This window comes from Aotus nancymaae, unplaced genomic scaffold, assembly GCF_030222135.1.
Source record: "Aotus nancymaae isolate 86718 unplaced genomic scaffold, 86718_ANA_hifiasm-v0.15.2.pri h1tg000008l, whole genome shotgun sequence".
NCBI lineage: Eukaryota > Metazoa > Chordata > Mammalia > Primates > Aotidae > Aotus > Aotus nancymaae.
Genome location: NW_026988419.1, coordinates 18,468,758 through 18,757,115, shown reverse-complemented (window position 1 = coordinate 18,757,115; position 288,358 = coordinate 18,468,758). Strand labels below are relative to the sequence as shown.

Here is a 288,358-nt window from a genome sequence, read left to right as displayed (position 1 = left end):
TAAGTAAAGGCTCTCTGGTGGCTATGTGGAGGAGGTGATATCAAGTTTCGAATAGGACAGTTAACTTGGATAAAAGGACAGTGTTTGGATGATCTAGGCTTTCCAAGAAGAAAGAACAAGAAATGGAAGGATCTGTAGCCCTCAATTAGATGTCAAAAAAGGAAGAGATCATGAAGAATTTGTATTATATGGTAATAAGGGTAAAGGTATGAATGCTGTACATAACTAGGCAGTTAGTTTAATGAAGGGAATTACATCGTCAGAATTGTGTTGTAGAAAATACAGTCTGTCATTTGTGTGAAGCATACATTGGAAGAGGGCAAAACTGGTAGTGGTATGGTAATCTAGACAAGAAGGATGATGCAGTAGATGAGATAAACCACCCATTCCCTTCTGCTGGATAGAAGAATTTGTTCCCCAGCTCCTGGGAGTGCTGCTGATAGGCAGTTCTCAGCTGTCAGCCCTCTACATAATTGCCTTAACTAAACAGATTTGTCTCTCCTAAGGTCATTTCGTCTCTCATGACAGCCCATATCCAGTAACTGATTAATGCAAATGAATACAAACCCTTCCCCTTTGTTCCTGTAGTAGGCAGAATTCCAAGATGGTCCCCAAGATTCCTGATCCCTGGTATGTACACACCTTCTCCCAGTTATTCAGTCAGATACTAATGTAAGTATTGCTGTGAGGAAGTTTGCAGGTATAATTAGGGTCTTAAATCAGTTGACCTTAAGATAGATTATCTGGGTGAGTGTGGCCTATTCAAATGAACCTTTTAAAAGAAAGCTTTCTTTAGCTGGTTGATGAAGGGGAAGTCAGCGATTAAAAGAAAGAAAAGACTTTGACACAGAAAGATTGCTATCTTGAAAGGTGGAGGAGTCCACATGTCAAATAATGTAGTAGGCTTTTAGTTGCTGAGAGAGGCTCCAGGTCAGCAAGAAAATGAAGACCTGGCTGGGTTCCGTGGCTCACTCCTGTAATCCTGGCACTTGGGGAGGCCGGGGCGGGCAGATCATGAAGTCAGGAGTTTGAGACCAGCCTGGCCAACGTAGTGAAACTCCGTCTGTACTAAAACTACAAAAAATTAGCTGGTGTGGTGGTGGGCGCCTGTAGTCCCAGCTACTTGGGAGGCTGAGGCATGAGAATCGCTTGAACCTGGGAGGTGGAGGTTGTAGTGAGCCAAGATCATGCTACTGCACTCCAGCTGGGGTGACAGTGTGAGAAGTGTGAGACTCCATCTCAAAAAAAATAAATAAATAAAAATAAGAAAAGAAAATGAAGACCTAAGTCCTACAACTTCAAGAAACTAAATTTTACCATTTGTAAGACTGAGCTTGGAAGCAGATTTCCCCCAAAATCCCCAGAAGAGAACCTAACCTGGCTCACACCTAGATTTCAAACTTGTTACACCCTAAGCAGAGAACCCAGTCATGCAGTGCTGGACTTCTGACCTACACAACTGTGAGTTAAAAAATGGGTAGTGTGTTAAGCCACTAAGTTGGTAGAAATTTGTTTTACAGCAAATAGAAAACTAAAATAACCCTTAAACTGCTGTAGGACTTACCAACACTGTATCAACAGGAATTGGGGAGTACATATAGGACTGGATTCTGAGACTGCAGGATTAAAGGGACAAAACATAAAGTTGTTTATTGATTTGACAGGTCTCTCCAATCTATAGGATTTAATACTGGGAAAAGATTCCAGAGTGTGGTAGCTTTTCCTAGAAGCATAGAAAAGTGATGACCCACAATAAATGAAGTATTAAATACCTGAATTGCCATAGTAGGCAATGGAAGAAAGGATTTAAGAGGCTCAGAGAATTGGACATGCTCTGAAACTGCTCCCTCCCCAGGCAATATAGTAAATCAAAAGCAATATCACATCCCAAAGAAATGGCACAAACTAGTGTAACCCTTTAAGACCTAAAGAATGCAAGAGTGATGCCTCCCTTCATATTGCCACTTAATTCACCAGTCTGGCTCCTGCAGAAACTAGACAGATTTTGGAGGAAGACAGTTGTCTACCACAAACTCCACTAAATAGTATTCCCAATTACAGCTTCTGTGTCAATGTGCAATGCTTTCTATGTATTGATGTGGCTTCAAGTAAATGACATGTAGCTACAAGCTGGTAAATGTATTTTTTCCACCCGTGTCAAAAACAGAATCAGGGATAATCACTCTGTCGTTCTTCCCGTGTGTACATGTTAAATAAATTTGTATGCCTTATTTCCTAACAAACAAACAAGCATAATAGAATCAGAAGACTTTTCATTCACTGCTAACAGACAAGTGTATACATTCATAGTCTTGCCCTAGGGCTACATCAACTCATCTTCCCTGTTTTAATATAGTCAGGACAAACCTGGACCAGCTGGACATCTTACAGAACATCACACTCTTCCACCTAACAGTGATATGTAACATCAAGAAGCCTTTGTGAGACATCAGCAAAATGATAGATTATTGCATTTTGAACTTCCTACCTTGAAAAGGGGTAACACAAAGCTTATTAGGCCCCACTTTCTTGTCAGAAAATCTCCACAGCTGAGAATACTGCTCCAACCCGTATACCAGGTGACAGGAAAAGCTACCAGTTTAGTGAAGAAAGTGGCTTTGTAGCAAGTCTGTGCTGTGGTGATAGCAGCCCTACCTCTTTGGCCATACAATCTTGCATTCCCTATGGTATTAGTGGTATCAGGGATGGGAAGAGATGCTCTGTGGTGTTCTGGGAGAGAGACCTATGCAAGTGGGCACCAAATGTGAAAATATTTGTATCACATGTATGCACTTAGGAAGCATTCACCATGGAGGAGGCATTAAGCAATCAGGTAGACCAACAACTCACCTAGTTGATATCAACTGGTCTCCTCTTCATCTACACCAGTGCTGTTAAAGTGGACATATGAATGGGTGATCATGATGGCAAAGCTGGAGGCCAGGCATGGACAAAACAGCATAGACTCTCACTTATCAAAACTTAGGAAGCCACCGTTGCTATCAGATGTCCAATCTTCCAGCAGCAGAAACGAATACTGAGTCTGTCAATGTGGCGCCGTCTCTTAACTTCTTACCCTCAGTCAGTTACTTGGTAATAAGTTGATTACATTAGTCCCCCTTCACACCGCAAGGAGCAGCTATTTATTTTGATAGAAAGAGATAGATATTCAGGTATTGATTTGCCTTTCTTGCCTGCAGAGCCTCAACCAGCCTTCTTATCTGAGGGTTTACAGCATTTTCTCATTTGTATGGCATTCCAACCTACGTTGTGTTAGACTAAAGAACCACTTTGATGGCAAACAAAGTGTGGGAGTGGGTGTATAACCATTGGACCCACTGGGCACATCACATACTGCACCCCCCAGAAACCTGACAACCTTATAGAGCTATAAAATGGCCTATTGAGGGCATAAATGAAATGTCAGCTCAGAGGCAATGCCTAGCAATGGTGGGACACCATCCTCCACTATATCCCTCCAATATGAACTTCAATCAATGGTTCTCAGCCAGGGGCACTTTTGCCCCTGGAGAAATATTTGACAATGTCTGCAGACACCTTTTGGTTGTCATAATGAGTGGAGTCTGGGGTCTTGGGGAAAGGAACTGGGATAGGTTGTATTGTACTGGTATCTAGTGGATAACAGGCAGAAGTACACTAAACGTCTTACAATGCATAGAGCAGCCCCCACAAACAAAAAAATTATTCAGCTCAAAATATTAATAATGCCAAGGTTAAGAAACCCTGCTTTAAACCAGTGACTTTTACATGATGCTGTTTCCCTGTAGTTCAAATTCATTGATCTGGGACCCATGAGTTTTGTTGTTGTTGTTTGAGGCAGAGTCTCGCTCTGTCGCCTAGGCTGGATTGCAGTGGTGTGATATCGGCTCACTGCAAACTCCGCCTCCTGGATTCAAGAGATTCTTCTGCCTCAGCCTCCTGAGTAGTTGGGATTATAGACACGCACCACCATGCTCAGGTAATTTTTGTATTTTTAGTAGAGACGGGATTTCACCATGTTGATCAGGCTAGTCTTGAACTCCTGACCTCATCCACCTTGGCCTCCCAAAGTGCTGGGATTATAGGCGTGAGCCACCGAGCCCGGCTGACCCATGAGTTAAAAGCCAAGGAGTCCCACTTACCATCACTACCACTGACCGTCTTGGGGAATGTTTTCTATTTCTACAACTCTGGGCTTCATGAGTTTAGAGATTTGGTTTCCAAATACACAAGAGTCTCATTGGACTAAAAGCTACAGCTGTTTCCTGGGCACTTCAGGTTCATCTTACCAAGGGAGAAGCAGACAAGAGGAGGAGTGACTCTCTTGGCAGGGGTATCAACCCTAAATATCATGAGGACTTAGAACTGTTTTTACTTATTGGAGCAGAAAAATACACTTGACTTCTACAAGGACTTAGAGCTGTTTTTACTTCATGGGGCATGAAAAGTATACTTGGCTTCTAATATCCACTTGAGCATCATCTCTTGGTAACCCCTTCCCCAATTTTGGTGTTAAAAGGACAAGGGCAGTACTTGGGGCCTGAGAAAGGCACAGTTACTGTAGACTTAGACCTTTGAAGGATGAGGGTTTCAGTCACACTACCAGGAAAAACATCAAGGCTAACAGAATGCTACCTGAAGGTAAAAGGAATCTAGAATGCATAACAGAAGAGAGGCGTGAGCATCAGTTGTGGTCTGGAGACCAGTTACAGAGGTAAAGATTATGTTTTGTTCCACTGACGTTCCTCTTATAAAAGATGCCCATGGAATCCTGGAGGAGCTGCTTCTGGAAGTTATGGTGAAGAGTGGATCTGAGCATTAGAGAGGACAAACTTTAATGGATGTTGTGATGTGCTACCCAGATGCCCCTTCAGAACTGAAGAGTTTCTTCTCCCCTCTGGGAATGCTGCCAGCAGACAGCCTTTAGCTTCCAGACATCTTAGAAACTGCCTAGGCTGAAGAGTGTGGCCTCTCTTAAGGCCATACTTCTTTCCCAGACCACGTTTGATGACTTGTTGATGCAGAAGTATAAAGGCCTCATCCCTTTGCTCCAATGTAATGTAATTCGGAATGGCCATCTCAACTATAGAATTCCTTGTGGACTGGGTGTGGTGGCTCATGCCTGTAATTCTAGCTACTTGAGAGGCTGAGGCAGGAGGAGTGCATGAAGCCAGGAGTTCCAGACTAGCCTGGGTAACCATTTCTAAAAAAAAAAAAAAATTGGCTAGACACAAACTATAGGCATGAACCTGTAGTCCTAGCTACTTAGGAAGTTGAGATGGAAGGATCACTTGAGCCCAGGAGTTCTAAGCTGCAGTAAGCCATGATTGTACCACTGTTCTACAACCTAGGTGACTGAGTGAGACCCCATCTCTTAAAACCAAACCAAAAAACCCCAACAAACTCCTTATAGAATCTGCTGAAGCTTTTCTTGAGAGTGCATCACAGCCCAGCTTTTCCCTCTGCTCAGTCCTCCTTGATTCCCTTCCCTTCAACATGTGACAATCTTAAGAACCTTCCTTCTGGCTATAATCTCTATCTCAGTCTGCTTCCTCGGGAACCCCATCTGTGGCAGATTACAAATTGAGCCAAGGCAGTAGCAATGGAGCCAGTGTAGAATTTTTAGGATATTTTAAGGAAAAATAGAGTTCATTACCAATTGGCTGTAAAAGGAAAGGAAGATGGAAGACTTAATTATAACTTCCATGTTTACTTGGACAACTGGGTAGTCAATGGTGCATTTATCAAGATAAGGAATATAAAAGTTGGAGTAGAGTTTGGGGGAGAAAATGACCATTTCTTCTTGTACATTTTCATCATGTATATGAAGGAAAATGCAACAACACAATATGTGGAAAGTTATTAGATTTAACCATCAATTGCCACTTTTATAGTCAAATTTGTTAAATATTGACAATTTCAAGTGGGTGAAACTAATAATTATATATTAACTTCTACATAGGAAAATTTACTATTTTTATTAAACTTTATGTAGGCCATATAAGATTTCAGAAAGGCAATGTGTGTCAGATTCAAAAGATGATCTTTTAGATAATGTGTCATTTACATTTAAACCTCTGAGGCAAGAATATAAGTCACATATTGTTGCTTTAAGGCACATTAGGGGATCTTGATGAGATTGGGAACTTTGATTTACATCTATTTTCTTATAGAAGTTGAGACATAATTGCCATAAGTAGAGCTAGGAAAGGTCACAGATAACTTAATTTCTATGGTAAAGTTTTCTATAACATGCTATCATCTGTCTTAAAATTAAAAAAAAACTAGGACACACTTGGATCCCATGGCATTTGTTGTCTTTCAGCAGGCTCATTGGCAGAACACAGAATGCCTACGTGTAGTTTTTAGGTGAGATCACAACTAAGTCATACTGTGGCTTCACATTTATGGGCTGAAAAGTACACTCTTAATATACAAGTTCTTCTGAGGTTGTAGCTGGTAGTTTGGGTGAATATGGGCATCCAAATATTACTGATATAACTGACTCAACATGGTATTTGAGGGAGTAGAATTAAAAATAGGCTCTGTGGTGCTTTTTACTGTTCCAAGCCTCAGAATATTGTTTCCATTCCTTTATTTAGAGAAATAACCCACTAAATATATATTAGTATGATTTTTTTTTTCTTTTTTTTTTTTGAGACAAAGTCTCACTATGTCGCCCAGGCTGGAGTGCAGTGGCGTGATCTCGGCTCACAGCAACCTCCGCCTCCCATGTTCAAGCAATTCTCCTGCCTCAGCCTCCCAAGTAGCTGGGACTATAGGCATCCACCACCATATCTGGCTAATGTTTTTTGTATTTTTAGTAGAGTCGAGCTTTTACCCGCCAAGCTGGTCTTGAACTCCTGACCTTGTGATCTGCCCGCCTCGGCTTCCATAAGTGCTGGCATTACAGATGTGAGCCACCATGGCTGGCCTTTTTTTTTTTTTTTTTGGAAGAAAGAAAAAAAAAAGAATGAAGAGGAAGAAAAAGGAAGAGAAAGAGAGAGAGAGAATGGGAGTATTGCTTTCTTGCCCAGGCTAGAATGCAGTTTAGTAATGGGTATTGAAAACCTCTTTTATACCAATAATTATACTTAATGATGTAGACAGGAAGGAATAAGGGAAGAAAATAACAAGCAGCCAACCAATATTTCATTTAAACCTGTGAAATGCTATGCGATTACTGAGGAGTGATTTACTTCCAATTATGTAGTCACTTTTGGAATAGGTGTGAGGTGGTAATGTATGTTTTGTGTATTTCAAGTGGAGAGTTCTATAAATGTTTATTAAGTTTACTTGTTCCGGGTCTGAGTTCAAGTCCTGAATGTCCTTGTTAATTTTCTGTCTTGGTGATCTATAGAATAGTTAGCTCTTCTTGTTACATTGATCCTTTTGCCATTATGTAATGTCCTTCTTTGCCTCTTTTGATCTTTGTTGCTTTAAAGTCTACTCTATCAGAAGCGAGAATTGCATCTCCTGCTTTTTGTTTATTTGTTTATTTTTACTCTCTGTTTGGTTGGTAACTCTTCCTTCGTCTCTTTGTTTTAAGTCTTTGTGTATCGTTGCATGTGAGATGGGTCTGGATGCAGCATACCAATAGGTTTTGGCTTTTTATCCAATTAGAATATATATAAGTTTAATAGTGGCATTTGATGCTAGCTGGCTGTTTTGCCCATTAGTTGGTGTAAATTTTTCATTGTGTTAATGTTCTTTTCTTTTTGATATATTTTTGGAAAGGCTGATATTGGTTGTTCCTTTATATGTATAGTGCTTCTTTCAGAAGCTCTTGTAAAGCAGGCCTGGTGGTGGTGAAGTCTCTAAGTACTTGTTTGTTCGCAAAGGATTTAATTTTTCCTTCGATTATAAAGCTTAGTTTGGCTGGATAGGAAATTCTGTGTTGAAAGTTCTTTTCTTTAAGGATGTTAAATATTGGTCCCCACTCTTTTCTGGCTTGTAGGGTTTCCGCTGAGAGATCTGCTGTAAGTCTGATAGGTTTCCCTTTATGGATAATCTGACCTTTCTCTCTGGCTGCCCTTAGTATTTTCTCCTTCATTTCAACCCTAATAAATCTGGCGATTATGTGCCTTGGGGTTGGTCTTCTTGAAGAATATCTTTGTGGTGTTCTCTATATTACCTGGAGTTGAATATTACCCTGCCTTGCTAGGTTGGGAAAGTTTTCCTGAATGATATCCTGAAGAGTATTTTCCAACTTGGATTCATTCTCTTTGTCACATTCAGGTACACCTATCAAACGTAAATTAGGTCTTTTCACATAGTCCCATGTTTCCTGGAGACTTTGCTCATTCCTTTTTATCCTTTTTTCTGTATTCTTGTCTTCTCGTTTCATTTCACTGAGCTGGTCCTCGACTTCTGATATCCTTTCTTCTGCTTGATCAATTCGACTGTTTAAACTTGTGCATACTTCGTGAAGTTCTCGTGTTGTGTTTTTCAGCTCCATCAATTCACTTATATTCCTCTCTAAATTGTCCATTCTCATTAACATTTCGTCAAACCTTTTTTCAAGGTTCTAAAGTTTCTTTGCATTGGATTAGAACAAGTTCTTTTAATTCACAGAAGTTTCTTATCACCCACCTTTTGAAACCTGCTTCTGTTATTGGAACACACTCGTTCTCCATTAAGCCTTGTTCCGTTACTGATGAGGAATTGCGATCCCCTGTAGAGGGAGAGGCATTCTGATTTTGAGTATTCTCTGCCTTTTTACGCTGGTTTCTTCCCTTCATTATATATTTATCCCTCTGTTGTCTTTGTAATTATCGACTTTCTAAGTAGGTCTCTGAGCGGATGTCCAACTTGTTGATTCCCAGTGCTGAAATCTGAGCAATCCACTGCGCCAGCCAAAACAGCAGTGTTAAGATTGATGGTGCTTTTCTGCCCAGGAATCTCTGGACTGCACCAAGAACTGGCGCGCTAAGGCGCCAGCATAACTGCCGCGCCAGCCACAAGAGTCGCCCTGGCAACCCGTGGGGCTCCTCCGCTGGGAATCTCTTGGTCCGTGAACAACGAATATTTGTCTGAAAGTGTGGCGTCCTCTCGTTCTCTGCGCTTTCACTGGGAGCTATGAGCCCGAACTGCTAGTGATCAGCCATCTTGGATCTAGTATGATTTTTTAAAATACAAGTAATCATGTAATTTTTATTTACATTTTAAATACAGATAATCACATCTAATACTATGTTAAAACTTTAGGTCCGTAAATCTGGAGAGATTAAAAAAAATTAGAATAGGTACATGCAGAATGAAAAACAACCACCACCTTCTCTTAAAAGATAAGGCATAGGTTCAAGGACAGAGGCAGTGACATCATTCGTCTGGGTAGGCTAGATAATAGAAGTGACAGAAGTGGAGAAAAGTATTAAGACATATATCAATCAGAATACCCTAGGTTATTCTGAAGTAACAAAAACCCTGAAAATCCTTATGGCTTAAAACCACTAAGTGTATTTCTTCCTCACATTATATGTTCATTGCAAGTTGGATGTGCCTTCCACTCCCCATGGTTTTTACTACAGGATCCACATTGAACAAAATACCACTGCTTCTAACACTGCAAGTCATCCAAAGTGAACAGAATGTGATGCATTACATACTGGCTTTTAATGCTTGTGTCCAGAGTAACACACATCCCTTTTGTTTACCTTCCACTCACAGTTCGTTGTCTAAAGTAAGTTCAAGGCCACAGATAACTTCAAGAGACATGAGAAAGCATACTATGACAAATACAAATATTTGGTGAGGGTACTGAAGACAAGCTAATATTGCCACTTTCTAATCTGTGGTTAGTTGAGATCAAAGGCAGTGTTGTGGGGAGAGGCAGATGTGAGAAATCTTGAACAAGGTGATGAAAAACATAGAGTAAAGATAGAACCATGCAGCTAGAATATATAGATCAGGCTTTGGGTTAGTTTCAGTTTTTTCCCCCCTTCTTTTTTGAGACAGGGTCTCACTCTGTCGCTCAGGCTGGAGTGCAGTGGCTTGATCTCAGTTCAACAGCAGCCTCGACCTCCCAGGCTCAGAGCAGCATGCAGAAGGGTAAGTTCCTTGGTGATAAATATTTGTTTGTTTCCAAATTTTGCAAAAATAATGCCATAATGAATAACCTATCAATAAGTCAGAGTACTGGCAGGAAGCCGATGGCACACTCATACTGGGTTATTGAGGAGCAGCTAATAAAATTATTATTCATAGAGATGTAAAGAATGGTCAAGGGAAACAAACAATGTTAAGACAAATGCTCGTATCATTTGAGAGTCATTTCCCCTCCATTTGGCCTAAAATTATAAGAGTAGTTACTGAAATCTGGAAAACCACTGTCATTAAAGTGGTAGCTATAGCTGTTAGATAGGGCTGCCTGATAGAACCTGGGCCCCAGGTAGAGGAATATTGACTTGGCCCAGAAGGAGGTGAGAAATAAATACCCCAAACTTACCTTCCTCCTGCTTCCCAGTCTCTGACTGATGTCTTCTATGGGCCAAACCTAAGTGGAAACCAGAGAACCTAGTTAATGTAGTCTGAGGGTTAATGAACTATGGCCTGCAGGCCAAATCCAGTCCATGGCCTGCTTTTGTAAACAAGATTTATTGCAACACAGCCATGTTCATTTGTGTATGTATTATCTGTGCCTGCTTTCACACCATAACAACAGTTTAGTAGTTAAAGACTATATGGCCCTCAGTTACTAAAATATATTTCCCCTGGCTCTTTATGGAAAATATTTGCTGACCCAAATTGATATAGGTCAGAAAGTTCAGTCTCAGTCTCCGAGCAGTGTGTAGAAGGGTGGATAAGAGATCTAGGGTGGCAAACAAAGGCTATTCAGCATAAAAAGTAATTTCACGTTATGACAGTATATGTTAGAAATAGATTGCTTAAAGTGTGATTGCTGGATCAAAGGTAAATAGCTCTGTAAATTTCCTAGATATCACCAAGCTTACCTTCATTGGTGTTATACCATTTGACATTGTCACCAGCAACATATGAGTGGTCCCATTTACCCACAGCCTATCTAACAGAATATATCCAATATGTATAGGCTTTTGCCTATCTGATAGGTAAGAAGTGGTATCACAATATATGGCTTAATTTGCATCTCGTATTATGAATAAAATTGAACACCTTTTTGGATATGCAAGGGACCTTTCCATTTCTTCTCTATTCTCTAAGCTATTTGTTTATAGAAGATGTAATATTTTTTCACTGGAGTACAACATACTGTAAAGTGTACAACATGTGAAAATATATAGCTTGATGAATCTTTTTTACAAAGTAAATATTCTGATGTTACAACCAACTAGGTCAAATTATAAACATTATATCTTTGAAAACTTCCTCATGCTTCCTCTATTTGCCCTCCTAAAATTAATCACTATTCTGTTCACCATTAATTAGTTTGATTGTAACTTTCTGTAAACAAAATTGCACAGCATATATTCTTTGTCTGCTTTCTTTCACTCATCATTATGTCTGTGAGCTTTATCTGTATTGTTGGTGAAATTTTCTCTTTTTTAATTTTAGTATGATAACTAATTTTTGAAATATATAATTTATTCATTATATTATTAATATCCATTTGAATAATTCCTTTTTGGACTTAAGACTAGTACTGCTATAGACATTCATGTACACATACTTTGGTGCATATATGTGTACATTTCTATAGGTTATGTATCTAGCATTGAACTTGTAGATCATGAAGTATATGACTTTGGCTTTAGTTAGTACTGACAAAGATTGTCCAAAGTTGCTATATCAATTTTCACTCCTTTCAGTAGTATATTAGAGTTCCAGTTGCTACGTGTTCTTGCTATAACTTGGTGTGGTCAGAATTTTACATTTAGGCCTATAAATTTTCATATCCATATGTGAAAAAATTAACTGTAGTCTCTAACACACTCCATTCACAAACATTTATTACAAATGAATTATAGATATAAGTGTGCTTCCAAAACCCCTTCATGAGAAAGATTTATGGTCCACACCAGAGTAAGTTATGCCTTTCTTTATAATTCACTTCAGTACATTATGCATCACATCTCCCAATTTTCTCCTGTCTTGAACAGGAATGTCTGTATCTGTCATTTTATGTCTGCCTCACCATTGTTTGTTGGGTAGCAGATAACTTGTCTTCCTGGTTTCACAAGTTCACGATATAGAAGAGCTGTGCTCCCAGTGCTATACTTAAGGAACTGCACTCAAGGAGACTCCTTCATATACTTGGACATGATTTAGATGAGGAGATACTGGACTTTCGTCTGATGCCATAATGGCATGAGTTTTACAGAGACATAGGAGATGGTTTACTTATTTTTCATGTGTAAGAAATGAGAATCACTGGGAGCCACAGGGAAGACAATGGTAGGCTGCTTATAAACTGAATTCCTGTCATCTCTACCTTCTTGTATTCAGTCCTGTGTGTAACTCCTTCCCCTTGAGTATGGGCTGGATTTAATTACTCTCTTCCAAAGAACAGAACATGGCAAAAGTGATGGATGTCAATTCTGAAATAAGGTTACAAAACTATGACTTCCATCTTGCTGTTGACAACTGATATGATACCTTGGTTCCTGTCTTCTTAAAATAATTTAAACAACAGACACCTAGCAAAGGGGTGTAGTATAGAATAATTTATTTCAAAAAGAAAAAGAACATTTTGAAAGTTAGGTACAGAATAGGCAGGGGACATGGATGAAGCTGGAAACCATCATTCTCAGCAAATTAACACAAGAACAGAAAACCAAACACTGCATGTCCTCACTCATAAGGATAAAGAATACCTTGAGAGAGGATTCAGAGCAGGATGAGACAGCAAAGACTGGCACTACGGAGGCTCCCTTTACAGAGACTTATATGATTATTCATAAAGAAGGTGGAAAGAAGTGTTACTAGTAAGCATGTTCTGTGTGGTCCCCTGGGTACACATGCACAATAGCTGTACATCCTTGTTCATACATTGCATCTTTTTTTATTATACTTTAAGTTCTGGGATACATGTGCAGAATGTGCAGGTTTGTTGGATAGGTATACACATGCCATGGTGGTTTGATGCACCCATCAACCCATCATCTACATTAGGTATTTCTCCTAATGTTATCACTCTCCAGTCCCCCCACCCACTGCTATCCCTCCCCTAGCCTCCCCACCCCCCACACCCGCAGGCCTCGGTGTATGATGTTCCCTTCCTGTGTTTATGTGTTCTCGTTGTTCAACTCCCGCTTATGAGTGAGAACATGCAGTATTTGGTTTTCTGTTCTTGTGTTAATTTGCTGAGAATGATGGTTTCCAGCTTCGTCCATGTCCCTGCAAAGGACATAAACTCATCCTTTTTTATGGCTGCATAGTCTTCCATGGTGTATATGTGCCACATTTTCTTTATCCAGTCTATCATTGATGGGCATTGTGATTGGTTCTAAGTCTTTGCTATTGTGAACAGTGCTGCAATAAACATATGTGTGCATATGTCTTTATACTACAGTGATTTATAATCCTTTGAGTATATACCCAGTAATAGGATTACTGGGTCTAAAGGTATTTCTAGTTCTAGATCCTTGAGGAATCGCCACACTATCTTCCACAATGGTTGAATTGATACTCCCACCAACAGCGTAAAAGCGTTCCTTTTTTCTCCATATCCTTTCCAGCATCTCTTGTTTCCTGACTTTTTAATGACTGCCATTCTAACTGATGTGAGATGGTATCTCGTGGTGGTTTTGATTTGCATATCTCTAATGACCAGTGATGATGAGCTTTTTTTCATATGTTTGTTGGTTGAATAAATGTCTTCTTTTGAGAAGTTTCTGTCATATCCTTTGCCCACTTTTTGTTGTGGGGTGTGTGTGTGTGTGTGTGTGTGTGTGTGTGTGTGTGTGTGTGTGTGTAAATTTGCTGAAGTTCCTTGTTGATTCTGGATATTAGCCATTTGTCAGATGGATAGATTGCAAAAATTTTCTCCAATTCTTTAGATTGCCTGTTCATTCTGATGATAGTCTCTTTTGCTGTGCAGAAGCTCTTTAGTTTAATTAGATTCAGTTTGTCTATTTTGGCTTTTGTTGCCATTGCTTTTGGTGTTTTAATTATGAAGACTTTGCCCATGCCTATGTCCTGAATGGTATTGCCTAAGTTTTCTTTTAGAGTTTTTATTGTTTTAGGTCTCACGTTTAAGTCTTTAATCCATTATGTTTATTGATTTGCATATGTTGAACCAGCCTTGCATCCCAGAGATGAAGCCTACTTGATTGTGGTGGATAAGCTTTTTAATGTGCTGCTAGATTTGGTTTGCCAGTATTTTACTGAGGATTTTTGATTCAATGTTCATCAGAGATATTGGTGTAAAATTTTCTTTTTTTGTTGTGTCTCTGCCAGGTTTTGGTATCAGGATGATGCAGGCTTCATAAAATGAGTTAGGGAGGATTCCCTCTTTTCTGTTGTTTGGAATAGTTTAAGAAGGAATGGTACCAGCTCCTCTTTGTACCTCTGGTAGAATGTGGCTGTGAATCCATCTGCTCCTGGACTTTTTTTGGTTGGTAGGCTGTTAATTACTACCTCAATTTCAGAACTTGTTATTGGTCTGTTCAGGGATTTGACTTCTTCCTGGTTTAGTCTTGGGAGGGTGTATGTGCCCAGGAATTTATCCATTTCTTCTATATTTTCTAGTTTGTGTAGAAGTGTTTATAGTATGCTCTGATGGTAGTTTGTCTTTCTGTGTGATAGTGGTGATATCCCCTTTATCATTTTTTATTGCATCTGTTAGATTCTTCTCTCTTTTCTTCTTTATTAGTCTGATTAGCATTCTATCTATTTTGTTGATCCTTTCAAAAAAGGAGCTCCTGGATTCATTTTTTTTTGAAGGGTTTTTCATGTTTCTGTCCCCTTCAATTCTGCTCTGATCTTAGTTATTTCTTGTCTTCTGTTAGCTTTTAAATTTATTTGCTCCTGCTTCTCTAATTTTCTAATTGTGATGTTAAGGTGTCGATTTTAGATCTTTCCTGCTTTCTTCTGTGGACATTTAGTGCTATGGCTTTCCGTCTAAACACTGATTTGGCTGTGTCCCAGAGATTCTGGTATGTTGTGTCTTTGTTTTCATTAGTTTCAAAGAACTTATTTATTTCTGCCTTAATTTTGTTATTTACCCGGTAGTCAGTCAGAAGCAGATTGTTCAGTTTTCATGTAGTTGTACAATTTTGAGTGCATTTTTTAATCCTGAGTTCTAATGTGATTGCATTGTGGTCTGAGAAACTGTTCATTATGGTTTCCATTCTTTTGTAATTGCTGAGGAATGTTTTACTTCCAATTACGTGGTCAATTTTAGAATAAGTGTGATGTGCTGCTGAGAAGAATGTATATTCTGTCGATTTGGAGTGGAGAGTTTTGTAGATGTCTATTAGGTCCACATGGTCCAGAACTGAGTTCAAGTCCTGAATATCCTTGTTAACTTTCTTTCTCATTGAACTGTCTAATATTGACAGTGGGGTGTTAAAGTCTCCCACTATTATTGTGTGGGAGTCTAAGACTCTTTTTAGATTTCTAAGAACTTGCTTTATGACTCTGGGTGCTCTTGTATTGGGTGCATATATATTTAGGATAGTTAGCTTTTCTTGTTGCATTGATCCCTTTACCATTATGTAATGCCCTTCTTTGTCTCTTTTACATCTTTGTTGGTTTAAAGTCTCTTTTATCAGAGACTAGGATTGCAACCCTTGCTTTTTTTTTGCTGTCCATTTGCTTGGTAAATCTTCCTCCATCCCTTTATTTTGAACCTATGTGTGTCTTTGCACGTAAGATGGGTCTCCTAAATACAGCACACTGATGGGTCTTGACTTTTTATACAATTTGCCAGTCTGTGTCTTTTAATTGGGGCATTTAGCCCATTTACATTTTAGGTTAAAATTGTTATGTGTGAATTTGATTCTGTTGTTATGATGCTAGCTGGTTATTTTGCCTGTTAGTTGATGCAGTTTCTTCATAGTGTCGATGGTCTTTACAATTTGGTATCTTTTTTCAGTGGCTGGTACTGGCTGTTCCTTTCCATGTTTAGTGCTTCCTTCAGGTGTTCTTGTAAGGCAGGGCTGGTAGTGACAAAGTCTCTCAGCATTTGCTTGTCTGAAAATGATTTTATTTCTCCTTCACTTACAAAGCTTAGTTTGGCTGGATATGAAATTCTGGGTTGAAAATTCTTTTCTTTAAGAGTGTTGTATATTGGCAGCCACTCTCTTCTGGCTTGTGGAGTTTCTGCCCAGAGATCCACTGTTAATCTGATGGGCTTCCCTTTGTGGGTAACCTGACCTTTCTCTCTGGCTGCCCTTAGCATTTTTCCCTTCATTTCAACCTTGGTGAATCTGACAATTATGTGTCTTGGGTTGCTCTTCTTGAGGAGTATCTTTGTGATGTTCTCTGTACATCCTGAGTTTGAATGTTGGCTTGCCTCGCTAGGTTGGGGAAGTTCTCCTGGATAATATCCTGAAGAGTATTTTCCAACTAGGCTCTATTCTCTCTGTCACTTTCAGGTACCCTAACAAATATAGGTTTGGTCTTTTCATATAGTCCTATATTTCTTGAAGGCTTTCTTCATTTCTTTTCACTCTTTTTTTCTCAAATCTTGTCTTCTTGCTTTATTTCATTGAGTTGGTCTTCAATCTCTGATATCCTTTCTTCTGCTTGATTGATTTGGATATTGATACTTTTGTATGTTTCACAAAGTTCTCTTACTGTTTTTTTCAGCTCCAGCAGGTCATTTATGTTCTTCTCTAAACTGGTTATTCTAGTTAGCAATTTGTCCAATCTTTTTTCAAGGTTCTTAGCTTCCTTGCATTGGGTTAGAACGTGCTCCTTTAGCTTGGAGGAGTCTGTTATTGCCCACCTTCTGAAGCCTACTTTTGTTAATTTATCAAACTCATTCTCCATCCAGTTTTGTTCCTTTGCTTGTGAGGAGTTGTGATCCTTTGGAAGAGAAGAGGCATTCTGGTTTTTGGAATTTTCAGCCTTTTTGCACTGGTTTCTCCCTATCTTCATGGATTTATCTACTTTGGTCTTTGAGGTTGGTGACCTTTGGTTGGGGTCTCTAAGAGGATGTCCTCTTTGTTGATGTTAATACTATTACTTTCTGTTTGTTAGTCTTCCTTCCTACAGTCAGGCCTCTCTGCTGCAGGTCTGCTGGAATTTGTTGGAGGTTCACTCCAGACCCTGTTTGCCTGGATATCACTGGCGGAGGCTGCAGAACAGCAAAGATTGTTGCCTGTTCCTTCCTCTGGAAGCTTCATCCCAGAGGGACACCTGCCGATGCCAGCCAGAGTTCTTTTGTATCAGGTGTCTGTCAGCCCCCAGTGGGAGGTGTCTTCTAGTCAGCCTACATGGAGGTCGAGGACCCACTTGAAGAGGCAGTCTGTCCCTTATCAGAGCTCGAACACCATGCTGGGAGGTCTGCTTCTGTCTTCAGAGCTGTCAGGCAGGGATGTTTAAGTCTGCTGAAGGTGCACTCACAGCTGCCCCCTCCCCCAGGTAGAGCTCTGTCCCAGAGAGATGGGGGTTTTATCTGTAAGTCCCTGGCTGGGCCTGCTGCCTTTTTTTCAGAGATGCTCTGCCCTGAGATGAGAGGGAGTCTGGCTGCAGTGGCCTGAAGTTTGAACTTCCCAGTGGCTTTGTTTACACTGTGAGTGGAAAACTGCCTACTCAAGCCTCAGCAATGGTGGATTCCCCTCCCACACCCCAAGCTGGAGCATCCCAGGTCAAGCTCAGGCTCCTGTACTAGCAGCGAGAATTTCAAGCCAGTGGATCTTAGCTTGTTAGGTTTTGTGGGGTGGGACCCACCAAGCCAGACCCCTTGGTTACCCGGCTTCAGACCCTTTCCAGGGGAGGAACAGTTCTGTCTCACTGATTTTCCAGGTGCCACTAGGGTATGGAAAAACAGCTCCAGCAGCTAGCTTGGTGTCTACCCAAATGGCCACCCAGTTTTGTGCTTGAAACCCAGGGCCGTGGTGGTGTAGGCACCGGAGGGAATCTCCTGGTCTGCTGATTGTGAAGACTGGGGGAAAAGAACAGTATCTGGGCCAGAGTGCACAGTACAGTCCCTAATGGCTTCCCTTGGCTAGGAGAGGGAGTACCCTTACCCCTTGCACTTCCCAGGTGAAGTGACACCCCACCTTGCTTCAGCTCACCTCCATGGGCAGCACCCACCGTCCAACCAGTCCCAGTGAGATGACTGGGTACCTCAGTTGGAAATGCAGGAATCACTCACCTTCTGCATCAGTCTTGCTGGGATCTAGAGATGAGAGCTGTTCCTATTTGGCCATCTTGCCCTAAATTCATTAGTATCTTAAATCTCCACCCAGCGGTGTGCTTTTTATTATTAAAATGAGCAAATGGTCAGTTTAAGGATAGGTAAAATAAAAATGTGCTTGCTCTTTAAAAGAGAAAGTCCTTCCTGAAGATAGCTTTGCTTCAATGAGCTCAGTTACAATGCAGATGCTGTTTATTGTGTTGATTATGCAGTCACCATGATTGCTGTGTCTTGAGAACATGGTCACTTGCTTGACTACCTATCCTACCTCACTGTACTCTCTCTTTCCTTCTCTCTCTCTCTCTCTCTTCTTGTTGGCTTGCTTGCTTTTAAGATGCCTTACAAAGAGGCCTTTGCGAAAAAGGAACGAGTGCAGCCTTCAGCCAACAGCCAACAAGGACTGAGGCACATAAAGAATAGTACCATGCCAACAATCACGTAGTGAACTCAGATGAAACTTCTTCCACAGCTGAACATTGCAATTACTGCAACTCAGATGACACCTTGATGGTAGTCTATGAGAAACCTGAAGCAGACAACACAGATAAGCAGGGCTCAGATTCCCTTGGCTAGGAGAGGGAGTTCCCCAACTCCTTGCACTTCCTGGGTGAAGCGACACTTCATCCTGCTTCAGCTCACCCTCTGTGAGCTGCACCCACTGTCCAGCCAGTCACAGTGAGATGAACCGGGTACCTCAGTTGGAAATGCAGAAATCACCCACAATAATAAATGTTGTTTAAGCCACTTAATTTTGGAATAATTTGTTGTGAAATCATAGATTACTAATATATAGCAAAGCATTATACAGCTGAAGGGTTATCAATTCAAGACCCTTCCTCATTTGACAGTAGAGAAAATGAATCCCAGTGATAATTAAGAACATAAAATATGCCAGGATTATGTTAGTATGATAAATGGCTTTGTTTTTTTTGAAAGATAAAAGAAATTTCAATCACATAGAGATTGTGGGTTTTTTAAAAAATAATTACTGAAACAATCATAAAGCTGGGAGGGAATTTAGAGATCAGTTAGTAGTATCCACTTATTTTATAGAGGAAGAAACTGAAATATACTTTTAAAAATTCCCTTTTGTGATTGCCTTCTAAAGTGGTTTATGAGCTACATGAGAAAACCAGGCTCATAACTTTCTAGCTCACCTTTTTTGAAACCCAAACATTACAATCCAATTTAACCAACTACTTTATTCACTAGTCTTGACTTTTGACAGGCTCTAAAAAATCAAATCCTCTGTCAAAGGATGAAGATTTGCCACTATTGAGAATAGTCAAAGAAATTAGCTTCAGGCTCTGAAAGCAATTTTAGGAGGAGCTCTAAAACTGTTTAAAGAAATGGCAGTACTGCTGGAATAAACGTATATCCTGTCAGGGCAGCTTCTTTGAAAGGGATATAGTAATTTGGATCTGCAATTTCTGCATTGTTTCTTGAAGAGTAGAAACATTCTGTAACAAGTGTGCAGAAAATGATGGCCATCCATTCCACAACTATAACAACAAAAGTTTAAATAAAAGGTTTCAAACAGTTCTTTAATCTTTGCTCAGCCATCTGCACCTGTAATATTGAATGTGACCTCTTTGCATTTTGTAGTTATTGACAATTTGGGTCTATGACACTCTTACCAGGAATTGTCATTTACTATTGAATTATTTAATATTTTCCTTCAATATCATATCTGATAGCAGAACTAGATTTACAGTTATATAAACTATCTTCCCTTAGTCCTTTTCATCATTCCATATATTTCATACTTTCTTTCTGTGTGTGCATCTTGATTGATATTTAAAATGTTATTATTAGAGTTTTATGATGCAGATTCTGAATTACAAATAAGTTTTAAGTGGCTTACTTTGTTCAGTTGTTTGTGGCAATCTGGAACACCAATATTGAGGAAGATTCTGTGGCTTGATCTGGTATTAGTGGGAAATAAGTCCATGTTTTGTTATGTCTGCCATCATCACAGAGGAAGGGTAACCACATATATATTTGATGATCCTTCTTAGGATAACTGCCTTGGCCCTTATTGCAATAAAAATATCTCTAGAGTGGATAATGTTTCCTAGATTGTCATCCAATTATACCTTAGAGGTAATAAAAGTCTTCCATGTTGTAGAAGGGGAGAGTATATTCAGCTGATCTGTATTGGAAATGGGGGATTTCATCACGAGGGAAAATGAAACAGAATTGTTGCAAAGATGGTCTAAGGATCCATACCTCACAGTTTTATCTTGGTTCAGCCCTAATTACTTTTAAGTGTTTCTTCAATTTGGTATAATTATCTCTTCTCACCATTTAGGAACACTGCAGAAACCTGAAATATTCATATTATTGCTATGGTTCTCAGGTCACTGATTTAATCTCAGCATATTGTGTTAAAAGTTGATTTTTCCAAGCTATGATTTGCCTGGAGGAAGGGCAGAATTTACTGTGGTCTTGGCACATGTCAGAAACCCTTGGGGGAAGTATTTTGTTGTGTTCCTGGATAGTGAATACAGGAAGTAATCCTGTAGTCCTCTGTCCCACTCACATCTATGGTCAGTGTCCAGTATTGAATGCACAGTCAATGCCCTGTGTTTGGTTTCCACTGTCCTTTCACCTATGCCTGGGTTTCAGAGATTATGAATTTGATAAATCAAAACTCCTTTCTCTGTCTATAGTAATAACTGAGTACAAGACAGTAAGCAATCAGAAAAGTTGAGGACAACTAACAGGGATAAACTTGGATTCTAAGAACCTGAATCAGTCCATGGTACTCTAGGTTTATACTAGTATTTATTACCTGTATAGCTTCTTCTTTTCTACATTCTCCTTTTCTTTCTCCTCTCAGTGGTCTGTGTCTCTAGCTAAACCTCCTATTGATGCTCCTTTCTTTCTCTTATTTTTCTACCTCGCTTTTCTGTAGTCATTCAGAACTAAATAGAGTGTCGACCTCTGAACCAATCTATAGTATATTCTGTGACCTGAATCCCATTTTCTCAGCTACCAATAAATTGCAATTCATTCCTCACAGCTTCCTGATATAACCTCTGACTGGTTCATACTAAATCTTTACTATATCCCAGAAATGTAACCTGGTCTAGACTCTAGCTCACTTTTATAGTAACTCAGTATGCCTCTCTAGGAGGAGAGTTATCCTAGTTTTTTTTTTCTTAACATTTGAGATGGTTTTTCAAAATTTGGGAGGAAATATTAACTGTGGACAAAGACTTTTAAAAATACCTTCATTCTAATGTCATTCTAGCTTAAAGAAACATGATACTTTTTAATAGAATGACTGAACTTTACTTTCTTCCCCATTCAATTAAGAAAAAAATGGAAAATTAACAATGTATACATATTTTCTGAAGTCAAGGCTTTGCTTTGGTATATTGGGAACTTTTCTGAACCCTTTCTATGAGAAGTAATTGGATGTGAGTATAAGATGAATTACAATTCAAATCAGTCATTGGAAGCATACAAATTGGCTCATCTAAAAGTGTAACTAATTCACTACTGGTAAATTCTTAAAAATTCTTAACAATTCACCACTTTGGCAAATCTCAGTTTGCCAAAGTGAGGTAGAAAAAAAGTAATTATAACCTTTTATTTCTGATTATGTAATATAATGTATAGCTGAGTATCAGTGATGTAATCCACTTATGCTTAACAAATGAGTGATCCAACACTACTAAACACTGCTTTGCACCATGACTACCACCTGCCACTGGAAATGAGAAACACCACAGACTATCACCATCTTTCATGGAATCCTTACCAAATACAGAGTTTACTCTTAGTTGTGTGTAATAATCTTGTTTCTAGTGTCTATTATGGATCTTAGATGGACGAACGGCTATGAATTATTTCAGTGGAGAATGGAAGAGAAAGATACATTGTGAACGGTTTATTCCTATAACGTTGAAAGATAATCTTCATCTCCTAATTATAGGAGTGATGCTTGGTATAGAGTGGCAAATTGGTAGCCATGCATGTCCACCCTCCCAGCAAGAGTAGAGTCCTGAGTTTATCTAAGGGTTACCTAGCTCCACTGGAAATGCTCTGCTCCCTTGTTCAACAGCTATTTTGTGTTTGGCTAGTCTCAATTAACGCACATTTAAAAGTAGTTGTATGGTCAGGAAAAGCTTTCAAAAAACTTCCAAAGTGGCATTTGTATCTGTCTCAAAATAGAACATAAGTGACCAAAAGGATGCTTTAAAGTAAATGAAAGAAATAACTCTGAAAAAAGAGAATAAGGGGCTAGAAAGCAACGTATCTTTGAGCAAGTTGGTCTGTTGCTAGATGGTCACATCTCTTCCCATTATTACCAAGAATTAAAGCTACTGGAAGAAAGAACCAAAGAAAAAAACATAAAAGGTGCAGCTTGAGGGCAAATGTCAGCAAAAAGAGGGAAAGCCTGCAGGGAGAATCAAAAACAGCATGGAAGAGATAGACTGTAGGAAATAACAAATAAAAACATCCTTGAGTCACAGAATTAAAAGCATTAAGGCAATAAGTCGCAAAAAAAAATTTTTTTAAGGAAGAAAAACTGAAAAGTAGGGCAAACTTACATGCATTTGTGGTCTAGTAAAAAATGGTTCCATCTAGATTCAAGTTGCAGAAGGCATATTCTGTATTACCACAACAGGAATATGGATAGAGATAGAAACTCCTAAAGATGGTAGATGGGCAGTTCAAATACTATAATGAATGAGGATATTTATTGAGAAAAGTAAAAGAAAAAGACTCACATGGAAGACAGAAGAAAAGTCTCACCCAAGATCCTTGCAAAAAATCTCCAGCAGAAGCTAAGAACCTGTTCACTGACATTTAACACAATTTTTCCTTAAGAGGACAGATTGAAGTAACAGATATTCAACCCAAAGAATCTCTTTTATCAAATATCCACTGAATATTGGCCATAAGAGAGTCTGAGTAACATCTATAACTCTTCTTCTTCTTTTTTTTTTGAGTTGGAGTTTCACTCTTGTTGCCCAGGCTGGAGTTCAATGGCGCAATCTCAGCTCATTGCAACCTATGCCTCCTGGGTTCAAGCAATTCCCTTGTCTCAGCCTCCCAAGTAGCTGGGATTACAGGCACATGCCACCACGCCTGGCTAAATTTTGTATGTGTAATAGAGACAGAGTTCATCATATTGGTCAGGCTAGTCTTGAACTCTTTACCTCAGGTGATCCACCTGCCTCAGCCTCCCAAAGTGCTAGGATTACAAGCGTGAGCCACTGTGCCTGGCAATCCAGTCAAGTTGACACCTAAAGTTGACTATCATAAGACAGATTGCACCTCTTTCCATATTCTCATTAAAGGAAAAAAACTCAAGTAAGTGTAATGTCCACTCTTTATTTATTTATTTAGAGATGGAGTTTTGCTCTTGTCACCCAGGCTGGAGTGCAATGGCACCATCTTGGCTCAGTGCAACCTCTGCCTCCTGGGTTCATGCGATCCTCCTGCCTCAGCCTCCCAAGTAGCTGTGATTACAGGCACCTGCCACCATGCCCAACTCATTTTCTTTTGTATTTTTTTTTATTTTTAGTAGAGACAGGATTTCACCATGTTGGCCAGGCTGGTCTCGACCTCTGGATCTCAGGTGATCCATCCCGCTTGGCCTCCCAAAGTGCTGGGATTACAAGCATGAACCACCACGCCCAGCCATGTCCACTCTTTTTAGAACACTTTGGACATAAGTTTGTCTTGGTAAATGTGTATTCTTTTTCTTAAAGAACCTCAAGTTTTAAAAGTTTCAGTACCACAAGGCATACCTCAGCTCCCAGCTCAGATTTCAACCTCTCATTGCCCACTCTTTATTAAAGAGTTAAGCAGTGTTAGCTTGAAGAATCAGAGCTGTTCAAATGATTTCAGAGCCTACCTTCAGCCAGGTGGCTGAAAGCTTTTTGGTTATCATCTGGACATATATTGACATTGCAATTGATAGAGGATAAAGAGTGATTAATTATTGCAGACCCATCCTTTTTATATTGTTGTAATGAAAAGAGTTAAAGTACTATACTGTCTAGACTAGGGAGTCTATCTAATTACATAATGTTCCGAGATCTGCCAATATTTGAGAAGAACAGGGAGTCTTCTCAAATATTGGCAGATCTCGGAACACTATGTGATTCAAATGTAGGGAATTGCTGTCAGGCGGGATTGGGAGTTGGGGAGGGTGAAGAGGTGGTAGAAATTCAATGCAGTATTTATTAACTTCTTATAGAATAAAAATAATTAATTTTGTTTGCTTATTTTAATTATCATTTCCCATCAGATGCTCATTAAATTATTTTCTGTTTAAAATCCCAAGTTAAGAGCCCTTTCCAGGCATTGCTTATAGCAGAAACACCTAGTACAGGGACCAATGAATACCTGGTTAATACAGTATTGCTTAAGAAAGGATGAAAGGAGGTAGAGTTTCAGAATTAACATAGTAGTGAAGGTCACACCTCGAAGCCTTTTAAACTTTTGTGAAGAAAATAATTAGGCCGGGTACAGTGGCTCAGACCTGTAATTCCAGCACTTCGGGAGGCAGAGATGTGTGGATCCTGTCTCCACTAAAAATGCGAAAAATTAACCAGGCATGGTGGTGGGTGCCTATAATCCCAGCTACTCAAGAGGCTGAGGCAGGAGAATTGCCTGAACCCAGGAGGCGGAGGTTGCGGTGAGCCGAGATCGCGCCATTGCACTCCAGCCGGGGCAACAAGAGTGAAACTCCATCTCAAAAAAAAAAAAAAAAAAGAAAGAAAGAAAGAAAAAATAATTGGCAAACATTCTACTCTCCACCCTAGAGGGAGTTTAGGAATTAACCCTATCTGGGAGTCACTCTAAGAAAAAAACAGAGTCAATATTAAAGACTAATGTAATTAATTTGTTATTCAACTAGAACCTTCAGGCTGAAGAAGAAGGAAACTAAATGCTACTCGATATAATTATAGGGCTCAGAGAAAGAGAAGGTAGGGGTGTCTTGATAATTAAGAACATGACTTCCTCAATTTTTTTTCATCTGGTGACCCCAATTCAGTAGATAGGTATATTTTCTTTGGCCTCCTCCACATCTAAAAATTGGACATTTCACATGTAATCTAGATTTCTGAAGAGAAGGAGAAAAATGTAGCAACACTGTCTGCATTCCTGCAAAACAGGATTTGTTGGGAGGCCTGTAACAACTGTGCCCTTTGCAAAGGCATGCAAGCTTATTCTGCTTTGCCCTGATTCCTGTCTCTCCCTATTAATGACACCAAATTCACTTCACTCATTTACATTACCTGCTTGAAGTCTGAGTGCCTCAATTATGATTGTTAGTTCGGAATGCCCTATTCCCCCTAATGTAATGAATTTTCTTGGATATGTGTTTCACTTAAAAGTTATTTAATTATAGGGATCTGCTCAACTGTATCACATACTGATGTAAATATTGGAAAAAAAAATTCAGCTGGGCCCAGTGGCTCACACCTGTAATACCAGCACTTTGAGATGCCGAGGCAGGTAGATTGCTTGAGCTGAGGAGTTCAATACCAGCTTGGCAACATAGTGAGACCTCATCTTTATTAAAATTCAAAAACATTAGCTGGGCATGGGAACGCAAGATTTTAGTCCTGGCTACTCAGAGGCGCTGAGGCAGGAGGATGACTTGAGCTTGAGCAGTTGAGGCTGCAGTGAGCCCTGATCATGCCACTGCACTCCAGCCTTGGTGACAGAACAAGACTGTCTTAAAAAAAAAAATAAATTCAAAAGAGCTTCCTTCTTCTCCATTAACAATGGCTCAGAGCTGTTACTCCTCACCTGTTCTATAAGATGTGGGTATCCACCTGCGTCACTGAATATCCTGTCAAACCCTGGGGCTGCTTTTTCCTTTCAAGTGTGGGACTTGGGTGTTTATGTTAAAGAAGGAGGGTGAATGGATTCAGGAGAGGTGGGGTGTTCTGTGTAGGTGGGTGGGAATTTAGGCAGATGACTAGAAGATAGGGATGCTTGGCAGAGTGCATGTGTGTACCCAAGGGCATGGGAACTGTGTGAAATGCAAAGAAACCCTGGAGGTGACCTCTTTTGCAGGGCCCAATTCTTAGGTGCCTTTTCTTTCATTACTTAAGTACAGCCTTTCCCTGTCTATGTTATATGTCTCTCCTGAAATTGCCCTAACCTTTTAGTAGAGAAATTTGCACTTGGCTAAATATCTAGTGTGGTAGCCTCCAGACTAAAATGATGAGTTAATAAAAGCAAAGCAGGCTTTTTTATTCTGTAAATCTCTGGCACCAGTGAAGGGTAGCAGTTCTGGCTATGTCTTGCTACATAACAACCACCTCCAAAACTTAATCCTGTAAAATAACAACCATACTATTATGCTTGCAACTCTGCTAATTGGACAGAGTCTCTGCAGGGATGCTCAAACGGCTGAAGGGTAGGGCAGCCAACTATGTGTATGTCTCTCTTATGTGGTCTCAGGGCTGTTTCACATGGTCATCTCATATAGACTTTCCAGCAAGGTGGCCTCAGGGAAGTCAGGGTTTTTACATAGCAGCTGAGGACTTCAAGAGCGAGTGCAGTGCTCACTTTGGCAGCACATATACTAAAATTGGAAAGATACAGAGAAGATTAGCATGGCCCCTGCGCAAGGATGACATGCAAATTCGTGAAGCATTCCATATTTTTTATGTTTATTGAGGCACTGTTTACAGTAGCAAAGACCTGGAACCAACCCAAATGCCAATCAATGATAGACTGGACAAAGAAAATGTGGCATATATACACCATAGAATACTATGCAGCCATAAAAAAACAATGAATTCGTATCCTTTGTAGGGACATGGATGAATCTGGAAACCGTAATTCTCAGCAAACTGACACAAGAACAGAAAATCAAACACCGCATGTTCTCACTCATAGGCGGGTGTTGAACAATGAGAACACGTGGGCACAGGGAGGGGAACATCACACACTGGGGTATGTTTGGGAGGGACTGCGGGGGGCAGGGAGGTTGAAGAGGGAAAGCACTGGGAGAAATGCCTGATGTAGGTGACGGGGTGGGGGGATGTGGACAGCAAACCACCATGGCTATGCAATAATCCTGCAAGATCTGCACATGTACCCCAGAACTTAAAGGACAAAAAAGAAAAAAAAGAGTGAGTGCAAAGCTTTTTATGCCCTCACCTTAGAAATTGTAAAATGCCACATTCCACTGCTCAAGTAAGTCTGATGGATTTAAGATCAGAGGAATTAAACAATGCCTCTCAATGAGAGAAGCAGCAAAAAAATTCGTAGATGTACTCGAGCTACCACTATGACCTTCTAAGCTTACTGAGTGCACTATAACATAGGTTTCTGGCAGTTATGTTTTTGGTATTACAGATGGGTAATCCAGGCCAGAGTTGGGAATTAGGGGGGATGATTCACAACACTACAGGAGAACTCTGTTGGGGAACCCACCTGACAGAGACAATAAGATCAAACCTTCACATTACTCCTGAGAGGGAAAGAGTGCTACTGTTAGAAAGGGAAAAGGAGTCAGGCAGAATCATTTCTGTGAAATTGTTTAGTAGAAAGCAATGATGCACTGAAATAATGTCAACATCTCACTTATTTTGCTAATACACTGGTTATTTTAAATATATGATAAAATGCTGAACTAAAAAGATTTCAGAGCAGACAAAGCAGAAGTACGAGGTCTAGATGCGAATGTGTATTTACTTATTCATAAGAGGACTCTTCCAGGTCTCATTTAGAGAGCTTGTTCACTCTTACTTTACTCACAATTAGAGTAAATAGATAAATACAGTTTTTTGATACTTTAGTGGATAATAAAGTAGCTTAGTAGATTGGCAGAGAGAGATGAGTAATACTGTCAGAGGTAAGTTCACTGACAGCAACAAGAAATTACTCAGCTGTTAAACCTGAATAGCTTCCAAATCCCAGGATCTTTCCCCTCTTTTCCATACTCTGTACCCTACCATACAAAACTCTGGGGCCAGCTGGTCTTCCTGTGTGGACTCGTCTTCATTCGCAATTCCTAGATCAATAGAAACTTAAATACTTAAGGAACCACGTTTGGAAGCTCAGCATTTAGTTATCTCTGGTGTGGATCTGACCCTGAAGTCTTGTCTCTGTTGTAATAACTGGGAATCCTTATTCCTGAGTCCCCTTTTCCCAATTCTCTTAATGGGGCTTCATCCTGGAGTCCTGTTTTCAGGATGTTATTTGATACCTGATGTTTCAGTTCCTCCAGGATTATGGTCGTTCCCATTCAGCAGTTAGCCACAGCACAGGAATGAACCCCTTGTTTAGTCAGTAGAGCTGTTTCACTTGGTGAAGGACATTTCTAGTGCCAGCTTCCTGGAAACTACTAGATTACTAAGGTTCCCTAATCCAAGCCCCCTTTGTCAGTTTTTACTCATGTTAGGAAACCCTGACTCTTCATCATGAATCCCTATGGCTCACTGTCCAGGCTGAAGAACTGAGGGAATGGCCAAGTGTGGACCCTACCTTTTTCACCATCTCAACATCTGGTGTTGGCACTGTCTGCTGGCTGAGCAGGTTGAATGCTGATGATGTAGATGCTGTTCCTCTGCCTGTCTGCCCCATCCTGGTTGGCTAATGGCCATGCCTTCATGATACTCTAGATATGACCTCAACATCCTTAAATTAAAGGAGCAGAAAAAAAAAATGAATGTTCATTGAACAAACACAACATCAAAATAAAGTATGGGACTATTTTGTGAACAACTAAACACCTTGAGAATAATGGTAATAGTAATGTACATTTATCAGGCACACTTCTAAGCCTTTTACATGTATGAACTTATTTCATCCTCACAACAGCTTGGTGAACCAGTACTATTATTATTCTCATTTTATGAATGAGGACACCAGAGGGCAAGTAACAAGTCTAGGTATACTCACTAGAGTTAGTGGGAGGGCTAACTTTTAAACCTGGCCATCTTGCCCCAGAATCCTTACTTTTACCCATTTTTTCTGAGACATCTATAGATGTCAATGCATCCTAGACCAGTATAATAACTCAAGCCTACAATGATGGTTTTGAGGCACCAAAAATATACAATTCTGTTCCAGAGGGCAGAAAGAATTCTCTTAAAACCTAATGGGGGGTTGGTTGGTGGGAGAGCATCAGGAAGAATAGCTAAGGATGCTGGGCTTCATAACTAGGTGATGGATTGATCTGTGCAGCAAACCACCATGGCACTCTTTTACCTATGCAACAAACTCACACATCCTGCACATGTACCCCAAACTTAAAAGCTGAAAAAAAAATTAATTATTAAAAAAAATGGTACTTTAAGGGGCCAGCTTCTGTTATCCAGAAAATTAACTTATATAGGGCACTGTAACAGTGTTGTTACTGTTTTATGGCATTTCACTTTTTCATGAGGTTTATTGAGTACCCGAGTCATACCACATCTTTAATTTAGACCCCAATTTTTTTTTCAAGACAGAGTCTCGCTCTGTTGCCCAGGCTGGAGTGCAGTGGCACAGTCTTGGCCCACTACAACCTCTGCCTCCCTGGTTCAAGCGATTCTCCTGCCTCAGCCTCCTGAGTAGCTGGGATTACAAGTACATGCCACCACGCCTGGCTGATTTTTGTATTTTAGTAGAGATGTGGTTTCACCATGTCGGTCAGGCTGGCCTCGAACTCCTGACCTCGTGATCCACCTGCCTTGGCCTCCCAAAGTGCTGGGATTTCAGGTGTGAGCCACTGTGCCTGGCCTACACCTAAATTTTTATAAACCACATTTACTAATATATGAGGGGACTTGTTCATGGAAAATGGAATTAAAAGATTAAAAACAAAAAAGAATAGACTATTTATCAACATGGGCTTCATCAACTACAAGATACCTTTCTAAATAGTACAAGCCATTTAGTCCATCCCTAAAGAACTGAGGGTCCTGGGAATTTAACCATGTCAGTGCAGTCTTTTTTACATTACTAACTAAAAAAATAAATGAATAAAAATTTTTTGAAAAGATGCCCTTTAAACATTTTCTAAGATTAAGGGGGATAAAAAAAAAACAAGTCAGAAGGAACTAAATCAATACCATAAAGTACATGTCTGATGATTTCCTATATAAACTCTCACAAAATTGCCCTCATTTGATGAGGGGAACAAGCAGGAGTATTGTTGTGGTGGACAAGGAGTCTTTGGTGATGCTTTCCTGGGTATTTTCTGCTAAATCTTTAGCTAACTTTCTCAAAACTCTCTCATAGTAAGCAGATGTTTTCATTCATTGGCCATCCAGAAAGTCAACGAGCCAAATACCTTAAGCATCCCAAAAAAACTGTTGCCATAACGTTTGCTCTTGACCAGGCTATTTCTACTTTGACTGAACAGCTTCTACCTCTTGGTAGCCTTGTTTCGATTATGCTTTGTCTTCAGGACTATACTGGTAAAGCATTGTTTCATCACTTGTTCCAATTCTTCAAAGAAAGGCTTCAGGGTATATATATGTGTGTGTGTGTGTATATATATATGTATGTATGTATGTATGTTTGTCTGCCAAGGTGAACGAATGCTTCAGGATCTTGATCCCAGGTGTTTAATGTTTCCATTGAAAGTTCTTTCTGCAGCTGAACTGGGCACGATGCTTTGGCACTCATTGAGTGGAAAGTTTGTTCAAGTTTAATTTTTCAGTCAGAATTGGGTGATCTGAACCAACTGAGATGTCTATGGTGTTATTGTTTCTGCTGTTAATCATCAGTCCTCTTCAATTAGGAAACAAATGATTAATTTTTCCTCATGAAATGATGTGATGGTCTGCAGCTGTGGGCTTCGTCTTCAACATCATCTCACTTTTTTTTTTTTTTTTTTGGAGATAGACTCGTGCTCAATCACCCAGGCTGGAGTGCAATGACATGAGCTTGGCTCACTGCAACCTCTGCCTGCTACAGGAGCGCACCACCATGCCTGGCTAATTTTTGTATTTATAGTAGAGATGGGGTTTCACCATGTGGGCCAGACTGATCTTGAACTCCTGACTTCAGGTGATCCTCCTGCCTTGGCCTCCCAAAGTGCTGGGATTACAAGCATGAGCCACCATGCCTGGCCAGAGTTTTTTTTTTATAATTTTCATTTTCCATGAATTTTTTGAAGACCCCCTTTCTATTTCTGGAGTATGCCAGAAACAATTTTACGTATGGCTTAACACATTTTGATGCTATGTAATTTTTGTATTACATAGTCTTTTAAAGTTTTTGATCAAGAATAATCAAAGTGGAATATTAGCTTCATATTTAGAGCCCCAAACTGAAAATGAATTATCAATATTTTCCCCTGTAACACATCTGTAGAATTAACATGATAACTATCAATTCCATTTTTCTGAAAGTTTGGACAGGTAATTAAAATCAACTTTGTTTTTTCCACTGTATTTTTCAAAAAAAGGAATTTCAATTACCTCACAATTAAGGCACAGTTAGTTTGTTACAGGTCATGACTTAATTGCCTCAATCTGGAGTTTACAGCCACATTAGCATTCAGAGCCTTTAGGCCACTGAAAGTCTAACTAAACAAAACATGCTGTCTTAAATATTTTCTGAGAAAGGGCAGTTAGGGGTATAAAAATAGAAAAGAAACCATCCAGGACATTTAACCATTTCTTCTTAAGAAAGTCCAAAGGTAAGCTAATGCATGGTGGACATGTCTCTTTACTGGTCTCACAGAAGAATTATAGTGAGACATTTTAACAAATACTTGGGCTCTAGCCCAGCTGATTAAATTAGAAGCTCAAGACCCTGGACATTGTGTATTTTAAATTTCCCTAGTGAATTCTGAAAAGCTTAAAAACACCAATCTAAGCCAAGGGTCAGCAAACTGGCTGCTGACCTGGCCACTATGTAAATAAAGTTTTATTGAAACACAGCCCCATCCATTCAGATTATCTGGGGCTACTTTTGGTCTACAAGGGCAGAGTTGAGCAGTTGTGACAAAAACCATGTAGCCCTAAATAGCTACAATACCATCTGACCCTTTAAGAAAAAGTTTGTCAACCTCTGCCATGGGCTAATGTATTGATAATATTGCATTTGGGTGGTAGTATTCAGATGTATTAAATTTGCTCAGAAGAACAAAGGAAAGAATTATATGAAGAATTGAAGAATTAAATGATTTCCTCCCTTAATTATTCTTCCAGAAAGTTGAACACATTGTCTCTGCTTATATCTCTTTGGTTGAAACTGAGTCACACAGCCCTATCTAGCAGCAAGAGAGACTAGGAAATGTAGTCCTTATTCTAATGGCCATGTGCCCAGCTAAAATTCAAAGATCTATTATTATACTAAGGGAAAACGAGAACACAAATATTGTGCGACTAAAAGAAGTCTCTTTCATATTGGTCTGTTTCATATTTAAACACCCAAAGTGCTGCAACAGGAACAGGAAGAAACATACCCTGAATGGGAAAACAAAGAACAGGTTAAGATTCCATTTGCTGTTATCTCCTGTGTTAAAACGTTCAATCACTCAACTTCTTGGGGTGATATGCTCACTTATTAGTCTCTGATGCAGCACAGAAAATATTTTTCAGTCAGAAATCTCTCTGTATCAGGTGTGTGTTTGATCCAGATATCCAGAACTAATTGAACAGAGTCACCTAACATTTGCTGCCATATTGCTGGCTGGGGTGAGCATGTAATTTATGTACAAGGTAGACAGTTGAGAGCAAAAGAGGTGTTAATAGTTACCTGGACAACAGGTAAAATCTGGGAAACTGAGACAATAGTCATTCTAATTTTGATCTACTATTTGGGCATTTTAAAATCTAGGATGAAAAGAGAGAGAGAGAGGAAAAAAAAAAAACCTCAATGTGGAAGCCAGATTACTTTAGTTGAAAAATAGCCAAAAAAAACTCTCTCAATGATATAAATATACTTTAATTACTTTAAATTTTAAAAAAGTATGTTTTATCATTGAAAAGCTTGTCTTTAAGTTGACCTAAAATTGGTGGTCTTTGTGAAGCCAAACAGCATCAAGGTGGTTCATAGACACCAAAAACTTGAGAAACAGTGTCTAAAAGAAAAAATTATTTTGAGAGTTTAAGGATTTTAAATCTCAGTATAGATTAACAAAAGGCATGTCAGCAAGTCTTGGCAACTCTTAACTCTTTAATATTTCAAAATCTCCTTCCTTCTCTCAAGCTACTTCCCTGTTGTCATTATTGTAATTGGATTCCTTTTCTCCGATGTATTTGTCCCCCAAATCCATGGACCACTGTATTCCCAGAGCAAGATTTCTAAAGCACAAACTCAGTCATGTGATTTTCCTTTCTGGTATCTTTCTATGATTCCCCATGCTCCCCATTGTCCTTCAGGGTCAAGTCCAGACAGGGTTACATACAAACAAAAATGTGGGGCTCCTTGTTCAAAGCAGGAATAATTGTGCCATTTAAGGTAATAAAATAGAAAAGATTTTTTTCTTTCTTCTTTGATGTGTCTTTCAACTTTTCATGGTATTTTTGTTTTCTATTTAATGTTCTAAGTTTAAACACTAAAAATTTAAATTATTGGAACAAAATTTACCATTCTTTTTTACACTGTGCAATGCCAACTTTAAATATAAATATGAAAGCATTTACCTTAAATGCAAAATCACTAAAATTACACAGTTGTGTTTTATGTATGCATCTGTGAAAATGGTGCACAAAACCAACTCAACTGTTTGTATTTCACTTCTTGGTATGTGCACATCCCACTAACACTCTCTAGTGGTTATCCCACTTTTCCTTTCTTTCTGTGTCATCATTTTCTACGTAATACAGGGAAGTAATATAGGAAAAGATATGATTGGGCTCCTCAATCGGTCCTGTTCTTATGAAGCAGCTGTGGCTTGAACAGAAAGCCTGCCTTCTCAGGGTAGTCAGTGTTCCACTTACTTAGCTGTACATACTATGCACTTACCTTGTACATCCTTGCAGTCATGTCATATTCCCATGCACTGTGGGTCTCTCTACCTGAATTCTGTGCTCATGGGGCATCATGTATGCTAAATGTGAATGGGACAGCAAGAAACAACAGATACACACAGTCTGTAGTCTTTCATGACCATTTCCTTCTCCATATCATAATGCTTTTGAGATTCACACGTAGTATAACATCAGTAGCTCCTTCCTTTTCACTGATGAGTGGAATTCCATTGTATGGATATGCCACAATTTGTTTAATCCATTCAAGAGTTGAGCATTTGCCTTGTTTCCAGTTGTAAGCTATTATAAATAGGTACTATGAACATTTGAATATGAGTCTTTGCAGATATGTTTTCATTTCCTTGGGTAATTAATTAGCAGTGAAATGGTTGAGTCATTTGGTAGGTGTATTTTTAACCTTTAAATAAACTTTCGAGTGGTTTTCCAAAGTGTCGTACTATTTCACATTTCCACCTGAGGTGTTTGAGGGTTAATAATTACTCCATGTTCTCACCTAGACATGGTATATGCAGTTACTAATTTCTAGTGACTCGTGATATTCACTGTAGTTTTAATTTGCATTTCTCTGATATCGAGTTGAATTATTTCCTAATGCCTTTCAATACTTTCAGAATGTCTATCTTCCCTCCCTGACAGACTGTCAACCCCGTGACAGCAGAGGCTGCATATTTCTTTTATCTTTTTTTTTAAATTTTGGATCTCTGTGTGTTTATTCATTAAAAATGTTTTAATGGGGTATTTCAATGATAAGTAAAGCTAGTGAGTAACAAAGGCTTATGGACTCACCACTCCTGTGTAAGAATCATCAAAACAAGCCCCTCATGTTTCATCTATTAACAGCTTTCAAATTCACCATACCCCTACCCACCCCCACACTAAATAATAATAATAATAATAATATTATAATTATTTGAGATGGAGTTGCACTCTTGTTACCCAGGCTGGAATGCAATGGCACAATCTCGGCCTACCACAACCTCCGCCTCCTGGGTTCAAGCGATTCTCCTGCCTCAGCCTCCTGAATAGCTGGGATTATAGGCATGTACCATCATGCCTGGCTAATTTTGTATTTTTAGTAGTAGAGACAGGGTTTCTCCATGTTGATGAGGCTGGTCTTGAACTCCTGACCTCAGGTGATCCGCCTGTCTCAGCCTCCCAAAGTGCTGGGATTACAGGCTTGAGCCACCGCACCTGGCAACACTGAATTATTTTAAAGAAAATCTGGGATAGTATCTTTCTTGTGTATGTCTAGTGTTTAGAACAATACCCAAAAAGAGGGAGACACCCAAAATTTATATGACTAAATATTCTGTTTATATTTACCCTACTTTATATTATGATCTTTCCTTAAAGACAGACCATTACTTTGAGGCAGCTAATTAATGGCATAAATGGTAAATTTAAACAGGAATATCATAAGCTTCTTTCCAAAACTACCAAATTGGCATCTGGTCTCTGTTGTCAGAGGGTTGGTTGAAGTTGAGAAATATTAAAGTTTTCTTTGAGCTGATCAGCATCTTGATTACTTGCCAGGATTTTTTAGTTGTGAAGCAGTGTCTTTGGATAAATCAGCCATGAAAATGAGCTTTAGCTATGGCATTTCTAGCCCTTAGAAGCTGTTTATGAAACTCTGTATTAGGTTGAATACTGAATAGTCCATCACACCAATAATAGGGCTAGAACAAAATTGCTTGACTCTGGTTTGATGCTACTTTAATACACTAAGTTGTAAAACTGGCTGTCAGAATGGAATAAACAATCAGAGTAGCCTGCAGCAGAAAATATCTGGGCCTTGATGATTGGGCTAAAGTAAAACAGATGTAAGTCACACTTCTGGAACTCACTTTTTTTTGAGGCATAATTCACAATGTAAAAATTCTCCAAGAAACCAGCTCTTCTGCTGGTTAAAAGGTAAATAAGACTGCCTGAGATGTCAGGTAAATATATCTTTCATATTACTGTGGTGTCCTCCTACAATTAACCCCGGAACAAAATACTTCTGAATCTTCTAGAAAGTTTTGAAAAAACAAACAAATGCCTAAAAGGAAGGACATGCTTTCAAAAACATAAATTTTGTGTGATAGCCAAGGCTTTGTTTTCCCAGAGAATAGCAATTGGATCACTCCAAAAGCTTAATTAATAGCTTATATTGCTTCGTGACTTCCAGTTTGTTTCTGTTTTTTCCTCTCTAAGGTGAATCAGCCAAGGTAAGGTGTGCGCATTAGTTGAAACAATTCTTTTACATAGTTGGCTTTTCATGCCATGGGCTGTGGACTATGTGACACAAAAAAATCACATTTTTAAAGTGGCAGTGTAACAATTTCTGTTAATCCTTATGTTCTGGTTAGATGCCAATAGCTCCATGAAGGCTGCAGTTTAAAATAGCAATTATTTTAAAGTATGTCTCTTTTGTACGCTGCTAGGAAATTGGATTATGTTTTCTGAGCCTCCCAGGAGCATTAGCCAAAGCATATCTAAAGCTTTTCCAGTATTATAAATCATCTTGGTAGGCTCACAGATATTGTATAATAAAGGTTGGGATTTCCCTAATCTTTTTAATGTGAAATTCATGTTTCTTTTTCTCCATTAATCCCTATCCCATTTCTGTGACTTCACTCACACATTAAATTTATCTAGGCTATCAGCCAAAGTGAAGTGCTTGTTTACCTTCTTCCTAAAGCCAGTCTTTTCATCCAAATTACCCATGGTAGATTAGACCTCTGTTTTGACTTTGCTGCAAGAAAACAGGTAACTCAGTTATTGTGGATCATGTGTAGGTGATAAGCTTATAAATTATCCACTTGTTTTGTTGGTATTAATTTTTAAAAGGAAGCTTTTCTTTGAAGAAACATATGTTAAGAGTTGTGAGAAAAATAAGGACCAGGCACAGTGGCTCAGGCCTGCAATCCCAGAACTTAGGGAGGCCAAGGTGGGTAGATCACCTGAGGTCAGGAGTTCAAGACCAGCCTGGCCAACATGGCGAAACCCTGTCTCTAGTAAAACTACAAAATTAGCCGGACATGATGGCGCACACCTGTAATCACAGCTACTCAGGAGGCTGAGGCAGGAGAATCATTTGAACCCAGGAGGTAGAGGTTGTAATGAGCTGAGATTGTACCTTGCACTCCAGCCTGGGCAAAAAGCAGAACTCCTCCATCTCAAAAAAAAAAAAAAAAAAAAAACAGTTGTGAGAAAAATAAGGTAAAGTAAGACTTCTTTATATACTCAAAAAGATTCAGACTGTTAGGACATATTTAAAAAACTGCTTATCATGGGGAATTTGTAGTTTTCATTGTAGAATGTATGCTTATACAATTATGTAATATCTAATTTAAAAAATAGATGTCAATGTATTTAAATTCTGAGTTCTATTTGACTTTGTGGAAACTCTCCCTCAACCTCATCCCAAAGTAAAAACCAAAAATAAGCAAATAAATAAATAAACTAAAACCATTCTAAAAAGAGCCTCAGTTGAATTACCAACATCATGTTTAAGGGGGAGAAATATCATAGGACTAAAATCCATTTAAAAGTGATTTTTAGTACAAAATTAGAAAAGTAATTGTTATTCAAGAAGTTTGTTTTAATTTAGTAAGAGAATAGAATAGACACCATTTCAATAAATGTAATTTAGGTTTTTAGTTACATATTATTTGGTACAGATACAGCTTTGCATTGCATAAAAATAATCAAATTTCCTATCAGTTAATGTGGTGATTTTCTATTGTATTCTTTTGGCTATAAGTAATAGAATACCCAATTTAAAAGGCTTAACAAAAGTAAGTGGCAAAGTGCTTTCAGGATTGGTTTAACAACTTAGTAATATTAAGAGTTCTTATCTTTCCATATTTCAGCTTTCCATCCTCAGAATATTGTTTTGGACCTTAGGCCTATTTAAACCTCTTGAATGTAAGAGTGTAGCTATAGTTTAGGTATCACATGTAGAGATAACATGATCTGTCATAAAAGATGGATGGTTTCTTCCCACATATCTTTTTAATAGGAAGGAAAACTTTTCTCAAAAGCTCCCTGGCAAACTTTCCTTTGGGTCATTTCTGCAGGATTGGTTCACAAGCCCATAACCTAGCTGCAAAGAAATTTAATGAAAATGATGTGTGACATTTTAAGACTCTGTCATTGAATGGCATCTTGGCCAGGAAGGAAGAAATTGGAAGGAGGAATATGACGGTTAGAAAGATAACAGTTGTCTATCAATAGTTTATACCACATTTTATTGCTGTTTTGGTAAAATAAAGTTAATAAGAATTAAGTGCAATTTATTTAAAGTAAACTTTTGTTTGCTTTTGCGAAGGAATTTGTAGCAATAAATTACAGATACTTTTTATGGGAGATTTATAAATTAATTCTATCTAAACCTTTTTACTTTGTCTCACATCAATTTTAGAAGTCTTTTTTAAAACATTCTTAGAAAAAGAAAAGAAATCTTACTGTGACATTACAGTCCCAAGTCATAAAAAGCAGTAAGATGTGATGAATTTAGAAACCAAATCACAGATTCAATGGAATGTGGCAAAGACCAACTGGCTAGTGAAATGACTCGGAAACAAGGCCCTGAGCATAGACAAAGACACAATGGAAACCAATCAGATTAAACAAGCATCATTGCTATAATTAGATTCTGCAGCAGATGTAGAACTGAAAACACCAGGGCACCTGTTTTGTTCAAACTGAAGCTAGATTTTATAAACACTGAGAGGCAGAGGACAACAAGAAGTCATCTCTCTTCGTGGTCTTGATTCACTTGGGAGACAGCTAGATTTTCCAAGAGTAGGGTTCCATTCAGAAAAAAGTAGCAGTGATAAAGACACAACAGAAACAACAACAAAACAAAAATTTTACCTTCTTTTGAATGTTCCTATTCTGAAATATTCTGAAAGCATATTTTTCTTTTCCCAGTTTTTTAGTTTTATCTAGAAAGAAAACAGACCCTCTCTCTAAAACAGACTTTGCAAAATATTACTCAAGTTCACTGCATCAACAGGGATTTATTCATTCTCATAATGATTTATTTCTTGTTTCCCTCTTTTGACAGAAAAGAAAACAGCTGAGAGGTGGGTTGTGTAGTAAGATGGCTTGTGTCGTAAGTCCCTAACTAAAGGAGCAGAGTCTAAGGCCTCTTATATTTTCACCAAAGACAAAGGAGAACTTCAAAGTTTATACTAAGTACCAAAATGAAAATAATTCTGGCTGCATTTAATTGGGGATTAACAGAGAATGAAGAAATTATAACACATTATTAAGGAACCCTTCCACCTTCTGAAAGATAACGTGCTTTTCTTATGAGAATGAGCATAGTACATTGAAATTTACTTAAAAAAAAATAAAGCAACTCATCCTAATAAAAATAGAGAAATGTTATTTCATTAATCTATTAATTTTTCAGAATAAAGGCTTTTTATATTCTTCATTACTCTAAAAGTCAAAATCTCCATTTCAATAGAGCATTTCTAAGAGGATGTGGAGGGAGGTTCTAATGAATATTTATGCCCAAATCCACCCAGATTTGCTTGGTGATGGGACATGGAGCCTTTTCATGTGCTTTTAAAAGTCTATATGGAGCCCAATATGAAAAACAAGATTGGCATGACAGTCAAATTGCTAGAGTTGAATGTACCCTAGCAAGACACTTCAAGGGTCTTAAAATCATTGTTTTCCACAGGAACAAATAGCTTTTCCTCCCAGACACAATACAACAAAACCGGTAGTCATTTAATTGCAGCCTAATGGACCTGAAGGTGTTAGGTTTAAGCCTGTGAAGTATTTGAGTCAGCAGCAGCCATTGAATTTACGCCTAGTGTCCCATTATTGAAATGCTAAGCATATGGAAGTTGTTTACATCCTACTGCTCAAGGTCATCACCAAGGCCTGATGGCAAAAATTCAAAAAATTGCAACCTCAGGCATAAATGAGTTAAGAATCTATATCTACTGTCTGATTATCTGTTCTGTCAGTATGTCAGCAAATTAAACACCTAGCGTATACTGTGATGGATATTGGGGATATAGCAGTAAACAAATCACAGGTTTAGCCCCCAGCTTCCAGTTTTCTCTCTTTCTTTTGTGTTTTTCTTTAGGGTCCAGAGGAGAATTTTGAAACCTGTTTTTCAAGAGATTCTCTAATGATGTTAATGAACCCAGAAAAAGATAAGCACCCATGGAGATTTTATATATATATATCTCCCCCATTCAGGTTCAGCTTAAGCATAAATTTATATACAAAACCTTTCTAGACCCCTAGAAACATTCACCTTAATCAAATTAAGTCAAACTATTATGGATTTCAATATTATGTTAACATTTATTTCCTTCCTTTTTAAGTGTTGAGCTGATTTTGTATAAAGAGTGAGACAAGGGTTTACTTTCATTCTTATGCTTGTGGATATCCAAGTTTCCCAACACAATTTATTGAAGAGACCATCCTTTCTTTCCCCATTGTGTGTTCTTGGCACTTCTGTTGAAAATCGATTGACTACATATGTGTGGGTTCATTTCTGGGCTCTCTATTGTGTTCCATTGTTGGATGTGTCTGTTTTTATTCTCCATACCATGCTATTTTGATTACTATAGTTTTGTATTATCTTTTCAAATCAGATAGTATGATACCTCCAGCTTTGTTCTTTTTGCTCAAGATTGTCTTGGCTCTTTGGGGTCTTTTGTGGTTCCATATGGATTTTAAGATTGTTTTTCTATTTCTGTAAAAAATGACAGGAATTTTGATAGAAATTGAATCTATAAATTACTTTGGGTGGTATGGATTTTAACAATATTAATTCTCCTAATCCATGAATATGGAATTCCTTCTTATTCTTTAACTTCTTTCATCAGTGTTATATCATTTTCAATATACATATTTTTTTACCCTGTTGGTTTAATTTATTCCTAAGTATTTTACATTTTTCAAAGACTCAAAACTATAAAACTATTATAAGAAAACACAGGGGAGGAAGCTTCATAGCATTGGTCTGGGCAATGACTTTTAAAGTTTAACCCCAAAAGCACAGGAAACAAAAGCAAAAATAGACAAATGAGTTTGCATCAAAGTAAAAAGCTTCTGCACAGCAATGGAAATAGCAGTGAAGAGACAATCTACTGATTGGGAGAAAATATTTGAAAATCATATATTTGTCAATATACAAAATATATAAAGAATTCAAACAACTCAATAGTGAGAAGACGAGAAACCAGATTTAAAAATGGGCAAAGGAGTCGGGCGCGGTGGCTCACGCCTGTAATCCCAGCACTTTGGGAGGCCAAGGCAGGTGGATCATGAGGTCAAGAGATCGAGACCATCCTGGTCAATATGGTGAAACCCTATCTCTACTAAAAATACAAAAAATTAGCTGGGCATGGTGGCGCATGCCTGTAATCCCAGCTACTCAGGAGGCTGAGGCAGGAGAATTGCCTGAACCCAGGAGGCGGAGGTTGCGATGAGCCGAGATTGCGCCATTGCACTCCAGCCTGAGTAACGAGCGAAACTCCATCTCAAAAAAAAAAAAAAAGGGCAAAGGACCTGAATAGACATTTCTTAAAAGAAGACATACAAATGGCCTCAGGTATATGAAAAAATGCTCAGTATCATTAATCATTAGGGAAATACAAATTAAAACCACAGTGAGCTATCACTTTGTATCTGTTAGAGCAGCTATTATCAAAACCATAAAAGATAAAGGTTGGCAAGGATATGGAGAAAGGGGAACCCTTGTACACCATTGGTGAGAATGTAAATAAGTACAATCATTCTGAAAAATTGTATGCAGTTTCCTCAAAAAACTAAAAATAGAATTACCATATGATCCAGAAATCCCACTTCTGGGTAAATATACAAAGGATTTGAAATCACTATGTAGAAGAAATATCTGCCTTCCCATGTTTGTTGCAACACTGTTCACAGTAGTCAAGTCATGGAATCAACCAAGTGTCATCAGTAGATGAATGGATAAAGAAAATATTATATACATATATATGCAATGAAATACTACTTAGCCTTAAAACAGAAGGAAATCCTGTCATATGTGACAACATGGATGAACCTGGAGGACATTATGAGAAGTGAAACAAGTCAGGCATAGAAAGATAAATACTACATGATCTGATTTATACATGGAATCTGAAAAGGTCAAACTCAGAAGTAGAGAGTAGTATAGTGGTTACCAGAGGCTGGGCGTGGAGGTAGGGAGCAATGGAGAGATGTTGGTCAAAAAGTACAAAGTTTGACTTAGGAAGAAGAAATTTTTGAGGTCTATTGCATAGCATGGTGACTATGGCTAATAATAATATATTTCAAAATTGCTAAGAGTAAATTTAAAATGTTTTTGCCAGAAAAAAATAAGTATGTGAGGTAATAAATATGTCAATGAAATTGATTTAATTGTTTCACATTGTGTACATATATCAAAATATCCCACTATATTCCACAAATATATACAATTAAGACTTGTCAATGAAACAAAAATAAATGAAAAAAATGTTTTCTTCCTTTCATTTAAACCAGAGGAAAGATCATGACTGGGAAATTAATAGTTGTAAATATACCTCTAGTGGTCCATACTAAAATCTCTGAATGATATTAAAAGTCATGTTAATTACCATCAGTTTAGATCCCATTGTTTTTATATTGTGGGCCGTGAAGTGACCAGATACAAATAGACCAGAAGCTCTGTTGGATGTTTATTTCTTAGAATGTAACTTCTTGCCTCAAGTCCTTTACATAAGGGTATGCGCATACAGAGAAATACTTCTCTGCTCTGTGAAAAACAATAATGCATTCATGATGATAACAAATAGTTAATGTCATCTAACAAATAGATGTAGCTATATGCCAAGTGGTGTTCTAGGCACTGGGAATACTTGTAATTAGTAAGACAAGGGAGGTCTCTGCTAGCTTGGAACTTCAGTTCTTTTTTTTTTTTTTTGAGACGAAGTTTCGCTCTTGTTACCCAGGCTGGAGTGCAATGGCGCGATCTCGGCTCACCGCAACCTCCGCCTCCTGGGTTCAGGCAATTCTCCTGCCTCAGCCTCCTGAGTAGCTGGGATTACAGGCACGCGCCACCGTGCCCAGCTAATTTTTGTATTTTTAGTAGAGACGGGGTTTCACCATGTTGACCGGGATGGTCTCGATCTCTTGACCTCGTGATCCACCCGCCTCGGCCCTCCAAAGTGCTGGGATTACAGTCGTGAGCCACCGCGCCCGGCTCGAACTTCAGTTCTAATATAGGTGGAATTAGAGAATAAACAAGTAAACAAGGGGACAAGTAAGGTTCTTTCAGAGAATGATAAGCATATTTGGGAAAAGAGAAAAGAGTAAAACTGTAACCAACAAAAGGGTCCAGCTACCTGCAGCTTGTGAAGTCAGAATAATAACGAGTTATCATAAGAAGAAGTGATATTTCTTTATTATTCATGCCAGCAAGGGGAAGAGTAGAAAGGAATTCCACTCTTTATCTTGTGGAGGGAACACAGAGGTTTTTAAAGAAAGTGTTTGGAATGCAGAAGAGGTAAGGAGGGGACTACAAGGTGCCAGGTGGCCTGACTTGCTCCCATGGCTCACCTTGAATTATTGTTCCATTTGGTGAAGGAGCTGGTGCTATCGTGGGTCCTGCCAGGTTATAAATTAATCGGTCAATTCTGTAGTCACTCTTCAACGGGAAGTGGCTTCTGGCCTTGAAGTAATCTTTTGTTGGAGAGAGAATTCTGGAGGTGTCTATCAAGATCTGACCTATCAGATCAGATAGGGACCTATCTGATTCCTATCAAGATCTGAATCGACAATTCTAAGCAAATAGGTGACCAGTTAAGAGAGCATGGTGTGTGTTTAACAAGCATCTAGATAAATAAACATGCACAAGGCATGGGAATAGAATAACGGAAAAAGAAAGGGAGTCAAGGTTCACAGCACATTCCAAGGCTGTATTTCAAGATGAAAGGTAACACATACGCAGTTTGTCTTTAAGTTATATCTTTCGATTGGGAGGGGGAAGAGAAAAGGGAAAAGAAAAAAATATTTAAATGCAGTCTGAGGCTAAACTGCTGTACTTTTCAGTTACAAAATAGGGTAGAGTCACAAATTTAGAGAGGGAGGAGTTTCAATGGTCAGAAAAGGCCTCTTAATGGTATCAGACATTTAGCCTCAAGGTTTTGAGAAACTCGGGAATGGAGGCAACCGTGAAGAAGTAGAGAGTCTGTGTTTCATTTGAAACAAGCACTGCCTTTGGATTCCTGTAGACTATTTCCACTTGGCAATGGGGAAGAGACAGGCAATGTTGCCAGATATGGCTTTTCAAGAAAAGCCCAAAATTTAGATCTCAAAAAGAAATTGCCTTTTTATATGTTGGTACCTAAGATATAGGACATTTGCCAACCAACACTATATCACTGGTAACCAAATACAAAGGAGGTCTAGATCAGGGTGGAGGGACACCTGTGCCTTGAATCTCTAGAACTTTCTTCTAGTCTAGATTATTTAAAGCTAATCTAATAAAATGATGTGGCCTGATGTTAGTGCAGACGATGGCTTAATGTATATATCTTGCAGAGATGATACTGACAAATTAACCAGGACTTTCCACCAATTGTGAACAATCAAGCATGCTGGAAGGAGAGACTGCTAAGAGGGGTCTGGCTCACAGTCCCTTGGATCACAACTAGGGGCCTCAGCATACTTTTCCCCTTGTGATGCTCCTTCTATGTGTAGACAAGTAAAAACAATGGGAACGAAACTGATGGCAATGAGCATGATAATTTAAATTACTCAGATATTTTATTATGGGGCACTATAGGTATATTTCCAAATGTATTAATTTCCCAGTCATAGTCTTTCCTCTGGTTTAAATGAAAACAAGTGGAAAGAAAGAAAATGAAAATTATACACATTTGTTCTTTGATTTAATAAGGGAATTGTATGTAGACATTAATGCTTTATAAAATTAAAATGCATCTTTTGTGGCAAGAAGCAAATGACATTTAGTTCTAGCATTTTCAGTTATGCTCCTTTTTTAGGTGTACTTGGAATCATTTCCCATTGCCTTTTTATCTGTCCAGCTCCTTCTTCACATCTCAGCAAATGTCAGAACTTGGCTATGACTCATGGAAAAATTGTGCCACATAGTGTTAATGCCGCCCCATTTCTAACTAGAGCCTTTATTTACCAGCCATGGTTTTTAAAGGAAAAAATTAGCAGTCTCCCAGGTATTCATATGATTAAATACAGATTTTTTCCATTTGTTTTTTTATATAATCAGATGATGATTTCTTAGACACTTGACCAACTTTTATCTTTCTTTTAATTCTGAAACATTTCAGATTCATAAAAACTGATAAAAATAAATTAGATTCTACAGTATGCTAAATGCTGGATTCTTTAAGAATTAAATTAATTTTTGGAAAACAAATTATTTACATTAAAAATATACTTGAAAATGACTGCACTATTTAGGTTTTATAACTTACTGAAAAAGAGAAGAAGAGAAAAGAGTATTAAACGTTTTAAAGGAAATCTTTCTTTACTGGGAACCTAATCAGGAAGTACAGACAACATTGGGAAAGGTAATGGGATCTTCTATAATGCTGATTACAGCAGTGAGGGTGGTGATGGGGATAGGGATGAAAATCTTCCCTGTGCTTAGGAAGCTAAGATGTGAACCAATTCATTTTAAGTTAAAAATTAGAACTGGCCTTGTGCAGTGGCTCACGCCTATAATCCCAGCACTTTGGGAGGCCAAAGCTGGTGGATCACAAAGTCAGGAGATTGAGACCATCCTGGCCAACATGGTGAAACCACATATCTACTAAAATACAAAAAATTAGCCGGGCGTGGTGGTGGGCACCTGTAGTCCCAGCTTCTCGGGAAGCTTGGCCAGGAGAATCACTTGAACCTGGGAGGCGGAGGTTACAATGAGACGAGATCATGCCACTGCACTCCAACCTGGTGACAGAGCAAGATTCTGTCTCAAAAAAAACAAAAAATTAGAACTATCTACTGTGAGATTTAAACACAGGAAAATCACACCAACTCAATGGCCTTAATTGCTTTTAATATCTTTGTTCTAGTTCATGGTCTTTCTTTCACTTTCCTATATTCGCAGTCTTAGGACAGGTGCATGCTATTTTAGTTAGCATATTCACACCCTGAATGCAACCTCTTAGAAATTACCTGCAGTCACAAAGAATGCCTCCATGGTAAAAAAACAAAAAACAAACAAAAAATAAATTACCTACAGTATGTCCCTTTTTTTCTTTTGAAAATCTTAGTGAATGTGATGTACTTTGAAGAGGTTAAAACCTAAATTATTGATCCAGGGAGAAAAGTACTTTCTGCATAGACTTTCCTTTCCAAGAAACCGAAGGAAACTGTTTGTTCTTGAAGAATGCCATTTGGCCTTTCTGTTATATTGTCTATTTGGAAATATAATAGACTACAAGCTGTTCTTTCTACAAAATGAACTTGTTTTGAAGTTAGATCATAGTTCAAAGAGAGATTTTGTACAGACTATTTCAAGAAGCAGGGGCTCTGGACGGGGAGCCATAGGTGTGGACTTCATTGCAGGATGGCTGGAGTTGCCAGGTGAGTTTAGATCTTGGCTATAGAAGCAGATATCACACTACCTATACTCTTTCCAGTTTGGCTGCTGAGAACATGGTTTCATTTTTTTCTTTTTTTTTTTTTTTTTTTTTTTTTTTAATTTAAAGATGGGGTTTCACCATGTTGGTCATGATCTGCCCGCCTTGGCCTCCACAGTGCTTGGATTACAAGCGAGAGCCACCATGCCCGGCCAGTTTCATTTTTTTCAAGTCACTTACAGAAAGTAAGCAAATAGCTTACCTCTTTCTTAGCTCCCAGATGTCCTGTGTACAGTCCTGTAAGCTCTCTGAAAAACTCCCTCAAATCCCAATATTTAAACTACAAGATACATTAGTCTGTTCTCACATTGCAATAAGGAAATACATGAGATTGGGTAATTCATAAAGAAAAGAGGTTTAATGGACTCACAGTTCCACATGGCTGGGGAGGCCTCAGGAACTTAGTGGCAAAAGGCACCTTTTCACAGGGCGGCAGGAGAAAGGATGAGTGACAGCAGGGAAAATGCCACGTGCTTATAAAACCATTAGTTCTTGTGAGAACTTACTATCATGAGAACAGCATGGCGGGAAAACACCCCATGATTCAATTACCTTCCACAGTGATATCAGTGAGATATCAGTGATACCAGATCTTGCCATTTTCAGAGTCAAATATTTGAATTTCAAGTCAAATATCTAGAATGTAACATATTGGCTTTTTATTCTTTTCCATAAAATGTATAAATCATGTGAAATATATCTTTTTATAGAATCTGGGTTTTGGACTACACATTTGTGCCTTCTGCACTTATTCTAATTTCATTAATTAAAATTTTAGGGTAAATTAGTTCTTTTCCAATAAATAATACTGGGAGTATTAACCTCCTTCATTCTCAATTTAGAAATAATGAGTTTTACTGCAAAACCTCTGCACCTATGAGCTTCACAAACTGGGAGATTAGATGGTGGGATGAGCAGACTTAGTTAACTTATCTGACTTGAAGAGTGGATCTTTTCCTTCTGGTTTTTTAGAGATGGAATCTTGCTATGTTGCCCAGGCCAAAGTGCAGTGGCTATTCACAAGCACAATCATTGAGCACTATAGCCTCAAAGTTCTAAGTTCAAGTAATCCTCTTAGCCTCCCAAATACAAGCAATACAGGTGCACGCCACAGTGCCTTGCTTTTATCTTTTTCTTTGATATCTCCCTCCTGTATATGACAAAATTATTTTTAATGATTATGAAATAAAACTAATCATAGTAGCCAGGAAAGTGATGAAAACAGTGAAGATTTATCTTTTATTGAATTTCATATATAGTCAGTTAAAAATTAATAAATTTAGAGACTAACATAAATACCTTCAACAAAGGAAAACGTAATGAACTGATATTTAATTAATGCATTTTTTAAAAGGAAAAATTAACATCTACATGATGATCTGTCACTAAATGAATAATATTATAGTTTCTGTGTTTAAGCCCTCTGTCAATGGCTTCAGCAAAATAGATATTTGCATATTTAAGTTTATTAGCAAGTATAGACAGATTGCTTAATCTGTCTTCACTCTCAGTAGATCAAAGGTTACTGTTTATTTTTACTTTGAAATGTTTCTCTGACATAAAGCAACAGTTATACAAATAGTTAGAAAAGTCTTTAAGGATAGTTTGGCAGAGATTTTTATAAAAATTTTCTTTCACAATAAATTCCACTACTCTCCATGTCTTTCTTTGGGATTGGTTCTAGCAGCTTTCAAACACCCTACAGTCAAAATATTTTAAACATACAAATTCCAGGTGGCTACACAGTATGACAGAATTGAAATAACAAGTTCTGTTTCTTCATCTTTTCAATCACAATGCTATCACTGCTTATTTAAAACCTACTAGTTAGCTGGCATGTGGCTCACACCTGTAATCTCAGCACTTTGGAAGGCTGAGGCGGGAGGATCACTTGAGGCCAGGAATTTGAGACCTGCCTGGGCAACAAAGTGAGGCCCTATCTTTATAAAAACATAAAAATAAAAATAGCCTGGTGTAGTGGCTCAAGCTTGTAATCCCAGCTACTCTGGGGCTAAAGCAGGAGGATCGCTTTGAGTCCAGGAGGTTGAGACTACAGTGAACTATGATTGTACCACTACACTTCAGCCTGGGGGACAGAGCAAGACTAAGACCCTGTCTCTACAAAACGAAACAAGTAAAACAAATCTATCAGTTAAATGCAGAAATATATAGCTTCAGAGGTGTTGGAGGTAGAAATTGCCCCCCAAGCTAGCTAGAAAGATTCCTAACCGTCTTCAAATTAGAATTCCCGTGATGAGTTCCCTGCTTTCCAGTTTAAGTGTATAACTGGGAGTTCTCCTAGTTTTCCTTCATGAAGAATACAGTGTTTATCAAAGGATAAGTAATTTTTTGAAAGCTCAAATTTGAAATTTAGCAATATGTTATTAAAATTCAGTAGCACCAGGCGCAGTGGCTCACGCCTGTAATTCCAGCACTTTGGGAGGCTGAGGTGGGTAGATCACCTGAGGTCGGGAGTTTGAGACCAACTTGACCAACATGGAGAAACCTCGCCTCTGCTAAAAATACAAAAACAAAATTAGCTGGGTGTAGTGGCACATGCCTATAATCCCGGCTACTCAGGAAGCTGAGGCAGGAGAATCGCCTGAACCCAGGAGGCAGAGGTTGTGGTGCTGAGATCACGCCATTGCACTCTAGACTGGGCAACAAGAGCAAAACTCCATCTAAAAAAAAAAAAATTCCAGTAGCCACCACATCAGTTCTTTAAAATTTGCCTTGATGAAAGATTTGGGTTTTTTTTGATAGGAGTATTTGATCACTGTATTAGTCTGTTTTCACACTTCTGATAATGACATACCTGAGACTGGGCAATATACAAAACAAAGAGTTTCATTGGACTTAGAGTTTCACGTAGCTAGGGTGGCCTCACAATCATGGCAGAAGGTGAAAGGCATGTCTCACATGGCAGCACACAAGAAGAACTTGGGCAGGGAAACTCCTCTTTTAAAAACTATCAGATCTCATGAGACTTATTCACTATTACCAGAACAGCACAGGAAGGACCTGCCCCATGATTCAATTACCTCCCACCAGGTCCCTCCCACAACATGGGAATTCAAGATGAGATTTGGGTGGGGACACAGCCAAACCATATCAATCACTGACTTTGTTTAGAAGTGCCTTTGCTAGAGCTTGGTGAAAATAAGTTGATCATGTTATTAGTTTTAAATTCTCTACAGACATTGTACCCCAATTTTGTCTGCACCAGGGCAGATAGATCCCTTTACACACCCTCCTTGAGATACCACAGGAAAGGAGTTGCAAACAGAGGGAAAAACACAGATTGAGGAAGAGTGTGTAATGTTCCCTGCACCCACATAACCCATCCCATACACCTCCCCACCCCAATTGCATGAGACATATTTGCAAATTGTCTTATATTTGCCGTCTGAATCAGATTTCCTACATGTGCTAAAGTAAATCATTGTTTTAATTTGAAGAAGAGAAGGTTCACTGAGGATGTGTGAGTAAATGAGCTCTGGCACCCTGTATCTCATTTGGGTGAGGTTTTAGTCCTCTCATTTTTTTATTGGCTGAATTCCCCACCACCACTGCCTGCTGTTAGATCCAGAGTTTTATAGCAACCTGTGGCTCTTATTTCAGCTCTGTCTCTGGTCCATGGGCCTCTTTATCTTGTTATCGTTGCTGCTGTTTTTGGAGACAGAGTCTCACTCTGTGGCCCAGGCTGGAGTGCAGTGGTGCGATCTCAACTCACCAAAACCTCTGCTTTTCAGGTTCAAACAATTCTCCTGCCTCAGCCTCCCAAATAGCCGGCACTACAACTCATGCCACCACACCACACCTGGCTGATGTTTTGTATTTTTAGTAGAGACGGAATTTCACCATGTTAGCCAGGTTAGTCTCAATTTCCTGACCTTGTGATCCGCCTGCCTCGGCTTCCCAAAGTGCTGGGATTACAGGAGTGAGCCGCTGCACCCAGCCCCTGTTTATCTTGTTTTAAAGTCCAGTTATGGTTTTGTTTTTACTTCTACATTTTATCTGCCATTGTTCTGTTTTTTACAGTAAAGGTGGGGCCAGCAGACCTTGGATTTAGAGCCAGCTTCTCTGTTTTCTATTGGCATGTACCTGTGAATGTACATTAATGAAACAAAACATAATGAAAATGAGGGTAGCATTTTATAAATACCCACTGGTTTATTTTGTTTAGCTTTTTACTTAGAAGCATGATTTTTATGTCTGTTAAATCTGAATCCATGTATTTATGAGATATTTCTTTAATGGAGTTTTAATATACAAATATATTGTTGCACTTCTTTGTTTAAAAGATGTTTAAATTTTAAAAGTTGGGGAAGCATTCAAAGTATAATTTCCTGAGATATTGTAAAGAGATACATACTTTTCCATTGCTAAAATCTACAGAAATAGAAGTCTACTTCTGTGTTGCCATTTCTTAAGTAGTCAATTTACTAAGAAAACTCATTTCTCTGTGGTAGTTTCTTACTCACTGATACATAACATAATGCCTTAATGCCTTAATTGGATTGTTAGGTGGGATTTAAATGATTCACATATGATGCTGAACATGATTCATATTCTGTGCTATATTTTAAGACAACAAGAAAGAATAGAGCAACAACTACAAAAGCAGATGGGACAAATATGTTAGAAGCTGTTTCAGTACCTATAAGTATTGTAGAACCACCTGGCTAAAAAGCAAAAGGATGCCCATCATAATAGTTTTATATAGCATAGTTTTTGAGAACTTCTTTCTGAAAATAACGACCCCAAACAGGCTCAGCTGTTTCTTCCTCTTGTATATGGCAGTTGGACACTTTTTTTTTTATAGTTGCATTCGTTTTTAAATATGGTTTTAAAGAAAAAAGGGTAGAGCATAACTTGATTTTCACATCATTTAAAAGCATTATTCGATCTCTCAAAGACTTTTCTTTCCGATTCTAATTATGCTGGAATGATTATAATGGAAGTTTTCAAGGGGCATTAGTACCTGGGATCTATATTGAAGCAATACAATTTATAATTCTGTCTATGGAACCAAAGTCTAATATAAATTCAGTAAGACTTTAAAGAGTTATACATTGTTTTTGAATTTACTTCTTCAGTGAGATATCAATTATCCATAGGAGATAGAACCGTGGATCCCAACCTTGGCTGCCATTAAAAACACCAGGGGAACGTCTAAGACTCCCAGTGGCCACACCACACCCTAAACTAACTATATTAGATTTTTCAGGGGAGGGTAAAACCCTGGGAGCAGTATAATTTCCCCAGGTACTTGCAATGTGCAGCCCAAATTGAGAATCACTGAATTAGAAAGTACCATAATAGAGAAGTATGTCTAAAATCATTGTCTTCTCCTGATAAAATGCTATATTATAAAGCTCAGTCTTAGATTTTGTTGAGAGAGGAAAGTTGAAAAGGAATTTTTAGGAATTATTACATTTATTTCTTCATTTATCCATCCATCTATTTATACATCCAGGAGCACTTATTAATTTCCAGTGTGCACCAAATTGGGCTGAGTTTATAATCTTAAGTTATGGAAAATATATTTTAGAAGACAAGTTGATCCTTTCTTTTGAGAATTTAACCTTAAGAGATAAAGCAAAGGAACAGTTTTGTAACAATTGGGGTTCAGCCTAAAGTGAAAATAATTTTGTCAACTGGTGAGCTTGTTAACACAAGACTCTTTTCTGTTTGAGTAGATACATTAAGGGTAATGTGTTTAATGAAACCCAGTTAAGGCGATTCCTGGAATAAACAAAATGCAGAAACTTCATCTTCCCACTGTTAGGTGAAAATAGTCATCTTATCCTTTATAGAAATTTTTGCTTTGAGAATTTTTGTTTTAGAAGACATACCTATGAGCAACAAAGTCTTGAAATCTGCATTAATTACTGGTTCTGCCAGCTGAAACCGAGCCATGGCACCAAAATGTTAATGACACCTGTTATTTATGCAGAATTTACCAGGAGCACCCTGCTAAGTACTTTTAACATCCATACAATCTTCATAACAATCTTGTGAGGAAGATATTAGCATTATCCCCATTTCAAAAACAAGGAAATTGAGTATATAGAGAGGTTAAGTAAAACATACAAGGTCACTGTATTATATGATAAAGACATACCCGAAACTGGGTAATTTATTTAATGGACTCACAGTTCCACGTGACTGGGGATGCCCCATAATCATGGTGGATGGCGAAAGGTACGTCTTACTTGGCAGCAGACAAGAGAAATAAGAATCCAGTGAAAGGGGTTTCACCTTATAAAACTATCAGATCTTGTGAGACTTATTCACCTTATAAAACTGTCAGATCTTGTGAGACTTATTCATTACCATGAGAATGGAATGGGGGAAACAGCCCCCATGATTCAATTATTCCCTGCTAGGTCCCTCCCATAACAGGTGGGAATTGTGGGAGCTGCAGTTGAAGAGGAGATTTGGGTGGAGACACAGCCAAACCACCTCAGTTACTTCACAAAGGCAACTAACTGGGTGTGAACCTCAAAACTAGGGGGTGAACTTCAAAACTGGGATTTGAACCAAGGCAGTTGGTACTTAAGTTTAAGAAGCAATTATTTAAATCCCTGTGTTGTGCTCCCTCTCAGACCTGATGTGATTGATTTTGTTATTATTATGATTATTAGTTTTTTTTATTGAGACAGAGTCTCCTCTGTCACCCAGGCTGCAGCACAGTAGTACGATCTCAGCTCACTGCAACCTCCACCTCCTGGGTTCAAGCCATTCTCCTGCCTCAGCCTCCCAAGTAGCTGGGATTACAGATGCCCACCACCATGCTCAGATAATTTTTTGTATTTTTAGTAGAGATGAGATTTCACCATGTTGACCAGGCTTGTCTCAAACTCCTGACCTCGATTCGCCCACCTCAGCCTCCCAAAGTGCTGGGATTACAGGCATGAGACACTGTGCCCAGCCTGATTTTATGAGGGCTTATATAAGTATACAGATCATTAGTGTAAATGTTGTGAGTATATATGGTCCATAGTGGAAGCTTAGTGAACAGGATTGAAATAAGGTACATTAGATTGTTCTCCAAATTTCTCTGAATATAAAAATCCCCTAGGTACCTGTTAACACTATCATTTATTCCCCAGTCACTGACTCCCTGAATTAGAATCTCCAAGGGAAGAGCCTGGGAAGCTGTATATTTCCAACAACGAGCCTAAGCGATTCCTATTATAAGGGAAGTTTGGAAACATAGCTTTGAGTTAAACATTATAATCAATAAATAATGAAGGCACAAAATCTTTATACCTGAAAAGATATCTTGATATAAAGTGCTAGATTATCATGTCTAAAGAAATAAGGATCCATTAAAAAGGAGTTGGTTGGCCAAAGAAGCATTGAAAAAGAGCTTCTGAAGGACAGAGGATGGTAGACCTCAAGACCCACTCAGCTCTGATGAAGGAGGGTTTCCGGAGTCAAGGATGTATCTTTTGAAGGTGTATCTTACTATGGAGAAGAATGCTTCAGGCTCGAGAAGCCTGATGACATTAAACATTGAAATCACATAATTATCTCAACTTGCCCTGAGTCTCTCTGCTCAGCAAGCAACCCTCTGATTAAAGCATGACTTTCTATGTAGTGTGCTTGAGGGGAGAGAAAATGTGTTGGCTGGGGGATAGGAGTGTTCCATTAAAGTTCTCATTGTAAATCAATAATCTGACACTCAGATTTTAGCCATCAGTGTTTTGAACTTTAATGCAAGTCCACTCATGAGAGCTATATTCCCTTATGATTCTGAGGCTGCAGAGATGAGGTCTGGTGAAAGATTTGCTATTCTGCACGAGAATCAAGACCTGCCTGGATAGACCTGCCATTATAAACTCTCTCCTTAGAAGTTTTTTTTCATTTGCCTTTCTGATGTCTATGCCTGTGCCCTGTAGTCCAAGGTGTTTATCAACTGGAGGGTAGGAGTGGGGGTTATGTTGGTGGAGAGGGAGGCAGGAGGAGTTAGGGGACTGGAAAAGTTCCAAAAGAATATGGTGGGAGAGGCCAAGGTAACATTCAGTTTATGGCAAAGAAAATAGGAGTATAGAGCAGGACAATAATTCTGAAAGCCATGGTATTGTTTTAAGAATGGATTTGCTAACTTTCCTCCCTCCACCCTTTATAGAAGATTAACAGTCTAGCCTGGAAAACTAGAGAATGAGTTTAAGATCACAGAATTCTCTTATTTAAAAAAAGACACTCTTTGTCTTAAGATTTGTTGTTCATTTGTAGAAGGAAGAACAGATGTAAAGAAAGCATATCTGCTTTCTATCCTTAGAATTTAAGGGAAAAAGAGAGGAGAGAAAGAATGTAAGAGGAGAGAGGGGTGAACACAGTGCCGATTTTCTACCTTAGGGTTTTGACCTGGAAGCATGTGTATCTATTAAAGAGCTTAATGTGGAAGGCAAGGTATTTTAAGTTTTCATTAAATGAGTTTAACATGGAAGGCGAGCTGCTGTAGATCTGTCTGGTACATGCCATGTCAAAGGAAACCAGCCTGCACACGATGGTGCAGTAAAGGAGACATTGGGTTCTGGATTGGTCACCTTCAGTTGAGTGTGGCATGGTCACTGACTTGAGAGCAGTGTTCTGTCATGGATCCCACTCTGGTGAAGTGGGTGACCTCTGGGCTTAGTGTGAGCTGCTGTGCCTGTAGGAGAAATGGAAGATATAACAGACACCTAAGGGTGAAAGTGAGTTGGCCCAGAAGCATTACCATATTGTGATTAAGTCAAGAATGAGACCAGATCACAAATTATGTCAGCCCCTAATCCTGACACAGAAAACATTACCCAGGGAAGAGGGAACATGGTCCACCCCAGAGACTATCAAAGGTACAGGACGCTACCCTTGGCAAACTTGACCCTTTTCTGCCCCCACTGGAATATATGAAATCACTCTTGTGATATAACTAGAAATTCTCCTCCTGCTACCACCCATTTCTCTGCTCCCCTTTCCCAATCTCCCTGCTTTCTCTCTTATTTTTTATTCAACTCATTCATGAGGTTTTCTTGCTGTCATTCCCCAGAAACTTTTTTTTATCAAGGTCACCCATGAATATGTCAAATCCAACTGTCAATTTTCAGTCCTTATTTTAATCTAACTAGCAGCTGCCTGGGCAAGGTCGGCCACTCTCTCCTTTTTAGAAACAATTTCTTTTCTTGGCTTGCATGTTACACATTATTTCTGGATGCTCCTGCTCTACCTCAAAAATACTGTACTGCCTTAGGATACTCTCTTTAGATTGCTTCACTGATCCAGCCACACTTGTCTGCCTGCATAATCTCATTTAGACTTCTGGCTTGAATTTTCATCTGTATGCCAGTGCCTTCCACATTATTTTTTTCTCCAGCAGACATCTTTTACCAAACTCCAGACACAGATCTACAGTTTAGTCAAAATTTCCTCTAGAATGTCTGACATCTCAAATATAATGCATCTTAAACCCAGCTCTTTATTTCATCACCTTAAACTGCCTTTGTGTCTCCAGTTTTCTCATTTCCCAATAAATGACAATTCGATTTATCCAGTTACTCAGGCTAAACCCCTTGGATTCATTTTTACTCTCTTTATCTTACATATTGTTCATTAATCTGGCAGCAATATCTATCAGCTTTTCCTCAAAAATGTACCCAGAATTAGGCTGACACCTGTAATCTCAGCACTTTGGGAGGCTGAGGCAGGCAGATCACAAGGTCAGGAGTTCAAAATCAGCCTGGCCAACGTGATGAAACCCTGTCTTTAGTAAAAATATAAAAATTAGCTGGGTGTGGTGGCACATACCTGTAATCCCAGCTACTCAGGAGGCTGAAGCAGGAGAATTGCTTGAACCCAGGAGGCAGAGGTTGCAGTGAGCTGAGATCACACCATTGCACTCCAGCCTGGGCAACAGAGCGAGACTCTGTCTCAAAAAAAAAAAAAATTAGTGGGGTATGGTGGTGCTTGCCTGTAATCCCAGCTACTTGGGAGACTGAAGCACAAGAACCGCTTGAGCCTGGGAGGTGGAGCCGAGATTATGCCATTGCACTTCACCCTGGGTGACAGAGTGAGACCCTGTCTCAAAAAAAGAAAAGAAAAGAAAAAAGACTAGGAAAGAATTTAGGGCAGATAAAAAAATATATAACTTAATACCATAATTTATCATCTTTTTGCTCTAAATCAATTATTTAATCCCTCTGATTCTTGTTTCCATCTAGGGGGAATAATACTGCACAGGGTTGCTATGAGGTTCAAATGATTTTATACATGTAAAGTTTTTTTTGTAAAAAGTGAAATTTTATACTTATGTAATTGTTAGCTATTATTAAATCTAGATTTGTTCATCAGTGGCTGGCAAAATGTAAGCAGATACAGAAGCTGACCTTCTGTAAGAATAGCATAGATGTAGACAATCACACAGGCTTTCACCACTTCTACTCAGCATAGTACTGGAAATTCTAGCTGGAGCAATTAGGCCAGGGGAAGAAAAGGCATGCAAATTAGAAATGAAGAAGTAAAATTTTCTCTGCTCGCAAATGATATTATATGTAGAAAATCTTAAAGGTTTCACATTAAAAAAAATCCTGTTAGACTAATAAGTGAGTTCCCCAAAGTAGCGGGATGCAAAGTAAACACAAAAATGTTACATTTCAATACATTAGTAATGAACAATTTAGAAAAGAAATTAAGAAAACAATTGTAGGCTGAGAATGTTGGTTCATGCCTGTAATCCCAGTACTTTGGGTGGCTGAGGTGGGAGGAACACTTGAGGTTAGGAGTTTGAGACCAGCCTGGCCAACATGGTGAAATTCTGTCTCTATTAAAAATATGAAAATTAGCTGGCCATGGTGGCAGTTGCCTGTAATCGCAGCTACTCAGGAGGCTGAGGCAGAAGAATCTCTTGAACCCAGGAGGTGGAGTTTGCAGGGAGCTGAGATTGCACCACTGCACTCCAGCCTGGGCGACAAGAGCAAAACTCTGTCTCAAAAAAAAAAAAAGAAAGAAAGAAAAAGAAAATCAAACAATTCTATTAACAGCATATACTAGGATCTGAATGTTAATGCCCCTCCAAAATTTATATGTTGAAACTTACTGACCAGTGCAGTGGAGCTGAGAGGTGGGACATCTGGGAGGTGATTAAGTCATAAAGGCAAAGCCCTCATAAATGGGATTAATGTCTTTGTAGAAGAGGCCTAGGGGAGCTTATTTATCTTCTCTGCCTATGGAAGGACTAGCAAGAAAGTGTCATCTATGAAGCATAGGCTCTCAACAGATACCTTTGAATCTGCTGGCACCTTGATCTTTGACTTCCCAGCTTCTAGAACTGTGAGCAATACATTTCTATTGTTTATAAATTATTTAGTCTGAAATATCTTGTTATGGAAGCCCAAAGGGACTAAGATAGCATCAAAAAGAATAAAATACTTAGAAACCAATTTAATCAAGAAGGAGAAAGACTTGTGCAATAAAAATTCTAAAGCAGTGCTGAAGAAGTAAAGATACAGGTAATTGAAAGCACATCTCATGTTCATAGATTGGAAAACTTACTATTGTATCTATAGATTCAATGCAATTCCAATCAAAATCCCAATGACATTTTTTGCAGAAATAAACGCCAACCTAAAATTTATACAGAATCTTAAGGGGTCCCAGATAGTCAAACAATCTTGAAAAAGACACATGAAACTGGAGGATGCACACTTCCTGGTTTGAAAACTTACTACAAAGCTACAGTAATCAAACTGATACATAGACCAATGGATATAAAGACAGATATATAGACCAATGGAATAAAATAGAGAACCTAGAAGTAAACCCTCATATATATGATCAAATGATTTTTTAGAAGGGTGCCAAGTCCATTTGGTGAGGAAAGAACAGTCTTTTCAACAAATGGTGCTGGAAAAACTAGATATCTATATGCAGATGAATGAAGTTGGACTCTTACCTAACACCAAAAACAAAATTTGTTCAAAATAGACCAGGAACCTAAATGTCAGTCATAAAATTATAAAGTCCTTAGGGAAAAAAAAACATAGAGTAAAAACTTCATGGCATTGAATTTGGTAATGACATTAAAGGCATAGGAAACAAAAGAAAAAACAGACAAATTTGAATTTGCTGAACATTTTTAAAAATCATTCATCAAAAGGCACTATCAACAGAGTAAAAAGGCAACCCATACAATAGGGAAAACATTTGTAAATAATATATGTTATAAGGGATTAGTATCCAGACCATATAGAGAATTTCTACAGCTCAACAAAGCAAACAACCTGATTCAAAAATGGGCAAAAGACTTGAATAAACATTTCTCCAAAGAAGATATAAAAATAGCTAATAAAAACATGAAAAGATGCTCAGTGTCACTAATCATTAAGGAAATGCAAATCAAAGTTGCAATGACCCATTAGGATGGCTACTACCAAAAAAAAGCAGCACATAGTAATTGTAATAGCTGTTGGCAAAGATGTGGAGTAGATAGAACCCTGGTGCAGGGTATGGGAATGAAAAATGGCACTGTTGTGTGTGGAAACAGTATTGTAAATTAAAAATAGAATTATCATGTGATAATTCAAATGATTTAGCAATTCCATTTTTGGGTATATACTACAAAGAATAGCAAGAAGGATCTTGAAGAGATATTTGTACATCTATGTTCATTATTAACAATAGCCAAGAGGTGAAAGCAACTCAGGTATTCATTGACCAATGAACAGATAAACAAAATGTAATATGTACATACAATGGAATACTATTTAGCCTTAACAAGGAAGGAAATTCTGACATATACTATAACATGGATTAACTTTGAGGATACTATGCTTAGTGAAATAAGCCAGCCACAGAAAGACAAATACTGAATTTTCCACTTATATGAAGTACCTAGAGTAGTCAAAATTATAAAGAAAGAAAGTATAATAGTGATTGTCAGGAGGTGGGGAGAGGGGAGAAAGGAGAATTGTTGAATGAGTATAGTTTCAATTTTACAAGATGAAAATAGTTCTAGAGAAAAATGGTGATGGTTGTACAACATTATAAATGTATTTAATACCACTTAATTGTACACTTAAAATGATTAATATGATAAATCTTATGTGTATTTTACCACAATAAAACAGTTAGCAGAAAGTCAACGAAAGAGTTTGTGCCTTAAACAGAGAGGAATAAAAATTATCTCGTAGATCAGGATGGATAGGATTATTAATTACACACTTAAGCAAATACTGACTAGAATCTTTTGGGAAGGATTCTTTGGGGGGAAAATGTTATCAAAGAGGAAAATGGAAGTTAAGTCTGCATAGGCAATTAGATTTGAGTCTACCTATGAGTTTTAGCTATCTATTGCTGTATAATACTATTGCCACAGACGATGACTTAATGCAACACATGTTTATTATCTACCATTTCTATGGGTCAGAGTCTTGGGTGCATCTTAGCAGGGTTCTCTGCAAGGCTGCAGTTAAGGTATTGGCTAGGGCTGAGTTCTTATCTGCATGCCAGACTGGGGAAGAAACTGTTGCTAAGCTCAGGTGATTGTTGGCAGCATTTAGTTATTTGCAGGTTGTAAGACTAAGGGTCTCAGTTTCTTGCCGGCTCTCAGCTGGAGGCCATCTTTAGTTTCTTGCCAGTTGTTGACCAGAGACTGACTGCCATTTCTTGCTAAGAAGGCCTCCCAACATGGCCTCTTACTTCATTAAAGCCAGGAAGGGAGAGAGCCTATTAGCAAGACAGATGGTACAATCTTGTGTAGCATAACCATTTTTGCTATATTCTGTTGGTCGGAAGCAAGTCACAGTTCTGTTCACACTCAAGGAGGGAGAATTTTTCACTAAAGAACACCAGTACTAGGATGTAGGAACAATTGGGATTCATAGTATAGTGTCTATAACACTTTAACCACCTATTTTCTCTCCTTAGTACACTCACAAAAGAATAATTGAAAAAAAAATTTGCTCAACTCTGTTTTCAATAAATGATATGCTTTATACATGTAAGTCATGTTACAGATTCATTCTGGAGGGACTCAGATTCCTGGAGGGATCTCAAAATGCTAGATAGGTCACATTTGTAAGGATATAAGCTGTCTCTTTAATAAAGATAAATTATTTAATAAGATAATTTATAGTTTAATTTCATTATCAAGGAACAGTTTTAGGAAGACCTTTATAATAGAGGAGTACTTTTGAATCTCTACCTAGGAAGAGATCAGATAAGTTCCTTTTTCTTTTTTTTCACATACATACCTGTATAATCTTCATTTAGATTTAGTTCTGCAAATAGATGTTTAATGCTCAAAACCAGTCGATGTCAGTGTTACTCCAGTCATTTTGTTGCCTGAAAATTGTTTTTTGTAGCTTCCTCATGAAAGGGCTTTGAAATAATATTTCCTGAATTCTCATATCTTCAAAATAACTGCCTAAAACCTTTATAATTCAATGTCACTTTGATTAGATACAAAGTCTTTTGTTTATATTTTGTTTTCTCTCCTGGTATAAATCATTACTGTCAAATAATATTATTATTATTTACTTTTCTTTCTCTAAAAAGGATCTTGGTTTTTTTTCTGTACAAAGAGTTTTTCCTTTACATTCCAATAACTTTATAAGAATATATCTCAGTGAAGTCTGTCTGAGTCATTTTCACCCAGATACACAATATATTATTTCAGTATTTAGCTTTGATGTTTATTTTTTAAGGTAAGTTTTTTTTTTTCAGTCATAGTTTTTAACATGTGCTCTCTTCCATTGACTGGTTTTCAAAAAGAAAAGCAACTTCTATTATACATATGTTTGGTCTTCCTTGTATATCTTTTGAATCTCTTATTGTCTGTCAAATCCTATCAGATAAATTTTTTAATTAAAAAATTTTATTTTAAAAAATTTTTGTGGGTTCATAGATGTATATATTTAGGGGTACATGAGATATTTTGATAAAGGCATATAAAGTGTAGTATTTACCTCAGGCATTTATCCTTTCTTGTATTATACTCTTTTAGTTCTTTTAAAATGTGTGATAAATTATTGTTGGCTGTAGTCACCCTTTTTTACTATCAAATACTAGATCTTATCATTCTATCTAACTATATTTTTTGTACCAATTAACCATCCCCATTTCCCCACTGCTCCCCCTCCCCCACTACTATTCCCAGCCTCTGGTAACCATCTTTCTGTTCTCTATCTCTATCTTCACGAGTTCAATTGTTTTAATTTTTAGCTTCCACAAATAACAGAAAACATGTAAAATTTGTTTTCCTGTGCCTGGTTTATTTTAATTATCTTTAGTTTCATCCTTGCAAGTGACAGGATCTCGTTCTTCTTTATGGCTGAATAGTATTCCACTGTATATAAGTACCACATTGTCTTGATTCATTCATCTGCTGATCGACACTTAGGTTGCTTCTAAATCTTGGCTATTGTGAATAGTGCTAAAGTAAACATGGGAGTGTAGATATTTCTCCAATAGACTGATCTCCTTTCTTTTGGGTATATACCTAGCAGTGAGATTGCTGGATCATATAATAGCTGTAGTTTTAGTGTTCAAGGAACCTCTAAACAGTTCTCCATAGTGGTTGTACTAGTTTACGTTCCCAGCAATATTGTATGAGTGTTCTCTTTTCTCCACATCCTTGCCACCATTTGTTATTATCATTTGAATAAAAGCCATTTTAAGTGGGGTGATATGGTGTCTCATTGTAGTTTTGATGTGCATTTCTCTGATGATCAATGATGTTGAGCACTTTTTCATATACCTGTTTACCATTTGTATATCTTCTTTTGAGAAATGTATATTCAGAAATGTAGTTGTTCAAATAGACATTTTTTAATTGGATTAGTAGATTTTTTTCTTACTGAGTTGTTTGAGTTCTGTATATACTATGGTTATTAATACCTTGTCAGATGGTAGTTTGCAAATATTTTCTTCTATCCTGTGGTTGTCTCTTCACTTTTGATTGTTTCCTTTGCTGTGCAGAAGCTTTTTAACTTGATGGGATTCCATTTGTCCATTTTTGCTTTGATTGCCTGTACTTGTGGGGTATTATGCAAGAAATCTTGGCCCAGTCCAATGTCTTGGAGAGTTTTCCAAAGTGGTGTTATAGTAGTTTTGTAGTTTGAGGATTTAAATGTAAGTCTTTAATCTATTTTGATTTGATTTTTGTCTGTAGTAATAGGTAGAGGTCTAGTTTCATTTTCTGCATATGGATATCCAGTTTTCCTAGCATCATTTATCAAAGAGATAGTTATTTCCCCAATGTGTGTTCTTGGCACCTTTGTTGAATGTGAGTTCTCCATAGATGTATGAATTTATTTCTGAGCTCTTTATTCTGTTCCATTGATCTGTGTCTTTTTTTAGTGCCTGTACCATGCTGTTTTGGTTACTATAGCTCTGTAGTATAACTTGAAGTCAGGTAATGTGATTCCTTCTGTTTTGTTCTTTTTACTCAGATAGCTTTGCGTATTCTGGATCTTTTGTGGTTCCAGAGAAATTTAAGGATTGCTTTTTCTATTTTTGTGAAGGATGCCATTGGTATTTTGATATCAATTGCATCGAATCTATAGATTGCTTTGGGTAGTGTGAACATTTTAACAATATTGATTCTTCCAATCCATAAATATGGAATACCTTTCCAATTTTTTGTGCCCTCTTCAATTTCCTTCATCAGTGTTTTATAGTTTTCACTGTAAAGATCTTTCACTTCTTTGATTAAAGTTAATTCCTAGGTAGTTTCTTTTATTTATAGCTATTATAAATGGAATTATTTTCTTGATTTTTTTTTCTTATTGTCTGCTGTTGCCATGTAGAAATGCTACTGATTTTTGTTTGTTGATTGTGTATCCTGGAACTTTACTGAATTTATCAGTTCTAGCAGTTCTTTTTTTATGGCACCTTTAGGTTTTTTTCAAATAAAAGATAATATCATCTGCAAACAAGAATAATTTGACTTCTTTCCGATTTGGTTGATTTTTATCCCTTTCTCTTGTCTGATTGCTCTAGCTAGGACTTCCAGTACTGTGTTGAATAACAGTGGTGACAGTAGGCATCCTTGTTTGTTCCAGATCTTAGAGGAAAAGTTTTCAGTTTTCCCATATTCAGTATGATACTGCCTATGGGTCTGTCCTATATTACTTTTATTGTGTTGAGGTGTGTTCCTTCTATGCCCAGTTTTTTGAGGGTTGTTTTATCATGAAGGGATATTGAGGTTTATCAGATGCTTTTTAGCATCAGTAGAAATGATCATATGGTATTTGAACTTCATTCTGTTGACATGATGTATCACATTGATTGATTTGCATATGTTAAACCATCCTTGCATCCCTGAGATAAATCCCACTTGGTTATGATGAATGATGTTTTTAATGTGTTGTTGAATTTGGTTTTGTTAAAGCAAACTAAATATGGCCTGAGAAGGACTCCATACTTCTATATTTGGGTCCTTGTGGATAAACTGCAACCTAACTTAATAGGTAGACAAGACTGAAAACCTAACTTAGGAGTATGCTCCTGTAACAATCACTGAGTCTTGGCCAATCCCTGCAGCCATACTTCAACCACTCACAAACTGCCAAGTGTTCAAACTGTGTTCAAATAAGGCAAACATGGAGCTGTAACCAATCCAGCTGTGTCTGAATCTCATTTCCAATTTCTGCGCATAACTACTTTTTTTGTCTATAAATTTGTTCTGACCATGAGGCACCCTGGAGTCTCTCTCAATCTGCTGTGATTCTCGGGGCTGCCTGATTCACGAATTGTTCATTGTTCAATTAAACTCCTTTAAATTTAATTTGGCTGCAGTTTTTCTTTTAACAGTTTGCCAGTATTTTTTTGAGGATTTTTTTCATCATTTTAAATTAGGGATATTGACTTGTAGTTTTCTTTTTTTAAAATGTATCTTAGATAAATTTTTTAAACAGATTAGTATAAAAAGAAAACTTCCTAGCTTAATTAATATATGCTTATACATTTCACCAAAGAATCTGAGAGAAAGTTTCAGGATTTTTCTGGAGTTATATCTGGTTTGCATTTATTTCATTTTTAAATGATATATGCATTGATTGGAGCATCTTGCCTACAGTTTTTTAGCTCAAATTATTTAATAAATGAATATCTTCATTTAGTGACTAGACTGCTTTAAGTAAAAGAAAGTAAAACTTCTCGGATAATAACTAAATATTTCTTTGTGGCTGATTAGTGAAGCTTTTGTCTTTGAGACGAATTTGGTTTGCAATTCTGTTGAGTTGCTAAGAGCAGCAAGTTAATTGAAGGATTTTCCTCTTTCACTAGAAACTTTCAGAGGATCCCAGGCAATAAGGACTAAAAATCTGTTTTGAGCTGCTGAAGAGCCATCTTGGGCATAACCTATTTAGGGCGTAGACCATTTCACAGTGCAGGCTTCCTTACAATGGGAATTACAGCTCCCATTTGAATGCAATAAAAATGAAAATAGATATAAACTGAGAAAAGAAATCAAACTGAGTAACAAAATTATCTGCTATGTTGAGAACAACAACAAAATCACAGTAAGTACAAACCACAACTCTTTCGAGTTAAAATAAATGGAAATTATTAGTAAATCTTTGCATATCTAATGACATTGTTGGTTTTCTCTGTGAGATATTTCAGTGTGGGAGTGAGGGCAAGAGGTGGGAAGGTGAAAGAAGAGGATCATTCCTAAGGATTTCTAGGGGAAGAAGATAGACAGGGATAGAGTCGTCTTGTTTGTGCTAGAAATGGTACTAGAGATAGCTTCAGTAGTCAAGGGAGCAGTTTTCTGGGCCCACAGGACCAGTGATTCTCTTGCCACATCAGCACAGACATAAATACAGCTCATCACTCAATTGTGAATGGATTTTAAGTATGTAAGTTAACATAGTCAAGTCTTTTCTTTTTGTGAGGGAGGGGTCTATGTCAGAATACAGTCTGTGGCATCAAATTGATTCTTTGGCTCTATGATTCTGGGACAGATAGTTGCTTTTTTCCAACCTTCAGTTTCCACATTAATAAAAAGGCACTAATAAGAAATGTGACAAACTTGACTTGTTCCTTACAGATAAAAAATTATGAATAAGTGGTAGGTAGGTCCTGCTATTTTAATTATAAGTGTTTCTTTTCTTTTTTCTTTTCTTTTCTGAGACAGGTCTCATGCTGTTGTACAGGCTGGAGTGAATTGGTGCAATTATGGCATACTGAAGCCTTGACCTTAAGGCTCAACCAATCCTCCCACCTGATCCTCCCAAGAAGCTAGGACTATAGATGCACACCACTGTAGCCAGCTAATTTTTTTTTTTTTTTTTTTTTTTTGAGTTGGAGTCTTGCTCTGTCTCCAGGCTGGAGTGTGGTGGCGCCATCTCGGCTCACTGCAACCTCTGCCTCCCGGGTTCAAGTGATTCTCCTTCCTTCACCTCTCAATTAGCTGGGTCTACTGGCATGCGCCACCATGCCTAGCTAATTTTTGTATTTTTAGTAGAGATAGGGTTTCACCATGTTGGCCAGGATGGTCTCAATCTCTTGACCTCATGATCTGCACACCTTGGCCTCCCAAAGTGCTGGGATTACAGGTGTGAGCCACCATGCCCAGCCAATACCCAGCCAATTTTAAAATTTTATGTAGTGACAGGGTCTTGCTATGTACTCAGGCTGGTCTTGAACTTCTGGCTTCAAGGGATTCACCTGCCTCGGCCTCCCAAAGTTCAGGGATTACAAGCATGAGATACCACATGCAGCCAGCCTAACTACAAACTTTCATACCTAGTTTTTTCACTTGCACAATGAGAGTGATTAAGTATAACTCTATCTTAGTGTAAGTATTTGATTTAAATAACATTTTTATTTTCGGTATCCTTGGGCAAATGCCATAATAGGCAGTAGTGTTACTAAAATAATTCTATGTCTAATAATTGGCATTTTAATGAAATGCACTTTATGCAGAATCAACATTTTAACTTAAAATGTTGGTCATCTGCACATTCTCCCCCAGCAATTAACTTTAAAACTGAAACAAACATGATTACAAAAAAGGTAAAGCAAAAATCCTAAAAGCATTTCTAAGTTGAAATAGACCTCTTGGTTCTTCAAAAATTTATAGAGCAACAACAGTATGTTGATATTTTGCCACATATGGGAGATACAATGATGAAGTAAAATAGATCACTGTGCTTAAGGAACTTAGAATCGGTGAAGAAAGAGATATGTACAGAGATGGTTTATAATGTGAGATGAAAACACTTCTGCAGAGACATGCATAAAAATGCTTTTGTAACAAAGGATAGAACAATTAACTCTGCCTGAGGCTCTCTTGGAAGTCTTCCTAAAGAGAAGGCCTAAGAGAAGGGTAATGAAGATGAACAGGAGATTCTGGATAAAAGCTGAGTAGGGAGCGAGAAGAGGTCTTCCAAGAGAAAAGAGCAGTGTGAACAAAGTTGCACAGAACTGAGGGAGTCTCTGACATAAATAGGAAATAGCGAGAAATTTATTATAGTAAGAACATAAACTACATGAGGAAGAGAGATTGAAGTGTTAGAGCCAGATTATTAAATACTTTGAAGATCAGTTAAGGAGTTTGTATTTTATCCTGCAGATTATGGAAAACCAATCTGGATTTATAAGCAAGAGAGTGATAAGATTAACCTTGTAACAAATGATGCCAAAGGAAATAATACTCATTTCCTTGTAGCTTGTTGTTTTCTTGTGTTGAGAATCTTAGGTTAATGAGACAGTCAGACTTCTGGGGTCAGGTGAAGGTAAGAGGATGGAAGTCTAGTTCGTCATTCCCATCTTTACCTAGGTCAGCATTTGCTGTTTGTCTAAAAGTGGATCAATAAGGAAGACAGCATATTTGCAGAAGGGCTGTACGGATCATTTTTCTTTCAATTTTTTTGAGATAGGGTCTCACTCTGTCATCCAGGCTGGAGTGCAGTGGCATGATGAAGGCTCACTGCAGTCTCAACCTTCTGGGCTCAGGTAATCTTCCCACTGCAACCTCTTGAGAAGCTGGGACTACAGACATGTACCACAATTCTCAGCTAATTTTGTTTGTTTGTTTGTTTGAGGATTTTGCCATGTTGCCCAGGCTGGTGTCAAACTCCTGGACTCAGGCGATCCACCCACTTCAGCCTCCCAAAGTGTTGGGATTGCAGGTATGAGCCACTCTACCCAGTTATCATTTTTCCATTCTTATAATTGTATACCTACTGTATTAATATTATGAAATTTGGGTTTTGTAGATGAAGTGAAAATTACCACTATCCTCAGAGGTAATTCAGGTAACTTACATTAAGAAAGTAGATTCTGGGCCAGGCGTGGTAGCTCCTACCCACCTTCCTCAGTTCAAGCAATGGAGGATTCAACCACCGAATCTCTATCAAAAATAAAAAATAATTAGCCAGCCTTGATGGTACACACCTGTAGTCCCAGCTACTCAGGAGGATGAGGTGGGAGGATCACTTAAGCCTGGGAGATTGAGGCTGCAATGAGCTGTGATCGCTCCACTGCACTCCAGCCTGGGTAACAGAGCAAGACCTTGTCTAAAGGAAAGCAAAAAAAAAAAAAAAAAAAAGCAAGCAGATTCTGTAGCTATTATCTAGAGTGGAGGTAGTGTTCTGGGAAATGGGAGTTATCTAAATATTTCCTCTACTGTAGAGAAGCCCAAAGGGATATATGGGTTCAAGTATTTGTTCATATATGTTCCTTTATTACATATAAAAATGTGCCGTAAAACTCTTTTTTTGAGATGGAGTCTCACTCTTTTGCCAGGCTGGAGTGCAGCGGCTCAATCTCAGCTCACTGCAACCTCCGCCTCCTGGGTTCAAGTGATTCCCCTGCCTCAGCCTCCCAAGTACCTGGGACTACAGGTGCACACCACCATGCCCAACTAATTTTTTGTATTTTAATAGAGACAGGGCTTCACCATGTTGGCCAGGATGGTCTCGATCTGCAGACCTCATGATCCACTTGCCTCCGCCTCCCAAAGTGCTGGGATTACAGGTGTGAGCCACCATGCCCAGCCTGAAACTATTAAATAGTATATCCTAACAGAAAAAAAAAAGAGAAAGAAGAAATAAATGTGCAAAAATTAACAAAAACAAAACATTAGTATTCTAATTCTAAAGAAGATAACAAAATCCTTCCATGGCAGTAAGGCTGGGCACGGTGGCTCATACCTATAATCCCAGCACTTTGGGAGGCTGAGGCGGACAGATCATGAGGTCAGGAGTTCAGGACCAGCCTGGCCAACATAGTGAAACCCTGTGTGGTGGCGGGCACCTATAATCCCAGCTACTCGGGAGGCTGAGGCAGGAAAATCACTTGAACCCAGGAGGCGGAGGTTGCAGTGAGCTGAGATCCTGCAATTGCACTCCAGCCTGGGCAACAGTGCGAACTCCATCTCAAAAAAATAAAAATGATTCACTGTAATATCTGTAATATGGGACCATGCATCATCTTTGTCTTTTATTCTCCTAGAATAAACTACCTTATGGGAAACCTCACCGTATTTCAGAAATTTAAACAGGATCAGATTGTTTGATTTTCATATCAACCATGCCACCCTCTCTTTTGTTTCTCCTTCATTTATTTATTCATTTAACTAACAAATACTTATTGAGTGCCATGAATATTTATTGTGTATATAGGTACCAGTTGGAGAGCCAGGAAATCAAAATAGATCTCTGTCCTCACGGAGTTTCAAGTCTAGTGAGGGAGAGAAATACTAATCACTCAAATAATGGTGCTACTATCATTGTCCAGAACCCAGCAGGGGCTTCCCTGCCCACTGAGAAGGTAGATAAGATTGGCTGGAGTCCCTGATCCATGTCCTATGGTCAGAAGTTCTGCTCCACACATGTCCTGGTATCTCCCTGTCTCATGGTCTGACAGCTTCTGGGATGAAGCTGTCACTGTACTGCACCTCTTTCAAAAAAGGAATGAACATATCTTCATCCCAATCTCCACAAGACACTCTGTCACATAAAGAAGGATTTGTAAGTGTGTCTGACTGCAGTGAAGATACAGTGGACGGTAACAAGGACCGTCCACAGCATGGCTGCACAGTGACTGAATATGCAAAAAGGACTTGAGTACTCATAATTTTAAACGTCATTCAACCACTTCTCTTTCTCACTGGACTTCCATCTGTTTCAGTACTTAGCTTTCTGCCAGCTCACTGGTTCCACCATTCTGTGTCCCTTCTCTCCTTTTCTTTTCTTTTTTTTTTAAAATATTTTATTGTGTTTTAGGTTTTGGGGTACATGTGAAGAACATGCAGGATTGTTGCATAGGTACATACATGGCAATATAGTTTGCTGCCTTCCTCCCCATCACCTATATCTGGCATTTTTCCCCATGTTATCTCTCCCCAGCTCCCCATCCCCCACTGTCCCTCCCCTGGTTCCCCTCCACAGACCTCAGTGTGTGATGCTCCCCTCCCTGTGTCCATGTGTTCTCATTGTTCCACACCCACCTATGAGTGAGAACATGCGGTGTTTGATTTTCTGTTCTTGTGTCTTTGCTGAGAATGGTGGTTTCCAGGTTCATCCATGTCCCTACAAAGGACACGAACTCATCGTTTTTTATGGCTGCATAGTATTCCATGGTATATATGTGCCACATCTTCCCTGTCCAGTCTATCATTGATGGGCATTTGGGTTGGTTCCAGGTCTTTGCTATTGTAAACAGTGCTGCAATGAACATTCGTGTGTATGTGTCCTTATGGTGGAACGATTTATAATCTTTTGGATATATACCCAGTAATGGGATTGCTGGGTCAAATGGAATTTCTATTTCTAGGTCCTTGAGGAATCACCACACTGTCTTCCACAATGGTTGAACTAATTTAACTCCCACCAACAGTGTAAAAGTGTTCCTATTTCTCCACATCCTCTCCAGCATCTGTTGTCTCCACATTTTTTAATGATCGCCATTCTAACTGGTGTGAGATGGTATCTCAGTGTGGTTTTGATTTGCATTTCTCTAATGACCGGTGATGATGAGCATTTTTTTCATATGTTTGTTGGCCTCATATATGTCTTCTTTTGAAAAGTGTCTGTTCATATTCTTCACCCACTTTTGAATGGGTTTTTCTTTTTTTCTTGTAAATCTGTTTTAGTTCTTTGTAGATTCTGGATATTAGCCCTTTGTCAGATGGGTAGATTGCAAAAATTTTTTCCCATTCTGTTGGTTGCCGGTTCACTCTAATGATTGTTTCTTTTGCTGTGCAGAAGCTCTGGAGTCTAATTAGATCCCATTTGTCTATTTTGGCTTTTGTTGCCAATGCTTTCGATGTTTTAGTCATGAAGTCCTTGCCTATGCCTATGTCCTGAATGGTTTTGCCTAAGTTTTCTTCCAGGGTTTTTATGGTGTTAGGTCTTATGTTCAAGTCTTTAATCCATCTGGAGTTACTAAAATTAACTCCTTCTCTCCTTTTCTTTTTCTTCCTTTCCTACCATTGCTCAGAAACAAGCAAACAACCAGCCAACCACAACAAAGACAACGATCAGCAAACAAATTCCTTTTATGCTTTCATGGAGCTTGGCTATCTATTTTGTCAGTTGGGCTCCTGGAGATACCCACGCTCTCAGAGTTATACCTTCTACTCCAAAAGGCATATCTACATATTATATTCAGCAACGACATTTTCCATCCTGAAAGAAATTGTGTTGCCATCTGTTAATATACATCATATATATAGTTAGTTAGTTAGTCTGGATGTATTACAAATGATGATGCATGCTCTGACAGAAAAGTAGGAGGTTGGGAGGAACAACAAAGTATATAGTATTATTAGAACAGTGGACCAGATTTAAAATGAGAAAGCCGGGCAGTCTGGCTTCTCTGAGAAAGTATGACATTTCTGAAGACTGTTAGCCGGGTAAAAAGTGTCAGGGGAAGGGCATTCCCAGCAGAACAGCATGTGCAAAGGTCTGGAGATGGGAAGGACTGTGGAGCACTGGAAAAACTGGGAAGTGGCAGCATGGCCAGATCCCAAAGGGCCAAAGAGAAAGATGGGGATGAGGGTAGAGAGGACAACAGGGGCCAGATCAAGTGAAACTTTGTGGGCCACATGACTCTCATTTTTAGGTTCCTTTGTCTTCCCTAACAAATGAAATAACAACATGAATGAGTTTTTCTAAACTTTGAGTTTATTGGTTTTCAAAACAATCATGCCAAAGCTGACACGCTTGTATAGACACACACCCACACATACACCCACATGTGCATGCGCACACACACACACATACACAAACACACACGGTACATAAAGCACCTTTCCCCAGGGCCATGCTGCTTGACATTATTAAGAAGTCTATCCTAGGTCAGGTACCGTGGCTCACACTTGTAATCCCAGCACTTTGGGAGGCTGAGGCGGGAAGATCACGAGGTCAGGAGATTGTGACCAGCCTGGCCAACATGGTGAAACCCCGTCTCTACTAAAAATACAAAAAGCTGGGTGTGGTGGTGCGTGCCTGTATTCCCAGCTACTCAAGAGGCTGAGGCAGAAGAATCGCTTGAACCCGGGAGGCGGAGGTTGCAGTGAGCCCAGATGGCGCCACTCCACTCCAGCCTGGCCGACAGAGTGAGTCTCTGTCTGCTTCAAAGAAAAAAAAAGTCTATCCTATAGCCATACACACAATTCTGGGTCAGCCAGATAATTAAGCTGAAAATTATCTTCATATTCATTTTCCCTCCACGGTAATGTTTCCTGAGGAGAAACCCAAAATACGAGGGTTTCTGAAGGAGCTTTAAAAAATGTTGTCTGCCAGCAGTACATGGATTCTCTTTTCAGGGTTTGTAGCTACCCAGCTGACACACCCATTCTCCCCTCCTCCCCGCTACAGAGCAAGTGACTTCTTGCTCCACCCTGCAGCTTACTATTCGCAAGGCATGGCAGGAGTGAATCTAGGTTCCGTTTACCACCAGGGTAAACTGCCCTCTCTATTGCATCCTTGACACTTTTTCGGGTTCAGTATGTCCCCACACATTCACAGGTGCTGAAAGTGACATACACATACATTGTAAACATTGTGCCCACTGCTCTGCAAATGTTCATTTAGCCCTTAGAAGTTTACACATCACAGCAGAGTCGTGTATTCATGATGATGTTCATTCTGGTAGTTTCTGGCAATAAATTATTTTGTTTGTTTGCCGGGTGGTACCTGCCAGAAACCACCTGACTTTTCTTCTCCACTCTTATTTTTCAACTACTAATATCCATGCCTTTTAAACTGTCTTTTTATTGAAAGTAATAAATTAATATAGTCATCTTGAGGTGGCTTCAGCTTTGCATAAGAATCACCAGCATATACATTAGCATGCTCACAGTGTTGAGTATACAGGAATTCGTTTCAGTAGCAACAACACTCACTGACCTTAGAAGGAAACATTTCCTTTTATAATTACTTGTTAGTCTTACACAATTGTAACTTTCCATACATTATAATACTTTAAAATGAAGATATCTTGCGGAAGTGTATCTTCCGTGGCTTTTCTTCAAAATGAAGCCATTGATCATATGCTGAGGTTGAGTTTGCTGGAAGTGTTAAGACTCCATCTGGTCGTCTTGTGAGTCAACACTTATAGTGGAACCTTGGCTGCTGGTATCAGCAGTTTCATAGGACTTTTGGTCTTTGGCAAAGTTGATGAAAACCTGATTTTTCAGGGAAAATAAAGCCATTAGTGCCTGCTAAGCCAAAGGAAGAAATGAAGTTAATAATGAATTCTTTCTTTCCCTCCTTCCCTTCCTCCTTCCCTCCCTCCCTTCCCCACCTCTACTCTTTACTCTCTCTCTCTCTGTCTCTCCCGTCTACTCTCTCCCCTCTCTCTCTTCTCTCCTAGTTCAAGCCTGTATATATCTGTATGGGCAGGACTTTATAAAATCCAAATCCTAGCTTTATAAAACTAGAGTTTATAGGGGCCTGCCTACACATATATACACGCTTGCACTAGGAGTCCTCTCAGAAAATCAAATCACCTGGAATTTGAAAACAGCACCTATGTCTATGACCATATTTATGACTGTGACCTTATTTATAATCACAATGTCAATCTGAAGCCATAGTTGACTATTTCTGTAGCCACATTTCTGCATTCATGTGATCTACATTGATATCTCTATGAGATAGATATGGCTCCTATGATAAACAAGGAGCCCAGTCCTGTGCCCTTATTGAATGATTATGTAGAAATGTTGAGAGAAATTTCACTAGTTTCAAGAGTTAATGCACTAAGATAAAATTTCAGTAAGCCAATTACTTAACAGGCAGATCTTTTCACTTTGTTTAAAGTCATTAAAACTATTAGTCATAGTTTCATCCAAAATCTATCAAGAGTCTATTTTTTGCCACGGTGCTGGTTGTTGGTCATAAGTCAAAGACTAAGTCTTCATTTTCAGCAAAGTCATGATTGTCTAAATCCCCCATTTAAATGCCTAAAGCTCCACAAGAAAAGTTGTGCATCAAATGCAGCACCATATACTGACCCCTAACGGCCTTATTTTCAGACCCAGTCCAATGACAGATATAATCCAACTTACTATATATCATGTTGGTTGAGCTGTGCAAAATTAAGACAGTACAAAGGTGATAAAGGATGACCTAATAAGTCTCTAGTTATTGAATGCAAATGTAATTAAGACAGATGATGTAAGTGAATGGAAAGGATTCTGCATTTACCACTTTAATTGCCTGAATTTAACAGATCTAAAGGTCTGGCACCAAATTCTAATTACCCTATCCAACTCTAATCCAGGAAGCCAATCAATAGAAATGTTCTTTATGAACCCTACCATGGAAGAAGGAAGGAAAGTGTTAACAGCTGTTTGTTATGTATGTGAAAATAGTGGGGTTTTGGTTTTATCTTTTTGCTCTATGTGTACATATAACTAACTTTATAGATATAGATGTCTTATCAAATGGAAAAGTTAATGTCTTTCTCATCTTTTTTTAAATATCCCCAAGTTAAGTTAGAAATTAATTAGGCTCTTTGCTAAGTTTTTCAGGTGCAAGATTAGATATTAGTTCAATTAAAAACAAATTGAATGTTATTAAAAAGAAATAACCAGAATGCATCATAATATTAATATGTGACATTGTACACATCGATTATGGTAGGTATATATCTTACCTCTTCCAGAGTAGTCTGACTCACTAAGAAATTTGTAATATTTAAAGCAGTCTTGTTGGTTTCTAGCAGATCAAAAATGTTTGCGACTCCTCCTGCCGTGACTGGTACATGATACTCGAGCATGCTGAGGTGCTGATCCTATGGGAACCAAAGGAAAAAAATTTATTTTGCAATGTCTGGTAATATTGACATGGCTAGACATAACTGTACCAGGAGTTCAGGAATATATTGACATTTATTCCACTGAAAATGATGCTACAGTATAAATAATGAGTATATATTGAAACTAACAGCTTGTAAAGATGAGATGAAAATTTTGTGAATGTCAAAGAGAAAACAAATTTAAAAGTTAATGACAACTCCAAAGCATTTATTCATGTGATGTTATAAAGTCATTATAATCTTGCTTGGGAAAGAATCTGTGGAATGGTATTTCACATGTCACATTACGCTCATCTCACATACGCTTTCTCAGTGCTCAATTTTAAGACATTTCATTTTTGTGTTAGAATTGTTCTAAAAGGGTAAAAATTAGCAGTTCCATTTATATTGGCTAAAGACAGTAGACTCAAAAGCATTGAACCTCCTTCAAATGACAGCTCATCCTTTTCCCAATTCACCCTAAAATTCTTTTTTTTTATTTATTTCTTTTTTTTTTATTTCTTTTTTTTAATGCATTTTAGGTTTTGGGGTACATGTGAAAAACATGCAAGGTTGTTGCATAGGTGCATACGTGTCAGTGTGATTTGCTGCCTTCCTCCCCTTCACCTATATCTGGCATTTCTCCCCATGCTATCCCTCCCCAACTCCCCACCCCTCTGCTGTCCTCCCCACTCCTCCCCAAGAGACCCCAGTGTATAGTGTTCCCCTCCCTGTGTCCATGTGTTCTCATTGTTCAACACCCGCCTATGAGTGAGAACATGTGGTGTTTGATTTTGTGTTCTTGTGTCAGTTTGCTGAGAATGATGGTTTCCAGGTTCATCCATGTCCCTACAAAGGACGCAAACTCATCGTTTTTGATGGCTGCATAATATTCCATGGTGTATATGTGCCACATTTTTCCTGTCCAGTCTATCATCGATGGGCATTTGGGTTGGTTCCAGGTCTTTGCTGTTGTAAACTGTGCTGCAATGAACATTCGTGTGCATGTGTCCTTATCGTAGAACCATTTATAATCCTTTGGATATATGCCCAGTAATGGGATTGCTGGGTCAAATGGAATTTCTATTTCTAGGTCCTTGAGGAATCGCCACACTGTCTTCCACAATGGTTGAACTAATTTACACTCCCACCAACAGTGTAAAAGTGTTCCTATTTCTCCACATCCTCTCCAGCATCTGTTGTCTCCACATTTTTTAATGATCGCCATTCTAACTGGCGTGAGATGGTATCTCAATGTAGTTTTGATTTGCATTTCTCTAACGACCAGTGATGATGAGCATTTTTTCATATGCTTGTTGGCCTCATGTATGTCTTCTTTTGTAAAGTATCTGTTCATATCCTTCGCCCATTTTTGAATGGGCTTGTTTGTTTTTTTCTTGTAAATCTGTTTTAGCTCGTTGTAAATTCTGGATATCAGCCCTTTGTCAGACGGGTAGGCTGCAAACATTTTTTCCCATTCTGTTGGTTGCCGATTCACTCTATTGACTGTTGCTTTTGCCGTGCAGAAGCTGTGGAGTTTGATTAGGTCCCATTTGTCTATTTTGGCTTTTGTTGCCAATGCTTTTGGTGTTTTGGTCATAAAGTCCCTGCCTACGCCTATGTCCTGAATGGTTTTCCCTAGGTTTCCTTCTAGTGTTTTTATGGTGTTAGGCCTTATGTTTAAGTCTTTAATCCATCTGGAGTCAATTTTAGTGTAAGGTGTCAGGAAGGGGTCGAGCTTCTGTTTTCTGCATATGGCCAGCCAGTTTTCCCAACACCACTTATTGAACAGGGAATCCTTTCCCCATTGCTTGTTTTTATCAGGTTTGTCAAAGATCGGGTGGTTCAATTTCTGTATTTTGGTCACTAGCATCACCATCTACTTAGTATAAACCATTTTTATTGCCTTGAGGTACCTTTAACAATTTGCTTTTCGGGATATTTAATCAGTTACCAGATCTTATTTATTTTTCCTTTAAAATACCTCTCAAATGTAACCTTTCCTCTCTATTTGCACCACCAATATTATTAACCTGATGCCCATTACTCCACCTCTTAGTTACTGTAACAGCCTCTTCAGAAGCCAAGAAACTCTGTGTACACTTACTTCCTGGCACGAAGCAGCTGGGATAATCTTGGCTAATACTAGTTGGATCAGGACATTTTCTTATTCCAGAATCTACCCCTGTGACCCCAATGAATCAGATCAAGACCATGTATTATTTCAGTCTTGATGGGAATGTCTTGCTGGGAATCACATGGGCAGTCTGGATTTAAGACCCTTCTCCTCCTCCTTTGTGCATTGCTTAGCATCTCCCATCCACATGTAGTTGCATTATATTTGTTACTACAATCGGGCCATCTTGCCTACCTTTGCTCTCAGATTGTTGTTTTGGCTATTTTCTTTCTAGACATCTAGAAATTACCACAGATTTGTAAAGAATGGTCTGCTTAGAGACAAATCAGACTTTTCATTATCACTGCATTTGCCTTGTATAGCCCTGGTCCCATGAGGAATAGACCAGGGAGAATGTAATTTCATCACTCAGTGAAACAACACAGATTTCAATGCAGAAATCCACTAAAAGAAAAAGCATTACTACCAATACAAGTTGTGCAAGAAAGATGTCATTTTACTTCTTTTAAATTTGATTTAAATTTAGATCATAGAAAATAAGCTTTGATAAGAATCATGAAAGCTAGGCCAAGTGCAGTGAGTCACACCTGTAATCCCAGTGCTTTGGGAGGCCAAGGCAGAAAGATTGCTTGAGGCCAGGAGTTCAAGACCAGTCTAGGCAACACAGTGAGATTCTGTCTCTACAAAAAATACAAAACTTAGTGGGGCATGGTGGCACATGCCTATATGCTTAGTTCTGGAGAGGCAGAGGTGAAAGGATTCCTTGAGCCCAGGAATTCAAGGCTGCAGTGAGCTACGATCATGCTACTGAACTCTAGCCTGGGCAACATAGCAAGACCTTATGTCTTAAAAAAAATTCTTTTTAAGGTAGAGGTTTTATGAAGATAAAATAATTCTTTTTAAAACGCAGTTTATTTTCTCTAAAATCACTTCGAATTAACATTGTGCCTTATAATTTATGGAGTATCTTTGCGTATACTTTATCATTTACTTCTCACATCAGTTTTGTGAAGTAAATGTTACTATAGTAGTACTCCCTTATTTCAGTTACCTGTTATCAACCAAGTTTCAAAATTATTAAATGGAAAAACACAAAAATAATTCCTAAGTTTTAAATTGCATGCCTTTCTGAGTAGTGTGATCTAATTTTGCACTACTCCATTTGGCACGTGAATCATTCCTTTGTCCAGCGTATCTATGTTGTATAAGCTACCTGCCTGTTTCTGTATAAGAAAAAGCATAGTGTGTACCAGATTTCGTACTATCTATAGTTTCAGGCATCCACTGGAAGTCTTGGAATGTATCACCCATGGATACAGGGGCACTCCTGTATTCCTACTTACAAATGAGAAAAAATGAGGCTCAGCGACTTTAAATGTCTTGCTGGAAATCACATGGGCACAACTGGGCCTCAGCCCTAGTCTTTCCAATTTATTTTTATCATTCCATATCTGATTTCCTTTCACATCTAGTTTCCTTTCAAAAACAATCATTTGCCATCATCATCTTCTATAAATTGCCTGTATATCAAAGATGTGATAATGATAACTTTTCTGGTCAAGTACATTGATTTTAATTATGTGCTATGTTAGGTATCTATACGTATATCCGTGTGTGTCAATCCCACGCCTATGCATATGTGAGATGAAATCAGTTATACAATATTTCATCTAGTCCAGAACTTGATTTCTACTCAGTCCTGCTCCAACTTTTGTGGGCTTATCTTGCCAATGAGGGGGGCAAAGAAGATCATCATTCTGGAATTCTGTAGTTTTTTTTTTCTTTTTCCTAGGAAGAAATGCCCTTGGTCATATAATACCTGTCATACCTCAGTTCCCTAATGTATATAATGAGTAGACTAGCAAGGTATATAACTTGAAAACTAATACAATATGATCATAAATCCTTTGTGAAGAAGAAACAAAAATACATGTATGTGAAAGGACTATGTTAACTTTAAATAGCTACAAAAATATATAATTAATTGAAGATACTATTTTTTCATACTAAGTATGCATTGGTATACTAAGTATCTTACGCATCTTGAACTAATAAATATATTAACATTAATAGTAAAGTTGTAATCACTTGGAAATTGCAAACATTGCTATGATATTAGATTATTACTATCAAAATTAGTCAAGATCAAAAGGCAAGACAATCACTTACATTGTTGGTTTTTTTTCTTTTTTGAGGCAGAGTCTTATTCTTTTACCCAGGCTAGAGTACAGTGGCATGATCTCAGCTCACTGCAACCTCTGCCTCTCAGGTTCAAGCAATTCTTCTGCCTCAGCCTCCTGAGTAGCTGGGATTACGGGCGTGTGCCATTACGCCCAGCTAATGTGTATTTTTTGTAGAGATGGGGTTTCACCGCGTTGGCCAAGCTGGTATCGAACTCCTGACCTGAAGTGACTGCCCGCCGTGGCCTCCCAAAGTGCTGGGATTACAGGTATGAGCCACTGCACCCAACCATCAATCACTTACTTTTAAATATGTTTTTGGAAAGTGCATCTGCATGAACTTTGTGAGGGTCTCCATGCTCACTTTGGTATTCTTCAAGTGGACCTTGACAGTAAATCCTCGTCCAAACCTAGAAAGAAAAAGTGCGACATATGATATGAGTTACATTTTGCTGAAATAGCACCCCTGGAATTCTAGATAATGAAACAGGACCCAAGCCAACCATTACAGCCCCTTTTCTTTATATAAAGACTGTCATTTTGCCATAAAAGTTCAGGGCATGTTGCAAACTGGAAATAGTGCACTGCTATGGTTTTTTATTTTTTTCTATCTCTATATAAAATCAGAGTCTTTGGGCAAAAATTGTGTTAAAAAGAAAACATAAAATCTTGGCTTTCTATGACATTCATGAATTGGCAATGGATGTCAATTTCTGCAGTTAGATACTTTTTAGTTTAAAGTAAGCAAGGTCTTGAGAAGTAGGTCACTGGAGATTTGGTGTCAACAGTAAAAATTAGAGTTATTGGGTTTTAAAAATAACTATTAAATCAATGTGCTAGCTAACTGTTTGCACCAGGAATAGAGTTTGTGTAGAAGTCACAACAGACTGTAAGAGCAACATAATGCCTCTTTCATTCCTTTTTTCCTTGTTTTGGTTAATACTATCTTGCAAGAAAGTCAACTTGTTATAGAGAAAAGTATAAAATATTCTGAAGTTTGGAGATTAACACGGATATGTATAAATGCATGTACACTCTGGTGTATATCAACTATTAATTTAAATCTGATAGTAATATGATATTTATGCTCATTTCTACAATGTATTCTTGATTAAAAGGTTTTGAATGTGGTACGAATGTTAAGCAGCTTACTGAAAGCCTGTGCAAATGGCAAATGAACAGGCTAGATATAATCTATGCCTTCATTTACTTGTCAAGATCTAATTTATTATTGGGTAAATGCTAGAACTTCCACCTGAGAGTATTTTGGTTGTGAATTATTTATTATTTACTTATTTTTTCAGCTTTGGCCTTCTAAATTTATGAGTTAACTAAAATACATTTATGAGTTAAACTTAGGCATTAAATAAATTTTTGAGTTGACTAAAATATTTAAGTAAAAATTCATCGAATCCCCAATAAAATAATTTAAATTTAAGGTGAGTCAATGACTAGCTTCCAAAGATTAGCTTGCCCATTGTAGTTCTACTACTCAGGCTGCTGAGATAATCCTTGAACCTGAGTAGAACACCATTAGATTGATGACCTAACACCATCTGTTAAACAATGGCATTTGTTCCTCACCTGCTCTTTATGTGCTGCAAAGATCCAATACATTGGAACTTTCCATTCACCATAATGGCAAGCCTGGTACAGAGAGCTTCACATTCTTCCATGCTAAAAGACAGAGAAGGGTCATATTAGCATTCAGGGCACAGAAAACTTGGGTTGAAGTTCATGAGCATAAACATAATTGTTTCTTTATGGCACTTGGAAATACTATTTTAGTTCCTTTCTTTTCTTTTATTTTTTGAGATAGAGTCTTACTCATGCCCAGGCTAGAGTGCAGTAGCTTGAACATGGCTCACTATAGTCTTGACCTCCTTTGCTCCAATGATCCTCCTGTTTCAGCCTCCTGAGTAGCTGGGATGCACCACCACATCTGGCTAAATTTTAATTTTAATTTTTAATTTTTTTATAGAGATACGGGTCTCGCCATGTTGCCCAGGCCAGTCTTGAACTCTGGGGTCAAGCAATCCTCCTGCCTTGGTCCTCCAAGGTGCTGGGATTACAGGCATGAGCCACTGTGCCTAGCCTAGTTTCTTGATTCTCTTTTAGTTTTTAGTTCTCTTAAAGGAGAACAAAAAACAATCTTTTAAAATATAAATTAAATGTCTTCAGATAAGGTTTATTACTGTTTCTTCTAAAACTCAAGGCCATCTCTCTTTCACCTGGAATGCCCCCTCCATCAAACCTAATATTTCTTTCAAGCTTTGATTCAAGATCTACACTTTCTCAGAAATGTTTTCAAAATAACACTAAGCTTTTTTCATTACGCCTCATACACCATATTCTGTTGGCCTTCCTAGTTTTGGATTTATAACTAGTTAGCCTGTGGTACAGTCTCTAATTTCATGGTCTATTATAATTGGAGGTAATTTTAGGTATTACCCTGTCCACCTTGTACAACAGTTAATGGAAATTAAATGATTGGCTCCAGTGTGCTGGGGCAAAGCTATGATATAAACAAGTTTCTTGATAATAAGCAAATTGAAGACTTTTTCTACTATATGACAATTATAATATAAACATAAACTTAATACAAATTATAAGACAAGGCTATCCTCATAAGAGAAGCACAGATCAAATGATTTAGTGTCTCTTATACTGAGCTGATTGGAAGTGTCTGCTTCATGGAGGAGAGGCATGTGAGCTGGTCTGGAAGGACTGGTAAGATTAGAACTTGGAGAGACTTTGTGAAAAGACCATTTCAGGCCAGGCACAGTTGCTCACGCCTATAATCCCAGCACTTTGGAAGGTTGTGGTGGGTGGATCATTTGAGGTCAGGAGTTTGAGACCAGCCTGGCCAACATGGTGAAACCCCGCCTCTACTAAAAACATAAAAATTATCCAGGCATGGTGGTGGATACCTGTAGTCCCAGCTATGTGGGAGGCTGAGGCAGGAGAATCGCTTAAACCTGGGAGGTAGAGGTTGCAGTGAGCAGATATTGTGCCACTGCACTACAGCCTGGGTGACAGAGTGAGACTCTGTCTTAAAAAAAAAAAAAAAAAGACCATTTCAAATAGAAAACACAGCCAGAGAAGGGGCCTGGAGATGGGAAGAATACAGAACCAGGAGTCATTCAGATTGACTGATAGGAGAGAGTATGTGGGGGGAAAAGACTGAGCATTTAAGATAAGGCCAGAGAATAGAGGGCCTCACATGTTGAGCCTAAGGATTCTGAACTTTGACAGGCAATAGGGAGCCATAGATGAATTTAGAGGGCCATAAGTCATGAGAAATTTGATGTTAAAAAGACTGCATAGACCTTAAACTCTGTCCTACCACAGGAATTGTATTCTCACCATGAAACCTGCCTGAATTGCTTCTATGACTATAAACATAAAATAGTTTGATACAATTGTGGGCATTCATCATCTATATATATATGTTATACAGGATTACCTTTTCCCATCTGTCATCCTAAGATTGTGTGGATTCACTTTAAAGATTCCACTCAGTTTACCTGTGAGACGTGAGGATGACGGAACATTTGTTCTGTACTTCTTCCGAAATGATCTTCCAGAGGTGCCGTTTCGACTTCGGATCCATCCCAGAGCTCGGCTCATCCTTAATAGAAAGTTACAAGAAAAATTTATCAAATTAATTAAATTTTGATGAAGTTCTTTACATGAATTACTGCATTTCACTTCCCTAGAACAGAAATCACTTTTCGAGGTCCCGTGACTAACTTGTTTTATACTTAATAGGCTTCTTTCTGCTGCTGTCAAAAAGCTCAAAATTATTCATTCAAAATTGTCAATCTGTTTTAAAAAGTGTCTTGACATCCTGTTACTTTACTTCCGTCTCTTACGTTTCTTTGGAAAAAAATTCCACTTCAATTACTGGCAAAGTAGAGTTTTTACATTTAATTTTACCTTGCCACGTATACATAAGCCATATCAACAAGATTACCACCCTGCTTCTAATAGCAGAATTGTGGCTATGAGTGATAATATGCTATGTGAAGCAGAAAGAACATAATTTGATATTTCAGTTAATTTGTTTGAGGTATCTTTTTAGTTTTCTGTTATTAATTGAAATTTAACACTCCTTGGGAAATAAAAACAAGATTTGCAGAAATTGCCAAGTAGAAAGATATACATTATTTTGTAAAGTAAATGATGTTATGAAAAATCACTCAGACATAAAATTAGAAAATGTAGCAATGGATAATCTAAACACAATAACAGATTTTGACAGATGGTTAAAAAAACAAATTATAGGTCAAGATTAGGTAAAAATTAAAAAATGTAACAAAAAATATGTACATAACTAGAGGCTTGTTTTTACAGAAAGGAATGGGTTATGTGGAAGCTAATATAGTTGAGCTCATAGAAGTAAAGAGTAGAATAATGATTACTGGAGGCTAGAGGGGTAGCAGGGAAAGGAGGATAGTAATTGATCAGTGAATACAAAATTACAGCTAGACAAGAGGAATAAGTTTTAGTGATCTGTAGCATTTTAGGTTGATTATAGTTAACAATAATTTATTGTATATTTTCAAATAATTAGAAGAAAGGATTTTGAATGTTCCCAACACAAGGAAAGGTTTCAGGTGATAGATAAGCTAATTACTCTGATTTGATCATTACATATTTTATATAGGAATCAAAATATTACACTGGAATTATTATGTGTCAAAATAGTAGTTAAATAATTTTTTAAAAATAAAGAAATCAGTGTTAATTTGGCAAAACAAAGAATACACTGTTATTGCTCCTATTTTTGAAGAAGAGAGCATACTAAGTAGATGCATATAGAAGAAAACTTGGTATCTTTCATAGTCTATATTTCAGTTTGGTTCATTAATACATAATGTTTATATAAAACTTTTAACATTTTAAAGTACTTTACATTTGTTATTTCACAGAGTTGCCTAAGGATTGTTTTGTTCAATTTAAGGAACATTTACACAATAGAATTCCATTATAAGCATTGATTGGCAGAGATATAATGAATGCATTATAAGCTTCTGGTATTATAGAAAGATGGGATGTGCATCATTCTATCTGGCAGTTTAAATGATTTGATCCACTCTATGACTTAATCCCTGAAATAATGTGGTGACTTATAACTGCATTATGATTCCTTATAGTTAAGGCTCTTTATGAGTTTGGAGGTCCTTGAATGATGGGGATTTTCCAAAATAAGGGCAAGTGTATTTCTCTGAAATAAACACTCTTCCACAAAGTTAGACTTGGGGTGCAGAATATTACATCACTACTAGGTGTAATTTATATTTCCAGGTGACCAATTAAATTTTCCAGCTCTTAAGAAAAATGTAAATGTGGAATGCATTTCTTCCCCACCCTACCCACCCCCCAGTTCAGATGAAATAGTATGGTATCCATCACATCCTAAGCTAGATAAACTCATATTTTTAAGTAACAAGGAAATAAAATTTTAGCACAACACACTGTCCTAAAATGTGCCTGTCCTCCATAGTAGAAGCTGGAAAATGTGAGTTTACCTGCTGAGTTCCTAATAGAAAAAGAGAGATGATTTCTTCAATAGGTGGGAATCAAATTCTACCATGTCCCATAACTTTACTTACTTATATGAGTATCCTGAATTTGTTTCACTTACCATTTCCATGCCAGTGTTTCCTCTGAAACGCACTAAGCTATTGCTTTCAGTTAAAACATTTTGAGGGCATATTGTTATGGTAACTAATTATTTACTGATATAAATTCCTTTATTGAGATAGTACACATAAAGTGCTTTGTATAATAGCTAACATAGTGAGACCTCAATAAATGTTGGCTGCAGTGATGATGATGAAATGTTAACATGCACTGTCAGATATGTTGTTCTAATTACGGAGTAGCCTTTTTAAATAATGATTCTCTTACCAGCAGTAGAATGGAAGGTTTCCCTATCAAGGCCAGTGCAGTGGATAATTTTCTTTTTGTGCCATAACTGCACATAGAGGTAGCTCTGTCCTTGAAGGGCATCAGGTGAAGTCTCCTAAGGAGTTTATGAACAATCTGTGGGCAATAAAAGAGGAGCTAGGTTGACCTTCCTGTGCCAAAACCCTTGAAGCACTAAATGAAAAAAAGATACTCATGAAAAGAAAATTTTATCATGGAGCATATATCTGGAAAAAATGAAAACACTTAAATTCAACATAGATTTTATTTTTATTTTCAAAGAATCACTTAAGGATTAATAGTTTATTTAAAGAGATTCTTTAGAGGCTTATTTTCAGATGGGATTCCCTCCCCCACCAAATGTGGGTACGTGTGTTTACAATTGCAGATTGAACTTTCTGCTGCGTGACCACAAGATTCTCTAGTAAGGCTTAATAGAGCTAAAACAGAATTCACAAGGCAGGGTTCTCACCGACTGTTATCACTGCTTCCTCTTTCTTCTTACTGAGGGGTGAGTTGTCACAAAGGCTTTAAGTCTATTTAAAACTGACCCAGTATCAAAACTTTAGCACATTAGGAAGCATGAGTCCTTGCAGTTATTTCTGTAGTTAAATAGTCCTGGCAAATAATGAAATCCTAGTTGAACTTAAACAACAGGTCCTCAGGATTGCAAAAGTAGAAGAAACTGCCCTAAGGGTTAGCCATCTCATTAAAATGCCAAACAGTTGCAGGGAGATATAAAGCCACAGATCAAAAACCAAAGTGGAAACTAATCTATTTTACTTGGGCATTTTGCCATTAATGCTATGAGTCAGTGTTAATCCAAACACTAAAAGATGTACAGGCATCACCAACCAATGCTCAGCCCAGAGCCTAATGCAAGTGTGATCCTCTATTTGATAGTTCTTCAAAGGGTAACTGAACAAACACGGGCCAAGGAGTTTCTAAAGCTAATTTCATAGGTGCTTATGTAATACACACGACCAAACTAAGAGGGACTCACTGCCTTTGCCACGGCCAGAAGGAAAATGACACAGTTTTCCAGTTGGTTTTGTGGGGAATGGTGGGGCAAGGGGATGACTACAGAAACAATAATGGTTTCAAATTAACTAGTTTTTCACACTTGTACTCACTTCTTTAATATCTTTTTCTGGAATTCCATGTACCCTGGCATAGAAATACAAATGTTCTTCCACAGTTACCAGGTCATCTAAGGCATCTTCCTGAGGACAGTAGCCAACTAATGAGCTGTGAGAATCAACGTGACCCAGAGATCTGAATTGAGAGAATCAAAAACACAGATGAATTTCAAAAGATTCATCCCTCCTGGTTCCCAAATGCCGGGAAGGTAGCTCTATTTTGGTCATGGTGGTCAGTGACTTTGATAAAAAGGGATAAAATAACCCCACTATCAGATTCACACTTAAACGTTTAAACATTTCCACCCACCTTAATAGCTTTTTTCTCCTCTAAGGATTGAAAAATATAACCAAAAAATAACATAAATGTTCATTTCAATTATTTTTCTCATTTAATTACATTGTACCCAGTAAATGGAAACATTAGCTTTTCATACCCAGTCTTATTTCTGATCAGAATGTTTCCACTTGAAGGAATTATGTCTCCTGTCAGCATCTTGAATATAGTGGTCTTTCCTGCTCCATTCACTCCAAGAAGGCCAAAACACTGGTTTGAGGGAGAAAAAGAAAATGTAAACCTTAGTCCAAACCCATGACATATTGCTTTTGTATCTCTTTCCCTCTTCTCCCTGGGTGAAATAAATTACTGAGAAAAATAAATCACTGGAATTATTCATGGATAGTGTAGTGCTCTTGATAAAACTTTGTCTTCTAAAACAAATGGATACTATGTATCCTTTTTCCTTTAACCATCTGAACATTTATATATATATACACACATAGGACCTATTTTACATATTTATGTTATATCATCCCTCTCTGTGACATGATCAAATACCCCACAAATAAGATCTGCTAACCCCACAAAGTAATTATATTTATAGATTTCACATTATTCACACAAAATCACAACTTTACTGAATAAGCTATTGAGGCAATAGTTTTTTCATATTGTCAAATAAATTTGATGCATGTAGTTTGCAGCTCTGCTTGGAAAACTAAGTGGCACAGCCATATTTGCTTTCTCTTTCCAATGCTGCCTTACTTAATATTGCTTCTGTGAAAATGGCAAGCATATAAATAAATAGATGCAGTACTAGGACCTCACTTCTGAAAACCGATGTCTTTATGATGTTTTTTTGAGGAGGAATGGAAATGAAAGGCTGAAGACAGCACCCTGAATGGGCTTCCTGACCAAAGTCTACCCCAGAGCAAGTGGACAGTAGTTTAGGAAGGGGCCTAGGACTTGCTGTGGGGTAGGACTTGTTGAATTCCTTCTGCCTACTGGGAAGTCTCATACGGTAAATAATATTAAATTTTGCACCAACTTCATACCTGGTCATGTGTACAATATATATACAGTCAGCCCTTCTTATCCCTGGGTTTCTAATCTTTAGATCTAACCAAGTATGGATTGAAAATATTCAGGGGAAAAAAAGCATCTGTACTGAACATGTACAGACTTCCTGTGTTCTTATTCCCTAAACAATACACTACAACAACTATTTACATAGTATTTACATTGCACTGGGTATTATAAGTAATCTAAAGATGATGTAAAGTGTACAGTGGGATGTGCATAGATTATATGCAATACTACATTATTTTATATCAGTAACTTGAGCATCTGTGGATTTCTATGGATTTTGATATCCTTGGAACCAACCTCCCATGGATACAGAGCGATGACTGTATATGTATACACATATACATGTGTATGTATATATGTGGGTATCTGTACATACATGCATGTGTTCATTTTTTCCCATGGAAATATTCAGATTAACTTTTATATTTCTAGAAAAACACTGTGGGAAAATAATTAAGATTTTTTTTTCTTTTTTTGAGATGGAATCACTCTGTTGCCTAGCCTGGAGTGCAGTCGTGCGATCTTGGCTCACTGCAGTCTCCACATCCCAGGTTCAAGCAATTCTCCTGCCTCAGCCTCCTGACTAGCTGGAACTACAGATGTGCGCCACCACGCCTAGCTAATTTTTGTATTTTTAGTAGAGACGCAGTTTCACCGTGTTGGCCAGGCTGATCTCAAACTCCTGACCTCAAGTGATCTGCCCACCTCAGCCTCCCAAAGTGCTGAGATTTACAGGTGTGAGCCACCATGCCCAGGCAATAATTAAGATTTTAACTTGTCACATAGTATGCAAACAAAAAGGACAGTTAGACAAAACACAGTTTTTTACCTCTCCAGCAGGTATCCCAATGCTGATATTGTTTACAGCTATAATCTTTTTGTGGATAAGTTGGTAGATCTTTGTGAGACGATAAAGTTGGACCAAGTCAAATTCAGCCGCACCACTCTCAACTCTTAACCTCTCAGCCCGCACATCTTCATCCTCATCTATTGTCTCCCTTACAGGTGAAGAATTAAATTTTCTGAGGAAGAGCCTAAAAATGGACCCAGTGATTTTACGTCAGTAATTCTGAAATGACACCACTCAATTCTGACAGGTTTTAATAGGTTTTCATGTCATTAACAGCGTACTAGTCATCATTAGACATCTTTTACATTTGTAATCAATTATGCTACTCAGATAACGTAAGAAATCAGTATAGACTCTCTTCACTGTATTCACTATGATATTTGGGAAACAACTTTTGTTCTCTGTGCCTTAAATGTTTAAGGTCCACTGTTAAGATTTATAATTCTAATTTCAGTAATAAGGAAGTGAGTATGTGTTTGAAGGTTAGTTCCTAAACGAGGAACTAAGGAACTCCACAGTCATTAGGAAACTCATCACCTACAAACCTAAGACCAATGATCACCTTTTTAAAAAATCCTCTCAGCTGGGTGCAGTGGCTCACACCAATAATCCCAGCACTTTGGGAGGCTGAGGCAGGCAGATCACCTGCAGTCAGGAGTTCGGGACAAGCCAGGCCAACATGGCAAAACTCTATCTCTGCTAAAAATACAAAAATTAGCCAGGCATAGTGGCACATGCCTATAGTCCAAGCTGCTTGGAAGGCTGAGGCAGGAGAATTGCTTGAACCCGGGAGGCAGAGGTTGCAGTGAGCCGAGATCACACTACAGCACCTCAGCCTGGGCAACAGAGCAAGACTCTGTCTCAAAAAAGAAAAAAATGTTTTTAAATCAAATTTTAAAAGCCTCTTTACTTTTTAAAAACATTTTAGAAACAGCATAAGATCTGCCCTTTTAACAAAATTTTAAGTGCACAATACAGTAGTGTTAGAGGCACAATATTATACAGCAGATATATCTACATTTATAATCATCAATACCATGAATATTACTGTTATTCTGTACTTGTTTTACTGTTAATGTCTCATGTAGGATCTAGCCAATATTTTGAACTCATTAAGTCCCAAACCCACCTCAATATCTTGGCTAACAAATACCAAAAAAAAAAAAAAATTTAAATTAATCTAGGCTTTCTTCCCAATGTCCCTGTTTCTTCTGATGAGAACCCCAAAGACCCCAACTGTAATGTTTTGTTCAAATCTTCCTTATTCTAAAATCATATAGTCAGTCTCCAAAGACTGGAAATGCCTTTTTCTTTTTTTTTGAGACAGAGTCTTGCTCTGTCACCCAGGATGGAGTGCAGTGGTGCAATCTTGGCTCACTGCAACCTCTGCCTCTGGGGTTCAAGTGATTCCTGTGCCTCAGCCTCCTGAGTAGCTAGTATTACAGGCACACACCATCATGCCCAGCTAAGTTTTGTATTTTTAGTAGAGATGGGGGTATCACCATGTTGGCCAGGTTGGTCTCGAACTCCTGACCTCAGGTGAGTGCTGGCCTCCCAAAGTGCTGGGATTACAGGCGTGAGCCACCGCGCCTTATAACACCCTATCATGGATTATTCTCTGCCTAGTCCTATTCCCATTGTAGGCTTTTACTTCTCACCTAGATTTCACCAGGAGCCTAAAACTGCTCCAGGGTCTCTAACTCTTCCATTTCAATCTGCAGTACATCTACAAAATTCTACGTCTTCAAGCACAACTTCATCATGTTTCTCTTTGTTTAAAAACTCTTAATGAATGTCCATTTGTTTGTTGAATGAAGCCCAAACCGTATCTCTTTACCAAGCATTTAAGAGATTCCATAATCTCCCAACTGCATTTTAAACTGTAACTTCTACTTTTTCATTACATATGTTCTAATTCAATTGTAATACTTCTTTCTTAAACATGCTCTATTTCTCTACATCTGCTCATTTATTTGCACTCATTATTATTATTTACTTAAAATTTTATTTGTCAACAGAAGATACACATACATGGCATTAAAATTTAAATGGTACCAAAGAATATATAGTGAAAAGTGGTCATCTTCAACCATATATAACTCTTCTCAGCACAGGCACTCACAATTAGAGATAGTCTATGGATATATCTGCATTAATATTTCTTTTCTTTTTAACTTGAATGGCAATATATTTACACATAGTTCTGAACCTTGCATTTTTAAATTAATAAATATTAAAGACACTTCCAAATGTTACATAGAAAACTGTATCATTATTTCTAATGACTGCTTAATGTTCTATTAGTGAACATTTTAATTAATATATGTAATTTAACTAGTACCTAAGTGAAGGACATTTATATTGTTTCTATTCTTTTGCTATTAGAAATGGTTACTATGATGAATAACTTAAAATATACACAATTCTGTGTATCTGTGAGCCTCTATGTTAACATTCCAGAAATGGAATTGCTGGGGCAATGGCAGGTATATTTCTTCTCACTTACTATTCTGTCTTCACATTTTCTGAGTCTTCTTTTCCCAACCTTATTGCCAACATGCTTCACACTCAATCCTCTTTCCCCACTTCTGCCTTGAAAGTGTTTTCCATTTTTTCAAACTCAACTCAAAGACTACATCTTTTGTTTATGTTCATATTTTCACTTCACCACTGTATCTTAATCTCTTGAAGGTTAACAGCTGTGCTTCTTTAATTTTATTCCCTCACTCAACAGCAATACTTGCAGTCACATATTAAGTTTAGATAACTATTTACTAGAATAAAATGGTGAATTATGCTAGAATTTTTTAAAGTTTTTGAGCCAAACATTTCCATGTTATGAATGGAAAAGCTGAGACTATTGACTTTTTTCTCAATAGCTTGAACTGAGTTCTGTTTGGATGTCAAATGTTATGTTTTCATTATATTTACCTGAGTTTCTTTATCACGGATTCATTGATTAAGAGTCTCAAGAAAAAAAACATGGTGCCCTGAGAAACCAAAGCCACAAACATTGCACCTAGTTTATTCATCTCAAACGTTTCATTTGGATATTCCACTCCATATGCTTTTAAGAAGTCCAGGACCGACTGTTGTTGAGAAAGTTCAATCAAACCATAGCCAAAACAGAATTGTGGGAAAATCAGAAAAATGCGCTTGAGGGTTTCAGAAATAAGTTCTAAAGTCTGAAATAAGAGAAATAAAAAGAAAACTCAGTGTTAAGCTTCCAGTTAGCTGACAAGAATTTAAAACTAGAGGTAGACAAACCGTGAAACCTGAAAAGCTTATCTATATTGGCAATTATTTCCCACAGAGGCTGGATTTGCATACACATATTTAGTATACTAAATGGTGGATGTTTATCACTGAAATATAAACAGAAAAGCATTATATGAGGCAACCTATAATGTTGGACCTAATCCTGGAGGCAAAATTATTTCTTTTCTTTTCTTTTTTTTTTTTTTTTTTGAGACAGAGTCTTGCTCTGTTACCCAGGCTGGAGTGCAGTGGCGTGACCTCGGCTCACTGCAATCTGGGTTCAAGCAATTCTTCTGCCTCAGCCTCTCAAGTAGCTGGGGCTACAGGCACATGCCACAACGCCTGACTAATTTTTTGTATTTGTAGTAGAGATGGGGTTTCACTGTGTTAGACAGGATGGTCTCCATCTTCTGACCTCATGATCTGCCCACCTCCGCCTCCCAAAGTGCTGGGATTACAGGCGTGAGCCACCGCACCAGGCTGGTAAAATTATTTCTAGACCTGCCTTTGATCCCAGGAATGTAGGGCTAGCCAGTGTGTTGGGGTCTGATACAGGGCATCGTTATGTGCCTGAGGGAGGGAGGTACTTGGTACAGTAAAGTTTTGGAACCCAAAGTAATCCCTACTTGGAGAGGGAATAAAATGGTGAAATGAAGTAGAAGAGCCAACATGTCTCCAAGAGGAGCAGGTAGCTCATTTTCACATTATTCACACATGGGCCAACTACTTCCACTTCAGAAATTTTCTTCCTTCTCCCAGAGTGTGCTTGTCTAGTCCTCACTTCACTTCATTTCCTCTCTATTCTTTTCTGTTCAATTGCCTGGCACCGTTAGTGCTTCTCTTCTCACTAATCGTAATTGTCAGCAATGAATGCAAAGTGATGCTTACAATGAAGTAGTCTCCAATACATGATTGAAAGGGAATGAATTAGGTTTTTTTCTCTATGAATGTTCAAATGGATCCTAGCTCATAGTCATATAACTAAGTCATTGTTCTTGTCACCACCATACCATAAGAATTTGCTGATGTTTAGCTGACCAATAGTTGTATGATTTATGTAGTGTCACACAATACATCTGATTTCACCTCTGGCACCCCACTCAAGCCCTATCAGATGTCAATAGTTTTGACACACAGTAAATACAATGACAGGCATTAACCTACATGAGGCCCAAAAAGAATTTTAAAAGCTGTAGTTTCTCCTCTCCCAAATTTAATAGAATCAAATGATATTCTTCTTTTCTGCAGAATAAAGAAAATCTTTCCACCTGGAACATGTTGAAGCTTTTGATAAATTCACTGAAATTTAGCAGAGTAATAAAGGACCTTACCGGATCATTAGGCTTTTCCTTGGAAAGAAAGTATACCACAGACAGGGACACAATGGAATTAATGCCAAAAAACAAGTTGACACACACGTAAGTGATGAAGGCCATTCCTGTTTCATGGAAGAGCCCAGCCAGCAAGTACATCCAAGAAAATGTTGCATACCTGCAGGTAAAAACACAAAAAAATTACAATTATGCCTTGGCCAGGTATGGTGGCTCACACCTGTAATCCTAACATTTTAGGAGGCCGAGGCAGGTGGATCACTTGAGCCCAGGAGTTTGAGACCAGCCTGGGCAACTTGGCAAACCCTGTCTCTACAAAAAAAAAAAATTATGAAAATCAGCCAAGCATAGTGGCATGCACCTGTAGTCCTGGTTATTTGGGAGGCTGAGGTGGGAGGGTCACCTAAGTCCAGGAGGTCAAGGCTGTGGTGAGCTGTGATCATGCCACTACACTCCAGCCTGGGTGACAGAGTGAGATTCTGTCTCCAAAAAAAAAAAGTCTTAATTATTCTATTTTACAAAAAATAAAAGTTTAGATGGGCTTCCAAAGTAAAAATAACCATTAAGGATGAGTTGTCAAGCCTTGCAACTAGATCTCTCTTTCATTCTTTTTTGACAAAAAAAATCCAAAGAGCGTTTTTTAAAGGCAGTAAAAAACTTCTTTTAAGAAAAATAGTTCTACATCATTAAAACTACAAATTAATCACCCTGAATATGGTATTATCCTGCTAGGCAAGACTTTTTGGTTGCTCAGAAATATGAGTTTAATCAGTATAAATCTTATAAAGTTGAGGAAAAATGGTGACACTGTTCAAGTCTAGCTGAACAGAAAGAGTATGCTTAGAAGCTGGCTGGCCTGTTTTGAGCAAAAACTTGAGCAATTTTAGGGGCATTTAAAAAGATCTAGAGACAGAGTTCCTCTGTCAGCTACAATTGCTAATTAAGGGTTACTATGTATTCAGGGCAGAGAGATTTGTTATGCTAAGCATTGATTATATCAACCTGTATTACCTGTATTAGCTTAACAATATTACGTGTGTGTCCTTAGACATTTATAAAAAGATAAATACAAATAAGTATACATGAATGTTTATACACTTCAGAATGCTATATATCCTCATATAATTAGTCAATACATAAATTCATACATGTACACACGTTTTTCTAGTCCTTCTAAAGCTTTCATTTTTATGTCAATGAGATCACATGTAAATGAGAAAGCATGACACTTGGCACCCAATAAATGTGCATTAATTTTAGGTATTACTATTAATAATAACACTAATTTTCAAAAGTATTATCCTTTACAGACTATGGACTAGCAAGTGTAATGTATTGTTAGTTGTCACTCACGTCAAATGAAACCGCAAGACAACTGTAATTTAGCAAATGAGATTTAGTGCTATTTGTGTCTACCGGCATTCAATTCTGTTAATTCTTCTTTCATTGCTTAATCAGCAGCTTACCCAAACAGGAGAAGTAGGAGAGACACAGCGCCGAGATTGTTTTCACTGTAGAATGCGGGTAACTTGAATATTGCAATGATACCAATTGAAAATGCTACAGGCACCAAGTAGTAAACCTATGGAAATATTTAAAGCAATGTTTAATATGTCACAAGTATTTTTCAAAAAATATGTTTAATATGTCACAAGTATTTTTCAAAAATCAATAACCCATCTAGTTTAAAACTACAAGTTGACCTAGAAAATGTGAAGAAATGAATTTTTATTTATGTTCCCATTGCTTGTAACATTCAGCTTATTTTACATTGATTTCACTTCAGAAATTGTCTCCTGCAATATGAGGTTAAGCCAATCTCCATCTTTACAGATATACAAGGAGTCCCTGGTGTTCCTGCCTCCAGGCTTTGAGGCTTGGGATGGTTCAGTGACAGAGGTTCAGTGAGAAAGATAAGACAGCGAGGTATCTTGGTATTACATTCGGTCCTGAAAGTATTGATTTTGTTTTGAATGCTGGAACTCTGTCAGATGGTTGATTTCTAAAGCTTGGTTATCACTGCGAACCACTCTGTGCAAAACAGCGGGGCAGTGGATCCCACCTATCCTTGTAATCACAGGTATATGAACAAAGAACTTAGCATTTTGTTGCCAATTAGAAATATCATATTAAATGCTGAAAAGTTTGCCGGAAGATGCACACAATGAAAGTGGTGGTAATTTAATTTGCAAGGCAGGGAGGAATCTCCTAAATTGGAATAAGTTCCAGATATAAGACAACAGAATCCTAAAGTACTAAGTAGATCTTCACAGAAGTATGTACTTGAAATTTTCTTAACATTAAACCTCCTATTAAGTCCTGAGCAGTCATTACTATTCTTTTAGATTTGACTTCTACAACAAATACATTTTACACCTCAATGGATACATTAACAAAATAGATACGCAGTTAATTACTCTCCAACCCTTTAAGCCAATGATCTTGACAGCAACTCTGACAATTTCACCATAATCACCCATAATGCGTACCCATCCTGGGCTTTTGGCCAACATTGGTGTGTTTGGAGTCTAGAACAACTATCTGAACTTGGGACCATTTTATGCAAATGAGAGAGCTATCAATGAAATATATCCCTTCTTTTTCCTACTAATCTTCTCTAATGTGTCATTAGCAGGGGCTACTACTTCACGTTTTTCACTATTAGTTGATCAAATTTTTATAAACTTGATTGGTACAATTAGGTAAGGATATTTTGCTGCTAAGCTTCTGTTCCTCCACAGTACTGGCTGTCAGACTTCAGTGTGCTTAAAATCACCTGGGGAATCTTGTTAAAAATGCATATTCTCCATGCTTCACTCCTGAGATATGAATTTAATAGATCTGGAGTGGGGCCCAGGAATCCACATTTTAAGTGCCCTAGGGAAACTGATATGGTCCACAGAGATGAGGGCAAGTAGTTATCTTTCCTCCAACCCTTGGATGAAGATAAGTCTGACTCAAGTCGTTTTCTTTACATCCCGACTTTGTGATAATAATTTGAACAAACTAGAGTAAATAACTCTTGAATAGAAAACTGATGTCTTCTATCCAAATTAATCTGTTATTTCCTTCAATGAATGATCTAAGTTACTCACCATGTCATAAATGAAGTTTGTAACCCAGTAGCAGGTCACACCAATGCCTGAAATGTGCTGCAACTGTTTAGCTTTGGTTTGATGTTCTCTTACAACATAGGTGACAAAGCTGGCGGTGGTGACAGAGTAGCCCATCAAGATAGACAGTGCCACTAAAATATCAATTAAACTGCTGATTCTAGAGTGAGCAATAGGGAGAGAAAAACACATAAGTTTTTGGAACTCTTTTCCTTGCAGAAAGATTCATAACTAAAACCATCAACAAAACAGTACAAGAGTTGTCTGTGACACAGATAAGGCATCCTACAAGGCAGCAGATAATATCTCCAACATGACTCTGCTGTGACCATATAGAATAAATGTAGTTCTAGTGCATCTGAATTGACTAGGGATATTTGATAGAAAAACCTCCATCTCCAAGGGTTACACAGTTGATGCAAGGGATATATCATTCTTGAGCATAGAAACCTACTTAACTGCCATGCAGGGAAGTTGAAATGATGCAGCACTTAGCACTTATAAAAGCAGCAAACGCTGTGAATCTGGAGTCAACAAGCTCTACTTGGCAAGCCCACTCTACACTCTTTCAGAAACTTCCTTTTATCCCAGTCAGTGACATATTACCAGCCCTTCTAGATTGACATTCATTCAGATACAACTGTGATTTCCAATTACAGCACTTTATACAGAGGCTCAGCTATGTCAAAAGAAAGTAGTCATGCTAGAGATGTCTGCTTACGTGGCTTGTTCTTGGTCTTGCACTCCTGGATAAGGATGGCTATACATGATGATGCCTTAAAGAAGAAACAGTTCTTCTATTAGTGGGTATTCAGTTAATCAGAAATACCAATTTTTAGATGAATAATATTCAATACTTTCCTCCTTATGTTATTATCTAAACAATTTTATTTGGGGGAAATTTTTTAAAGGAAAATTATTTTCTCCTAATCCCATTAATGCCATACAATTGGTGGCACTTGCATAAAAAGAAGTTTTTCACATTGTGTTTAGAACCTTTGGGAAGGGAACAAGAATTTATTTCTTATATTGCATTTCCCTCTAGTCTATTATATTTAAATAATTGTGTTCCATTTTCTTCCTTCTATCTGGTCATATATATATTTGTATTTCAACAGCACTTCAGAAACATATTACATTTAAATAAGCAATTCAAAGGGGGACCAATTATTTACATGAGGATACCTTAAAAAGCAGTTCCTTCCCCCATCCCTCCTTAGTGCAGTGTCTGTGGTGGGGAAATATGATAGCATGAGTGGACTTTTCCTTCCTTTTTATTACTTCTAAGATGCCCATTGTTCTAGAGCTCTTCCAGAGTAGGGCATGAGAACTTCAGCCATACCCAGGACCTTTTCATTGACATATAAATGTCTAAGAGGATTCAGAGATATTAGCTGACTTAAGAAAAGTGATCACTTAATTCCAATACAGTCCCAAATTGTTGGGATCTCCCATTGTTGCTTATACTTGAGTAAAAAGAAGCCTCTTTTCTTCCCCTCCTTAGGGGACCTTGGTTAGCCAAAGTCAAAAATGGGCTGTCAACAGTTTCCCAAAGGAAACCAATGTGAAGGTAAAGTCTGTACTGTCTCAGCAACTGTGGAAAAGAATGGTAGGGATGACATTAAAGATAGCTTCTAAATACTTGTTCCTATAGTGTCGTAAACTAAGTGAGAACTTTCTCACTTACTGTTCATATAGTGTTTGCTCATTGTATTAGGATGCTAAGGCCCTTGCATAGCACTGTATATTACAGATGATTCGAAAGGCAGATTCTATCAAGTTACATTTATAATTTTCATTAAGTAGAATGTGACATCTTTTTGAGTTCTGCAACTGTTATATGTTAAAGAAAAAATACATAGTTGTTAAATTAGCAAAACAAAGAAACTGACAACAAAAACCAAGTTGATTTATAATATTAATCACATCATTGGAGGGATATACTTTTCTTATCTTTTATATAAATTAATGGACCTTTTTTTTTTTTTTAACTTGAGATTCAGTTTTCCTAGGGGCTCTACTTAAACCCTGATGCTAAATTATTATACAGGCAAGGGATAACTGTTATTTCTGCTTTGTATTTCAGAATCAAGAAATACTTTTTCACCAGAGGAATCCTTGCAAATACATATTACTCCACTATGCAAAATCCTGTGGAACCAGTTTTTTATACATATTTTTAGCTGAAAGATCAAGGAAATGTGTCACAGTTGGGAACCTATATTATAATTATCTCTGTAGGTTATACAGCATCCAGCATGATGTCCAAAGTAGAGAGAGTGGTCAATAAATGCTTTTAAATGAACTCAAATCCTAAAATTTCAATTAATATTGCTAATTAGATGCTTCCAATGGACACTGCCTCTAATGCAACAAAGTAAGAATAAACACTGGAGTGGAAGGGAAAATGTGCTAGTATTCTTGAAAAAGAGGCTAGTTGTATAACATTTGTTAAGGAAAACAAGCAAAGCTGTATTTTTTTAGAAGAAAGAACAGAATTTTCATGTTGTATCAACCACTAGAGGGAACCACATGAATATGATAGATATTGACATTGCAAAGGAAAGCTAATTAAAAGATTTTTATTAGCATGTTAGAATTCAAAGAAAATCAATTTTACAGTTAAAGTAAAATCCAAATTCATGCAAAATCTAACAAAGATGCCTTCAAACAAGTAGTGTGTTAGAGGGAGGCAGCAGGAGAATAATTGGATTGATTTTTAAAACCAATAATTTTATTACAATGGTAGACCTCATACATGCATTAAGAAACAATAAAAGTAAGTTAGGATGATGTAGATTTCTTCTTTGAAAGAGATCAGGTTCCTTCCAAAGAGAGTGGAAACTTATGACTTCTATACATTTATTTAAGAAAAATTATTAGAGGCTAGAAGACATGCTATTACTAATTTCTATATAACTCAAGCTAAAGCTTATATTAGTTTTAATTAAAGGAAACTTCAGTTTAGGGTCAAAATAAACTTTACGTTCTAGAATTCTTTATACTCTGCAACTTAAAATGTAATGTTAGGAGCTACAACAAAACTGCTGGAGTCTAGAGTGACTCAGATTGCCTTGGTCAAAATAAAGAGCACTAATTATAAAGGAAGCCAGAATACAGGTTTTGAAAGCTGACCCTTCAAAAGCAGCAGGGGTCTCTTGTTCTCTTTATCTTTGCTACATTTCCCCGTTATTTCTATAGTTCTTATACTTTCATTATCTGTCTCAACAATAAATGTTTTTTTGCTCTGAATAAAACACCCTACTGAAAGTACAGTGTCCAGTAGTATTTCACACCAGGTTACACTAGACCCAACTCACTTCAGTCATTTAATTTACCACTTTTGACTTTTATCTTTATTGATGCTCTAGATCTAAGGACTATCAATCTTGTTATTTTCTTCTTGGTTCCTCCTGCTAGGAAAATGCCAAAGCAATTGAAAAAAAAAATACCATTTTCTCTGAAATGAAGACTCCTCAAGACCCTGTTGCTGGAATGAGTATTAGATTCTTCAGTCTACTTCTACAGTCACCATCTGGCACACACTATGATGCCCAACAGTAGGGAGGTGAAAGAAAAGTAGCTGTTGGCATTTCTAAAAGATATGTTGTATAGTTTTTTCTACTTAATAGACTATTTATTAAGCTATAAATCTCAATTTTGGCAAGTAAATGTGTTCCCCAGCTTTTCTTCATTTTTAAAAAATTTTATTTAGGATCAGCGTGGAAAAATAATTTGAGCAAAGCTCAAGAAGATGAGATGGTCTGATAAACAGTAGTTGACATACTTTTTTTTTTAAAGATTTCAAACCTTATTTTAAAAACTATGTGAAAACCTCTTGTGAAACCCAAATGAAGTAGGCATGACTGAGTCCAGAGGAACAGTGTGGAAGATTAGAAAAATGAACAGGCAGGAGACAGACAACTCTGGATTCAAATCCCACTTCTAAGCCTTAGAGAAATAATAGTAGGGGATAGTAATATTCACCCTGAAAAGTGCTGTAGGGATCATCAATATTTCACTTACTCTAAAATTGATCACATAATCAGAAGTAAAACACTCCTCAGCAAATGCAAAAGAACTGAAATCATAACAAACTGTCTCTCAGACCACAATGAAATTAAATTAGAACTCAAGATTAGGAAATTCACTCAAAACCACATAACTACATGGAAATTGAACAACCTCCAGAATGACTCTTGCGCAAATAATGAAATTAAGGCAGAAATCAAGAAGTTCTTTGAAAGTAACGAGAAAAAGAGAGAATGTACCAGAATCTCTGGGACACAGCTAAAGCAGTGTTAAGAGGGAAATTTATAGCACTAAATGCCCACATTGAACAGCTAGAAAGATCTCAAGTTAACAACCTAACATCTTAACTAAAAGAACTTAGAGAACCAAGAGCAAATGAACCCCAAAGCTAGCAGAAGACAAGAAATAACCAAGACCAGAGCTGAAGTGAAGGAGATAGAGACACAAAAAATCCTTCAAAAATCAGTGAATCCAGGAACTGGTTTTTTGGAAAAATTAACAAAATAAACAATTAGCTAGACTAATAAATAAGAAAGAAGAATCAAATAAATACAATCAGAAATGATAAGGAGGATATTACCACTGACCCCACAGAAATACAAACAACTATCAGAGAATATTATAAACATCTCTATGCAAATAAACTAGAAAATCTAGAAGAAATGGATAAGTTTCTGGACACATATATCCTCCCAAGACTGAAACAGGAAGAAATTGAATCCCTGAATAGACCAATAATGAGTTCTGAAATTGAGGCAGTAATAAAAAGCCTACCAACCAAAAAGAGTCCAGGACCAGATGGATTCACAGCTGAATTCTACCAGAGGAATAAAAGAGAGCTGATATAATTTCTACTGAAATTATTCCAAACAATTGAAAAGGAGAGACTCCTTCCTAACTAATTCTATGAGACTAGCATCATCCTGATGCAAAAACTTGGCAGAGATACAAAAAAAAAAAAAAAAAAAAAAAAAAAAAATTTCAGGCCAGCATCCTTGGATGAATATCGATGCAAAAATCCTCAATAAAACAGTGGCAAACTGAATCCAGCAGCACATCAAAAAGCTTATCCACTACAATCAAGTTGGCTTTCATTCCCTGGATGCAAGATTGCTTTAACTTGTACAAATCAATAAATGTGATTTATCACATAAACAGAACTAAAGGCAAAAACTGCATGATTATCTCTGTAGATACAGAGAAGGCCTTTGATAAAATTCAGCTTCCTAGGCCAGGCACAGTGGCTCACGCCTGTAATCCCAGCACTTTGGGAGGCCGAGGCGGACAGATCACACGGTCAAGAGATTGAGGCCACCCTGGCCAACATGGTGAAACCCTGTCTCTACTAAAAATACAAAAAATTAGCTGGGTGTGGTGGCATGTGCATGTAGTCCTAGCTACTTGGGAGGCTGAGGCAGAAGAATCACTGGAGCCCAGGAGGCGGAGGTTGCAGTGAGCCAAAACTGTGCCACTCCACTCCAGCCTGGCAACAGAGTGAGGTTCCATCTCAAAAAAAAAAAAAAAAAAACAACAACATCCCTTTATGTTAAAAACTCAACAAACTAGGTATTGAAGGAACATAACTCAAAATAATAAGAGGCATATATGGCAAACTCATAGCCAATATCATACTGAATGGGCAAAAGCTGGAAGCATTCCCCTTAAAAACTGGCACAAGACAAGGATATGCTCTCTCACCACTCCTATTCAACACAGTATTAGAAGTTTTGACCAGGGCAATCAGGCAAGAGAAGGAAATAAAGGTTTTCAAATTGGAAGAGAGACAGTCAAATTATCTTTGTTTGCAGATAACATGATCCTATATCTAGAAAACCCCATTGTCACAGCCCAAAAGCTTCTTAAGTTAGGATAAGCAACTTCAGCAAAGTCTCTGGAGACAAAATCAATGTACAAAAATTGCTAGCATTTCTATACACAAAAAATAGGCAAGCAGCGAGCCAAATCATAAATGAACTCCCATTTACAATTGCTACAAAAAAAAAAAAATACCTAGGAATACAGCTAACAAGGGAAGTGAAGGACTTCTTCACGAGAACTACAACGCACTGCTCAAAGAAATCAGGGAGAACACAAACAAATGGAAAAACATTCCATGCTCATGGATAGGAAGAATCAATATTGTGAAAATGGCCATACTGCCCAAGTAATTTACATATTCAATGCTATTCCCATTAAACTACCATTGACATTCTTCAAAGAATTAGAAAAAACAATTAAAATTCATTTGGAACCAAAAAAGAGACTGAATAGCTAAGAATAATCCTAAGCAAAAAGAACAAAGCTGGAGGCATCATACTACCCAACTTAAAATAATCAAAAAAGCATAATACTGGTATAAGAACAGACACATAAACCAATGGAACAGAATAGAGAACTCAGAAATAAGACCATCATACCTACAACCATCTGATCTATGACAAACCTGACAAAAACAAGCAATGGGGAAAAAGTTCCCTATTTAATAAATGATGCTGGGAGAACTGGCTAGCCATATGCAGAAACTTGAAACTAGACCCCTTTCTTACAACATATACAAAAATTAACTAAAGATGGATGAAAGACTTATAAAAATCCTAGAAGAAAATCTAGGCAATGTCATTTAGGACATAGGCACAAGCAAAAATTTCATGACGAAAATGCCAAAAACAAAGCAACTGCAACAAAAGCAAAAAATGACAAATGGGATCTAGTTAAACTAAAGAGCTTCTGCACAGGAAAGGAAACTATCATCAGAGTGAACAGGCAGCCTACAGAACGGGAGAAAAAATGTGCAGTCTATCCATCTGACAAAGATCTAATATCCAGAGTCTATAAAGAACTTAAACAAATTTATTGGGAAAAAAAAACATTAAAAAGTGGGCAAAGGACATGAACACACACTTCTAAAATGAAGACATACATGCAGCTAACAAATCTATGAAAAAAAGCTCAATGGGACTCATCTTTAGAGAAATGTAAATCAAAACCACAGTGAGAAACCATCTTAAAATAGTCAGAATGGCTATTAGTAAAAAGTCAAAAACAATAGGTGCTAGTGTGGTTGTGGAGAAAAAGGAGCACTTTGACAGTGTTGGTGGGAATGTAAATTAGTTCAACCATTGAGGAAGATGGTGTGGTGATTCCTCAAAGATCTAGAAGCAGAAATCTCATTTCACTCAGCAATCTTATTACTACGTGTATACCCAAAGGAATATAAATCATTTTGTTATAAGGATACAGGCACACACGGCTGGGTGCGGTGGCTCACGCCTGTAATCCCAGCACTTTGGGAGCCGAGGCAGGTGGATCATGAGGTCAGGAGTTTGAGACCAGCCTGGCCAAAATAGTGAAACCCCATCTCTACTAAAAATACAAAAAATTAGCCGTGTGTGGTGGTGGGCGCCTGTAATCCCAGCCATTTGGGAGGCTGAGACAGGGAAATTGCTTGAACCTGGGAGGTGAAGGTTGCAGTGAGCCCAGATCATGCCATTGCACTCCAGCCAGGGCAACAGTGTGAGATTCTATCTCAAAAAAAAAAAAAAAGGATACATGCACACATATGTTCATTGCAGCACTATTCACAATAGCAAAGACATGGAATCAACCTAAATGTCCATCAATGATTGATAGGCTGGATAAAGAAAATGTGGTACATGTACACCATGGAACACTATGCAGCACTATTCACAATAGCAAAGACATGGAATCAACCTAAATGTCCATCAATGATAGACTGGATAAAGAAAATGTGGTACATGTATACCATGGAACACTATGCAGCCATAAAAAGGAACAAGATCATGTCCTTTGCAGGGAGATGGATGGAGCCGGAAGCCATTATCCTCAGCAAACTAATATAGGAACAGAAAACCAAATGCCACATGTTCTCACTTATAATTGGGAGCTGAATGATGAGATCACATGGACACATGGTGGAGAACACCACACACTGAGGCCTGTCAGAGGGCAGGGGATGGAAGGAGGGAGAGCATCAGGAAGAATAGCTAATGGATGCTGGGTTTAACACCTAGGTTAATCTGGGTTGTTCTGTGCAGAAAACCTCCATGGCACATGTTTACCTATGTAACAAACCTGTACATCTGGCACATGTACCCCTGAACTTAAAAGTTGAATAAAAATAATAAAATTAAAAAGTAACCACTAACCTAAGTCAAAAAAAAAAGAAATAAAAGTATTGTCATCATATTTAGATTTGTGAACAATATTTATAAACATTGTTTTAAAAATCGTTTAGCCTATAGACAAGCACATTGTTTAAAAATATTTTTCTGTGAGCTGTAACTACTTGGTTGACAGCATACATGCACTGAAGTCAGCATTATTATCCTGATTTGATAAATGAGAAAACTAAATTAACCTGACGGGGATTATCCAGAATGTTCCATCTGGCGGTAGTTACTACTTCGAAACTCCTTTTAAAGACCTGTGATTTAGATACCACAAAATACCTGCCACTGTGAGGAAACAGGATAAAAAGTGCATTTTTATATAGAGAGTAACAAAAGTTACAATACAAGATACTTTTGTGTTAGTAACTTTACCATGTCGGGCAGCATCATATTTTGACATGTTAACTCGCAGGAGGAAATTATTCAGGCTGTTGAGGTAAGCTGGAAGGGAGTGATAACCTTCTGGATCATACCATACCTATTAAATTCCAAAAGAAGGCAAGATCAATATTGCATTCAAATAAATTAGGCTGTCTTAACATCTGACAGGCTACCTTATTTATATTTAAAAGCATCAATTTTCCAATAATTTATTTTATCTTGGAAGATTATCCACTATTCTTTAGAGTGTTGACCATAGGCCTCTAAATCTCCAATTCAGAAGCAGGCAGAAATTGGGAAGACAGTTGTTCTGTGGATAACACTAAGTTATTAGTTATTCAGGATCTCTTCTAGGCAAAGCTTGAAAGAAACTGGAGAAATCATTATCTACATCCCTGTGGCAGATCCATGGGATCCTGAGACTAGAACTAAGGTATTCTGGCTGTCAATAATGGTAATAAAAACTAATGGAATAGACCAAGCTGGAGAAAGAAATAAAATACCCTTACAAGCATTGTGTCCTTAGCAACAAGATTGAAAACCTTGAAATTCCTCCACTAATTTTTGATTCCTAATTATAACCTACAAGACAGGGCACAATTTTACCTTCTGCGTCAAAAACAGAGAGATTTAATATGCTAGTGAACCTCAAATTCAAGTAACCCAATTAATAATTCAAAATGGCAAAGTTGATTTGGAGAGAAATGATTTCATATTAGAAATTCCCATGTTTATTCAAGAATATTTACTCTGTGTGTGGAGAGAGGAAGGAGAGGAAGAAAAGGAAGGCAGTGAAGTCCCCAGGATCACTATTTACTTTCTACATGATTTACTGTAAAAATCAGCTAAAATACGTTCAGTAATATCTATCACACAGGGATGTTGTGAGGAGAAAATTAGGTAGTTTATGTAAAAGATGATACTAGTGGTTGGCACATAATAGTCACTAAATGGACATTAGTTTCCCCACTTCCCCAAAGACTGTATATGTCTCTTACTATCGAATGAGAAATATGTGAAGACAATTTTAAGTCCCTAAAACTGCCATTGATCATATGGGTAAGAATATGTGTCTGATCCCGTGACTCTAGCTCATTTTAGGTATAATCAAAAAGGAAAAATAAGTGAGCAGAATTATTTATCTCCATCAAATTCGGTTAAGTTTCCAGGTTCTTTAAGAAGCAAGGCTAAACATAAACATTTTCATTCTCTAAATAGTTATGACAGCTATATAAAGAAAAGTGCATGTCATAAATGTGTAGTGTTACCAAAAAAAAAAAAAAACATTCTGAAGGAATTCTTATTTCTCAACCTGTGTGATCCCTTAAAGCATCATACAGAATTGCCAGCCTCCAGAACACCTTTTCCCTGACCCTCCACATCCTTCCAAATCACAATACCCTCCCTTTCCCGTAAACAATATGGTTGAGTTTTGCCTACAAACTCTGAAAGCTTACAGTAAATGTAATCATAGTTAATGTATTCCTTTTTGTCTTTTCTTTTCCTTATTAATCATCTCTGGGAGACTTAATTTGCTTGTTATATGGAGCTGAGTTCTTTCATTTACATTGTTGAAAGTTTTATTGAATGAATACAAAACAATTTATTTCTATATTCTGTATGTGGGCATTTTGGGTTGTATTTTTGGCTACTATGAGAAATACTACTATGTATACACATTTGTACATGTGCCCTGGTGCTAATATATACATGTTTTCCCAGGGTATACACACAGAATTGGAACCACTGTGCTATGGGTTATGCTCAATGTCAAATCCATTGTACCCATATTTTGTTTTCACTTCATGAAAATGCTTGAACATACCAATTTCACCTTCTCATTTGTATGATATTCTAGAAGAAAGATCAAAATTTACCTTGGCAAGTGTTCTATTGGCAGGGACTCCTGTTATATCAAAACGAAGGTCTGTCGTCAAAGGCAGCCCAAAACTCCAACCTCCATATCTACAGAGAGTAATAAAAATGTATCTTCGGTTTAGTGGAGAAAATCTTAAATAGCTCTAAAATACTTAACGAGGAGCTCAACTATCCTTTTCTATTAGGAACACATTTACAGTGTAAAATGAACACTGCCTGACAAACATTTTACATTTTTATCAATTCCCTTTATCATATTTCAGTCTCAAATGCACATTATAACTAGAGGCAATAAGTCCTTCTAAACAATTGCATATGTGTAGTAGTCATTCTCAAAATGAGTGACATATAACTTAATCAATCTCTCAATCTTAACTGACCCATGTGCCATCTCAAATGTCTTAATATTTTAGTACTCAAATATTCCTTTTAGGTAATTAATACTGAAGTGATATAATATCAGTTCATATCTTTTTTCAAATGGCTCAATTTCTTCTAAATAACAAATTTGCCCCTATTTTGTCCCCAGGTATTATACATTTTTTTCTTCCTGGATATTTGAGGGCGAGTTAGGTCTATTTAACTTTTTGTCAATTCATGGTATAAAAATGAAAACTTGATTTTTAAAATCCAAGTAGTAATTTTAAGAATAGATATTTAAGGCCGGGCCAGGTGGCTCACACCTGTAATCTTAGCATTTTGGGAGGCCAAGGTGGGTGGATCACCTGAGGTTAGGAGTTCAAGACCAGCCTGGCCATCATGGTGAAACCCCATCTTTAAAAAAAAAAAAAAGAAAAGAAAAAAAGAATAGATATTTAACTGTCTACCAAATTAAGGTCAGATTAAATAAATAATGGTATAGTCACACTGGAATAATCTCGTGACTGTCATCCTAAATGTAGTACTATAGAGTTGTATGTTTTTGACATGCAAATAACATCATAGTATGTCATTCTTTTTTTTAAAAGGCAGATTTTAAGACTTTATAATAAAACCCATTTTGTTGAAAATATTTATATGTATATCTGTGACAAGAAAACTTCTGGAAGGATATACACCAAAATATCAATAGTGCTTATATCTGTGTGGAGAAATAATATTCTTTTTCTTCTTTTTGCTTATCTGTAGCTTCTAATTATTTTTTACAATGAATGTTAATCCTGTATGTATACGGAGAAACAAAGGAGGGAAGAGATGGAGGAAAGAAGAAAATGGGAGCAATTGAAGGCCTACCAACTTTGTGTCCATGATAAATGCTTAGGTGGCTTAGGTGCAAGCCCATTTCCTTGCTACACATGAACAACTGTTTTGTCCATATGCAGATATCACACTCTAAGTTTTGAGATCTTCATATTGGAACTAAAGTCAATTGTCATCAAAAGTCATGCCTTAAACCTCTCCAAGTTGGTATAAGCCAGTCAATAACTTCTCTTTGGCTTCAAGGAAAAAAAAATAAGTACAAATTTAACAGTATATTTTTGAGGCCAAAAATAACCAATGGTTTTCAGTTTGCGCAAATAAATCTTAATTTAGAGTCATTACTTACCTTTCAGTATATAAGGCTGTTTAAATAAAACTGAGAATTTGTCCAGGCATGGTGGCTTATGCTGTAATCCCAGCACTTTAGGAGACCAAAGCCGGTGGATCACCTGAGATCAGGAGTTCGAGACCAGTCTGACCAACATGGTGAAACCACCGTCTCTACTAAAAATACAAAATTAGCCAGGCGTGGTGGCACATGCCTGTAATCCCAGCTACTCAGGAGGCTGAGGCAGGAGAATCGCTTGAACGTGGGAGGCGGAGGTTGCAGTGAGCTGAGATTGCTCCATTGCACTCCAGCCTGGGCAACAAGAGCGAAACTCTGTCTCATAAATAAATAAATAAACAAACAAACAGAGACTTTAACTATGTAAAAGGTAAACAACAGAAATTTGTAACTATTGTCTCTAGAAGGCAGCTACCATTAAAATTAGAAAGCACTTAAGTATGTTATAAACAGAGTATTTTACCTTTTTTGGACAAACTTGTTTGCAGTTGTTATAAGATAATTTTCCACTCGGTGCCCAGTGAGGTTATAAATTACTTGGGATGAGTAAGTTCTTCTGTGAGGCGGGGAATAGTTAAATTTAGGGCATTCCTGGAAAATAAAGTTAAAAATAAAATTTTTTTCTAGCCAATGTTGTGCCAGTTAAGTAGACAATGTCAAGGAGCTTCAGTCTCATATTTGTCTATTACTGCAACTGGTAGAGTGTGATAAGACTGTCCTTTGACTCTAAAGAGCTTTGAAAAAGAAGTCATCTTGCCTATGCTAAGAAATTAGAACAAATAGTTATTATTCATGTAGAGCAAATCCATATGTTTAGGACTCACTTGAAGGCCCAAAAGAACACAAGTTAATAAATATGTGATATTTCCTTCACTGTGCTGAGACTTAATATGTTTGGACAATAATGTTAAACATTGAGGTGACAAAATTTCCCCAATAATTCTCAGAAAAGAAAAAAGTGCCACAAATTGAAAATGTAATACTTTTCAAGGATCAATAGCAGTGGATGAAAAGTTTATGATACATTAGTTTTAGTTATGTAACCTAAGAGTCAGAGCTTAGTTATATGTATTAGTTATTATTAGTTATATGTATTATTTATACATATATAAATAGCATAAATGTGTTATCTTGTGTCTGGCTCTTTTCACTCGTGTGTATATATATTCATAATATACATTTATATCACATATATTACATAATAATATAAATGTATATATTATAAATATTATATATAATATATACATTTATACTATATATATATAAATAGTATAAATGTGTTATCTTGTGTCTGACTCTTCATTCATTATGAATATGTTAGTTAATATATATGTATATATGTGTATATATGTATTAGTATATACGGTAGTTTTATATATATAAACTTTTAGTTTGGAATTATTTTAGATTTACAGAAAAGCCACAAAGCCAGTGGAGAGTTCCTGTATATCCCTGGTTACTTTCCCCTGTGGGTACTTAAGATTACCAAGTACATTTGTTTAGAGCTTAGTTTAACCATTTATATTTATGCTTGTAACTTTCTGCACTTCCTGACAACTTAATTTTCAGTGTAGTGTCTCATGCTTCATTGCAGTGAAGTTTAGTTTGGGAAAAGTCTAGCACTTTTTCATATATACCACCTGTATATTTCAAGAACATCAGGTTCCAGGTTGCTCTGAAAAATCAGTGCTGTATTTTACCTTATATCAATCAAGTTATATCAACATGAAGCTCACATTCCAGAATGACATTGCTTTCACAAATAATTAAAAGAAGATGCTCTTATGTATTCAGTGCAATTTTTAAATTATACTATACATAGAGAAATGCACATATTATGCCTGATGAATTTTGACAAACTGACACACCTGTGTAACCAGTCACCAACAACCGAGTCAACATACAGAACAGGACCAATACCCCAGAAGTCCCTCATCACACTCCCTTCAACTCACTGTGACTCCCTAAGTAACAGACACAGATTAGTTTTGCCTATTTTTATATTTTATATTAATGGAATAGTATAAATGTGTTATCTTGTGTCTGGCTCTTTTCACTCATTATTACAATTATGAGAACCTTCCAAAATGTTTTGTATAATTGTAGATCAGTCATTCTCATTTTGTTTATATACTACTGTGGAAATATATTACATTTGACTTTACCTATTCTGTTAGTGGGCATTATTCACATTTCTGATGGGTATATAGTAGAATTGCCGGTCCCACAGATATGCAAATTTTTAGCATTAGGATATATTGCCAAGTAGTTTTTAAAAAGTGTTTGCACCAAAATAAATTCCCAGAGCAGAGTTTGAGAGTTCTGGCTGCTGCATCTTTTTGTTAACACTTAGAATTTTTCCTCTTCTTCATTTTAGCCATTTTGGTGAGTGGGAAGTGGTATTGCTTTGTGGCTTAAATTTGTATTGCTCCGATGACTACCTTTTAATATATTTATTGGCCATTTGGATATGTCCTTTGTACAGTCTTTCATGTTTGGTGCGAATTGTTGTCTTATTTCTCTTTTTCTCATCAATTTACAGTTCTTTATACACACATTCTGGATATGAGTCCTTTGTTGTATATTGTGAATACTGTTCTCCACTCTGTGGATTTCCTTAATCTTTTGATGTATATGCAGTGTATTTTTTTCTCTCTCAAAAAACTTAGTACTTTGACCATATTGTGTGTCTGATGTACAGAGCATCCATTATGCAAATGACCTCATTGTTATTAAATAGTTGGAAATAGATTTGGGGATGTTAATTAAGTGATAAAATTAGTTGGAAAAAAATTGAGGATCTACTGGATTTTCCATTTATTTTAATTTATTTATTTTGAGACAGGGGGTCTCTCTGTGTCACTCAGGCTGGAGTGCTGTGGTGCAGTCACAGCACTCAAGCCTGAGTTGAGTGCTGACCTCAAGCCATCCTCCCACTTTAGCCCCACCAAATGGCTGGGACTACAGGTGCACACCACTACACCCAGCTAATTTTTTTAAGTTTTTGTAGAGATGAGGTCTCACTATGTTGCCCAACTGGTCTCGAACTCCTGGGCTCAAGCAGTCCTCCCACCTCCCAAAGTACTGGGATTATAGGCATGAGCCACTGCACCTGGCCTAGATTTTCTAGATTAATAAAAATTATGCAGATTTCAATTTTAAATATTAAGTTAGGTAACTTTTACTGTGAACTAAAGAAACACATAAAAAACTTCTGAAGTTAGCTAAATTAGATAAGGGATTTTAAAACTTTTAATACTGGGTTAAGACTAATTTTTTTTTTCACCCAGGCTGGAGTGCAGTGGTACAGCCTTGACCTCCCAAGGCTCAAGCCATCCTCTCACCTCAGCCTCCTGAGTAGTTGCGACCACAGATGCATGCCACCATGCCCAGCTAATTTTATTTTACTTTCTGATTTTTCGGTAGAGATGGGGTTTCACCATGTTGCCCAGGCTGGTCTCAGACTCCTGAGCTCAAGAATTGCACCTGACTTTGCCTCTCAATGTGCTGGGATTACAGGCTTGAGTCAGCACACCTGGCCAAGACTAACTTTTTTTTTTTTTTTTTTTTTTGAGACTGAGTCTTACTTTGTCACCAGACTGGAGTGCAGTAGCACGATCTTGGCTCCCTGCAACATCTGCCTCCCGAGTTCAAGCAATTCTCCTGCCTCAGCCTCCTGAGTAGCTGGGACTACAGGCATGCACCACCACGCCCAGCTAATTTTTGTATTTTTAGTAGAGATAGGGTTTCACCATATCAGGCATTATGGTCTGGATCTCTTGACCTCGTGATCCACCTGCCTCGGCCTCCCAAAGAATTCCAAAAGATTCTTATTGGGTCCCAACTCTTATTATTAGTAACTATTTTGCATAAGAACACCAAAATGGGTGACATTCACTGAAGATATTTTCATTATAAAATATTATACCAAGACCATTGAGTGTACAACCAAACGTCACTCTGAAAAAATGATTGCAAGAAATTTAGTTGGCAACATAATAACTATTAGAAACTAAAGTGGCCTTTTTTCTTCAACAATCTTGAACTTCTCTAGTGAATCTAGTTCTCTTAAAAGTGTGGTGAACTGATAGGCTTAGAAAACTAAGGTCTGTATCTATAGAATAAAGACAGAGTAAGTGATGAATAATTTTTTTCTGTTTTGTGTTTTTTTTTCCAGGAAATGACTTCTTCCTGAAGCCTAGAGGTGTTACTTAGAGACTTACGGAGTTCTGTTCTACACTTACACATTACTGACTTCCCAGCTGACCACTACAGTGGCAGTCTTGCTATATTTCAAATATGACAGTTATGGTCACATTTTTTTTCATGTGAAACATAGAGCTTTCTAGTTAGCTCTAAATTGAGACCAAAAATTCATTTTCAGCTGGTTTCCACAAAGACCATCATAGAATTACCTACCTTTGGAAATCTGTACTGAGATGGATTTAAAACAGTGAGCTGATGTTCAAAGTCAGTATTTTTTGAGCTGCCCAGATCCGTATTTCTGAGCTACTAGCTTCCATAAAATGAACTTAACACTGATTCTTTGATAACCTAGATAGATCTTTCAAGCTTTGATATTTATTCCCGTATTTTTCCCATTTCACTGAAACTGAATTTCTTCTTACCTGGACATTTTCTGAGCAGGAGCAAACACCAAAATTAGTGATAGGTTCTCCACTGGTGTTCCATTTTTCCAAACTGTCTTTCTTCAAACACCGTCTGCAAGTTAAAATGATACTGCTGCGAGGTGTGTATGTATATGTGTTCTCATGTGTACATATGAGCATATAAACAAGTATTTGGCATTAAGTTCATGTGTGTAGTCATAGATACACATATTTACTGATTTGTTTTACTGATTTTTCATCACTTCAATGTACATTGCTCTACCATTTCCAAATGATTTGACACTTTGTGGTGGGGGATGAGGGAAAGCATTTGTTGATTACACAGTATTGAGGCCAGTGCTTATTGAATTGTCTTACTGTGTCAGGATGGAGCTTTTACTCTCCTTTATTCTCTTTGCTCTTTTCATCTTCTCTTCTGACAGGAAGATGATACTTTAGCGTAATAATACACCAAGGTCAAGTTTACATGACTTATGTATTAATACTATCTTAGAAGTTTAAATAAGCAACACTGTATAGTGCAAACGAGAACTGGAGTCTCAGCTAAATAAGTATCTTAGTCTCTGTGAGCCTCAGTTCTTTGTCTGCAAAATGAGATTAATAGTCCACAAGGTTGTGATTATTAAATGAAAATGTGGGGCCGGGCGTGGTGGCTCACACCTGTAATCCCAGCACTTTGGGAGGCCGAGGCGGGTGGATCACGAGGACAAGAGATCGAGACCATCCTGGTCAACAAGGTGAAACCCCGTCTCTACTAAAAATACAAAAATTAGCTGGGAATGGTGGCACATGCCTGTAATCCCAGCTACTCAGGAAGCTGAGGCAGAAGAATTGCCTGAACCCAGGAGGCGGAGTTTGCGGTGAGCCAAGATCGCGCCATTGCACTCCAGCCTGGGTAACAAGAGTGAAACTCTGTCTCGAAAAAAAAAAGAAAAAAGAAAATGTGTATACTAGAGAGTTGTACAAATCATAAGACAGCTAATATTTATTGGTATAGCATAAGATAACTAAGAAATAAACTAAAGGAGATAGATAAAATCTGTTAAACAGGGTTTTCTATCAGGGTACAGTTTTCTTCCAGGCAAATAACAGACACACACACCCACATACACATGCATACACTCAAACTGGAATGTTGAAAACAAAAAATAGATGAGCAAGAACCACTTACAGATCACTGATGTTCAGACACATGTTGTCAACTCCAGGGAAGTCCCACATTGCTGAGACAAGTGCTTCTGTGCTTGGGTGATAATTCCTGCAATATTAAAGGATAGAAACAAATACATGATTTATTCTACTAGTCTCCTATATTAAAACCATGCTTGAAGAAATGAAATGTGCTGTATATAGAATGGTTTTCTTTTTCTTTTTTGAGATAGAGTCTCGCTCTGTTGCCCAGCTTGGAGCGCAGTGGTGCGATCATGGCTCATTGCAACCTCAGCTTCCCGGGTTCAAGCAATGCTTGTACCTCAGAGACCCAAATTGCTCATATTACAGTTGAGCGCCACCAGGCCTGGCTAATTTTTGTATTTGTAGTACATTAGATGGGGTTTTGCCATGTTGGCAGGCTGGTCTCAAACTCCCAAGCTCAAGTGACCTGCCTGCCTCAGCCTCCCAAACTGCTAAGATTACAGGCGTGAGCCACTGCGCTCTGCTTAGGACTGTTTTCTTAATCTAAGAAATCTAAAAAAGACACAGTCTCAGGAAAAGAAAGGCATCTCAGTAAATTACACATATCTCTATTTGGCTGTCTTCTTATTCTCCTAACTGTCACATGCATCAGTGATCACCTGTTGTACCTATAACATTATATTATACGGGATTCTAGCATCACTATTTAATATTTGTGAGACCAATAAAAAGTTAATTGCTGTATGTTACAACAGATTGGGCAGCCATACCTAACCTGCCTTTCTTAATTAAAGTTTAGTCATTAAAAATAAATATCTCCTATAACTTTAGTTTTAGATGAATGCAAAAACTCTGAAAAAACTATTTGTTGGCAATAGAAGTAACATATTGCAGTCATTCAAACTGTTAATTCCTTTAGTAGAATCAGGTACCATGGCTTCTAAGTACTTTATTCTCCAGCATCCCATGACATTCATTCAGGTATAACCATGCTCATAGAAACACTTTGGAAACATTTTTAGTTAACAGAAAGAAACTTACGCATAGAAGGCTGTCTGTTCAGAGGTGCCATAAAGAGAGGGGGAGATCTGAATCTCTGGGTAACTGTTGCTGGAATTTCTCAGTGTCCCAAGGCCCATGGCAGTGGTCACAAAGACGATGGGGAGGATAACCTGAGCAATGAAGCCTTTCCAGTTCCTGCGGGTGTGATGGAACCTCTTGATGAGTATAGCCATGATCTTCTTCAGCAACAGTCCACAGCCATCCAGCCTCTCTCCTCTTGTCAGGATTTTGTCTGGTTAAGAAAAAGAGATTGGATATGGTTCTGGGAAATCCTGATATGCAATAAAGTAATTTCAGAAACTATAGCTAGATGGTATAGTACCGTGTGGTGGGAAAAGCTTTTAAAGATTTGGATTTGAGGTTTAGCAATTTCATTTCTCAGCCTTAGCCCTGGACCTTCCATTGGGAAAACTGAGAACTATGATATCCATCTCATATAGAACTGTGTGTAAAGTGATTTGAAAATTCTAATTCACTATACGCAAAATATTATTAGTCATATGCATAGTAATATTACATGTCAAAATTAGATAACTAGAATTTCATAAATGAATATTGTCCTCAAACCCTAAAGTCTCAATGCAGATTCAGTATATATTACTAATACTAAATAGATAGTTTCTATGAAGATATTAAATCCATGTGAGACAAATACAGACTCAAACACCACCCTAATCCAACAATTTGTTACTATTGTAATGTAGTGACTGTGAGTCTAATTGACTTTGAGGTCCAATTAATTCACACTAAGAGTAGGAAAAGGGAAATCCTCTCTTCCAGAGTACAACTCTAGTTCAACCACTTATTTATGGCATTCTCTTTAGAAATTTGGAATGATTATATGACCTTTCAAAACTCCATGTTTGCCACTAGAGTTATTTAAAAAAAAAGAACTCACTAGAAAAAATTATCTACCCTTTCCATAGTTTGAAATGCTTTTCTGGTGCTGAGAAAAATTCCATGGCAGAGCAGCTACAGAGGCCATAAGCCACTGCTTCCTCAATAGAGCTCTATGGCTAATAATTTCAGTGGCTCCCTTTAAAAATAGGTTCAAATATAGCATTCTCTCCTAAAGCCTGCCACCCCGCACGCCTTCATAGGTGATAAGATGATGGTATTCGTCAACTCTGTGTATATTTTAAATTTTCCATCAGAAATTATGCAGCACAAAAATCATGATCTTCATTTAGCTGATAAGAAAAAAATACAAAGCTGCTTAATTTAAAATGAATTCCAATTAAACAGAGTGAACAAGTTTAAATGCAAACTCATATCTCTGCAAAAGGGAATTGTAGAAGGAGCTGAATATTTTCAGTTAATTAGTATGCTTTTCTGTTTCTTGAGAAATTACATGTGGATGACTTACAGGTGTATCAAATGCAATAAATGTGCTTTCTAAAAGATAACGTCAATGAAGGGAGCATTTGGACTGAAGAATAGTTTCAAATTATAAGACACATGCAGAGGCACATACTTAGCCTTTGCTTCCTGAAGCAGATGACCACTTTCTAATCAAAGTCCTCAATGCCATGGAGGCCACAATTATATTCCCCAAAAGAAAAGAAATGAGGAATATGGCAGAGGACAAATTATCCTCCAGTTCCAGAATTATACAAACATCAGAGATTATCTTTCTGAGTTTGAGAGCCAGGCAAATGTTTAATTAAAAGTTCTGTTACTAGAGATTTTTTGCCAATTTGAGCAAAACTGTTGAAATGACTACTCCTTGATTTATATATCATTTTACTATATGCTTAAGTAAATGGTGTTTCTAGAGGTATAAATTAACTTTCAGAAAGAGAAGGGACAATAAAAGTTATTTTCAGAAGAGCCCAATCCCTCAAAGTCATGTCAAGCAACATGATTTTAAAGCATATCCTATGTTAAGGATTGGGGGAGGAACTCTATTATTATAGACTCTTAGCCATCAAGTCCAAATTAATTAACTCAGAAACTTTACCCAAAACCAGTTTCTCAGCACCTGAATGACTCACAGTCAGGTAGGTTAAATATGTCTTCCATTGAGGTACCATAAAGAATGGCGACTTCTTTTATTTTTTTAAGTTTTTTTTTTTTTTATGACTATTGTCTCTACTTCAACATGCTAATAACAAAGAGTGAACCACCTTACAAGGTAATCTTGTTCACTGTTAGCCCCAGTTACAAGAAGAATTTTAACTTGTTGAGCATGAATTGAAATTAGAGAGGTTACATCTTGAAAACAATTTCTGGTGGGTAGGTGGAATACTCATCACCACGCTATCAAGGGAGTTCTTTCACATTCTTCAAAGTACTTTTGAAATAGAGAATTCGATTTGGTTTAATGAATATTTTATATCTGAAAAAAGGAGGCTTACATTTCTTTAGTGTTTTTTGAATTTAGAATGAAACTTCAGAGTTGAAATTTTTAAAAATCAAAGTCTGTGATTTTTCTCATTTATGTCATCTATTGGAATTAAACAAAATATTCACGTTAGATTCATACCATCTCTGTCTGTGAAACTGCTGCTGCTCACAGATAAATCATCAGGAGTTGAGATGCCATTGGCATTGGAATTCCCAATTTTCTTTTGTGTTAAGTGCTCAAGACTCATAGCACTATTTTTTTGTGACTCTTTGGTCAAGTTCAGAAAGACCTAGAAAGAGAAGCCAAACTATTTCATTAACATGAAAAGTGCATGTCTTTTCTCATTTCTAAGCTTACCTTTGAATTTGAATTTTTGTCACATTTATTGAGACAAATTTTTCCCATCTGACTTCAAGTGAATATTTCTGTATGTAAAAATTACATGCTTTCTAATTGGGGCAACATTTTATTCTCAGTCTTACATAAGAATAATGTTGAAAAAATGTTAAACTTTTCTAATTTTGTGAAATATTTATTTTAAAATATATATTTTTAGAAAAATGGCACATATTTATTCTAAGGGAACAGCAAGTTATATCAGCTTGAAGAAAAAAAGAAGTGTTGAGGTATACCTCCTCCACGGTGGTATCTGAAATGCCATAGCACCCGATGTTGAGGTCACCCATGCCGTTGTCGAGTGCCCGTAGGAGTGACAGATAGGCGCCTGAGACTTTGGTGCTGAATGGAGGAAGCACATAAACAAGCTCTCCCCCAATATCCTCCTTGAGGTAGGCTTCTGGGAGATGTGATTGGATCATTGCTGTCACGGCCATGGTGTCACATGTTGCATTTGCATTTAAATTTGGACTCTAAGGGAGAAAAATAGGAATTAAAACACTCTCTTTTCTTTATACCATAGTGCCCCAGGGCCCTAGTCAGAGGATGGGGTGATGAGCTTTTTTAGGCCACTCCACACCTGAGTCGGATCATCTGTCACTGCTCTAGAGCCCCCTATGCCACTTGGGTTTCCATTCTATTGGCCCCATTCTCCCATGCCACCCTGTCCCTTCTCTAACCCCTCTCATGTACTCTACTCTAGCAACGACAGTCTCTTTGCTGTTGCTAAAGGGCTTTGGGTTCTGGTACATCCCCTCCTCAGGATTCTTGCAACTGGTGTTCCTATGCCCCCAGAGAGCGATATGTGCCATTCTCTCACCGCCTCCAACTCTCAGTTCAACTGTCACTTTCTCAAACAACCTCTTCTCTTATTTCCCTACTTTAAAACTGCTCCACTCAGCATTCCCTGCTTCATTTCGATCCATAGCATAGAAATAAATATACTAAGTGATTTACTCACTGCTAATATACTAAATAATTTACTTATTGATTGTATCATCTGAATTCCTCACACTCCATCAGAATATAAACTCTAAAATGCCAGAGATTTTCATATCATCCATTCACTGGTGTGTCACCAGTGCCGGGGACAGTGCTTGGGTATTATAAGGCAGAATGCACCTAATACATAAATTTCTTAATGAATTAATGAGTATAACAATTAATAGTATAACTATTAAGAGTATAACATTTTCTCATATTTTGTAAATCACATGAGGAGGATTAGATAGAAAATAAATGGAGGCAGTCGAAACCTTCCTGATAGCATATACATCTTACACAGTATTTTTAAATCATATGTTCTGTTAGGTGGTACAGGGATCTTTAGTGAGCATTTTTGTTCTCCAAAAGATGTAAAGGCACCGTTGACCTGTGTAAGTTACAGTCCCTGCACTGCCACTTGAGGAGTACTAATCAGAAAGTGAACCCATGACTTCATATTCTCTTTATTTGCTTTTGATAAAGCAGAAAATTGAATTTTTGGCTTTCTAGGTTAAAATGTTAGGAGAACTAAAAGGCTGATTCTCCATCAGTAACCTTAAGATGTCAATCATTTTTTACCCAGCACGGTTGTTCTCAATGTGCCATCCCCAGACCAGCAACATCAGCATCACCTGGGAACTGTATAGAAATATAGTACATTCTGGACCCCCATCCCAGACCTATGGGATCAGACTCTCCTGGGGTGGGGCCAGAACTCTGGGTTTTAGCCAAGACCCCCAGGATTCTGATGCTCACTCCAATTTGAGAAGCACTAAGCTAGCAATACTAATGAATTTTAGCAATGAATGAAGTTGGAGAGACTCTACTTCTATTTCACATAAACGTTAATTTATGACTCCATAATGAGGTATATTTTCCTCCCATTCCCACCTTCTTCTTGGTGAGTGTGAGGTGATACCCATCACCAAAGGCTTCCTTCAGGTAGAATGGGGACCCACAGCACCGAAGCCCACCCTGCTCCAGGAAGGCGATGCGGTCACTCAGCACTTCAGCCTCGTCCAAGTGATGTGTCGATAGAATGATTGTTCTGGCTTGAAAATACAGACAAGAGCAACAGAGAATGAAACATGAAAGTACAGTTCCCAGATACACAGAGTTGGCTAGAGTAAGTCCCGTGACATCTGAGAAGACTCACATTTTATGAGCTAACTAAAAAACTGAATGACCTCAAAGAGGTTCCAAAATGATGAAAGAAAAAATCAGGGCCAGGCTGGGCGACTCACGCCTGTAATTCCAGCACTTTGTGAGGTTAAGGCAGGCGGATCACTTGAGGTCAGGAGTTTGAAACCAGCCTGGCCAATATGGTAAAACCTATCTAAAATTAGCTGGGCATGGTGGCATGTACCTGTAATCCTATCTACTCAGGAGGCCGAGGCAAGAGAATCTCTTGCACCTGAGAGGCAGAGGTTACAGTGAGCTGAGATCATGCCACTGCACTCCAGCCTGGGTGACAGATGAGAGTCCATCCCAAAAAGAAAAAAAGAAAAAATTTAGAAGGGTGTTCTTAAATATTTGGAGGCAATTTTCAGACAAATTAACAGCAAATAAGCCTTTATTATGCTGAATGACTACATGTTCATCATTTGTCATGTGGGCATTGGCAATTCTTCACAGTCTATTAGAATTTTGTTCCCGTCGGTTCATTTTGCATTGCTTCTCTCTCTCTCTCTCTTCCCCTTTCTTCATTACGAAAAAGCAATAATTTAACTTTTTGAATATTCCTCTCTGATGATTCCACTCCACTCTGATTACTCCATTGCTTTACATCCTGTTAGCACTTATTTAGTCTGTTTTCAGTTTATTTTCATTTGTGTATGTTTGGTATCTCTAATTAGATTCTTAGCTCCTCTAAGCAAACTTTGAAACTTCTATTGGATTTGCATGCTTTCAAAAAGGCCAGTTAAATGCTCAGCTCACAGCAGGCACTGCATAGATATTAACCAATTGACCCAGAAAGTTATCTGGGAGAAAATTTTTTGGAAAAGAAAGAGCCAATCTTAGATTTTAAAAGATATCATACCCAATAAATATGTACAAGCATTATGTATCTATAAAAATAAATGTTAAATTTTTTAAAAATATATCATAAACAGAAAAGTCATCAACTTGCTTTCTGTTGATATTGTTTTCTTTTTTTTGAGACAGTGTTTCACTCTGTCATCCAGGCTGGAGTGCAGTGACTTGATCATAGCTCACTGTAACATTTACCTCCTGGGTTCAAGCGATTCTCCAACCTCAGCCTCCTGAGTAGCTGGGGCTACACGTGCCAGCCATCACAGCCAGCTTTATTATTATTATTATTACTGTTATTGTTATTATTTGTAGAGACAGGTCTCACTATGTTGCCTAGGATGGTCTCAAACTCCTGGGCTCAAGCAATCCTCCTGTCTTGGCCACCCAAAATGCTGGGATTACAGGCGTGAGCCACTATGCCCAGCCTGCTTGCTTTGTATATGCCAGAGGGCAGAAGTATGACTGTTGGGTGGACAAGTTCTGAGAAGTACTCATACCAGTTTTGTTCTTGGATATAACATCCCATATACTTCGGCGAGAACATGGGTCAACTCCAGTAGATGGTTCATCCAAAATTACTACCCTTGATCCACCAATGAGAGCTATGGATATAGATAACTTCCTCTTCATTCCTCCTGACAGCGTTCCAACTCTCTTATGACGATGACTGTATAGTCCAGTATCTTTCAAAGTCCTTAAAAAATAATGTATGACAGTTATTTTTTTACAGATAAACTGTTTGAGTACTGGAAACATACAATAACCCTAATTGATATGTATTTACTAAGTGACTATTACATGCTCAGTAAGGTACAATAAACTCTTGAGGATTCATAATACAGTTTTCTATTATTCATCACCTGGTTGGAGGTACAAAATTAATACTCATTAAAAAAGCACAAAGGAATATATAATTGATTCATTTGACAAATATCTAGAGAGTGCCTGCCTGTTTTGTGCCAGGCTATGTTTTATGTACTTGGGAAAAGCAGTGAACAGATAAAATTTCTACTCATAAGGGGATTATGTTCTAGTAAGTGTGTGTATTGGGAGGGATATAGGGAAATCCAGTCAATAATAAATATATTCTCAAGTGGTGATGATAGTGCAATAAAAAAAAAGCAGAGAACGTAAGACAAGGAATGGCTGGGACATGCTCTTTTAGGCATCTATTTTATATATGGCAGTCATCTCAGAAAAAGTGACATTTCAGCAGAGACCAGGAAAGTGGTCATTTGACGAAGAATAAGTCAAATGGCCATCTGAGGAGGGTGCTGTAAGTAGAGGGAAGAGAAAATAAAAAGCTCTGGGGCTGGTGCAGGCCAAGGATAGTCAAGTGTGTAGCTAGACAAGTGTGCCTAGAGTAGAGTTAATGTGGAGGCGGGTGGAAGGACATGACATCAGAAGTGAGAATAGAGGCAAGTCATGTAGGACTGCGTAAGTCTTAATAAGGATGTTATTGAGTATTATACTAAGCATGGAAGGAAGCCACTGGAGGATTTAAATCCAGGAGTGACATAGTCTGATCTGCAATTGAAAAAGATCACCCTGGCTGCTCTTCAAAGAACAGATTTCACAAGAGATGAGTGAAATCCAAGAATCCACTTAGGAGGCTTGGACCAGTGTGTAGTAGCCACGGGGATTAGAAGCAAAGGATTTGGAGCAATACGGGAGCCTGAATTGAAGAGAGTTAAACAGTTTCAGTGTAATAACTGGCGGGTAAATGACCTTAAATGTTTGCAATAATAAAGAAGCAGAAAAACTAAAAAGTAATTATTTTGTGAGAAAACATTTCCTATTGGTATCCTTACTCAAGCTTTACCAACCAAGCTATGGGTCTTTGAGAGGAGTTAGCAACTTATGTTCTCACTCCTGTCTTAACTTGCCTTTTTACTTCCTCGTGGAGCTGCTTTCTAGTCCACTGAGGAACTTTGATGGAACCATATAGGAGAAGGTGTTCCTTAGTAGTGAGGTAACTGAACAAGACGTCATGCTGCATACAGACTCCCATGTTCTTCCGTACCGTGTGTAGGTCTGTTTTGATATCTTTTCCATACACAAAAATAGTGCCTGCTGAGGCCCCAAACAGCCCGGTTAACATGGAACTGGAAATGAAGAAATGATGAATTAGGTATAAACCAAGCATTGAAGCTAGATATTAGGACTAAATAGATCTCAGTTGTTAGCTTAAAAATAAAATACAGCGTATCTTCTCAGACAACGGCAAACTATGAAATAAAATGATATTTAATGGGAATAAGAAATAAAAATTACTTTTAAGTTTTTAATAATTCAGAGTATTACATAAATACTACACGATGATGATGGTAATGGTGGTGGTGCTGGTGGTAACAATGACAAAAACAACTGGGCTTTTAAATACCAAGTACATTCTGTCTCCTTGAGCAAACTCATGTACTTTCCTGACGTTCTTTAGTATCTACAGGTTGGCATGTCTCCAATTTACATCTGTAGCCCAGACCTTATTATTCAGCCCCAGGATTGCTTTATATATCTAACAGACAATACCACTTCTCTGTGAGATTTCTTACAGGGTCCTTCAACTCAGTATGTTTAAAACTGAGCTCATGATCTTTACCCTAAAAGCCATACCCTCATTGATCTTACCTCTTTCACCATGTGATAAATTCATAGACTGGTTGCACAAGACTGGAATCCGCAAGTCATTTTTGCACTCTCCTCCTATCTTCATCTCCTAACTACATGCCCATGTCACCGTTTTCACAGCTATCTTCATGGGATCATCACCATCGCCACCTGCCTAACCCATCACTCTAAGCTCCTAACTTTCCTTCCCACATGCTCTTTGGTCATCTCCAGTCCTTTTCTCTACACTGTGATGAGAATGTTCTTACCTAGATAATTCCTCATCATCTTTCAGATAGTTAGTAAACTGGGCAATTATTTAATACCCATCTCCTCCACTATGATGTAAGCTCCATGAGATCAGGGAAAGGTCATGTTTTCTTAGCACTTTGTCTCAGTAACCTAATCAGTGCCTTGCAATGCAGACTTGTGGATTAAATTATGAATGGAATATGCAGTTTTTCTATATGAACACTGAAATATAAATAACATACTTTATATTAAAGGCTTATATTTAATACAATAAAATGGGGGCATTCTCAGCTAAAATTATAGCCTCTTCAAGAGCCTTGTCTGTTTCTTTTCTTCATTAGCCTCTTATTGCCTATTAAAAACATGAATGGAGCTGGGGGCCGTTATCAATTAAATTAACACAGGAACAGAAAACCAAATACTGTATGTTCTCACTTATAAATGGGGACTAAATGATGAGAACAGACAGATACATAGAGGGGAACACCACACACTGGGGCCTTTCAGAGGGTGGAGGGTGGGAGGATGGAGAGGATCAGGAAAAATAAGTAATGGGTACTAGGCTTAATACCTGGGTGATGAAATAATCTGTAAAATAAACCTCCATGACACAAATTTACCTGTGTAACAAATCTGCACTTGTACCCACTTTTTAAAAGTTAAAAAAAAAAATCTGGCCTTTCTGGCATTGTATTCTCCCTAGAAAGCAACTCTGACTTTAAACAGGTCATACAAATAGGAGAGGCTGTATGCTCACTCATTTCATGACCTTCCTCTCTCCCCTTTTATTTACAAAAGAAAAAAAAATAATCCCAGTGGTTTGGCAGTCACTGAGCTGATTCGTGATGATACTAAGTAGGATATGCAGCAACTGATCCTTTTCTCAAAAAGGGGCTAGAGCACCAACAGCATCTTAGAGCTGACTCAGCAACTAGTGAATGTGGAGCACTGGAGGCAAATCACATAAAAAATAATTCAAAAGAATGTCACTTTAAAAACAGTTGAATCTCTTCTCCATTCTGACACAGGAAAATGCTACATAGGTGAGGAGTGAGAAAGAACAGCTTATGTTCCACTCCTGGCCTTTTTGATTTCTGTCTGATAGCTGATGTTTCTTTTGTTTCTTTATGAGTCAAGGCAAAGATTTCCTTTGAAGAAGCAGCTGTGTTTATATCAGGATATGCAACTTCATACTTATATACGCACCAGGCTAGAAATGCAAATAAATGAAACAGATTGGGTGTATGAAGCAGTGCTGCTTGGTAGAGACCAGGGAGGAACCAGAAAGCAGATACTCCCTTTAAGAGATCAGTTACTGGCCCAGTGCAGTGGCCCATGCCTGTAATCCCTGCACTTTGGGAGGTCGAGGCCAGTGAATCACCTGAGGTCTGGACTTAGAGACCAGCCTGGCCAACATGATGAAACCCCATCTCTACTAAAAATATAAAAACAAAAATTAGCTGGGTGTGGTGGCATGTGCCTGTAATCCCAGCTACTCAAGAGGCTGAGGCAGGAGAATCACTTGAACCCAGGAGGCGGAGGTCGCAGTGAGCCAAGATCTTGCCACTGCACTCCAGCCTGGGCAACAAAAGCAAAACTCCATCCCAAAAGAGAGAGAGAGAGAGAGAGAGAGAGAGAGAGAGAGAGAGAGAGAAATCAGTTACTAATGAGCCCCAACCAATAGTCTCTACCTAAGAATATGAACTCAATGTTGCAGAATTTCCTGTTATCTAAGAGATGCCAAGAATATTTATTTTTATTAGAAACTTCGTATTTTACAAAATTGGCACTGAATTAAAAAATTTAAAAAGTTTTAGAACCTTTGATTTTGACTCCATTCTATAGCATACAAGTTGAACCATCTTTCTCCATCTGGGAAATGTAATAACTTTAGTTTTTACAAAAATAGGTCAGTTTTTTTTTAAACCTGTATTTTTTTAATAATATGCTTCCATGGCAATAAGTGTCGAAAAGTTAACATACATGGTAGTAGTTTTCCCAGCTCCGTTGGGCCCCAGCAATGAAGTAATATGCCCTTCATAAAAGTTCAGATTGAGGTTATCAACAGCAACTTTTGAGCCATAGATCTTTGTGACCCCATGCAGGGCAACCCCAACCGTGAGATCTTTAGGTTCAGGCTCGATGTTGGAGGAAACCATGTATTCAGGACCTGGAGAGAAGTCAAGGGAAGAGTTATAAGCTTACAAGTAAGGTAATGCAGCTAGAGTTAGACTTTATCTTTATTAAAAATTGAAGACTATAAAAATACAACCCTCTAAGTAAAAAAAAAAAATCCAGAAGTAAATGATTTATTACAGTCTTCAGCCTCCTCACTTGGTTACAGAATGAATACGAGTGCAGAACCAAGGTTTATTTCACCATTCTTTGTTGACAAAGCAGTTCCAGAATATGATACTATAATTATGAATTCTCCTTTATTCAACAGATATCAAATAGTCAAAAGATAAGCCTAAGGCTTGGTCCTCTGATTGGGCAGGATACCAATTTATAGAATAAATGCCTATAAGTTGTGATTTTACAGTGATAAAACTGGTTTAGATCTGTGGTTTATAGAATCTGGTTCATTAATAACTATCTACATCTTCTTCAGGGATCACAAAAGGACCACTTCTGTGGCCCATATTCACTTTATGAAGATGACACGACTCACCCTTTGGGAAGACATACGCTTTGAACTACTTTTCCAGTATTTGTGATGGGTTAGGCTAAATTACTCATACTCATTACTTGGTTACTCCTTATGACTGGTGACAGATGGCTGGAGTTAGGGGTGCAGACTGTGGCCAAGGAACAAAATTTTTATCTGTGTGAATCTAACTGGACTACAAAGGGATCTGCGATCTTGGCCTAATTAGCACCATATGCTAACCAACTGAGCTAATGAGCCCAGAAAAATCCACAATTTAATCCCCATAAGGGCCCAAACACACATGTGTAGACATATTCATCCATGACTAAAAGGATGATAATCTTGCCATTTAGAAAAAAATAATTAAAACTACTAGTCATGTAATTTCATATCATTTCTCTCATCACAGTGCACGCTGTTGACTGACTTGTCTTACTGGCAGATGGGTTGGTGTTCTGCATCATGATGTTAGTGAACATGAGGCCATTGCTCTTCTCAGGCTTCACCTCTGCACACCCAAATCGCTCCTTCCAATAGGAAGGAAGGATTGGAAAATACCAGGGAGCTGCCATACCATATGTTCCTGTAATAAAAATGTATCAGGAAAAGTGATTTTTAGTTGACTGTTAGCATTAAGCATCAGAAACGAAACAGTAGATCCTATGTATGGTTTAGGAATTAGTTTTATTTTTTGACACCAAATAAAACTAAAAGGTGGTCTCAGTTTCCAAAGTAAAAAAAGATGGCTTTTTTTCTTGATAGTTTTTAAGCAGCTTCATTTACATTTACTGAAACTCATCTAAGTGTACATTTATTATTATAATGGAAAAAAACACTATTTATCTAGGAAATAAATGTCTACAAGTTGTGATTTTACTTTGATAAGACTAGTTCAGATCTGTGGTTCTGGGCTGGGTTTTCAGTCGAGAAAAAGCCACAATTTAATCTCCATACGGGTCCAAACAGACGTGTAGACATATTCATCCATGACTAAAAGGATGATAATTTTGCCATTTAGAAAAACATAATTAAAACTTTTAGTCATGCAATTTTATATCATTTCTCTCATAACAATGCATGCTGTTGACCTACTTGTCTTACTATTGTAAGTGTACAGTTAGATAAGTTTTAGTAAATGTATAAAGTTGTGCAATTCAGTATTAGAACATTTCTATAACTCAAAAAAATGTGCCTCATGCCCATTTGTAGATAATCCCTGCTCCCACTCCACATCCCAGGCAATCACTGATCTGCCTTCTGTCTCTATCTATTTGCCTTTCACAAAGATCTTACGTAACTGAAATCATATTCTTTTATTCATTTACAACATCAAAAAATGTATAAATATAAGTCGGGCTAAATGGAAAACTATCTAAGCATGTTAGAAAGGATGACTGCTTGAGACCTAGAAGGGGGAACCCAACTTGTCTTCTTCCTTTAGAATCTGGTAAATTCTCCTTAGAATTAGGAGACTTGGTTTTTCCCTTATAATTTTTCACATTCCTATGTAGAGAGACTGGATTGATTTGACACTATTCTAAGCTTCTTAATTCACTCCATCTCTTACAGGAATATCTGAGAGGAAATTTAGCAGTATATTATCTCATCCTGAACAATTTTTGTTAGCTTTGAGATTTGAGTATTTCTTTTTGGAGGTTATATATGACAAATAAGATTTTTTTTTTTAATTAAAAAAATTATGCCAGGCGCGGTGGCTCACGCCTGTAATCCCAGCACTTTGGGAGGCCGAGGCGGGTGGATCACGAGGTCAAGAGATCGAGACCATCCTGGTCAACATGGTGAAACCCCATCTCTACTAAAAATACAAAAAATTAGCTGGGCATGGTGGCGCGTGCCTGTAATCCCAGCTACTCAGGAGGCTGAGGCAGGAGAATTGCCTGAACCCAGGAGGCGGAGGTTGTGGTGAGCTGAGATCGCGCCATTGCACTCCAGCCTGGGTAACAAGAGCGAAACTCCGTCTCAATAAAAAAATAAATAAATAAAAAATTAAAGGCTAGGCATGGTGGCTCATGCCTGTAATCCCAGCACTTTGGGAGGCCAAGCTGAGCAGATCACTTGAGGTCAGGAGCTCGAGACTAGCCTGGTCAACATGGTGAAAACCCAGTCTCTACTAAAAATAAAAAAATTAGCTGGGTGTAGTGGCACGTGCCTACTCGGGAGGCTGAGGCAGAAGAATTGCTTGAACCCAGGAGGCGGAGGTTGCAGTGAGCTGAGATCATGCCACTGCACTCCAGCCTGTGCAACAGAGGGAGACTCTGTCTCAGAAAGAAAAAAAAAAAAAGGTGTGTATATATATATATTTTTTAATTTAGTTTTTTGCAAATAAAATATTAGAACATATTATTAGTTGATTTATATTGAAGTCAACCAATAAAAAGCATTTATCTGTAGGAAGCACATTCATACCTGGGAAGACATTCCTGACATACCAAGCAATAAGGAAATAAATGCAAGAGTCAGCTAGGATTAGACAGCACAGCCAGCCAAATGAGGTGGTGTCATCCTGAACCGGGGAGCTGTACATATTTTCCCACTGAAGACCTGAAAAATGAACACAAGTGTTTATTCTTCTGTGACACATAGCACAGTTGTGAAAAATAAAACCCAGTTTTAAAGAAAGGGGACCTACCAATGCCCTGTTCTTCATATCGTGCAATGTACTGGCTTGCATAGCTGAATGCTGTTGGGGACAGCAGGCTCTGTGAAGAAAAGAAACAGCAATGATTGTTCTTATAGATTTCATGTGTTTCACCCAGAGGGATCATAAAATACTTAAAACTTTGGACATTTGTATAGATAAAATTGATGCTTACTCTCTAAGCATATTGAAAAATACAGCGGTCCCTTACCAAGCATGCTGCAACTCTGAAGGTAGAGTAGTGGGAACAGCAGAAAACAAAAACAGGAAAATTACAACTTGGAAACCACTTGCTAAAAATTCAAAATGTACATTTGAACTTACTAAATGTTTAGCCAGTAATAAAATAGGTAATTATGGAGTATTCAGTATTAAGACAAAAATTAACTGAAAACATTAGGGCCCAGAGGTGTTTTCACTCCATACATTTATTTCAAGTAATAGAAGTATTAAGAATAAAAATATACTAAAATATCAGTTGATTGAATACTGATAATTGCAACAAATTAGAAATTTAAATATTGTTTAAACCCAAAGTTGTCAATGCTATTCATTACTTTTTATTTTCATAAATAGCAAAGTTTTAATGTGATGAAATTTCATTCTGCTTTCTAAATTTCAGTCAGTAATCTTAATGCTTTAATTAAAATTCTTAAATTAATTTAGTGCTTCTGAATTGAAAAGGCAGAAAAGAATTTAAGGTTGATTGTATGCTGTTGGTGCATTTGTCTTTGCAGCTTTAAGATATATTATATGTCATGAGAACCATGAGAATTATTCACACATGAGAATAATTTCAATACTAGAGGCTTTCAGATGTTTCAGGAATTGGACCAGAGAGAAGTTAGAATTCTCGAAGACTTCTAAAACATGATGAATTATATTTTAACTGTTCTTTCTTTAGGAACTATTTCTTAACAGTATCACATATCATGGCTTTGTAAGCTCTTAATTGTCTTGTATGGTATACAATGATGTAGGAAAGGCTATCATTAGGACATTAAGCTTACTTTGCTATCACTGAATTTCAAATTTAGATAAGTGAACTTTCAGTTTGAGAATCCAAAAATAAAGAAACAAACAAAAATGGGTCATTTTCCACACCTCCATTCCAGTGGTTGACTTACCATGAACACTTTCACTACATAGCTCAATTCATTCTCAACTGTAACCAGCACAATAAATGGAAAGAAGGCAATGATGTAAATGAGGCTTCCGATCAGAGCTGCAATGTTGGTGTTGTTGAAGAAGACGCTGATAAGATAGCTCATAGCAATAACCGAGAAGCTATAGTCCGAAAAGTACAGGAACAAAATGAACCCGTTTGTTTTAGGAAGAATATTGCCAAACTTAAGTATAATGATGAGGATCACAATGGTAACCAGTAGAAATCCAACACTCTCAATAAGCCAGGCAAAAAAATGGCTGCAGGAGTTCACACCCATCATCTTCATGTACTGTGAGAAGAAAACAATGTGAGGCACTGGTTATGCTGACATTCTCCCAAATAACAATTATTCCCTGTATTATGTCAAAATGTTATGATAGTCTATATATGAAACTAGGCATTTTAATAATTTACATAAATCAAGAATTTATCCATGCTTGCTATGTGAAATACGCTTATATACACCAGAACATCTTAGAGTATTTGTTTACAGAGTGGCACAATATAATAAACAATTTGGATGATGAGGTTTTTTAAAATTACAGTTCCACTTTATAATCATTATCTAGCTGACATCTTTAGATTACACTAATTTAGAATAGATCATCAAATTTATGGTATCCCCTGAAGAATTTTACAACATGATTTTGACATTTGTCCAGGCATGAGCATTTCAAGCTGGTGAAAAACCATGGCTTAACTACTAGTTCAATGGAGAGACTGAGCTCATAAAAATCCATATTTTTTTTTAACTAAACACTAATGAACAACACAATCAGTATTTATGTTTCTGAGAGAAACAGTATACCTGATTCCTAAGAACTAAAACACAGAAACGTAAGGGAGACCTTGTGCCTTTAGCAATAGCCTCTCCATCTTTAACACCTACTGGCAGTCTAGGTCAATATTTATCATCCTTGTTTTCCAAAAAGCCATTTATACATTCATAATAAACTCATGTATCTGAGATCCTCAATACCTCTCTCTCAATTGATGTTCTTTGATACCTCAGTGATATCCCCAGAGCCCAAGGCATTTCACAAGGTAGAAAAATAAACCAGCACAATCTCTTTGTACATTAACTCAAAAGGATTCTGAAAGATTTAAAGTCCCCTAGGAACATCACGCACTGGGGCCTGTCAGTGGGGTGTGGGGCTAGGGGAGGGATAGCATTAGGAGAAATACCTAATGTAGATGTGGCATGTACTTGGGGGAACCTTGATATCCTGCGTATCTTGGATTAATGTTAATATCCTGCAGATCATGATTAATGTTAAGCCTATGAACACAGCATCCTTTTTTTAAAAAAAGGAACAAAAGAAATATCCACTAACAGGCCAGGCACAGTGGCTCACACCTGTAATCTCAGTACTTTGGGGGGCTGAAGCAGGCAGATCACCTGAGGTCAGGAGTTCAAGACCAGCCAGGCCAACATGGCAAAACCCCATCTCTACTGAAAATACAAAAACTAGCCGGGCATGGTGGCAGATGCCTATAATCCCAGCTACTCAGGAAGCTGAGACAAGAGAATAGCTTGAACTCGGGAGGCGGAGGTTGCAGTGAGCCGAGATTGTGCCATTGCCCTCCAGCATGGGCGACAAGAGCGAAACTCTGTCTAAAAAAAAAAAAAAAAAAAGAAAGAAACAAAGAAAAAGGAAAAGAAATCTCCACAAACAGCTTTATAACCCAATTTTTTCTTTTTTCAAAATCAAGGATAGTCAATGCCCCACCCCTTATACCTAATACCTAACTTTTCCAGGAAAAAAATATGTAGCGAATGCACTGGATCTTTTGCTCTACAAGCAAAATAGTGAATTTTACTTTCTGCTTTTGTAACATCACATTTCGATAACTCTGCTGCTCCAGTTGTTACCAGGGAAACAGCTACCTGGCTGCCAACAGTCTAAGCTGTGGGCTTCAAGCTAATCAACACTGAGAAAGAGCCTGTGACTTTCCCTCTTAACTTTGCCCTCTTTCTCACCTTCTTCTCTCCCTAATGTTTTTCTCCTCCAAGGCTCTGTCACCATTTGCAGTAAAGACTCAACCTGTGCTTCCGTGGGAATGGAAAGTGTGGGTCAAAGTAGCATGGAGCAAAGGTCACTATGGAAAGTTTCCCCAATTGCTACCAATGCTATCACTGAAAACAAAATCACATTTTGGTGTGAAAAAGACCTCAGATATCTTATTCCAGCGACTCTTTGCGTGTACCCTACCCCATGTGGAAAAATTACTGTGTCATGTTTGATGACTATTTCAGAGGGATTCACCTGTTCCAATATGATGTGTTGGCCCTTTTTATTTCCCTTTCCTACTATTTGTATTTTCAGAATTTTATGCCTACTTGAATATATTTAAGTGGGGAGTTATGGAAACTATATTACTACTTCCCAAGCTGATATTTAGCACAGTTTTATGTAGCCTATACAAACAGATTTCCTCCCAGTAGCAATGTATGTCAGTAGGGGATAATGTCAATATATTTCCCAAGATGGTCAAAGAATATCTAGACCATATCAAGGCCACATAAAGCAGATGTCATGTGTATAAACATGTTTTTCTCCCCTAACAATGGATAGCTTTCTATAAATCGCTGATATGCTGAGAATAGTCTTCATTCATAGACTTGTTAAAAGACAATTTGGCAGGCTTGAATATCAGGACTAAAGTTGTTTTATCACTGTAATTTTGAAATTTTTGATACTTAAGGTCAGACTCCAGACCCAGGAATTGATAAACGTTGGAGGCTGATCATTTTGCTTTTTCCTGAAACAGGCTGAGTTAGGTACTTCCAAAAGTATTCACTATTTAACACTCTAGCATGAAACTTCAGGATTTTATGCCATGAGGAAAACAGCTTCTATTCATAAAAAGAAAGGTCAGTGAGAGTATGTAAGTCGTCCGTAAATTATCCAGCTTCACTGCCCACTTTGTTGTAATAAACAAGACCAAACTTGCTGATGGAAAGTGGCACACCAAGGGTGGCTGACTGTGCTTTCTTGGATATCATTAGTTCCTCCTCAAAGTGACAGATGTCAGGTGCCAGTTTTGTAATCAGAGAGTTACTTGTCTCAAGCCTCCCAAACCTGCCAAAGCAATTCATCAATATCTGATAACCTGTTGCTCAAGGAAAACCCCTCTGCATGGTGGCCAAAGTCTGCCCAGTTTATAGCAGAGAATAAGAAAGACATTCTAGAAGAGTTTGGATAAATGTGTTGCCACATTCATGAGCAGCTTATGCACAAGAGTTGACATAAATACTGTCAGGAAAAGAAATCATAAATAATCATATATTTACTTGACAGCAATGTCTTCTTTCAATTCTGCAAGAATGTCAAGTACTAACTCATAAGGAATATTAACATTTTCTACCTCAATTTCTATAATTCTATTAACAATACATATTGATATTATTGGTTTTTAGTACGATGTAAAGGATGTTGTCACCATTACTAGAAATGTTTCAAATTCCCACTAGTGGTGTGGATTAGTGTATGTCAGGAAAGCACAAAACATTGTTTAATGTAAAGCACTAGGGAACTAAAAATCTTAGTATAGTTCTTGGTAACATCTCTGCAGCCCACAGATATATTAGTTTACCTGTCTGAACTGAGAGAATGACTCCAAAATTCTATCTCCAACTAAATATAAGCACTGAAATTCCCATAAATGACGTTTGTTAGATGAATCGAACTCATAAACCATGAAAATAATGAGGAAAAAAAATACACTCTTCGGTATGTGTTATCAGATTTTTATAGCTTTAGTTTTTTAATTTTTAAAAGAAAAGTGCAGAACAAAACCCAATTGAGAGGCATTTTTAAAGTACTTTTTTTATTCTATGGGCTTACTTTAATAAGTAAACTTACTGGATTTGTACTAATTTATTTAACAAGGTAAAGGGATTCATGGAATCATACCGTAACAAAGTCAAACATAAGTGGCTTCATTGAGATACCAATTAACTTGGTTTTCTTGCCAAGATTGGAGAATAATTACAGAAGGAAAAGGGGAGAATGTTGATTTTATTTACCTTTCTGGTTTAATCTGAATGATAAAGAAGTGGGACCTGGACAACTTTAGACCTTACCAGAATATAAAAAGATGATATTAAAAAGGGACTTTGAGTCTCTGGTAACTTAAGAAATTATCCATCATCATCTGCAAATGTCCTTAAAGGGGTGTGTGGGTGTGGGTGTGTGTGTGTGTGTCTATTTTTTATTTTTATTTTTTTGAGATGGAGTTTCACTCATGCTGCCAAGGTTGGAGTGCAATGGCACGATCTCAGCTCACTGCAACCTTCATCTTCCAGGTTCAAGTGATTTTCCTGCCTCTGCCTCCCAAGTAGCTGGGATTACAGGCATGCACCACCACACCCGGGTAATTTTGTATTTTTTTAGTAGAGCTGAGGTTTCTCCACATTGGTCAGGCTGGTCTCGAACTCCTGACCTCAGGTGATCTGCCTGCCTTGGCCTCCCAAAGTACTGGAATTACAGGCATGAGCCACCACACCCTGCCAAAAGTCTATATTATTAAAGTAAGATTGTAAGGGTGAAGGTAGCTATGATCTGGAAAAGGATTGGTTGGAAGTCAAAATACTTCAGTTCTAATGCCAGATCTACCATTAACTATCTCCAAGGTCTTCAGCAAGTCACTTCTCACTTTCTGGGCTCATCTTCACATCTTTAAAAAGGAGGAGATTAGATGAGAACTGTAGGCAGTGGAGGGAAACTGAGCAGGAACCACTAGGGACATCCCACTCCTTCCACGCCTGCCTCTATCAATTCATTTCCCAAGCCCACCGTATTCCTTTGAATTTAGGACACCGCTTAGGATATGCCATTATTTTACATGCCACCAAGAAAGAAAGATTACTGCCAAATAAATCATGACCCCCCTATCAAAAGTATCCCAATTTCACAGGCTTTAAAAAGGGGGAAGAATTAATGTCTTAGAACTGATAAAATATGAATAATTGAGCTCCTCCTCTGTTCTGGCAGAGAGAGAGAGAGAGAGTGCTACATTCTGGAAATAAATGTTGAATGAAGTCTAGATGATCAGACTCGAGAATTTAAGAGACTGAGCCAGAGTGTATATGGCTGGTAGAATTCGAAGTCAAAACCAGATGTTCTGATTCCAGGTTCAGGGATCTTCCACCATGTGACTTTGACCCCAAGACAAGGGTGGTTAAATTTTGAAAGTAGATACCGGTCCAATGGAGACACAGAGCTACCAAACAGAAACTGGTTCACGGCTAAAAATACATCCTTAGCATTTTCAATTGAGAAATGACTTTTCATTATGCTTTGATATTTTTTGGTGACATACATAGATGTATTCAGAGAGCATCATCTTCAAACACAAAATAATACAGTATGTGTGTATTATATACACAGAGATTTATTATATGCACATATATTTGTATATATTTGTATGCATGCATACTTATATTTACTGTTTCTATCACAAGTAATATTTTTAAGGTAGGTACTAATTTTGAAGTAAAGAAGGACTCAGTTTCTGTCACATTTTCTATCTCAAAGGTTTTCCTTACTCTGTGATGATTTGCTTCTGACTACCAGGAACCTGAAAGAAAACTAGAAGGTAGGGGCTTGCAGTCATAATTGTGGTTGAGGGCATGGACTCAAGTTTCTAAACTGGAATTAGAAAAGCATTGCATACAGTTCTGAATACAACAGGATTCAAACTAGTTGATGAGAAGTTTACCAAATTATAACTGAAATATAAAAATGCAGCTGTGTGGATCAACCAAAATTCAGACAGAAAAGGTAAAAAATGTAGGTTCAAATACTGGGACAACCCTGAAAGCCTGATGCTGAACTAACAGAAATACGAAGCAGTGACTCGTAAGGAGAAATGATCAATTGTCTAAAAGCATCGGCAAGGTAAGTCTGAAAAGGACAAGTGCACGAATAGGTTCCTCTAACCTCATTATTTCAGAATTCAGCCAGTCCTTGCAATAATTATTGTGCCCCAGTTTCGAAATGTTTCATCTTTGTTTCCACTGCATAAGTAAGTATAAGAATGAACTCATTATGGAATAAGTAGATAAAATAATTTCTATTCAGATACGATCTAAAAACCACATGATGCCTTATCATAAATTCTAAAAAGAAGTAAGATATTTTGGATTTGGGGTTAATGATGAAGTATGTGCTCAGAAAGAGGTCATGCTTCACACTCCTGGTTCTGTCTTCCATTGTGATATAGTTATTAACCCAATCAGTAGCATAACATGAAATTCTTAGTTTCTATAAGTCAGGAGTCAGTGGGAAATGGAGAAGGTAATTGAAGGAGACAAGATATACTGGAAAGAGAATTTTCTTAGTGAAAGCTGAAATAAGCCATACGTCTATGTCTATGTTTATATCTCTATCTATGCCTACATTTGGGTTATTTTAGTTACCATGCCAACAATCTTTCTGCCTGAACAGTTGTTATTGTTGTTATTTAAACTTCCTCTGTTAGATCCTAAGTCCTATAGGTAATTTCTAAGAATTATCACTGTACTCATATTTTATTCAGATTTTGTTTTCAAAAGCACTTATTAGGTGACTTTTATGTCACTCTTTCAGAAAATAAAATATTGCCTTATCAGCTGCTTTTGTGATTTGTAAAAGGTTTTCCTTTCTGTAACATGCACAAGGGATGAGTTAGGCTTTGAGTTCATATAGGCATAATGAAAATCATAGTAATTGTTCTATGAACAGGACTTATTCATAACAAGAAGTGATTTTCAACATACCTCGTGAAGCCGGAGGTCTTTCTCATAGACAAGCTTTTTCACAAAGGCAGCTATAAATACAACCCAAGCAACCATAAGCACAATTGGAAGAGAATAAGAGACACTGGTGAGGAAGCTGTGAAACAAAAAAAAAGAAAAACTCAGTGACCGAAATGAATGCCACACTTGTAGAGATTATAATATGTAAAGAATGCACTTTCCTACATTGAAGCTATGATCATGTTTTGAAATTGAAAATATATTAGTAATACCCCATTATTTATGAAACATGAAGCTGATTTCACCATGGGTCTGTGGGTTTTTGGTTTTTTTTTTTTTTAGTGTAATGCTTCAAGAGAAAAAAGAAAGCTTTGGATTATTAGATAAAATTGCCATATTGTTTAAATTGTGTTTGAGTATGTCCTGTCTGGGAAAATAATTACTATGTAAATACAATTACAAGGCTAAAAACCTTTACGTCTAAAATAAATTCTTATCTAAAAGACAGATTTAAAATGAGATGATGATTGGTTTACCTAACTAAAAGCTGTATCTTCCAAAATTACTGTATTTATATCTAGTCTTAGGAAGCTCATAGTTATTATGAAACTAAATTTCCCAAAATGAAATAAAATCCAAAGCATTTGATTTTTTTAAAAATAAAGATAGGGTTTTACCATGTTGTCCAGGCTTGTCTTGAACAGTTGGGCTCAAGTAATCCACCTGCCTCGGTCTCCCAAAGTTCTGGGATTATAGGCATCAATCACTGTGCCCAGCCCAAAGCTTTTGATTTTTAAATGCAGACAAAGAACTTGGATTCCTCAAAGTTCTATACCATATATATGGTACAGAAATGGCTGTTTTGATGATGTGCTACACTAGAGAATCACTGGAAGACCTCCTCAAGCCCCAGATGTATTCCTCTGTGTCCTGCTCATGATGCCTGAAAGTTAAATTGCAGTGGTTCTCAAAGTACCCGAAAAGATTACTGAAACGCAAATTTCTGGGCCCCACCCATAAGCTTCTGATTTATTATGTCTGGGTGGGACCATCTATTTGCATTTTAAACAACTTCCCAGGTGATACTGATGCTGCTGGTCCTGGGACCACACCTTAGGAGCTGTGCTTTGGTCAATTTTTGCCCTTATTTGGGCTGAGGCAAAGGCAATAGATATTAATGAGAGATTCTAAGTTACTCTGTTTTGTATGTTGGGCTCTACTAAAGCTTTCACTTGGAGAAAGGTCCCAAGGTGATTTTCTTTTTTAATCTACAAGGCTAAATATTACCTCTAAGTACCCCAAGAAAAATGTTAATATTAATGAAGCATGAGATCACTATCATTCATTATCACTTTAGCATACAGAAGTGTAATGAGGTGTTTTTTGGTGAGGGAGCAGTGGGAGTTGAGGCCATATTCAATTTTTTGTTTGTTTGTTTCTTGGGAAACTATGTGGCATGGGGTAGGTGTTTAAAGAATACTTCTTGAATGAACTTTGTTTTGGTTCAGGTCCAACCTTGAAGTTGTTTCTGGATCTAGAACTAGGCAAAGACCTTCATTCATTAACAACAAATCCCCTGTAATGTTTCTTGCAGTGGTTGTGTATTTTAGGTTTGGTCTAGTATAAAGCAGAAATGCTGGTCTTATAAACAGAAGGACCATTGTAGTACCAGTTATATTACCCTGGGCAAGTTAATTAACCTTTCTGGATTTCAGTTTTTTCATCTGGAAAGTATGGAACATAATTCCTGCTCCTATTTACCTTATGAGGTTGTTGGGTGAAACAAATGAAATAATACATGTGAAATCACTTTATATGCAACAGTTTATATGTATGGAGAGGCATTATGATCATATTCCCATAAAGAATACAGACTGCACTTATTCTTTAAAGAAACATCCAGGTACCCAACATCCTAGGTACCAAAATGTATAAGGGGAACACATGAGCAGGTAAATGAATAAGAATTTTAACTTAATTGACCCCACAGATCTTTATAACTTATGCAAGCCATTGCAGTTCACACGTAGTTCAGCCAGCAAAGTTCCCGCCACAGCAGCCTCCACGACAGCCAGCTAACCTTGACAGTCTACTTGATGGACGTCTTACCTGTTTCCCCATGCTACTGTTGCACTGGGTTACATTACCTCATCTCATTTATAACTCCTGAAGAGCCAAGGAAGACAGAAGCATTGAAAAAAAGAAAAAAGAGAAAAGAAAAAGCCAATACCATTTGAATTCTATATAAACTTCAATAAATAACTGGGTCGAATAGCATATTCAATTCTTTAAAGTAGTATTCAGCCTCAAGCTTTTTTTTTTTTTTTTTTTTTTTTTTTTTGAGACAGAGTTTCGCTCTCATTACCCAGGCTGGAGTGCAATGGCACGATCTCGGCTCACCGCAACCTCCACCTCCTGGGTTCAGGCAATTCTCCTGCCTCAGCCTCCTGGGTAGCTGGGATTACAGGCACGCGCCACCATGCCCAGCTAATTTTTTGTATTAGTAAAGACGGGGTTTCACCATGTTGACCAGGATGGTCTCGATCTCTTGACCTCATGATCCACCCGCCTCGGCCTCCCAAAGTGCTGGGATACAGGCTTGAGCCACCGCGCCCAGCCAGCCTCAAGCTTTTATATAGGAGGGTGAGCTTTGAAAACTTAATCCTCTAGGCTTATTTTATTTTATTTTATTTTATTTTATTTTAACTATCTACAGAGTGAAGGAAGCATTCAGCGCTACCCAACTGGCAGATTTCTCGAACATTCAAATTGAATTGTCTAAAAGCATTATTGTTACTTTTTTATTCATCTAGAAAAACCATTTTAGATATAGAGGTTTTCTAGCAAAATGAACTGATAGTACCTGAAAATTTCAGGTAGCATGATATTTATCTCAAAGAGTTGATCAAAATATGTTCAACATTTCTTTTATGAATTTGTTTCCTTAAAATTGATCATGTGCTCAGATTCTTTTTTTTTATGTTTTTGAGACAGAGTCTCACGCTTGTCTCCAGGCTGGAGTGCAGTGGTGCAATCTTGGCTCGCTGCAACCTCTGCCTCCTGGGTTCAAGCGATTCTCCTGACTCAGCCTCCTGAGTAGCTGGGACTACAGGCGTGTGCCACCACACCCAGCCAATTTTTGTATTTTTAGTAGAGATGGGGTTTCACCATGTTGGCCAGGATGGTTTTGATCTCTTGACCTTGTGATCTGCTCGTCTTGGCCTCCCAAAGTGCTAGGATTACAGGCATGAGCCACCATACCCGGCCTCAGATTTGTTTTTAGTCCAATTTGGGAGTTGGAAGGAATTTTAAGATTGTCTTGTTCATCTCTTTCATTTGACCAGAGGGAGGTAAGCCCAGTAGACAGTGAGTAACGTCGAAATCATGTAGCCATGTACTCAGGTCTAGAATCCAGTTCTCCCAATTTTAGGGCCAGAATCTTTGGAGAGCTAAGGATTCTTATGACAAAAGAAACATAAATCATTTGGTAAACACTTTATCATTTTGGTAATGGTGAGCAGTTATAATGAAGCCATGCCCTATGTTGTGAACCCTTTCTCAAAACAAGCATATTACAAAGGTTTGGTGAATGTTATTCCTTTCATCGAACACATCTGAATGAACTGACTGAAGTGCGTTCTCAGAAAAGTTGTTGATCATTAAAAAGGCTGAAAGTGCACACACTTACTTGTCTTTCATGAAGCAGGGATAAGGAATTGCTTGAACCTGTACTGCTATTTCCTGGGAGTTCCTTCCAGTTTGCAATTCAATGATTGCTCTTTCAATACTATCCTGTAAATAAATAAAAGCCCTGCCATAGATCTGGTTGTGTGATGGAGAATTGTGTGGCCCTGGGGCCCAAATCTTGGTTCTTAGGCTTCTTGTGGTCTGTGCAGTCTTGAGACTCATGCGGATGGTATATTTTACGACAGGAGGAAGAAAAACATTTTCAGAGTCATAGCCTCTGTGCCAGCTTCTGTTAGAAGGAACCTTAAAAATAACACCTAAAAATAAAATGGCAACAACAGCAGAAAGGTTATTTTATGGTTGACATTATTCATTGTTTGGAGAGTACATAGAGGGGACAGCCAAACAGTCAATCGACTTAGTAATGTGACAGTAGGTTCAGGCTCTTAATTTACAGAAAACATGGTTAATTGGAGGTGTCAACCTCAGAGACTCAAAGCTGGAGTTTAAGAATATAATCACCAACTAAGTAGATTAAATGCATCACTCTAACCCACTTAATAAAATAAAAACACTTTTAGATAAATAATCTTGACTGATTATGAGGATGGACTCGACTTCACTGTGTAACTATGTAATCCTTTTCAATCTTAATTTTAAATACACCAACAAAATTAGACAGAGAATATAGTTGGTTGCCTACATGAAAGGTTCTCCTTTCCAAGGACATCAGAGGACCTAATGACCCCCACACTACTTTTCTGAGGTCTGCATGAAAGACAAGAGGATAGAATTTGGCCAATTTTAGTACAAAGGGAAACTCAAACCGTAATAGAACAGCACTTACTTCCAAAGAGTTCATTACTTTTGTAGAGCCTTTTAGCCTCTCTCTCCATTTCGTCTATGGTTTTTGCTGCCTGAATACGGTCATATAATACACAAGAGGAAATATTTACTGTCAGAGAAGACAGTGTGTTAAGCTGATCAATGATGTCAATATTGTTCTCTAATTTCAGCCTTAGAATGTCTAAAGAGACAAAGCAAGAGAGACAAAAAAACATATCATGGTCTTGATTCTGGTAGTAATTAGATGAAATACTGATTTTTTTCGTAAACACTGAACTAGATTATAAATAATGAAAGGCTGCAGAATTTTAAAATATCTAGTATTCTATACCAAAGAAAATGGGTTGTTATGCAATATTCATTGAAGAGATGAACTAGTTACAAATACGGTAAACCTAGATTCTAAGAAAGATACAGGATAATTTAAAAGTATATTCTGTTACTATACTAAGATGAATAAATTTTAAAAACCTATCTACATGTAGTTTGGACAAAAACTATAAACCAGAGATGCGAGTTATAAGTAAACAGAAGTGCCTGTTTTGTACACAGAATGTGAATGCACAAATTGAAACAAAGGAAAGTCTATGTAGAGTACATAGGACAAATAAACCATATTATTACATACGCTGTGATACAGAAACATTTAAGATACCTGAAAATATATGCCACAGAGTTGCAAGTTTCTAATATTGTTTGACTTAAAATCTTACACGAGTTACTACTTTTGATATCTGTATTAATCTGACAAAATGATCAAGACTTTATTTTAGGTAATTACTCTGGTATAAAGAGGATTTAATTTCTCTTCAATTTTATGATTCTTTGTGAGGAAATCAACCGGGACAAAGGGTAAATATGAAATTGCAAGTTAACAAATCATTTGGCCAATTAAATTTTTACTGACTTGATCATCATGAATACTGAGAAGGCTGTGAATACCATAAATCCCTCCTCACAGAACCCAGACGTGTCTCTTACACCGTCCAAAATAGGACTCAATTTCTCACAGAAGGCAACTTCTTAAATGCATTTCTCATTAGAATTTAAAGTGAAATGTTTTACTTGATGTAGATGTTGGTGGGGGAGGGGTAAACTGTGGTTGAACAGTGGCCTCCAGCGGCCATTGGAAATCAACACAACACCAAAGAATTTTTTAGAAATTCTGGTAGACAGGATCATAAAAACACTTCAAGGTGTCGGTGTCCACCGAATTCGAACTATATAACCTCTTCAATACTGTTACATATCTAATTATACAAATATAGAGTCTCAATGCTACATTCATTTTGATCTTATTATTTTAAATGCTAAGCCTCACTTCCTAGTTCAGAAGTTAGAAATGACAAAATTTATATAAGAACTTTGCAGTTTAGCCCTGATATGCTAATCAAATAGTTCCTTGCCCAAATGATACTTTTAGAGAATAAATCCACTAATACCTTTATTTAATCAAGCTGGGTTATCATAATATGTGTACAATCATATATGACACAAATATAGGCATAATTCTTCCCCACTGGTTTAGAACCTAAATCATTTACATCCCAGCAGTGCCAGGGAGGAGGAAGGGCATTTGCTCTGCTACTGCCAAATTCTGATGCTCTCAATCCGTTTCTCATACCCATGGTTGCATAGCAACAGTGAATCAGACACAGTCTGAATTAGATGTCTTGCATCCCTTAGGTTGAAGGTGGGGACGTGGCGGAGGGAATGCAGAAGTTTAGACAGCTTCCTTTGATCTTCTGCAGCCTCTTCCTCTTAAATGACCATGTGAGGAGGACCCAACCTTGAATACTGATTTCAGTTTATTTTCTGTTGAGTCTCCCTATTGCGTTTTTCTTGCTTTTGCTAACTCTGTGTCTCTTTCAATTACATTCTGGGTTAGACAAGTGATACTGAGACCGCTGGAGATAAAAATGTTAAATGTAGCCAGAAATAAATAATATCATTTTCCCTTGTTCTTAAGGACTTGTTTTTCATCAAGTCACTAAAGCAAAGTGTTCCCTTACTTCTAACAGCCTACCTATGATTGAAGAAAAAAAAGCTGCATTTATATTACATTACAATAATAACAACAATTTTTTCTTTGAGAAAGGGTTTCACTCCTGTCACCCAGGCAGGAGTGCAGTTGGGTGATATCGGCCCACGGCAACCTCCACTTCCCTGGTTCAAAGAATTCTCCTGCCTCAGCCTCCCGAGTAGCTGGATTACAGGCATTTGCCACCATGCCCAGCTAATTTTTGTATTTTTAGTAGAGCCGGGGTTTCATCATGTTGGTCAGGCTGATCTTGAACTCCTGACTTCAAGTGATCTGCCTGCCTCTGCCTCCCAAAGTCCTGGGATTACAGGCATGAGCCACCAAGCCCAGCCTACATTATAATTATTGAAACTAACTACAGACACTGAGTGTCCAAATAATCATGACTACTTATAATTGTACAACTGGGAAGAAGATGGGGGGGATATATCCAGGGTCTCATTTTTCTTTGAATAACTAGCTAGACATTAAATACAGAAGAAAAGGGAAAAATGTTATCCTATGGAACAACTTTTTTAATATATATATTTCAGAAATGACTCATGAATAAAAGCTTTGTGAATTTGGACTTACCAAGTTCATCAATCTGTTTCAATAGCTCAACAGCATCAAGTCCCACGGAGAATTTTACAAAAACTTGCACAAAAGGGTTCCTTAGAGTATTCTAACAAATAATAATTAAAAATCAGTTTCAATATAAGAAAAAGACATGTTTGACATTGTCTCTCTAATAACAACCACAGTAAAATGCAGTAACCACGACTGGGCATTATCAGTGCACTGTTTTGCAAAGGCTCACAAGAAATTCTTGAGAAGAAAAGAGAAGATTGGGGGTTGGTACTGACTTGACAGGCTGGGCTTTGCTTGTCTATCGATACAAATTGGTCAGCATGCCCAAGTGGCCAGATGTGACCACAGTTATCATTAGGAAATGATATTCAATTTATAAGAATTTTTCCTTGTAGCTATATTATTCCTTTTTAACGTATGCTACAAAAGATGTTGTGATTCATGGTTGAACTTACTTCACTTGAAACAAAAACAACTCTCAAAAATCATGATGTCTGCATGGAATATGACATTACAACTGATTTGTATTCACTTCTACTACTTCCTAGCCTGAAGCTTTTAGCAAGCACCTCGCCTGTTCCCGTTCCAGGAAAACTTTCAGTGAAGTAGGTAAGAATGCCTCATCACATCAGAAAAGTCAATTTCAATTACTATAGTATTATTTTCATACTGTCATAAGTGCAACTACGTGAATATAAAAGAATAAATTGATGATAAAACTTTAAATTTTTATCAATGGAAAGATGAACAATTAAAAGAAAAACATAATTGCTTTAAAATATAAAGGGCTTTATAGCTATTTGTCAAGTTCTCAGAAGACATAACTTCTACCAATCTAGGAGTACTCAGCTAATATTTGTTGAGCACTTATAATACCATGTGCTGGGCACCGTCTTATAGAGTTTAACTTGATTTTCTCTGTTTGTTTACAACACCTTGAGGTAAGTGCTATTATTACTTCTAGTTAATAGATGACGAAGCTAGGGCTAAAGAAGCTATGTAAGTTCTCCCAAGGACACACAATTAATAAAGTCTAAGGGAAAAACTGAAGGAGAGATTTCAACTCAGTTAATGTTTTTCATCATATGTGTAAATTCATGGCCTGGTTTTTATGTAAGTGAGGCTTGATTGTCCTTTTAGAGCCCAGTTTGGTACACCATATTATCATGTCCTTCTTACTAGGGCTTTTGTTTTATTGTCTTTTATTTTATTGTCATGGGGATGAATAAGAATCACTTATTGGGGGGGGGGTGCCAAGATGGCCGAGAGAAACCAGCGCCCCAATGCAGCTCCCAGCGAATGAGACGCAGAGGGCTGGAGGACTTCACGGTTCCAAACAAGGTGCGGAGTTCTTTTCTGTGGGACTGATAGGGCACTGGAATTGGGCCCAGGAAGGAGCCGCAAGGTGAGAGCTGCCCAGGGGGACAAATCAAGACGGGAGGGGCGCGTTTCCATCTGAAACATGCAGCCGGCTAGGAGGGTCGGGGAACTTAACCCCCTGGGTGCTCCGTTTCGGATCCTGTGCTTGCCTCATCCCTCCTGCAACCCAGAGTCCACAAAAGCGCTGCCAGACTGTGGGGCGCCTTGGGTAGTCATGCAAATCTGAGCAGCCGCTTCTGCAGGACCTGCACGCTGTTGCAGGGAACTGGGCAGAGTTTGGACTAACGCCAGCGGGACTTACTGTCCCACAGAAGGAGGCAGAGCTGAAAGCAGGAAAACAGACCATAAAGCCTGGCAGGCCCCACCTCCACAGAAGATAAACTGAAGCTCTTGCTAGAGAGGTTGGCAGCAAATACACCAGCTTGACCCCAACCAGGAAGATTGAGCTCTGGGAGAGACGCCATTGGGAAGGCGGGGCCAATCTCAGCTGCAAACAAACTCCAGGGATGGGCCACCCACCCAGCAACCTGACTGAACCCGAGAGAGCCCAGCAACGCCCTCTACAGGCCAAAAAAGATACAGCTCCAACCTCAATAGAAAGAAAATGTCAGCTCAGATACTCCTCCTGAAATCACCTTAAAGGGAGATAAATTCACAAAGATGGGGAAAAAACAGCACAAAAAGGATGAAACCACCAAAGAACAGAACACCTCTTCTCCTCCCAGGGATCACAACTCCTCATCAAGGGAACAAAAAAAGACAGAGAATGAATCTGATGAATTGACAGAAGCAGGCTTCAGAAGGTGGGTAATAACAAACTTCTCTGAGTTAAAAGACCATGTTCTAACCCAATGCAAAGAAACTAAGAACCTTGAAAGAAGGTTAGACGAAATGCAAACTAGAATAACCAGCTTAGAGAAGAACATAAACGACTTGATGGAGCTGAAAAACACAGCACGAGAACTTTGCGAGGCATACACAAGTTTCAACAGCCAAATCGATCAAGCAGAAGAAAGGATATCAGAGATAGGAGATCAAATTAATGAAATAAAATGAGAAGGCAAGATTAGAGAAAAAAGAGTGAAAAGAAATGAACAAAGCCTCCAAGAACTATGGGATTGTGTGCAAAAACCTAATCTACGCTTGATCAGCGTATCTGAATGTGACGGGGAGAATGAATCCAAGTTGGAAAACACTCTTCAAGATATTATCCAAGAGAACTTTCCCAACCTAATAAAGCAGGTCAACATTCAAGTCCAGGAAATACAGAGAACACCCCAAAGATACTCTTCAAGAAGAGCAACCCCAAGGCACATAGTGTCAGATTCACCAGGGTTTAAATGAAGGAAAAAATCCTAAGGGTAGCCAGAGAGAAAAGTTGAGTCACCCACAAAGGAAAGCCTATCAGACTCACAGCAGATCTCTCAGCAGAAACCCTGCAAGCTAGAAGGGAGTGGGGGCCAATATTCAACATCCTTAAAAAAAAGAACTTTCAACCCAGAATTTCATATCCGGCCAAACTAAGCTTCATAAGTGAAGGAGAAATAAAATCCTTTACAGACAAGCAATTGCTGAGAGATTTCATCGCTATAAGACCTGCCTTTCAGGAACTACTGAAGGAAGCACTAAACAGGGAAAGGAATAACCAGTACTGGCCACCGCAAAAACATACCAAATGGTAAAGAATAACGACGAAATTAAGGGGCCACATCAATTAATGGGCAAAACAGCCAGCCAGCAACAAAATGGCAGGATCAAATTCAAACATAACAATATTAACATTGAATGTAAATGGCCTGAACGCCCCAATCCAAAGACACAGACTGGCAAACTAGTTAAAAAGTCAAGACCCATCAGTGTGCTATATTCAGGAGGCCTATCTCACATGCAAAGACTCAAATAGACTCAAAATAAAGGGATGGAAGAAGATTTACCAAGCATATGGAGAGCAAAAAAAAAAAAGCAGAGTTAGCAATCCTAGTCTCTGATAAAACAGACTTTAAGCCAACAAAGATCAAAAGAGACAAAGAAGGGTATTATATAATGGTAAAAAAGATCAATGCAACAAGAAGAGCTAACTATCCTAAATATTTATCCATCCAATGCAGGAGCACCCAGATACATAAAGCAAGTTCTTAAAAGACCTACAAAGAGACTTAGACTCCTGCACAATAATAGTGGGAGACTTTAACACTCCACTGACAATATTGGACAGATCAATGAGACAGAAAGTCAACAAGGGTATCCAGGACTTGAACGCAGATTTGGACAAAGCGGACCTAATAGACATTTACAGAAGACTCCACCCTAAATCCACAGAATACACATTCTTCTCAGCACCACATTGCACTTACTCCAAAATTGACCACATAATTGGAAGTAAATCACTCCTCAGCCAATGCAAAAGAACGGAAATCATAACAAACAGTCTCTCAGACCACAGCGCAATCAAATTAGAACTCAGGATTAAGAAAAGAACTCAAAACTGCACAACTTCATGGAAACTGAACAACTGGCTCTTGAATGTTGACTAGATAAACAATGAAATGAAGGCAGAAATAAAAACGTTCTTTGAAACCAACGAGAATGAAGATACAACGTACCAGATCCTATGGGACACATTTAAAGCAGTGTCTAGTGGGAAATTTATAGCAATAAATGCCCACGTGAGAAACAAGGAAAGATTTAAAATCGATACGCTATCATCAAAATTGGAAGAGCTAGAGAAGCAAGATCAAAAAAACTCAAAAGCAAGCAGAAGACAAGAAATAACTAAGATCAGAGCAGAACTGAAGGAGATAGAGACACAAAAAAAACCTTCGAAAAATCAATAAATCCAGGAGCTGTTTTTTTGAAAAGATCAACGACATAGACAGACTGCTAACTAGACTAATAAAAAAGAAAAGAGAGAATAATCGAATCGATGCAATAAAAAACAATAAAGGGGAGATCACCACCGATTCCTCGGAAATACAAACCATCATCAGAGATTACTACAAACAACTCTATGCACATAAACCAGGGAATCTGGAAGAAATGGATAAATTCCAAACAATATAAAAAGAGGGAATCCTGCCTAACTCTTTCTATGAGACCAACATCATCCTGATACAAAATCTGGCAGAGACACAACTGAAAAAGAAAACTACAGGCCAATATCCATGATGAATATGATGCAAAAATCTTCAATAAAATATTGGCAAACCGAATCCAACAGCACATCAAAAAGCTTATCTACCACGATCAAGTAGGCTTCATACCAGAGATGCAAGCCTGGTTCAGCATATACAAATCTATAAACGTAATTCACCACATAAACAGAACCAAAGACAAAAAACCTCATGATTATCTCAATAGATGCAGAGAAGGCCTTTGACAAAATTTAACAGCCCTTTATGCTAAAAATTCTCAATAAACTAGATATCGATAGAATGTATCTCAAAACAATAAAAGCTATTTATGACAAACCCACAGCCAATATCATACTGAATGGGCAAAAATTAGAAGCATTCCCTTTAAAAACTGGCATTAGACAAGGATGCCCTCTCTCACCACTCCTATTCAATATAGTATTGGAAGTTCTATCCAGAGCAATTAGGCAAGAAAAAGAAATAAAGTCATTCAATTAGGAAAAGAAGAAGTCAAATTGTCCCTATTTGCAGACAACATGATTGTATATTTAGAAGACTCCATTGACTTAGCCCAAAACCTCCTTAAGCTGATAAGCAACTTTGGCAAATTCTCAGGATACAAAATCAATGTGCGGAAATCACAAGCATTCGTATACACCAATAACAGACAAACAGAGAGCCAAATCATGAGCGAACTCCCATTTACAATTGCTACAAAGAGAATAAAATACCTAGGAATATAACTAACAAAGGAGGTAAAAGATCTCTTCAAGGAGAACTACAAACCACTGATCAAGGAAATAAGAGAGGACACAAACAGATGGAAAAACATTCCATGCTCATGGTTAGGAAGAATCAATATTGTGAAAATGGCCACACTGCCCAAAGTAATTTATAGATTCAATGCTATCCCCATCAAGCTACCATTGACCTTCTTCACAGAACTGGAAAAAACCACCTTAAACTTCATATGCAACCAAAAGAGAGCCTGCATAGCCAAGACAATCCTAAGCAAGAAGAACAAAGCTGGAGGCATCACACTACCTGACTTCAAACTATACTACAAGGCTACAGTAATCAAAACAGCATGGTACTGGTATCAAAATAGAGATATAGACCAATGGAACAGAAGAGAGACCTCAGAGGCAACGCCACACATCTACAACCATCTGATCTTTGACAAACCTCACAAAAACAAGAAATGGGGAAAGGATTCCCTGTTTAATAAATGGTGTTGGGAAAACTGGCTAGCCACATGCAGGAAGCTGAAACTAGACCCCTTCCTTACACTTTATACAAAAAGTAACTCCAGATGGATTAAAGATTTAAATGTAAAACCTAACACCATAAAAATCCTAGAAGAAAACCTAGGCAAAACCATTCAGGACATAGGCACAGGCAAGGACTTTATGACTAAAACACCAAAAGCATTGGCAACAAAAGCCAAAATAGACAAATGGGACCTAATTAAACTTAAGAGCTTCTGCACAGCAAAAGAAACAATCATTAGAGTAAACCTGCAACCAATAGAATGGGAAAAAATTTTCACAATCTACGCATCAGACAAAGGGCTAATATCCAGAATCTACAAAGAACTAAAACAGATTTACAAGAAAAAAACAAACAAACCCATTCAAAAGTGGGCGAAGGATATGTACAGACACTTTTCAAAAGAAGACAAATATGCGGCCAAGAAACATATGAAAAATACTTATCATCACTGGTCATTAGAGAAATGCAAATCAAAACCATATTGAGATACCATGTCATGCCAGTTAGAATGGCGCTCATTAAAAAATCTGGAGACAACAGATGCTGGAGAGGATGCAGAGAAACTAGGAACACTTTTACACTGTTGGTGGGAGTGTAAATTAGTTCAACCATTGTGGAAGACAGTGTGGCGATTCCTCAAGGATCTTGAAATAGAAATTCCATTTGACCCAGCAATCCCATTACTGCATATATACCCAAAGGATTATAAATTGTTCTATCATAAAGACACATGCACACGTATGTTCATTGCAGTGCTGTTTACAATAGCAAAGACCTGGAACCAACCCAAATGCCCATCGATGATAGACTGGACAGGGAAAATGTGGCACATATACACCATGGAATACTATGCAGCTGTAAGAAATGATGAGTTCGTGTCCTTTGTAGGGACATGGATGAACCTGGAAATCATCATTCTCAGCAAACTGACACAAGAACAGAAAAGCAAACACCTCATGTTTTCACTCATAGACGGGTGATGAACAATGAGAACACTTGGGAACAGGGAAGGGAACAACACTCACAGGGCTAGGTGTAGGGGTGGAGGGGAGGGGGGCACAACATCGGGGGTGGGGAGGAGAGAGAGGGATAACACCTGGAGAAATGCCTGATGTAGGCAATGGTGGTGGGGGGACGGAGACAGCAAACCACCATGGCATGTATATACCTATGCAACAATCCTACAGGATGCAGGATGTGCACATGTACCCCAGAGCCCAATTACAATAAAAAAAATCACGTATTATTCGAGCACATATATAATAGAATTAGTTTGCTAAATCCATAGCTGCTGAGGGTTCTAAGAGCAACCAGGGGCAGGTAGACTTGACTGATGGCTAACTCATATAATGACATGCTGTGATAACAGTCCTTTAAGATCTGTTTATCAGGAATTAGCTTCTGCATCATGGAAAATCTGTATCAGAGCATTACTAACAAAGAAAGTACTGTTTAGTTGCAATCTGGAGACAGTCCATTAAATCCTATTTCAATTCTCCTATCACTCCTTTTATAATTAATCATATGACATCTAAAATAGATACAATGTACATTATTTGGGTGATGATGGATATGCTAAAAACCCTGATTTGATCAATACCAATCCATGTATGTAGCAAAATTGCCCTTGTATCAAATATATAAAAATTTAAAAGATAACAAAACACCAAATGCTTCCACGCATGTGATCTTCACAAGTCTGTCATTACCAATATACTAATTTTAGAGATCCATAAAATCTCATGTATTTTAAGTCATTCACCTAAGGGTTCACACGAGCAAAGCCAGTTCTTGTGCCAAAAGCTTAACATTTCAAATTCTGTGCGTATTTATAATATTAAGCTTTTCCTCAATAATTGAAAATAATTTATTTTTTTCTGGACAGAATGAAGACCCTTCCATTAGATCATGATCCCTTTATGAACACGATCCTGGAGATTCTAACAAATTACTGTACTTTAAACTATTATATATAGAACATGTCCTATTAATTCACCACTTTAACTAACAAAACTTTTCTTAACAAAATAATATGTGGCTTTTTTTTCTCTTCACAGAAAAGAAAGTCTTAGGAGAAAATAGCAATGTATTGTTTGGGATAATATATTTGTCATGAAGTACTATCTAAGTAGCCTTTGCTATCTGAGACTCACTAGAAAAGACCACTTAAAATGAACATGCTTAGAATTAGAACCAAAAGTTAATAGGAAATTGTGGGGAAGACATTTGATAAAAAGTTTATATTTATGAAACATTAAATATCTATTTTAGAAATGTATCATTTATGATAAAATTTGGGTTGTAATTATAACTATGCATCAATTGTTAGTCAAAACAAAGACTAAATAAAAGCACCTTTGGGGTATAATTTTTCTGACCAAGTCATATCATACAATATCCTTCATTCTAAGTTTAACTTCCTAAACATAGATCATAAGAAAGGGCACTATTTTCCCCAAAGTATTCTAGGGCTCCATTAATTTCCCAAGGGCCTCTCTTTGATATGCAAGCCAGTCTCTTGAAGCTCCTAGGCTGTCACCATTCCTGCCAATTTTCTTTTCTCCAACTGATTACTGGGCTAATTCCACTGCTCCATCTTCAGTTGTCAATAACTCTGTGATTGGAACACTTCCCCACATTATTTGCATCATCTTCAGAAATTCCTGCCTCTTTTTTTTTTTTTTTTTTTTGAGACCAAGTTTTGCTCTTGTTGCCCTGGCTGGAGTGCAAAGGCATGATTGTGGCTCACCACAACCTCCACCTCCCGGATTCAAGTGATTCATCTGCCTCACCCTCCTGAGTAGCCGGGATTACAGGCATGCACCACCACGCTTGGCTAATTTTGTATTTTTAGTAGAGATGGGGTTTCTCCATGTTGGTTAGACTGGTCTCAAACTCCTGACCTCAGGTGATCTGCCCACCTCTGCCTCCCAAAGTGCTGGGATTATAGGCATGAGCCACCGTGGCTGTGCCCGCCCAGAAATTCCTGCCTCTTAAAAGAATTGCAAATTGACCAGGTGCAGTGGCTCACGCCTGTAATCTCAGCACTTTAGGAGGCTGAGGCAGGTGGATCGCCTGAGGTCAGGAGTTTGAGACCAGCCTGGCTAACATGGCGAAACCCATCTCTACTAAAAATACAAAAAACAATAATAATAATTAGCCAGTAGTGGTGGCGCACACCTGTAGTCCCAGCTACTCAGGAGGCTGAGGCAGGAAAATCACTTGAACTTGGGAGGCAGCAGTTGCAGTGAGCCGAGATCATGCCACTGCCCTCTAGCCCGGGCAACAGAGTAAGACTTAGTCTCAAGAAAAAGAAAATGCAAATAATACTTTTCAAACAATGTGCACTGTATTTGAGTTGCATTGTCAAATCTTTAACCTAAACTAAAGAGAACATTAGGACTGTATGGACTAAATTTTCAAGGAGCCAATTTTGTAGAGGATTTTTCTTTTTTTTTTTTTTTTTTTGAGATGGAGTTTTGCTGTTGCCACCTGAGCTGGAGTGCAATGGTACAATCTTGGCTCACTGCAACCTCTGTCTCTCCCTGGTTCTAGCAATTCTCCTGCCTCAGCCTCCCGAGTAGCTGAGATTATAGGCACCTGCCACCATGCCCGGCTAATTTTTGTATTTTTAGTAGAGGCAGGGTTTCACCATGTTGTCCAGGCTGGTCTCGAACTCCTGACCTCAGGTGACCCAGCTGCGTTGGCCTCCCAAAGTGCTGGGATTACGGGCGTGAGCCACTGCACCCAGCCTAGAGCACTTTTTCCAGTTATAACTTTTACTTCCTTATGTGGCCTTAAATGTAAATTTAGATAAATACTTTAACAACAATATCTTGTGTATAACATGTTAAAATGAATTTGGAATTTATTAACACATATATCATAAGTTTCTGTCATGGAATTCCCCAAGTTTAATGTTCTCTAGCATATTGGTATTTTAGGAATTCTGGTTCAGTTAAGATAGCAAAAGAGAGCAATTTAAAGGAGAGAAATCAACAAAAAGTATTTTTTGTAGCATTTTACTTTTGAAAAACTAATTTATATCACTAGTTATGTCTCTAGATCAACTTGTAAGATGTCTTTTCTCGGAATTACAGAAACAGGGGCTGCAGTACCAGAGGTGAAGTTAGCTAATTACGAACGTGAATGACAGATCTGTTACCCTGTCATAGACCCTCTCTCTGGAAGATAGGCAATTTAATCTGTTGAATATGGAAAGTTACTCTCTTCTCATTCACATTATGAAGGCAATTCAAATCTCAAATAATTTGAATTCCTACTAAGTTGAATGAACAGAACCATCTCATACCTGAAGCATTGGAATCGCCTGGTTTAACAGATGGAAGGAATTCATGAAAAGCGGTGACTTATCCATCCACTCTTGAGATTTTTCTCTTAATTCCGCCAGCTGCCTCAGAGTTACATTGGACTTAATGACAAAGAAATGAAGGAGATATGATTTGTTAGTATTTTGTCTATATTTCAACAAGGTATTTTAAGGTTGTTTTGTTACATAAATCAAAAGACAGTTCTAAAACATGAAGTTAGAAAAAAAAAAATGTCAGAAATTTCCCACATGGTCAAAAGTTTCAAATGACAGCTTTTATAGGGTCAAGTTCAATGTATAAAAATCCTGGAAAATTCCGGGTTTGATTCATGTCCAGAGTGAGTTTACAGCCAAAATGAAAGCATGGCTTTTGGAGTTCTTACTAGTTTTTCATTTTTACCAACAATACACTCAACTTTACCACGAAAGAAACATCCAAGTTCAAAGACAGCAGAAGGATATTCTTATGTATTGCTGATGAGAATAGATATGTTACAGCTGTTTGGAAAGTAATTTGACAATGGCTATTAAAATAAGATACAATATCCTTCAGTCCCTCAATTTGAACATTCATCTTACTCAAATAAAAATACTGCTACATAAAACCATATTCACAAGAATATTTGTTGCCACATTGTTTACATTAGCAAAAACAAACAAACAAAGAAAAAACACCACTGGAAACAAATAAAAAAACACACACACTGAAAACAAATTAATGCCCAATACCTGAGGATTGGATGAGTAAATTCTGTGTTATGAAAAAAGTTTGCAATCTTTAAAAAGAATGAATTAAATTATACCTACTGAGTTGGAAAAATTTCCACAATGTATTCTTGTATGAGAAAAGCTATATAGAGAAAAGGATTAAAATACAATATCATTTTAATAATGCAAAGACCAAAGAACTCTGCATATGAATGTATATGTGGTATAATAATCTTTGGAGGATTAGAGTAATGGAATAAATTATAGGAAGATGCATATATGAATGCTAGCATACATTAGCTTATATGAAAGGAAGAATAGGATCAAGAGAAGAGCAAAAGGGGAGGTGAGAACCAGGCACGAAATGGGGGAAAAAAGACCACACTTAAAACCTAAGCTCATATGCTGGTGAGGTTGTGGAGAAAAAGAAACACTTTTACACTGTTGGTGGGAGTGTAAATTAGTTCCGCTATTATAGAAGACAGTGTAGCTATTCCTCAAAGACCTACAGACAGAAATACCATTTGACCCAGCAATCCCATTACTGAGTATATACCCAAGGGAATATAAGTCATTCTGTTATAAAGATACATGCAACTGTTCATTGTAACACTATTCACAACAGCAAAGACACTGAATCAACCTATATGCCTATCAATGATAGACTGGATAAAGAAAATGTGGTACATGTACACCAAGGAATACCAGGCAGCCATAAAAGAGAATGAAAGCCTGTCCTTTGTAGAGACATAGTTGGCGCTGGAGGCCATTATCCTTGACAAACTAACACAGGAATAGAAAACAAAAAACCACATGCTCTCACTTATAGGTGGGAGTTAAATGATAAGAACACATGAACACGGAGAGGGGAACAACACCCAGTAGGGCATTTCAGAAGGTGGAGAGCGGGAGGAGGAAGAGAATCAGGAAAAATAACTAATGGGTACTAGGCTTAATACCTGGGTGATTAAAATAATCTGTACAACAAACCCCCATGACACACAGTTTACCAGTGTAACAAACCTGCACTTGAACCCCTGAACTTAAAAGTTAAAAATAAAAATCAACAAATAAATGTTCATTCAGACTGAAAAACAAAGTTCATATATAACTTAATTTATGCAAAACTACATAGAAATGTATAGTCAGTAAAGCAAATAAGGTATTAAATCACAACTTTTATAAAAATGGACAGAGATCAAATTGAATGTTCTTTGATAATAATGATCTCTGTCTATTATTATGTAGAACATAAAATAATATTATATTCATATAATTATAGTTTAATGGCCAAGTAATGGTGAAACAGAGATTTTTCTTTTACTTTAGCTCTATCATTTTAAAAGTACTACATTTATAATTCAAATAATTAAAGCCAACTTTATAAGTGAGAGGGAAATACTACTATGGTTACATGAAATAGATGATAAGTATAGTTACTATTAACAATGTTGTCTTACTCAACATCTATCTTCTATACAAATGAAACATTAAATTGTACAACTAAATTGTACAACTAAATATGAAGCCAAGAATCTATACTTCAGGGATTTTTTTTTTTTGTTCCAACTAGTTATATAATATTCAATATTACTTTTTCTAGTACAATAATTTTTACATACTTTGAAAGTTGGACACCAGTTGTAGAGAACTTTTCTGCTTTTTGAGATAAATGGAAAATCTGAGGTCCTGCTTCAACTAACCTCATTCTCAAGTGTTACCATGGTTCATTTCTCTTCAAAGGGCTCCCACCCAAACTATACTGCTTGCACATATCCAGGGCCAAAGCTGAGAACTTTACTAACAGTTTCAGAAAGCCAAGGATAATAATAGTAGGCAAGATATAAAGAAATCAGACAGCTAAAGTAAATTCAGAAGTTGACTACTTTAAAAGTCGTCTTAATACTCAAAATAGAAACTGAGTTATAATGGTCAAACCTTTTCCATTATTGCCTTTGTGACTGGGTTATATGGTGCATACAAAATTCTTCCCAACAACATAGGTTTCAAGAAGGCCCAAATCACAGGTCCAGCAGGCATGTTAATGATGTCTTTATAAAGGGAGAAGCAAAATGGTGCTGGAAGGAAAAAGTGAAATAAAACCATTTAATAGATGTATTTCAAATCTATTTCCTCATGGCAAATTGACACAGATTATTCTTATCACATCCAAAAATACATGCCCTAATACTTCCTCTATTATTAACAGATGTGAGGCATCTGGTGTCAAAGTAAGAAAGCAACAAATCTTTTTTAGGTGGGAAAGTTTAACCCAATAAGCAAGCCCAGAATAAGTGATGGCATTTTGCCAAGAGGAGATAGAAAACATGAAAGCCACATTTCAGAATTGCTAACAGATCCATTTCACCAGCATTTACTTTTTGAAAAAAATACACAAAAACCGACCACTGGCATAGTACCAGATACATAAGAGCTGTTCAATAAATGTTTGGTGAATGAATAAAAAGATGAATAAGTGAATCCAATTGCTATACTAAACACCCATATATTATTTGAAAGAGCTCTCTGATCACATTTTGCATCTCCAAGTTTATAGATCAAGTAAATAGTTTTGATGTGCCACTAAACATTTATGGTTCTGCTGCAGTTGTGCAGCTCTGCCATGTGTGATAAAAATTCTAATTCTAGAGAGTTAGAGAAAAAGTATCAAGCCAAACAGATTTAAGGCAAGTTTTATATTGTCTAGAAGGCTCAGTGATGACTGACAAAATCTAAGTGTAGCACTGTGGTGAAGAGGATACGCTTTGTAGCAGAGGACCTGGGTTCAAATGACAGCTCAGGCACTTCCAAGTTGAGTGACACTGGCCAGGTTACTTACCCTCCTTGTACTTCATTTCCCTGTACTAATGTAATGAGTTAATGTATATAACATTCTTGACATGTGGTAAGTGCTGTATAAATATTTTCTATTTTTATTCTTGTGGAAAAATTAATACTTCATTTATCATTAAAAACTAAGAATAGACAATATTCTTATCGTCTTTAAGAACAATTGTCATACTTATTTTAAATTATACTCACTGGTATTTATGGGAATTCCATATTTTGAAGCAATTTGCTCTTTACTTAATTTATAAGTCAAAAAATCCTTGGTGTGATTGCCTTTTGGCCTCTGGGAAGAGGGCAGCATGGCAGTTAAATATTCAGTGGTAATTCCTTGAGAACATAATGCTTGCGAGATGGTGCTAAATGATCCTTGGGGTGTGTTAATTCGGTTGTTTCTGTACATTGCCTGTGAGACAAAAATTCACAATTTATTGACACTATATGAGCTTTAGATGCTACTGAAAACAAGAGAGAAAGAGAACCTGATATACTTAGAGTATCCTTATAGTTTCCATAATTCCTTTTATATGTGTATCCTAAATGTAAATGCAAAACAATAAACTTCACTAATTAAAGTGGCAAAAATTGTTGCTAGGGTAGAAGAGTTTCCTCGTAGGTGATTTTTTTTCAATGTACTACAATTGAAGCTTGACTATATTATAACTACTCAATATGACAGAAGAAATTTTTCAGCAAGAACATTACTGGGTGACTTTTCTACCTGTGTTAATGGAACACTTCTGGGCAGATGCATTTGTTTCAGGGATCTCATTTTGTCTAGCAGCGGATGTGTGCTGGAAGCCATCTGACTGAGAATCTGTCTTAGCCTTATGAAGAGCTCCATCATCTTTTCTACTGGCTTTTGATGTTTCCTTGGGAAAAACACCTAATAGAAACAGAATAAAAATAAATGACTTACGTGGAAAAACTGGAACCCTCAGAGATTGTTGGTAAGATTGTAAGAAGGTACAGCCACTTTGGAAAGTTTGAAGTTTATTAAATAGTTAAATGTAAATTTGCCACTCAACCTAACAGTTCCATTGCCGGGTGTTTACCTAAGATAAGTGAAAACCTATGTCCACACAAAGATTTGTATGTGAATGTTTATGGCAGCATTATTCACGATAGCCAAAAAGTGAAAACAATCCAGGTGAATGGATAAACAAAGTATATATTCTTAAAATGGAATACTATTTGGCAATAAAAGGAAATGAAATAGCGATACATATACATGTATGAAACTAAAACACATTATATTAAGTGAAATAATCCAGACAGTAAGACCACATACTTCATGATTCAACTTATATCTTTTTAAAAAGGCAAATCTGACCAGGTGCAGTGGCTCATGCCTGTAATCCCAGCACTTTGGGAGGCTGAGGTGGGTGGATCATCTGAGGTCAGGGGTTCGAGACCAGCCTAACCAACATGGAGAAACCCTGTCTCTATTAAAAATACAAAAAATTAGCCAGGTATGGTGGCACATGCCTGAAATACCAGGCTGCTCAGGAGGCTGAGTCAGGAAAGTCGCTTGAACCTGGGAGGCAGAGGTTGTGGTGAGCCAAGAGTGCACCATTGCACTCCAGCCTGGGCAACAAGAGTGAAATTCTGTCTCAGAAAATAAATAAATATAAATAAAAAGGCAAATTTACAGAGACAGAAAATAGATTAGAAGTTGCCTGGGCTAGAGATTGAAATGAGAGGTAACTGTAAATAGCCTTGAAGTTTCTTTTGGGGATAATGGAAATGTCCTAAAATTAGATTGTGGTAATAGTTGCACAAAATCATATATTTACTAAAAAATCGTTGAGTTATATACTTAAAATGAGTGATTTTATGGTATATAAACAATGTCTCAATAAAGTTGCAAAAATAGATGATTTTAGAAGTCATAAAGGCAAATGTCAATTACGTATTTCTTCATGTATACTATTGCTCAAAAATCATATAATATGCACCTAAAAATTAAAATAAAACTGTCAAAAGGCTTACACGATTTATCAGGCTAAGTGATTTTAATCCCATAATGCTTATGTGCTACTGGAAGAAACACTGAAAATGTCTTAAAATATTAATGTAATTTTTTATCCTCTTATTTCATTTATTCAGGAAACATTAATTAAATGCCTGCTGTGTTCCCATCACTGGGAGAAGTGATGGCTATGCAGTGGTGCTCAAGCTGGCACCATCTCGGTACTCAGGGAACTTTGACCTATTAGGAGGAACAGATATCAAACAAGTCAATGAACCAAAGGCTGGGGGATATGAGAAGGTAGGGAGTGTTTAGCTAGGAAAACAAAGAAGACCTTTCCAAAGCATAATCTCAAAGAATGAGAAAGAACATACCATTGGATGAACAAGAAGAGGAAGGGCATGGGCAGAGGGGCAAAGCTGTTTTAGGTCCCTGAGGAGAAAAAACTCCAGACATTTCCAAGGAAGTCAAAGACCAAGATTATGAACACAAGATTCAGTTGGAGAGATAGCTTTGTGTTCATATCTCCTACAGTGCACAGCTCTCATTCATGAAGATACAGTTACCTCAACAGCACAGCTGCTAATTCCAGTCATATTTTAAAAATTAGAACCAACATTTTTTTTCTATTTTCTATTGCCAAGTCTATTCTATTCTATTGCCAATTCTATTCTAATGCCAAAATTCTAGGCATTTCCACATTAACGTGAAATAAATGGGTATGCCCATGTTTAATGGCTAGACTCAACAACAGATATTTAGTTTGATATCTGCTCTGTAGAGGCATTATAAAATTAAAGTTAAAATTTTAGGTGAAATAATAATAATCTCATGTCATATGTATTACAGGTTACAGTTTATGTAAAATAACCATTGGTTGAGTTAATGGGTATTTGCTGCATTTCCCTATGGGCCAGGCACTGTTCTTTGCATTAAAATATTTCAGTGAACAAAGAGGCCCTTGTGGAACTAACATACTAGTGGAGGTAGACAGCAAATACATTTTAAAAATGGGCCAGTCACGGTGGCTCACACCTGCAATCCCAGCACTTTGGGAGGCCAAGGTGGGAAGATCACTTGAGGTCAGGAGCTCAAGACCAGCCTGGCCAACATGGTAAAATCCTGTCCCTACTGAAAATATGAAAATTAGCCGGGTGTGGTAGCATGCATCTGTAATCCCAGCTACTCGGGAGGCTGAGGCACAAGATTCACCTGAACCCAGGAGATGGAGCCTGCAATGAACCAAGATGGCATCACTGCACTCCAGCCTGGGTGACAGAGAGAGACTCTGTCTCAAAAAGAAAAAAAAAAATAGTTTAAAAATGAAAATTAAATAAAATATATAGTTAGCTGGAAGTAAAACAGAAACCAGAATAGGAAAAGGGGATTTGAGAGCACTGTAGGCACCATTGGTTGCATTTTAAATAGGGTAGTCAGGATAGACCTTACTGAGGTCAATGTAAAGCAAAGACAAAAAAAAAAAAAAACAATATCCTTGCAACTCATGTGAAGGGTTGTCTCTAGAGTTGTGTTACACAGCAACCCTGGAGCCAGGGTCCGGAAAGTAGCCAAGTAGAAAATGAGATTTTACTGATGAGGAATAGTTGTGCAGATCATGAGGCCCTTGTAAGATTTGGGGATTTACTCGAATCAAATGGAGATCCACTGGAAAGTTTGGAGCAGAAGGGTGATATAATGTGACTTTAAGTTTTAAGAGGATGACTCAGGCTGCTTGCAAGATGGTAGGGATGGGGGTAGAGGATAGGTGTGGAAGCAGGGGCTCTGGCTAGGAGACCATTGCAGAAATATAGGTTTGAGACGATAATAACTCAAAACAGGATTACTTGTAATTAGTCCAAAACATTTTTGTCCCTTTGGCTATAATGTCTCAAAAATACGTCAGCTATTTCCTTTTGGTTGTTCTTACTACAGAGAAGGACAATTCTTCAGTGTTTTTAAGAAAATGTAAATATTTTTGACCCAGGTTAAATTTGGGTGAACACGGGTGCTTACTTTTCCTATGTTTATATATTTTTTCAGTTATTTCTTAAATAAGTACTCACAAAGCATCTGCATATTGCAAGATGAAGTCATTGCTGATTTTGCTAAGCCCTAATAATGACCATTCGTTTTTTCTTCTGGATATGTAATGGTAGCCTCTATCTAAATTGATGAAGGAAACATGAAATTTTTTTTAGAACACTGAAACAAATTCTATTTTTAATTAAGAAAACCCTTTTTCTGAGGCTTTTTAACCCAATTATTTTAAAATAATTGCAACATTTGCATTTAGCACTTTTGAAATACAACATTTGTATTTCACAATAATAGTATGTATTAAATTTGATTATTGGTCTCTGATACACAAACCAAGAATTAGAAAGGCAATAATATTTGTTTCCACATCTATAAAACGTGCAAAATTGCACTATATGATCTCTTAAGTTGTGTTTAGCTTTAAAATAATGCCAAAACCTGGATAAATGGATCTCATCCCTCATAGTAGCAGTGAACATACATGTATAATGAAATATTCTTATATAAACTATGAATAGAAACATATTTAACCGACAGCAACTTGCCTTGTATGTGAAGTTGTAAATGTCTAAGTAGTGCAGAAGAGTGAGTCCGATGAGGTAAGACTGCCGGGATCTCTCTGAAAGAGAGAGGTTGCAGAATTCCTTCATTGCATCTTCCAGTTTGGGATTGGTGATATTAGTATCACAAGAGTGCAGCCAGAACACCTGAGAAATAATCTGCAATTGAAGGAAGAAAAATATTTCAGCTGTGAATCATTTGAGAGTCAACTGTTCATTTTAAGAGGTTTGTTTTTGTATACTCTAAATTTTAAAATATAACAAAAAGTCCTCAAGAATCAAACAAGTTTTAATCTAAAGCACTAATTACTATTAATAAAACTATAGAGAATTCATGGTTCACTTAATAAATAAGTTGGGATGCTGGGCATGGTGGCTCACGCCTGTAATCCCAGAACTTTGGGAGGCCAAGGAGGGCAGATCATAGGTCAGGAGTTCAAGACAATCCTGACCAACATGGTGAAACCCCATCTCTGCTAACAATACAAAAAATTAGCCGGGCGTGGTGGCATATGCCTGTAATCCCAGCTACTCAGAAGGCTGAGATAGGAGAATTGCTTGAACCTGGGAGGCAGGAGGCAAGGTTGTAGTGAGCCAAGATCGTGCCGTTGCACTCCAGGCTGGGCAACAGAGCAAGACTCCATCTCAAAAAAAAAAAAAAAAAAAAAAAAAAAAAAGACATCATTCAGGATGACTCCCAGATTTCTTGCCTGAACAGCTGGGTGAATGATGGTATCAAGGAAGGTAAGTGGTTTGAAGTAAGTTTGGGAAAAATACTAGTTTAAGATTTTGTTCCCTTTAAAATCTTACTCTTAATAAATTCAAATTGCATTTAATTTTTGTAATCATTCAAAGTCAAAATCTCAGGCAACATACTCTGTGGGTCCAGAGATGTAAAGCAAAGAAAAAGCTCCAAATCATACAATGATCTGAATCATCCATCTTGAACAGTAATGCTCCTGTAGATAGTGAGGTATGACTGTGCAAAATAAGATGCCATCTTTATTACCACCAAGTTGAAATAAAGAGAAAAGCGTATAACATTCAAGGCTGTAGGAACTTTTCCCTCTTTCCTCTTGAATGTAATAAGAATATACCCTCTCCATTTACATGCTTTATTTACTAAAATGAACCTGTTCTAGCAGAAGCCAAAAATGTGATTGCTGAAATTATATCTTAGGGTCAAGAATTCAAAAGGTGAGGTTAAAGAGAAAAAGGCAATGGATATTATTTACTAGTACAAGAGGAAAAAAAGTAAAGGCAAAGCTGTTTTAATTTTTTTTATTGGGGAACCAATTAAAATGACCAGAGATAGCTGCAGTATTTTCTAAGGGAGCCTTAAAGTCTTTTTATAAACTTTATCCAATATTGGAAAGTAACTGGGCTGTGCTTAGAAATGACATATTCTGTCACATGTAAGTTCTGAATGGATGAGGCTTAAGCTCTGCAGCTCTTTTGGAAAATTTTCATGACACTTTCATACAATGGACTTGGAAAAAGAATAAAAAATTAGACATTTTGAGTGGAAAACTCTATTACCAGCATATGAAGAAATGACATTATTCATTTTCACATCAAAAAATGTTTACTACAACTGCAAAGCTACCCTTAGTTCCCTTGACCACATCTGTCGTATATGCTGTGTCTTTCTGTGGGACTTTTAAAAAGTAAAAATGAGTATCCATTTTTATTTTAGTTGCAAGCAATAGTAAATAGTGTCCATTTATTTTTCCCCAATTAGGTTACTGAAGTTTGACTTTGATAGCCTATGAGGAGGTACAAATTCACCTCAGACAATGTGATTGTAACAGTGAATATAACTCTTTAGTGATGGCATCAATTGTTTGAGGAAGCCATCTGAGGGTAAAGAAAATGAAAAGAACAAAGAGGGCATGGGAAAGGAGAAGGAAAAATAAAGAAAAAAGGAACACACGGTGATAATATTCTTGCTTCAGAATTTTTCTTTTATCTTTACTTAAGCATTAGTCCTCCATGTTTATTGTTTCCACAGAAAATGCACTCGACTTAGCATGCAGCTTCTCAGTGTTTAACTGGTAAGTGCTCAACAAATGCTAAATGCTATTTAAATTTTTAAGAACTGCATGTAAGTACAAACACATGACACCCCACCTCGGCTCTGTTATCAGGGATGGGAATGGCCAGTAACTTGTCGATACTCCTGTTGGACATTCCTGTTGTTCTTCTTAGTTCTTCTTTCAGCTCTTCAACATTTTTAAACATTTCTATTAACTGACCTGTAAGAAGAAAAACGTAAAAAGAAAACACATGTTGGTTTGTAAGGTCACTCTTTTTAGTAGGACTAACATAGAGAAACCTTCTAGACTAAAACATACATGCCTTGTCAGGAGCAGTGTCTCCCAGTTCTGGCAAACTTTGCATATTTAGGATCTATTTCTATCTGATTCAGATTTGTTCTTATTATGATATCATAAACCCAAGGTAACAGATTGCTCTGGGTTATACATTTTCCTTAGGTATCTACAACTCAAGGTTGATTGAAGGAAAATAAGCTTTCCTCACAGATTTTGATTACACAATGCACTAAATAAATATCTCTCCATTTGATTTAAAATATCACACAAATTCAATGTTTTTTAACCTGGGATCATGTAATATTGTCAATTTAGGACAAAGTTTGATAAATCCGCACATACTGCCACAGAGCATTTTTCTTTAACTACGGTCACACTACACTATAAAGGGTTTTTACAGTCATCATCTCACTTTTAAATAGAATGTCTTTAACTTCAAACTCTTTTAGGACAGTGATTATAATTCTTTTATTTCCAGGTCATTAATGGAACAATAAACAATATTTTGATTTTAGCAGATTGTAATAATCATCCTGCAAATGCCTTTCAATTTCTTTTATTAAGTATCCTTCATGCAAATATGTCTTTTTTATTTTTGAACATAGTGCCCTTCCAATTTTGTGGCTGCCCATTGTCCAAAAGTCAGAATGCCTTTCTTTTCAGTATTGAGGAAATATGCAAAGAAGAAACATATTTCATGATACATCATGCTTGGAATACTAATAGAAAGTTCTGAATTGAGATTTCTGTAGACAGCAGTGCATCCTTTTGGGTTTTTTTCTATCAGATTATTTTCACAGAAGCAAATAAATTTCATGGTTGCCCTTACAGCTGACTATAGGATGCACTTTAATATATCAGAGAAACGAAAGGTGAATAGTCTAACTAGTTAAACTTTTGAAGATCTTTTTGCTGTGAAATCAAATTTCCCTGTTTCATTCTCTGCTAGCTTTCTGTGTGTTTACTTTAGACAAGTAACCATATTTGAATGCTTCAGGTTTCTCATGTTTAAGGGCAGATAGCAAAGCGAGTTTGGTTGGGAACTTCAAAAAAAGCCTTTTTTAAACTGCAGCATGAGGATCACATGCATTCTAATAAGACAAGATTTAAAATGTGGATGGGGAAACACCTGGCTTTTCAGAAGCATCTGCACTGTTATTGACATGCAGCATGGCTTCTATGGTCAGTATCAGCTGTGTGATGTTTTCCAAGTAATTCATTTGCAGTGCCTGTTCTAGAAACCTGGAATGAAACAGAAAAGAAGAAATTCAACTAGGTATATCAATATTTTGGAAGAGATTTCACCAGAGAAGACGACAATGGAAAAACTTACTGATCCATATTTAAATTAATTTTGCTTGGATCCCCAGTCAGCAAATCTCTCACTTTTGTAGATATGACATTGTCATGGTACAGTAAGCTGGCTACTATTTCAGTGCCCAGCTCTGCTGCTTCCAGGAATTGCAGATCAAATTCACTGTCTTCACACAGGCTCTTAAAGCTGAGAGCAGAGAGCTGGCATGATTTCTCTATCAGATTGGAAGTTTCAGATTCACAAAGAAGTTCAGTCAAGTTTCGAAGTTGAGACAGCTTTCCAAAATGGGAAAAGAGTGGGAAATAGATCAGTTACAGTTTTCTACATATATAGTGGTTGATAACAAGCAACCACAACCGATTTCCTTTAAGAAAAACATTCTGCATATGTATTGGGTTAGTTGGCATTTGATGTTAGTTTTATTACGAAGTACTACTCTCTGTCATTTGAGTTTACTGATCTTGTAAAGAACTTGATAAAACTTTTGGGCCGATTAGAACTTTCTTTCTCTGTGGAGTCATAGGTTTAAAAAATGTAGTTTGGTTTTATCCAGCTTAACTCACAAATACTTCAACTGATTTTATATTTTCATCTATATTTTAAATCCTATGAAAGGGAAGATAGAAAGAAGGTTTGTTTTGGAACTTTTAAAAAGCATTTCTTCCACACACCCATTAAGATGGCTACTAATAAAAAAAAAAAACCAGAAAATAACAAGTGTTGGAGAAGATGTGGGGAATTACAACCCTTGTGCACTGTTGGTGGGAATGTGTATATGTGTGTACACACACACACACACACACACACACAGAGGGTATATTATTAAGCCTTAAAAAGGAAAGAAATTCTGACACAGGCTGCAACACGAATGAACCTTGAGGACACTGTGCTAAGAGAAATAAGCCAGTCTCAAGAAATGAACAGTGAATGGTCTAATACTATGTGATTCCACTTATATGATGAGGTAGCTAGAGTAGTAAAATTCATAGAGTCAGAAGCAAAATGTGGGTTGTTAGGGGCTAGGGAAGTAGGGAATGAGGAGTTGTCGTTTAATGAATATGGAGTTTCAGTTTTACAAGATGAAATGAGTTCTGGAGATTAGTTACACAACAATGTGAATGTACTTAACACAACTGCACTGTATAGTTAAAAATGATTAAGAGAGTAAATGTTATATTTATTTCACCACATTTTTTAAATTTTTTTTTTTTTTTTTTTTTGAGATAGGGTCTCACTTTGTCACCCAGGCTGGAGCACATTGGTACGATCACAGCTCACTGCAACCTCGGCCTCCAAGCTCAGGTGGTCCTCCCACCTTAGCCTCTTGAGTAAGTAGCTGGGACTGCAGGCATATACCTGTATGTCTGGATAATTTTTTGTATTTTTTGTAGAAATGGGGTTTCACCGTGTTACTCTGGCTGATCTCAAACTCCCGGGCTGAAGCCATCTGCTGGCCTCAGCCTCCCTAACTACTGGAATTGCAGATGTGAGCCACCATGCACAGCCAACAATTTTTAAAGGTTAACAAAAAATTTTAAAAGCCTTTCTTGAACTGCTGAATGAAGATCACGTTCATTCTAATAAGACCATATTTAAACCATGGATGAGAATACACCTGATTTTTTGGAAGTGTCTGCACTGTTTCTGACATCATCTTCCTCCCTCAGGTATTGTAGGATACTGGGTGCTTTTGTCCTTAAAAGCTCTTAAAACATGCTTAAAAGGGGCTTAAAAATCCCACACCCAGAGGAAAAAGAGAAAAAATGAAAATCAAATAATTTCCTACCCTGTCAGTGCTATCAGTTCACTATGTTCTATGTATTCTGAGGATATATTGTATGCCCTGCATCCTGGGGAAAAAATAATATATGCCTCTGGGAAAACAAATTCTATTGTGCTTGGAAGCTACCCTGGAGCTATTTCTTTTAAGAAGGGAAATAAATTGGAACAATATCCTAACAAGCAAATATATATGTCATTCATTGCAGCTCAGTTTCCAATCAGAAGTTACATATCGACAGAAATGAAGTATTTTATGGTACCAGCAAATGTTTTGGAATATTTATTTCTATCTTATCAGATACAAAAGGCACAATGATGTATCTTTAATGAGAGATTTATAAATACACATAGGTCATAGCAATTAAATGTTGATTATCTTAGATAGTAAATATCATTGGTCTATTTTCCATTGTAATTAATATTATAATTTATCTCTGGGTTTGAACTATTCAAAAATGGTTTTATATATACAAAAATTCTACTTACTAGTGTTACTGCTCTGAGAAATTTTCCATTCTGGAATTGACCCAGTCACTGTACCACCTGTAACTACATTTGCCACTCTATTCTTTCTTTTGATTTTCCAATTACTAGATATTATTAAACCTGCAATAAATGGAGTGAAGCCTCTATACCACATTCTCCAGTGACTTTTTCTGGTAAATTATTAAATTAAAAGATAAATTCTGTTGGGCTAATATATTTGTTTTAATTGAGCTTTGAGGGTGTTGTACATTCGAATGACTTTTACCCAGTAGAGACTGAAATATGTTTTTTAATTGCAAGTTTGGTCTACATGGGTGGGAAACCAGCCAAAGTCCATATAGTATAGTCTTGGCTTAGTGAGATAAAAGTTATAGAGAGGAAATTGGAAATCTAGCCACACTGTGGCTAATAGGCTTGGTTCTCCAAAATAAAAATATAATTCAGGGCCAATAATATGGAATGCCTTGAGAAGCATATCCACAAAGAAGCAACATTATGATCATTTCATATTTGTCATTACTTTCTACTTTATTCTGAGAGCAATACATGCATTAAAGTCCTAGAAGCTTCACAGATCATTAAAAATCAAAATAAATTCAGTGAATTTCTTCAAAAGTGTGTGTCAACTTCAGATTCCAGATCTGCCAAAGCTTCATACAAAGCCCTTCTCTCTTTCATCACGTGTAAAAGTTCAGGCCTAAAATAGAACAACGGAAGACTAACGCCATTTCCAGCTGTGACTGAATTCCCCAGTGCCTGATACTTTTCAAATGCATCTGAATCAGAATCTTAAGTGGCATGATGATATTGATCTCACAATAGCATGAGCATAAAATAAAGCAGCAATATTCCTGGGCTCTTGGTAGGTAAATAGAGGGAAAAATGAGTCTATTTAAAATTTTAAAGGTGTTACAATAATAAAAACATTGTGTTATTTGTATTTCTGCCCCAGATAGGAAACACCCACATTATGTGTAGCTCTCCAATCAGGAAGTCATTCTTCCCATCAAAGCAACTGGAAAGAAAAAAGATTAAAAAATGAAGGGAGGAGAAAACACAAAAGTTCTAGAAGAGCAGAATGTTCAGGCAAGGAGAAAGAGCTGGGAAAAGTCACTGATGAATGACAGGGTTCACCACCATCTTAGGAATATCATGAATAAACTGTTAGAATGGGTGTGCCCTAACTGATGGTCACAATCATGATACTAATTATCAGGGTGGGCAAAGCAGGGGAGTAAGAGCATCTCTAACTATGGAACTCTAGGAATTTGTCTTCATTCTTTCAGTAATAGGTACTGAGTGTTTCCCATGTGTCATACTCTCTGCCAGGTGCTGGGGATGCAATGCTAAAGGAACAGACCTGGCATATATTCCTCATGGAGCATGTGGTCTCAGACTGAATGGGTCCCATCAATTTCACACAGCAGCCATGTTTGTTATAAATGATAATAGATTTTCTACTCAGGGGAAAAGATTGTAGTTTATTTCCACTTCTGTGGCTTCTAGTACTTTTTCCATAATGTAACCCTCATGGAGAGCATTTTATTCAAATTGGGGATGATGTTTTAAATTATTTTTAGCCCCAATCCCATCCCATTAGTATAAATGTTTGAGACTGTCATGTTTCCATTCCCCTAGTGTATATTATATGCTTCCTGGTGACTTTCTAAGTCAAGAACTACAATAAGTAATTGCTCAGGGAGCATGATTACATCATCAGTGCTCTGCTTTAACACCCTCACTTTTTCATACATTCATGAATCAAGCCTTAAGCTCCTACTATGTGGGGCTTTAGGGGTAATGAAGGCATAATTTCATCAGCTTAAACTCTAGTGAGGAAACCAGATCTGACATATAAAACAAACTATAATGCCAAGTAATGAGTTCCAAGGCCAGAAATCTCACAGTCATTGGAGATGTCACCTCAGTAGAGATGGCTCTTTCTAAAATGCAAATTTCACCTTCTTCAAATTCACAACTTTCATGGTCAAATTCAAACTCCTTGACAAAGAAGTCAGAATCTGGGCTCAGCCTCACCCTGCAGCCCTCTTTTCTGCCTATCCCATGGGCATCTTCTGTTCCAGCTGAACACGTGACTGCAGATAGCCTCTACCTATCTTTCAGGTTCACGTCTCTATCTTCTTAAACTCAGGACTCTATGTTTAGAATCCACAACTCCCCTAATTCTACATAGCCTTCAAAACTCAGAGAAAACATTATTTTCTCTACAGAATTTCTTCTTTCCATCTGCATCCCTTACAATCCATGTTAGATCTCCCACCTCCACGCACAGAAGCCTCTATCCACATACAACACTTAATCTCACTGTATTATAATTGTCGGTCTGCTTTTCCATCTCCCCACTTTGGGGTTAGAGGGTATGTCTTACAAATAAATAGATTAGTATTATGGGAGCACATATAATTGATAGAAACAATGAATAGATAAATATTATAGGCGCACAGAAGAAAAAGTCATTATCCTGGCTGAAAAACAGCGAGAAAGGTGATACTCTAATATAGAAGAAGGGATGTTTAAACTTGTCCTTGAGGGATGAGTAGGAATTTTCCAGATGAATGCACAACTTCCTTCTCATTTGCACAAACAAATAAGATAATGCTAAATTAAGTATATTAGAAATTTTGATGCATGTAGAAGACTAGGGCTAAAATGTAGGCAATGTAACTAGCACATTTATTTGTAATATACATGGACATAATGTTTTACATGCCTGCTTAATTATACCATGTTCACTATACAAGTCATCTTGCTTGCCCTGAATAAACCAGTTCTAATTTGACTTCATTCCTGACTATGTAAATCCAATTAAATAGCTATTCTTACTAGGAAAACAGCTTTCAAATTTTAATAGGGTTATTTAAAAAATAAACTAAATTTCATGATAACCTATATACTATATGCATGAAATAAACAGAGAATAACAGACAAATAAGCATAGAGAGATTCCCACTTTGGAGTTTTATTTTTGGGGGGTTGCTTTTTCTCACATTCTCCAGTATCATAAATTTTCATATGACTTACTTACTTCTGCTTCTGATGACAATAATAACAGAGTGAACTACATTTTGAGATTTTTGTATGCTGTGAAATCTAAAACATCAGCTTTCAAAATCTACTTTTACAGATTTTAAAACTCAGGATATCTCAAATTAGAAATCATATTGTGAATCTTTTTTCAAATCTCTTTCAAATTATGAGGCTTAATATGATAACTACTATTAACCATTCTCTTATGAATGTACATACTGTAATTAGGCTCTTGTGGGTCATTTCATGCAGAGATCCCCACTGATTAAAAACAAAATACCATTATATAACATTGAACTCTTTAAAAAAAAAATTAATTTCTTTTTTTTTTTTGAGATGGAGTCTTGCTCTGTCACCCAGGCTGGAGAGCAATAGTGTGATCTCAGCTCACTGCAATCTCTGCCTCCTGGGTTCAAGTGATTATCCTGCCTCAGCCTCCTGAGTAGCTGGGATTACAGGCATGAGCCACTGCATCCAGCCATAAACTCTTTTGTCACCTTTTTTCTAGAGTCATAAGAGGACCATTATAAATCTAGAGTTAAAATAGAATCATTATTTACAAAGATCAGATTTAAAACTTAAAGTAAAAGTATATCTTGCCAAATATTATAGGAAGTGTTGAGGTTTATTTTTTATCTTTCATGGCTTACTTTTGATTTTAGGACTTCAGGAACTGGAGGGAAGTAATCCTCATAAGAATCATTTCGAAGAAAAGATTTTTTAAATCGTATTGTGGACTGCAGGAGTCTTAGATTTTCTGAAAAGGGATGGAGAAGAGTTACTTTATGTGAATTGCAAGGTCATTTAGGAAACCAATTTGAAAGACACCTCTATCCTGATTTAGTACCAAATTTTGTCTAAGATAATAGCCTACTTCAATATAAATATGAGATGAGTGAAAATTTAACCTTTATTTGAACCATGGGGACAATAGAATTCATTATTTTAAAAATATTCATAGATATTCTTTGGATAAAAATACTTCTAACAAAGATGCTACATAGTTTTGGCTCTTTGTGAACTGACTATGCTTTATTCCTGACTTTTGGATATACTATTAATTTGAAGTATCTTGGAGAGAAGAGGTTGTAGAATCACTGTGATATAAATAGGCCTTTCCACCCTTGATTAATTGATACTTTATAAACAAAGACCAGACTTAAATATTTGTTGTGCTATTTGCTTCCCATTAACTCTCAGAAAACTATTTTTAGTGTGGGAAAAAAGAATGTGTGTGTCCTAGAAAATGTGAGAAAATAGATCTTTTCTCTCAAAAAAAGAAACATTTTATTAAATATAATCTTTGTGGTTACCCATGTAGGCAGAAAATTGCAAATAAAGTGTGTAAGGATAGAAAATAAAAATAGTCTGCCACAAAGATGCCTTTGTTTGTGTAATTTACACCCACTTTCAGAACTCTGTATTATCACGCTTTAACACTTGTTAACAACTAAGATTGTTAAGAGCATAAAAATGTCATGAAGGGTCATGTGAACCCCTAATGACTTCAGACACTTGGAAGGTTTGTCCCAGTGGCCATTATCACATTATCCATTCATTATATGGCCATTATATATTAAAGTTTGTCCAGGTGGCCAGCTAGTGCTAGTAGCAGCAACAGAATAATGTGATAATAGAACTAGACATTCCCTTGTATATCAAATCACCAGAGTGAAACTGATGCATATGGAAACTAAGATTTTACAGGCCGGGTGCAGTGGCTCACACCTGTAATCCCAGCACTTTGGGCAGATCACGAGGTCAAGAGATCGAAACCATCATGGCCAACATGGTGAAACCCCATTTCTACTAAAAATACAAAAATTAGCCAGGCATGGTGGCGCACGCCTGTAGTTCCAGCTACTCAGAAGGCTGAGGCAGGAGAATCACTTGAACCTGGGAGGCGGAGGTTGCAGTGAGCCGAAATCGTGCCTCTGTACCCCAGCCTGACGACAGAGTGAGACTCCAGCTCAAAATAAAATGATTTTACAAATTTTCTTTTTTGTATAAACAAATGCCTCAGAAACTCACTACTTCAGAACAGAAATAGAAATCATGAGGGGCATTTTGATTAAGAAAAGTTATTACCTGGTGAACCCCTGGCCAAACTGTCAGTCACATTTCTCACACATGCCAAGTAAGGAATATAAGGACTATTTGCTGATATATTTAAGAGGGCATCTTCAAAGTTTTCCAGAATTAGGAGCCTGCAGAATTAGAAAAGAATACCAAAATTAAGTCATATGAAAATAAAGCAAAGCCATTTTGGTCCCTGGTTGTTGGGCACTGGTTGGCTGGGACATTGAAATACTATGGATGTCTTCCCTCATCCTGTTTAACTGTACAATGGCAGCACCTCTCTGGATTCTCTGAGCACTTGCCTTTTCCATGTGTACTATCTTTATATTTAATTATTTTAATATTCCATCATAGGTCATCTTAAGGCGATTTCTAGGCACTGGTAAGGGTTGCCAGAGAAAATACTGGACTTCCAGTTAAAGTTAAATCTTAGATAAACAATGAGTAATCTTTTTGTGTGCAAATACATCCCACAAGTCCTGCAATTTTTTTTATTTTTCTTTTTATCTTTTTTCATATATATATATACATTTTTTTGAGATGGAGTCTCACTCTGTCGCCCAGGCTGGAGTGCAGTGGTACAATCTTGGCTCACTACCACCTCTGCCTCCCAGATTCAAGTGATTCTGCTGCTCCCAGATTCTGCTGCCTCAGCCTCCTGAGTAGCTGGGATTACAGGCACATGCCACCATGCCTGGCTAATTGTTGTAGTTTTAGTAGAGACGGGGCTTCACCATGTTAGTCAGGCCGGTCTTGAACTCCTGACCTCGTTATCTCTTTTTATTTTCTAAATCTGGCAACCCCCTTCTGAGTCTCCAATTCTTCTCCTGTCAGTTGAAAGCTGGGGGCTAGATGATCTCCTAGGTCCTTTCCATCTATAATATTGAATAACTAGATTTGAATTCATTTAATTGTGATGAGAAAGAACTAATGGGATCCAATTGACCAATATAAGTTCCTTTTTTCTCCAACCAACCAATTTGGTGTTTCCAAATTAACCACTTTCTGGTTTCCTTTCAAAGTGACTGGCATGTGAAGATAGAGCCTAAGATTTTTAAGGCTATGTGAGTCAGGCTATGTGAATGAGTATGTGCGTACTATACATGCCCTGTCATTTCAACTGTGGGGCTGCATCTCTATTTATTTTGTAACTTCTTCCCTTAGTGTCTACTATTGAATTTTATGTACAGTAAAGATAGAATAAATGTTAATGGCTGATTTGGGGATCATCTGTTTTGAATCAAACTGTACAATACCCAAATTAACTAGTCCTATTGGATGTTTAAGTTAGATTTTATTAAAATGTGAGTGGGATCAATTAATCTTGACATAGCTAGTAAATTTAGGAAAATGTTTTCATTAATATTAAAGAAGACTCAGGGTGTTTAAATGTGGGTTAGTAACACAGGATCCTTGAGGAACTTTAAAAGAAAAAATAAATGGCAAAAAAAGTCTCTAACTTGGCAGTCAGAGCACAGCAAAGTGGTCAGAGGGCTGACTCATTTAAATACTATTCATAGCCTTTATTTTTTAAAAAAGCATCCATTTTACAGGCACTCATGCTTGTGCATAGGCATTTTCTTGACTAGAGATTCTTGGTAATACTATATTTGGTGGTCTCAGACCTTTGAGATTTTAGACAGTTAGCTTCATTATTTATCAAGGCCTCCTTATAGATGGTCATGCCATTTATCAATTCACAAATGAAGGACAGGAGAGTGTATTCTTCGAGTAAGTTTTCTGTCCTAAATAAAAGAAACTATCAGGGAAATTTTAAAATCACATTATTACTGTTAAAAATGCAATAGGAGTGTGACAGGTGACAGAACTAACCCTGTTCTATAGGTTACCCGTATAATATGAAGAAATGAATCCAGGTTCATGGACTGGTCCACTTACGATATCAGCGAGTCAAGTCAAATCAAATCAAGCCAAGGTCTAATAATAACTGATATACTCACAACACTTGCTCAAAAAATCCTGAGCAGGTGTTCTGAAATATATGATAGTTTCAGAATGTTGAGGGAAGTGGGAAGCAGTGTCCGAAAGAATATTCCAAAGATAAGCTGGAAGATGGGACTTCAGAATCCAAAACATCAAAAAAGAGACAAATGAAATTATGAGAACAATTATAAATTGACTGCATCTATTTTGGGGAAAGGAGCGTGGAACAATCCATCATTTTATTTGGCTATAGTGATAAGTATAGGTTTCAAAATAAACATTTCTCCTCTGAGCAACTTGAAAGAATGATGCATTTAGTTTTGTATCCCACTCCCTGTTCACCCATGACCCCATCCCCATCACAGAATATCTAGCATTTGTGTTTTGTATATCATACACTTGAGTTAATATCTGTTGAAATGATAAATACATAAGGAAAAGATATGTAGGAAGCTGCAGGGATACTGGGCATTTATCTGAGAAGTGCCCAATGAGGCATCTCTGGATGAGCACATGTCGGGTCATTCTCTTGCTTCAGTAAGGTGGTTCTCCCTTCCTCTCCTCATCTTTCCCCACACCTCCCAATATTGCCCTTCCTTCTTTTATGTTTGTCTTTCTCTCTGTCATCACTGTTACAACATAGAACCATTTCCACTTGGTGCACTGCTCAAGGGCAAAATATTGGCCTAATTTACTAGATGGACTAGAACAAGAGATTTTCATGGTGTACTGTCAAGCTTAAAATACAGGACAGCGGGGCTAGAATTGACCTTGAAATATCATCTAAGCCATTCTCTTAGTTTCATAAAGAACACTTGATTACAAAAATTTTCGAGAATAGACTTAGTTTACTCCAAAATAAGATCCCATATCTGTGTGCCACAGTTTTGGCATAAATGCCAAATTATTCCCTTAAAACACTTGTGTAATCCTTTATGCAAAATCCTACCTACTTCCCAAGAGTACTTACAATAAAAGATAAGCGTTTGGATATGCACATTCATGTGTGTAAGTACAAACACAAAATAATCAAAATAATGAGTTTAGAACAAAAATAATTAGGAGAAAGCAGAGCTATGAGGGAAAAGTGGTTTTGAGCATCTTTCTCTAGAAAATTCTGAGCCAAAATAACTTTTATCTTATACCAGTATTGCCACTCTGTGATTATTTTAAAGCTGGAATGGAAAGGAAGTCTGGAGATAAGAAATCCCTTAATTTCATCCATCACAACAAGAGCCATCTTAGAAGTATTGAATTCTTCCTAATAAACTGTCAGCTAGCTGTCAGCAACTAACTACATTTGCTGTGGAATTTGCAGGTCTGTGGCGCTGACATTATCAATGCTATGGATGCCTCAAGGCTCTGATAAAAAATTCCTGGCTTCAGCAATAAGTATTCAGTTACCTCAGTTTAAAGGTATTTTGCTATTATTATATTTGATGGCTGTATAGGGAATGTGTTTAAAAGACATGACTATTTGAAACATGGCAGCCTGGCTAAGGAAAAACTGCCTAAGGGCTTGGTTGCTCTGGGAGAAGCACCTGGGTCAGCCACTGTAGAGGATGAGGCAGCAGAAACAGGAGGAGGTCGTTTATGCAAGGATTTTGGCCAGAATCTACTCAGAATTGGAGAACTTCCCTTTAAATAATAGAAAGTTTATAAACAACTATATAAATTCTATTTTAGAAAAAGAAAAACGTGGTTAAAAATAAGTACTCCTGTTTGTTTTCATTTATATAAATTTCTATTGGCACAAAAATCTATCCTTTGGGACTAAAATCAAAGAATTTCAATAATATAATTTATAGGCTAAAGAAAACTTTACCTAACAGGCAGGCCATCTAGTCTCTAAATTTACCTTGAACTACGGGAATTTGCTTCAATTAACTCCCATAAGCAACTGTTTGCACTTCTTACCATAATTATCACAGTTACTTCAGGATCTGCTTACATTAACGGTCTTTAGACAGCATGGTTGCTGCTGTTATTTCCACTGCCTACTGCTAGGACTTTATATATGCCAATAAAAGCCCCAAATTAAATTACCTACAGTTTTGCCTAACTGAATACCACTAAAAGCCAACAAATTTTGCATTATCTTGCTTGCGTGTAAAAAAAATTTTGATTCTTTAGAAATAAAAAAAAATAGTAATAAAAAAATTGGAGGCTGCTATGGTATGAATGAGTATGCCCTCCCGAAATTCATATGTTGAACTCCAAACCCCAAAGATGACAGTATTAGGAGGCTTGTTTATAAGCTGCTCACTTTATGATATTTTGCTATAGCAGGCTGCATATAGTAAGACAGATACTTATACATTGTTTGTGGTGAAAGAAAAGTGTCGGCAATTGGACCTCTAGCCAGATCATCCCCACAGGCATAAGGTAACCAATCCAGAATGACACATTACATCTAGTTATGCACGCTTGGAACTGAAAAAGAGATTTTCTTGTGCAATCCTAAAGTATCATTAAATAATATCAAAAAATAAGTTTCAACTTTACTTCACTTGGACTATGCCCTTTCCTTTGCTCGGTCAATAGTTGATTTTTTTATTCCATGCTTATATACACTGATAAGAGAATTATGTTTAGAAACTGTTTTGTTTATTCAGCCAAGTTACCTACCTATTTAGAAATAAACAAAGACTTACTGTGCAGCCAGACTGCTTGGAGATAATGTCTGTCCATCATCCTCACTCCACACATGTGTTATATTTTCGGAGTCACCTAAAGTAATAATTTTTATATAGGTAAATATTTAACATGTTTGCTTAAAGATTTTTTTTCCTCAGCAAAAACCATCCCAGGTCAAATTAATGAGGAGAAAATGCAGAAATCTGCAGAATTATTCTCCAAAGAATTTTATTAAACACATCTATGCTCTTTTGTTGGAAATATTGGTGATATTTATAGGAAATAGATGGCTACCGGTCAAAATAATCCCAATGGTCAAGCATATGCATTTCTAACAAGTTCTTTGTGCATCAAGCCACTACATTATTTTATCCCAGGACCTGCATATATAGATGACTGCTGAGTACTATAATGAAGATTGACTACCACGTGATTTGTTAATCAAATGAAGTCAATTTTAGTCTTACGGGTCACTGGATTTTTTTTTTCCTTCAGTTGTTAGAATGTAGCCTCAGGAAACATCTGCCATCACTAATCTATATTTTCTATCTTTCAAAAAGCAGCCACTAATCTCAATTGAATGCAGCTGTGAATGCAAATTGACTGATGTTAACAGAACTGTTCTGAGTGTTCTCAAATAATATGAAGGTGCATAGTGTGATGGGCAGTCACTAAGTTTGGTCTAATGGAAACCACATATGGAGATCTAATTCAACATCCTGAGTTACCCCTAGAAGTTAAATAGGTCCCTGATTCAGCCTGCTGCATAAGGTTGTATCATTAAAGAGTAAGTGTGCAACAGCACTCACATAAAAATTGAAAATGAAAATGCTTTAAATGGTCCCTACATAAATAAAAGCATTATAAATCCAATACTTTAATTCGGCTCCTTTAGGGAAATGGTATCACTTGCTTCAGTCTTCTCTTCAGACTCTACTCATTCCTTATAAATAATCCAGTATGTTTCAATGCCATCATTTTTAGCATTGCCTAATCACTTTCAATGGGATATTTTATTACCAGCTTCAATAGTTCTTGTGCTGTCTCTAGTTAGTGCAACCTAAAGCCTTCTAATGAGGTAGTAGCACAGGGCTGGGTGCGGTGGCTCACTCCTGTAATCCCAGCACTTTGGGAGGCCAAGATGGATGGATCACCCGAGGTCAGGAGTTTGAGACCAGCCTGGCCAACCTGGTGAAACTGAAACCCACATTTTACTAAAAATATAAAAATTAGCCGAGCGTGGTAGCAGGCATCTGTAATCCCAGCTACTCAGAGGTTGAGGCATGAGAATCACTTGAACCTGGGAGGCAGAGGTTGCAGTGAGCCGAGATTGCACCATTGCACTCACTCCAGCCTGGGCAACAGAGCGAGACTCTTGTCTCTCTCCCTCTCTATCTCTCTCTCTCTCTCTCACACACACACATACACACACACACACAAAAGGTACTAGTACAAAACTATGCAATCATCCATTCTTTTCTGGTGCTGATTATTAATTTTATTTAAATTAGCATGTGTGTAAAAAAGACTATTCCAGAATTAAAAATCTCCTTGTCACCTGTATCAGTCATGTTTAAATAATGTTTGTACAGCCCCTACTATCTTGCAGAGCAGCTGTCTCAGTTTTTCCAGTTCAGCTAAGTGGAGTTTTCCTGTGCTCTGTTCATGATGCAGCTGAATATTTATTGCTCTAATAATAGTAATGCATCAGTGAGTTAAGGAACAAGAATGAATGGGATGCCCAGAGTAAATAAATCTAATTAACAATAGTAATACCTATTACATATTGGCTTCTATATATAGAATAATTATAGATTAAAAAATCTGTTGAGGTTCATGCTTTTGCAATGTAAAGGTATATAAAACTCTTTTTCTAAGATCAAATTTTGCTCACTTTGAACTCCTACATGATGCTGAGCAAGCTAATTGGTATTTGTATACTATGTGGTTATAGAGCTTTTCTTTTTCATCAAGCCATTAAAATAAGTAAACTAATAGAAAATTAACTGTACATTATCAATGATAGACTTGACCCTGAAGTTAAATGGAGACTTTTCCCTCTGGTCACTAAGGACTATAAAGCATATTGAAAGAAACAGGCCTTAATGAAGTGGAAAATGTTACAGACCCTTAAAATCTGAGACTTTACTTGTTTTTTATTTGTAAGATTAGGCATATATAAAATTGTATTCACAGACACAGAAATATGGTACATAGATAACCTCTTTTTATCAGTAAGGATTGCTTTCTATTCTAAATTACATCCTAAAAATGTAATTTCATATCATGTACTATTTTGCAAAAGAGCAAATTCCAATGAGTCACAAAGATAATCTCTGCTCCCAAAACTCAATATTTATAAATGGACTTACTATGGAGTGTATTAACTGTGTAGCAAGGATCCTAGCTGGAGCCGAGCTGAGAATTTGATATCTTGAGACAGGAAGTTAGGAGGCAACCTTCTTCCCTGGTGTTTATTAGCATCTCTCTATTTTTGTGGTTGCAAAGGAGGCTCCTGAAGAAACCCTGAAGCATGCTCATACTTCAGGTTGGATCAGAGATAAAAATGGTGTGTGAAAAGTGGGTAGAAATCAGAGTGTGGAGAGGAATGGGGAAAGGCAGCGGAAAAAATGTAGCATGTGGCTTCCCACAGAATGATAAATGTGGATGGGGAGCCAGGCTCCATCAGTGGCTGAAAGTGGGGGCCATTCTGAGGTTAAGCAAGTACTTGCATGTCCCAGTGAGATAACCCAGAAGGAAGTATGTCTCAGAAGGCAAATGTTTAGGCGAGGCTGTTTAAAAGAGCTCATGGAGCTTAGCTGTGGAGATAGACAGATCTAGGTTCTAATCTCCGTTTGGTCACTTGTTGGATGAGTAACACAGGCGAAGCACCCAGCCTCCTGAAGCCTATTTCTTTATCTATAAAATGGAGTAAAAACTTTATCTTTTTTTTTCTTTTTGAAGAAAAAAAAAAAGGAAGAAAGAAAGAAAAAATAAAGAATGAAGAAGAGGAAGAAAAAGGAAGAGAAAGAGGGAGAGAGAATTGGAGTATTGCTTTATTGCTCAGGCTAGAATGCAGTCTAAAAATGGGAATTGAAAACCTCTTTTATGCCAATAATTGTGCTTAACAATGGAGACAGGAAGGAATAAGGGAAGAAAATAACAAACAAGCAGTCAACCAATATTTCATTTAAACCTATGAAATGCTATGCAATTATTGAGGAGTGATTTACTTCCAATTATGTAGTCACTTTTGGAATAGGTGTGATATGGTACTGATAAGAATGTATGTTTTGTGTATCTGAAGTGGAGAGTTCTAGAAATGTTTATTAAGTTTACTTGTTCCGGGTCTGAGTTCAAGTCCTGGATATCCTTGTTAATTTTCTACCTCATTGATCAGTCTAATATTGACAATGTGATGTCGACTTTATGTCACAGAGTTGTTGTGATGATAAAAGGAATTTCAGATAATAAAGCACTGAGCATTGACACAATAAATATTACCTATTATGTTCTTTACTTGAAAGAGTGGTAAACCTACTTTGTAGGTTTACTTGAAACCTACAGTGCTATCTTAACCGTTATAATTAGAGAGAATCCAAGCAACTCTGCTGTGAGATATCACCCGACTCCAGCATAACAGAGTATAAAACCAAGGGAGAAAGCATGTTCATTTTCAAAAATACTGCCGAACGCTGTGAAGATAAGAATGAAGTGGCCTGGATTACGGGGAAGGTATCTGTCCTCGGACCAGAGACCCCTGTGCTGTTGAACTGAAGTCACTACTTCTGCCTTCAATTACAAGTTTAAGTTCCCTGAAAGATTCCTAGAAACACTTAAGAGGGTTTTCAAAGTTTACAGAATTTCTGCTCAAACAGGTAGGGGTTTGAAGTTAATAACTTTTAGGAATTGACATTAATACCTGTGCATTAATATTCTTGGCTTGATGAACTCACAGTGCAGGAAATTTAAAAATAAACAAAAGTACATCAAATTTTACACATAAAAATATATTTCCTTGGTGTATTTTCTTGTCTTCTTGACCATCCAATGATGTGTTTTAAAACTTGCCAAAATGATTAGCACGGTCATAGGCGTAAAATGTGGTCATCGTTAAATATTAAAAACTGAATTACATTTTTCACCATGAAAAGTGTTCTGCTCCCTGCTTAATAAGAAATGCTGCTTACTTCTCTAGCTTCTGAAGCACAGGTAAGCTTTGTACTTAAATTTTTTAAAAATATAACTTGATGGCCAGGTGCTCATGCCTGTAATCCTAGCACTTTGGGAGGTGGAAGTGGATGGATCACAAGGTCAGAAGTTCAAGACCAGGCTGGCCAAGATGGTGACACCCCATCTCTACTAAAAATACAAAAATTAGCTGGGCATGGTGGTGGGCACCTGTAATCCCAGCTACTTGGGAGGCTGAGGTAGAGAACTGCTTGAACCTGGGAGGTGGAGGTTTCAGAGCCAAAATGTCTGCCACTGCACTCCAGCCTGGGCAACAGAGTGAGACTCCATCTCAAATATGTGTGTGTGTGTGTGTGTGTGTGTGTGCGCGCGCGCATTAATATTCTCGGCTTGATGAACTCACAGTGCAGGAAATTTAAAAATAAACAAAAGGTAAGTACATCAAATTTTACACATAAAAATATATTTCCTTGGTGTATTTTCTTGTCTTCTTGACCATCCAGTAATGTGTTTTAAAACTTGCCACACGTACATAAGTTTATGTATATATGTGTGTGTGTGTGTGTGTATGGCACACATATATATATGTTTATTACTTTATATTAATTATAAGGTGTGAGTCTGAAGATACAGAAGAAAAGGTAGTAAGGAGAAACATTAAGTTCTTAAGCCTTTAAAATGCAAATATGAAAAGCATACAGAGGAAATAATTATGTTTGTTAGTGCACTGTCTGGTTTTTTAGCCTGAACTATTTTTTTAGAGTAATCCTGTTTTTCTAATGGTCGTCAAAACCATCAAATTTAGTAACAGTCAATCCTGCAAGCTAACCATTAATTCTGTAATTGTAGATATTAAAAAATGCTCTATACTAACAGAAAATGACATCCAAGAGCATTGTTGAACCCTCCAGTAAGAATTCTTCAAAACCTTCATAGATATGCTTTTTTAAATATGAAAATTGATATTTCAAGACTATATAATGAACAATCAGCTTTTGAACTGATGATCTCAGGATGCTTATTTTTGTAATCTAAAGGTAAAAATCAACATATGTAAAAGCTGACAAACTCAGCTGAGAAAGCATGATTCTAAATTTATTCACAAGAGATAAATTGTTAACCAAACTTGGCAAATAGAGATTTATTTCTTACATCTCCAAACCTGTGTCTGTGTGTATATATATCCATATGTTTCCATGTGAGTGTAGACAGTACTATCCTAGATGTGCCAAAGGGACATTTCATGACTCACTAGCAACATGTTATACCTTGTCTTACTGGGCATGGCATTGTATTTATATTGATCTATTCATGCTCTAATATCAAGATGACTGAGGGGCATATTTTTGCCAATGAAAGAACTTCTAATTAAAAAATCAAAATTTGAAAATGAAGTCAAAAGTACTGCAATTCACTTTAGGCTTTGTTTCAAATAGTAGGGTAGAAATCTATTTGTTGAGGCACATTCTCTGCTTTTTTTTCTATACCAAGTATAAACATAGTTTTACAAGCTAATAGAGATCATTTTCACCTAAATAAAAACCCTAGAAAGCCTCAGCTCCCTCTTCTTGGCCATTTCTCCCTTTCTCCACACTTCAATTAACTAGAGATCCAGATTTATTCATAGCATATGTCCCCACCTAAGAATAATATCATCTCTACATGATTACTTTCACCGCACTCTGCTTTATATTTCCAGTGGGCTTTGTGACACTGAATTTAACACAGTAAGATGGAAAAATAATACCTTGAGCTGGGGAGTCCAGAGTGTACAGCAGATGTTTAACAGACTTCTGGAAGGTTCTAAAACCTTCATTAGATGCAACTCGTGGATTAACCTTCTGCACAACCAGCAACACACTAAGGAGTCAAAAAACAATTAAACCAGATTATGTTTCAACGTTTGCAGACAGAAACAAAATGTTATTTAAGGAGAAAATGGCTACAGTATAGAAAATTATTCTTATAACATAAAAGATAAGATGCTACTTTTTGTCATTTAATTACTTGTTTGTCTGTTCATGCACAGAAACTCAACAAAATATTCTTGATCCGGACAGGACACTTTATATTTCCAGGCTTGTAAAATATCAGGACTCACCAGCCTTAAAGTAATGAAGTAAGGTTCCCAGCAATTTTTTTCTAAGACTCAGAAATAATTAGTTAGGAAAACCACCTTTTAATTAAAGAATACATTTTTTTAAGTAAAAAGAAAAATTAAGTATTAGAAAGTATTTTCATTAAAAAAACAAATGAAGGATCTAATTTCAGGAGTATTTATTATTTATCTTTTGCTAAACAAATAGTAATGTTTTTGTAAAAGAAAATGGAGCTTGCCCTAATTAAATACCATACTCTGTCCTGTAAGTGGTCTCTAGGCACTATTCCAGAGATAGTTCAAAATTAATATCCATACTGTCTTTCTACAGCTTGTATGTTACCAATAAAATGGGCAGTCTACACTGGGGATTGACAATCAGAAAATTCAGTTATGCTTGAGTTCATCCTGTATTTCCAGAAAGCAATTAGTTACTTAATACATGTCTTTTAGTTCCTTTATAGCCATTAGTGCATTTTAAAGAAATATTGCTATTGCACATGTATGTCTAAATTATACAAATACTGTGATTTATATCATCAGTCAAGCGAATGCTTTAGTTAAGTAGTAGTGAGAACAAAAGGCTTTTGTTAAAAATTTGACATTGTAAAGTTAAATGTAGTACAAAAAATAAACAATGCATATTCCAGCAATAGATACAGTATTTGTGTACACTTTCATGGCATTCTATGTTTTTGAAATTTTTGACATTTAGGTTAAGCTTTGGTTCATTTTAGCTCCCTAGATATGAATGAGAGCTGTTTAGAGAACTAAGTTTGGGATGCTGTCCGGATAGTTCCTAGTATAACATAAGGATATACATTTGGATATGTGTATTTGTTTATAAACATACATAAAAATATATGCATATATATTTTCTAACATTTAGTTTTCTAATAATTCTATAAAGTCAATTTTATTTGTCCAGTTTTGCAGATGGCAAAACTAAAGTTCAAAAAAGTTAAGTAACTTATACAAGGTTATTTAGTTAATAATAAGTACAGCAGGGGTCTGTCTATTTCAAAGTTTATGTTCTATCCACTCTATATGTTGCCTCTGGCACAAAAGCTTTGCTTCAACATGGTGGGGAGGAGAAGGGCAGAGCATTTCTGCATAGAGCCCACAGGCATCGTTAACTTATCACCCAGCTGTGTTCCAAACAGTTGGCCACAGAGGCATGGCTGTATTTTTCTCATCTCTGCTCTGTATACATGACTGGTGATACCTCAGTGCATTTTTATGTTTGCCCCAAGAATTTCCTGGTTCTCAGATGTTGGGATGCTTCTAAACCCAAGCAACCATGGAGACCGGCTAGACTGTCTTAGGTCATAAGTCTTGGCTGGTCTTCTCCAAGTCAGACCCTCTGCCTAACTCACCTGATCTGTTGTCCCAAAGTAATATCTTCAAAGACTGAACATTTGATGATCTCATTAAATCTTTCAGCATTATTATCATTAACATTATTAATTAAATGTCCACAGATTTCATTCATCTTTTTCTAACAAAATGTAACTTAATAAATAATGACACCTAGGCTCCCATCTTCTCCGAAATCCTTTGAACCATCGATATTTCATCTTTATATTACTTCATAGATTATTTTTCTTCTCTTCATCATATAAAAATGGAAATCATCAAAACAAAACATCATCAAAAACAAGTTGCCTGTGAGTAAAGGTAATTTTTAAGAAGAGTTTTTGGGATTCATGTCTCAGCATAGCCCTTCCTCTCAGCAAGGCAACAATCCTGTTTCCTTTCACATACTTTTCTTGACTTTTGAGATTGCTCATTAATTATTGTCTTAACTTTAACATTATATAATCTGATTTTAGTGGTTGGTTTATATACAACTTACAATGTAATAAAATGCTGAAGAAATAAAAAAATTCCTTTGGGGTCCATTTGTCTCTATTACTTGTTCAACAAAGACTAAGATAAACCAATGAGACCATAATTTTGTGATAATATACAGTCATTTGTGAGAAAATTATGGCTGTTAGTGACACTGTCAGATTAATCATAATAATAAACAGCTGACTTTAAAAAATGGTTTATATGGAAATATAATCCAAGCCATGTATTTAATTTGGAATTTTCTAGTAATCCCATTAAAAAAGTTAAAAGAAACAGATGAAGTTAATTTTAATAATATATTCTATTTAACCCAATACATCCAAAATATTAGGATTTCAATATTTAATAATGTAAAAATAATGAAATACTTAGGTCTTTCACTATACTAGGTCTCCAAACTTATGGGGCATCTCAATGCACATGCTAAATTTTAATTGAAAAGTCTTAATCTGTATTAGATTTTATTAAATTTACAGGTGAAAAAGTAGATTCACATACCCAAGTTATTCTAAACATACTAAAAATTTTTCAATAACTGAATAAAGTATTAGTTTTTACAATTTAAGTGAAGCAAAGTTAGTAAAGTTGCAAATTCAGTTCCTTAGGCATACTAGCACATTTCACGTGCTCAAAAACCACATTAACTAGGGGCTATTATGTTAGAAAGATCAAGTAAGTAAATTACTGGACCACTATAAAAAGAGTTGTTCTGATTAAATAAAAGTCAGATGCTACTCTATCAAAAATGCAACCTATACAATGGTAAAAAATATTTGGAAACCTGTATTTGATAAGGAGTTTATTTCCAAAATATATAAAGACCATCTACAGCTCAATAGTAAATAAATAAATAAACCCAATTTCAAAATGAACGAAGGACGTGAATAGACATTTCTCCAAAGAAAACATATAAATAGCCAATAGACATATGAAAAAATGTTCGGTATCACTAATCATCAGATAAATGCAAATGAAAATCTCAGTATCATTACACAGCTGTCAGGATACATATTACTGAATAAACAAAAGACAAAAAGTATTGGCAAAGATATAACCCTTGCATGCTATTGGTAAGAATACAAAATACTGGCCAGGGGTTGTGGCTCACACTCGTAATCCCAGCACTTTGGGAGGCCAAGGCAGGCAGATCACCTGAAGTCAGGAATTCCAGACCAGCCTGGCCAACATGGTGAAACTCTGTCTCTACCAAAAATATTTAAAAATTAGCTGGGTGTGGTGGGGCATGCCTGTAATCCCAGCTACTTAGGAGGCTGAGGCAGGAGAATTGCTTGAACCTGGGAGGTGGAGGTTGTAGTGAGCCGAGATCGTGGCACTGCATGACAGACTGGGCAACAGAAAGAGACTCCATCTCAAAAAAAAAAAAAAAGCTATGTGTCCCCAGTCTTTTTTTTTCTCTTTATTTCTTCTAAAAAAAAGTGGGGGAGGAATACGTGTGCAGAACGTGCAGGTTTGTTACATAGGTATGCGTGTGCCATGATGGTTTGCTGGACCTACTAATCTGTGCAACCTGCAGGCCAAATCTAGCCCTGAGGCCTGTTCATATAAAATATATCGAATACAAAAAAAAATTGTTAAGCAGATTTCAAATGTTCTCACCACAAAAAATAAGTATACGAAAGAAATGTATATGTTAAATAGCTTGATTTAGCCATTCTACAATGTAGATATATATATTACAACATGTCATATACCATAAATATATAACATTTTTGTCAGTTAAAAAATAAAAAGAAATACTGCTGAATTAAAGAAATTTAAGATAAAAACTTTAAGAAAAGAATACAAAATGGTACAGTTGCTATGGAAAACAGTATGGAGATTCCTTAAAAATCTAAAAACAGACTATCATATATGATCCAGCAATCTCACTTCTGGATTCTTATCCAAACAAATTGAAATCAGAATCTTGAAGAAATAGTAGTACTGCTGTGTTCATCCAGCACTATTCACAATAGCCAAAATGTGGAGATAAACTAAACGTCCATCAACAAATAAATGAGTAAGAAAATGTGGTATATACACACAAGGAATACTGTTCGGCCTTAAAAAAAAAAAGGCATTTTGAAACATGCAATAACATGAATGAACTTTGAAGACATTACGGGAAATGATAATGCATAACCACTTAAGCCAATCACACAAAGCAAAATACTACAAAATTTCATGTATGAGAAGTATCTAAAATAGTCAAATTACTAGAATCAGTGAGTCAAATGATGCTTTCTAGGGTGTGATTAGAAAGGGAAATGGGAGTTGATAATGACCAGGCATGGAGTTTCAGTTAAGCAAGATGAATTAGCTCTAAAGATCTGCTGCACAGCATTGTACCTATATTCACAATTTAAAAATTTGTTAAAAGGCCAGATCTCATATTAAATGTTCTTATGAATATAAAATAATTTTTTAAGTCAAATGCCATTTACTTCATAATAATTTGAAGCTGTTTCTCTTTAGGTTTTTGTTTATTTGTTTGAAACAGTCTCACTCTGTCATCCAGACCAGAGTGCAGTGACATTCTCACTGCAACCTCAAACTCCCAAGCTCAAGTGATCCTCCTACCTCAGCCTCCCAAGTAGCTTGGACTACTATGTACCACCATACTCAGCTAATTTTTATATATATGGGTAATGTAGTGGGGTACTATCTGTCCTATATAGTATCCCACTACATTACACATATATATATATACACACACACACACACACACACATAGCCTGGGTAATGTAGTGGGATACTATCTGTTATATATATATATATATACACACACACACACACACACACACATATATCTATCTATATATAATATAGTGGGATACTATCTATATATATAATATCCCACTACATTACCCATATATATGTAATATATGGGTAATATAATATATAATACATTATATATATATGGGTAATATAGTGGGATACTATCTATATTATATATATATAGATAGTATCCCACTATATTATATATATATATATAGTACAGATAGTATCCCACTACATTACCCAGACTAGTCTTGAATTCCTGGGCTCAAGCAGTTTTCTCATCTCCACCTCCCAAAGTGTTCGGATTACAGGTATCGGCCACTGCACTCAGTCTCTTTTTTTATATTTAACTGATTTTTAATATATGAACATAATTGTTCATATACAGAGAGTACAGTGTGATATTTTGGTACATGTATACAATGTGTAATTATCAAATTAGTATAATTAATGTATCAGATTGCCTCAAACATTTATTATTTCTTTGTGATGAGGACATCTGAAATCCTCTCTTCCCACTATTTTGAAATATACAATGTCTTAGTATTAACTGCAATCACCCTACTGTGCAGTAGAACACTAAAATTTATTCCTTCTATCTAATTGTAACTTTCTACCCCTTGATCAACCTTCCCTCATCCTCCCCTTTCACTCAGCCTCTGGTAACCACTATTCTACATTGTATGTCAATGAGATCAACTTTTTTAGATTCCTCACAAAAATGAGATCATGCAGTATTTGTCTTTCTGTGCGTGGCTATTTTAATTTGTTGAGGCACCTCCATATTGTTTTCCACAATGGCTATTGTACTTTACATTCCCATCAAGAGTGTGCAAGAATTTCCCCATCTGTTATTATTATTATTTTTTTGCCTTTTTGATCATAGCCATTCTAACTGCAGTTAGATGATATCTCATTGTAGTTTTGATTTTCATAGCCCTAATGATGAGTGATGCTGAGCATTTTTAAAATACACCTGTTGGCTATTTACATGTGTTCTTTTGAGAAATATCTATTCAGATCTTTTGTTCATTTTTAATTTGATGATTTTTTTTTGCTACTAAGGTGCTTAAGTTGAAGCTATTTATTAATAAGCTGTTTTCATTATTATGTAGAATCTTTTACATTTATAATCATTACTTGACAGCATACTCCATTGTATAGTGCCAAAATATGCAGTAATTTTATTTTAAAATTTAAAGGGAATTAAAATAGCTGCAACACTTGGATTAGAGGTTGTGGTTAAAATAAAATAGCCACAGCACAGTGTTTTTCCCAGTGTTATTTGCTCCACCAAAATAATGCCTAGAATATTTTTAGATCTTCTTTTACTAAATATTATTTTGTGGAATTTTTGTTGTTGCTGTTGTTGATTTTTTAATCAAATTTCATTGAGGCATAATTTAAATACAATAAGATGCACTTATATTAGGTGTATAATTCATTGAGTTTTTCTAAAGCTGTAAAGTGATAATTTTTATTTTATTTTTTATTTTTGAAAGAAAGAAAGAAAGAAAAAAAATGAAGAAGAGGAAGAAAATGAAAGAGAAAGAGAGAGAGAGAATGGGAGTATTGCTTTCTTGCCCAGGCTAGAATGCAGTTTAGTAATGGATATTGAAAACCTCTTTTATACCAATAATTATACTTGATGTAGACAGGAAGGAATAAGGGAAGAAGATAACAAACAAGCAGCCAACCAATATTTCATTTAAACCTATGAAATGTTATGCGATTACTGAGGAGTGATTTACTTCCAATTATGTAGTCACTTATGGAATAGGTGTGAGGTGGTAATGTATGTTTTGTGTATTTGAAGTGGAGAGTTCTATAAATGTTTATTAAGTTTACTTGTTCCGGGTCTGAGTTCAAGTCCTGAATGTCCTTGTTAATTTTCTGTCTCGTTGATCTATAAAATCGTTAGCTCTTCTTGTTACATTGATCCTTTTGCCATTATATAATGTCCTTTTTTGCCTCTTTTGCTCTTTGTTGCTTTAAAGTCTACTTTATCAGAGGCGAGAATTGCATCTCCTGCTTTTTGTTTATTTGTTTATTTTTACTCTCTGATTGGTTGATAAATCTTCCTCCTTCTCTTTGTTTTGAGTCTTTGTGTATCGTTACATGTGAGATGGGTCTGGATGCAGCATACTGATGGGTTTTGGCTTTTTATCCAATTAGAATATATATTAGTTTAATACTGGCATTTGATGCTAGCTGGCTCTTTTGCCCATTAGTTAGTGTAAATTTTTCATTGTGTTAATGCTCTTTGCTTTTTGATATATTTTTGGAAAGGCTGATATTGGTTGTTCCTTTATATGTATAGTGCTTCTTTCAGAAGCTCTTGTAAAGCAGGCCTGGTGGTGGTGAAGTCTCTAAGTACTTGTTTGTTCACAAAAGATTTAATGTTTCCTTCGATTATAAAGCTTAGTTTGGCTGGATAGGAAATTCTGTGTTGAAAGTTCTTTTCTTTAAGGATATTAAATATTGGTTCCCACTCTTTTCTGGCTTGTAGGGTTTCTGCTAAGAGATCTGCTGTTAAGTCTGACAGGTTTCCCTTTATGGGTAACCTGACCTTTCTCTCTGGCTGCCCTTAGTATTTTCTCCTTCATTTCAACCCTAATAAATCTGGCAATTATGTGCCTTGGGGTTGACCTTCTTGAAGAATATCTTTGTGGTGTTCTCTGTATTACCTGGAGTTGAATATTACCCTGCCTTGCCAGGTTGGGAAAGTTTTCCTGAATGATATCCTGAAGAATATTTTCCAACTTGGATTCCTTCTCTTCGTCACATTCAGGTACACCTATCAAATGTAAATTAGGTCTTTTCACATAGTCCCATATTTCCTGGAGACTTTGCTCATTCCTTTTCATCCTTTTTTCTCCAATCTTGTCTTCTTGTTTCATTTTACTGAGCTGGTTCTCGACTTCTGATATCCTTTCTTCTACTTGATCAATTCAACTGTTTAAACTTGTGCATGCTTCATGAAGTTCTCGTGTTGTGTTTTTCAGCTCCATCAATTCACTTATATTCTTCTCTAAATTGTCCATTCTCATTAACATTTCGTCAAACCTTTTTTCAAGGTTCTTAGTTTCTTTGCATTGGGTTAGAACAAGTCCTTTTAATTCACAGAAGTTTCTTATCACCCACGTTTTGAAACCTGCTTCTGTTATTGGAACACACGTGTAATCTATTAAGCCTTGTTCCGTTACTGATGAGGAATTGCAATCCCCTGTAGAGGGAGAGGCATTCTGATTTTGAGTATTCTCTGCCTTTTTAGGCTGGTTTCTTCCCTTCATTACATATTTATCCCTCTATCATCTTTGTAATTACTGACTTTCTAAGTAGGTCTCTGAGCAGATGTCCAACTTGTTGATTCCCAGTGCCGAAATCTGAGCAATCCACTGCGCTGGCCAAAACAGCGGTGTTAAGATTGATGGTGCTTTTCTGCCCGGGAATCTCTGGACTCTGCACCAAGAACTGGTGCGCTAAGGCGCCAGCAAAACCGCCACACCGGCCACAAGAGTCGCCCTGGCGACCCGTGGGGCTCCTCCGCTGGGAATCTCCTGGTCCGTGAGCAACAAATATTCGTCTGAACGTGTGGTGTCCTCTCGTTCTCTGTGCTTTCACTGGGAACTACGAGCCCGAGCTGCTAGTGATCAGCCATCTCTCTCGATAATTTTTAATTGTATAAACTTATGAGGTTCAAAGTGAAGTTGTAAGTTTTGACACATATACACACATGTAACCACCATGCCAATTAAGATACAAACATTTCAATCATCCCAGAAAATTTATCTCATGCAGTTGCTCCTGAATCCACTGATTTGATTTCTAATGCTATAATTTTGTCAATTCTAGAACTTTCTATAAATAGGATGCTACGCTATCTACATATACAGCACATATTTTTTTACGTTTTTGCCAGCATAATATTAATGAGACTTATTTACCTTGTGTGACTCTATAATCTGTTTATTTTTATTGTTGTGTTGCATTTTAATATATGAATAAACCACAATTTGTTTTGCCATTTTATTTATAGATATTTAATTACCCCAATCAACTTTTAGCTATTATGAAGAAATAAACATCAGCATACAAGTCTTCATATGGGCATATATTTTCATTTTCTTGGGTAAATACCCAGGAGTAGAATGCAGTCTTATATGGATCTACTGTTTAATTTCATTAGAAGCTGTCACAGTTTTCCAAATGACTGTGTTGTTTTCCATTCTAACTTGTAATATATGAGCACTTCAATTACTCTATGTTCTTGCTAACACTTGGAATTATCCATTTTTAACATTTTACACATTCTACTGAGTGTGTAGTGATATCTTATTTGTGGTTTGAATATCATTTTGACTCTTTTCACTGCTACACCATACAATTCAAATAATTCCCCTTCTCCTTTTACAGATTCACCTATTTGCTTTCTAAGACAGAACACAAATAGGAGGAAAAGGATGAAATGTCAGAATTCTGAGTGAGTGAACATTTTCCTAAGAGATAAAATGAGGATTAACATAGACAATCAACCTTCCTAACGTCTTGTTTCTTCTATATTTCAGTTATGGTATGTTAGCATGGAAAGAGTATAGAACTGGGATTTGAATCTTTGAGTTCAGGCCCTGGCTTTGCCATGTACTAGCTATAGAACCTTGGGGAAGTCATTTGACTCCATAAGGATTTGTCTCCCCTTCTATAAAATGGGAATCTGTTGTCTCCATCTCAAAACAGTTTTGGGAATCAAATGAGATTACTATATCAAAACAAGGGCTTATTACAAGGTTTTTGAACAGATGTAAGCTCTTAAAAGCATTCCAAAAGTAAAAAACAATCTCTTCTGATGCAAAAGACATATAAAATAGAATACATCATGCTATTAGTGACATATAAGAGAAGCAACCTGGGTTCTGGAGTTAGAAAACCTAGTTGTAAACCCTTCTAGCTGCATGATCTGCAAATACTTATTTTTTGTGACTGTTATCTAATTTACAAAATAAATAATGTCTGTTGTAAGATTCAATGAGATAATGCATACAAACATCTTGGTAGCATGTCTTGTATGTAATAGGCACTTAATAATCAAACATCATTAATGCAGTAGTTGGAATTTTTAAGGCACATTTTCAAATTAGCTATACAGGACAGTCAAAACCTAAGTACTGTTCATTAAACTTGAAATACCGGCCATGCCCACATCTCTTTTACGAATAAAGTAACCTTTTAAGGGGTTTCTGCTACAAAAGTTTTAAAATCTTTGTAATGTACATACAAAAGCTAACTGATAATGCAGGCTTGGAAAGATCATTTTACAAGCTGACTACACATGAGGGAGGCCAACCTCTTTGAGGTGGCTTGGAGCAAAACTCTTACCAATAAGGTTGTTTTATATTGGATGGCACCAAACAAAACTCAATGAGATATTTTATTCCTGGATGGTTTAAATTTTAGATGCATAGAGCTTAGGTTATCCCTGAATAAGCTGGAGTCATTGCTGCAATATACCATTGGTTCAGCTATACACCTCATTCTTAGAAGCTCTGTGATACCCAGTAACAATACACCAGTTAGGATCAGTTCCTCATGGACACTTCCATAACCTCGATGACCACAGTGTGTTTCTTCTTTGCTTAACTAATACACTCACCTTCGTTGCTAAATCTGCAATAAAGGGCTGAAGGACTATTTTCTCTGTGTTTAAATAACCACCTAACAATAATTATCACAGGTAACTTTTTTTAAAGACTTCTTTGTGAACACTAATATTACATTTAATTTTTACATTTTCTTACCTGTTTGCCTTTCGAAGAACATCAAATAGATTGCTTAGTGATGTGTCATTCTGAAGCACATTTGGAAAACTAGAGAGAAGCTGCCACACAGCTTTCTGCTCTTGCACTTGTGAGAAGAAAGACAACACTCTGACTATTTCCTGAAACACTATCTTCTGATTGTTGGGGTCACTTGATAGCTTGAAAAATAAAACCACAGAGTAAAATGAGACTTTAACATTTGTAATCACGTGGTTTACTGTTTTTAAAGAATCAAATTCTAGATTTTTACATAAGCAATTCTTTTAGCTCTTCATTCAGTTTGAAGCCAATCTTTTATTTGGAAAACCAGCAACTATTTTTAATGTTCTTAAACATAATTGGATCTTTTCCCTGTAGCTCCAGAAATTGGCATAAAGTTTGGTTAACAAGCCGTATTTGTATAAAATATTTCATATTATATATTTGGAAATTAAAATTAAGTCCCTAAAATAAAAATTAGCTCTGAGTAATTTTTTTCCCTTAGGACTTGGTTTAGGAGTTGTAGATATATCTTCCCTATACTTACTACTAGGTGTTATATTGTTTGGGTGGAGTACTCCTAAAACCAATATATAGATTAGTAGAGCTATTGATAGATTAATATATATATATGATATATATATATGTATAAAAAATTGTGTGTGTATACATATATACAAAAGTCAGGAAAGTCTTTACTATTACAATTATATTTACAAATATATTTACTGTTATAATTATATATTATATTTACTGCTATGTGATTTTGAACAATGTCTTTTTTACCACATATTCTACTCTACATGACTGCCAATTTTGTTAAAAAATTATTGTAAGTGCTTTACATTGGATTGGGGATTATTATAACTGTACCTTCAATTGGGCTACTTTCGAAACCCAATTAGATTAGTAAAGGATTACTTAAGCACTCTGTACTTCAAAGAAATTACAATAAAAATTCAAAAAATCAAAGGGAAAATACTGGATCTAGACATATTTTAATTAATGATGTCTATACAATTTTAAGACAATTTTGAACTTTTTTTGTGACCTCTCATTTTATACAGGGTTTCATTAAATGTAGATTATTGGTGTCTTATTTTTACCATTGTTGTGTAAGGCTAGTGTATGCAATATTCATAATAGCAAAGACATGAAATCAACCAAAATGCCATCAATGATAAACTGGATAAAGAAAATATGGTACTATACACCCTGGAACTCTATGCAGCCAGAAAAAAGAGAATGAGATCATGTCCTTTGCAGGGACATGTATGGAGCTGGAAGTCATTATCCTCAGCAAACTAACACAGGAACAAAAAAACCAAACACCTCATGTTCTCACTTGTAAGTGGGAGCTGAACAATGAGAACACATGGACACACAGAGGGGAGAAACACACACTGGGGCCTGTTGAAGGGTGGTGGGGGAGGGAGAACATCAGGATAAATAGCTAATGCATGCTTGGCTTAATACCTAGGCAATGGGTTGACAGGTGCAGCAAACCACCATGGCATATGTTTACCTATGTAACAAACCTGCATGTCCTGCATATATATCTTGGAACTTAAAATTAAAATTAAAAAAAAACTAATGTATGCAGTCACTAACACTCCATAGTAGAGTGTTCTTGCTTCTAATGTATAATATTTTGGTGGGAGGGATATATTGTTTTATCAAAGTTTAACTTCTTGCTGGAGGCAACACACTACCTAACTTCAAACTATACTACAGGGCTACAGTAACCAAAACAGCAAGGTACTGGTACAGAAACAGACACATAGACGAATGGAACAGAATAGCAAACCCAGAAATAAGGCTACACACCTACAACCATCTGATCTTCAACAAAGGTGACAAAAACAAGCAATGGGGAAAGAACTCCCTATTCAATAAATGGTGTTGGGATAACTGGCTAGTCATATGCAGAAGAATGAAACTGGACCCCTTGCTTACACCATGTACAAAAATCAACTCAAGTTTGATTAAAGACTTAAATGTAAAACCCCAAATTATATAAACCCTGGAAGACAACCTAGGAAACACAATTCTAGACACATGAGATGGTAAATATTTTATGATAAAGATGCCAAAAGCAATCAAAACAAAAGCAAAAGTTGACAGACGGGATTTAATTAAACTTAAGAGTTTCTACACAGCAAAGAAACTACCCAGTAAGCAGACAACCTATGAGATGGGAGGACATTTCTGCAAACTATGCATCTGACAAAGATCTAATATCCAGCATCTATAAGGAATTTAAACAAATTTACAAGAAAAAAACAACACCACTAAAAAATGGGCAAAGGACACAAACAGATGCTTTTCAAAAGAAGACATACCTACAGCCAACAAGCATATGAAAAAGAAACTCAATATCACTGATCATAGAGAAATGCAAATCAAAACCACAATGAGATACCATCTTACACCAGTCAGAATGGTTGTTATTAAAAAGTCAAAAAGTAACAGATGCTGATGAGGTTGCAGAGAAAAGGGAATACTCATAATACCACTGTTAGTGGTAATATAAATTAGTTTAATCATTGTGGAAAACAGTGTGGTGATTCCTCAAAAACCTGAAAACAGAACTAGCATTCAATCCAGCAATCTCATTACTGGGTATATACCCAGTGGAATATAAATTATTCTACTATAAAGACATATGCGGAGAGAGATCCAAGATGGCTGGTTAGGAGCAGCTCAGGATTCCAGGTCCGAGTGAAAGTGCAGAGGGTGAGTGGACGCCGCATTTCCAGATGGATTTTTACTGCCCACAGACCAGGAGATTCCCAGGCGGAGGAGCCCCACGGGTCACCAGGGCAGCTGTTTTGGCCGGAGCGGCTGTTTTGCCCGCGCCCTGGCGCAGCGGTTCCCAGTGCAGAGTAAACGAGACTGTGTCCCCTCTTAGCCAGCAAGGGGAGCTGAAATAGGGAGCCAGGCCAGGAGATTCCTGGGCAAAAAAGTGCCATGAATCTCAGAGCCGCGGTTTCAGCCGGTACAGTGGGTCGCTGCAAGGGAAATCATACAGATCCCGGCACCTATTCAACAGGCGATCAGGTCACCTGGGAGAGAGCCAACGGTTCAACTAAAAAACAAAAGGCTCTGAGGCAGGGAGCGAGGTGATCAGGCCCGGCTGGTCCCACCCCCACAAAAACAAAAACAAAAACAAAAACAAAAAAAAAACAGCAATTGGAAATGCTCTGGGTTGAGACTTTCACAGCAAGCACAGCTGAACCCGGGATGGTCCAGCTCTGTGTGGGAGGGGTGTCCGCCATTATAGAGGCACTCTACCACTACAGAGACAGTCCACCATTCCTGGGGCAGCCTGCAGTTGCCGAGGCAACCCGCCATTATAGAGAGAGTCCGTCAGTACAGAGGCAGGCGACCGCTCCTGAGGCAGTTCTAACTACACCCATATAAACAGGATTGCAGGGAAGTTCTCACGGCAGCTGGACGGAGCCCACAGCAGCTCAGCAAAGCCTCTGCAGGCTGAGAGTGACTAGGCTGCCTCCTTGTGGGCAGGATAGCCCTGAAGAAAAAAAAAAAGGCAGCAGCACAGCGGAAACTCATAAAGCCCTAACTCCCTGGGACAGAACACCTGGGGAAAAAAAGGGGGTTTATGAGTCCTACTCCTGCAGACTTAAATTTACTGGCCCAGCAGCTCTGAATGAACAATGGGACTCACAGCTCAGCACCTGATATAATATAAAGGACAGACTGTTTCCTCAAGCAGCTCCCTGACCCCAGTATATCTAAAGAGTCACCTCATAAAGGAGAGCTCAGACTGACATTTGGCAGGTATCCTTCTGCGACAAAGCAGAAGAACAAAATGGTAGCAACCTTTACTGTTTGGCAGCTGCTGCAAGTGATCCCCAGGCAAGCAGGGCCTGGAGTGGACCTCAGCAGTCCTACAGCAGAGAGGCCAGACAGTTAAAAGGAAAACTAAGAAACAGAAATAACTTCATCAACAACAAACAGGACGTCCACTCAGAGACCCAATCAGAAAGTCAACAACTACAAAGCCAACAGGTGGATAAATCCACAAAGATGGGAAGAAACCAGCGCAAAAAGGATGAAAACACCCGAAACCAGAACACTTCTCCTCCTACAAGGGATCACAACTTCTCACCAGGAAGGGAACAAGACTGGAAGGAGAATAAGTGTGATGAAATGACAGAATCAGCCTTCAGAAAGTGGGTAATAAGAAAATTCCATGAGCTAAAAGAACATGTTCTAACCCAATGCAAAGAAACTAAGAACCTTGAAAAAAGATTTGACAAAATGCTAACGAGAATGGACAACTTAGAGAGGAATATACGTGAATTGATGGAGCTAAAAAACACAACACGAGAACTTTGTGAAGCATGCACAAGTTTCAACAGCCGAATTGACCAAGCAGAAGAAAGGATATCAGAGGTCGAAGATCAACTCAATGAAATAAAACAAGAAGGCAAGATTAGAGAAAACAGGGTAAAAAGGAATGAACAAAGTCAACAAGAAATATGGGACTATGTGAAAAGACCTAATCTACGTTTGATAGGTGTACCTGAATGTGACGAAGAGAATGAATCCAAGCTGGAAAATACTCTTCAGGATATTATCCAGGAAAACTTCCCCAACCTAGCAAGGCAGGCCAATATTCAAGTCCAGGAAATAGAGAGAACACCACAAAGATATTCCTCAAGAAGAGCAACCCCAAGGCACATAATCTTCAGATTCACCAGGGTTGAAATGAAGGAGAAAATACTAAGGGCAGCCAGAGAGAAAGGTCGGGTTACCCACAAATGGAAGCCCATCAGACTCACAGCAGATCTCTCAGCAGAAACCCTACAGGCCAGAAGAGAGTGGGGGCCGATATTCAACATCCTTAAAGAAAAGAACTTTCAACCCAGAATCTCATATCCAGCCAAACTAAGCTTCATAAGTGAAGGAAAAATAAAATCCTTTCTGAATAAGCAAGTACTCAGAGATTTCATCACCACCAGACCTGTTTTACAAGAGCTCCTGAAAGAGGCACTACACATAGAAAAGAACAACCAGTACCAGCCACTCCAAAAACACACCAAATGGTAAAGAGCATCAACACAATGAAGAATCTGCATCAACCAATGGGCAAAACAGCCGGCTAGCATCAAAATGGCAGGATCAAATTCACACATAATGATATTAACCCTAAACGTAAATGGAATAAATGCCCCAGTCAAAAGACACAGACTGGCAAATTGGATAAAAAGCCAAAACCCATCAGTGTGCTGTATCCAGGAAACCCATCTCACATGCAAGGATACACAAAGGCTCAAAATAAAGGGATGGAGGAAGATTTACCAAGCAAATGGAGAGCAAAAAAAAGCAGGAGTTGCAATTCTCATCTCTGATAAAATAGACTTTAAAGCAACAAAGATCAAAAGAGACAAAGAAGGACATTACATAATGGTAAAAGGATCAATGCAACAAGAAGAGCTAATGATCCTAAATATATATGCACCTAATACAGGAGCACCCAGATACATAAGGCAAGTTCTTAATGACTTACAAAGAGACTTAGACTCCCACACAATAATAGTGGGAGACTTCAACACACCATTGTCAATATTAGACAGATCAACTAGACAGAAAATTAACAAGGATATCCAGGACTTGAACTCAGACCTGGACCAAGCAAACCTAATAGACTTTTATAGAACTCTCCACCCCAAATCCACAGAATATACATTCTTCTCAGCACCACATCACACCTACTCTAAAATTGACCACATAATTGGAAGTAAATCACTCCTCAGCAAATGCAAAAGAACGGAAACCATAACAAACAGTCTCTCAGACCGCAGTGCAATCAAGTTAGAACTCAGAATTCAGAAACCAACCCAGAACCACACAGCTTCATGGAAACTGAACAACTTTCTCTTGGATGTTGACTGGATAAACAATGAAATGAAGGCAGAAATAAAGATGTTCTTCGAAACAAACGAGAACGAAGACACCACATACCAGAATCTGTGAGACACATTTAAAGCAGTTTCTAGTAAGTGCCCACATGAGAAGCAAGGAGAGATCTAAAATTGACACCCTATCAACAAAATTGAAAGAGCTAGAGGAGCAAGATCAAAAAAACTCAAAACCTAGCAGAAGACAAGAAATAACTAAGATCAGAGCAGAATTGAAGGAGATAGAGACACGAAAAACCCTTCAAAAAATCAATAAATCCAGGAGCTGGTTTTTTGAAAAGATCAACAAAATAGACAGACCACTAGCCAGATTAATAAAAAAGAAAAGAGAGAATAACCAAATAGATGCAATAAAAATGATAAAGGGGATATCACCACAGATGCCACAGAAATTCAAACCATCATCAGAGATTATTACAAACAACTCTATGCACATAAACTAGAATACCTGGAAGAAATGGATAAATTCCTGGACAGTTGCCTCCTCCTAAGCCTAAACCAGGAAGAAGTCGAAACCCTGAATGGACCAATAACAAGGTCTGAAGTCGAGGCAGCAATTAAGAGCCTACCACCCAAAAAAAGCCCAGGTCCAGATGGGTTCACAGCTGAATTCTACCAGACATACAAAGAGGAACTGGTACCATTCCTTTTGAAACTATTCCAAATAATCCAAAAAGAGGGAACCCTTCCCAAATCATTTTATGAGACCAACATCATCCTGATACCAAAACCCGGCAGAGACTCAACAAGAAAAGAAAACTACAGGCCAATATCCATGATGAACATAGATGCAAAAATTTTCAATAAAATACTGGCAAGCCGATTGCAACAGCACATCAAAAAGCTTATCCACCATGATCAAGTAGGATTCATCCCGGGGATGCAAGGCCGGTTCAACATACGCAAGTCTATAAATATAATTCACCACATAAACAGAACCAAAGACAAAAACCACATCATTATCTCAATTGATGCAGAGAAGGTCTTTGACAAAATTCAACAGCCCTTTATACTAAAAACCCTCAATAAACTAGGTATCGACGGAACATATCTCAAAATAATAAAAGCTATTTACAACAAACCAATAGCCAATATCATACTGAATGTGTAAAAACTGGAAGCACTCCCTTTGAAATCTGGCACTAGACAAGGATGCCCTCTCTCACCACTCCTATTCAATATAGTACTGGAAGTTCTAGCCAGAGCAATCAGGCAAGAAAAGAAATAAAGGGTATTCAATTAGGAAAGGAGGAAGTCAAATTGTCTCTATTTGCAGACGACATGATTGTATATCTATAAGACCCCATCATCTCAGCCCAAAATCTCCTGAAACTGATAAGCAACTTCAGCAAAGTCTCAGGATACAAAATCAATGTGCAAAAATCACAAGCATTCCTATACACCAATAACAGACTTAAAGAGAGCCAAATCAAGAATGAACTGCCATTCACAATTGCTACAAAGAGAATAAAATACCTAGGAATACAACTAACAAGGAACGTAAAGGACCTCTTCAAGGAGAACTACAAACCACTGCTCAACGAACTAAGAGAGGACACAAACAGATGGAGGAACATTCCATGTTCATGGTTAGGAAGAATCAATATCGTGAAAATGGCCATACCGCCCAAAGTAATTTACAGATTCAATGCTATCCCCATCAAGGTACCAATGACCTTCTTCACAGAACTGGAAAAAACCACATTAAACTTCATATGGAACCAAAAGAGAGCCCTCATAGCCAAGTCAATTCTAAGCAAAAAGAACAAAGCGGGAGGCATCACACTACCGGACATCAAACTATACTACAAGGCTACAGTAATCAAAACAGCATTGTACTGGTACCAAAACAGAGATATAGAACAATGGAACAGAACAGAGGCCTCGGAGGCAATACAACATATCCGATCTTTGACAAACCTGAAAAAAACAATCAATGGGGAAAGGATTCCCTGTTCAATAAGTGATGTTGGGAAAACTGGCTAGCCATATGCAGAAAGCAGAAACTGGACCCCTTCCTGACACCTTACACTAAAATTAACTCCAGATGGATTAAAGACTTAAACATAAGACCTAACACCATAAAAACTCTAGAAGGAAACCTAGGCAAAACCATTCAGGACATAGGTGTAGGCAAGGACTTCATGGCCAAAACACCAAAAGCATTGGCAACAAAAGCCAAAATAGACAAATGGGACCTAATCAAACTCCACAGCTTCTGCATGGCAAAAGAAACAGTCATTAAAGTGAATCGGCAACCAACAAAATGGGAAAAAATTTTTGCAACCTACCCATCTGACAAAGGGCTGATATCCAGAATTTACAATGAACTAAAACAGATTTACAAGAAAAAAGCCCATTCAAAAGTGGGCCAAGGATATGAACAGATACTTTACAAAAGAAGACATACATGAGCCCAACAAGCATATGAAAAAATGCTCATCATCACTGGTCATTAGAGAAATGCAAATCAAAACTACATTGAGATACCATCTCACGCCAGTTAGAACGGCGATCATTAAAAAATCTGGAGACAACAGATGCTGGAGAGGATGTGGAGAAATAGGAACACTTTTACACTGTTGGTGGGAGTGTAAATTAGTTCAACCATTGTGGAAGACAGTGTGGCAATTCCTCAAGGATCTAGAAATAGAAATTCCATTTGACCCAGCAATCCCATTACTGGGTATATATCCAAAGGATTATAAATCGTTCTACTATAAGGACACATGCACACGAATGTTCATTGCAGCACAGTTTACAATAGCAAAGACCTGGAACCAACCCAAATGCCCATCGATGATAGACTGGACAGGGAAAATGTGGCACATATACACCATGGAATATTATGCAGCCATCAAAAATGATGAGTTTGCGTCCTTTGTAGGGACATGGATGAACCTGGAAACCATCATTCTCAGCAAACTGACACAAGAACACAAAATCAAACACCGCATGTTCTCATTCATAGATGGATGTTGAACAATGGGAACACATGGACACAGGGAGGGGAGCACTATACACTGGGGTCTTTTGGGGGGGAGTGGGGGGGACAGTGGGGGGTGTGGAGTTGGGGAGAGATAGCATGGGGAGAAATGCCACATATAGGTGAAGGGGAGGAAGGCAGCAAATCACACTGCCACGTATGCACCTATGCAACAACTTTGCATGTTTTTCACATGTACCCCAAAACCTAAAATGCAATAAAAAAAAATTAAAAAAAAAAAGACATATGCACACATATGTCCACTGCAGCACTATTCACAATAACAAAGACATGAAATCAGCCGGGTGCAGTGGCTCACATCTGTAATCCCAGCACTTTGGGAGGCTGAGGCAGGTGGATCACTTGAGGTCAGGAGTTCAAGACCAGCCTGGCCAACATGGTGAAACACTATCTCTACTAATACCGAAAAAAAAAAAAAAATGAGCTGGGCATAGTGGCCTGCACCTGTAGGCCCAGCTTCTTAGGAGGCTGAGGCATGAGACTCACTTGAACCCTGGAGGCGGAGGTTTCAGTGATGTGAGATCACTGCACTCCAGCCTGGGGAACAGAGTGAAACCATGTCTCAAAAATACAACAAAACAAAACACATACACAAAAAATAACAAAGACATAGAATCACCCTGAAGCTTTGTCTCAAAAAACAAACAGACAACAAAACAGACATGGAATCAACCTAAATGCCCATCAATGGCAGGTTGGATAAAGAAAATGTGGTACATATACACCACAGATTGCTATGCAGACATAAAACAGAACAAGATGATGTCCTTTGTAGAAACATGGATGGAGCTGGAGGCCATTATCCTTTGCAAGGTACACAGGAACAGAAAATGAAATATCATATGTTCTCACTTATAAGTGGGAGCTACATGATGAGAACACATGGACACAAAGAGGGGTACAACAGACACTGGGACTTACTGGAGGGTGAAGAAAGAGAGGAGGATGAGGATTAGAAAAAATAGTTGTTGAGTACTAGGCTTAGTACCTGGGTGACAAAGTAACCTATACAACAAACCACTGTGACGTGAGTTTACTTACATAACAAACCTGTAATATGTGCCCCAGAAGCTAAAAATTTTTTAAAATTCACAAATAAAGAAAAATTAGCTTTTCAAACAAGGCTTGAATTCAGTGAGAAAAATAAAAAGATTTTACCTATTATTCTAGTTTCTGATAGTTAAACAACTGTGATAGTTTACTTGTTAAACTTATATCATAGTCTGAGTAATCTCACCTAAAGGTCTCAGAGAAAACAATTAAACTTCATTTACTGAAGAGGATGTCATATTTTATTTATGAAGTCATGCCTGCATTAACCACAATGTAATATTTTTGGTTTAGCATTGAAATCATTTCAATCTTTCACATTAAATAGGTAATAATACTTAAGATTAAACTTTGTGTGCAAATGTCTATGTGGGGAAGACATGCCTAAGGTGAGCAAATATTCCAGTCAACATTTCCCAGTCCACATGGGCTATAGATTTGCCCTTTGAGGGCAAACAGTAAACATCTCCCTCTATTGTTTATGAGATCTTGATTATATTAATAAATTTACACTCACCTGGGAGAACTGTTTGTTTAGTTCTTGGAGAGAAGACTCTAAAAGGGTCATATTAGAAAGACAAAATTTGGTAAAAACATTTCTTCCTAGAAAGGTCCAAGAGAAGGCATTATCCACAGCGTATCCTGGATAGGTATCACACAGTTCTCTTCGTATATCTTCTGAAGTTGAATTTTGCTTTAACAGCTAAAAGCATGTGTGAGAAGAGTAAAATAAGAATGTTAATAAATGTAAATGTTAAAATATTCTAGTCTTCAAGGAATCTAACCTCTCTTCAAAACAGTCATTTTGAGGTCCTTCATTATAGCAGCTATTAAAATAGCAGTAAAATACATAGAGTTTACCCATGAGAACTTACAGAGTGAATGCATGAATGTGGTAAATGCTTGTTATTATTATGATTTAAATGATTTACTTAATTTGTTTGACTGAACTCATTTCTTGTCTCTGACCAGAAAACCTCAAAGCACAGTCTTTTCTTACAAAAATCTTCATGCATAAAAATCGTATTCACTTTTCCTGGACATTGAGCAGCAGAAACTCAGGTATCCTAACTCTTCGTGACACTCATGAGAAACTGGCTGTGATCTTTGGAAGACTTCCAACAGAAGGAGCTTCAAAGCCTATTCTTAGGATGAACAGTGTTTATTTACAAAGAGTATAAATATAGATTGCTTTATTTGCAAAGCAATTCTTCTATCTAGGTCTTATATATAGAAAAAAAAGGAAAACATATATATGAAAACATGTAATAGTAGGCATAACTACTAAAAGTAGTCATTGGAAATCATTTTCATAAGGGAATGAATCATAATTCCCCTATATATTTCATAACGCAGGCCAGTCACAAATGTAGCAGTATTTTTCCTATAATATTGATCATATTTACCATTATAAAATTGTTCAGATATTTACAGAGCTGATGATAGTTGTCAGACTTAAGGGGTCCATCTTAATAATTAATTCTTATAACTCCATGAGGTGAAGCCAATTTCATCCTCCTGTTAAGTGTATATTACAAAATGTACACGCTACCTCCTAGTGACTCAAATTCTAAAAGTAATGGAACAAGACAGAATCCACTTATCTAGGATGTACTATAAAAGTGTTGGGCCTTCTAGTCATTCATCCATATCTCTTTTCTAACATTCCACATAAACTCACCCCAAAATGATTTCTCTACTCATTCTTGCAAGTGTTGCAGAAAGCAGTAAAGAGAAAGAAAGAGGAATCAGAGAGATTGCTGACACAGGCATCAATATGTCATCCTAATTTTTACATCCCTTCCCTGCTCCAACTACTCTAAAAATATGTATCCATACATAGAAATTTCATTTTTGGCTTATCTCCCCTGGATATATAACTCTGTGCTGCCTCACAAAATTCTGAAATTCTATTCCATATGAGAAAGAGAACTTGGGAGTTTCAATACAATAAAGTAGCATTTTGGAGAATGGCATTGCTTTTCTAGATATTAAAGAATTTATCTGATCCAATCCGAGACTGTCTGCTTCTAAGAATCAAAATGTAAGAATAAGAATGGAATAGAACAACATTCTCTAATTTATACACTGTACTTGTCTGGGGGAGGCTTTAGACTGGAATTAACTGGGCATGCTGAGGGACTTCTATGCTAGACCAAAAAAAATTAGAAACCCCCAATAATTATGTAAACTAGACTTTCAATGTCTAGATTGGACAGATTGAAGAGTCCTCTATTTTGGCCAGCATGGGCAGGGTTGATGAGTGTGATGCCTTTTCCTGGAGTCCACTTTTGTGCTGGCCTTTGGCTCACTTATATAACTCAGTTTATTGAGATGCTTCAGTTATACAGAATGTTAATTTAAGTATAACTAACAAAGACATATTAAGTAGCAGTGGTTATGGTTAATAAACATTAAAGACATGTCTCATGATCAGATAAAAGAAAATGGTTACTATATAAGACATAGATATATTATTAAAAATGCCTGTGTGTGTGTGTGTGTGTGTGTGTGTGTGTGTGTGTGTGTGTGTGAAGGTGATGGGGGGAAGGAAAGAAGAGAGGTGGCGGGGAGAGAGAGAGAATAGTATCTCTAATGAAAAATGTTGAAAATGATAATGAGCACATAAAACAGGACTTAAATACCTATGGGACCAGCAAAGTAACTTAAATATATGAATCTGGCCAGATGAAAGACAGTAAGGAGAAGTGGGGATTGTAGTTACAAAGAGCACCTGTTCTGCCTACAGGCATCCGCATTCAATTTCTTAAAATCTCCACACACACACTCACACACACATTTAGCTCACAGGCTGCCAGTTTACACCTCTGATAGAAATTATGGTCATTATCTTGCAATCTGGGAAATCTTAAAGTGGATGATCTCTAGGAAACAGAGAAATCCATAGGTAAGCTCTCTAAAAGATGCTAAGAAAAAGGATTTTCCTACTTTGAGGCAATATTTTCCTTAGCTCTAATTTTTTCCAAGACTTGATTAGTATGGATGAGGCAGCAAATTTGAAGAGTATTATAGCTTCATTTGGTCTTTTTTTCTTTCCTGCTTCAGAAAATTAAAGCATCACATATAATGCCACCCTAATTTTTTATTAAATGAAAACTTTAAGTTCAATTAAGGGACTTAACAGGGAAGTAAATAAATACTCAAGATGTTAAGGAATTTGGAATGTCTTAAAATTAAGCTGTTTATTGAAGAGTTCCTAAGAAAAGAAGTTGCCTGAGATATTACTTTAAATAGGAAAGGTACTCCAAACATCTTGCTACTTGAGAGATCCTTCTATTAACCTAAAAGGCCTATGTTAAATCACTCTATCCATTATAAAACTGAATCAAGTTACCTTTTCCAAGCCAAGAATTTGTGCAAGCACTTGACTGCCATTGAAAGTATCTGTTCCAGGGCTTTCCAAATCAGATCTTGGACTGGGAAATACTGTGGCTGTAATCATAGAACGAACAGATTAGCATTACACACACACATGCATGCATGCACACATGCACACACACACACACACACACACCACAAATGGGCAGGATCACATGAGAATCCATAAATATCACTTGTGACCTCATATACCCTACATCAAAGTTGTGCTCAGATATGCCTCTTCCATGCAAGTTTTATACTGGAAAAATGGCAAATTCCATGAGTTTTTCTTTTCATATAAAACTGTGATGGCTTTGGTCTGTTCTTGAATTTTTTCTAATCATTTAGATGTCATTTGCTTTCATTCCCGTTTGCAACATTAAACTTCATCACCAATATTATTGCCCAATAAACCGAATCATTTCTGTGCAGGCCTGGAGGATTTGAGATGCCCACACTAGCTCCATAGATCCATCATATCCAACATCTGTTCAAAGGATCTGTCAATGCACATCTGGTGATAATGGTCTTTTCTTTGAATTATCCAATTGAGACACTGAAATCTGCTTAGAATAATAAATTCTCTCCTCAAAGTGGTTTCTGAATGATATTTTAGATCAAATAAATGGGATAAAGCAATTAGCCTGGACTACAGTATACTCTAAGTAATTCCCAAAGTGTCTTCATCTAGTATTATTTATTTATGATGTGGCAGAATTTTGTGGGTTTGGAGCATTAGCTAGAAGACTACATTCGTATCTATAACATAGATATTCATTAAGCCAGTATGTTGACTTTTATAAATTTAACACAGAAGTCTTTTGTCATCCTCAGAGCAAAGAATCTTAATCTTCAATGGTACCAGTGACTCATCATCAGTAGGACTAGACTTTATTTTAGTGCCCATGGGGCTGAAGAATTTGCCATCTGATTCCTTTAGACTACAGCAATACATATGTGAGGTAACTGGCCAGAGTGAGAAACATAATCTATAGCTACCAAGCAAAGCAAAGCTTACTGGACCATAACATTATGACCTTATTTCTATGGTGCTTTAACCTACTCAGCCAAACACCCACAGATCATTCACAACAGAACATTAACTCCTCAAAACCATTTACCACCATGTTTCTATTACATTAACACAAGACTTTTTTTACTTGCTCCATCAACTTGTATTGGACTGCTATTTAATATCATAAAGTCTTAAATACCCCATGGCTTTTTAAAAGAAACTCCCTTTTTATCCAGAGCGCCAATCATACTTCAACATACAGGAATCTTGTTTTATTCGCTAATATATCCCCAGCGCCTAAAAGAGTGGCTACTAGTATTAGGGACCTAATAAGTATTTGTCAAATGAATGTTAACCAGTCCTGCTGTTTCAAGCATTTGTTTTTAACATGTGGCTTCTAATCAGAGTTTCTCAAGTCCACTTGCAATGGAATCACTTGCGCCTAAGGCTCGGGAACCCATATTTTGTGGGAGCAACTCAAGAAGATTCTCTGCACATGAAAAGTTGAGAGCTACTGGCCTAGATGTGAAGCAAATCCACGGTCACACTGAAGACTGTGATACTGAGCCTTAAGTATCTGAGGAAGACGTGTACGTCTGAAAGAGCACAGGCCTAGAAGTCCTTCTAATGCCAGCTCTGCTGTATGGCTGTAGATACAGCACTTAACTTTGTTAAGCCCCATATATCTCACCTGTAAAATGGAAAATCTGGACAAACCTCTGAGATTTTTTCCAATAATTTTTATTAATGGGCTTTCTAAACCATCCCAGCATCACCTAACTGCAGACAACCAAAGAATCCAGAGTTAGTTCTGGGAAACAGTGCAATTCTCAACATGTAGGCTTTTGCTCCTATAGAGTATTTCAGTAAGAACTTAATTTCTAATTATTCTCGACACTTTTGCATAATTGCACTGCCATACTCAGGCAACCATGAGGAACATTTAGACCTCTCAGGAATATTCTAAGCATTCCATCTTTGTTTGAAAAGTTTAAAGTATAAACCTTTCAAAGATTAGACCTTTACCGTTCCGTAAGGCTTGTTCTAAACTCTGCAGAAGAAAATAGCTTACCTAGTGATGCATGCCTTCTTTCTGGAACTTGGGTGCTCTGGAATGATAAATTGCTGTCCTTATCCAGGTTGGATGACTTTCTCAGAATCTCACTAGAGAAGAAAAAGCAAGAACTCTGTAACTTACTCTATAACTTCTCCCCCACATTAATTTTAGTTAGTTACAGCAATGTGTTATGTGGCAGATTCCAGGGCTGTCTGAGGACTTTCACGTATTTAATATAGTTTCCAGGATTTTAATGGAAGAATTCACGTAACCACACACCAATGAATATATAAGGTCTTCTACAAAGTATACTTTTATTCAGAGAAAATGGCCTAGATGAGGTTTAAAATAGTTATTTTTACTTTAATCTTGTAGAAAGGACATTTTAAAAGACATTAGAGATAAATATTTAAAATCTGCATGATATGATTTTCTTTTGAAAAGTTGATAGATCCCAAACAAATGAGAATCCAGGACTGCTTTGGGGACTGAAACAAAGGTCTGCCTATTTGTCAACATTAAAAGAAAAATAAGTTTTCTATGTTAAATTACAGATGGCCTTTTAAATATTTTCAAAGTTGAACTCTTATAAGACAGATTCAAGGAAGAAGAAAAAGGCCAAACATTTATTGAATAGCCAGTATGTGGTAGGAATTAAGATTGATGTCATCGCAGATGGAACCAGGTATAAGAGGAATAACATTAAAATGAATTTTCAATTGCATTGAATGTGTCAAGGCAGTAATAATTACATTGTGGTGCCAGGGATCCCTGTACAACATGATCGCATTAGGTTTTGGAAGAAAACATTGCTGGGCCTTCCCACAATTAGTAGTAATCCCCTCTTTTCTAAAAATTCACTTTTTGTTTAGTTTATTATAAAAATGGAGATGATTATATTTTCTTGAAAACTGGATGTATCTAAATGTATGTGCCTAAAATAAGTATGTATATTTCAAAAATAAAATCAGTCTAAATGCCAAAATGCAAATAATTTTTAGAATTCCAAAAAGTTGGCAAATTTTATGTCGTTATTTATAAAAAACTTAAGGTACATAACGATGGCTATAAAAAGATAATGGAAAAGCAAGAAATTCTGCTTACTACTGTGGTTCAATTTGACTTCTGTTTTAGAAACAGCATCTGAATCCTGGTTCCAGGGTACTTTGTGATTTATAATTGGAAAAAAGAAAAGCATTGATATTTGTTTTCATTCCCTAGTGTTTTTCCAATACTCTCCATAAAATGTACTGGTTGCTCTAAAAGTTCTGCATTCTTAATGTATATTCGAATTATTCATGACCCTGACTGTATGCCCCTAAATCTTTTCACATTCCTTATGCTGACTGTGTGGATGGGAAAACTGTTCAGGTAAGAATAAGAACTGACCCAAACCTTTTCCCTTTTCTCAAAAAGAAGTTTTAGAAAGTTTGACAAAGTCAAGTTTATTTTTCTTTTTTCTTGACATTTTTTTAGTTCGGCTTGAAATCCTACGAGGACAATTGAATATCAACACATTTTGAAAATAAAAGCACAAACTGCCTTCATAAAAATTTTAAGGACTAGGGAGAGCAATGAAAACAAAAGGGAGGATGACAAAGATCAAAATGAGCAATGAAGGAGCAAAAGAAAATAGACCGAATAATAAATGGCAGTGAGGAAGGGGAGAATAAAGATGAGGCAATAGGAAACTATTGTAATATAGAAATAGTATTTAAAAATCAAGATGAGGCAATAGGAAACTATATGTAAGTGTGCTCTTGGAGAAGCAAAAGCTGCATCTGCTCTACAGAGGACACTTTACTCATCTTCCCACATTCAGATAAGAACCCTAAAATTACTCCTACAAATAGCAGTTAAACACCATGGTAAGACAAACTCATTCCCTTCTCAGCAAGCAGCTGGCTCTGCAGCTCTGAGTTTGCTCTGCAGTAAAACGACTGCTCCTAGACAAGGACCCACGGCAGCTCCCATTCTAACAGCACCTTTCTCTCACCAGGAAGTGCCCAGTGTGATGTGGTTGCCCACATCCTTTTATGTAGCCTTAATGTGTCTTTTTTTGGAAGTGAGAGGTGGATATCATGTGTGCTTTGCTGTTCCCCTTCCTGAAAATGTTCTCCAGCTTCATTTTGCGTTGATGAGGTATGGTGTGACAGTATGTGTCTATCCCCATTGCATATCAAAACTGTCTTTTTTTAAACTCTTTTTTAAATTTTATTTATTTATTTATTTATTTATTTATTTATTTATTTATTTATTTATTTTTGCAGAAAGTGATTTATTTAGGCAGAGAAAGAGAAAAAGGAGAAAGAAAAAGACAGGAGAGAAAAGCTTCTACAAGATTGTGGAAAGGGACCCAAATATGGAATCCCTTTTTAAATTCTTAAAATGGAAAGCACAAAATAAATGTACCACAGAGTATGTGCGTAAAAAGATGAATTCATGCTGTAAGTTGAAACACAGTTTACTTCCCCCCAAACAAAAGTAATTAATTCTATTAACTCCCTATTAAATTACTAAAAGAGGGCAAGAAAGTAGCTGCTCTTACTGAGTTAATGGCATTCCCTGAAATTTCTAATGAGCAGGATCATGCTTATAGACAAAGCACTACATGCTTCTTAGAACGGTGATAGAAACAGCACGCTTCCCGTCATTTCACACAAGCACTTAGTGCACACTTATTTCATATCTATCTGTACCTATTCCCACCACTTTTTCTGTTTCTACTGTGACATCTTTGGGAACAGCTGCCAAGTCTTATTTATCTTTATAGTTCCAATATCTAGCATAGTATAGGATCATAAACTCTGATGGCTGATTAAACAAAAAGAGACCATATTGTTGGGGCGTGGCAGGAAGTAGTGCAGAGTTAGAAGATATCGTTGGAATTTCATCTCTCTCTACCTAAAAGATCTCAGCCACTGTCTCCCTCATTAGCAAATTAGCAATCATAATACCTACCTTGCAAGGTTGTTGTGAGTATGATATGAGGTGTGTGTACCAAGAGGCTCTCTGAGCCCTGTCATTATAGGTACTTATCAGTATTAGCTCTTTGTTAGAGTACTCACAAAAGACGTTGCAAAGATGCAACCTTCACCAGCAGTTTGGAGCTGGAGGCCCATATTTATGCATCTATGCTCCAGATGTAATCCCTTTATAATCCTAGGAACTTCAAGAGCTCTGGATATCAAATGGATGTACCCCATTATTTTATAGATCTGGAACCTCCAAGTATTGACTAGTGATGTGGAGGTATCACCATCACCCCTTCCTCATTTTATGGGTTTATATAAGTTCTTTATCTAGTTATGAGATAAATATTCCACCTGTAGTGATCAGCAATTTCCCCTTTTTTAGACTTTAGAGTTCTTAAGACAAGTCAACAATGTATTGTGTTGGCAGATAGTAGGATATTTAGCACATGACAAGCACTGGATACCTGATAATGAAGAACATCACTTGGAACAACTTTTAAATGGCTGTGGCCTGCTCTCCATTGTTACATATCTGATTCTGCAAGGATCCTTAGAAAAGGAAACACCCAGCCACAGCCCCAAAGTTATAATCTTCCATTGTATCTACCATATTCATTCATTAACTCACCAACATTGATTAAATTCTTATTATATGTAAAATAATGGGCAAGTAAATAAGAAAACCAGGGATCATGGTACATTAATAAGAATAGCTAAGTAAGACACGCACAAAGGAGGATTGGAACACATAACAGGGCCCCTAAATCTGAGTATCATTTATATTTCTTATAGAGCAAGATCCTTACTCATGTCCTTAATGCAAACCTCTTGCAACCTGAAAATTTTTCCTTTAGCCTTCTGCTAGCCCAGTGGTTGTCAAGTGGGGATTATTACCCCCACCCCAGGGCACATTTGGCAATGTCTGAACACATATTTGGTTGTCACAACTGTGTGTGGAGTGTCACTGGCATCTAGTGAGTAGAGGTTAGGAGTGCTGTTAAACATCCTACATGGCACAACACAACAACGAATTATGTGGTCCCAGTTATCAGTACTTGAGAATCAAGGTTGAGAAACTCTGCACAAGACTATGGCAGATAATAGAATTATTCAACTCTTCCCCATTTGTAGTCCCCATGACCAAATCAGGAGAGTTAAACATCCTAATCCAGGAGCTCAAAATATCTCCGAGGAAGTCTCAGAGATTCTATCTCATACTAGATATCACTGGGAAGTATATGAAAGTATGATGCAAAACTTATCTGTTCCCTGAATTCGGCACATAGGCTCATCTGATTCCAGAAAATTCAACCCTCTGGGTGAGACAACAAATCACCAAGTGGTCCATGGCATCAGTTTACTAACTGTTATTGGACCCAGCCGCATGTATGGTACCATGGGCATGGCTAAGAGACTCTCCTCTAAGATGCTGAAGATGTAGATTCTGTTTCAGTGACATTTATAGAGCTCTATTTTGGAGTAGAATTCAATACGGGAAACATCTTGGATTTAAGAATTCCATCGTTCTGAGGAAAAAAAAACCTAAACACTGAATAGATTTTACTTGTTCTCAGATATGTCTACCAATAGTTATGTTCAGGAAATGTCACATTTATATATATCATCTCCATGGTAAAATGCATGTACTTCTAATGGGTGTCTTTTTCCTATGAGTAGGAAACGTCACTACCTGTGTAAGTGGTATGGTGTACCATGGAATAATCTATTTATAAAAGGAATTCCCTATCAGGAAAGGGACATATGGCAAAGCCTGGAAAGAAAATTCTGACATTCTTTATCTCTAAGGGTTGGTTAAATTTGTATATGCATTTTTTCGCTTTTCCCCAGAATTAGAATTATATGGGTATGCAGTGGCACCTGGAAACATACGAGATTTGCTCTAAGTCTTGTTCTGATCCCACTTTCAAATGATATTTATCATTAACGTTTAACTGCAATTAAGGACTAAGGACACCGTAATGGTCTTGAGGCCCCCTCAGTGATTTGACGCAGCTGTGCTTCCTGGATATCCCAAACAGAAGTCATCCATAGGAAAACTTTAATTGTTTTAATTATTCATATTTCATGCTGACCCTCATTCCCTAAGGGTCATCCATACTTTAGCTATGGATGTCTGTCCATATTCAAAACATATCTCTCTTACAGGTGGCCCAGTTATAATCCAACAATCTATATCAGTTAAAACATTAAGATTTAGAAATGTCTTAATAAGTTACTATGTCCTAGGGTTTTTTATATTCTTAGGAAAGACTTTGGAATTAGTTATAGCATATACTGAGTAGAGGCTAACTAATACCTATCTAAAATTTGTCAGACTATTATTATGGGCAGATTAGGGGGTATCCTACATGTGTCAGGAACACATAGAATCGGGAAAAGGAGATAACATCACTGTATTGTTCAGATGACACTGAGCAGATTATGTTCTACCTAATGAGGAAACAAGCAGATTAATTTGGCAACACTGCAAGGAAATGTGTAATTTCTCCATCACAGTCAGTAACAAAGCTGTCTGCCTATTTCTGTAAGCCAACTATGCAAGTGCCTTTGTTTTTCTCTTTCACTGAGTTCTGGCATTCTTACTCCATGACCTATCTCAAATACACCTTCCGCTATTCTGGTAACCCACACCCTATCTGTTCCTAAGGACCACACTCCTTAAAAGCCTCTGAAAGAACTCTCCTGGCATCTGCCCACCCACACCTATCTCCACTTCACTAACACACTCTCCAGTAAGATCCATATTCCTCAGGCAGAAACAATGTCTTATGGTATCTATGTAACTATTTACCATTTGTTTTCTAATATTCTGGGCACAGTGAGACTTAAACAGACATTCACTACATTTACCATGTTATATAGCAGTTAACCTGCTATCTTGTCTCTCTGTCTCTCTTTCCCACTTGAACTGTCACTTTTACAAGTTTTATTTCATAATTATCAGTTTCTGTTTAAATCATATGCAATTATGTTTTAATTGATGTATCTTTATGTGGTTTTACGTAATAATAATCAATGTAATACTAACACAAGCTAGAGGAATGTCTTTAAACTCTTAAAGTCTTATTTTACACTGATTTTTTTCACATGGATTTTTACACTGATTTTAACTAAAATAATTTCTTTTTACCCGATTTTCTTTTTATACTGATTTTAGCTAAAATGGTTATTATGGTTATAAAATAATCTAAAATTAATACAAGAAGAGACCGCTATATCCTTTCTCATCTATGTAACCAAATGAAGGCAAACACCTATTTTACTTCCAGTTATCTTACACTCCTGATAATTTCTTTTGGTCAGTTTCTAAGCTCATCCATGTTTTTCAACATTAAACAAAAGCCTTGGCACTTTAAAATTAGACCTGACTACACTCTGATTAAATATTTTTTCGAGTTCTGCAGGAGTCATACAATAGGAGCAGAGGTACGAATTTAGAAGCCTCGGGTCATGAATGAGTGTGAACAGAAATAGGGAGCAAATCCACAGAGGCAGTTGTCCCCAGGATCTGCAGGAAAGCTGAATCCCTTCTCCAGATAATGACCCTGTGCGCTCTGGGGGATGATCTTTGCCATTCGCCAACTGTGTGAGCAATGGCACACGGCCAGGGGCTCCCACTGTGCTGATAGATTCTGAGAGGCAGTGTAAGAAGGAAAGAAAAGGGCAAGATCTGTGATGTTGTATCATCTGTTGTGCACATGAGCAAAAAAACCATAAACATAATTGTTTCTTTTTTCAGACAGCTAGTTAGAGTCGATGCTGAGTACAGGGTTGGATTTTTTTTAAACATCTCATCCTGAAGCTAATGCTTAGAGAAGTATGAATTTAATAACAGAAGGTTGGTGCCAGATACGAAATCACATCAAAACACTTAGTAACTGGCCAACAAGTAGTGACTGCAGTGTGTTCATGTCTTTCAGAAGAGTATTCTATTAAAAGAAATATGGTGGGCCTCTTTTGATGAGACCAAAGGTGGCATTTTTCCCCTCACGTACAGAACAGGAAAGGAAGACTGCTTTGTTTCCTAATGAGGCTATGCTGGTGAATCTTCCTTCACTAAAGGGAAGCAATTTTAGTGGAATTGTTTATCTGGTAAAATATGTGCCAGTTTCATTTCACAGCTACATAAAGCATAAAAGTTAATAGCATGATGGGAAATACCATTAATGCAATTTTATTATTGTACATAATTTTATAAATTAAACTCCAATTACTTAGTAGTTTAGAGAAAGTAGTGAATATACAGCAATATACAACTTGAGCTAACAAACCACCTGGAGGTTAGACTAAAACTCAGTAAAGCAGACAGGATCAGCCATCTAGAGAACAGTCAACATGATAAAATAAACCTGAACCTTAAACCTACTTCCAAAATCAACTCAGTGTCTCATCTCATGCAACCCCATGAATTTGGTTCTCTATAATATTAGATAGACAAATACTTCTTCTTCTTTTTTTTTTTTTGAGATGAGTTGGGCTCTGTCGCTCCGGTTGGAGTGCAGTGGCACGATCCAGGTCACCCCAACCTCCACCTCCTGGGTTCAAGTGATTCTCCTGCCTTAGCCTCCCTAGTAGCTGGGACTACAGGCACGTGCCACCACGTCCAGCTATGTTGTTGTTGTTGTTGTTGTTGTTGTTGTTGCATTTTTAGTAGAGATGGGGTTTCACTGTGTTAGAGCAAGGATGGTCTCCAACTCCTGACCTCATGATCTGCCTGCCTTGGCCTCCCAAAGTGCTGGGATTACAGGTGTGAGCCACCCCACCTGGCCAGACAAATGCTTCTTTAGAGGGAACTATAGTTATATACTTCTTAGATACTGTTAATTATGTCCCTTATAGTTAGTTCTTTGTAAAATGGTAATCCTATTTGTAAATGATGGATTTAATTTTTCTCATAGCTCCTCTAATGCCTGGTTCACAAAATGTCCATCTCAAGTAAACCTCTTTGGGAAGAGTTACCTGATTATCCCAGCTGAAAGCTCTTTCTGTTTTGACTACAGAGGGTGTCTTGCTTCAGCTTCCCTCTGGCACTCTTCATTGTTCTATCTCCTATTATATTATTGATTTAATGTTTTTCCTCCCTTGCTAGAACATCAGCATCCATTATTCCTAATTCATCACTCATGGAACAAGAAGGAATGCCATTCTTCTTTGCATCCCACCTTTGCACTGATTATACAAGAGTGAATAGACTCTAGCTGGCTTTGGTCTTCTTACAGAATTAATTACACACTGGTGCTCATTGAGGTCATGCTTGTATATGCCTAGAACTGTGCCAATCTCATAGACAATGTATCATGTCATTTCCCTGCTCAAAACTTTCCGATGGCTCCTCATTACACCAAAAACACAATGTGAATCTCCTTACTTTTTCTTTCACTATCGATTCTGCATGCTCTAGTCTCTGAGGTTCCTTTTCTACATACCCCTATCACTTTCTCATCCTTTGCCGAGTTGCAACCATGTTAGCTGACACATTGCTCTTCTAAATGGTCGGGTTTGTCCCCACTTCAGAATCATTTGCTGTTTCTCTGCATGTGACACTCTCCTCCAGATGTTCACATGCTGCTGCTGGTTTTTCCTTGTCCTTGTCAGTCTCTACCCAAATGTCACTTCTAGCGGAGGCCTTCGGTTGACACGCTATTAAATCCCTACTTTACAATTTCTACCTGTAAACCTGCTTTATTTTCTCAGCACACTCATTTAATTGTGTTATTTATTTATTTATTTGATCATGCTGTTGCAATTAACAAAAGGATAGAGAAATTGTTTTATTCACCTCTGTATCCCAGTGCATGAAATGGTGCCTGGCACATGGAAGACTCCCATTCTATTAACCTATCTTTAAAATAGATTAATAAATGAATGAATGAACATCAGATTATTTTAAGCATCAAACCTAATTACTGAAACAACAAAATCAGTGTGAATTAGCAACTCAACAATTAGGGGGCCCAAGTTGTGTCCCATGACAACCCTTAACAAGTTTATATTTTTTGCTAAACTGGTTGCAGTTGTTCTCTTAAAGTTTCGGCTCCATTATTGGATGATCAAAATCATGAGAATTGTATTAAATGAGAAATTGTGCTACATGCTAAGGCATTTAGTATTAAAGTTTGGCAACCAAGTATCTAGGATTATAGATTAAAAAAAAAAAAAACATTTTTCTTGAGAGATACTCAAAAAACATCTCTAGCAGAATTAGCTCATGGTTGATTCAAGATTACAATATCGTTTTCAGTTCTGAAGACATACAGGCTTCTGGGAGTCTCTTTAGGTTTCGAATACCAGGAAGGAAAATTGAGGTTGTAAATGGTCAGGTTGTTAATGGTCTAGATTCCCTATTCTTCCACTGCTTCTTACACCATAAAGTAGAACAATCATTAACCTCATTTAAAGGTTGTCATTCAATTATGTATACTTTTAACTTTATTACTTTGAATTTTAGGACCCTTAATTTTCTTTTTTGCACTTCCTGGTTTTTATTGTATTTGAAAGTATCACACATGATAGTACAAGCATGTCATTCTTCCAGGATGACGGCCCTGACACTTATCCTGTGCTTATGACATCTTATGCTTGTGATGAGTCTCAGGCTATGTGTCACTGATAATTTAAGGTTGGATAGCAAATCTCTGAGGGAAGTAAGGGAGGACTACCTTAGTCACCCATCTTATAAGGCAAATTTGAGAAATTCACCCAAAGTAGATTGTGCTCAGTGTCACATAAACACAGTTATTCTAGTGTGTACCTACTTTGTTATTTCATATTTAGATCATCACATTTATAGACATAGAAAACAAAATTGTGTATCTAAGCTTGCATGGCTTCCTGGCTATCTCATAAGGAAACAAGATTTGATCTCTCAGAACAATCGAACACACTTGAGAAGAGCCCCCACCTGTCTTTAAATAGCGTATCATCAATCCCTTTCCTACGAAGCAGATCTTGTGGGCCATAGGGTGTGTCTTTGCATTTAGAGTCTGTGTCACAGAGTAGGGTCTGCAGGAACGGGAAGAATCCAGTACTAGGAAGGTTTCGAGGTGCGAGGTAACCTAAAATTAAAAAAACAGTCGTTACATCACTATGGCACATTTGCCTGAAAAAGAACCAAAATGCAGTAGTTCCACTTTGTGAAGTTATCTCCTAGATTACCGCCGTCTGGGTCCCTCAACTGAGCCCCAATTCTGCAACTAACATTCACCACTGAGTAGGAGCAGTCTTGGAGGGTGTTACGTTTAACTTCCCTTTTTTAGATTTGCTAATATGTATAAAAAGACTTAAAAATGCCTGGTTGCCCCATGAATTCCCTCCTGAGATTTATTTTAAGGAAATACTTACAGGTAATTGCAAGAATGTTTACCAGAATGTTTTAAAAATAAATCACAGTGTATCCACATGATAAAACATAATGCAGCCAATACGAATATTATCAATTAATACAAAAAGTATTTACAACACATTGTTAGTTTAAAAGAACAGATCAGAAAACAGTATGGACAGAAAAGTCCTAATCTTTTAAAATACACACACACACACACACACACACACACACGTTCTAAAAAAATCTAAAAGACTGTATTATCAAAATTTGACGGCTTTTTTCCTGGGTAGTGTATTTCATTTTATTTTCTTCCTTTTGACTGTATATTAACTATGTTTTATTAAAATGTACGTGTCTTCTTTTGTAATCAAAGTAGGTATAAATGCAGCCATTCTTCCAAAAACCAGGAACAATTTTGGTCTCTTTAAAATTTAACATTTTAATTATCCTATATACACAACTTCTTTTTCCTATTTAAATACCAATAGTGAATGATGTGAATGAAAATGCAAATTTTCTTCAAAATTAAAGTCATAGAAAACAGTAATTTTAATAGTAAGAGGTTTTGTAAACGTTAACATTTGCTTTATAAAATATGATGATGGCATACACAGGAGTCATGACAATAGGCAAGCTGTGAAATACACATCTTTTCACAATTAGGTTTGCTATTAAAACACTAGATTTTTCCCTTTGGGGGAATACGCAGACAATGAACTTTCAAAAAAGGCAAGTTTAGGAACTGTAAGGAAAATTAAGGCTAAAAAGCAAAACTTTAATCTCCTCATGGATGTGTTTAAAAAATGAAAAAGAGTACAGGGCTGTTTTCATTTTAAAGAAAAAGGAGAAAAGTAAAAAAAGAGAGAGAGAATGGTAAGAGCAATATGGCCATGCATTAATCTACCAACACAAAGAATAAATACGTATTTCATTCCAGTAACTTAAATATAGGGCTGTATAAAGAAAGAGCTGGGGAAAAAAATAAAGAAGAGAAAATATGAAAGCTGGCCAGAAGAAAAGCAAAGAGAGAAAAACAGCGATTGGAGAATGCTATACTGTTGACCTTAAAGATGGTGGAAAACACTGAAAGCCAAGGAATGTGGGGAGCCTTTGGAACTTCTAAGGAGGAAAATCGAGAAGACAGCGTTTCCTCCAGAGACTCCAGAAGGAGTGCAGCCCTGCTGACCGACACCTTGGATTTTAGGTCGCTGAGATCAAATTCTGGACTTCTGACCTCCAGAACTGTAAAATAATACGTTTGTGTTGTTTCAAGACACTCAGTTTGGGGCAGTTTATCACAGTAACTATGTTGTTTTAAGTCACTCAGTTTGGGATAATTTATCACATTAACTATAGGAAAAATAGTTTGGAAATTAGTATGAATGAAAGATCTGAAAACTCAGAAGAAATTGGAGAGAACTGAAGCCTACCAAACTATTCACTAGTTCCTTCCATGTTGACCTGCTTCGACACCAGAGAGATTGCTGCCTTTCTGAATGTTAAACCTAAGTGAAAACTGCAGTGAACCAACAATAATTTCCCATCAATGTTTTCATCGTAGTACAATTCCCTTAATAAAATAGAGAGTAGCTGCTAAACTGTCTGTTAGCTTTTCATGTAATCCCTCTGACGCAAAATTTTACCACAGTGAACTGCATATGGCAAGACCTTTAAAAGTCCACAGTGGAAGTTCACCAGTCATGGCAATCCACTCTGTTACACAGATCTCAGCTGTAACCTCTCACTCAGGGTGTAGGGCTGCAGATGGGCTGACTCCTCCCTCTCACAAACACATGCAGTGGCTAATTTGAATGGAACATAGATGGAAGGCAACAGACAGATGACCAGATGACCCCTCTCTCTGTGCCACTTATCAGCGTGATGATGTGGCTGAGTCAAGCAGTACTGAAAAAATCAGACACTCCAGAAATGCCATGTTGCAATACAAAGAGGGAAAGAAGGAAAAAGATGTCATGGAAAGAAGAGCTTTCAGTGACATCCAAATTTACCTTTCCTGGCATTCATTACAAATTGCAAAAGATTTGAGAGGAATTTGAAGGAATTTAACCCACAATCCTCTTTGGATGATATCTATAGAGGACAAGCCTAATTTATAGGAAAATTCCTAAAAGAATTTCTTTAAAATTAAACTCCCATGGTGTTGAAAGTATAGACAGTCTATGCTTTGCACAGTTTTTTGATAATGAATAATTAACGTGTTAATGGGATCATGCAAATGAGGAATTGATTCAGGCATGCACAATTCAGTTAACAGAGTGCCAAGCAGAGCATGGATGGCCTGCATTATTTGTTTTACAATAATCTTTTAATCCTCATCAGCCTATACCCTCATCAGCGTAAGGATGCCTGTTGCAACAATAATAGTGATTGATTAAGCATCTACTGTATCCCATGTACTGTGCCAAGCATGTAACATATATTTACATTATTCATCCTTCCTTGACATCTATAATATACTTTTTCATATCAACTTTTCACAAAATCTGGAAATCCTCTAGAACTAATGTCTGAATTAAATAGAATTAAATTTACTGTAGTTTTCCTGTAAAAAAACAAAATGGTATTTTTTCCATTCTCTTCCCATTTGAAAAAGCTGCTAATTTTAACTTGAGTCCATTCTCTCCTTGAAGGTGTTTCTGGTACTTTCAGGTTCTGAAATTACATTCCCCTTTAATTATCCCAATGCTAGGAAAAAGAAAAAAGAGAAGCTTCTCTCTTTCTTTCACAAAATTTCCAAGAAGCAAGCACAGGAATTGCAAAATTAAGGCTAATAATTGAGTGTCTATGTTCCCAGCCAAAGCACAAATTTAGGCACACAAGTGAAGGAAGATCATGGCTGCAAACCATGGCAGCCCCATACAGGTAAAAAGAAAACAACAACAACAGATCTCGGGGTTTTGAGATAATTTAAGCAGGATAAAGTCCTTGGTTCCATGATTCCCAAAGGTCTTATCCCAGGACAACATTCATGCCCATCTCCAGGAGAAAAGCTAATGAGGAACCTGCCAATTTCATAGGGTCAAATTCAGAAGACATCAGTATCATCTGGGAGTGTGGTGAGGTATGTGTTGGTTAGCAAACTCCTGAGCTGCTCATGGCTTCGTTTCTCAGGGGCCCCAGGCAAAGGCAGTGAGCCGCCAGCCACCTGTGGGTGGGGAGAGGTCATTCTCATTGGATACAGTCTACCTTATTGACACGGTCCAATCACAACATTGACACAGTCCATGTTATTTCAAGGAGTTGAATCAAACCAAACTATAAAACAATTTCAGAAACAAACCACCAATTAACTCAGCTTTAAAGTAAATCACATTCATTTTTCATTGCTATAAAAATGAAACTAGAATTATAAAAAGAATCAGTTCTAAGAATTTTTTTAAAGGTATGCTTTGTAAACAATTGTGATTTCAATGGATACATGTAATGTTTACTTCAAAGGGGGATCAATTTTGATTTCCCTCTCCTTTCCCCACAAAAGCCTCTATTCCAAACACTGCTAGTGTGACAGAATGATCAGAGCGATGGTTCTCCAAGTTTGATCCCAGTGTCACCTGGGAACTTATGAGGAATAAAAATTTCAGATCCCACCCCAGATCTCCTTAGAAACTCTGGGGGTGGGGTTCATCAATCTGTGTTTTAATAAGCTCTCTAGGTAATTCCGAGGCACAGTGAAGTTTGGGAACCACTAGATTAGACGGCAAAGATTTCATGAGAATCATACAGTAAATATTTTAAGCTTTTGGGCCATACCGTTTCCATCACAATTATTGAATCTTGCAATTACAGTATGAAAGCAGCCATAGACAATGGGTGCCTCTATGAGCCTGGTTATATTTCCAATAAAACTTTATTTACAAAAACACGTACTAGGCTGGAATGAGCTCACAAGTTGTAGTTTGCTGACTCCTGGGAGGATAGCCTATCTTACACTCATCTCCCTCCTTCTCCTGCCTTATTCATTTCCTGTTTTCACTTTCATCCCCCATCCTTCTTTTCCTCTTCCCTCATTGCATCTAATGGACTTAATTCTTTTTCCTCTATTTTTAATGTTTTCTTCTTTCCTTTTCACTTGCTACTTCCTCTTTTCATTCAATTTCCAATCTCTTCCCTTTTTTTCCTCCTGCTGCTGCCTTTCCTGCCTCCTTCCCTCTCTGTATTCATTGATGCAGCCGAGAATGCAGTTGTCTCTCAACCTCTTCCTTTACTTTGTCTTTTTTACCACCATAGAAGAATTTTGACTCACTTCTGTAATAAATTCAGGAGCACGTTGCTCATTGGCACTGTCTAGAGAAGTGTTATTTTCTGTTTATTTTATTATTGCAGAAAGCAATGTCACGGTCTTTTCAGGAACGAAGCTACTTCCATTTGAAATCATTAGGCTCCAGAAATATTCTGTAGGCTGCCTTAGTGACATTTATAGATATTATAGTAATGGTAGAATCAGAGACTCTTCACTGTTTCATTATGTTTTTCCCAAAACTGGTCAGAACACAGCCTAGTTGGTATTTTACTGTTTCCAGGTGAAAGGAACTTAGTGTTTACCCCAGTGAAGAATAGAATGATACCTTTTAGAAGGAAACTTCTGACTTTTCAAAAACTATGGAGTTACTCATTTGAGGATGTTACATTTTTCTTAACTTTTGGATGCAGGGTCATATTGGCTGAATAAAGTGTCAGGCCTTCTGATCATGTAAATAATGTCTCTTTGTCAAGCACCACAATAGGGATTTAACACCATAACAAGAGTACAAAATACGACAAGCATACCCAAAACATCACCTGCAAATAATCAAATATGAATTTTAAAAATATAGGAAAGGAAATTAATCTTAGAAGTATATTTGCAATAATTTTTTAAAGTTTTTAAAAATCTTCTTGTAGTTTTCAAGCACATTTTGTTCTCAACTACATTTTAAAAGACAATTTAAATTATAAATGACATAAACTTGGCCTTTCAAAGTAGTTCATCACATTATGTCAGGAATCTGTAGATCTGTTCCTGTTCTTCACATGCACCTTTCATTTGAAGGATCAGTCTATTTACTCAGGGGAGGTGTCCTATCACCACCCACCACAAGATAAAATCAAATACACCAGCTCTTCCTCATTCCAGTCCGTCAGAATGAGGGCTTCTACACCTATATGCCCTAGAGTGACTTCAGCCTAGGGCTAAAAGCCAATATGACTTTGAACCTGCCAATAGAGACTCTAACCTAGTAAAATTACATCTTTTTAAGAGATTGGATAAAAAATAAGCTATTTAAAAAATAAGCTATTTAAAAGCTTTTCTAGTTCTTAGCACAATGCTTCACACATTGTAAACAATTATTAAATACATAAATAAATGCATGACTGTAGAAAGCTCTGTGGGAGTGCCAGGAAGACTGCATGACTTAAGACTCTAACATAATATACTCTGTATGTTTATCATTTGTAGGACAAAGATTTAAATTTTATGTCAATGTTATAGTAAGGTCAATGGATAATATTGCATTATATTACATGCCTTGTAAAACAGATGGATTTAATTGATTACTAAAATCAATAATATCTATTGTCGTAGGGCCTTTAGCTGTTGGTTTTTCTGAAAATCCAACTAATATACATTGACACCCATAAATGTCAACCACTGGATTTATTATTCACAAAGTCAATCCATTCACCATCTATTCAGTAAATATTTACTGAACAGTACTGTGTGCTTGGCACCAAGAAAGGTGTTAAGTAGGGTTCATCCTTCTATTTTTTAAAAAATTGTTCACCTTAACATTTAAAAAATACTACTCTAGGTTATTATGGAAAGAGAGAAAAAGGAAGAGTGTGGGTGAATCTGGTTTTCAAGCTCATCACACTTTTATTAAATAAAATGCATATAGAAATCATTTGTTTTCCTGAACTGCCAGAAATATTGTGTATTAAAAAGTGTATATTTGAAAACAAACAGGAAAAATTGATTAAAAAAATAAACCTTCAGCTGGGAGCAGTGGCTTACACCTACACTCTCAGCACTTTGGGATGCCAAGACAGGTGGATTGCTTAAGCCCAGGGGTTCCAGACAAAGCCTGGGCAACATGGCGAAACCCTGTTGCTATAAAAAATACACACATAAAAGAACCACAGACTATTTTGGTATGGTGGTATGTGCCTGTAGTCCCATGTACTCCAGAAGCTAAGGTAGAAGGATCACTTCAGCCCAGGAGTTCAAGGCTGCAGTTAGCCATGATCATACCACAACACTCCAGCTTGGGCAACACAGTGAGATCCTGTCTCAAATAAAATAAAATAAAAATAAATAGATAAACCTTCATGGTTTTGAAGGAATTTAACATAACATCATTTCATACAAGATCCATGACAATTCTGTAAGATAGGCAGGGTGAGTGTTTATGCCCATTTTGTAGATAACCTCAGAGAAATCAAGCAATTTGGTCAAAGTCCAAATCAATAACAAATAAACATGAATAATAAAATGCCAGAGATGGATCTAGAACCTGATGATAGATGACAGTAATAGAAACAACATGTTTAGCTAAGCTTCAGTATCTTGGAGGAAAGATACTGAGAAGTTGAAAAACAGGTACACTTCTGGTTTTGCTGTTGAATCACTGAATCACCAGGGGGTAAATTAACCTAGGACTCTATTTCCACATCTCCCAAATTGAAGATAATGGGTCTTGCCATCTCACAGGGCACAGGGAAGATTAATTAGACAATGCTTGTGTAAGGTACTATGAACATTGAAGACACAAGGCCCCATGGAACCATGAGTTACCATTGCTCATCGGGCTCCTATTGCATCATTCGTCTTATTTTCTACTTGCTGGCTGTGGCTTCTCTGTTCGACCTGGTCTCCCAGCTCATATCTTGAGCTACTGAATGGTTTGGAGTGTTGCATGATGTATTTCTCTTCCTAGTAATTCATAATATGTACCTGTATCAACTGGTGTAGTGTTTAAATTACTGTGTGCTCAGTGGGTGTGGTGCCATGACACATTCTCACTCCTTCCCCCCAGGCAAGTCTTGCTTCATTGCACAGATGCTTTTCCAAGTTCAAATCCATTGGCAAAAAGGTAGACTATAGGTGGCAATGAGGGCTGAGGCAAGATGCCTAATATGAAAGCAGTGATTAAGGAGGTCCTGTACTCACAAGGTTGTCACCTGAATGTGTTCAATGGCTACAGCCACAAGGAACAAGAACAAAGCTTGGGTCATTTGGGTTGGTGTCCTACAATGATCTTTCCCACATCCCCTGCATTCCTCATAGCTGCTGCCAAGTACCACAGCCAGACAGATTTTGAAAGGTACAAAAAGGGTCCCTAGGGTCCCAATGGACATTTTTTGGATCTTGAAACTCTGGCTGTGAAACTATAGGCAAGAGGAATTGGGGAAAGATCTCTGCCTTCTTTATATCTTTGGCTTATTGCTATTATTATTATTATATTTTATTTATTTATTTTTTTGAGACTGAGTTTCGCTCGTTACCCAGGCTGGAGTGCAATGGCATGATCTCGGCTCACCGCAACCTCCGCCTCCTGGGTTCAGGCAATTCTCCTGCCTCAGCCTCCTGAGTAGCTGGGATTACAGGCACGCGCCACGATGCCCAGCTAATTTTTTTGTATTAGTAGAGACGGGGTTTCACCATGTTGACCAGGATGGTCTCGATCTCTTGACCTCGTGATCCACCCGCCTCGGCCTCCCAAAGTGCTGGGATTACAGGCTTCAGCCACCGCGCCCGGCCGCTGTTATTATTTTTTAAGAGAAGCTGAGATTTTAGAAGGCAGTCTGGGCTCAGGACCTTGCTGTCTCTTTGGATGTTATTTCTTTGACCCTTAAGTGTACACTTGAACTGATGGTTAGCCCAGAGGACTGCAAACCCACCTTCCCGCACGTCCAGACCAAAATGTAGCTCCTTTTTTTCTGAATGTTAAGGAGATCATGCTGGGTGATGAGTTCCAAAGATCATGGCCTGGTCTACTTAAATTTTAAACAAAATGTTTTGATTCAAGGCTGGGAGGAGATATAACAGTACCAAATACACGGCAGATAATAAACTTCCTTGTGGACTGAATCTGGGGAAGTTTAAAAAAAAATCTTACTCATACTTTCAAAATATTTCCACTTAACAAGGAATGTTGAGTTCTATGGCTCATCTGGGGCGGGCAGCGTTTATTAGTCTTGTGAAATAAGCCTTACAGTAACTGACATTTTGCTTTTCTGAAACTTGTCTTTTAGAAACAAAGATTCACAACTGCATTTTAAAAAATCTCCCTATGGCCATTTGCAAATAGAATCCTGGCAACCATTTTTTTGCCTCTAAAGTTTTTTTTTTAAAGACCCCCTAGAATCTCATTTCATTATGGACATTCTCCCTCTCAAATTTAGCCTTTAATTCTCCTTAGATGCAGCTAACCAGGAAAACGTTTTTTAGCCTCTGGGTAGGGCTGAATTAAGCTGGGTATGCATACACTGGGTATGACTGTGCTGATTGGTCATATCAGAAAGACCTGGGTGCTGGTGGGTTAAGAGGCACTATGCGGAACCCCATCAGTTGCAGCCCCTCCTCTGAGATATTCTTCCTTTCCACAGATCCAGCAACACCAGTTAGCATCCAGGAAAGGAGGGGTACCCTGGAGGAATGGTACACTGGAAGAGTGGCACTTCCTGCAGCGCCACTGCCTCTGTTCTGGCTGAGGAGGAAAATGCTGTGCTAATAGTTAACTGCACTGCAGATCACTTAGGCATCTAGGAGTTAACTCACGAAGCCTGCACTGAGAGAACGAGTTGAGGATTTAATTCATCTCCTGTTACTATGATCTCCACTGTGATGTCGGGGTTTGGAGGAGCAGAGTGGGGAAGCATCAGGGATTTCTCTAAACCAGACTCTGGGGCCAAATCAGTTTAGGAAACTCAACTCTATCTCCGCTTCTGGGAAAGCCAGAATATACTTGCGTATTAAAGACTCTGAAAAGTTTTTCAGTAAAAAACCTGAATAACTTTGGTTAGTTCCAGATTTCCATGATCTGATGACAGAACCTGTTTTCCTTTCCTTCTTTCAATTTTTCTTCCTGTTTTTTAGGGTAGCATTGGATAATATCCTGGGAATGAATATTCCATGGGGCACACTTTGGAAAACAGTGCCTTAATCTATGATCTCACATATTCCAAGCTGAAAAGATGCCTGGAATTGAAAAATTGTTGTTTTTCCTCCCTCAGGAAGAAACTTCCTACATAAGAAAATATTTTGGTTTCAAGTCTTGATGTACTAAAACTTATTTGTAAACTGTCATCTTACTAGTACGGCTTAAAGATGGTAATTCAGCCAGAATCTTAGTGTTTGTATATTACTATTTGTGGGAGTCCCTCGGCAAAACCTATCTCAGATATTGCCGGGAGGAGGGAATTTCATTCTAGAAGGATTTGTGGAGGCTTATTAAAGTACACACTGTATAATGGGAAAAAATAATGAGGGACTCAGAATGAGAGCAAACAAGGGTAGGAAAAAATAAAGCCAATACAATAATATGGGCCAGAGGTCTGTATGTTGATAGAGGTTGGCCACAAATTTGGATCTGGGTATCCTAAGCAACTCAAGGAAATACAGAAATGTGATCATTTACCCAGTTCACAATGTCCATAAAATAGAATAAATAAATAAATGGGCTGGGCACAGTGGCTCACGCCTGTAATCGCAGCACTTTGGGAGGCTGAGGTGGGTGGATCATGAGATCAGGAGATCGAGATTATCCTGGCCAACATGGTGAAACCCTGTCTCTACTAAAAATACAAAAATTAGCTGGGTGTGGTGGTACACGCCTGTAGTCCTAGCTATTCAGGAGGTTGAGGCAGGAGAATCACTTGAACCCAGGAGGTGGAGGTTGCAGTGAGCTGAGATCGCACCACTGCACTCCAGCCTGGCGACAGAGCAAGACTCCATCTCAAAAATAAAATAAAATAAAATAAAATAAAAATAAATAAGTAAATGTACTGGGAGAGATACAGCTTTTACTATACAGAGAGAAATCACACTTGTCAGGCACTAAGGGCTTCACTTTAGTGAATCAAATGTCGGAGTGTATTCACCCCTCCACCCAGTATGGGACCATCAGTGAAAGTGTCACATTCAAGAACAGAAAATCAAACACCACATGTTCTCACTCATAGGCGGGTATTGAACAATGAGAACACATGGACACAGGGAAGGAAGCATCACACACGGGGGTCTGTGGCGGGGGATCTAGGGGAGGGACAGTGAGGGGTGGGGAGTTGGAGAGGGATAACATGGGGAGAAATGCCAGATATAGGTGATGGGGAGGAAGGCAGCAAACCACATTGCCATGTATGTACCTATGCAACAATCTTGCATGTTCTTCACATGTACCCCAAAACCTAAAATGCAATTATATATATATGTATATATACATATATATGTGTGTGTATATATATACGTATATATGTATGTTTATATATATATACACACATAGATATATATACATATACATATACATATACGTTTATATATATATATAAAAGAAAGCATCACATTATTCCAGTGGCCAATCTTTAAATAGAGGGAGATGGAGGTGTTTGCCACTTGCAGGCAAAGAGGAGGGAAAATTGAGTAACATTCTCCCTTTGCTACTTCTAAAGGGGTCGCTGCCAATTTGGGGCACCATCATTATGATACCGGTGTACAGAATACCAAGCAAGATAATGAAAACAGTGTAAAGTTGTTAGGGGTTAGTCAGAGAATATGCCTTCTTCAAACTTCTTCCCCAAATCTTTGCCCTTCTAGTAACCTGAGCTAACTTATGAGTTATTGCCCAGAACTACATATTGGCAAAATTTTCAGGAAGTACTCTAGGGGGTGAAATATCAGACAGGAGCAAGAGTCAAAAAGCGTCCTCTTCATCCTAGCTTTGCAAATGTTTTATTGTGCAACCATAACCCTGTACCTTGGGTCAATTTCCTCATTTATGCAGGAAAAAAAATCTGGAGCATCCATCCATCCATCACAACAGTTACAAGTAGAAAAATCCCCTATAAAAGGAGATAAGCATACTGAAGTATTAAGCACTTAAAGTGAAGATTATGTTTGGAAATTAAAATGTGATTTTGATAACCCATTAAAAGTAATAAAATGGAGAAAAAAAATTAGTAATTACCCCAATAGAGGTATGTTACTAATGACTATCTTTTCATTTGAAAATCTGACTCAGTTATTATCACAGTGAATTTTGTGTGCTATGGTGTAAAACTAAAAGCCAATGAAATTTATTGCTGGGATCATCGTATAGAAAAAAAAGTAGACCACATCAAGGCAGAAGCTTAGTAACTTCTTTAATGCAACAGATGGTCTATTCACTTGGGAGCCTTGAAGTCTGGTTCCAGATCCTATCACTCCTTAACAGTTTGTGTAATATTTAGGTCTTTGGTATTCATATTCCATCTATTTACAAATGAGACTTGTGACAACCCACTAGTGGAAAATGCGTGTCACAACCTTTTCTTTCTAGCAGCACTGCTGACAGGTAGCAACCCCATCTTCTTGTCAGACTTGACTTTTTTCCTAAACCAAAGATTTCCTTACCAAGACCTCTGCCAATTGCAAAGAGACAATTTTTGTGACCCGTGGCTTGCTTTGTAACCCACAACATATTACTGGCCCTCTCCCTCCCTCTATGCAGATCCATTTTCATCAAAGCTACTGTCTCATTCAGGGGAAAAACAGCAGAGAAAAATTCCCTGGTGGTATGTTCCCAAGTTATACAGTTAAAATTTATCATTAAAAATACTTTAACGTAGCAATTAGTATTTTTGGTTTTTTAAGAAAAAGTTCTTTTTTTCTGAAAACACTTCAGAAAAATACACATGAAAACCAAGAGATTCTGTTTGACATCTATCAGATTGGCAAAAGTTTAAAACACCAGTGTTGAGAGGATATGGAGCAATGGAAACTCTTATCAAATGGTGGGGAAAGTAAATTGGTAAAGCTAGTATGGAAAGCATTTGGACACATTTGACAAAGTTTAAAATATGCCTAAGTGGCCAGGCGCAGTGGCTCATGCCTGTAATCCCGCACTCTGGGAGACCAAGGTGGGCGGATCACAAGGTCAGGAGATCAAGACCACCCTGCCCAACATGGTAAAACCTCATCTCTACTAAAAATACAAATATTAGGCGGGTATGGTGGCATGTGTTTGTAATCCCAGCTACTCAGGAGGCTGAGGCAGGAGAATCGCTTGAACCAGGAAGTTGGGGTTTGCAGTGGGCTGAGATGGTGCCACTGCACTCCAGCCCGGTGACAGAGCAAGACTCCATATCAAAAAAAAGTGCCTAAGTCTAGGTAGGCACTCTAGAAAAACACACACATGTGCAAAAGGAGACATGTAAAAGAATATCCATTACAATGCCATTGGTAATAAATTGAAAGTGTTCATCAAAAGACCATGGACCAATAGATTGTGACATATTTACTCATGGAGTACATCAGTTAAGGTGAATAAACTCAAGCGGCTTAAATCAATGGTGATAAACTACACAGTACAGTGCTGAGCAAAACATAATGTCAAGCCACAAAAGTATAACGCAAAATGATGTGTGAGTGGGATGCCATTTACATAACATTTAGACACTTTCAAAATAATACTATGTGGTGCAGTCAAGTATATAAACATATAGTAAAAAATATAAAACGAGCATAAGAATATTACACACTGAATTAATGATAATGGTTCCCTTCAGGAACAGAAGGATGGAGGCAGGAAGGGAGGGAGAACATGGAACCTGGTAGGTTTACGCAGGGCCTCCACGGTGGCTTTAACGTTTGATTTCTTTTAGATGATAACACAAATAGATGCTGAAGCAAATATGACATCAAAATATTAGAGTTTGACAAAGTTAGGTAGTAGACACATGAAGGTCTGTTATTTTTATGCTTGCCAATGTGTTTGAAATATTTCGCCGTTTTCTTAATAATGATGTATTGGAATTGCACTGGACCATAACTAGAAGGTTTTAGTTACAAAGTACCAGAGAAGGCTCATTATGATGCAAGCTTGTAGGCAAGTCAGTTCAAGAATAGCTTTATAACAAAGCTCTCTGAGTTGATAAATGCCATCCTTTGTTTTGGCCAATTTTGTGGGTAACTCATTGGCCTAGGTTTTATTTTTTTACGCACTGTCCTCCTTGCCCTGTTTATTATGATATTAGCCAGAATCTCTCTTCCTGAGGGATAGAGCTAAATCAGAGCTCATTAAATGCACAACTCCAAACTGTTCCATTATATATTACCTCCATCTTCTCTCTCCACTGAGCATCATCTGCTATTGTGTTTACTCTATTACTGAGCTTAATTAAGTCCTTCAAGAGTTTCTCATAATCCTTCAAACTTCTGGTTGTTGGCAAACATGTGCCATTTATTTGTATTGCTTCTGAATTATTAACAAATATGTTTTCAAATTGTCTCTAGGTTTCTAAAAGTCAACTCACCGTTCAATGAATGCTATGGTCTCATTTTACATATTTGCCCATCTCAGCTGGCTTTTTGGAATCCTTCTGAGATCAGACCTTTTATCTATTATTAAATTATGCCTCAAATTACTTAATGCAACAGTTATTCATAGCCTTGTGAGAAGATCACACACAAAAACTGTAAAGCACTAGCTTTTCCTAACCATGAATATTCAGTCAATTCTTTCAAGGAATTTCCACAGATTAGAAAGACACAACCTAATTTACTAAAATGATACCATGTTTGCTGCCTGTGCAGTCATTGCTTTCTCCTGTGAAAGGAAACATTTCCTCAACTCCTAATGGGAATTCCCAAGATCTCTCTTCTCACATTTTTAAAAAACAGGTTAGCCATTAGCCAGATGGTAGCTCTTTAAAGATACTCTCACAATTAATAGTAAATGATACCGCTTTATTAGTGGTTCAGTCTTGTTCTACAGTTTCTTAAGATTTTTAAAAGCGGTAGCCAGGGGAAACAATAGCATCATTCCCCTTGACTCCTACAGCTTTCATTGGCAAACTCAGGTCAGCAGTCTACCACTTGGTAGAGCAACGTAACTTGACATCAGGCAGCACTGTGTTTAGCCTTTGTCTTCCTTGAGAGAATACCGATCTAATAGTTCCATATGATTTTACTGTATGGATGCTATCATAGAGTTCTTGTTACTCTTTCGCGTTTTGGGTAATGTTGCCTTCAAATTTATTTTGAATCTTAAAAGTCTCAGTTCTTATACAGTTCTAGCTGATAGGTATCCCCCTGTGTTGTTTATTCCTGGATGGATATTGATCCAATCTGTGTGTCTGTGCCCACAATGGAGCATCGTTATTCATTCGTTCAATCCAAACATGGCAATTGAACGTCTTCCATGTCCATAATGTGGAGATGCTAGATGCTGTTGGTAGACAAGAGAACCATAACCATCTCTACCCTTAGAGAGAACAATGAGAAATAGGAAAAAACACAGGGTTCCTAGTGGAGCAAAACAAATCCTAGTCGCCCCATCTTTATTTTGGGCCATTATACCTAAGAATTAGATCTAAATTAACACAATACCTTTCAGGCAATTATTTCTCTTTTCCTATTTTGAAACTCCCAAGATTAGACTTCTCTAAGGCTATAATAAAATTAAATCCTACCCACAGGTCCAAAAATTAAAAGAAAGTGGGATGTGAATAGGCATGTGATCTAGGTAACATGGCATATTTTGCCTCCTCTTTCTTGTCCTTTTTTATGCATATTTAGTCAACCTTCAGTAGCTCCTTCTGGGTCTCAAGCAAACAGATGCCTTTATTCTTTTAGCCTAATGATATGAAGAAAAACAGAAGGATGGGAAAAAGTCTTCAAGTACGTCATCTGCAGAGATAACAAATACTAAAATTGCATCCTTCATGCCATCTTTTCTTCCCAATTCAAGCTATAGAAAAGGTGAAAGATGCATGAAGTTGCACCATAACACATGAAAAAGTCTTCCCGTAGACAGCGGTGGATTTCTTTTTAGAAAAATGTGACTATGTGAAACAGAAGGAGGAGAACTCAGAAGTCACAGTGCTTTTTTCCCTGGCTCTAAAACAATAAGATGTGAGGGAAACTTACTAAACAGTCAGTATTCAATATCAACTCCTCAGTGCCTGCTGTGGAAAATATTGATGGATAAATAATAGAAGTAAAATGTGGAAGATATCTGAAAGCCGATCTCCAATTTTTAGATATCAGAATTGGTATAATTTTATCATTGATGGCTTAGTATGCTTAAAGCAACAGTTAATCAGGGCAAATGTCATTAATGTCTCCCAGTCCAATTTTTTCTTTCCCTTGCCATTGCCCCTCTTGTTTTGTTTCACTCAGGTTAGCAAAATGAGCTGTCAGCTTTTGCTTGTTGCCCTAGACATTCACAGACTCCCCTCTGAGCATTGGACCCTTTTAATTTTTCCTTTTGGTGAGGTCGTACAGTTTTTGATCTTGTGTTACTTAATAAAATGTTTAGGGAAATAAATGAACAGAAGCTTTAAATTCCAGGCAAACGGCTTCAACATTAAGACAGTCTGATGAAATCAAATACAACATAGAAAGCTGAAAAGAAATTAAATTTAGACATATCAATAGGATTAATACCAAAATATTGGTTGGGGATAGACAGACTAATGACTACCATTTATTGTATTCTAATGTTTCCCTATGTGTGACATATATTGTGTTTAATTCTTATAACAACTGTGCTAGTTGGGGGTTTTCTTTCTGCTATTTATGGTAATTAGAGGAATCCCACATGAAATTGAAGAAACTTTGCATCTTTAGTCCTACATCATTTTTCCTGCTTGTTTATGGGAAAGTAAGGTATATCGCTAGTAACTTTAACATAGTTACTTAAAATTCCTCTAAAAATATAAAGTGATGAATTCCCTGAGCTAAAAGGCCAGGTGCAGTGGCTCATGCCTGTAATCCCAGAACTTTGGAAGACCAAGGCAGGCGGATCACTTAAGGCCAGGAGTTTGAGACCAGTCTGGGTAACATAGTGAGATGTCATCTCTACTAAAAATACAAAAAATTAGCTGGACATGGTGGTGCATGCCTGTAGTCCCAGGTACTCAGGAGGCTGAGGCATGACAATCGCTTGAACCCAGGAGGTGGAGGTTGCAGTGAGCTGAGATCGTGCCATTGTACTCCAGCCTGGGCAACAGAGCAAGACTCGGTCTCAAAAAACAAACAGAAGATGCAACCGAGTCAGCAATTTGTCATAGGATTTATCATAGAACTAAGACATATTCTTACTTAAATTTCAAAATGCTTTAACTACATACATTTATAAATCTAAGAAACAATCACCCTAGGCTGTTTAAGAGAGAAAAATCACTTATTTATACACTTTATAGGCTAGAAAAGGAAGATACTGTAAGAGTAAATGATACGCCAGAGGCAGCCCAGTCAGCAGCCATAAATAACAGCCACTTTTTGTCACATCGAGTGGGCCGCTCCATTGGGAAGTCAAGATCATATCTTAAGTGCTGAATTCCACTCAATGCTCCATTTTCCCGCTTGCTGCAGTAACTGTGGTTTCATACAGAGAATACTAGAACTACCAGGTAATCTTTGAAAAATGTTCTAAGTTTCTCTTTCCTCCGTCTCAGAACCACATTATTTTAAATCTTTTCTCAACCAGTGCTGGAAAATTCTCCTATTAGTTGACCAAGAGGTTGAAAGCACTTGGTTTACTATTAATTTTTGCTTCCTGTATTAATAGTTTGATGATGCCAGTTTCTGGCCAGGAAAGACAGGTATCAATTACCCTCAGTTTCATGTTATGCACATTTGCATTCAAAAGCTTCAGTTAAAGTTTATCTTAATTGACTCTCTTTAGTCTGTTTGCCTTCACTTCTTAACAAGCAAACAGGCTGGGCATGGTGGCTCATGCTAGTAATCTTGGCACTTTGAGAGGCGGAGGCAGGTGGATTACCTGAGGTCAGGAGTTCGAGACCAGCCTGGCCAAGATGGTAAAACCCTGTCACTACTAAAAAAACAAAAATTAGCCAGGCGTGGTGATGCACGCCTGTGGTCCCAGCTACTCGGGGGGGCTGAGGCAAGAGAATTGCTTGAACTTGGGAGGCAGAGGTACAGTGAGCTGAGATTGTGCCACTGCACTCCAGCCTGGGCAACAGAGCAAGACTGTGTCTCAAAAAAAAAAAACAAAGCAAACAAACAAATGGAGGAAGAGATTTAGATTTAGTTTCCTCCCTAAATAAAGGTGACCAAAGTTTTACAGTGCCCTTGGGATTATTTTTAGACATTGGAATGCTCTGATACATACTACTTTGTAGTTCATTATCAAACTAACACATGAAATTACACATTTAAATTTATGTGTATATAGACATCTTAAATATCTATATACACACAACATACATGTTTTAGGAAAGACCCAGAGAGACTATCAGGACAGGGAACAGAAAAGCGATCTGGAAGAAAAGATTGAGAATGAAGCTTTATTTCCCTATAAAACAATTAGAGGATCTTGCATTTTCAAATACAAAAGTGATGTTAAAGGAGCATTGCGGATTATGTTTTGTTACTAGAGGACTGGAATTATTCTTATTAATAGTGTTATGCAAGTTGTATTGACCTCAGATGAAAGTATGTGTCCCACTTCACAAGTCCATATGCAGTTACATGTTATTTAGGCATTATACTGAAATTATTAATTCCTTTTTTCTTTTTTTTTATTTGAGACAGTCTTGCTCTGTCGCCCAGGCTAGAGTGCAGTGGTGCCGTCTCAGCTCACTGCAACCTCTGCCTCCTGGGATCAAGCGATTCTCCTGCCTCAGCCTCCCGAGTAGCTAAGGTTATAGGCACTCGCCACTATGCCCAGCTAATTTATGTATTTTTAGTAGAGATGGGCTTTCACCATCTTGGCCAGGCTGGTCTCGAACTCCTGACCTTGTGATCTACCCACCTTGGCCTCCCAAAGTGCTGAAATTGTTAATTCTTCCTGGTATTTAATGCTCTTTTTTTCTGAACAGCTGTCCCACCCTCAGGATAAAACCCAACCCTTAGTGCTGAGCAGGACTCCCACCAGCCCTCACCGCTACTAACTTTCAACCATAGGCTGTCTCTCCTGCCTACTGAAATGAATCACATTGTTTATATTTTGCAATAATACTTCTATAATTGTGCTACAGTGTTCAAAGGAACATAGGCCCAGAGCAATCAACATTCTATGTTCAAGCAATTGCCTTCTGTCTCTTCACCATTTGCAGCCTGATGGTCTTAAGGCTGGGTGGACAGGGAGGAGGACCAGTGGCCTGTGAAGAGTCATGAAGGAGGCTGATGCATAAATATTCAAATCCATGACCCACCATTTCACCGCACTCAAACCCCCTGCTAACTGCCAGTCCTCCTGTAGTTTTCTGGAATCCATAAAACCTGTTATTTCTCTTAAAGAGTTTGCTCAAGGGATCTCCTTTTCAATAACTATAATAATAAAATAGGTAACTAGAATGCATTTTAATGCTTTTTAGCTTTAAAAGTACTTTCACAAATAACATCCTTTTGAGCTTCATTCGCATAACCATGGAAGATAAGCATCGTTTCCCTTCTTATGGATTAGAAAACAAAAGCTCAATGACATTTGTAAGTAAACAAAGTTGGAACTTGAAATAGGAGTTGTAATTTCAAGCCCCACACTCTTTCTATGAAATCATTCTGTATATATCTCATGTGAGCTGAAAGCTGATGGATGTCTCCTCTAATTAAAACCTCTTCCCTAACTTGGCTATGTAACAGGCATTTCCATACAGTAATGGTTCTCTGGAGATGTGTGCATTTAAACCAGACTAATAGATTACGTTACTGAAATGTGTAAGACACTGGATACCTAACATATTTATAGAAATTACTGCCTGTTAGTCATTAACACCTGGCACCACCCAGCATGTAACAGTTCTACCCCTTCCCCATTTTAGCTTTATGTACACAAAGATAATGTCATTCATTCATTCAGGAGGCATTTTAGCATTTTATATTTGTAAGCAACTGCAGTAGAATTATTGAGGCCAGGTGGGGAATGAAGAAGGGAGGAAGAAGGGCAGAAATGTTCAATAAACCATCAATCTACTTCCACAAGGACATGAAACACATAGGCACTTGAAGAGCCAAATAATGTTATGTAATTGCAGATTCCTAATATAAATGAAAAGATCCTCATGTAGTTTTTATGTAAAGAATAAAAGGTAACAGTGGCAAAAGAATTCAGGATCCCTGGATTGAAGGCAAGACAATGACAGGAAGGAAATAAATAACGGAAGGTATGTTAAGCCATGCCAAGATCCTGTTTGCTCAGCTAATCAGTCATTCTGGCCAGCATCCATTGCTGTCAGCTACATTTATTGTGCACCATCTTTTGGAGGTGGGGGTCAAACCACCATCATGACTGGCCAAAGGATCCAAGAGTTTCTATACTTTATTTTAAAATACATCCAGATACAATGGGTTAAGCACATTAGTCAAGTTTAACCTATAACCTAGCAACTATCAATTAACTTTTGTAGTTACTTCTAATCTATTATCCAGAGGGTGTTAGTTAACTTTTGAAGTTACCAAATCAGGAATGCACAGACCAGGGATACTTAAGTCTACATGGGAACCTCTAGGAGAACTCAAGCCAGGGAGGGCCTCTGCGTGGAAATGCTTCTCCTGTCTTTACTTCAGTCAGTCCTGGAATGTGTTAGGTAGCATGAGGAGTATTGGAAGTAAGGTTTCATCTGTGAAATGAAAAGTGTTCAGTTAATGTGGCTTGACTAGGAGTACTGTAAAGACACCGCCACCTTTACATGAACAGAGCTAAGAATCAGCAAAGCCAGGCTCCTAGTACCATCCAGAGTTCACCTGTAACCTAGAAGTGTCATTCAGCCCTGTGTCCCACCACTTACCAGGTAATTCTGGAGCTAGTGCCCACTGCTGCTAATGTATTGCTGCATGTGCCTCTAAAACATTTTTCCAACAAGGTCCTTATCAGAGTGCCTACAAGGACAAAGAGCTGGGTCTTTGCAGAGCTTCATGAGCAGGTTTGTGTGACTACATTTGTGCATACTTGGAAATAAATATTTTCATGTGTGGCAAACTGTGAGGCTTGTTTTCACTGTAAATATACCACCCACCAACCAGATTATGGGGGACAAAGACCCACAGAACTCATCTTTCTCTAACTACCAGTTAATGATTAATATTGTCTATTAAGAAGAACCTGACCATCATAAATGGCCAAATTGGATGAGGATATTCTTCATGGATTGGAAAGCACCGTCAAATATTGATTAAAATGGTTTACTGCAAATACAGATCTTTAGCTTCGATTAACACACAATATGTTTCTATGTGCTTGTCACTGGACTGAGTCTTAAGAGCAAATACAGATATGAAAAATAAAATTCTTACCTAAATGTGCATACAGGCTTCACGTGTGTGTGTGTGTGTGTGTGTGCGCGCGCGCGCGCATGTGTTTTGTGATGGGGGAGTTCAGAAATAGAAAAAAGACAAGCATAGGTACAAAACAATTTCAATTGGCATGATTCTTGTTATGATAAGAGAGTCATGAGCTGGGTATGATATTAAAGTATGAAATTTGAGCCCCTAATACAATTTATTGGCAGACAGTAGAGTGAGCAAGTGAGGGCTAGAGAAAGTGGTACCTGCCATGTGTTTTGAAGGACAAGTTGGAGCTAGCTGAGAGAATGACAGGGAAGAGAGATATAATATATTCAAAGGCATAAATGTAAGAGAACCCTAGAGGAGCCCAAAGTACAATAAAAGCCCCATGATAATGCAATAACTTGAATTCAGATATAAAACAATTGGCTTGCCTGGTTATTTCATTATCCTTGCAAGACAGCCCTCTGCATTTTACATGATTGAATGTTCTAGACCCTACTTATGCGGCTATGGCAGCATTGCCTTCATTTCATTGAAAGTGTCTGGAGTGTGAAGTATGTGGCTGTGAGTGATGGGGAGGGATGGCTCTGAAGACTTAGGGAATGAAAAATCTTAGGTGCCACATGATAGAGTCTGGATTTTATCCTGAATGTAATGTTGAGTCAGAAGAATATTAAGCAGAGAAAATGTCATGTACAGATTTATGTTTAGGAAAATAAGTGGCATTAATATATAAGATAGACGGAAGGAGCTGGAACATATGCATGGAAATAGGATAATATAATGAAGATCTGAACTAAGGCAATTGTAGCAGAAATGGAGACAGAGGGTTTCAGGAGACATTTGGAAGGACGAATTGACAGAACTTAATGACTAAAAGATGTGGACATAAAGAGAATAAATGGCTGCCATCTTACAGTTTTGAACAACTCAGTAGAAGATGGATTAATGCCCCACATTAGGCAATGGCTGATTTGGGAGAAAGGGAAGATAAAGGATTTAGTATTAAATGTGTTGAAATTGTGTAATATATCTACATTTCCTTGACTATTTTTCTTTAGGTATTACACTTGGGTTAGTCTAACGTAATGAAAAGCTATTAGGTTTCAATAGGTGGAAGTGGGCTGGATTTGATTTATTTTTCATGAGTTGATGGGGAGATTGGAAACAAATCTCTCAGAGGTTTAGTTTGATGTTATTTGACATCAGCCCAAACTAGAATTTTTAATAAATGGGAAAAGGCAAAATTGATTTCATTAAGGAAGAGGAAGTGAGAATGGAGACACCTTCCTTGGAAAAAGACTAATTCCTGGTTATGATCGTGCATTTGTCATTAGTAATGCTGAATGATGATAATGATGTGACATTAACATCACTTCTGGGGTGTGACATCCCAGAATGAGTTTTAGTAGCAAAAAGTGGGTTTTTTGAAACTTCATTGATTTAAACATTCTATTCATCCTTCATATATATCGTTCATATGTCTCCATCCATCCATCCATCCATCCATCCATCCATCCATCTCTCCTTTCCTCCTTACCTCCCTCCATTTGATAAATATTTATTAAACATCTGCTAAGTGCCAGGCACACTGAAAGAGCAGGAAGAGTTTAGGAAAACTTTAAACAGAAAGGATAAAATTGTGGTCAGAACATTTTCCCGGAGATAATATGGAATCTAGGAGGCAAGATCGCAATAACTAAACTGGATTAACACCTACTTTCTGTTGGATTAGTTTTAGCTGTGGCTCAAGTTTGCTTCATTTTTTTTCCCAGGGCTTATTTATGCTCAGTTTCCTTATAAACTATATAATCTTTCCTTGCTTACTGTTTCATGAGATTCATATTCCTTCTCCTAAGAATGGGGAAAAAAACATGTCAAAAGGAAAAGCATTACTCTGCTAAAATTACTAGGAACCCCTATGTTAACAAAAATCTAGACCTTTACTGACAAGCGTATGATAATAAAACAAGAGCAACATTTTGCTAATTAGTCTGCAGGCCCAAAAGCCTCTGAATATTTCTGTTTTCAGAAACCATTTTCTCATCAATTTTACTTCTGTGTGATTGCTATCTGGTTCCTACTGGAGGGAACAGAATTCTTTCAAATGTTGCTTCTATGAAGCATCTTTAGTGCCTTCAGTTATAAAGTTAAAAAAGAAACAAGGTCTATTAACTGTGATGGTCGCTAAAGATTTTAGGACTAATTTAGCATTAAGAGGATTTTTATCCATTGTTTCTCTTGGCATAATTTCACATATATGATTCAGTACATAAGTATAGTAACCAAAGAACAACTTGTATTCTTTCTCAAATCTTAGGATAATTTAGATTAGCAGAACTAATATAAGAACCATTGATGGCTGGGCACCGTGGCTTATGCCTGTAATCCCAGCACTTTGGGAGGTCGAGGGGAGCGGATCACAAGGTCAAGAGATCGAGACCATCCTGGCCAACATGGTGAAACCCCATCTCTACTAAAAATACAAAAAAAATTAGCCGGGCGTGGTGGCGCGTGCCTGTGGTCCCAGCTACGTGGGAGGCTGAGGTGGAAGAATCGCTTGAACCCAGGAGGTGGAGGTTGCAGTGAGCCGAGATTGCGCCACTGCACTCCAGCCTGGCGACAGAGCAAGACTCCGTCTCAAAAAAAAAAAAAAAAAAAAAAAAAAGAACCATTGATTTCCCTTTTCCTCCAAACACCAGAACAGTGATTTTTAAAGCATGAACTGCAGTAAACAAGTGGTGTTCTTTAGCTAATAAGCAACTAATAGTTCAGTTCTACACCTGTGACCCAATTTTTACCTCTACTAGCAGCATGATATGTATCACAAATTCACCAGAAGACCTGGGTCAAGTAGGAAGCTCTGCTACTTGCAAGCTGGGCAAGTTACCTACCCATAGTAACCTTTTATTGAGCCCTTACTATATATATCTATGGACGGCAGGCATCCTTTTTTGTGTGTGATACCACAGACTATCTTATTACATGCTATCTTATTAGTTTTAGTCTCTTATTTAACTCCCCAACAATGCTATGAAGTAGGTTCTTTGATTATCCACAACTGAGGGACAGAAGAATTAACTTCCCAACATCACAAAGGTTAAGCTGAGACTTGAATTGAGAGCCCTGCTCAAAGACCTGGGGGTTTGATCATTAGGTTCTACTTGCTTCTCTAAGAGTTTTGATTTTTCTCATCTGTAAATGGAAATCACAGTAATTAATCACTCAGGTTTGCTACAAGAATTGAAAGACGAGAGAAATCACTGTTGTCGCTATTCTGTTTTCTCAGCCAAATCAAAAGCCAGGAGAGTGCTTTTATTTCAAACCATACCTTTGTCCCCCAAATCCAGTCTCCACCATATTCTACTACTTTCTCTTCCCAATATCTTTAAGACTTACTCATTCTTCTTCATTTTTGTTTCTCCAATTATATTAGTGAGAGTACCCACACTTTTTATATTATAATTTCAATAACTGTGCAATTCTTTTTCTTGCTCCAGCCTTTCCTTGCCCTGACCTAGTCTTCTGACACTATCTGATTAATGTGCACAAAACGCCATATTTTTATTGCCATGGGTCATTCTTCATTGCTTATGGGATAAAGACATTCTCATATCTTCAGCCTGGTATTTAAGACTCTGGGTCTCATGGTCCTATTGAACAGATTCAAAATCATTTCCCAGCAGAATCTAATGGAATTTAGGGGAAAGGAGCATTTCCTGATCTGTTAAGTATCTGATATGCTAGGCACTGCTTGTACTTGGTGGGAAAACCAGGCTTAGGTATAGATCCTATGAAAAGAAGACCAGGGGCAAAAACATCAAATAAATGCATACTCAGTCAATTACAATCATAAAGGAAGGCTGGTGTAGGAGTGAAAACTAACCTAGTATAGAGGTTCCAAGAAAATTCCCTGAAGCAAAATAAACCCTTCATCCCCACCTTCACGAAATTGTTCATTCTCTTCCTTTCCTTACAAAACTCCCCACTCTTCTCTATGCAAATCCAAGTATCCTATGAGTATTTTTAAGGACACAGCTTAAGTCCTATTTGTGGTATTAAGCTTTACGTAACTTCTCTAGCCTCCAAAAATCTTGTGTCTTTTTTTTTCTAAAATTCTTAGTTCATTGGTGGTTCTTCGTTACTGCTATCACACTTGATTATGTAATAGATTGTGGATTTTACAGTTACCGTAGCTTGATTATCCATGTTTTTACCTAAGAATCCTGTGTTCTTTTCCTTTAGATTCCATATGCTATAATAAACAAATATTTGCTTAACAAATAGCTGAGTGTTTTGGGGTGTGTACATCTAGGTGCTACAAATCTATGTAACAAAAGCAGGGACTGGAATCATGGCTCTAATACTTTGAGCAACCTTCCTAAAGCTTGCAATTAACCTAATCCCACTCTTGCTCATTTGCTTTTGGTTATATTTGAGCTAAAATTTAATACTCTTTGCACTAACGTTGCAGGAAAATGGATTGCTTATTGTTCTGGAAGTTTGGCTACATTAATATTACCTAATGTTAACAAATTCCATAAAAGCCCCAAAGCTAAACCTGCCTATGACATACACTGATCCCTGTTGTTTACTTTCTGGATTACATATTTAATGCCAAATTACCACATAAAACCAAAGATAAGTCAACCAAATAAAGACCTTAAATTTCACTTCTTGGTATGTCTCTGCAAGGAATGTAATCTCCGTAACGAAGTTCTATAATTTTTTTTTTCTGATTTTCAAAGCTCTACTTATCATAAAACCTAAAAACAGCTAATTAAAGCTAACAGGATTCAGTGAAGATAAGTGAAAATTTCACAGGAGTTAGGTTTAATTTTGGTCCAAAAGTTTTCCAGAATAAATCATGTTAGGGTTGGGTAGAGAGGTATATGAGAGTTTAGATATGCCAAGTGACATCCCAATTCATTTGTTTCTCTTTGTGGGTTAAATGTCAAAGTATAACACTACTCAAATGGGAGGAATTCCAGCGTATCCACACTTATCCCACCTCCCCACACCCTCCACAATATTACCACTCTTGTAAAGACTATGTTCAAAACAATGATTCAACTATAGGAAGCCCATTTGCCATAGAATCCTTGCATGCGGTTATCATAAAACTTCCCAAACCCCAGGAGTTCCATCTCTTCTATATCCAGAGTACCCAACTTCTGCACTTTGAACATGGTGCCCTTTCAGTGAATATGACAAAATAACAACCTGTACAAAAGGCAACCACTCTGGATTATATTCCTGTGTTCCACCGACTTCTAAGTAAATTTGAACAGACTTCTTTATATTCTAGCCTTCAATTATTGTTGCACCAAATTCACTCATTTGCTCAACAAATCCTTGTTGGGTGACTAAGTGCCAGGCAATATTCCAGAGAGTAATTCTATTAGTTGTGCCAATAGCAAGGTGAGCATCTTCAGAGACATGAGTGATTCTGTTTGACAGATAGCATAGAGAGTAGAAAGAGGATATGGGAAGAACAAATTAAATATTTATTTGTTTATTTATTTAGGGGAGTCTCACTCTGTCACCAGGCTGGAGTACAGTGATGAGAGTGCTCACTGCAACCTCCACCTCCCAAGTTGATCCTCCTTCCTCAGCCTCCCAAGTAGCTGGGACTACAGGCATAAGCTACCAGGCCCAGCTAATTTTTTTGTATTTTTAGTAAAGACAGGGTTTCACCACGTTAGTCAGGATGATCTTGATCTCCTGACCTCGTGATCCAACCGCCTCGGCCTCCCAAAGTGCTGGGATTACAGGGATGAGCTACCGCACCCGGCCAATCAGAACAAATGAAATCTTGCTTCAATACTTAGTGAGGCCTGTCACTAAAATCTTTGAAAGTAGATGTCTTCATGTGTAAAATAGTAATAGCTCGAAACTATTTAATGAGCGCCCCAATGTGCAGGCCCTGCTAGGTACTAGGAATTCAGTGTGACCCAAAGCAGATAAGGACTCTGCCACGATGGGGCTAAATATTGCAAGCATGTTGATGCATGTTGTTATTGCACATTGAATCTGGTTAGTCTCTGTGGTGGTTTTAAAATGTATCCACAGAATCTTCAGCACTTTTCCTTTCAAAAGGTGGAGCCTAATTTCCTTAAATATGAGTCAGGCTGAAGGACTTGTTCTCATGAATAGAGTGTGGCAATGTGATGCTCTAAGACATTTGAAAGCAGTCCAGAAAAAGGACAGTTTCTACCAATCTTAGATTTTTGGCTCTGGAGAAAGTCAGCCACCCTGTTGTGAGGACACTCAAGTAGCCTCAAGGCCCAGTGGGGGAGAAGCTGAGGACTCCCACCAACTGTCAGTGCCACCCACCAGCCATGTGAGCCATCCATCTTGAAAACAGATCTTCCGGCCCTACTTGAGATGTTGGATGGCTGAAGTCCTAGCCCAAATCCTGACTGCAAATTTATGAGATACACCAAGGCAAAACCATATGGCTAAGTAATGTCTAAAACCATATGGCTAATGTAATGTCTGACTCCTAGAAAATGGGGGATAATAAGTGTTTATTATAGTTGCCGCTAAGTTTTGAGGGGCAATTTGTTATAGAGCAATAGATACCTAATACAGCCTGTGATATAAAGGTCTAGATGGATATAAACAATTATGGTAAAAAAGTTAACAAACTTCCTTTCATTTACCTCCCACACAAAATTAAATAACTCCTCACAGACTTCTAGTGTTTCCATCACTACAGGATAAAATCTAGATTTCTAGTCTAGTATTCAAAACCCTACATGATCAAACCCCACTCAACTTGATCTCTTTTTTCTTAATTTTTAGAAACAGGGTCTTACTTTCTTGCCCAGGCCTGGAGCGCAGTGGCGCAATCACAGCTCACTGCAGCCTCAACCTCCCAGGCTCAAGTGATCTTCCCAACTCAGCCTCCCAAGTAGCTGCTGGCACCACAGGCACATAACACCACGTGTGACTAATTTTTTATTTTTAATTTTTTGTAGAGATTGTGTCTCCCTCTGTTTCCCAGTCTACTCTCAAGCAAAACACTCTACTCTGGCTAGACTAGTCTACCTATCTTTAGCCAGTTATCCCTGAGAAGCTCTGCCTCCAAAATTTTGATCATGCCCCTTCCCCCTCTTGAAAACCACTTCCTCTTCTTGTTGCAGATTCGCTTGTTTTCTTCCAAGCTTAATTTAGTCCTGAAGTAATTCTCAATTGCCCTAATTTATAGCAATCTTTTCCTTTTCAAACATCCGGTAGTTTTCATGCCAATGCTGCCTACTTAATATTTATTTTTCTATTTGCACAATTGTTACATGTCACTATCAATCAGTAAATATTTGAGTTCCCATCATGTGCAAAGTACTGTGCCAAGATCTATATTTAACGCTTTAATTATATTCAACTTTTTGTTTTTAAAAGTATATTATAGCCCATAACCTTTCTTGTGTGTTTCTTCACTTTCAAACAATTCGATCGTAAGCAACTTGAGGTCAGAACGCAGTCCCGTTCTTTATAGCCCTAGGCACACCCTTGTAGAATATAAATCTCCAGGAGCATCTTTTTTACCATCTCCACATAGGACAGCAATTTCAAAATAATGAAAAGCTTTTGACATTTCTCATTCTTTTGATATTTATGAAGCCAGAAGTGCAGTGTTATAAAGCTAGGGTGGGAAGCACTTGTTTGCATGGACCTGGGTTCCCCGGGAATGGAGCTTATCAATGAAATCATCTTGGAAAAACACCAATTCAGGAAATTGTAAATATGTCCTTCCTTAGACACTGCTCCAACAGTACTCTCTGAGAGGAGGTTTGCTCCTCTTCGCCACTATCCTGAAAGTGTGTCTTCAATATAAGGCATGAAAAATGGTGTGAGACTTCTGATACCCTGAGGATTACAGTGAAAGACAGTGCTGAAAAGGAGAGGATGCTGGCAGCCACGGAAAGCCTGCAAGCTAACTCAGGTGAAAGCAAGTACTTCTCTGTGATTATTCGAAGAATCAAACCCATTCTCTGGTTCATTTTCACAGTCATGAGCTAGTGAAAAATGCACACTGATCTAAAGTTTCTTTTAAGTTGAAAAGAAAGGAAAAAGTAGTTCTCAAGCTTTAAATAGCATTAGAATCACCTGGCGAGTTCTTCAAAATTTAAACTGTCTCGTCCTCAACACCACCCCACTCACCACCACCCCCAATTCCACCTCCACCTCCAGATTTCAACTCAGAAAGCCTAGAGTAACACTCTGGCATCTCTCTACTTCAACAGACATACTTACATCATTTTGACTGAGGTCGAGTAGCTGGGTACATCTGTTTGTAAATCCCCAAAATAGATAAAAGACAAAGAAGAAAAATACTCATAATAGTATGTGATTTCTGTATTATTTTCTCCTTAGTTTGCTGCATTTTCACTTCCTAAATTGTGTAACTCTTATTTGGACAGTATGAAATTAGATGGTTAGGGCTAACCTTGCACTGAAAACCTTCATAGTATAAAGACTAATTCTCTATTTTTTAAAGAAAGCTGGATTTTAAAAAATCTGAAAAGAAAATGAAGGATTGAAGGAGGGGTGTTTAAAAACCCTAAGAAAATGGCTAGCTCTGACAGAGAAGTATACAGATTTCTTTTAGCCCCAGTTACTATTTCTCTTAATTGCCTTATAATCAAGAGATCATGAAAAAGAAGACCAAAATGGAAGCCTTAAAACCAGATTTCCCAATCCAGCTACCAGCTCCTACTCCTTAAAACCATCCCCCACACATCTTCAGGAACACTTTCTAAACTAATGTCTAGTCCCAATGGTCCTATTGTATTTGTTTGTACACACGTATGTGAGTGTGCACATGTGTATTTATGAGTATTTGATGTATGTATAGAAAAGAGTCCTAGCAAATGTACACTGAAATGTTAACAGTGGTTCTCTTTAGAGGGTGAAATTATGCAGGACTTTCATTTTTTATAATATGCACATCTATATCACATTATTTAATTTTAATGAGTATGTATATCTATAGTCAGAAAAATCTATCAACATTTTAAAATAAAACTAATTAGTAAAAATAATGAGTGGCTTCTCATCATCTTTAAAATAAAGTCTAGGCCTTGTGCAGTGGCTCATGCCAGTAAACCCAGGACTTTGGGAGGCCGAGGTGGGCAGATCATTTGAGGTCAGGAGTTCAAGCTCAGCCTGGCCAACATGGTGAAACCCTGTCTCTACTAACAATACAAAAATTAGCTAGGCATGATGGCGTGCACCTGTAGTTCTAGCTACCTGGGAGACTGAGACAGGAGAATTGCTTGAATCTGGGAGGAGGAGATTGCAGTGAGCCAAGATCGCACCACTGCACTCCAGCCTGGGAGACAGAGCAAGACTCTGTCTCAAAAAATAAAAATAAAGTCTAATACTTTTGTTTTGGACCAAACAGCCTTATCTATCAGTACTCAAAAAGCATCTTCCTCTTTCAGGCAAAAGAGATTCCAAATTCCTGGCACATCTAACTCACATTCTGTGTCCTCGCTCATGTAAGTTGCTTTCTGTAAGAAATGCAATGACACTGGTTATCTAACTGACAGACTCCTACTCATTCTTTAAGACTCATGCTAAGTCTTAGCACTGAACTCCACATTGGAGCTAAGGGAAAAGAAAAGTTGGTAATCCTGATCCTGATGTTACTTTAAATATTGATATTTTGTTCATCATAAGGTTTTGTATTAATTTTGATTTTGTAAAATACTGTCTGGAACTATTATTGATCTTGATGACTGAGTTTTTTCAACCCCTCTCATTTTGTAGTGCACTTGCCTTGGTCCCAGGCAAAGTTGCTAACTCCATCTTCTTTGCTTCTGTTTGGGACCTACCTCCACTGTGGATTTTTTTCACATTGCAACAGTTTCTGATATACTTACTGCTCTCTTACAGGCTTGATTGCTGTGATGGCTCATGGCTTTCTTAATTAGTGCTTAATAGATGCAACAAGTGCCCTTTAAATATGTGATGATGGCCATTAAATATGAAACTTTAATAAAGTCTCTTAAAATTTCTTTCTTTTTTTCTTTCTTTCTTTTTTTGAGATGGATTTTCACTCTTGTTGGAGTGCAATGGTGTGATCTAGGCTCACTGCAGCCTCTGCCTCCTGGGTTCAAACAATTATCCTGCCTCAGCCTACCAAGTAGCTGGGATTACAGGTGCCCACCTCCAGGCCCAGCTAATTTTTTTTATTTTTAGTAGAGATGGGGTTTCAACATGTTGGCCAGGCTGGTCTCAAACTCCTGACCTCAGGTGACCCACCCACCTTGGCCTTCCAAATTACTGGGATTACAGGCATGCACCATGGTGCTCAGCCCCATAAAATCTCTTAAAATTTTTGAGCCTCAGTTTCCTTATTTGCCAAATAATGACAAGATAACTAGATTATCTTCATGATACTCAAGGATAGATGCTATACTCTATACATATATAGCATTATAAATACTACCTTATAGAAAATAATATCCAACACTTTTATAGCTCTTACCATATAGCAAGCACTTATCTAAGTATAACAAGTTTTTTTTTGTTGTTCTTCTTGCTATTTACTTTTCAGATTCAGGTAAATCTGGCATTAGCCAGGTGTGGTGGTGGACACCCGTAATCCCAGCTACTTGGGAGGCTGAGGCAGGAGAATCACTTCAACCTGGGAGATGGAGGTTGCAGTGAACCGAGATCACACCACTGCACTCAAGCCTGGGTGACAGAATGAGACTCCATCTCAAAAAAAAAAATGTTATAAAGATGTTATAAATATTCAGCCATTCATCTTATCAGATAGACATGGACATTAGCGCTCCTCATCTGAGAGGAGGCCCTGTCTGACAAAAGGCCCTCTGCTCTTATGAAGGAAAGAGAAAAGGAGTAAAAACCAGAAGACATTTGGTTCCTATGGCTGATTTCAGTGAGACAATCACCTTTGGGAAGCTTGTAAGGTAGATCACACAATGTGGGAATGATACAGGACGAAGAGAAAATACTCTTCCTTACTCTTAATTCTTCTACTTGTTAAAATTAAGTTTTATTGTACATCAGAGGTATTTCCTATTCTCTGATGCAATTCTGTATACTGAGCCTAAAAGGGCATTAGTTGAGAAATCTTGTCATTGTGTTAGCTGGCATTAGGGTGTGCTCATCCACACTGTGTGAGAGTCAGGCCAGGAGCTGGGGAGATGGACCACTGCCAGCAGGAGCTGCAGCCATCCCTGTGAGTGATGCGGCCATGTCCACATCTCCCTCCCCTCTGCATGCTTCAGACAGCTCTGCACGGGACACTGGAGGAAACAGAGTCCCAGTCGAATCCCAATCTCAGTTTCTATGACTTCCACAGAATTTATCTCCATGTTGGTATCTGAAGGGTCAGTAATGTTTCCCATAAATTCATGTACTATGATTTGCTGATGGAAGAAGTACAGGATGGGTCTTTGTCTGTGAAGTTCAAAAGCTGTTTCAAAATTTTCTGAAACTTCTTAAGCAAGAAGCAGGCAGCAAATGCTCCTACACAAAAATCTCTCCTACATATTCAGAACTCTTAAGCATTTGTGATGGAAATTCCCAGGTGGATCTAGCTTGGAAGGAGTGACAGGGTTTTATATTCATTTTCTTTCCCCGTATGCGCATTATAGACATTTTTTTGATACTATTGTCAGATTTACCTGGATCTGAGAAGTAAGTAGCAAACCAGAACAAGCTAACTCCTTGTCCCTTACCCATCTCAGACTCACACTAGGTTTTTACCATTCATCATTGGCTTTGAAGTTTGCCTCTTGACAAACTGCTGCATGTAGAAATTATGAGATTGAATTTTGTAATCCAGTCACCCATATCAATCTTCCAAACCGTATCAGATTCTGACCTGTTGCATTCTGACTTTGTTCCCTGTTAGGAATCACGCTGTACCTTGCAAGTATGGTGGTATGATGTGATTTTTGCTATTAATGTACTATCCATCTAATGAGTGAGTCAAGATCGAAGCATCAAGCGCTCAAAGATCACTATAAGCCAATACTTCAACAAGAGAGATATAAAGGAATATTGATTGGGGTTTGAGTGATCAGACATGGCTAAATGGGAACGCCTTGGATGTGAGCTTGGCTTTTAACTGGCGTTCAGGGGGAGATATGAGGACATGCATCAGTGTGGGAGTGAGAATGAGATGTGTGGAAGACATTCAGACACCTCCTCCTTCAGCACAGGCATTCTACTGCAGAACAGAATGAACACGAAGATGGAAGAATCCTGATGAAAGAAGGTCTTGAAAGTAAGAACAAGAGAAGGTGAAACCTTCTCTTTGGGCCCCAGTGTTTTAGGGAGATTATCTGATGATGAAACTTGGAAAGAGTTGGAGGTAGGGCTCCCAGACAGACAGACAGACAGTCACACACACACACTTTTACACACTCACAAAACTATGGAAACAATCCAAGCATGAGACAACAGGATCTTGAACCAAGGGGTGGCAGGAAGGATGGAAGGGCAGCAGTAACTCTGGGACACATTTCACAAATGGATTCTGACTTGCATGCCAGCAGTGAAGGGAGGTAAATGAAGGGAGGAGTCAAGGATGATTCAGATGTTTCTAACCTGAGAGATTAACTAGTGTTGATGGTACTCATGAGAATGTAGAAACTGGATTGAGCAATCCACAGCAAAAGATAAATGATGATGAATTCTGAGCTTCTCAGAACACACACACACACACACAAAACCTATGTAAATTTTGAGCCAATCAAGAGAGCAAATAAAATTATTTCCCATGGGTCCCTCAGTTTTTTTCACTAGATCATGGTGTGCTAGAGACCATGATGCAGTCTGGAATCCTGCACTCGTGCCCTTGCCCTCACTTCCCTGAAAACATACCACAGGAAAAGTCAGCAGCAAGAGCAAGGCCAGAAAACACCTCACCGCTCTGACTTTCACAACCCTCATCACTGAGATGCCCCGTAGGCTCTTTCAACGTTAAGACGGTACAATAGCTCCTCTTAACAATTCAGGCACTGGAGTCATGACAACATGCATGGATGATTCCACAAACCACCTACTGATCAACAGTTTCAATCTTCCTTCTCACCATTTTTTCCCAGAGCTACTAACAAGTAGAAAAACAACTATTGAGTTCATTTTTACAGCAATGCTCAATCTATGATAGTGCTAATAAGTGGTATGAGGAAGAAAAATGAGTTACTGTAATGAACCAGACCTCAGGACTGCCATTGACGGCACCCATGATCTAGCTAAAACCACCTATCTGCAGGTATCTTGTTCAAAAATCCAGCACATAATAACCATGTGAACATTGGTCAATTACTTAACACATTTCTCTGTCTTGATTTTCTCATGTTTAAAATAGGGATAATCATATTACATGGTTCAAAGAAACGAGGTGAGTATTAACTAAGGCATGCAAAGTACTCAGCAAAGTGTCTGACACATAACAAAGTGTTCAATAAATGTTCATCCCTGTCATCACTTTTATGTCTCCCTAAGGATAAAGGGTATGCTTTGGAGGCAAAATGTCATGCTAAAAATGTTGGACGATCTTGCATTTACCAAAGCTGTTAAGTAACATCTGGATGGGTGCTATTTAGTATAACTCTGTGATAATATAAATCTGAATATAATTCAATTCGTGGTTGGCTCCTGCCTCTCAACCAGCCCTGATTTTCAAATGTGGGATGAGCTGAATTTCTTATTCCCAGAGGGTCCAGTGGTGTCAGAAAGTGACAACCTTGAGATAGTTGGGGCTTAATGCAATGTATGGTCATATTTGCACAGTATGATTTCCATTGTACTTTTAGAGATATTTAGGGAACAATTGAAAAACATTGTTTTTCATTAACCTCACTAAAGTGTGACTCCTTGTTTGACATGACTACTTTTTTTGGAGTCTCCTTATCTCATTCTGTCAGAGTTTTACTATACTTGAAAAACAGTTGCACAGCAATTAGGGACTGCTTGCCTGGACTTCCATGGGTATATACGTATTAAAAGGAGACGAAATAAACTTGCTGCACATTGCAGCTTGGCTTAGTCTAAGTGTGTCTTGTGGAGATTTGTGCTGTTTTGTTTGCCCTTGTTCCTAAGCAGGGTTTTTTTTTTTTTTTTTTTTTTTTTTGGCTTTAAAATTTGCCTCTTGACAAGCTGCTGCATGTGGAGATTATAAGAGATTGAAACTACTTCAAACTTGGCACCTCAGCTCATTTCTTCACTGTTTGAATGAGAAGAATCAGGGCCTGGCTGCCAGGTTAAAAGATTTTCTTTACCTGGGATTTATTATTTGCAGAGGCTAGTTACCTAAGCTGTTTGTCGCAACACAAAAGGGAGTGAGTGAAGTCATGTGATGTCAAGAATATGTATGTTATCTGGACCAGCACCCATGGTGTCAGGGATTGCAGCTGGTTCCTTCTCATCAAAAATGCAGACTTCTCCAGATGCCCAACCATCAAAAAGACTATGAAGGGAATCTTTTAAGTCGCTAATTATATTTACTCTAAATGATTTTTCAAGTCCTACAGACCTGCCTGGCTCTTCTGGGAACAGAATGTGCCCAGGGTATTACAACTTCTGTTCTCACTATGGCTGAGTTTCATCCAGAGGTGGATTTTCGAGTTTCATCTTCACTTCTCTATTGCCCAGCTAGCACTGTAGCCCACAAAAGATTTTAACTCTATTAAACAGGATCTCATTTCTACGATAGTTCAGCTACAATGATTCATGCAAAATTAGTTGGACAGAGGTAGCATTGAATACTAATAGTTAATATAACTCTAATGCATACATTGGAATGCACCCGCTCCCCATATTTCTTGATTTCATAACTGAGACAAAGCAGGGGTGTTTCTATTCCTAGTTTCTACTTTTTAGTTCACTTTTACAAAAGGTAAATGATGCAACATGAAAAATTAGTACTGACTACTAGATGTAAGAAATGTGAGTTCATGAGCTTAAAACCAGATTCCGGAGCCGGTTTCAAATCCTGACACCACCACTTATTAACTGCGCTATCTTGGTCAAGTCACTTAAGTTTTCTGGGCACTCCTTTTCTTAACTGTGAGATGAATAATACAGTCACCACCTTACTAAGTGCCTGGTACACAGTATGAGATCAAGAAATATTTTTATGACGATGATGAATTATTAGCCAATTCTAATCTTTCAGCATAAAAGACATATGTGAGAAACAAAGAAAAACAAGAGAAATTTTTAAAACAGGATAAAAACATCTAAATTAAAACTGTCATCTCAAAGTTATTCTCTTTCTACCACAAAAGAGGGGGGAAAAAAGTAACTGCTTCTATACCAGTCTCACATTCCCCAAATTAATTACATTTTATATTCTATTGATTACAGAATGTATTGCAACTTTGGGCATAATTTTTACTTGGCTCTTATTTTCCTAAATAGGAGTTTCTAGACTCAGAAGGAATTTTTGTGTAAAAGGGTAAGATACGGTAAATCTCATGGGCAAAGTAGCCGTTTTCAACACCTTTCTTTCCTATCCCACATAATTGAATTTTGGCAAACTGTAATCTGCCTGCGTTGCAGGTTTCTCATTTGTAAAGTGAGAGGGTCACTTCCAGTTGTAATAACAAACCAAAAAATTATTTTTTAGACTGAGTCTGATAAGGTTTAAGAGACTAGCAAACATCATTTCAGTGTTTGAACCATGCTATGACTTCATACTGACTTACCCACAAACAGAAAGATAATTGCTTCGTTGGCTAGTTATTATTAGAGTATAATGACAGGTACATAGGAAAAAGTAGTTATTCATCTCCTCTCAGGTATAATGTTTTTTTAGAGCCCTTTAGATTAAGGCCTAAGAAGCACATGTCACATTATTTCTCTAGTATATTTTTTTCTTCCTAATTTAGTAAAATTATAAGAGTTTTCCACAATTTTCTCCACGAATCTCTAATGCCATCAGGTAACACCAATTAGTTTAAGACTGCTCATTCAAAGGCCCTGTATTCCTCTCTTGGAAGTTTTACAAGAGGAACTTTATGTAACTGAAAAGTCCTTAAAAACAAAAAATTGGAGAAAATACGTTGTTGAAAGGAGCTATTAAAATACTCCCTTCACTATTGTTAGCAAATTGATAGTTAGCATATTAAACCAGAATATTTAAGAGTATTTATCCTACTTATGTGCTATTTCTAAAGCCCATGCTACTTAAGATAGGTACAAATACATAAACGGATTATTTCTGAGACCCATGCTACTTAAGATACGCACAAATATATAAACTCCAACAGTATACAATGGAGTCAATCTGCTATAAATAACTAATATACACATAATATAAAGAGAGCAAGATTATGCTGTTTTTATGAACAACCTAATAAAATCTCATTAATAATTCAAATGACTTGAGAAAAACTCCTTTAGAAATAAGATGCTATTTAAATGTAAGGAATTATTTCTTCTAGTACCAAGAGTTTAAATGCTCTACGCTAACTGAGTTGACATTTTCTTTTGAATTATCCTATTGCGCATGATTCACGTAAATTCTGCCATGGTTCTCATCTGATTTCTTAGAACTGGGTGATTCAAAAACACTGTAATTATTTTTAAAAGTCACTAGCTTTTTCTCTCTTTACAAAATGACTTGGTATTGTGTTGTTTTACATAGCAAATTACCATAATTTATGTGAAATACAATCTAATTTAAAAATTTGATTTATGAGAAGCTTTTTGGGAGATGGTTGCTTTGTGAAGCAAGAAACACCTGATTTAACTTTTCCTCCTCTTTTAAGAAAACTGGCTTCACAGGGAAAAAGCAAAAATGAAAACAGCGTTCGTCAAACCACTAGGGTTAAAACACTTGTCCCCCTCTGAGGACTTTTCTGAGTCTTTTCTACATTTTCATTCTGGATCCAAAGAAAATAATAATAATGAAGTATCAGGCATTCTGCCCATTTTACAACTTGACAATTACTAAGTGTAACTGAAACAACACTAATTAGAGAACAATCTTCTCTTGAACTAAATACGTTGACACACTTACACCGCTCAGATATCAGCCCTAAAGAGAGAGAGATTTTTATACTACTCTGGATTTTCATTTGTTCAGTTGATCAACTACAAGACTATGATTTCTATTTCAAAAGTAAAGAATGATCTCACATGAGATTGCTGCCTGTTTATACTGTGCTTATCACAGAGAGATTTATTAAATTAATAATAAATGGGTCAAAATTCTATAAAGGTTAAAATATCTTCCGGCTTCTACAAGCTTCATATTTTTCTAGATAAATATTACAAACTCAACTTTCTGACCCTAACTTGAAAATCTGGGATAAAAAACACACAAATTCTTCATATTAATCCTTCCAAGTGAAAACGCTATACAAAAAAACAAAAAAAACACCCCAAAATTTTGAAATGAAACATTAAAGTGGTACCAAAATAAATTTTAACTGGAATCAAAAAATTAGAGAAATAAACAAATTTCATTTACTTACAAGTTGGTTTTGCAGTTGGAGGAAATTTGGTCCGGGTAATAGCCAAAATTATGAAAATAATGACAGGCCATAAGATCAAGACAAGTGTCCAAAGCTGCAAAATAATGGTAGAAAAAAATGTTAGTTTTACTGCTGAACCAAAGATTTTTTTAAAACCTGACTAAAAAAGGTGTGTCATACTATAATATTTCAACACAAGATGAGTATTTGACTGACTGTAAATATTATTAATAAAAAAATGAGAAATGTTTTGGTGTGTGAAAGATCTCTAAATGCAGAGAAGAATTATTTTTCCAGGCTTAAAACCATCAAATAATCTGAAGTCTTCTTTTGGGTTACCTCTCATGACTGCCCCAATCATGATTATATTAAAATTAAACCTGATTGGTTACTTCATTCCTTAAAAATCCTTTAGAGTTTTCCACTTTCCTATTGGATAAGACACAATGTTCTAAACGGGGTAAACAAAACCCAAAGTAATTTCAACCTATGCCGATCTTAGCCCTTCCAATGTCAGCATTCTATGCTCAGTCATAAAGACTGGTGTGTGACATGGGTCATGGCCTATAAATATTGTTGAATAAATGAACCTGAGAATGAATCAACAAAGAGATAATTGAGTCAATGAGTGAAGGAGTAAAAAGGAACTTCAAGTCCCATGCAGTCCCCCATAGTACTTAATGTCTTATGTGTCTGCTTCTATCAAAGAACTTACACTGTTATAGTCAATGATTTTTTTTTTTTACCCAGTTCCCAAATAAACTGGATGTTCGTTTATGGTAGGAACAGTGTCTTGTTGATACCTAAATTTCTATCACTTGATGAAAAATAGATGCTCAAAAACACATACTGCACTGAATTTTTTTTTTTTTTTTTTTTTTTTTTTTTTTTTTTTTGAGACAGAGTCTCGCTCTATTGCCCAGGCTGGAGTGCTGCAGTGGCATGATCTCAGCTCACTGTAACCTCTGCCTCCCAGGTTCAAGCAATTCTCTGCCTCAGCCTTCTGAGTAGCTGGGATTACAGGTGCCCGTCACCATGCCTGTCTAATTTTTGTATTTTTAGTAGAGTCAGGATTTTACCATCTTGGCCAGCCCATTCTTGAACTCCGGACCTTGTGATCCACCCGCCTCAGCCTCCAAAAGTGCTGGGATTACAGGCATGAACCATTGTGCCTGGCCTGAAATTTCTATTAGAGAATTTCACTTTAAGTACTTTAAGAGCTGCTTTTCCTCCCCATGTAGATATGATTCAGTTTGAAAAACACTAACTGCTTAATATTTGACAGACCTATAATTGGCTCCAGAGCCATGAAAAACACATATTCACAAGAACATTAACTGTGATATGCAAATAGTTATGGTGCTCAAACCAAACCACGGGGACAAATTTTGCCTATACTTAATAAAGTGAAACTTACAACTGCGTTTCTATATAGTTTTATGGTCAGACTTATCTTTCCTCTCCCACTTTTCAGAGACAATTTGCTTCTGCCAAATCGAATTATCTACCTGGGGATCTTCAGTTCATCAAAGCAATCCAAACCGCGTGAATTGCCATCCTTAAATAACACCTAATCTACATTGGCTACTGAAAGCTCCATTGTAAATCCAAGAGTGCTGGTCTCCTTGCTGGTAGGCCTGTCACTAACTTCTTAGACTTTGGATATCAGGATAAGTTTTTAAAAATGGAAGTTCACTATACAGCCAAGGAATCCTGAGGCACTCAGTTTGATCATAGCTTGAAAAGCCCCCATACAGACTGAACAACTTAATCTGAAACAACGCTTCTCAAACATTAATGTGTACTCCAAATCAACTGGGGATCTTGCAGACATACAGATTATGATTCAGTAGATCTGAGGTGGGGGCTGAGATTCTGCATTTCTAAGAAGCTCCCAGGTGGGTGATGCTGATGCAGCTAGTCCATGGACTGCACTTTGAGGAGAGTAGATTTAGATGTATGCCACCCTACCTATCCAGCAGGAGTGTTTCAAAAGTCCTGGAAAATTTTTATTGGAAAATTTCTTTGGGATCACCTCATGAATAGAATTCAGGGAATTTGTAAATCTGAATGGGAGAAAAAGAGATCATATTTTTCTTTTTTCTGGCTTGTTATTAAAATTTAGCATTTCCATTAATGACAAATGTAGGGAATGAACCATAGTGTTATTAAAAGTACCTGTGATTTTGTCACTAATAGAAATTATGGATATTTAAAAATCATATTAGAGTTGTTACAGATACCTTAAAGTGCTATTTATACTCATTGCCACATTAAAATTAGTTATGGATTTATCACTAGACCTTTTATTTAATGCTATAATAAAAAGACACACATATTACCATATCATAAATTTGTTTTTTTTTTTTTGAAATGGAGTTTCACTCTGTTACCAGGCTAGAGTGCAGTGGTGTGATCTTGGCTCACTGCAACCACCACCTCCCAGACTCAAGCAATTCTCTTGGCTCAGCCTCCCGAGTAGCTGGGACTACAGGTACACGCCACCACGCCCAGCTAATTTTTATATTTTTAGTAGAGACGGGGTTTTACCATGTAGGCCAGGATGGTCTAGATTTCTTGGTCTCATGATCCACCTTCCATGGCCTCCCAAAGTGCTGGGATTACAGGCGTGAGTCACCGCACACAGCCAATTTTGCTTTTTTAATACTTTGATAACTGAATTTCAATATATAATTTATAATCTATTTTATTTTATTTTACATGAAGAATTTTAAAACATTATTCTTAAAAAGGCTGTAGGTTTAACCAGACTGCCAAAGCCATCCTAAGGTCCTGTGATCTGATCCAACTCTTTTTTTGTATTCTCTGGATACAGAAAGTTAGCATAACTTGTCCAAAGTCATATATCCAACTGTGAGGCAGAGCAGGGAACAAGGATCTGAATCCCAAGATACATAGAAGGCCAGGATTTTTTTTTCAATAATTATTGTGCTCTTCTGAGGAGCAAATAAGGCATTACAGAAAGTGTGTTGCAAAAAATATGAGTGCCACAGAAATACAAGATTTGTTATTATTCTAGCTTCATCTCTGACTTTTTTCAGAATTAGAGCCTGTTCTTTTAAGATCCTGGATACAAGGTATCATCTTTTTTTTAATGTTTCTCATTTGAAATGTAGACTAGAAAGAATTAAGGTTAAAAAATTAATGTTGTGAATTATCAGTTTTGTATTTGAGCCTATAGTTATTCTTTAGGGAAAGTATTCATCTGAGTAGGCCTGAGGCCCCATGGCTACTTTTAGGAACTTCTATTCATTTTCTATGGCAACTTCATGAGAATTCAGTGACTGAGATCAACTATACCAACACATCTACCTTCGGTTAAGGGGCATATATTGTATAGTATCTTTAAGTTGTCTTTTGCTTGATATAATTTGATGATTTCGTGAGGACATTTTGATAAGTTTTAAAATTAATTTTAACATATTTTGAATCCAGATAAAAAATATAATCTATACCAGAGACATTTAGGCGTTTTAGACTCTGTGGAAGGCAAAAACCACAGCCAGCCTATAAACAAATCTATTATCACAAGATTTCCCTGGGATTTTAGGCCAGAGAGAGGTTTAGAGAACATTTCTGCATACTGCATTTTAGAGGGATAATAAATACAAAGCCCTCTACACTATGGTCTCACGGATGTTAAGGTTGACAAGTTAATCACAAAAGCAAGAAATAAATAAAATTTAAATTTTCATAGCAGCAGTGTCGCGCACAATACCATTCTAACTATGATCATAAGCAACCTAGAAGCAAATGCAGTATCAAGAATCCAAACTCTAAACCAACGAGCCATGACTTCTTCTGTTTGTTTGGAGAAAGGGATAATATATTAATTTTATACATATAGACAGAGGAGCTTTCTTGAGAAATTTGAGGAAAGCAGTGTTTAAAGGTTTAGTATTTTCGCTGAGAGTGTAACTATCTCACACTGTCTTCACATCTCATTTGCATTCCACTCCCCTATGCTCTTGACATCAAAGGGTATGTGCACACTAAATAGTTTATAATTCCTTAGTGTGCCAGGACATTCGTAGCCTTTTATTTCTCCAGGATTTATTTTCTAAGATGTACCATTCTGTTCTCTTTTTCTTCTTCTTTTCCTGAAAAATTCAATCCAAAAGTCTGTAGATAGGTCCTAGCAAGGTAAGTGTACATGCTAGTACTTGGGGAGCCACAGTGACCCAGTGAGGGAAGTGGGGCCTTAGAAGGGTGAAGAGGACATGGGCACTGAGGCAGCCAGATGTGGGGTGTCAGAGCCCAAGCTGGGTTAAGAAGGTGTCAGTGCAGGGAGACAGGACAGGGGCAGTGCCAGGCAATTGATTTCATAGGAGAAGGTTGATGATAAAAGTAGATCCATCCTCCATTAGGGGAGTCGGGCTTCCCACTATCCATCAGTGGAATTATAAAAATTGGAAAAGAAGGAAACTAGAATCCACTTGGTAGTGCTGGGTTAGAATGAGCAAAATGGGCCGGGTGTGGTGGCTCACGCCTGTAATCCCAGCACTTCGGGAGGCAGAGGTGGGTGGATCGTGAGGTCAAGAGATGGAGACCATCCTGGCCAACATGGTGAAATCCCATCTCTACTAAAAACACAAAAATTAGCCAGGCATGGTGGCACGCGCCTCTGGTCCCAGCTACTCCAGAGGCTGAGGCGGAAGCATTGCTTGAACCCAGGAGGCAGAGGCTGCAGTGAGCCAAGATTGCGCCACTGCACTCCAGCCTGGTGACAGAGCAAGACTCCGTCTCAAAAAAAAAAAAAAAAAAAAGAAAAGAATGAGCAAAATGGGCATAAACTCCTAATTCCCAAAATGTATATAGAGACATAACATGTAGATAAAAATGCATGCATGCATTATTTATTTCTTACTGCCTGGTTTCACAATTTGTTGCTGCCTCATTGTGTACCTTCTTTGTCCAATTCCTGAAAACACCCATTTTTCCAAGAAACACCAGCTTCTTTCAGTGAACAACTGAGTGGTAGGTGTGATCATTGCTAGTTGGGTCTCACTATTTTCATTACTGGACATAGCTAAAGATTATATGTAGAAGATAGAGAAAGACAGACAGATTACTTATAAAGCCTGATTGACTGATACAGATAGATAGGTAGGTAGGTAGGTAGGAACGTGACAGATTTATTGCATAGGGATTGTCAATAAATGATGAGGACACATCCAAGAATACAGATACCAGTCTGTGGCTGTATTTAAACATTAAAATATATTTGAAAATAAAATGTTATACTTAATTAAATAAACTAGGAATCAATTTAATCTATGCTGATGTAAATAAACACATAGGTAAACATAAATAAATAGAAAGCTTAATGAGGAATGGAGTATGTACCTACAAAATCTTTCCCTACAAAACGGGACAAATTGTCATTATGCAAAACCTAATGTGATGAAATGGGGGAAAAAAGCATCAATTCTGTGACATTCTTGCCAAAGATGAATAATAACCTCACTCAAAAAATAAGAAACAACTGATAAAGACAATTGGTCATGAAGGTTCAAAAGTGTCATGGTCCACAAGAACACAAAATCAAACATCGCATGTTCTCACTTATAGACGGGTATTGAACAGTGGGAACGCATGGACACAGGGAGGGGAGCACTATACACTGGGGTCTGCTGAGGGGGAGAAGTGGGGAGTTGGGGAGAGATAGCATGGGGAGAAATGCCAGATATAGGTGAAGGGGAGGAAGGCAGCAAATCACACTGCCACGTATGCACCTATGCAACAACCTTGCATGTCTTTCACATGTACCCCAAAACCTAAAATGCAATAAAAAAAATAAAAATAAAAAATAAATTAATTTAAAAAAATAAAAAATAAATAAAAAAAAACAAGTTAGAATGGAATACAATAGAACAGAACGGAACAGAATAAAACAGGATTGAACTAAAAAAATAAATAATAAATAATAAAAAAACAAAAAACAAAAAAACACAAAAGTGTTATGGTCATGAAAGTCAAGGAAAAATTAAGAAACTGTTACAGATTAAAGGAGACAAGAGCCATGAAAACTAGATGCAGCACGTAATTCTAAACTGGATCCTTTTGCTATATAAAGGCCACAGTTCCAACAACTAGTGAACCTTGAGTCTAAGGAGTTGATGGTGGTATTGAGCTATGTTTATTTGTCGACAACGTATGTTAAAGTATCTGGGGGTGATGGAGCACCAGTCTCAAATTGTTCTAGAAAAAAGTTATTTGCACTGTTCTTGCAGCATTTCTTTAAATTTGAAATTGTTTTAAAATAAAAAGTTTGGAAATTATTGAAAAGATTTCTGCATTTCTTTTTGAAAATCCAGACCAATTTTTAAAAGAATGAAAAAGATGAAGAAACAGAAAAAGAGATAAAGACAAGCCTCACCTCTAAGAACTCTATCCTGTTGCATGCAAGTATTGGGGTTTGGAGAATTAATGATAATGGCAGGGCATATTTCAGTGACCTTGCAGTCACTAAGCCATCACCTCAAAATTACAAATTTAAATCTTAAGTAATTCCTTGAATTCATCAAATGTAAATTCACTGCAAAGTTTTCATTTAAAGCTGATCTGCAGTATCTATTAACGGAATTAAATTATCTAGTAATATTTTCCTCTGCACCTGCTAGGAACTATTGTCTCAAATATTTGCAAATTTCAAAAAACCCGATGCTCTAAAAAATTGGTGCAAAGCATATACTTTCAACCTTAGGTCATTGCTACTTTATTACCTTGTCAGAACCCTGTATTCTAATTCCTGCTTGTTTATCTGATTCTATTTTTTTCTACCATTGTTATTTTCTTACCATTTTCACTAAAGAGTAAAGAAAATAAAACATAGGTAAATTTTAAATTAACAAATTAACTATAGATTTTTAAATTATATGAAACTAAACTACTGTTTGGAGACTCTGTGAATTTAACTACTAGATCTTTTTATCCTAGAGCAGAGGTAACAGACTGGGGGTAGAAAGACCACATCAGACTCATGGAGGTGTTTTGTCCCTTGCACATGGTTTTGTCATTGCTTTCAATGAAACGTGAATGCTTTTAAATAGGGAAAGTACTCTCTAGTTCATCATAGATGTCACCATTCCCCACTTTTAAATGGAGTGATTGGTGCACTTTACGTATCACATTACATGTTTTACCCCTACAGATATTTGAGTTGGTGCCTTTATACTAGAGTAGCCTGAGGTTGGTTAGGTCAAAAATAAATAATACCCAGCAGGGCACAGTGGCTCATACCTGTAATCCCAGTACTTTGGGAAGCTGAGGCAGGCAGATCGCTTGAGGTCAGGAGTTCAAGACCAGCCTGGCCAACATGGTGAAACCCTATCTCTACTAAAAATACAAAAATTAGCTAAGTGTGGTGGTATGTGCCTGTAGTCTCAGCTACTCAGGAGGCTGAGGCAGGAGAATCATTTGAATTCAAGAGGTAGAGGTTTGAGCTCAACATATAAAACAGTAATCATTTATTTAAGATTTAGACATAAATACAACAAAAAATTGTTGAGTATCTACTATGTACCATACACTGGGGATAGAGCAATTGAAGTTTTCAGTTTTTTTAGGAAGGGAAACAAAAAAATAATTACAACTAATTTTCATTTCTCTGTGATCAGTGAGGATGAGCATTCTTACATGTTTTTTGGCCACTTGAATGTCATCTTTTGAGAAGTGTCTGTTCATGTCTTTTGCCCGTATTTATGGGATTATTTTTTGCTTGTTGATTTGTTTAAGTTTCTTACAGATTCTGGATATTCGACCTCTGTTGGTTGCATAGTTTGAGATTATTTTCTCTCATTCTTTAGGTTATCTGCTTCCTCTATTGAAAAATTTTTTTTTAGGCTGAGTCTCACTCTGTCGCTTAGGCTGGCGTGCAGTGGTGGAATCTTGGCTCACTGCAACCTCCGCCTCCTGGGTTCAAGTGATTCTCCTGCCTCAGCCTCCTGAGTAGCTGGGATTACAGGTGTGTGCCACCACACTCAGCTAATTTTTGTATTTTTAGTAGAGATGGGACTTCACCATGTTGACCAGACTGGTGTTGAACTCCTTACCTCAGGTGATCCACCTGCCTTGGCCTCCCAAAGTGCTGGGATTACAGGCAGGAGCCATCACACCTGGCCAATAATTTCTTTTGCTGGGAAAAAGCTCTATAGCTTCATTAGGTTCCATTCATCAATTTTTAGTTTTGTTACAATTCCTTTGAGGACTTAACCAAAAATTATTTGCCAAGGCCAATGTTGAGAAGGATATTTCCCAGATTTTCTTAAAGGATTTTTAGACTTTGAGGTCTTGCATTTAATTCTCTAATCTATCTTGAGTTAATTTTTATATATGGTGAAAGGCAGGGGTTCAGTTTTATTTTTCAGCATATGGCTGGTCAGTTATCCCAGTATCTTTTACTGAATAGGGAGTCCTTTCCCCATTGCTTGGTTTTGTCAGCCTTGTAGAAGATCAGGTGGTTGTATGTCACTTTATTTCTCAGTTTCCAATTCTGTTCCATTGTTATACATACCTGTTTTTGGACCAGTGCTGTGCTCTTTTGGCCTCACACCAGTCAGAATGGCCATTATAAAAAGTAAAAAAAGAAAAAAAAATGCTGGCAAGACTTCAGAGAATAGGGAACACTTATGTACTGTTGATGGGAGTACAAATTAGTTCAACCACTGTGGAAAGCAGTTTGGAGATTTCTCAAAAGAACATTAAACAAAGCTACCATTCAACCCAGCAATCCCTTTACTGGCCATTTAACCAGGGAGAAAAAGATCATTATACCAAAAAGATACTCACATGTTCATCACCATGCTACTCACAATAGTAAAGACATGAAATGAACCTAGGTGTCCATCAATGTTGAATTGGATAAAGTAAATGTGGTACATATATGCCATGGAATACTACATAGCCATGAAAAAGAATGAATTCATGTAATCAGGTCCTTTGCAAAAACATGGATAGAGCTAGAAGCCTTAATCCTTAGCAGGTTAATGTAAGAACAGGAAACTAAATATTCCATGTTCCCACATAAATGGGAGTTAAACATTGAGCATTCATGCACATACACATGGGAACAGCAGACACTGCAGAGTACTAAAGAGAAGAGGGAGGGATGGGGGCATGGGTTGAAACACTACCTATTTGGTACTATGCTCATTACTTGGATGTAAAATACTCATGTTAACAATCCTGCACATATACTCCCCATATCTAAAATAAAAGTTGAAAAAAATAATTACAACTAGATGGACTAGATAATATGACATAGTAAGTAAAGAATGCAAGAGAAAGATAAATCAAAGAAAGCTGAGTATAAAACATGAAGGATGAAAGAGAGTCAAACAGAAGGAAAGAAATGTGTGTTGGATGAAGTGTGAGAAAGAAGTGGGAGTCTTTCGAGCAGAAGCAGCATACGTGTGAACATCCACAGATGGAAAAGAGAGGGGGATATTCCAGGAACAGAAATAAGTCCAGAACGACTGGTACATTGAGACTTAGGAAAAATACATCTGCCATATGGTTATCCAACCTCTATTTGAGTGCTTCTAATGACTAGAAGTTTACTATGAGACTGCTTCATCATGGACAACTCATATTGCCTGATATTTTCGCTCGTATCATGGTGAAATCTTTCTTCCAGTAACTATTACCTATTTGTCTAAGTTTGGCCTCTTCTTCCACATGAGAATTCTATAAGTACTTGAAGAGAGACAAAATCCCAGGCTGGGCGTAGTGGCTCACACTTGTAATCCAAGCACTTTGGAGGCCAAGGCGGGCAGATCACCTGAGGTCGGGAGTTCAAGACCAGCCTGACCAACATGGTGAAACCCTGTCTTAAAAAAATAAAACAATTAAAAGAGACAAAATCCCCTCTTCCCTGAGCAACTTTAACAGTTCTGTTAAGTACTGTTACAAAATATCTTCCTCAGGATGAATTATTGTTGTCAAGTAGTCTCATGATTAATGTCAGCATTCAGTACAATACTCCAAATGATAACAGCTAATATATATTGACTGCTTAGGTTATGCAACATGCTCTGTTAAACACAACATTATCACCTTTAACATAATAACCTCCTTTCCTCTTGCAGATAGGAAGACACAATCTTAAAGTGACTAAATAAGCTTTTCTTCCAGAAGTCATTAAGCAGTAGAGCTGGTATTTGAACCCAAGGAGTCTGGCTTCACTAGCAAAGTTAATCATTAAATTATATAGCTAGACCACTACAAAATGGATTACTAGCTCTCTTTGATTTGAACACTATACTTTTCTTAATTTATTCTATGAGAGCACTGAAAATCATTTAAAGGGTTTCCTGTAACCTAAATTAGCACTTTTTATTGCAAACTTGAAAATAAAAATTGCCCAACCTTCCATATGTAAAGTACACTATCTGTTTTTTCTTTTTTTCTTTATTTCTTTTGGCATTGTCCTATAAAACAAGAATGATTGTTAACTGATGGTAACAAGAGGATTCCAAGGTTTACATTGCAAAGTAAGAGCTTGGTGCCTAACACTCGGAATAAACCTTAGTTCCCATGAAGATCCTTAGTTTCCCATTGCGGAAGTAAAAATGACTCAGAGTTCTCAATTAATTGGTCTTTCTGTTTGATATGGTTTCGCTGTGTCCCCACCCAAATCTAATGTTGAAATATAGCTCCCATAATCCCCATGTGTCGTGGGAGGAACCCAGTGGGAGGTAAGTGAATCATGGGGGCAGCTCTTTCCTGTCTGCTCTTATGATAGTGAACAAATCTCATGAGATCTTATGGTTTGATAAATCAGAGTTCCCTTGCACAAGCTCTCTTGACTGCTGTCATGTAAGATGTATCTTTGCTCCTTCTTTGCCTTCTACCATGACTGTGAGACCTCCCCAGCCATGTGAAACTGTGAGTCCATTAAACCTCTTTTTCTTTATAAATTACCCAGTTTGAGGTATGTCTTTATTAGCAGCATGAGAACAGACTAATACACTGGTGTACCTCACATCCATCTAAATAAATGACTCACCTAAAAACTGGAATCAAGAAAGTTTTGTGAAATCCATACTTACAGATTTGAACTTCAAGGACTGGTAAATGTTTTATGGTGTTTACAGAAGCAATGGATTTTTATCAAACATTAAGTCAATTAACTCCTCTATTGCTCCCGTTTCTGAACCCTCTTCACCTCAGTTACTTTTTAGTGGTTGACTACATTCATAAAGTTTGTATGTCTACTATGTGCCAGGCACCATAATCAATAGGTAGAACTAAAATTTTTGAGCAATTAAAAGTGATTAAGGGAGTAAATGATTCCAATTCAGAAGACATAAAAGGAACTGGAACACTGACCACACAGTTGAGTAGGCTGTGCAGGACCTAGTTTATTTCTATCTGATTTAGGATGATTTTGAAATTATGGTTTAATCCTAAATTGTTTTATTCCAAAAATTATTTTAATGCATAGACAAACCTGCTCTAAAATTTTGAAGCAAAGGTTTCCTCTTTCTTTAGTCACTGTGAAAGGTAATATGAGCAAGGTGGGCATTGCAGGAGGGTATGTCAAGCTTGATCCAAAATGTAAGCCTTTAGCAAGCTGTGATGATGCCTGAGTAGAAAAGCTAGTTCTATCACCAACTGAGCTAGAGTGTGAGCCACTACTGAAACAGTTACAACAGAAAATGAACAATGAACGTAAATTTCCCTTCTTCAGGTAGAAGCCTGGAGTTAGATCCCACATCTGTTGAAATTTGAAGTCACTCCTTGATATGCCTATTTAGGACCCATCTTCTTCTTCTTTATATACATATATAATTTATATATAAATTATATATATATAAAGAAGATATATATATTATATATTTATATATATTTATATATATTATTGCACTTTAGGCTCTGGGGTACACATGCAGAACATGCAGGATTGTTGCACAGGTACATACATGGCAATGTGGTTTGCTGCCTCCTTCCCCCCATCACCTATATCTGGCATTTCTCCCCATGTTATCCCTCCCCAACCTCCCCACCCCCCCGTCCCTCCCCTAGTCCCCCCCAGCAGACCCCAGTGTGTGATGCTCCCCTCTCTGTGTCCATGTGTTCTCATTATTGAACACCCACCTATGAGTGAGAACATGTGGTGTTTGATTTTCTGTTCTTGTGTCAGTTTGCTGAGAATGATGGTTTCCAGATTCATCCATGTCCCTACAAAGGACATGAACTCATCGCTTTTTATGGCTGCATAGTATTCCATGGTGTATATGTGCCACATTTTCCTTGTCCAATCTATCATTGATGGGCATTTGGGTTGGTTCCAAGTCCTTGTTATTGTAAACAGTGCCACAATGAACATACATGTTCATGTGTCTTTATAATAAAACGATTTATAATCCTTTGTATATATTCCCAGTAATGGGATTGCTGGGTCAAATGGAATTTCTATTTCTAGGTCCTTCTTTTTAAAAAATTTGAGATTTGGGGGTACATGTGCTTGTTGGTTACCTGGGTATTACATGTGTAATGGTGAGGGCTAGGCCTCTAGTGTACCCATCACCAAAACACTGTACATTGTATCCAGTAGGTAATTTCTCACCCATCATCCCTTCCCAACTATGGCATCCCCAGAGTCTATTTTCTCTGTCTTTATGCCCATGTGTACTGTCTGTTTAGTTTCCACTTATAAGTGAAAACATATGATATTTGATTTTCTGCATCTATGTTAGTTCATTTAGGATAATGGCTTCCAGTTCCATCCAAGTTGCTGCAAAGAACATTATTTCATTCTTTTTTATTCCTGTGTATTATTCCATGGTGCTTATATACCACAATTTCTTTTTTTTTTCTTTTTATCTCTTTTTTAGGATGGAATTTCATTCTGTTGCCCTACCTGGAGTGCAGTGGCACAATCTTGGCTCACTGCAAACTCCACCTTCTGGATTCCAGTGATTCACTGCTTCAGCCTCCTGAGTAGCTGGGATTACAGGTGTCCACCACCATGCCTGGCTAATTTTGTATTTTTAGTAGAGATGGGATTTCACCATGTTGGCCAGGCTGGTCTCAAACTCCTGACTTCAAGTGATCTACCCATCTCAGACTCCCAAAGTGCTGGAATTATAGGCATTGGCTACTGCACCTGGCCTGTCACATTTTCTTTATCCAATCAACTGTTGGTGGACACTTAGACTGTTTTTATGACTTTGCTATTGTAAGTAGTGTTGCAATAACATATGACTGCAGGTATCCTTTGGGTAGATATCCAGTAGTGGGATTGCTGATTCAAATAGTAGTTTTATTTCCAGTTCTTTGAGATATGTCCATACTGTTTTCCATAGTCTGAACTAATTTAAATTTACATCAACAGAGCAATCCTCACAGAGGCAAGCTCAGGCATTTCCAGCTATCCTTATAGGGGTCCACCTAGATGTTCACAGTGGTTCTTGTCAGGGCCAACCCGGGTGTTCACATCCATGCTCATTGGGCACAGTCAAGGTATTAGAGGCATGCTCATCAGGGCAAGTCCAAGTGGTCACAGCTGTTCACATTGGCCCCACCCTGGTGTTCATAGCCATTCTCATCAGCCATCCTTGTCTGGGCATCCTTGTCTTGTTCCACTTCTTAGAGGGAATGCTTACAACTTTTCCCCATTCAGTATTATGTTAGCTGTGGGTTTGTCATAGATGGCTTTTATTACATTAAGGTATGTCCCTTGTATGCCGATTTTGCCAAGAGTTTTAATCATAAAGGGATGCTAGATTTTGTCAAATGTTTTCTCTGCATGTATTGAGACGATCATATGTTTTTTGTTTTTAATTCCATGTATATGGGATATCGCATTTATTGACTTGTATATATTAAACCATCCCTGCATTCCTGGTATAAAACCCACTTGATCATGGTGGATTATCTTTTTGATACGTTGTTGGATTCGGTTAGCAAGTATTTTGTTAAGGATTTTAACATCTATGTTCATCAAGGATATTGCTCTGTAGTTTTCTGCTTATGTCCTTTGCTGGTTTTGGTATTAGGGTGATGCTGGCTTCATAGAATGAATTAGGGAGGGTTCTTTCTTTCTCTATCTTGTGGAATAGTGTCAAAGGATTGGTACCAATTCTTTGAATGTCTGGTAGAATTCTGCTGTCAATCTGTCTGGTCCTGGACTTTTTTTCTATTTGTAATTTTAAAATTACCATTTCTATCTCCCTGCTTGTTACTGGTCTGTTCAGGGTATCTAATTCTTCCTGATTTAAGCTAAGAGGGTTTATTTTTCCTAGAATTGATTCATCTCTTCTAGGTTTTCTAGTTTACGTGTGTAGGGTGTTCACAGTAGTCTTCAATGATGTTTTATACTTCAGTGATGTCAGTTGTTATTATCTCCTGTTTCATATCTTAGTGAGGTTACTTGGATTTTTTTCCTCTTGTTTTCTTGGCTAATCTTGCCAGTGGTCCATCTATTTTATTTATCTTTTCAAAGGGCCAGCTTTTTGTTTCATTTATCTTTTGTATTTTTTTGTTTCAATTTAATTAGTTCTGCTCTGATTTGGTTATTTCCTTTTGTCTGCTGGGTTTGGATTTGGTTTGTTCTTGTTTCTCTAGTTCCTCGAGGTGCGACCCTAGAGTGTCAGTTTGTGCTTTCAGTCTTTTTGATGTAGGCATTTAGGGCTATGAACTTTCCTCTTAGCACTGCCTTAGCCGTATCCCAGAGGTTTTGATAGGTTGTTTCATTATTGTTGTTCAGTTCAAAGAATTTTTTAATTTCTATATTGTTTTTGACCTAGTGCTCATTCAGGAGTAGGTTATTTAATTTCCATATATTTGCATGGTTGTGAAGGTTCCTTTTGAAGTTGGTTTTAGTTTTATTCCACTGTGGTCTGAGAAAGTGCTTAATTTCAATTTTCTTAAATTTATTGAAGCTCGTTTTATGGCCTATCATATGGTCTATCTTGAAGAAAGTTCCATGCACTATTGAATAGAATGTGTATTCTGTGGTTGTTGGATGAAATGTTCTATGAGCATTTGTTAAGTCCATATGTTCCAAGGTTAAATTCATTGTTTCTTTGTTGACTTTCTGTCTTGGTGAACTGCCTAGTGCTATCAGTGGAGTACTGAAGTCCCCCACTATTATTGTGTTGCTGTCTATGTCATTTCTTAGGTCTATTGGTAATTGTTCTATAAATTTGGGAGCTCCAGTGTTAGGTGTATATATGTTTAGGAATGTAGTATTTTGCTGTTGGACAAGGCCTTTACCATTATAAAATGTCCCTCTTTGTCTCTTTTAACTGCTATTGCTTTAAAATTTGTTTTGTCTGATATAAGAATAGCTACCTCTTTTTGCTTTCAGTGTCCATTTGTGCAAAATGCCTTTTTCCACCCCTTTACTTCAAGTTTATGTGAGTACTTTTGTGCTAGATGAGTCTCCTGAAGGCAGCAGATAGTTGGTTGGTGAGTTGTTATCCATGTTGTGGTTCTGTATCTTTTAAGTGGAGCATTTAGGCCATTTACAGTTAATGTGGTATTGAAATATGAGGTATCATTGCATTCATTGTGCTCTGTTTCCTGTGTAATTTTTTTTGTTTTTGCTTTTTAACTTGTATTTTTGTTTTATAGGTTCTGTGTGATTTATGCTTTAAAGAGGTTCTGTTTTGATGTGTTTTCAGAATTTGTTTCAAGATTTAGAGCTCCTTTTAGCAGTACTTGTAGGTAGTGGCTTGGTAATGGCGAATTCTTTCAGCATTTGTTTGTCTGAAAAAGACTATCTTCTTCATATATGATGCTTACATGTATCAGTGGATACAAAATTCTTGGCTGATAATTGTTTTGCTTGAGAAGGCTGAAGATAGGGCCCCAATCCCTTCTAACTTGTGGGTTTTCTGCTGAGAAATCTGCAGTTAATCTGATAGGTTTTCCTTTATAGGTTACCTGGTGCTTCTGTCTCACAGCTCTTAAGATTCTTTCCTTCGTGTTAACTGGATAACCTGATGACAGTGTGCCTAGGTAAGGATCTTCTTGCAATGAATTTCCCAGGTGTTCTTTGTGCTTCTTGTATTTCCATGTCTAGATCTCTAGCAAGGCTGGGAGGTTTTCCTCAATTATTCTTCCAAATATGTTTTCCAAGCTTTTAGAATTCTTTTCTTCCTCAGAAACACCAATTATTCTTAGGTTTGGTGTTTTAACATAATCCCAGACTTCTTGGAGGCTTTGTTCATATTTTCTTATTCTTTTTTCTTTGTCTTTCTTGGATTGGGTTCATTTGAAGAGCTTGTCTTCGAGCTCTGAATTTCTTTCTTCTAATTGTTCAATTCTATTGCTGAGACTTCCCAGAGTATTTCTCATTTCTAAAAGTGTGTCCAGCGTTTCCTGAATTTTTTATTGTTTTCTTCTTTAAGCGATCTATTTCCTTGAATATTTCTCCTTCCACTTCTTGTATCATTTTTTGGATTCCCTTGCAGTGGGCTTCACCTTTCTCTGGTCCCTCCCTGATTAGCTTAATGACTAACCTCCTAAATTCTTTTTCAGGTAAATCAGGGACCTCTTCTTGGTTTGGATCTATTGCTGGTGAACTAGTGTGACTTTTTGGGGGTGTTGAAGAGTCTTTTTTTGATCATATTACCAGGTTTGGTTTTCTGTTTCCTTCTCGTTTGGGTAGGCTCTGTCAGAGGGAAAACCTAAGGTTGAAGTTTATTGTTCAGATTTTTTTGTCCCACAGGGTGTTCCCTTGATGTAGTACTCTCCCCCTTTTCCTGTGGGTGTGGCTTCCTGTGAACCAAGAGCAGCGATTGTTGTCTCTCTTCTGGGTCTAGCAACCCAGCTAGTCTATCAGGCTCCGGACCAGTACTGGGGGTTGCCTGCACAAAGTTCTGTGATGTGGACTGTTTATGGATCTCTCAGCTGTGGATACCAGTGCCTTCAGCTTCTCCAGTGGGGGTGTGTGTTCAGGAGAGGAGAGTCTCTTTTTCCCACTTCTGCAGCTGAGACACTCACAGTTTTGGAGGAATTTCTTGGGTCCTGCAGGAATAGTTCACTTTCTCAGAGGGTCTACGCCTGATCTCCTCGAGTCTCTGGGCCATGTCCCTGCTGCTGCCCAATCTGTGTTCGGTGCAAGCAGGAGCTTCTGTGGGCTCCACGCTGACTTTTAAATAATAGTCATTCTGATTGGTATAAGATGGCATCTCAGTGTGGTTTAAATTTACATTTCTCTTATGATTCATAATGTTGAGAATTTTTAATGTATTTTTTGACCACTTGTATTTCTTCTTTTGAGAAATATCTGCTTTTGCCCAGTTTTTAATGAGGTTCTTTGTTTTCTTGAGTTGTTTGAGTTCTTGAACTCCCGACTTCAGGTGATCTGCCCACCTTGGCCTCCAAAGAGCTTGGATTACAGGCATGAGCCACCACGCCCGGCCGTGAGTTGTTTGAGTTCTTTATAAATTCTAGATATGAATCCATTTTCAGAGGCATAATTTGTAAATAATTTCTCCCATTCTGTAGGTTGTCTGTTAATCCCGTTGATTATCTCTTTGCTATGCAGAAACATTTTGATTTGATTAAGTCTCATTTGTCTATTTTTGCTTTGTTGCATATGCTTTTGGGGTCTTCATTAAAAATTCTTTGTCTAGGCCGATGTTCAGAAAAGTTTTTCCAGACTTTCTTCTAGGATTTTTATAGTTTTAGGTCTTATGTTTAGGTTTTTAATTCATCTTGAGTTAATTTTTGTATGTGATGAGAAATAGGGATCCAGTTTCATTCTTTTGCATATGGCTAGCTAGTTACCCAGCACCATTTATTGAATAGGGTGTACTTTCTGCATTGTTATTTTTGTTAGCTTTATTGAAGATCAGTTGGATGTAGGCATGTGCTTTATCTGGGGGTTCTCTATTCTATTCCATTGATCTGTGTCTATTTTTGTATCAGTATCATGCTGTTTTAGTTACCACAGCCTTGTAGTACAATTTGAAGTCAGGCAATGTGATGCCTCCAGCTTTGTTCTTTTCCTTAAGAGTACTTTGGCTATTCGGGCTTTCTCTTGGTTCTATGTAAACTTTAGGATTTTGTATTTTAATTCTGTGAAAAATGATGTTAGTAATTTGTTAGGAATTACATTTAGTCTATATGTTGCTTTTGGAATATGGTTATTTTAACAATATTGATTCTTCCAATCCATGTGCATGGAATTTTTTCCCATTTATTAGTGTCATCTACAATTTAAAGAAATTAAAGCATCACTGTTTTGTAGCTCTCCTTGTAGAAATCTTTCACCTCCTTGGTTAAATATTATATCTAGGTATTTTTTGTGTGGCTATTTTAAATGGCATTAAGTTTCTGATTTGGTTCTCAGATATCTCACTGTTGGTGTATTAAAAATGCTACTGATTTTTATATGTTGATTTTGTATCCTGAGACTTTACCAAAGTCACTAATCAGTCCTAGAAGTCTTCTAGAGGAGTCTTTAGGGTTTTCTAGGTATATAATCATGGTATCAGTGAACAGAGATAAGTTGACTTCCTCTTTTCCAATTTGGATGCCTTTTATTTCTTTCCCTTGGTGATAGCTCTAGCTAAGACTTCCAATACTATGTTGAATAGAAGTGTAGTGAGACTGAACATCCTTGTCTTGTTCCAGTTCTTAGAGAAAATGTTTCAACTTTTCCCCATTCAGCATGATGTTGGCTGTGGGTTTGTCCTATGGCTCTTATTATTTTGAGGTATGTTTCATTTATGCCTAGTCTGCTGAGGGCTTTTTTTAAATCACAAAAGGATGTTAGATTTTATGGAATGCTTTTTCTGCATCTATTGAGATGGTCATATGGTCTTTGTGCTTAGTTCTGCTTATGTGGTGGATCATGTTTATTGATTCACATATGTTGAGCCATCCTTGCTTCCTCGATTATGGTGAATTATTATTTTATGTGCTGTTGGATTCAGTTTGCTAGTATTTGTTGAGGATTTTTGCATCTATATTCAGCAGAAATATTGGCCTATAGTTTTCTTTTTTGTTGTTGTTGTGTTCTTGCCTGACTTTGATATCATGGTGATACTAGATTTATAGAATGAGTTGGGATGGGAGCACTCCTCTTTGATTTTTTTTGGAATAGTTTCACTAAGATTGGCACCACCTCTTCTTTGTACATCTGGTAAAATTTGGCTGTGAATCCATCTTGTCCTGGGCTTTTTTTTTTTTTAATCAAGAGTTTTTTTTTTTTTTTTTTTTTTAAGATTATTGATTTAATTTCATTACTTGTTATTGGTCTGTTCAGGGTTTCTATTTCTTCCTGGTTCAATCTTGGGGGTTGAATGTTTTCTAGTTTGTGTGAATAGAGGTGTTCATAGTAATCTTTGATGATCTTTTCTATTTCTCTAGTAACAGTTGTGATGTCACCTTTATCATTTCTAGTATTTATCTGAATCTTTCTTTTTTCCTTAGTCTAGCTGGTGGTCTGTAAATTCTGTTTAGCTTTTCAAAGGATCAACTTTTCATTCATTGAAACTTTCTATCATTTTTTGCTTCAATCTCATTTACTTTTGCTGTAATCTGTGTTATTTCTTTTCTTCTGATAGCTTTTATTTTGTTTTGCTCTTGTTTTTCTAGTATGTTGAAGTGTGATGTTAAGCTGTTAATTTGAGATCCTTCAGTCTTTTTGATGTAAGCATTTAATGCTGTAAACTTTCCTCTCAGAACTGCATTAACTATATCCTAGTAGGTTTGGTATGCTGTGTCTTTATTTTCATTTGTTTTGAATAATTTTTTTTTTTAATTCTGCCTTATTTTACTGCTTACACAAAAGTTGTTTAGGAGCAAGTTGTTTCGTTTCCATGTACTCATGTAGTTTTTGAAAGTCTCTCCTTGGTATTAATTTCCAATCTTATTCCACTGTAGTCCAAGAAGATACTTGATATGATTTCAATTGTTTTGAATTAATTGAGACATTCTTCTCATCTGTGCATGAAACATTCTCCAAAATGTCCATACAGCTAACTTTGGAGAATGTTTCATGCACAGATGAGAAGAATGTATATTCAGCAGTTGTTGGGTGTAATGTTATATAAATATGTATTAGGTCTTTTTGCTCTAGTCCAATTTAAGTCCACAGTTTCCTTGTTGATTTTCTGTCTTGATTATCTGTCTAGTAATATCAGTGGGATGTTGAAGTCCACCACTATTATTGTGTTGTTATTAACTTGTTTTCCTAGGTCTAGTAGTATTTATTTTATGAATCTAGGTGCTTCAGTATTGGGTTTATATATATTTGAGATAGTTAAATCTTCTTGTTGTATTGAACCATTTGTCATTATATAATGCCTTCGTCTTTTTTTTTTTTTTTAACTGTTGTTGGTTTAATGTCTGTTTATCTGATATGAGAATGGCGACTTGCTTTTCTTTTTCATTTGTGTGATATATCTTTTTCTACCTGTTTACTTTGAGTCTGAATGCACTGTTAGCCAGTAGGTGAGTCTCTTGTAGGCAGAAGTTGCCTTTGTCTTTTTTAAAAATCCTATTTGCCACTCTATATCTTTTAAGTGGGGCATTGAGGTCATTTATGTTAAAAGTTAATATTGACATGTGAGATTTTGTTCCTGATGTAATGTTGTTAGCTAGTTCTTTTGAGGTTTCTACCGTGCAATTGTTTTACAAGATCTATGAGCTCTGTACTTATGTATCTTTTTCTAATGGCAAGTGTCATCCTTTTGTTTCTATGTATAGAAATCCTTTGAAAATTTCTTGTAGGACCAGGCTAATGATGACAAATTCTCTTAGTGTTTGCTTGTCTGGGAAAGACTTTATTTCTCCTTCATTTATGAAGCTCAGTTTGGCAGGATATAAAATTCTGGCTGGCATTTTTTCTTCTTTAAGGAGGCTAAAAATAGATCTTCATCTTTTTTATTATAGGCCTTCTGCTGAGAAGTCCACTGTCTAGTCTAATCAGTTGTCCTTTATAGGTGCTTTGACTCTTTTTCTAACTGGCTTTTTTTTTGTATGGACCTTAGATGGTCTGGTGACTGTATGACTTGGTGATGTTTGGCCTGCATAAACTCTCGCAAGTGTTCTCTAAATTTATGTCTGGTAATATCTGGATGTCTATCACTCAAGCAATATTAGGGATATTTTCTTGAATTATTCTCAAAATATGTTTTTCAAGTTGTTTACTTTTTTCCTTCTCTATTCCTATAATGTGTAGGTTTGGTCACTTTACATAATCTCATTTTTCTCATAGGCTTTGCCAACTTAATGGAAGATAAACTCTCATGTTATCTAGTCTTTCAGCCTGCTATCGCTTTGCTGTCCTAGGACTCTTTCCTGTCATCAACTAGCATCTCATTAGGTAAGCCTTCCTGTTGCTAACCATCTCTGCTGGAATGTTTCTTCATTATTTCATTATTTTTAAAGTTAAATTACAAGCCCAGCAGGATAGCAACTGCATCTGGTTGATTTTCTCTATTATCTAACATTTATGTTAGTACTAATGTATTTTTCTTTACTCTCCTATAGTATTCATTTTTTTTGGCAATGCAATTGAGAATTTATATTGCTACAAATATTAAAAATCATCAATTTCTAAGGCATTCTTACCAGATATGATCCATTCTTTGGTGGGCTAATCATTAAGCAGGGATAAGAGAATGTTGGGGGAAAAAACTAAACTCAGAAGCAATAGAGAAGCATAAGGAAGTAATGGAAAGAATAAATTAATGGTTGGGGAAATCTGACTTTGAGCTTTAAATTTAGTGTGTGACCTTGGACAAGTCCCTTGAGTGGTTTAGGACCCTGTAAAATTAAGTCAGTTCACTATGTCCCAATATTCCAGAATTCAGATATCTTACTTTACAAAAAAAAAAAAAAAAAGAGACATTTACTCCAAGAACAATTTTGAGGGAAGTCACCACCAAAATTAAAAATTCCCTTTTTTATAGCCAAACCAAATATTTAGCTTATATTATTCTCATTTTTCAGATTCTCTTCTCAGTTTCTATTTTAGCATACATATTTCTTTTTCTTTCTTTTTTTTTTTTTTGAGAGTCAAACATTTTTGCCCAGTCTAGAGTATAGTGGCACAATCTAGGTTCACTGCAGCCTCAATCTCCCAGGCTCAGGTAATCCTCCCACCTCAGCCTCCCAAGTAGCTGGAAGCACTGACATGTGCCACCATGCCCAGCTAATTTTTTGTATTTTTTCATAGAAACAGGATTTACCATGTTGCTCATGCTGGTCTTGAACTCCTATGCTCAAGTCACCCATCTGCCTCGGCCTCTCAAAGGAATAGGCATGAGCCACCACACCTGTCCAGCATATACTTTTCAAAAAATTTTATTTATTTTTCTTTTTTGAGACAGAGTCTCACTCTGTCACCCAGGCTGGAGTGCAGTGGCACAATCTCAGCTCACTGAAATCTCCAACTCTCAGGTTCAAGTGATTCTCCTGACTTAGCCTCCCAATTAGCTGGGATTACAGGCGTGCACCACCATGCCCAGATAATTTTTGAATCTTTTTAGTAGAGAAAGAGTTTTGCCATATTGGCCAGACTGGTCTTGAACTCCTAACCTCAAGTGATCCACCTGCTTCGGCCTAGCAGAGTGCTAGGATTACAGGCATGAGCCACTGCACTTGGCCCCAGCATATACTTTTATAATCTACACATTTCCTCATTAATCTCCAATTTACCTTAATATTTTTACTATATCTTTCTTTGTTTTTCTTTGCTTGTTTCATGTGTATTCACCTGAGATTAGGGTGGTTTCTTTTCTGTAATTTTTTTTCACAAAATAGAGTTGTAAAAGAAACAGACCTCAGCATTCAAATTATTGGCAATAACACATACAGATTTTAGTTCCCCCATGTTTTTGTTTTTAGCTATTGACTTTTTATCATTTGCAAACTTCACTGAATGTAGATTTCTTCCTTTTACCCACACTCTCTTCCCCTGAATTTCCTTTCATTATTAATTTGCATAAAATATGACACACATTGCCTCAAATCCCTCAGTAATCTATCTGCTAAGTGTATCACCATTATAAAGCAATTTGAAATACATTAGCACATTTGGTACTTCCCCCAATATGAGTTAGATGTGGCAGGCTTCATGCCACATCTAACTAGTCATGTCACATCTAACTCATCATGCCACATCATGGTGGGAAAGCCAGCACTTAGAGAAACTGTCTTAAACTACTTAAGTTACATCAGGAGCAGTGGCAGGGGCCCCAACTCGCATCCTCTGACCACATCCACACACCAAGGATCCTTTCCCTGCTAACGCTACACAGAATCAACCACGTGATAATTACGCAGAACTTTTCTTCTGTGTGGTTTTTTTTTTTTTTTTTCCTCCCAGTTAAAAAACAAATAAAAACATGAATGAGACTGGGCGTGGTGACTCACACTTGTATCTAGCACTTTGGGAGGCCCAGGTGGGTGGATCACGAGGTCAAGAGATCAAGACCATCCTGGCCAACATGGTGAAGTCCCATTTCTACTAAAAATACAAAAATTAGCTGGGCTTGGTGGTGGGTGCCTTTAGTCCCAGCTACTCGGGAGGCTGAGGCAGGAAAATCCCTTGAATCCAGTAGGTGGAGGTTTCAGTGAGCCAAGATGGTGCCACTGCACTCCAGCCTGGTGACAGAGTAAGACTTCTATCTCAAAAAAAAAAAAAAAGAAAGAAAGAAAATAGAAGAAAAACAACACCAAAAAAAGAATGAGTTTATAATTTTATATTCAAACCCCACACCCATGCAATCACATGCCTTAGGATTTTAAAACCCTACCCACAAAATTCACAAGTGAACATCTACGTCCTCCTCTTACTACACACATCAAAACACTCGAGTAAAGTGTCAGGCACTGCAAGCAAGCCTAGAGTGAGATAAGGTGCCATGATAAAATGCTAGTTTCTGCGATGCATATTATTTGCATAATAGTTACTCATTCAAGGCTGGGAATTGCCACTTTAAAGTAAAGTATATTGAACACCTTTTTGAATTTCCCTGATTTTCAAACATTCTTCTGAATATATAACAATTCACAGAAACCATTTCCTTTCTCAATCATCCCGGGATCTATCTGATGAGGATCTAATAGCTGACTTTGTAATTAGAATGCAAACATTAATGTAAGAGTACGAGAAAAAAGACGTTGTAATGAACAAAGAGAAGACAGATTGTAGCAGTAAAGTTAAGTGATTCAATAATATTCTTAAAACATGGCACATCTATACTCTTGTTTGGCATTTCCATTAAATGATTTTAGATACTAAAATTTTTCAGCCGCTTTTCTGTACTAATGGCCTTCAAACTATTTCCATTCTGTATTTTACCTTTCAACCAAACTATCTACGGCTTTCGGTTTTCTAATATATTTCTCTCCATATATTGTACATTTCAAATAATACTTTTCTTTCCTCTATCCCATTTTTAACTAAATTCATTAAGAGAAATACTGAAAGCATTTTGGCTTGAACCCAGAATTCAGCATTCCAGTTCAGCCAGTAACAAGTCATGTTCTTTTCTTTGCCCAGGGCATGTTCTGGTTTACTCTTTTAATTTACTGAAATCAAAAGGCTGCTTTGGGAGGCATGTTAAGACTCACTCCCTTAGCTATAAGACAGATAGGGAGATGAATTCTAAATATCTTACTTCCTGCTTTGGGAAATGCCTTTAAACTCTTCTGTTTTTACCTCTCATCAACATCACGTTTTAGGGTTACCTGGCATATTGCCCCATGTCCCACATTCCCACCCTTTTTTTTAACTCACCGGCTGCCTTTTTACACCCAGCCAATTTTTCCAGACCAGGATCCGAAGCTGATGAAACTGGGAAGCCATCCTTCAAACACCCTAAATGAGAGAATCCCTCTTCTTTTCTCCACTTGACAAATGAAGAATTGATGCCCCGTCCAACTTGCTGTATGTCAGTGTATCAGTATGCTTTTCACGGCATAGCTTCCTTGAGGGCTGGGGTAAGAAACCCACAATTCTTCTGTTTCTGCTGGATTTTTCCCTGTGGTTAATCCTTAACCAAGAAGCACTTCTCAGTCAACTCTTCTTCCAAAAGAAGGACCCAGATCAGTATCTTTAGGTGGCTTATGCTTATTTTAATATAATATCCAGTTGCTTGAAGTCCAGACTCAAGAGAGAATGAGCATCATTCAGATAGTGCCTCACTGAAAGAAAAAAAAAAAAAAAAAAAAAAGCAGCAGCAGCTGAACCCACACCTCCTACTCTCCATGAAATTAATTGCCTATCCACACCTTAGAGAGCATGTCACCTGCACTGGATGCGTCACAGGAATTAGGGGTGGGACCCTTGCCAGGCCAGTAGGACTTGTCCTACATTCTCTTGTCTTCTTTCCTGCACAAAGTGCCTGCTCTAGCAGAGGCAGGGCGCAGAAAGCATTTCACAGACACTGGGCCTAGTGACTCTTTAATATTAAAGTGTCATTAAAATGATTTAAGTTAATACAGCCAGAGCTTAGCTGCAAAGCTCTGAGCCTCAGCCCATCATTAGATATACTAGGGAAAGTATAATCTTTAACCTAAAGTTGTATGTTTTGATTTTAAGGGAAGTGACTATGTTGGCCAGGTCCCACCTTTCATTACAATTTACTAGGTTAAGCACAGTGCAAAAAAGGACATAAATGATAAACTGGAGGTTGGGTACAGTGGCTCATGCCTGTAATCCCAGCACTTTGATAGGCAGAGGCGGGTGGATCACCTGAGGTCAGGAGCTCGAGACCAGCCTGACCAACATCTCTACTAAAAATACAAAATTATCTGGGCATGATGGCGCATGCCTGTAGTCTCAGCTACTCAGGAGGCTGAGGCAGGAGAATAGCTTGAACCCGGGAAGTAGAGGCTGAAGTGAGCAGAGGTGCATTGCACTCCAGCCTGGGCAACAAGAGGGAAATTCTGTCTCAATAAATGAATGAATGAACGAATGAATGACAAACTGGAGTCTTTCAATTTGGGAGTGGAGATTCATGTGTCTATTACAGGCAAGCCACACTGTTTCAGGCTCTTATGGTGAAAGGGGACACAGGCTGATCCAAGATATTTCTATTTCCTCTTTCCCTGATACATCCCTCCCTTTCTAAGCCCCTGCCTTTCAAAGTTATCCCCAAGTTGACATCTTCAATGAAGCCTTTTTGGGTATACCCCATAGGATAGACCCTCTTGCCTTTGAGTCCAGCATCATTTGTTTTTTGCTCTCTCTCAAGGAACTTAAAGTTTTGCATTATTTTTATTTGTATATGTCTTATTTTTCCTACACAATTATAAATTATTTGAGGACATGGACTATTTTATATCACAGTACTTTACATATCATTAGTGCTCAATACTTGCTGCTGTATGTAATTGAATAAACTGCTGGAGCCAGGACTAGTGAAGTGAAGCTCCCCTTTGATCCTCACACTTAACCCTAACTAATCCAGACTCTACTTGCAAAATCCGTTAAAGCACTGTTAAGAATTCTCCCTTCACCTAGGTGAGATGCCTCACGCCTGTGATCCCAGCACTTTGGGAGGCCAAGGCAGGCAGATCACCTGAAGTCAGGAGTTCGAGACCAACCTGGCCAACATAGTCAAACCCTGTCTCTACCAAAAATACAAAAAAAGTAGCCAGGCATGGTAGGGCATGCCTATACCATGAGCTACTCAGGAGGCTAAGGCAGGATAATTGCTTGAACCTGGGAAGTGGAGGTTTCAGCAAGCCGAGGTCATGCCACTGCACTCCAGCCTGGGTAGCAGAGCAAGGCTCCATCTCAAAAAAAAAAAAAAAAAAAAAAAAAAAAGAAAGAAAGAAAAGAAAAGAAAAAAGAAAAAAAAAATGGAATCTAGCACAGATCCTGCCTCATAGTATGTGGTCAATTAATTTTTATTAAATAATTGGGTAGCAACATTTGCTAAGGACTTACTGAATGATCATAGGAGTCCTATTATATAGAAATTGTCATTATTTCCCATTTTCAGTGGAAAAAGTGATGTTTAGAAGTGCCATAACTTTCTGGAGTTCACCTAGTTAGCAGTGAGAACAGTTGGAATGGCAGAGAAAGAACTCAAACCTCATTTCTGTACTTTTAAGCTCTGTGCTATGTTGTATCCAGCCCCATGTATTATACTTTACAGGAAGAGCTGAGAGACAAATGAACATCAGGGATTTTCCCTGTTTCTCTAGGGGGCCTATAAATCACTTGTAGAGATGTTTTCTGTAAGTACACCCATGAAAAACTATTGCCAAAATGAGTGCACACAGACTAGCTGCTCCAGGAATTCAGGAAAAGGCAGGCTGCTCTTTTAGGCTTCTTGATAGATAGAGCCTCATGGCGCTTCCCAGCCTGGCTCTTGCCAGCTTCATCAGTTGTTTCTCCACCTTCAGCCGTCCCTCCTGCCATCTGCTAGAATACTTTAGATGAGGACTGTTCACTTTCAGGCTTTGGTCATGCTGCTCCCTCTGCCCAAAATGAAATTGTGCTCATTCTCAAACAACTGACTCAAGTGTTACTTCCGCTCTGAAGCCTTTTCCAGCACTTCCACCCACCACACCCCACCCCCGGCTGAATTAATCACTCCTTCATCTGTTTTCCCATAAAGCTTTGTTCACACAGATAGTCCACTCCCTTATTACCTTCTGTGATAGTCAGTCTGTCTCTCTGTCTATACTCTGAGCCCCTTGAGTACAGGGCCCATGTCTCATGGAACACCACGATTTTGAGATTAATTCTATATTCCTGAATGGTGAGAATTCTGACCCAGCTATATTGCAGAGCTGGTGTGAAGTAGTAGAAGATAAAGTTGGAGAGTTAGGGACCTAAAGCTAAAGAGGAGAAGATGTCATATTGAGGATTTAGATTGAGAAGTTCCCGGCAACTCTTCTTAAAAGATAGAGTGTGATAAAACCAATGCTGTGGGAAGATGAAAATGTTAGTAGAGTGAGACATGGATTGAAGTTGAGACTTGAAACCCTTTTCGTGAATTGAAAAAACAAGTGAATTGAGTTAGTGATGATGTGAAACAGTTCAGAAATTTTAACAGCAACCAGATTGTCATTGTATTCCTTCTCCTCAAGACTGGTTTTTGTCTATAGTACCAGTGACAACTCTTTTTTTTTTTTTTTTTTTTTTAACCATTAACTGACTTTTACATTAAGGTGCTATAGGTTCCTCATTGTACACAGGACCTGATCTCTATAATAAATCTGTGAGGTCAACATTATCACACCTACTGTATAGATGAAGATGCATAGGTCAAGTAACCTCCTGAGGTCACAGAGATAATGAGTGTCAGAACAGTGATTTGAACCCAGGTTTCTGTGTCTGCAAAGCCTGTTCTCCAATAGGCCCTCCTAAAGCAAGCATGGATAAGAAATCATGGCAAGTGCATGCATTTAACCCAGGTGGAAATGTGCAACAAGTTGGGAAATTGAAGCTAACTCATGACAAAAATAACAGCATCCTTCTTTTACAAGAAGGGTGGGACTCCACCCAAGGATTACAATAATGAGGCACCAGTTGCTAATACCTCATTACCTAAGATCCACTTGCGATCTAAGACGTTGATAACTGATGCTATGAAGCAGGTGCGTGTGAGGAAGGTATCACATTCAGGATTTTCAAGTGCTTTATCAGCACTGAGCCACTCCAATGATAATGTAAACAGAAATGTGTCAGGAAGCAACTGGTAAAAATCTGATCTACAAAACCCAAAAGCAAGACATATTTCATGGGAGCTTTAAAAAGCCCCACTCACTCCTAGCTGTTACAAAGCACCTTATCCCTCCAAGGTGGTTGCAATGGCACAGAATTCCTCATCAAAAATAACACAGTCATGTCAGGGGCCAAATTTGATAAATCAATCGATTATCTTACATTGAGCCATGTGAGTATTGGAATTTCAGGGTGATTTCCCATCTTGCCAAGAATTACTCATCCACTCACTCAGAATGAGTAATAATTTTCTTAAACTGGAAAAGTAGGTTGAATTAATTGATGTTACTACATATGTAGCTGTAATCTTGTGAGACTAAGAAAAAACACTGATGCCTGTAAAATTTAGAATTTTTTGGCCAACCTATTCAAACTGATGGAAAGATTTGGGATAAGTTGTTCAGAAAGATCATCTCCTCCTCTTTTTGCAATGTCAGTTTTAATAATTAATCCTCCATTTTAAAAGAAAAATGAAAATGAAAAATAGTATTTTTTCTTCTTGATTTATGTTTTCCCCCTTATAAAATCTTAAACAGCTTAAAAGACAAATCTATACATTTAACAAGTACTATTTGTTTCTTCATTGAAAAAATACAACAAACCAATTTTTGCATGTGTTTTAGTCTTTGATGACTGCCCTATTCCCCAAAGCAATTTAAAAAAGAATATCCCAATAGTAAAGGTTTCTATTGCATGCATCTCTCGGGCACAGCAGCAACTATCTTAGAAAAGATGGATTTTCTTAAATAAGCTAGAAAATAATCATTCCTAGCATTTTCAAATTCCAACTTATAAGGAAAATAAGCCACCCAGTTATCTCTTCCCTCAATCTTGAGCAACACACAGTTTTTCTATATATTTTGCATATGCAACTACTATTGTATTACTTTGAAAGCCTAAGACTGGGGGCGGGGGAAGGAAGTATTCAATAATTTCAATTCAAATCAATAATCAAACATTATAGTTGAAAAGTCACATTCAGGCACTAACTGATCAGCAATATTTTGTTTTTGTTTTTTGAGACAGTCTTGCTCTGTCACCCAGGCTGGAGTACAGGGGCATAATCTCAGCTCGCTGTGACCTCTGCCTCCTGAGTTCAAGCGATTCTCCTGCCTCAGCCTCCCGAGTAACTGGGATTACAAGCATGCACCAC

At 37.5% G+C, this 288,358-nt stretch overlaps 1 protein-coding gene and 1 non-coding gene across 2 annotated transcripts; one reads left to right on the top strand and one right to left on the bottom strand.

Moving 5' to 3' along the window:
- Window positions 1-26,828: 26,828 nt before the first annotated feature.
- On the top strand, window positions 26,829-26,935 carry LOC135273796 (U6 spliceosomal RNA). Its single transcript, XR_010341597.1, has one exon. It is a non-coding gene; the product is annotated as a U6 spliceosomal RNA (small nuclear RNA).
- A 46,373-nt stretch (window positions 26,936-73,308) lies between these two features.
- On the bottom strand, window positions 73,309-283,329 carry ABCA12 (ATP binding cassette subfamily A member 12). Its single transcript, XM_064372813.1, has 53 exons — window positions 283,261-283,329; window positions 258,525-258,618; window positions 220,179-220,332; window positions 210,297-210,388; window positions 208,184-208,281; window positions 205,346-205,531; window positions 194,824-195,002; window positions 184,043-184,155; window positions 178,122-178,197; window positions 173,533-173,651; window positions 172,095-172,201; window positions 166,147-166,403; window positions 165,943-166,055; window positions 164,611-164,735; window positions 162,466-162,639; window positions 158,633-158,797; window positions 158,107-158,317; window positions 157,003-157,142; window positions 154,339-154,458; window positions 144,247-144,337; window positions 141,634-141,813; window positions 140,788-141,103; window positions 137,121-137,235; window positions 130,317-130,646; window positions 129,181-129,250; window positions 128,958-129,092; window positions 126,967-127,113; window positions 125,864-126,050; window positions 122,908-123,126; window positions 121,519-121,715; window positions 119,879-120,039; window positions 118,240-118,476; window positions 117,746-117,896; window positions 115,240-115,492; window positions 114,236-114,322; window positions 113,062-113,155; window positions 108,897-109,024; window positions 106,887-106,974; window positions 105,001-105,106; window positions 97,128-97,182; window positions 96,389-96,566; window positions 94,760-94,875; window positions 93,294-93,453; window positions 91,636-91,889; window positions 88,684-88,888; window positions 86,923-87,032; window positions 86,480-86,621; window positions 85,329-85,463; window positions 82,940-83,043; window positions 80,997-81,089; window positions 79,717-79,822; window positions 74,955-75,092; window positions 73,309-73,479 (listed from the first exon to the last, which is right to left on the bottom strand). Exons 1-53 carry the CDS (start codon window positions 283,327-283,329, stop codon window positions 73,372-73,374), a joined length of 7,788 nt encoding a protein of 2,595 aa, XP_064228883.1. The 3' UTR covers window positions 73,309-73,371.
- Window positions 283,330-288,358: the final 5,029 nt, after the last annotated feature.

Bases quoted from the DNA above. Each gene is read 5' to 3' on its own strand.
- ABCA12 (XM_064372813.1), bottom strand. From the start codon at position 283,329: ATGGCTTCCCAGTTTCATCAGCTTCGGATCCTGGTCTGGAAAAATTGG. The intron at 86,622-86,922 runs GTATGAAAAGCT...CTCTCAATTCAG, and splicing joins CTGATCAGAAATAAGACTGG to ATCTCTGGGTCACGTTGATT. The intron at 85,464-86,479 runs GTGAGTACAAGT...TATTGCCCACAG, and splicing joins CAGAAAAAGATATTAAAGAA to ATTGTTCATAAACTCCTTAG.